Here is a 287,174-nt window from a genome sequence, read left to right on the forward strand (position 1 = left end):
CGTCTGATACTGTTTGGTGGATCCCGCAGAACTGTGCAACTCAAAAGAATGAATCCTAATGTAAACTGTGGGGACTTTAGTAAATAGTAATGTATCAGTATTGGTTCGTTACTTGCAACAAACATAGCAAATAAATGCAAGATGGTAATATTACAGAAACTGTATGCTGTGGTGGGGAGAGGGTGTATTGGAACTTTGTACTTTGGGCACAATTTTTCCATAAACCTAAAACTGCTCTAAAAAAATAAAGCCTGGGGACACCTGGGTGGCTCCTTCAGTTAAGTGTCTGCCTTCAGCTCAGGTCATGATCCCAGCGTGCTAGGATTGAGCCCCATGTCAGGCTTCCTGCTCAGTGGGGAGTCTGCTTCTCCTCCTGCCCTCTGCCCCTCTCCCCTGCTTATGCTCTCTCTGTCTCTAATAAATTAATAAAATCTTTTTTTTTTAGATTTTATTTATTTATTTGACAGACAGAGATCACAATTAGGCAGAGAGGCAGGCAGAGAGAGAGGAAGGGAAGCGGGCTCCCTGCTGGGCAGAGAGGCCCCAGTGCTGGGCTTGATCTCAGGACCCTGGGATCATGACCTAAGCCAAAGGCAGAGACTTTAACCCACTAAGCCACCCAGGCGCCCCTAAATTAGTAAAATCTTTAAAAAAAAAAAAAAAAAGTAAAGACTCTTATAAAGGAATAAATGTGCTTCTGTATCCTTTTGAGATTTTTCTTGCCTAATTTAAGATGCAGCCATATTTTATGTATCTGACTTACTCATTTTCACTATTGTGTGATTTCCAGTGTGTGAATAAACCACACTTTGTCTGATTTCTCATTGATGGATATTTGGGTCACTTCTGGGTTTTTTCTGTTATGAATGGTGCTGCTATGAACATACTTTCATTTATCTCCTACTACATAGGTAGCTTTCTTTGGTCTGTTTGGGTTTGTACCTAAAGTAGAATTGTTGGGTCACAGGATACATGAATATTCAATTTAAAAGATAATGTCAAATATTTTTCCAAATATTTCCTTGAGCAGAAGGCAGATTCTTAATTGATTGAGCCACCCAGATGCCCAGATAACCATTTTATGTATGTATGTATGTATGTATGTTATTCACCATACAGTACATCATTCGTTTTTGGTGCAGTGTTCCATGATTCATTGTTTGTGTAGAACACCCAGTGCTCCGTGCAGTCGGTGCCCTCCTTAATACCCGTCACTGAGCTCACCCATCCCCCCCACCCCAACCATTATTTTTTAACTGCAGTTACTAAATAGCTCTCCCCGGCCCCCAGTTGATGGGATAAGCTCCCTCTGTCATTGTGCAGTTTGGGTCCTCTAAGCAGACACCAAAATGGGATTTGATGTGCCAGAGATGCCCCAAGGGAACCCTGTGAAGGATGGAAGGGGAGAGAACTGGAGTAGGTCAGGACTCCCACAGCAGAGGTTGGAGACTTGTCAAAGGGGAGAAGGAAGGAAGGAAGGACTGGCTAGCAATAGCCTCGGACATTGTGTGACTCAAAGTCTTGGCTAGGCCATCGAGGTGCCCCAGGGCAAAGAGTGCCCCTTAGAAAAACTCCCGTGTGGAGCAGAAATGGCCCAGCCCCAGTCATTCCGCCATCTCAGACAGGCCGAAAGCCCTGGGAGATGGCAGGACGGCGCCTGCGGGAATGCTGCGCAGGGATGAAGCCGCGGTCTTCTGTCCCCGAGGAGACCTGGAGGCCGTCCCCCAACTACACTCCTTGCCGCAGCTTCTCTTGCAGGGCCGACTCAGCTGGGCACCTTCTTGGTCACCAGAGCTTCCTGTCCGCCCCGGTTTGTTTCTGGGCTCTCTTATTCCATTGGCCAACTTGTCTATGCCTGTGCCATGACAAAAATAGATCCTCCTAATAAGTTCTACACGTGATCTTAGCCAAAAGGATAAGTTCTAATCCTGGTGGCGTTAGTCACGTCTTCAGACGTGTCCTTGTTCTTGGTCCTTACTCCTTCATGTGTATGCAGAGCTTTTCAGCAGAGGAGTCAGATCAGATCCGTACGATAGCCGAAGAACTCAAGCAGACGTGTGGGTCATTATAGGGATGGGCGAGTTCAGGCTGAGAGAGCTCCTGGGTCGTAATTTCCATAGTCCACGCAAGAGATCAGGGGGCGTAGATTGAGTGAATTTCGACAGTAACAATAAGAAAAGACAGAAGGTTATGGATATAAGATACCCAGGAGGCAGAAGGGTGGGAGAGAGGGAAAAAGGAGAGAATTGCCACGGTAGTGGCTTGGCGGGGTCTGCGCACGTGGCCGAGCCCTTCACTGAGTCAGGAAGTGCAAGAGGAAGAACAGGTTGCAGGGAAAGTTAAGTTTGGTTTTGCATCTGCTGTTAGGGCACGTATTTTTTTTTTTTAAGATTTTATTTATTTATTTGAGAGAGAGAGAGCATGAGAGTAGGAGAGGTCAGCAGGAGAAGCAGACTCCCCGCCGAGCAGGAAGCCCAATGTGGGACTTGATCCCAGGACTCCAGGATCATGACCTGAACCGAAGGCAGTTGCTCAACCAACTGAGCCACCCAGACGCCCTGGGGCACGTATTTAAAGCTGCTTGATGTACACCTGGATATAGACATCAGGAGCTCATGCAGAGGCCCAGACTAGCTTTGGGAGGAATCAGTCTTCAGGAGTCATTGTCGTCCAGACGTCTCAGTATGAGAGAGAGCATCACCTGGGGAGGGTGAAGAAGGTAGGAGGGCTGAGAGCTTGGGAAGACACTAACCTATCCAGAGAAGTCAGAGCAGGAGGAACTATCTAAAAAACAAACAAAAAAATTGATATAGAATAATCAAAAGGAAAAGCTATCTGAAAAAGCTTGGGATGGCTACTGTCAGAAAACAAAAAGAGAAAATAAAAAGAATTGACAGCCCTGGGGATACAAATACATTATATGTTTATAAAAAATAATAATAAATAAAAAATTTTAAAAATTGACAGCAATGCAGAGAACCCTTGTGCTCTGTTGATGGGAATGTTGAGCAGTGCAGGTGGTGTTGTGTAAAAAAGTATGGGCTGGATGGTTGGATAAACTAAATGTATCTGCATGCAATGGAATATTATTTGGCCTTAATACGGTATTTTTTTTTAAATATTTTTTCTTTTATTTATTTGAGAGTGAGAGAGAGGCAGGGAAGAGTAGAAAAAGAGGGAGAAGCAGACTCCCTGCTGAGCGGGGAGCCTGATGGGGGACTTGATCCCCCCTGCCCGCCCGGGACTCCCGGATCATGACCTGAGCTAAAGGCAGATGCTTAACCGACTGAACCACCCAGGCACCCCGGGAAAGAAGGAATTTTGACACATGCTACAACATGGAGGAACCTCAAAGATGTCATCCTAAGTAGAATAAGCCAGTCACAAAGGACAAATATTGTATGATTCCATTTACATTCAGAAGGATAGAGAGTAACATGGTGGTTGCCAGGGTGGGGGAAAGGGAAATGGAAGCTTCTGTTTACTGTTTAATGGATAGAGTTTCAGTGTAGGACGATGAAAAAGTTCTGGAGACAGATGGGATGATGGTTGCACCGTGATATGAATGCATTTAATGCCGCTAAACTGTACATTTAAAAATGGCTCAAATGGTGAGTTTTATTTTACCACAATCGCTTGAAAGGCTCAGAGATTTCTTCAAGAATATGAAATGTGATGAACACCTGATTTATTTGACCTTATTGGAAGGAGAACAAACAAGTGAGGGAGTATTTGGGGATACGTTCATAATAAGTACACAGAAAACCCAATGAACAGAAAATAAGACATTTACCAGCTCCTTAAAAGGAGAGTTGTGTGGGGGCGCGTGGGTGGCTCAGTTGGTTGAGCATCTGATGCCTTTGGCCCAGGTCATGATCCTAGGGTACTGAGATCAAGCCAAGCAGGGAGCCTGCTTCTCCCTTTCCCTCTGTCTACCACTTCCCCTGCTTGTGTGCTCTCTCTCGCTCTTGCTCTGTCAAATAAATAAGTACAGCCATCTCAGCCCCTACTGTTATCAGAGGCTGCAGTGTGTAAATCATCTAGAATCAATTTAGAAAAATCACAAGCCTATGACCTACATGAAAAGGAAGAAGTCCTCAAATCTGTGGTCTGTGACTTTGAGGGCCAGGAATCTTAGTCCTCCAGAGGTCTCGATGTGCCCCACCGTGTCATCCTTGGACTCTCTGGTCTCAGAGTGGGCAAGCCCAGGGTCCTGCTCAACAGGGTCATCAGTCAGGAGACTGCCCTCACTCCTCACCCCCTTGTCCTTCACCCCAAACCCCTGACCTTAGCTTCTTCTATTTGCTCCTTTTCACTGGCTGTCAAGGATTGCCAGAGAAAAACTGGATAACCTTGTCAATGGTCACCATTACAGATTTACAGTTTCTGATCTCTACAGGGCCCTTAACTCCACTCAATGTTCCTTTGGTGCCTCTGTTTCTCCTCTGTCAAATATGTATAAAATAGCGCACAGGATTGCTGTAAAAAGTCAATGAAATAACACAGGTAACACATTTGGCTTTTATATACAAATTATTCCCAAGACTCTCTCTCCATTTCCTGAGCTCCCTGCTTGAATTCTGAATAATTTCATGGGCTCTTCACCCTCCTCAAAATTCCATTCTGGCATCTTTGTCTTGGTGAACGACATCATTCCTGCAAGCCAGAAACACTGACCATGTGCGTTCCTCGCTCTCTTACTCCCTATATTCCTTTGATCCCACGGTCCCTGTCCATTCCATTTCCCCTCTGATTTGTCATTTACACTCCCCCCACCAAGCCTTTGGTCTCTAATTTCCACGGGTTATAGGAATAGCTTTCCTTCCCGGTTCTAATCTCTCCCGCTTCTAATCTCTCCCGCTTCTAATCCACTACCCATTTTGCCCCTAATCTTTCTCTTTTTTTTAAATGGGACTTCAAGTAAACAGAACTGGATTTATCACAATTCTTGGTTTTCAGTGCATTGTCATCATTTGTCCACGTGTGGCCCTTTTAAAATGTATTCATGTTTTAACGAAGTAATGAACAGCGGGAGCGCCTAGGTGACTTAGTCAGTGAAGTGTCTGACTCGATTTCAGCTCAGGTCGTGGTCTCAGGGTTATGAGAACGAGCCCTGCATCGGGCTCCACGTGACACGGAGCTGCTGAAGATTCTCTCTCTCCCTCTCCCTCTCCCTCTGCCCCTCCCTCCACCCTGCTCAGGTGCTGACGTGCTCTCTCTCCCTGTCTGAAAAAAGAAAAAAAAAAAGAAAGAATGAACAATCATGATCTTGTCAGCTAACCTGGGAACCATTACATTAATACTAACATGGACTTATAGGATTCTTTTATTTCTTACTCCTCTACCTTCTCCCCACAGATGGAAGTCCTATCCTTAAGTTGGAGTTTACCATTATTTTCTAAATTAGAATTATAATGCATGTGTATGTGTGTGTACATACACACACACACACACACACAGATATATATATAAAATTTAGTTTTTCTTAGAACTGTGGAAAAGTATATAAGGCCATATGTACTCTTGCTTTTTTCACTCCTTCATACTTCATACCTTGGCTAAAATTTAAAAAAAGATCTGACAATTCCAAGCAGGCAGCTTGAACTCTCACATGTTGCTGATAGAAATGCAAAAATGCTAGATATCCTACTCTGAGTTAGTTACCCAGTTGAAATGAAAACTTGTATCCACACAAAACCCATATGGAAATGTTTAGAGCAGCTTGATTCACATTCACCAAAATGAGAAATATACTGTGATAGTTAATTTTATGTGTCATCTTGACTAGACTATGGTACCCAGCTGTCTGGTCCAACATTAGCCCAGATGTTGCTGTGGGGGTATTTGCAGTTGTGACTGACATTTACAGTCCGTTGGCTCTACGTAATGGTTACTCTCAATAATGTGGATGGGCCTCCTCAAATCAGTTGAAGGCCTTAAGAGCAAAAACAGGTTTCCTAAAGAAGCACTTCTACCTTGAAGCTGTAACATAGAACTCCTGCCTGAGTCCCTAGCTTGCTGGTCAACCCTACAGATTTTTGGACTTAACCAGCATTCCTCTCCTCCAATCACATTCCTTAAAGTGAATTCTTTCTTGTGCTAGATAGAGACAGGTACTGATCCAGGTGATAGAGATACAGATAGATATAGACGTATGTATGCTTGTATATGTATATTTGTGTATATGCATCCTATGGAATTTATTTCTCTGGAGAGCGCTGACCGATACATATCCCAAGTGTCCTTAAACTTCGGAATGGATACACAAACTGGTACATCATGCAGTGGAAAAACGCTTAGGAAGAGGAATTAGCTAGGCAGGCAACAATAGGAATGAACCTCCGGCATCATGCTAAATGAAATAGACCCGGTTCAAAAGGCTACATGCTGTGTGACTCCATTTGTATGAAATTCTGAAAAGGGCAAAGCTGTAGGAATGGGAAGCAGATCAGTGATTTCCACAGGCTGAGAAGGGCTAGTGGAGGAGTTGACCCCAAAAGGGTATAGGGAGATTTTGAGATGTGATTGAATTGTTCTATAACTGGATTTTGTGATAGTTATAGGACTAAATTATACCTTCATAAAAATGTGCTAAAAAATGAACAGGAGGCAGTCAGGTAAAAAAAAAAAAAAAAATTAAAAAATTATTCTAGGGCGCCTTGGTGGCTCAGTTAGTTAAGCAACTGCTTTCGGCTCAGGTCATGATCCTGGAGTCCTGCATCGGGCTCACAGCTCCGGGGGAGTCTGCGTCTCCCTCTGACCTTCTCCCCTCTCGTGTTCTCTTTCACTCTCTCTCAAATAAATAAAGTCTTTAAAAAAAGAAAAAGAAAATTGTTCTACTGAAAAGAAACTATATGATAACACAAAATTGCCAACTTAAATATATTAATGATACATAGGGATTGACAATAATTCTGCAATGTAGTAGTTATCTTTTACTTACTATGTTTAAAATTTTAATTCCAGCATAGCCAACCAGTGTTATATTAGTTTCAGGTGTACAATATAGTAGTCATCTTAAACATGCTGTCATTAAACTTAATTAAGATAGGCACCCTACGTAAAGTTAATATGTTTTGACTTTTAATTTAAATATTGCTATTTAAGAAATCTATACAAAAAAAATCAATAAATTGAAACTGATGAAAAGAACAAAAACCCCATGTTGTATGTGGCTATAGTTGATTTTTCACTGCTGTACAATATTTCCTTGTGTGCCCACTGCAATTTATTCATTCTCCCTGTAATAATGCATTTTATGCTATCATGTATGGTATCACTACAAATATTAAATAATGATTTAATAAAATATTTGTCCTTTTCCTGAAAATCTTTAGTTACTTCCATTCCCTATAGGATAAAACCCAAGGGGACCTTTGGGGCTGCATCAGTAGGATGTCCTGGACTCTGGCTTCTCTCTGGGTTTAGCCAAAGGGGATACCAGCTAGACTTGCCAGATAAAATACAGGAACCCCCCCATTAAATTTGAATTTCAGATAAGCAATTTAATTTTTTTTTTTTTTTTAAGCAGAAGTATTTCTTATGTAATCTGGCAACCCCTTGTACTGGCAGGAAAGGGGAAAGAGAATCTCATTTATTCCCCAAACTTCCCACCTGCTGGACCACTGCAATGGGCTGGCTGTAGGCCCCACATCAGAATTTGCCTGGCTGCTATCAACACACAGCTCACAGGTTCTAGAAACTGGTCCTTCCTCTTTCTCTGTCAGGCCTAAAAGTGGTAGTTAATAGCTCCCAGCTATTATTAGTAGCAGGATCCTGTACCGACTTCTTATTGCCGTTACTAAGTCCTGCCCACACTTTTGGAAATAGATCCTGATTCAGTTCTTTTCAATTCTCTACTTTTGGTGCGTTGTCCATGCCCTGCTGGATATCGACAAGCCTGGACGTGGCTCTTTGAGACAGAATGCACAGCTCCTTGCCCTCTTTTTTGGTACTCCCCCGGCAATTTATGTCTACCCATGGAAGTCCTGCCAGGATCAGAGGGTGGGACCCTCTCTCTGGCCCAACACACCAGATCCAGTCAAGCCCCTCTGATTCTTTCCGCTAGTTGGTCACTGTTCTCTCCTCCCGGGTGGGATCTCCTACCTTGCTTTCCTCTCTGCACCTTTGGTATGAGCACAGTGCTCTGAGCTCTCTAGGCCCCAGGTCTCTGAGACCTCAAGAAACCTTTACTCTCTGAATAAACCCAGATCTTGTGATGGAAGGGTGGTGGCTTTCAAGGCCACTGTTTTAGTTAAATGTTTGAAAAAATCCACTCAGAAGCCCTGTGAACTTCTAGGACCTTCTAGGCCTTCTGTGCCAGACCCGGACATTCTCCCCGGTGAGATGAGAAATGTTACTATCTTTATGGATGAGGGTGACAGGGCAGTGAGACCTTGTCAGCACAGAATAAAGCCTCAGTTACCTCCGTATGTTATGCCACGGTGAGGTATCTAGTAAGTGAGAGTTCAGTGCCGTCGTGCTTAGGAAAGATTTAAAAAGAGTTAATAATAATAGGTGCCTGGCTGGCTCAGCCCATGGAGCGCACTACTCTTGATCTCAGGGTTGTGGGTTTGAGCCCCATGTTGGGTGTAGAGATCACTAAAAATAAAATCGTAGGGCTGCCTGGGTGGCTCAGTCGGTTAAGCGGCTCCTCGGGTCATGATCCCAGGGTGCTGGAATTGAGTCCGGTGTCGGGCTCCGAGCTCGGCGGCTGTCTCTATATCTTTATGTCAAATAAATAAATTAATTAATTAAAAAAAATTTTTAAAAGTTAATAATACTGGTCGTTATCCCTTATCAAATGTTCCACCTGGGCTGAGCTCTGTGCACACACCATCAGTCGTCAACACGCCTGCAAGACTGTGAAGCACTGGGCGCCTGGGTGGCTCCGTGGGTTAAAAAGCCTCTGCCTTTGGCTCAGGTCATGATCCCAGGGTCCTGGGATCGAGCCCCGCATCTAGCTCTCTGCTCGGCAGGGAGCCTGCTTCCCCCTCTCTCTCTGCCTGCCTCTCTGCCTACTTGTGATCTCTGTCTGTCAAATAAATAAAATCTTAAAAAAAAAAAAAAGACCGTGAAGCCTTCCATCCGAGTCTCAGCTCCCACCACCCCACCCTGCGCTCCAAGACGCCGGGCTGGGAGTCCGCAAGCCACCAGTCTCCTTTGTCAGAGGAAGTTTGGAAGGTGAAGGAAGAGACTTGCCCCTTCTTAAATCTGTTTACTGCTTCCCTGGAGCTGCAGATGGTTCCAGTTTCCAACTTCTTTCCTCATTCCCAGCACAGCCAGAGGGCATGGGCGGGGTGGGGAAAGTAGGGGGAGAGGCGGGAGGTGGGGTGGGGCATAAGGAGGGCGGAGGCCTGCACGCCCCACGTCTGTGCCCAGCTCCAGGACACCCCTCCTCCAAGATCCCGAGGTAGTACGTGGCTGGAAGCCCCTTCCTCTAAATTTGTAGGTTCGGTTCCTGTGATGGATTATTACACCGGTGACACACACACCCCCCTCCATGGATCCTGCCTTCTGATATCCAGGCCCTGGAGTGGTCCCCTTGGGCGGGACACAGCTAGATCAGGCGATCTGCTTTGGCCAATGGGACAGACAGGAATCCGAGGCTGGAGGACCATCTGTGCTCTGAGATGTCTCCTCTCCGGACTGACGGGCTGGGAGGAGCGGGCTACCTCTCACACGACCCAGCCTACCTTCCAGTGCAGGACTGAAGCATTAATGAGTCTTGGTGAGACCAGGAGAAGAACTGCCTAGCCAACCAGCCAACCCCAAGAGCGGTAAGTCTCTAAGCTTTGGGGAGGTTTCTTGAGCAGTAATAGGGACCTAAAGCAGTTCTGGTCATCCCAGGCTCTTCCCTCCACCGCGGGGATGGTGGCTGCTTCCCCACAGCTGTTCTCTGGGACCTCAAAACACCTGATCTGTTCTCTCAGGCCTCTGACACACGCTTCACAATTACCCTGTGTTCTCTTTGTGAACGCAACCAGAGTAATTTCTGTTTTCCCGACTGGACCCCACTGACACAAGTGCTACTATATCCATTCTACAGATGAGAAAACTGAGGTTCGGAGAAATTAAGAAATATGCCAAAGGTCACTGCTCACAAGGGCCCCAGGCTGACTTCGCAGCCCTTGCTATACTTCACAGTAACACTATTAATCTACAAAAATAGATAACTGTACTGTACCATAAATAGGTTTTTCTAGATGATTATGAGGACAATTATTTGAAGTTGATGTCACCGCAAGAAGGGCTTTTGTTCAAGATCCAGAAGGCTCCAGCTCCCGACCAGCAGAGGGAGCTCTGTCCCTAAGGACTCAGCCAGAGGCTGGCTGACCCAGAGGGGAAAAAAGATGACAATTCCCGTCCCGGTCACAAGATTTGGAGGAGCACCTCATCATTGGAGACTGTAGGCTCTTTGAGGGAAAGGGAAAACAAGCAATGTAACAGTTGTTAGACCCGCAAAAACAGTTGTTAGACGCGTAAGAACAATTTAAATGTGTCCATTTAAATTGTCAAAATATGGGATTGGAGCTGCCCTGTGTGAAAAGGAGGGTCCTCCGAGAGAAGGAGTTCACGTTCCCTTCCTGGCCTCCTCCCAGCTTGGGCTGGATTCCACTCCAAGGTTAAGTTTCTCTGGGGTCGACCACATTTCCCGGTGACAGAGTAGCTGAGTAAAAAGGACCTTGTCTCCATCCGCATGTGGTTCTTTCCTGAGTCCCTTCCTATACAGTAGTAATAGGAGGAATGAAGGAATGGACTGCTTCCTCCCGGGAGAGCTTGTGACTGTCTCGCTTCTCCTTCCCACTCCCTCGGCTCCGGGGCTGCACCAGCCCTGCCCTTGCTCTAGAGGTCTTCTCACTCCCGCGCTCTGGAAGCACTCGCCCTGATGACAACGGGTCTCTGTGAAACCAGCTCTTCCTCGCAGCACAGCAGCAAAACCTGAGACTCCAGTCTGAGCTCTGGGGTGGTAAATAAATACTAGACCTCGAAGCTTGTAAGCAGCTTTCACAGCCCAACCGAGGTAGGGTAAAGGGGGCAGCAGGGGGCCAGCCCCGGTACCTCCTCTCCCTGCACCAGGGCTTACGGCGAGCAATCACAGATCCTGTGGCTTCCCAGCTGCCTGCCGTGGCCTCCAGTTTGGGAGCTAGGGCTAGGTAGAAGTAATAAGCCAAAGATCAAATTTGGGCATTCTTGACTTCCCCTAGCCAAAATGCCATTTTAAAACATGATGTAGTAGGTAACACAAACTAAGGAAATTTATCTTCTCATAATTCTGGAGGCTCTTAAGTCTGAGACCAAGGTATTGGCAGGATTGGTTTCTTCTGAACCTCTCTCCTTGGCTTGCAGATAGCTTTTCCCCGTGTTTCCACATGGTCTTTCCATGTGTGTACCTCTGTACTAATCTCCTCTCTCCTAAGGATATCACGGCCCACCCTAATGACCTCATATAACTTAATCACCTCTTTTTAAAAATTCTCTCTTCAAAGCCAGTCACCAGGGGCTGAGGACTTCTACTATGTTTTTTGTGGAAGGGACACAATTCAGCCCTTTAACAATCAGAATGACAGTATATTCCATGTATGACAAATAAAAGGAAATCCATATCCCGACACAATGTAGTGAAACTGCTGAATGTCAAAGACAAGGAGAAGATCTTAAAAGCAACTAGAGAGAAAAGCCACACCTCGCAAAAACTGTAGGATGGCTCCCCATCGGCATTCCAAGATCCAGCTTCCAAACGGGGGCTTAGCCCCTGGCCTGTCTCTCAAGAGGTCTTGCCCTGAGGTTTGCCTTCTCTGAATCCATGCAGCATTCCAAGCCTGTAATGTGGCCTTCCTATTGACCCGCAGCCCGTGGGGGGCTGGCAAGGCCACCAGACCTTAAATCTGTCTCCCACACACACCAAACGTTAAAAAGCCATTTAGGTTACAACACCACTTTAAAAGCAGACCCGTGTAGGGGTAGCTACAGAGGGCAAAAGGGGTCTGGATGGTTGTCGGTGTGGGAGATGGGATCAGTCGGATTTCTGGGCCAGAAAAAAGAAAGGTGGCATAGACAGGATATAGTTCACATTGTTGCCAAAGGTCCTGAAAGCAGGTGTCTGTGGTGTGGGAAAAATCTTCCCTGACACCCCTGTCTCTAGTGCTCATGGTCACCAGTGCCTGAGGCCTGGCATCTTACAATTTAATTTGTCGGGCGCGGGGGGTTGGTCTACTCCGTGAGACAGCATCAGTCTTAACCCCTGTGCTGGGCACGCCCTCGAGAGATGTTTTATGAACCAGCTGATGGGAACCCTTGGAGAATCTTTGTCTGCTAGAGCCTACAGTGGGCTCTGACCTACTTGGGGTGGGGTGGGGGGGCGGATTTAGAACCGAGCTGTCCTTCCACTGCTGCAGCCACTGCCTCCACCACCTCCTGCGTGGCAAGTGGCCTCCACCTCCCCCCCAACCTCCATTTCAGTGCGTTCTCCACATTGCAATCACATGATCTTTTTGAAAAGACAGGAATCAGACTACATCCCCGTTTTGCTTAAAATCTTCTGCAGCATTGAGAATGAAATCCAAACTCTTGGCTGTGGTCTGTGAGATCCTGCAAGACAACGGAGCCCACTGGTAGAGTTTCTTCTCTTTTCCTCACCGTGATCTAGTCATCTGGACTTTTCTCAGCTCATCAAACATAGCCAGCTCTTTCCCACCCCTTGTTCTTCCTTTTTGCGGAGAATGGTCTTCCACAGCTCTTCCTGGTGCCAGGCCCTTGGCATCTATCAAATCCCCGCCCATATCTCTCCTCCCTCACCTCCGATGGGAAGTGGATTCCCCTAGTTACTATTTCACCCCTATTTGTTTCCTTCTTGGTGGCAATCATAAGCTCTCTTGGTTTTGTTAGCTTGCTTATTTATGTCTGTCTCCCTGCCTAGAATCGGATAGGACAAGGACCCACCTCGTCACTTCGTCTTTTGCCCATTGGATCTCTAGCCCCCCAGCACCGCGCTGGTGTCATCAGTAGGCTTCACATGCCGGGTGCTGTCCAGCTGGGGTCCCTGGACCCTTTAGCAGAATGCGTACACCCCAAGGGAACCCAAAGCCCAACAGAATCACAAGATCTGCACCTCTGGCCCAGTCCAGCTCAGTTCCCAACCATCCAGGCTACTCTGAAAATGTAACTTGACCCCAGGAGCCAAAAGTAGTTGAAATGCAGAGCTAGCAACAGTTTACCTCCATAAATTCGACTCCCTGTTGCTCGTGGTATTAACTCGGTTTCAGGCACTTCCACTTCAATTAAGACTTGGCACACTTCAAAATACCTCTGAACAGCAGGACACTGATTGAATTCGAGGTGCCAGGAAGCCAAAGGGAAAAATAATAGTAAAACCACTGGTCCTTTTACATTGTAGTTAAAAGCTTGAACAAACAAGTATTACACCTCCTTTCATGTTCTCTTCTGTTCCAAATTAATCTGGAAGAAGCAGAGTAACTTACACTGTTTTTAACCTGCCCCATTAGGCATGTCCGGGCTGGTCCACGGTGCTCTCAATGTGACGCTCCAGTTTGTCACTCTGCAGCACTGTTGTCACACAGTGTGGGTCACGTTTATAAGACCTGTAAGTTTTAGGGCGCCTGGGTGGCTTGGTTGGTTGGGCAGCTACCTTCGGCTCGGGTCATGATCCCAGGATCCTGGGGTGGAGCCCCACATCTGGCTCCTTGCTCAGCGGAGAGCCTGCTTCTCCTCTGCCTCTCCCTGCTACTCCGCCTGCTTGTGCTCTCTGTCAATTAAATAAATAAAAATTCTTAAAAAAAAAAAACCTGTAAATGTTGAAAAGTTTTGATTATTCGAATGGCTTTCTGCATGTATTTTCAAATAAAACTTCTCAACAAATACTATAATTGTTTAAATTGTATAAATGTTCATAATTCTATAATTGAAATGTTTCTCCTTTGGTCATAGAAATAATGGTACATCCATTCAGTGAAATGTTACCTGGTTATTTAAAAAGAATGTGGGGAAAAAAATAAAAAATAAAAAAATAAAAAGAATGTGGGAAATCTATTCACGTTAATATGGAAGCATGCCCAAGATTAGTAAGTGAAAACAGCAAGTCGCAGAACAGTAGATATCATATCTCCATGTGCATGAATATGTAAATATATTTTCTTGCAAGCATAGACTATTTCCAGAGGGAGACACTAAGCCATCGCTGGAAGTAGGACAGTGGTGGGTGATAATCATTAACGTATGTCAGGTGCTTGCTCTGAGCCAGCCATGGCACCAGGCATTTCCCATATGCCTGCATTTAGTCCCCACAATGACCCTGAGAGCGGGGACTTAACTATTATTCCTCCTTTACAGATGAGGAAACTGGGTCAGGAGAAGTAAAGTAACTTAACTTCAGCATCCTATATTATTTGAGGGTTTTTTTTTAACCTTAAATTTGCATGATTACTTTTCCATCATAAAAAACAAACTCAGGAATCATTTAAAATCTTTCCCTCTTGGATTTTGAGACCAAGAGAGGCAGTGAAAATGCTCAGGGCCAACAAGTTCTATTGTGCCAGCAGAATACATAAAATACCATAATAAATAAAAACCCAGATTGTGTTGCTTCTAGCTTGTGCCCTTTCTCTGGCAGGCTTGTAGGGAGGAGGTGGTGAGGAGCTGCTGGAATCATCTGCAGAATTCTGTAGAAGCAGGAGCCCAGGAAAGGCAGGGGGAGGCCCTTCTGATTTTGGATGAGCTGATCCCACTGGTCACCATGGTGACATTAAGGGAGGCCTCCGGACTGAAGGGCAGCACCGTCCCCCAAGTAGCCTAAACAATTCAACATTAGCCACCAGCTGCAACCTTTCATCTAGCACTACCTGGATAGAACCCATTATTATTAAACACCCCCTACGATGCCTCCCACTCACACTTCATTCCACACCCGTGATAACCCGGAGCTCCGTTATCCCCCCTTTAACAGCAAAGAATCTGGCACTTGGTGCAGTTCAATAATTTGAGTCCCACAGGAAACTGCAAGGTTGGGACTTGAAGGTGGGTCTGTCCGACTCCCTGTTGACTCCGACACTGGGGTTCCCATGGGTGAGCTGCTGGCAGCCAGGTCTCCAATGTTCAGCCCTCCCTTCCTAAGAGCCTTCCCCCAAATTGTGTAGGATACCAAAAAAAAAAAAAAAGATGCAAGGCTCCTGCTTCATGAGCCAGTCTGTCTCTCCCCGAGTCCCCATACTGGAGCAAAGTGACTAAAGTAGCATCTGCTCTCAGATCACCCTGTTGCCACCTGCCTGACGACCTCCCAAACTGCCCGGTTCTGCCGCCCACCAAACCCGAATTCCGAAACTTTGCCCCACCGCATTCTGGAGATGGTGCTCAGAAACTCCACTGCCCGGCCTCTTCGAGAATGAGATTCTCAGAAGGGCCCATCAGGCTCTGAATCTCACGCTCCAGAAATCTGACGTCTTGAAGGCAAGGCCCTGGGGCAGGTCCTAAAGGACTTTCTAATGCTAAAAACAATGGTGATAGGCAAAGGCAGGTAGACCCCGCCAGTCTCCTGGCACTTGAATAGGGTGTTGCCTGGAGTCACATGCACACCCAAGCGCATGAGCACACACACACACACACACACACACACGCGCTCTTATTTATTAATTTATTTTTATTTTTTAAAAGGTTTATTTTTTTGTCAGAGAGAGAGAGCACAAGCAGGGGGAACGGCAGGTGGAGGGAGAAGCAGGCTCCCCAGTGAGCAAGGGGCCCAATGTGGGACTCGATCCAGAGACTCCGGGATCGCAACCTGAGCGGATGCAGATGTCCAATCGGCTGAGCCACACAGACATCCCTACACCCTGTTTCCGCCCTCTGGGTCTTGGCTTGCTCTCCCACCTGCCTCCACACCACTGACTGGGCGTTGAGCTTGGAGAGCTCAGCCTCTCCCTCAAGCCAGGCTAGTGCTTTCCCGCCGCTAGGGTTTACTGCCCATCACAGGGTTCCCAGCCTCTGACGTTGAAATGTGGCTCCCGCTTTGGACTGCAAGTCTCACACTGGGGACCAGGCTGCTCAGGGTCTTGCGGGAGGCCCGGAATGCCATGGGTGCTGGGAGCAGGTAGGGCGCCCAGTCCGGCAGAGGTGCTCTCAGCCTCCAGGCGGCCTCTCTGCAGTGTCGTGGCAAGCTTCCCGCAGGGCAGATTCATTACATAATGCCAGGGCTGGTATGTCTGCCGCTTATCCAAGGTGCATCTGCAAGAAGCTGTAATTGAAATAGCTTCCAGGATGGAAAAATCACTTCTAGAATTTAATTTCCAAGCTTGTGGCCTGGATCGTTCAAGCTGATTACAGGAAATGGTTGGAGCGCTAATGTTCCCTGTGCTGAGTCCAGATGGGTGTGTTTACTAGGCTGAGAAACGTTAATCCTGTCTTTGGCCCCAGAAACGTCTGGCATTCACTTTGGAAGAGAAGAAAAAAATAGGGTCAGTACCGCCAGCCAGCCTCCATTATACTTCTCCTAAAGAATGTTTATTCAAAACAAATCACGGGGGGAGTGGTCTGCCAGTTTGAACCTGGAGCTGCTAGGGGAACGTTGTTCAGGACTCAGTGTGCAGCTGTTACTGGTTTTCAGAGTGCGGGAGGAGAATTTTGAAGAGTCGGTCCCCGGGCCAATGTCGAGAGGCTGAATGATGACAGAAGGTGCGCCCCGGGAGAGCGCAGCAGAGATCAGAATCTGCTCTCCGTCGTGGGATGTCATCAGCAAGACTGTGCATGTGGTCAAATGATGACATGACAAATACTAGCTCCACGTTGACTGAGCCCTGGGCTTTTTGCCGAACATTATGCTAGAAACTTCACATTCTCTCTGTCACGTGATCCAACAACTCTGAGACAGAGCCCAATTTTATCCCCTCTTACTGTTGAGGAAACTAAGTTTCAGAAGGTGATTTGTCCAAAGTGGTGCTTGGCAAACACTTTCACAACTTGAAACAATTTTTAAAACCCCCTACAGCCACAGCGCCGCCAGCCCCTGTGTAGTGAGAATTCAAGTTCCTCCAGAGGGCGGGTCAGCAGGGGCTCCCCAGGCAATGGAGAAGCAGGTGCCCTGTTGGCCCCTAGCGAACATTCTTGCACACAGCACTCGAGACAACATAGACGACAGGTTCATTAACTCAGTGAGTGACCAGCCACCTGCCTGCCCAGTCCAAGCCCTCTGCGAGTCTGTCTTTGGGTGTAAGGACAGCAAGCAATGAGGAAGGGAGTGGGGCTTGTTGAAGCCCCGTGGGTCACTCTGGCCTGGAGAGATTTCTGGGCCTCCCAAGCTCCCGTGAATGCTAAGGAGACAGCAAGGAAGGGAGGAGTCCCTCTTTGCCACTCAGGAATGCCTCCAGATGCTGGTGCCAGAGAGACCGTGGAACCCCCCTGTGGCCCCTGAGCTCAGCCATGTGACTCATCCCCACAGCCCTGCCTTGTGTCACTGTTCGTGGAGCACTGTAATTAGTTAATGAAGTAGCTAAATGATATTTCTCTAGTCATTCAACCACCCCATCCTCAGGGTGGTAATTGTATTTGAGGTTATTTAAAAACATTGTTGTATCCAAATAGAGTTTACATCAGCAGACAGCGTGATTAGTAATCCTGCTATCCATGGTGTGTCTAAAGGGTGCTATAAGCTGCCGGGTGAGTCGTGCAGAAATGGCTGCCCCGAGGAGTTCCTCTCCCCAACCCCAGCGGGGCTCCACTCCCTGAGAGGGAAAGCAGCAAAAGAACCCGTGGCCAGAATCCAATTACCCTTGTTTTAGAACAGACTGTTTCAGGGGATGTCTCCATTAATTTCATCCTCATCTTTAGACAGGAACCAACTCTTCCTTATCTTTGCAGGAAAATGTTCTGACACAGACCTTGGTCTGCCTTCCTTTACCACCTTTTTCGGAAATACGAGTGATACAGTTAAAAGCATGGGTGTGGCTTGCTAAGCATCTCTAAGCCTCCATGTTTGTGTCTGTAAAATGGGGATTTCAGTGTTTCTCGTGTGTCAGGCACCGTTCCAAGTGTTTTGCATGAAATTATTTCATATGGTCCTCAGGATAACTCTGAGATATTATTAGGTACTGTAACTAGGTATTATTATTATCCCCACTTTTCACGGCAGGAAACCCAGTCACGGAGAGGGTCACTAACTTCTCTGAGATCACTTCCCTACAACTAATGGAGACAGGATCCAAACACAGGAGACTTATTCTAGAACCTATGGAGTAACCACTCTGCTCTTCTGCCTTTTTTTTTTTTTTTTACAAGATTGTGAGGATTCAGTGAGATTTGTTAAATAAATATTTACTGTGTGCCAAGTACTGTTCAAGGTGTGAGAGTTAAGGATAAACCCTTGCCCTCATGGATCTCACATCCTGGTATGGAAAGATTCTCCACGTAAACGTTACTGCAACCCCCAGGACAAAGCTAGCTGTTGGGGCTTTAGAAGTTTCTGTGTATTTTAGTTACTTATGTACACATCGTGATACTGCCATCAGATTATAAATTCCCTGAAGACAAATTAATTTCTGTTTCTTTTCTATATGTCTTCCAACTCCTACTCCTTACACATAGTAGGGAGTCAGTAAACATTTATTGAGTAAGCAAACCTCTTGATCCTATACATATATGAAAGAATTGCAAAAAGGGCTTTCTCCATGTATTCCTGCGAAAGTTCTCAATGTAAAGTCAATCTGTAAGTGATAAGTATATCTGCAATGTAGAATTGCATAGCCATGTCAATTGCTAAGAGGTTCAAATGAGATGTGTACGAAAAGTTCTTTGAAAACTGTAACGCATCAAAAATAGGTAATGAGGGGTGCCTGGGTGGCTCGGTGGGTTAAGCCTCTGCCTTCAGCTCAGGTCATGATCTCAGGGTCCTGGGATCAAGCCCTGCACCGGGCTCTCTGCTCAGCAGGGAGTCTGCTTCCCCCTCTCTCTCTGCCTGCCTCTCTGCCTACTTGTGATCTCTCTCTGTGTCAAATAAATAAATAAAACCTTTAAAAAAATAGGTAATGAGTTATTGGTATATGTAATACAGAGAGGGAGAGAAAGATAGAGAGAGACTTCTGTGCTTCTAGTGGAGTGGATACTAATCCTAGGGCATAAATTGCCCCTTGTCTGAGGATGGGAACCCACCAACCGGCACAAGGCAGCTGTGAGTAAATAGTATTCGCACACAAGCCAACACAAGGAAATTTTCTTGTAAAGAAGCAAAAAGGTCTATTAGCTGTCTATTGTTGCATATTTCCCCAAAATTTAATGGCTCAAAACAAGAGCAAACATTTATGATTTCACACAGTTTCTGTGCATTAGGAATTTGGGAACAATTTAGCTGGATGGTTTTGGCTCAGTGTTTCCCACCGTCAAGATGTCAGCCAGGTTTGCAGTCATTGGAAGGCTTGGATGGGGTGAGAGGAGCCACTTCACGGGTGACTCACTCTGCAGGCGGTGCGGGTCCTGGCTGGGGGCTCAGCTGCTCCCCACATGGGCCTCTCTACAAGGCTGTCCGAGGGTCTTCAAACGTGGCAACTGGTTTCTCCCAGCGGGAGTGAATTCAAGAGACCAAAGCAGAATATACCATGTCTTTAACGTTCTGTTTTGGAAGTCACACACCCTCTCTTCTGAGTACCCCATTGGTCACATGACCCTGCCTGATGCCTTGTGGGAGGGGACTGAATATGGCAAACCAGGAGGCACTGACCAGGGGCCATCTTGGAAGCTGGCTCCAGGAAGTGGACCTGGGGCTCTGAAACCATGAACAGTGGCCACAGTGGGCCCCTTAGAGGTAAGGGCTGAAGAGCATCCTGGAGCCAAGCCATTTCTGGGTACTTGAATGGCAGACATCCCTGTCTTCTTCTTGTCCCCCCTCTTGTCACCCAGCTTCATCCTTCCTATCTTCTGCCAGTCCCTTCCATATTTCTCACTGTCCTTTCCTAAAAGGAGAACCTGATGGGTCAGTTCCTCCTTTCCCCAGGTCATCACAGGTTCCCTGACAGCCTGCGAGTTAGCTTCTGGGGATCCATCCTAGCCCAGATGTTTGGGGGAGTCAAGCAAGTTTCACGCAATCCAAAACATGGACACCTTAGCACAGTGGTCAGGGCAGTCTCACTAAGATGTCCTAGTGGGGCTTGGGGAGGGATGGGACAGAGCTCAAGAAGTATGTCTGCTCAGCATGGCCGTGGCTCACCGGGCACAGTGCCAGACAGAGGGGGCCACAGGTGGGGAGAAGGAAGAAAATTGTGGACAAAGAAGTTGATCCCTCACCTCTCTATTTAAGATGCCCATAACCACATAATTATAATTTGTTTACAGTAAGACAATACTGGAGGTTCCCTGGAGCAAGCGGGGGTAAGACCTCCTTTTTTTTTTTTTTTTTTTTAAGATTTATTTACTTATTTTAGAGAGAAAAAGAAAAAGCCCAAGTGGGGGAAGGGCAGAGGGAGAGAATCTCAAGCAGACTCCCCACTGAGCCCAGAGCCTGAGGCTGGGCTCGATCTCCTGACCCTTGAGATGATGACCTGAGCCGAAGCCAAAAGATGGGCCACTCTTAGGGAAGCATCCCCTTGGGGAAGATGTCTTAAGAAGACCCCTGCCGGGTCCTGAAGGGGGAGATGGAGAGGATCCAGATGAAAAGAAGCAAAGATGGCATTTCCAGCAGGAAGGAGCCACAGAAATGTTTTGGGGAGAGTGGGACTCTGTGGCGGGACTGGAAGGGAGGGCAGATGGGAGAAAAGCTGGCGAGGTCGGTGACACTGCGACGGAACAAGGACTGTGGGTGTCTTGCCCCCCTCACCCCCTGCCGCCAACAGCAACCTTAGAGGCGGGTCGGGTCTAAGGCTTCCTATGAAGATCTGTAGAAACATGTGAGCATCCTCCCCTGCAGGGTCTAGTTCACGAGGAGCTGTGTAGGACTTGAGGAAAGTGGTAGTCTCCATTAAAAAAGACCCCCGTGCTTTTGAAGAACTAATGGCTTCTCCCCCTAATGACTAGCTCCCTGTAATAGCTATTCCTCCAAATATAATTCTGCAGGCATCCAAATTAAGCAAGGCTTTATTCAGCACCAAGAAGGCCACATCTGCATAATGAAAAGATTTCATCAGAAGCCCGAGAAGTCTCCTGGTGGGCTCCTCATCAAATAATTCCTCATCCTCCTGCAAACAACCTCCCAACCAATTCAGAAAATAATGTCTGGAGAAGAAATCCCTTGGAGCAGTTCAGGCCCCGGTGAGAAGCAGCTTAGAGCAGATTCGAGAATCATACCAAGTGAACGCACTGCAGGTACGTGAGTTCCAGATTTTACTATTTCAATGTCCTAGGGCCAATTTTATGTCTCACAGACCACGTTCAGAAGCAAAAGCAAGCTCTTGGACTTTCACTTGGAGAAATATGTTGCGTTGGTGAAGCCCAGCCTTGGGTCCCTTGGGTCGGGGGGAGCATTCTATTACAAAAGTTCCTGGAAACTGCATGGCTTGTGGTTAAGCCCCTGCCCCCTGCAGCCAGCCTGCCTGGGTTTATATCCTAGCTTTGACAATTTCTACTGTGTGACCTTGGCTAAGTCACTCGGCCTCTCTGCACCTCTGTTTCTCATTTGTGAAATAGGGATTGTCGTAGTCTGTTCAAGCTGTTGGAACAAAATAGCACGCCGGGTAGCCTATGATCAACAGAAATTTATTGGTCATCGTTCTGGAGGCCAGAAGTCCAAGATCAAGGTGCTTAGGTGGTCTCATTCTGGTTGGAAGCCCTTTTCGCGGTTCACGGACAGTGCCTTCTCACTGGAAGAGGGCTGGGGATCTCTCTGGAGCCTTTTTTTTATAAGGCACCCTCATGAATTAATCACATCCCAAAGGCCCCATTTACTGTTACCATCACCTTTGGGGGTCAGGATATCAACATGGGAATTATGAAGGGTTCATAAGCCTTCACCCCACAGCAGGGATGAGAACACTAATACCTCCTTTTCAGTGTTCTTGTGAGGCTTAAGTGAATTATCCTCATAGAAGACCGGGAGTGCCCAGCACATGGAAAGCTTCATGTGTTTGCCACTATTATTATTCTAGTGCAAATTAATTCATCTGTAACTCTTCTCCCATTAAGCTGCAACTGTAACAAATTGTCACTTGCAGTTAGCTGTTCTGGCCATAATAAACGGCACCGATCATCTGGCTATGATCATGGAAGAGAGCCTCCAATCACCAAGCTCTGTGGCTTATTATTCCCAAGTACACTTCGAATCTATCCACTTTTCTCCAGTATAGATAGTAATTATGCAGCAGGCTCTGGACCCAGAGTGCCGAAGTCCAAATCCTGGCTGGGTGACCTAGGGCAAGTTTCTTAACCTCTCTGAGTCTTAGTGTTATCTGTAAAATAATAATAATGATACCTACTTGACAGGGGTTTGCGAGGATTGAATGATCGTGCAGGGGCGCTTGGTCACACATTCAACCAGACCTACTTTTCATGACTGTTATCCCCATTCTACAACCTCCCTTACTTCAGTGTCCTTTAGCCTCTCAACTAGTCTCCTGACCTCCAATCTTGTCTTCCTACAAGACATTCTCCACACAGCAGCCGAGTGATTTCCTAAAAACTCTAATCTGATCATGTTACTGCTTTGCTTAAAATTCCTGTTGCCCTTGGAATAAGGTCACACAGCCCTAGAGAGGCCTCCCTGGCCCTTCATGATCCGGCCCAGCCTCCTTCATCAGCCAGAGCCCTGCTCCCCAGGGCTGCCACCACACAGGCCTCGTCTCACATCATGAAGTTTCCCCAGCACAGGCCTTCCCCCCGGCCCCACACCCCCCACCCCCATGCCCTTGCCACTCAGCTAACTCACTCCTACTCACCCAGCCAAGGGCAGCTCTCCGCTGGCTTCCTCGGAGACACCTTCCCTTTCTTCTGGACAAGGAAGACTGTTCCTTCTTGGTGCTAACAGCTGTGATGAAATTATTTGTATCGTTTTAATGGTCGCGTAGGAACTTGGTCTGGAGTTTGTGTGGTTCACAAGACAATCCGCAGAGCTTGATGTAATGCCTGCCCTACAGTAGCCACTCAGTAAATGTTTAAAGAACTGTGAATTATTGAACGGATAAATTAAACAGATGTGGCCTTCCATCCTCAGGACCCAGCCCGAGTCTGGTGGCAGGTGCCACCCGGCAGAGCCCTGCTGCACTTTGCCCTCCCTTGCTCTGGGGGGGGGGGGTGGCAGGGGCAATGGGACATGCTGTTGGGAACCTGGCAGGCTGAGGACAGGCTGAGGACAGGCTGCCGTGCCAGCAGATCAGAGCAGGAAGGCCCTATTAAAGGCTGGTCATCCTCCTGCGCCACAACCCCTTCCCAGCCTTTGTTAATACTTCCAGTGATTGGGAGCTCACTACTAATTGTTAGCAAGTTCTTCCCCATTTCAACCCTAATTCTGTCTCCTAAAATGTTCCCACCCATTCGTGAGAATTTTTTTCCCTTTTTTTAAAAAAAGATATTATTTATTTATTTGACAGAGAGCACAGGCAGGGGGAGCAGCAGGCAGAGGGAGGGGGAGAAGCAGGCTTTCTACTAAGCAGGGAGCCCCACTTGGGGAGGGATCCCCTTACTCTGGGATCATGACCTGAGCTGAAGGCAGAACACTTAACCAACTGAGCCACCAAGCACCCCCCTTTTTTTGAGAGAGAGAGAGAGTGTGTGTGTGTGAGTATGAGCAGGGGCGGGAGGGGGAGAGGGAGAGGGAGAGAATCACAAACAGACTCCACACTGAGTGCAGAGCCCAAGTGGGGTTCGATCCCATTATCCTGAGATCCTGATCTGAGCTGAAATCAAGAGTTGGAAGCTTAACTGACTGAGCCTCCCAGATGCCTCCATTTGTGAGATTTTTATTTCCTTCTGTGACTTCTGTATTTTCTGATGTTTATGGAGTGTATATAAATTGCTTTTATAATTAGAGAGAAAATAATGCATTTAAAATATTTTTGGCTATAAAGCCTAGTTCTGCCCCATATATATATATATATATATATATATATATATATATATATATATATATATATTATAAGAAATCCTTTACATTTTATATTAACAACAAACTTTTATATATTTGTATTAACAAGAAACCTACTTGCCGGCCTCCTCTCCCACATGAGATTGGTGACGCACAGTCTGGCTTCCCTTGCCCTAGGACCTGCCTGCTATTTGCTCCGTGGCTGCCATTAACTAGCAAATGCTTTTTTCAACTTTCAAGCACACTTTTACCAGCCAAGAGCTGAGGCCCTGCAGTACTGTATGGACCCCCAGGGGGCCACCAGGCCTTCCCAGAGGGCCTTCCTCATCAGTTCCTGAGACCGTCTTGGCTTCTTACAGCCAATCAACTGTATGGCATAGCTTCATGGGTGACCCATAGGATATGAGTAAAATTACTCCAGGGCACAGAGGGATTCTGGCAAATCAAAACAGGTTTTTCCTCCAGTACAAGTGGGTTAACCTCTGTCCTATGCCTATAAGAACAACCCTAAAGTATGCAGAGAAAGACCAGGTTAAGGCTTGTTGGGTGCAAAGTTTCATTTACACAAGACTTAAAATTTAAAACATGTTTCTAAACAAGGATGTATAAATATATGTACTTAAAGATTACTCACATTAAAAAAAGTTCAGACAGTAAAGGGAATAGTGCTAATTACTCCTCTCAGTTTCCCAAGAATAGGCTTCTTTTTGATAGGGAAAAGTGATAAAACTAAACCAGCTTGGCCTGTCAGGGTGAATAGCTGCTGCCCAGTACAAGAATGGGATCTTTCAACACAAATAACAACAAAGAAAGAAAGAAAGAAAGAAAGAAAGAAAGAAAGAAAGAAAGATTCATTAAACTAAGGAAGCTGAGCTTCCAGAGGGATCGAAGGAAAGAAATAAAAAGGGCTCTTCCAATTTCACAACTCATTTTCCAGAAAATGGAGGCAGGTTCACAGAAATGCTCTCAGAGGTTTGTTTGCCACAGCCTTGGAAAGGGGAAGAAAAACAAGTATTCAAGCACAGGGTCAGCAAGAGAGCTTGTGTCCAGCAGCCAAGAAGTGTCATAGAAACACTGAAGTCGGGAAAAGATACAGAACTTTCTCTGATCACCCAGAGAAGGCAGGGTGACTTGGGGCTGATTATGTTCCCTTCCTATTCAGTCCCTAACACGTAATAGTAGGTGGTCAGTTAATAGGACAGTCCTGGTTCAAGACCAAGGAAAGATCTGATAAGGACGCAGTGATAATAATGTGCCACATTTTACAGGAAGCGGTGTTACCTGATGTTATGTCCTTCCCATCTTGTCTCTGGGCAACAAGACTACGGATTTCCCATTTTCTGGTTTTTGGCATTGTCTGAATTGTTTATGAGTATGTGCTTTGAAATGGAAAGAAACCAAATGATTTCCACATTGGGGAAAAAAGTGATTCTTACAACGGTCATTACCAATTTCTTGTCCGCTTTTGGAACAAGGTAGGGAATTAATCCTGCCACCGATCATAATTCAATAGGAGTACAAAGTGAATTCGTTCATTCCGCAAGTATTTCTTCGACACTGGCTTGTGTTAACGGATTTAGGTGGGCATGGGGAAACACCAGTTTATGGCCTAAGAGGGAGACAGGCATGAAACACACACTCCCCCTAACAAGTGCCCAGGTGCGGCTCTGACAGCCACCATGGGGAAGGCAGGCACCTGGTGCCGGAAGCACCTGCGTCTCCAGGATTGGCCCCCGGCTTGGCCCTAAGTCCACACATGTTCTTGCTATTCCCCCTCCCACAGGTCCTTCCTCCTTTTTCTACTATTCAGACTTGACCTTGCTTTAGAATCTTGCTCACATCTCCAGTTCCTGCTCAAGGCCTCCCTGACTGCAGGGGCCCTCACTTCCTCCCTCCCTTCGGCATCTCTCCCAACCCATGCTAAATCACATACCCTCTTTAGAACACTGTCACTAGTAGTTGTATTAGTTACAGTTCTCCTGAGAAACAGACCAACAAAGTGTTGTATAGAAGCATGTGTGTGTGTATGAATATGCATATGTGTGTATACATGCCCGTGTCCATACCTATATCTATATATATCTACTATCTGTATGGATAGACACACATGGAGGTGTGTTGAGAGATTTATTCTAAAGAATGGGTTCACAGGATTGTGGAGGTACAAGCCCAAAATCTACAGGGTACACCAGCAATCTGGGGATGCAAGGAAGAGTTGCAGGCCCAGTCCCAAAGCAGTCTGCTGGCGGAACTCCTTGCTTGGGGGCCATCCATCTTCGTTCTTTTAAGGCCTTCAACTGATTGGATGAGGCCCATCCACATTGTAGAGGGTGATCTGCTTTACTCAGAGTTCACTGATGAAACCTTAATTCCATCCAGAAAACATCTTTATAGAAACATCTAGATTAATGTTTGACCAAATATCTGGGCCCTGTGGCCAAGTTGACACATAAAATGAGCCATCACAGTAGTGTTATTTCCCTTCTATCTTGGAAGGCCCAGGTGAGCTCTTACCAGTCTGAATCCTCCCACAGGGCCTACTTCAGAGGTTATTGTCAGGAAGCATTCCATAATCTCCAAAGAGTGGAAGGATAGAACAGTGAGACTTGATAGACCCTCTAGAAGCAAGCTCGTGCATCTTCTGGGAACAAGAGAGGATGTGTGACCAACATCTTCTTAGTCCCCAGACTACAAACCACAGGGCGGCAGAGAACCCAAAGGCATACCCGATCCTTTCTCTGCTCTAAAAAGGACTCTTCAGCCATACTCAGTCACACTTCCCAGGACAATCATAGAATTAGATAGAAATGCCTGTTCACTTGGATTTGAATGCAGCACAGCCCTAGCAAGTAAAGGAAAGACAAGAGGAAACCACCAAAGCATGTTGTGGCCTAGGGAGAAATTTCCGACCCTGGTCTCTGACTAGATTTTTATGATGTACGTACTTGTTTCAAGCTTCCTCTTTTTCCCAACCCCGTTACTAACTCTATGCAACAAGCTCTACCTCTTGCTTGCCCCGCCCCACTCCAAACCAAACTCAGATCAGCCCCCTTGGGATTCAGCAGGCTCAGAAGAGAGGTTACTGCTTTCCCAGTTCAAGCTCAATTTTTTTTAAGATTTGAGAACGTGCACTAGTGGGGAAGTGGGAGAGGGAGACAAGCAGACTCCCCGCTGAGCAGGGAGTCCAACATGGGGCTCGATCTCATGACCCTGAGGTCATGACCTGAACCAAATCCAAGTAGGCTGCTCAACTGACTGAGGCACCCAGGCATCCCTCTAGCTCAAATGTTTAACTCTAAACCCAGAATCTAATTTCTGGGCTTCCCCTTGTTTTCTGAGCAGGCCACTGCTTAGACTGGAAGAGGAGGGGGACCTGGGCCAGACCTCTCAAATAACTGGGGAGGGGGTGGCTCCTCAAGCCCTGTTTAAACGCCAGCCCCATTTTCACGTACTTGCAGTTATCTGGTGCCCATCTAAAATTCCTTCTGTGTCTGTAAAAATCCTTCTCATTCCTCCTCAGTCCCACTAGAAAAATGGGCAAAAGATAGGTACAGACTGTTCAAAGAAAAGACGTTCCCAATGTCTCTGAAACACATGAGAAGATGCTCAGTTACATTCACAATAATAGGCATGCAAATTAAAAGTCCAAGGAGAATATAACAGCCCAGCCAAGATCAGAATGTTAGGTAATGAAATCTGGTAAGATTGTGGGTCTGGTGCAAGGCTGACCTTCTCTGACCTCCTTGGAGAGCAATTTGGCAAAAGATCTCAAATTTTAAAATGCAGTGGTCTGATGACCAAGCACTTCCACATCCAGGTATTAATAAATTTGTACGTTCATGCAAAATGACGTGTGCCCAAGAATATACACTGCAGCATTGTTTTTAATAGAAGACCAGGGACTGTCTAAATGCCTATTAATAGGGGACCATGTAAATAAATTGACCATTGTACAGACACTTAAAGGAATAGGAAGGTCTGTACAGATTGATATGGAAATTTTTGCAGGGTTCGTGCTAAGTGAAAAGAGTAACGAGGATGCTAGTGCATGGTGTGTGTTTGTGAGTGGGAACACACGTGCACATATATGTTGGTAAATGCGTGGAAAACCCCTGCAAGAATGTCCAATAACCTGGGCACGCTGGTTGCTTCCAGAGCAGGAACCTGGGAGGCATGGAAACATCCAAAGGAAAGAGATTTGTTTTTCATGGAGTTCCTGAGTACCTGCAATTGAATTATGACCCATAAAATGCCTACGTCAGTCCTAACCCTCAGTATCTCAGAATTTCCTTATTTGGAAAAAGGGGCTTTGCTGATGAAGTTAGTTAAATTGAGGTCATACAGGAGTAGTGTGGGTCCATAATCCAGTATGACATGTGTCTTTATATAAAGGGGAAATTTGGACACATACAGGTGCACAGGGACGACACTATGTGAAGAAGAATGCAGAGGTTGAAGTGATTCTCAGCAAAGCACCAGAAGCCAGGAGAGGAGCATGGAACAGTTTTTTCCTTGCACTCCTTAGAAGGTACAAACCCTGCAGACACCTTGATCTTGCATTTCTGATTTCCACAGCTATGAGACAACAGATTTCCATTGTTCTAAACCATCCTATTTGTGGTACTTTGTTACAAAGACTTAGCAAATGAATACAGTATCCTTTGGCGCCTCTTACGTTCTGTATCATGCACATATATTACAAACTTAAAACACATTTTTTTTTTTTCAACGCAAATGTTCTTTCCTCTCTGAAATCTCAGATTCACAGAACTGGATCAATTGCTCCATCTTTTGCTTTCTGAGAATATTTTTTCGCTGCAATGTCATTTACCACGTTGTGATATCATTTAACTGTTTATCTGTAATCATTTAACTGTAATATCATTTAACTGTCCCATCCACAAAAGGAGCCAAGCCTACCTTTTATTCATCATCATATTCCTAAAGATTGGCCCCCAGATGTTCGCTGGAGTGGACGACTAAATGGAGAACTAGACATTTTTCACTGTCTTCTTACAGTTCCATCACTATTTATCGATTTTTGGCTTGACAAGCTATCGATTCCTTTATTCTTTGTCAGGGGGACATGGCTGAAACCTGACCCTAAAATTTGGAGAGTTTTGACTGGTGGAAGGAAAACACATCATTTAAAGACATATATAAGCTTTTGCACAGCAGAAGAAACAAGCAACAAAATTAAAAGACAATCTATGGAATGGGAGAAAATATTTACAAATCACATATCTGATCAAAGGTTAGTATCCAAAATACAGAAAGAACTTATCCATCTCAACAGCAAAACAAAACAAACAAACAAACAACAACAACAACCAAAAAAAAAAAAAAAACCCAAAAACAAATGATCCATTTTAAAAATGGGCAGAAAACATGAACAGATATTTTTCCAAAGAAGACATACAGATGGCCCACCAACACCTGAAAAAATGCTCAACATCACTGATCATCAGGGAAACGCAAATCAAAACAACAATGAGATATCAACTCACACCTGTCAGAATGACTAAAATAAAAAACACAAGAAACAACAAGTGTTGGCAAGGGTGTGGAGAAAAAGGAACCCTCGTGCACTGTGGGGGGGATACAAGGTGATGTAGCCACTATGGAAAGCCGTATGGAGTTTCCTCAAAAAACTAAAAACAGGACTACCATATGATTCAGCAATTTTACTACAGGGTATTTATTCAGAGAAAGTGAAAAGACAAATTTGAAAAGATAGATGCACCCCTATGTTTACTGCAGCATTATTTACAATAGCCAAATTCTGGAAGCGGACCAAATGCCCATTGACCGACGAATCGATGAAGAAAAAGGGGTATTATACAGGATGGAATACTAGCCATTCAGCCATAAAAAAGGATGAAATCTTGCCATTTGCGATGACATGGATGGATCTAGAGGGTATAATGCTGATTGAAATAAGTCAGTCAGAGAAAAACAAATACCATATGATTCATTCACAAGTAGAATTTAAGAAACAAGCGAACAAGGCACAAAGAGAGGCAAACTAAAAACAGCCTCTGAACCATAGAGAACAAACGGGTGGTTACCATAGGGGAGGTGGGTAGGGGGTTGGGGGGAATGGATAAAGGGAGGAAGAGGACACTTACTGCGTTGGGCGCTGAGTGACGCGCACAGCTGTTGAGTCACTGTATTACACACCTGAAACTAACACGACACTGCGTGGTAACCATACTGGCATTAAAATGTAAAAATAAGTACGTAATTAAATAAAAATAAAAACAAATATAAGAGGTTTGCTTCAAATGAGCTGGGAGTTCGGTACTTTTCTGGGGAATTTATAGTCCCTCAAACAGGAAGAGGGTTGATTTTTGTCTGGTGGGGAGACGGGCAGCTGGGACAGGCCTCCTCCCTGCACGGCTGTGCTCGATGAGGGATCAGTCACACCGTGTGTTGTTCATGCTCCGAAGGGAGCTTCTCGCTATGGATCATGGGAGCCACCTCTGAGCAGGTGACAAAGGTGGATGGTATGGCCGCTGATCGTGTTTTGTAGTGTGACCTTAAGTACCTGCCCCAGAGTGGGTGGCTTAAAACAACAGAAATTCATTGTCTCACAGTCCCAGAGGCTAGAAGCTGGAAATGGAGGTTCGGCAGGACTAGGCTCCCTCTGGAAGACTCGAGGGAGGACCTTCCTCTTGCATCTCTGGCCTTTGCTGGCAGCCCTTGGCTTATAGCTATGTCACTCCAACCTCTGCTCGAGCCTCTCCAAGCCATCGCCCTGTGTGTGTCTCTGTGTCCAAATTTCCTCTTATAAGGATACTGGTCATTGGATTACCGTCTGCCTAATCTAATATGACCTCATCTTAACTTTATTTTTATTTTTTTTTAAGATTTTATTTATTTATTTGAGAGAGAGAGTATGTGTGTGAGGAAGAGAGAGCAAAGCAGGGAGGCGGGGCAAGGGGAGAAGCAGAGGAAGAAGCAAGAGTCCCCTCTGAGCAGGGAGCCCAGGACCCTAGAATCATGATCTGAGCCGAAGGCAGACGCTTAACAGACTGAGACACCCAGGAACCCCCAGCATGACCTCATTTTAACTTGATTCCACCTACAAAGTAAGACCTCATTCTGAGGTTCCTGGTGGATATGGATTTTTGGGAGGAAACAGTATCCAACCTAGTACAGCTGTTCAGCTGGCTGGGACTCACTGAGAGTGGAGAAGCAGCAGAAGATGAAGGAGTGTTTAACCTTACCGTCAAGCACAGGCCCTGGAATCAGACAGACTTGGTTTCCAACCCCGCTTCTTCCTACTCATCAGCCATGTGAATTTGGGCCAGTTACTCACTCTGAGTCTGTTTCCTCATCTGTGCGATGGGCTAATGCCTCTTAGGTTTGCTGGGCAAAATAAGATCAGCTCCTGACTCGCTTAACACAGCGCCTGATTATTTTAAAAATTTAGTTTTGGGGGCACCTGGCTGCCTCAGTCAGTGGAACATGCAGCTCCTGGTCATGGGGTTGTAAGCTCAAGACCCACGTTGAGTGTAGAAATTACTTAAAAAATAAAATTTTGGGGGGCGCCTGGGTGGCTCAGTCGTTAAGCATCTGCCTTCAGCTCAGGTCATGATCCTGGAGTCCTGGGATCGAGTCCTGCATCAGGCTCTTCCACTCCCTCTTCCACTCCCCCTGCTTGTGTTCCTGCTCTCACTGTTTCTCTCTCTATCAAATAAATAAATAAATAATCTTTAAAAAAATAAAATAAAATAAATTTTTTTAAACTTAGCTTTTAATGCTAGAGTCCTCATTTCCATGGCTCCTGCAATCCTTTCGGGGGGATATGTAGATAAAGAGCAAAACAGGATAATTTATGATTAAAGGCCCAGATGTCTGGTACAGAATGTCCCCATCACAGGGGGTCAGAGAGCAGGGAGCAGTTGGACTTCAGCGGGCAGACTTTAACTCTTAATAACAAACTGATGTGAAGTTCGTGCTACAATCTGAAATTCTACGGCTAAGCCATACAGTTGACTCTTGAGCAACATGGGGGTCAGGGGCACCAAACCTCCCATGCACAGTTGAAAATCTGTCTATGACTTTTGACCCCCCAAAACTTAACTACTAATAGCCTACTGTTGACCAGAAACCTTACAGACAACATACATAGTCCATTAATGCATATTCTGTGTTACATGTATTGTACGTGGTAGTCCTACAATAAAGTAAGGTAGAGAAAAGAAAATTGTGCAGAAGATCATAAGGCAGAGAAAATACATATACAGTACTGTACTGTGCCTATTGAAAAAAATCTATTTATACGTGGACCCATGCTGTTCAAACCCATGATGCTTAAGGGCCAACTGTCTTGGTTTTTTCCCCTCCCCCTCCACCAGAGGATATTTCTAGAGCTTATCATTGAGGTCTTGATCACACAACTAGATATCTCCCATTCCCCCTCTGCTCTAACACCTCCTGCCTGGGGCTTCTCTTCCCTGATACACTGGACCGTCAGGACACTGGGGAGAGGCCAGAGCTCCCAACCAAGTGGCCTTGGTTTCCTGGTCGAGGCTGCCCAGAGTGGAAGGGTCGTGTTGGGAGGGGTTGGCTGGTAAAGTTGTGCATGGTTGCATGTGTCGTTCTCTGATAGCATCCCCGGGACAAAAAAAAAAAAAAAAGACTTGTGATGTCCAGCGTTTTGCACGGATTGGGGAGAACTAACTGTTCTCTTATGCCGGCTCATGTGTTCCATTAGAAATGGATTAGATTTTTCAGACACCGAAATCTTCTGGGTGACATTTGGATTTGGAACTCGCCATCAGAGCTGGGCGAGAGTCCAGAGTCTGTGACCTGTGCTGTGAGTCAGCCGGGCACATCCCCACATCAGGGGGCCTCACATGATGGGCCATAACAGCCTGGGGTTGCTCCTGTTTCCTCAGCCTTCAGACAAATTATGTGCACAAAACTTTGTTCCTGAATTGTAGCCTTCTAAAATTTTTCCTTGGTGACTAGGGGGACAAAGCCATTAACCAGGCATGGGCTGGTTAACAGCATGGGCTCTGGAATCAGTCGCCTACATTCGAATCCCACCTGCACAGATCATGAGCTCTGCGACACTGAGCAGGTTAGGTAGCATCTCTAGACCTTAATTGCTTCATCTGTTAAGGGGGGGGGGGGTCGTAGTAATACCCTCCCAGAGGGCTGATGAGAGGATTGTTCTAGGTTGGGTTCCCCCGAAGGAGATTGTGAGACATAAGTTGGCAAGCTGGGTTTCTTGAGGGAGTCCTTTTTTTTTTTTTTAAGGATTTTTTTTTTTTTAATTTGTTTATTTGACAGATCACAAGCAGGCAGAGAGAGAGGAGGGAAGCAGGCTTCCTGCCAAGCAGAGAGCCCAACACGGGGCTCCATCCCAGGACCCCAGGATCATGACCCAAGCCGAAAGCAGAGGCTTTAAATCACTGAGCCACCCAGGGGCCCCGAGGGAATCCTTTTAAGAGGGATACCAGTGAAAGGGAGAGCAGGAAGCAAGAAGGGGCGGGGAGAGAAGCTGAGCCCTGAGGCAGTCCCAAGGAAAGCAGCAGCCACCCCAGAGAGCGCTCCACAAAGGGGAGAGCTCATTATCCCTACCCTGAGTTGGACCAAAAGGCAGGGCCCTTGTGCCCCTCCATAGATCAAGCCCTGGATGAAGGGTGCTCCCGCACGTGATCTTACGTGAGGCGGTCTTCCTCAGCAAAGCCAGTCCCCCAAGGACAAAAGAGACTGATCTTCCTGTAGTGTTCCCAGCATCTGCGGGAATAAGTTCTTCATTCCCGGAAGGGGATCACAGCCTCCCCAACAAAGATGAGCTAATCGGCATAAAGCCCATCACACAATAACTAGCCTGTAGTAAATTCCTAGCAGATGGCAGCCATTACCATTACTGCTGTTTTTGTTACTGTTATTTGCCAGGCACTGTGCCAGAGGCACGTAGAAGGGACATGTGACCCGGACGAGGAGGGTGAAGGAGTGTGAGTCAAAGGGGATACCTGGAGATGAAGAGGAGTTACCCAGGCAAAGGGAGTTACAGGTGCTGGGGGTGGCGAAAAAGATGGAAGGAGCAGTGTGTGCAGACGAGAGAAGTGTGCGTGTGATATGGCTCACCAGGGCGAGCGCGGAGTGCGCACCGGGGAACGGGGAGACTGGGTTTTGGGTCCACCAGGCCAAGGAGTGTGGACTTGAGCATAGAGAGGGCAATGGGAGCCATGCGATCATCCTAATAAGAGAAAGGACATGATACATTGACACTTGAAAAAGGTCACTCTGGCTGCCATATGGGCAAGGAATTGGACATGGACAAAATTAGAGGCCATCACCTGGGTCTACAGAAGAGATTAGGGTGACCTGGGCCATGCTGGTGGTACCCAAGAACAAATGCACACAGTCAAGGAATGCTGAGGCAGCAGAATCCTAGGCTTGGCAATGCTTGGTGGTAAGAGAGAAAGAGGAACCCAGGGTCATGCTTAAGCTTCTGATCTGGGCAGACACCGGGAGGCCTGGTATCTTCATCCACTCAGGCGGCTGTCATAGAATACCAGAGACGGGGTAGCCTAAAAACAACAAGAATTTATTTCTCACTGTTCTGGTGGCTGGGAAGTCCAAGGTCAAGGCACCAGCAGAGCTGGTGTCTGGTGAGAGCCTGCTTCCTGGTTCACAGATTGTCACCTTCTTGCTGGGTCCTTTTGTGCTGGTAGAATAGTCAGGGAGCTCCCTGGGGTCCTTTTTATAAGGGTAGGAACCCCATCCATGAGGGTTCTACTCTCGTGACCCACCTCCAAATAGCATCACATAGGGGAATAAGTTTCAACATACAGATTTGGGAGGACACTAACATTCAGTCCATAGCACCCGGGAACTAATGTCCCAAGAAAGAAAATGTCCCAGAGAAAGAAAAAAATTAAAAAGCCACCACAGACAGACAAGCTCCCTGTTATTTGGAATGGCTCAAAGGAGCTGCTTTCAGCCAGCTCTCCAAGACTTCGGCTCCATTTTAGGCAAACCCACTCAAAGCCCCTCATGGAGTACAAGTCTCAGAAACAGCTAAATTAATCCCAGAGAAAACTGTTTCCTCTTCTGCTTCTGCCTAGGATTAAAAAAAAAAAAAAAAAGCCAGTAAAGAATGCTCTGTGTTTAAGCTGTAGTTGTGGTGGAAAGCAAAGTGAGCAGAGGAAAAGATACATAAAAAAAAGCCAGTAAAGAATGCTCTGTGTTTAAGCTGTAGTTGTGGTGGAAAGCAAAGTGAGCAGAGGAAAAGATACATATTTGCTTTGCATTCAACCTTCAATAAATTTCAATATTTATTGAATATGAACTCTGAGCCCAGCCCTGTGCTAAGAGCTTCAAATAGGAGAGTAAACTAGACACTGACCTGTGAACTTGAATGTCCAGCTCCTTCAATAGGAATATTTCTAATGGTAAATTGATACACTGGCATTTGGATTGTATATTAGTTTAATGTGTGCTTACTCAACTGTGCTTTTTCACAAAATTGAGTTTTTGGGTTTCAGAGCTGACAAGCAGACCAATGCAAATGAGAAACATTCCACTGGAAACGAATGATCAGGAGGCCATTCCCGCATTTTTTTCCAAAAGGAGTGACTTGAGGCAGGAAGAAAGGTTCCAGGATAGTCTCTGAATTTGAGTTGAAAAATTAGGTCCAATATTAGTTCCAAGTGTTAAAAAACAAAACGCAACCGAGTAAATTGGAGATCTAACTGGCTTTATTAAAAAAGATTCATGAACCAAGCAACATCCCATCTAGCAAACAGATGCTCTGAAGAGTGGTACAAAATGGAAGGTTTATATTATAAGAAGGAGGGTGGAGCAACAAAGGAGGAGGAGGAAGAAGAAGAAGAAAAAGAAAAGGATTGTTTTGGGCAAGATCATCTTCCCTTATGAGGAAGGACAGGGGTTCCTACTTTGCAAATAACCTCATCTTCCTTTGGGGGATAGAGAAGTCTCAAGCAACAGATTACCTCTTTGTGCTTATCAGAAAACTCCTGATTGATGGGTTTATTTTTATTTTTATTTTATTTTTATTTTAATTGAGGGGTTTAGACATATTTCTGGGGGAGGTGGAAACTGAAATTAGGTTAGGTATTAAACCCTGGCCTGGTTTGGTGACTTGATCTGGTCCAAGTAACACCATTTTGACCTGTGGTTTTCTTTTTAATGAAAGCAACTTTCCAGAATATTTCAGGGGAAGCGAGTGAGTCTGCCTGCCCACGAATCTGAAATGGAACCTCCTCCAAATTCTCCCTCTGGGGGCACATGCTCTTCTTGGGAACTGCTTGGTTTAAGTTACAAGCACAACCACCACTGAATCAACCAAAGAATTTTTCATGGTTGGACTTGGCCCCACGTCCCAAATGAAGGTCAAGATTTAAGATAGCCAAGAAACCATCTCTACCATAAAAAGGATCCAGACCCAAAAGAAGGCAATTTGTCTTTAGAGTCGTTCAATGCAACGACAGTTTGAATATTTGAGATGCAGAGAAGCACGGCTGACGCAATCTTTTTTTAGGCTTCCGAAGAAGACAGGTGAATTTCTATTTGTATTTGCCTTTTCTCCCCGGCTTTGTTACGGTGTCAGATCAACATTCCGGAGCTCCTCTCGCCCTTGAAAAAAAGTGATTAATACGTACTTGAGGGACGCCAGTGTCCCCAAGTTATCAGTGTATAAGGGAGCAAAGTGGAGGGTGTGTGTGCGAGACTCTAGTTTAAAATCCACGACTTTAAAGGCTCGCGGTGGCTTTGTTGTTATAGGAAGGAGCGGCAGCAGGCACCCGCGCGCAGTCCCAGTCCAGGGAACACCCACTCGGCTCCACGCAGAGGGAGGGAGTTTGAAAACCGAAACCGGCCCAGCGCTCACCGACGACGCCCTGCCGGCCACCCGCCCCGCCAACCAGTCTCGGCCCGGGAACACCCGCCGGGGCCGCTGGGCGGCGGAGGAAGGGAAGGGGGGGAGGGGCGGCCGGCCCAGGCCCCGCCCCGGCCCCGCCCAGGCCCCGCCCCGGCCCCGCCCCGGCCCCGCCCAGGCCCCGCCCCGCCCCGATTATAGCCGATGACTCAGGGCGGAGCTCCGCATCCAGCCCGCTCGCCGCCAACTTCTCTGGATAGGACCAGAAGTTTCTAGCCGGCCAGTTGCTACCTCCCTTTATCTCCTTCCCGGTTGGCAGCGAGGAGGCCCTTTCCAGACACTTCCACCCCTCTCGGGCCACGTCACCCCCTCCTTTAATTCATAAAGGTGCCCGGCGCCGGCTCCCCGGACACGTCGGCGGCGCGCACCGCTCTCGATCCGGCCGCGGCCAGCGAGCGACTCGGCGCCTGGAGGCCCGGCACCCCACGACTCGGCTCCCCGCGACCCGGCACCCCGGCGGCCGCCCCTCCGGGCAGACCCCGACCCAGCATGAGCGCTGCCACCCACTCGCCCATGGTGCAGATGGCGTCCGGCAACGGCGCCGGTGACCCCCTGCCCCCCGGCTGGGAAATCAAGATCGATCCGCAGACCGGCTGGCCCTTCTTCGTGGACCACAACAGCCGCACCACGACGTGGAACGACCCGCGCGTGCCACCCGAGGGCCCCAAGGTGAGCCAGCCTGCGCCGCGCCCCGGCCGGCGGCCCCCCTCGACGGCGAGCGGCAGGGGCGGCTGCGCCGGGCGGGGCTGCGGGGACCCTGGGCGCACCTGCCGGCGGACGCCCGCGCCCGGCGTCCTGGTGTTGGCAGACCCCGCTGCGGTCTGCCCTTGGTCCGCGTCGGGGCGAGGGGAAGGCCTCGGGGGGGGGGGGGAGGGGAGGGGACTCCCTCCCCGGGCCACGTTTGGTTCCCGGGGGTCGGCCCGGGAAGTGCGACCCGCGCGGTGGCGCCAGGTGCCGTTCCGCCGGCCGAATCCGAGGGGCCGAGGGTCGGGTGGCTGGGGCGGCCCAGGGGCCCGGAGGGACGGCCGGCCTGGTCAGCTTCGGAGGCCCGGGCCAGGCCCCGCGGCGGCTTCTGCGGCCGCTCGCCCACCCGGGCTGAGGTCCGGGTTTCGCTGCTGTCCGCGCTCGGGCGGACGCCGCGGGGGCCCCTCGCAAGCTCGCGGGGTGCTCTCGAAGGACTTTTGCCTCCTCAGTTTCCTCACCTTGGTCGAGGGGCATCTTGACTTTGTTGTCTCGGGCACAGAGTGACTCAGGGGCTGATGTAAATACATTTGTCCCCCTTTTTGTATCTGCAGTTAAAATTGTATTATTGTTTGAAACGGTTTTCCGTAAGAATACATCCGGTATGATTTGTTGAAAATAAGTTGTTCTTCTCCCAGGCAATTTCTAAAGATATGAGACTGCCTCATGGTTGACCATTGGCTTAAGACATTGCCTCACACTGGCATGAAAGAATTTTCTTTTTTTAATGACATCCATTCCCTTCCTCGTTATGGTATTAAGATACCTAGGATTAGTTTCTAATACACAAATAACTAATACAGAAGTACTTTTGTGAACGCACCAGAAGTATGTCTCATTTACATATATGCAAAGTTATATGCTTTTTAACTCTTAAGAGCATGAAAGTTTGGAAATAGAAATTTGGAATCAGTAAAAAAAAAAAAAAAAGAAATTTGGAATCAGTCTGATTACAGCTAAGTGTGCTACACTTCCAATTTTCTATAAATTTGAACTATTTTATTTTATTTTAAAATTTTGTTTATTTATTTATTTGAAAGGCAGAGATCACAAGCAGGCAGAGAAGCAGGCAGAGAGAGAGAGTGGAGGAAGCAGGCTGTCTGCCGAGCAGAGGACCCTGGGATCATGACCTGAGCGGAGGGCAGAGGCTTTAACCCACTGAGCCACCCAGGCGCCCCTAAATTTGAACTATTTTAAAGTAAAAAGCCTGTCAAGAAAGAAATATACTTAAAGAAAGGGTCCTGTTATGCTGTCTGGGCAAAATTTTTTTTAAAAAGCCATAAAGAACTGGTCAGTTGTTTTGAAGATTTAAAAATTCACAAAATTAAAAGTACATTATAAATAATTATTTTAGGAGAAATATTTGTATCATCCACTTTCCTTTGTATGCATTTTTTAAATTAAAAATATTGTTGAGAGCCTGGTGCTCAAAATTGAGATGTTGAACATTCATCAACTTACATTTATGAGAAATTAATTGTATATTTTTATCTGAAAATTAGTACAAGAGTATGTAATTAGCCAGGATGGGCATAATTATATATACTTTTTTTGTGTCTGTTCAGCCCATAATTGGGTGAAACTGAAGCGCATTTCAAACCAGTCCTGTTCCAGTGTTCTGCATGGATGTAGATTTTTGGTGTGGTGTAAAACTATAATTTCTCAAGTCCTCCTTTATATAGAGACAGGGACTGTCAGAATCTGCCAGCACCCTTTGTTGTGAGTGAAGGTCAAGTTTGAACATAGCTACTGTAAGTGTAGCATATACCCAGATTGCCAACACTTTGTTTTTAGAATAAGACTCACCCAGCAAGCTGAGATCTTTGTGTACCCATCCAGTGGATTGGTTAGGCTGTGGTTTCATAAACCTTTTGAAAGGGGAAAAAAACAGGTTGAGTTACTATTGTTGTTGACAAATAGAGAAAACAGCTTCTAGATCAGGTATCTGATGCCAGAAAAATGGATTTGAAAATTAAGTCAGAGTTTTGAAAGGCCCACGAAGATCTTTTTAGCTCATCCTCTTCCTTTTACAGAGAAAGAAACCCAGATAGTTCAAAAATGTTTCCAAGGGTCACTCAGCAGGTGCTAACAGCAAGGAGAGCTACACCAGAAGGTGCTGATAAGAGGCAGGGTCTCTGCTCAGAAGACGGTAGAAGTGTCTAGAACTTTTGTGAAGCTGTGAACCGTGCTGGCTGGAATATTTGGTTGTCTTCGTGTCCTCCTGGCCACCAAGTGCTGCGTGGCTGACTTCTGTGCTATGATGACTTGGATGGTGATGACTGGATGTGGTAACTCAAGAGACGAGTTCTCTTTACCAGGTTAACTACCGGAGGTTTGCCAGCATGGTGCCAGAATTGAAGGAGAGAATAAACATTCAGTTCATTGGCTCTTTGGGCTTCACGGTTTTCATACCTGTGTTTTGAGATGCACAGAACGTCTGGATGACTAATTCAGTTTCACTTCCATGAATGGCATCTTCCTCCGAATGAAATACAATGGAAAATCCTTCAATATTGTTTTATATTAGAAACTGGCTTCTTAATGCATAACAAGAAGGGGCCCTGGCATGAAACAAAGGGCGATTTTGGAGGAGCTGAGCTAAAAGGACCCTCTGAACCTCCTTATCTTCAAGAGGAGATGCCATCAGTCAATAAAGCGCCATTTGTTAAGAATGAAAAAACAGAGGAAGCCCTTTTTTGGCAGAGGCTGGGAGTGTGGGGGAGGGGAAGACCGCCTCTGGGCGTTTGCAGTCTAACCTTGATGGTAAAGGAATGGCTTTCAGGGAAAGGAAGGGACTAGAACTTCGTGTTTCACTGAGTCTTACTCTCTGTGGTTTTCCAGTTGGTCTCCCACAGTGCCCTGAGGTAGTTAGAGTGACACTCTGTCCCTAGTTTTACAGAGAGGGCAAGTGAGAGCAAGTGTCTTGCCTTTTGTTGAAGAGGCAGGGCGGCTACAGGCTAAGACTTTGGGCTTGATCCAGCTCCGCTCCAAGCAACTGGACCTCCCCACCTGCAGTCTTCCTGGATGTCGATTTTCTGAGCACGTGGGTTTGCCACTAATCTCCTGGCAAGTTCGTTCCGGTCCAGGCCCCTTCCCTGGCAGAGAGGTTGGCGCTCACTGAAGATAGCAGCCGCACCTCCCTGTTATCCCCCGGACCAGCGGCTTTGGGGTGCTGTGCTGCTCTCTCACAAACCTTCCTGGCACCAGAGGGAGACCATTCTCGCTTCACGGGCAGGGCTGTTCTAGCTTTGCAGATCTTGGAGGTCACTAGCACAGATCCCCAAGGCCAGCAGTCTCCTGGAAAGCCTTTAAGAACGTGGATTGTCAGCGGGGTCATCCCCCTACCTGCCTCCCCACCCCCCATGTTGAATCATATTTCTCAGGATGGGGCCCAGACATCTGGGTGTCAGAGAAGTTTCTCTGATGATCCTGATTTTGCCAGACTGGCATTTGGGAGCCACTGGTGATCCCATTTTGTAGGGGAGGGGAATTGCAAGTTAGTGCCCACCTTCCTGCAGATAGGCCCTGGAATTCTACAAGCTGTGCCTGCTTAACATCTAAGCTGCAGATCCTTTGCCTGAGGCCCCATCGTCCTTCTTGGTCCAACTCCCCTTGTACCTGGCTTGTGCAAGTGTGAATATGGGGTGGCATTGCCCGGAGTCTGACTTAGGGCAGTCCCGAGACCCTCCTGTACCCCAGAGAGAAGTGAGCCAGAGCATTTCCTTCGTGCTTTGCCCTCCCACCAGAAGCTCTTCATAAAAATCTGACCGATTACACTTGTGTCCTAGGAGAGAGATGGAGAAATGTCCTTTCCGAGGAAATTGGAAACGTTTTGACTTATGACTGAAGTAGGGAGACCCATTTATTTTCTGCTCCTGGTTTAGCAGAGCCTCCTGAATTTTCTTAAAGATGAGATCATTCTGCTCTTTGCAGATCGATTGCAGGCTCTTGGGCCTCTTAGCAGAATCTGAGCACGATCAGGAGATAAGTGGCCATTCTCTCTCCTTTGTATTTTCTAGCAAGTTGTATGATGGGGGAACAAATTCTTTGCAACTGATGACAGGGATTTGTTGGGGGTGGTGGTGAAGAGCATGGTCAGAGGCCTCAGATGTCCAGCTCATCCAAGACCTTCATTTTACCCTCCAAAGAACAGGCTGTGTTGGGCTTATGCAAGAACTGAACATAATTCGCCCCTGTTTTGTAGGGTAGATTTGCCCTTTACTAGGCTAAAGCCAGTACCCGGGAGCTGTGACGGCATTTGACATTAGCCAGGGCCAAGGAGGGCTTAGCTGTCTGATGCTCTTGGGGCTAGTTTTGAGGTAGAAAGCTTCAGACCACCTAAGGCTTCATCAGCCCTGTCCTCCTGTCCTCATTTTTGGAATGACACACAGTCAGTCGCCTTATATAAGGCACTCTACATGTTTATTAGTTCCTCTTGACCTTTTTAAATGGTCTGGTGTTTATCATCAAAAATAGGAAACCATGAATAACCCAAACCCACTCTTTCTCCTTTGCATTTTTGCTGCTTTAATGTTGCTCTTAAATACTTAAGAGATCTTACACAGGAAAACTGGGAGCAGAAGACAAAGGCCTTGCTTATTAGGAACCTCTGAGTACCCATTAGTGCTGATGAGCACTGAGGAAACCTCTGTCGGCCTGATCGCCTGATTGTGCAATTCCCGAGCCCCTCCCAGCTCCCCACTGCTGGTTAACCGAGTCTTGACTCGGGCTCCTCTTCGGCCTCCGATCCCAAACTCGCAGCTGGACTTCTGAAGCTAAACCCCAGAGCCTGTCCTTTGCAAACGTGGACCTTGCTCCTCACTGCCCGCCTGACCCTGTGTGACTGTATGGGATGTCTGGTGTTACCAAGTCTTCACATATTTCTGAGAAGATTTCTTCAGAGGCTTTAGAAGCCAGGCAGCTTGCAAAAGCTTCATGAGAGAGAATTTCTTTAGGATAGAGTGGACCTTATTGTTTTCTTGTTTATCTCTCTATACACACACACACACACACACACACACACACACAGCATGCATGTGCATATATACCTATGCCAAATGCTGGGTGGGTACTTTACAAACCTTATTTCTTTAAATCCTCAGAACAGCTAAGATGAAAACTATTAGATGCATTGGAGGCCTGTCGGCTGCGGCACCACGGAAAGACTGTTGTAGCCAGAGGTTTTACCCTTACCTGGGGCAGCGGGGTCAGGAGGGGTGACAGATAATGTTGCCCCCCTGTGGGCCTGGCTGCTTCTAGAACTCCTTTATGCTCGGAGCATCCCAGGCACGGCCCCAGTTGGTTACAGACCACTCGTTTCCTGAGCCTGTGTCTGAACTTAGGAGATGGGCCCAAGTCTCCGTTCATTCATTCCATGTGAAAGTTCCTGAGCTCCTGCTCTCTGCAAGTCATGGTGTTCAGTGCCTCTGGAGGACAGGTCTGTCTCCTTCCATGCCATTCTCCGTGCCGCATTTCTGACATGACCCTCTCTCCAGTTGGAAGTGGGCCGTCTCTGCTCCAGACTCCATGTTACTTTGATTGGAATCTTTCTTCCAAAAGGTGCCACTTGTCTGCTTTGCCTCGGGCTCTAATCCCCATGGGCTGAGAGTTGGGCTTGGGGGGGGGGGCGAGGGGACTGTCCTCTTTCTGCCCCTCAGTGCCTGGCAGGGTCTCCAGGCTCAGTAAATGGTTCTCTGCAGAGAAGGGTAAAACCCGGGCCGGGCTCCGGAGTGGACAGGCTGGTAAAAGGAAAGCCGCCCTTATTGCAAATTGAAGTGCAGGCTGGAGCCCAGAGTTAGTGGAAGTTGCTGGAAGCCTTCTGTTGGTTTTTAAGCACTGAAGTGTTGTCCTGGGCTCCCCAAGGTCCCGCAGGGGCAGGTTCCTTTTTACTGCATTTCTAAATGTTCTCTTTTGCACAAAGGACTTTAGTATCGATTTCCTAAGTCTAGAGAAGATTTCCTCTAGTCTGAGTCTAGAGAAGCTCTTTTTTGTCCCCACCAGCGATGAGCATCTTGGAGCAGATGAGCTGGAGAGGCCCGGAGCTCCCAGCAGCCAGACGCCGCTAGCGCCCAGCTGCACAGAGAGCAGCCTCAAAGGAGTCTGTCTCTCTCTCTCTTTCCCCATGTGGCCGGCAGTAAGACCAGACGGTGCACAGTGAGCCTTCTTATTCACTGTCCGTTCAGAAAAGCCCAGAATTACAGATTGCTCACTGCCTCCGTCAAGTGCCTGTAAACGGAGTGGCTGCCCCAGAGCGGGGTCCCCAGCAGCTGAGGGGAGACTCGCCACCGGTAATTCCCGAGCATCCTGGTGGAGAACAGCCATTTCCTATTTTGAAATCACATCCTCTGTGTTCATGAAGGTCCAATTGTAGATTTCCACCCCCCTGTCATTTTAAAGATTCTTCTTGAACCCTGGATGGATGAGTGAATAGTTAAATCCAAACAGCAGGAGGCTAGGAAAGAACTTATGTGTGCAGAAGACAAGGCAGCCATATCACTTTTTGAATCTTCCAAATTCATCCCACAGACCCTGAGTGTCGAGGGGGACCAGCTCTCGGGTCAGCTGGAGCTGGGTTTTCTCCCTCCGGAGGCCCCATGCGGGGCGCTAGGGGCTGTGGTGACTCAGAATTGAGCGGAGCGCCGGCCCTCGGCCCTCTCACAGGCCCTGCCTCAGCCAGGCAATGACTCAGCACCAAGCACTGGCTCCCTGGCCCAGAGCACACTTGAACTGAATGTTCCAGGTCTTGAGCCTCAGCCCAGCTGGACCGGGCAAAACTAAATGCTTTCTCCCCTGCTGTGGTTTACCCTGGGAAGATGAAGAATTTGAAGACATCAGCCACAATTACTATGACAGATTCTATAGGTGGGGAGGGAATAGTGAAAGGGTTAACACATCCTCAGCCTCGACGTCAGACAAACCTGGGATCTGGTCATCTCAGATGAATCAGCCATCCTCTCTGAACCTCAGTCTCCCCTTCTGTCAAATGGGAACACCACCTTACCTGTCCAGCAGGACTGCGAGGATCAGGGGTCTAGTGCCTGGAAAGTGACGAGTCAGGGCCCGACCGGACATGTGTGTTCAATCCGTGGACAGAGTCACAGCCTCTGCTGTGAAGTAGGAGGGAGTCACCACGTGGCAGACACATCTGTCTGGACATGGGTCTTTTGGCTCCCAGGGAGGCTTCAAGTCTTTTTTCTCAGAAGCAAGCCTCTTACCCCCGTACTACCTAGCTGGCTATCTTTTGACTAGTGCCTGGATGCCCTCAGCACTCTTCCCCGGGGTTCTCATGCCCCACCTAATTTGGGGACAAAACAGTGGGTAGGGAGGGGTCAGATGAAGGCTACTGGGCCTTCTGGAGCCTCAACCAAACTGGCAGCGCACAGCCCCAGCCAAGTTCATCCCTCAGCGACGACAGGCCAGGAGATGCTGTTTCCTGGCCTCTTCTGCATGGGGTGGTGTGTTAACCCTTAATCTTGACTCCCGTAGGGGAGTGTCTCCCTCCACATCTCTGAACAGACCCCAGGGCTGTTGCTAGGCAGGAGTAAGGTGCCCTGTCGGTGTTGTGGGGAAACTGAGTCACGTTAACTAGGCGCATGGCTTTAAGGGGTGGAAATGTCACTGCAGCTGGAAGGAGGAGGGGGGTTTGCTACTTGCCACCACCCCCGTGGGGGAGTGTGGTTGTTGGAGCAATGCCTTGAGTAGCTGCACAGGGTGGGGAGGAGCATCCCCAGGAATTCCCCTCAAGGAAGCTTCCCTTGGTTAAAGGGACCCTTGCCCTCACTGCGGTTGGTGAATTGGAGATTTGTGTGTGTGTGGGGGGGGTGATTTTGTACAAAATGTGTATCTAGGGAAGCCCTGCATCCTGATACCAACAGACACTTGCAGAGCTGGTGTCTAGCAGATGGTAGAGCCTCGTGATTGGTCAGCATCCTGCCGTATGAGACCAGACCTTGAGGATCCCAGGGAAGAAGCATGAGGGGCCTCTTTATATAACTTCAGTTTGCTTCCTGATACGGAAATGTCAGGTGTTTTTCCATCTGTGATTCCTGATTTCAGATCCTTGGAGCAGGTGTCCCTGCTCCTTTTTTCTGAAGAGGAACTAAGGTTTTCATTTCCCTGAAGCCTTGAGTTCGGGAGCTCGGCATCGGGTGACTGGGGTTCTCTCTGGTAACTGCCCTTGTGACCTTGGGCCACACCTGCTGCATGGAATCCTTGAGGAAGGCTCTAGAGGGTGGGGGAAACAGGGAGCTGAAGACCGATGCCGAAATGCCAGCCGTGGTCTTTGGTGCCTAGTTTGGAAGGTGCCCACACACCCTGCTGGGGGGACACACTGAGATGGTTGGGGAGACACCAGGGGGAGGTTCTGCTCCCGCACAGATCCTCCTGCCCTGGCCTGGCTTTCTCACTAGGTTTTAGGGGCAGGAGTGCAAGGAGCCACGATCAGTGCAAGTTGAGGGTGGATTGGTCCTTGGGGCGGGTCTCTGCAGAGTGCTGGTCTGGGGCTTCTTGGAGCAGGATGGGAGTTTAGGGCTGGGCCCCTAGAGTGTTGGCTGTGTTCGATTCAAGATTGTAAAGTATCAGATACAGTTCCCAGCAGAGAAAATGGCACCCTTGCTAATTCGTGTCCTTAAGACTCTCAGATAAAGGGGCTTCTGACTCTAATAGGCTTATTACCGACTGGCGAGACCACTGAGGTTTTAGGCATTGTACGCCCTAGGCTCCACCAACGAGAATATCCGGGTCTATCAGTAACCATTTGTGGAATAAAGGAACGTGATTGTGTAGGGCTTGGGGTGGGCTCAGTTTACAAAGCCTTCCTTATGCCTCATTTCACTTATATTTTGCAAAAATGCCTGGGGGCTGTGGGGATTTTTACAGCTGGAGAAACTGAGTCTCCGTAGCCGGCTGTCCCGTCTGAGGGCACAGAGCTGGTGAGCAGCAGTGGGGGACACCGGAGCTGAGGGTGACAGCTTGAAACCCTGGGCTCACTCGGGCTCATTCCTGCTTGTTTGGACACAGCTGCAAAGAGAAGAGGCGTTGATCCGATAGAGAGCTTTCCCCACTAGGAGCACATCGGGACACCTGTCTCAGTGACCCCAGGATAAAGTCTGTGCTCTGGTAACGGGCAGTGAGGTCCAGCCGCCAGCCGCCCTGTCACTGGGCTGTGTCCAGACATTGTAGTGAGCACAGATTCTTGTCTTACCAGCAGCGCCGTACACGGGCTTCTGAGGAGAAGGATTTTGCCTGCTGGTCAGAGTTTGCCGGGTGTCCATTACATGCCCAGACTTGGCCGGAGGGAGAGACCCTTCATCATGGTGCGGTGGGAACTGAGTTTGGCTGAGGGACCCATCCGATGGGCAGTCATACTTAATTCATGTTGAGGACCCGAGCATACCGAACAGAAAGTCTTGGAAGGATGTTGAAACTCAACTGTGCGTGCTTTAGAAGGAAGTTTTTCTTTTGTTTTGTTTCCTGCCTGCTGGAAGGGAGCCAAGCTACCTAATTGCCATCCAGGCCATGGATACATGGGGACCTCAGGATTCCTGCTTTCCTCCATCTTGTTTTCTTTGGTTTAGAAGTTTTTGTTTTTGAAGTTATATTTGTTTTTGAAGTTATATTTGTTTTTGAAGTGACATTAGTAAAAGTCAACACCCGACAGTTGTGAAAGCTCTTCTGGCCTCAAAACCCAATTATAGGATGTGTGTCCTACTTGAGACTCCAGGGCTGTGGAGGCGGAAGTGCTCTGAGGCAGCCCTGAAAGTTAACCTCCGCTCCTCGGACCCCCTTGGCTCAGCCCACCCTGGTGGGACCTGTGACTTATAGGTGCTGAGAACACTTTGGAGAGTGCTTTGCCATAGAGTTGGAGGTTGACGGGGGCTGTTTTCAGGGTTCAGAGGCCACTCAGTGAACGGGGAGCCAATTGTGGATAGGTCAAGGCAAACCCTGCTCCCCGGCTGTCCCCAAAGCCATGAAGTGCAGCATCTGGCCCGGTGGTTGGCATAGGCCAGGGTAGCTACCCAAGGGCTGGTGTTCTTGCCCTGCTTTCAAGGCATTGGGAGTCGTCGGGTGCCAGGGTGGCACAGTTAGTTAAGCACCTGATTCTTGGTTTCTGCTCAGGTGTGATCTCAGTGTAGTGAGATCAAGCCCCAGGTTGGGCTCTGCACTCCGTGGGGAGTCTGTTTGAGATTTTCTCTGTCTTTCTCTCTCTCTCTTTCTTTCTTGTCCTCTGCCCTTCCTGCCTTTGCTTGCTCTCTCTCAATGAATAAGTCTTTAACAAAAAAAAAACAACAAAAAAACAAAAACATAAGGCACAAGGAGTCCTTCTGGGGGTCAGTGGCCACCTCTTCACTTGGGACATGAAACATTGGGACACTTTGAATCCCAGTGACTTCCATTTCGATTTAACTGAACACAGTTAAGAGTGGTCATTTTTAGATTTCTGTGACTTCAGCTTTTCCTTGTTTCTGAGCTCTATGTAGCTTTTTAGAGCTATAGGGGACCTTGGAATAAGCATCATGGAGATGCCAGAACAGGACAGAACTTCACATGGATCAGTGTTTTTCAGTGAGGTCCAGGTTGGGCTTAGGGTCTGCATGTTTATGCATTTTCTGGGCGCTCTTGGTGCCGCCTCGAGTCTGAGAACCACGGCTTCATGGAGTATCTGGGCTTTGCCTTCATTTTACAGCTAAGGAGAGTAAGGTCCAGAGAGGGGTTTATGAGCTGCTTATGTAACACACATCTTTAGGGGCAGATCCAGGATTAGGACTGAACGCCGTCTCTTTCCACATCTCTTAGCTGCCCCCTTAGTGCTCACATTGTTATTAAAAACCAGCAGCAAAGCTCTGGTGCTCTTAAGTGTGCTCGTAAGCAAGCAAGACTTGCCTATGTCCAAGGTCTCACCCAAGCTCAGAGTCTGACCCCAGGCTTCTCTAATAATAGTACCTTGCACTTAACAGGGCATATTTTGGCTCATCTGGGGTAATTTTCTCAGCTTTTTATCCTGCCATCTCATGGAGTTGTTGAGTGCCCTGAGATACATCTCAGGGTTTTACTGTAGTGCAAAGCAAGGGAGAAGAATGGACCAATTCATTTTATAAATGAATGTAGTGAGATAAGCAGTGAAAGTCTTGTTTCCTAATCAGATCTCGTAATATGGATTCCTGACGTCTTTGCCCCAAGATGATGATGAGCTGAGCTGCCCTGGGAAGTAGTTCCTGGAGTGCTGTCATTATAGCTAGAGAAACTGCGGGGCAGACGATGAGGAGGGGAGCACCTGCACTGGGGCCTGCCTGGTCACGTGATCGGGGCTCGTTCGCGACCCCCACCTCCCCACCCCCCCCACCCCCCCCACCCCTGGCCCTGACACCAGGAGCGGTCCCTGGTCCCCACTGAGGTCAGAAGGGGGCAAGTCATGGGTCCTGCCTCGGGAGTGCTGCCCTTAACCAATAGGCTTCCAGATAATGCTGGAACTTCTTAGGGGATTGAGGAGGCATGTTCTATTCTGCGAGAATCATGAACTGTAATATTTGTCTCTTTTACTTTTTTCATTTTATTTACTAATTTTTTTAAAAGTAGGCTCCATGCCCAGCTTAGAGCCCGGCAAGGGGCTTGAACTCATGACCCTGAGATCAAGACCCAAGCTGAGATTAAGAGTTGGACGCTTAACCGACTGAGTCACCCAGGCTCCCCATTTTTCTCATTTAAAAAAAAAAGTGTCTTTTTTTGTTAGATTGTGATGAAAAGCACCCTAGAAGGCAGAATGGGCCATTGAACCCTTTCCGGTGGTGCTTTCTGGTTAGTCAGCAGGGAAGCATCTGCTGCTGAGAGGAATCTGCTGGGAGCCAGGGAGGCTCGCGGGGGAGGGGCGTCAGCGTTCCTCTTACAGAGCTTCGTCTAGGTGGGAGCTTCGTTGCTGGTTTAAATTATTTATTCCTGTACAAGTGCTCAGTCTCGCACTCTGTAAAGCCGATGTGGTTTTTCTGCTTGCCGCCAGCAGGGTTTTGCTAAACAAAACCCCAGTCAGAATGGGACAGGAGCATTCTTTTAGATGTGAGGCTTGTGGAGAGACATGGGGTTCTTTACTAAACGGGTCAACTCATTCAGAAGCCAGAGTGCAGCGCGTCAGCACGGCTAGAGGCCGCCCTGAACCCTTGCAGCCGTCCGCGCCATCGCCCCGGGAACTCCAGGCTCAGGACTCGGTTTTGGTCACGGCCCTTCCCCCTCGCTGCTGCTGTCCTGCCAGCCACGGAGGCCTCTCCGTTTTCTCCTCCTGCTCCCTCCCTGGGCACCTTCCCTTTCCAGGCTGTCAGCCCCCGCAGTGCCTGCCCTTCCTTACCCTCATCCCGGCCTCCTCCCCGCCTTTCCCCATCGTCCGGGCTTCTCCTTTCGGCTCCTTCTGTCTTGCCGAGGCCTCTCTTGTCAGCAGCCCTTGGACCGTGGATGTGAGGCCTCTGCACTGTGGCCTTACTTACGTTCATCAGCTCAGCACTGACCGTTCCCTCTGCTGCTGGGGAGTCCAAGCAGTGACCAGCGCTTTTCTCCACCCACCACACCATCGAGACCGGGCACCTCTTCCCAGACCCAGGCGGCGTCCTGGCTCCAGGAGGCAGGCCCCGCTGTCCCCTCCTCTGGCCGGGAGGAAGGTCCTCCTGCTTCCTCCCTCCTTCCTGCCTGCTGGCCTTTGCCTTCCCCTTACTCTTGTAGCCGTACAGAATCGATTCAGTGAGATGCATAAAGTGTGCAGCTCTTGGCAGGCCTGGCCGGCCTTCTGGATCCAGGGGCTTCCCCCAGGAGGAGCCAAGCCTCAGCCAGGTCCATCTAAGGTTTCCAGGCCCTGGAAGGGGCTGAGCTGGAGGCACAGCTAACAGCCGGCTATGCGGGCCTGGTGGGGTTGGCAGCCTGCCCCTGTTAAAATCGGATCGTGCGGGTGGAATGCGGCAGGGGCTGGGCGGTGTGGGGTTCCTGAAGTGTGTGCTTTGATAGGTTTGTACGTATGTATCTGCCTGTTCACCACCTTGCAGAGAAAGAACACTTCCGTCCTGCCAGAAGGTTCAGCACCCTCCCAGGGACTCCCACTTCCTACGGGCGGCCCCTGCTGTGACTCTTCCGTCAGTTAGCCTTGTCCTTGGGTTTTGATTCCTTTGACGCTTTGTGGTCTGCGCAGCACAATTGTGTGCCTCTCTAGGACAGCCCCATCCTAGCTAGAAAAGCCCATGCCTGTCCCCTACTGACAAAGCCTCCCATGCTTTCTGGCCGGTTTTGCTTCCTGTGTGTTTCCTGCTGTCTCAGACTGTCTCGTAAGCCCCTATTTGGCAGGGATCGTGCGTGGCTGGTCTGGTGAGCCCACAGTACCCAGCATCTGGGTAGCTAGGTGGTCACCAGGAGGTGGTGGGTGGATGAAGCCTTCCTAACTGCCCTGCCCGAGGACTGTACGGATAGCTGAGGCCTTCTGTATGTGGCTGGGAGGGAATGGTGAGCCCCCAGGCAGCAAGCAGAGAAGATGCCCAGGACTTGTCCGGGCCCCTGCTTCAGGCTGGAAGGAAGGGCGCCCCGGCGAGGGGATCACATGCCGAGATGGCGGGTTAGGAGTCGGCACCGAGTAGCGCTGGGTGTCCTCGGTGCCTCTTGCTGCTTCCCTCCTGGGGCCCATCTCCCAGCAGGAATTGGCTTCTGAATGGGAGGCCTAAACCCACGGCCTGTTCTTGGGTGACCTGAGAGCTAAGCAGGCTAAAATAATGCCGCCACCCCGAACACGTGGGTATTCTAATCTGAGAGTGCCTATCTGCTTGTGTCCCCAAGGACACAGCGACACCTTTGCCTCTCCTGTGTGCGGGAGGCCCGGGGCAGCAGGAGGGAGGTAGTTGACAGGGTCTGAAAGAGCTAAATTCCAGGCCCCACCACCGCTGCCTGTTGCACACAAACACAGAAAGAAGGCAAAAGCACAATGGCCGATCCCTCACAATGCAAATCAGCTTTCCTCACTTGTGACTGGTTCTGCAACAGTGAGAAGCAGACCCTGCAGGCTCCCGGATTCTCAGGCTTTGGCATTTGTTTGCAGTTCGGAGAGACACGTCCTTCAGGAAGGATCGTTCTCCTTCATCGTTGACCTAGCCAGCTGTGTGTGGGCGGCACAGTTCCAGAGTCCTCCTCTGCAAAGGACCGTCTAGGAGGGTCAAGACTGGACGCCTTGGGGGTCCCTGACTTTGGCTCTTCAGCCCCTGGTGGGAAATGACATTGCCCTGTGAGGGACTGACGGGCCTTGTTGTCTGAAACAAGATCTCTCTCTGTGGTACATCTGGAACTTGGCCTTCTTAAGGGTCCCAAAATAGCCAGGCGGCTGAAGGGACAACTTCCCGAGAGGACAGGAGAGGGACCCCAGCCACTCCCCGCCAGAGCAGCCTCTCTTGGCGTCATCGGACCAGCATAATTCATCCTCCGTATTTGTTCTCCTGCTGCGCTGCCTGTGTGTGCCGTATCTCCCTTTCTTGCAGCTTGTTCCGAAAATGTCCCCGGGTAGGCGGCCTCGCCCCACTGCCGCCTCTCTGCAAGGATGTCCAAGCTGTGTCCTGTGTTTGGGTCCAGCACAACCCTGTGTTGTTAGGAAACGCTAGGACCTTTGAGGAAGCGGGGAAGCCGGCAATAATTTAGTGAGTTGGACTTGACTCAGCCTCGCGCCTTCTGATCTGCGTCTCTGATTTGGGGGCAGTCAGTGGCTGTCCTGCATGCTGCTGCCAGCTGTCACCCGTAAAAGAAACCTGTCCGACCAGTTTCGGAAATTGGGGCCTCCCTGTGCTTAATGGACACCGTGGCTCGCCTGCTTTCTCTGGATGCCCCGAACTCGTAAACTGCTGCCCGTACGCCGGCCTTGTCGTGGAGGGGATATCTGGCAGACACAGGGGTGCCTGCCAGCAGCCTCACCCTCTGGGCTCAGCTGGCACGGCTGATGCCGGAGGTGGGGGAGGGGCCCAGGATCACTGGGGAAGATGGCACTTAGCACCATGTTTTTGCCTCTGTGGGGTGTTTTCTTCCCAGGTCCTAACCAGACTGTTTCTCCTTTCTGTGTTGCAGGAAGCACCGTCCTCTGCAAATGGCCCTTCCCAGGAGGGCCCCAGGCTGCCCGCTCGGGAAGGCCACGCCGTGTACCCGCAGCTCCGACCAGGCTACATTGCCATTCCTGTCCTCCACGAAGGCACCGAGGGCCGGCAGCCACGCCCTTCCTTTGTCTGTCCCCAGCCAGGAACACAGCGATTCCGAACCGAGGCGGCCACAGAGGCTCCTCAGAGGTCCCAGTCCCCTCTGCGGGGTGTGGCGGAAGCCACCCAGCCAGATAGACAGTGTGGACAGGCGGCGGCAGCAGCTGCGGCGGCCCAGCCCCCAGGCTCCCACAGACCTGAGGTAAGGACAGCGAGCCGGTGTGTTCCAGGGCCGGTCCCAGACTCTGGGCCAGACACCTGCTAACACGCAGGCATCTGGGCCCTGCCTGCAGCAGCAGAGGTCACCCAGCAAAGACAGCGTGACCGCCCGCACAGCGTCCCCCAGCATTTCACAGGTGTGATAGGATAAACTGCTTGGTCCGAAGGCATGAAGGCGGAGGGGCGGCATTTCTGGGACTGGAAGCCTGGCCTCCGGCTTCCTGATCTGCTGCTCCGCACTCCGTGTCACAGTCGACTGCTTGGAGCTGTGCTGATAGGAAAACAAGGCTGCATACCTGCCCACACAGTGTCCCCTGGTTTAAAAGGAACCCAAAGGGGCACCTGGGTGGCTCAGTCAGTTAAGCGTCTGCCTTCAGCTCGGGTTGTGATCTCAGGGTCCCGGGATTGAGCCGCATGTCGGGCTCCCTGCTCAGCAGAGAGCCTGGTTTTCCTTTTCCTCCCCACTTGTGCTGACTCTCACTGTCTCTGTCACTATCTGTCTCTCTTTCAAATAACCAAATAAAAAATAAATAAAATCTTAAAAAAAAAAAAAAAAGGAAAAGGAAAGGAGACCCAGAGTAGAGAAGGGATGTCAGCTGTTCAGCTGTTCGCCGATAGGATTTTATTTACGCCTGAAGCCCATGCTTCAGTACACTAATCACCAAAGAGTATTTTTTTTTTTAATATTTTATTTATTTATTTATTTGCCAGACAGAGATCACAAGTAGGCAGAGAGGCAGGCAGAGAGAGGGAAGAGGAAGCAGGCTCCCTGCTGAGCAGAGAGCCCGATGCAGGGCTCGATCCCAGATCCTGTGATCATGACCTGAGCCAAAGGCAGAGGCTTAACCCACTGAGCCACCCAGGCGCCCCAACACCAAAGAGTTCTTAATCCAGTTCTTAGCTGGGATTTGAGGGCCCGTGGACCCCAGTAGGATTCCCAAGCAGTAAGCCCTTCTGGTTTTGCCATCTGCAGCCTCTCTGGTTGTGTCCCCTGTAGTGCTGGTGAGCACGGATGCTTGCTCTGTCTGTGCCCAGAGTTAGCCTTGCCTCCTTTGGCTCTGTTCTTTTCCTGTCTTGAAGGAGTACCTGTATTTGTAATATTTTTGTTGTAAAAATCAGAAGTGACACATTAATCAGAGAAATCTGAACAGGGTCCTTTGAAGCCAGCTGGGGAAACACCCACCTATTTTTCTAGGTGGTCGTGGGCTGGCCTGCTTCAGGCCACGCAGGATGTGCTGCTCCCCGCGCCCAACACGATCCCCTGGGGTTAGAGAAAGAGGCGACGTCAGTAACAACAGGAGTAGCAACAACACAAGCAGCACATTGAGCACTTCTGTGCATGGCCCTGGGCTAAAGCATGGCCACAGATGGTCTTACTGAATCTTCAGCTCAGGAACCACGGCGCATTTTTTCCCATACTTTAGATTCTCAAAAGGCTATCGAGGGGCGCCTGGGTGGCTCAGTCAGTTAAGTGTTTGCCTTTGGCTCAGGTCATGATCTCGGGGTGCTGGGATCAAGCCCCCCCATGGGGTTCCCTGCTCAGCGGGGTGTCTGCCTCTCCCTCTGCCCCCCAACTCCACTTTATGCACTCTAATTAATTAATTAATTTTAAAGAGACTATTGAGCTGGCAAGAATTGGAATGCCCCTTGGCTCTAGAGCCCTGAGTGCTAGCGGTACATTTTGGAGATGGAAAGGTTTCAGGTAAAAGGTCCGATTGTGTTATCCTGAGCAGGCACATGAGGGAGGCAAGGTCGGAGCTCCAGGGCAGAGGGTCCCTCATGCCTCTTCTCTCTGTCTTGCAGCAATCCCAGTCTCCAGCTGCTTCGGACTGCTCGTCCTCGTCCTCCTCGGCCAGCCTGCCCTCCTCCTCCGGCAGGAGCAGCCTGGGCAGTCATCAGCTCCCCCGGGGCTATATCCCCATCCCTGTGATACACGAGCAGAATGTCACCCGGCCGGCGGCTCAGCCCTCCTTCCACCAAGCCCAGAAGACCCATTACCCAGCTCAGCAGGGTGAATACCAGACCTACCAGCCGATGTACCCCCGGGTCCCAGGGGATGACTGGGAGCCTCGGCCCATGCGAGCAGCATCCCCATTCCGGTCCCCTGTCCGGGGTGCATCCAGCCGGGAGGGCTCTCCGGCCAGGAGCAGCACGCCAGTGCACTCGCCGTCGCCCCACCGTGTGCACACCGTGGTCGACAGGCCTCAGGTATGGAGTCGGCGTCCACAGCCTGGCTCCGGCAGCGGCTCTCCAGGGGCCGAGGAGCAATATGCAGGCTCTCTGGGCCCTCCGTGGGTCCTAACTGGCTCACACCTGTGTTCCTCAGGGAAGTGAGATCTGGGAATTGGCCGGTCATGCGCCGAAGTGCAGGACGGGTGCTGGGAACGCTCAGTACTTCTGCAGCTTCTGCTCATGGGTCACCGTGGCTGCCTTCGGGACAGAACCTCCGCTGCCTGAGGACAAATAGCTCGGCCCCATGTCTAGTGTCACTCACACACCGGGGACCCGGGCACCTTAGTGCCCACCACATTTTTTCAGAGCCCTTGAGACCCCTTCCACACCCCAGCCCCAGCCTCGTCTCTAGTGTCCTGGGCAGCTTGTCTCCTTTCTCCCAGATACCCCTTCTCCGCTCCGCAAGCTCTTTCTGTTCATCCCACCTCTGTGCCTTTGCTCATGCTGACGAAGCTCCCTGAAATGCCATCACAGCCCAGGTTCTCCCCGCCCTCCGAGGGACCAGCCAGTCTTGCCTCTTCTGTGAATCCTCCTCCTTCTCCTCATGGCATCCCCTCACAGGCCCTCATGGCTGGGTGTGGGTTACTCCGTGCATTCCAAAAGCGTTCATCTGTTCAGCTCTGAGCTTAACGACAGGGACCTGTCTTCTGTCTCTCTCCTTGGGGGTGAAGGGCCACGTTGTCTGACTGATGATGGGCGGGCTGGCCGGGAAAGCTTCCAGCCTGGTGAAGTCCCAGGCACAGACCTATTCATCCTTCAGGGGCAACTTGTAGGGCACATCCTGGAGGAGGAAGTCATTCATTTTCACAGCTTATAGTGTAGCAGAGCCTTGAGCAGCTCTGGGCCCCCCAACGTGAGCAGCGGAATTGGTTCTCTGCCACAGTTTTTAGAAGGAAAGCCCCTCGTAGGCAAATACGTGGGGTGTTTTACTATAAATGGTGATAACATCCTCCTGTTTCTTTTTTTAGCTTCTTTATTTGGAAATAATTTCAACCGTACGGAGGAGCTATAAGAATCATGGCAAGAAACCCAGTATATCCTTCATCCGCATTCACTGTTAACATTTTGCTCTGTTTGCTCTGCCATTTCTTATTTCAATGCATGTCGTCCATGTGCTTCGTTTGTGGGACATTTAATTGTGGATATTGTGCCCTCTTATCCATCAATAATTCAGGAAATATTTTCCTAAGAAAGACCTCATTCATAACCACCGTCCAATGATCAGAATCAGGAAACTTAACATCCTTATGACATTGCTGTCTGATACCCAGTCCACTTTCAGATCTCCTTGATAGTGGTTTCCCCATTCCAGGAGCTAATCTAGGATCATGAGCACTGTATTTAGGTATCCTTTCTCTTCAGTCTCCTTCAATCTGGAACAGTTCTTCGGACTTCTTTTGCTTTCGTGACCTTGACATTTTCAGAGTGTATAAGCCGTAGAGCAACCCCTCTTGAGAGTTTCTAAAGTCATTTTTATTACTGAGAGATCATTTTAAAACTCAAAGTGGGGTGTGTGGCTGGTCCCTGAGTGGTAAGAGCCAGAGTTGAGGACATCCACATTGGCAAAAGAGGTCTGGTGGCAAAGGGGGTTCTTGGCACTCAGATGCCTACATAGCAGCAGCCAGATCCTAACTTGGGCTCAGGAATCCCAGGAAAGCATGTCCATGTGCAGAGCCGGAAATGCTTCCCCTCGTGTCTTTCCCGCATAGATCCCAGAATCGGTGAAACAATATTTAGTCTTTTTTTTTCCTTACCCTTGTTTGTGGTGGCCTCCCTTTTAGCGTTTGTTCAAAGATCTCTTTTTGAAGGTTTGCAGAGATTTGATTTAACAACATTATAGCGGAATTTAGTACTTTAAATCGGGAGTATTTTAGAAACCATGTAGTCTATTCTCCAGTTGATGAAATGAGGATGTGTGAAATTTTTAAAGGGGCCAAACACTTGGCAAAACACTTTTGGCAAAAATACGAATTAGGAAAGCTATATGCACCCCTGTGTGTATTGCAACATTATTCCCAATAGCCAAGATACGGAAGCTGCCCGAGTGTCCATTGATAGATGAATGGATAAAGCAGACATCGAGGGCGTATACATTGGAATATTACTCAGCCACGAAAAAGAATGAACTCTTGCTGTTTGCAACAACACAGATAGACCTAGAGGGTATCTGGTGAAAGTGAATAGTTGGTAAAAGAGAAATACCGTATGATTTCACTCATACGTGGAATCTAAAAAACAAAACAAAAGAGTAAACCAGAACACCCCAAGCAGACCCTTAAATCCAGAGGATAAACTGATGGTTGCCAGTGGGGAGGCACATGGGAGATGGGCAGAATATGAAGGGAATTAGGAGGTACAGACTTCCAGTCACAAAGTCACAGGGATGAAGTGAGGTGTAGGGAATACGGTCAGTATCAAGAGAACGGACGACGGTTGTGCTTACTCAGGTGAGCACTGCGGGACGTGTAGAACTGTCAGGTCACCAGGTTGTGCTCCTGAAACAAACAGTGTCGTCTTGTCCACTCCACTTCAGTCAGGAAAGGGGGGGTGGGGTGTTCACTGAAATGCTGGGAGAGCCAAGATATTTGTTTTAATTACAGCTCATTCTAGAAACTACTGCTTGTAGTTACCTTAAAAAGCATCTCGGCCCATGTAGCCAGGAGTCAGTGCGGGGACACATGGCCGAGTGTTGGCTCAGAGGAGCCCCGCAACATCCTTCCAGAGCTAACTATTTCGAGCATCGGGCTTATTCTCAGAAAAATACATCAGTCTGGGCAGAAACCACGAGGCTGTCGTAGATTTTAAAAAAGAGATGTGGGACTGTCCTCCCCGGAACAGAGACAGTCCCCCTGGTGGCAGGGAGAGGTTGTGGCAGTTACTCCCCCACGGCTGCCTCGCCAAGATTCTGAGTCATGCAGGACTTTGCTTGGAACTAAGCTAGCTCGGCAGTCCGTGAGGTTTTGGTGAGCAAGTGGTCATTTTTGAAAACTGTATCGGTTTTGTTTTTGTTGCCCTAAGAATACCATCTACAGAAAAGTTCAGTGAGCGGTAACAGACGCATAGTCCAGGGTGACGAATGGAAATGAATGGTTCGGCCCCGTACATGATCAGGATGTTTTCATTCTGTAACTGTATGTGGCTGACTTCGAAAATCTCTGCTACTGTTAAAGCCCTTCCCCAGTTTTCTTTCTCGTCAGTAGTACTCGCTATAGACAACCGCCTGGGACTCTCAGCCGGGTATTAAAAATATCTTTGTGTCCTTGCCTCTTTTCAGCAGCCCATGACTCATCGAGAATCTTCACCTGTTCCCCAACCTGAAAACAAACCTGAAAGCAAGCCAGGCCCAGTTGGACCAGATCTCCTTCCTGGACACGTCCCGATTCAGGTGATCCGCAAGGAGGCAGACTCGGTACCTGCCACCCAGAAGCCCCCACCCGCCTCGGAGAGGGTGGAAGTCAAGGTTCCGGCGGCTCCGGTTCCTTGTCCTCCCAGCCCCACCCCGCCTGCTGTCCCCCAGCCCCCCAAGAATGTGGCTGCCCAAGATGGGGCAGCCCCCGGCCCTGCCCCCACAGAAGCCACACCTCCCAAACCAGCGGAAGCGGAGGCGCCCCCAAAACACCCGGGCGTGCTGAAGGTGGAGGCCATCTTACAGAACGTGCAGGGGCTGGAGCAGGCCGTGGACAACTTCGAAGGCAAGAAGACGGACAAGAAGTACCTGATGATAGAAGAGTATTTGACCAAAGAGCTGCTGGCGCTGGATTCGGTAGACCCCGAAGGACGAGCTGACGTCCGTCAGGCCAGGAGAGATGGTGTCAGGAAGGTTCAGACCATCCTGGAGAAACTTGAACAGAAAGCAATAGATGTCCCGGGTCAAGTCCAGGTTTATGAACTCCAGCCTAGTGCCCTTGAAACCGATCAGCCACTGCAGGAGATCATGGAGATGGGTGCCATGGCCACAGACAAGAATAAGAAAAGTGCCGGAAATGGAGAAGATCCACAGACAGAAAGCCAGCAGCCGGAAGCCAGAGAAGCAGCAGCTGCAAACCCAAGCAGCACTGACACCACAGACACAGCTGGAAACACAGCTGCCCCGTAGTCCCCGCCACACTCAGCAAACCCCAGCGCGGGAGCTGCTGGTGTGTGTTAAGGAATTTTAAGTTGCATGCATTTCAGGGACTTTAAATCAGTTTGTTTTTACTATTCGTAGGCACTTGGTACACAGTAACTTGGGTGGAGGCCAAACACACTAATTAAAGGGCTAAAAGGAAAATGATGCTTTTCTCCTGTATTCTTATTCTGTACAAATGAAGAAGTTGCTTGTTTCAGAAGTTTAACCCCACTGCTTATTGTTGGGGCCCTTTCTGTACATGGGCATCACGTGTCAGCCGTGGTTGTAAGCTGTCTTCGTGGGGCTCTGGACCGAAGGAGCTTTTTGGCTGGTGGGTGGGGTGTTGATTTCCCATTGCACAAATATGGAACCCATTTTCCAGAAACAATGCCCTTTTAATGGGATGACTCTCTTCATCTCAGAGCTAAAATAGCTAACTTCAAATAGAATAAAATGTACAAGGAGCCCTAGGAATATCTATATGTTGGATGACTTTAATGTTACATTTAAAAAAGGAAAATAAAGTAATAATATAACTCAAGATGGTTTTTGTGATTTCTGAAGTTTGGAGGAGCGGCAGCATCAAGTCTGGGTCTCACTGGCTTCAGTAACATTCCGTGGCAGCTGTGTTTGCAGGCTGGCTCTGGGATCCACGAGCTCTCTCTGAGTCCGGCTCGTGAGAGAACAAGTGACCATCACGTTTCATCCTCAGATCACAGATGTGAACCAGGAAGACTCGGGGCTGTGCACCCAGGGGATGGGAACGTCGCTGTTCGGATTAGCCCAGCTTGGGCCGCCCCAGCAGCATCCTTGCTCACCTGGCCTCAGGCCGCCCTCGGGCCTCAGCAAGGGGCTGGGAGGGTTTAGACGCACACACGAAAACCAGTCCCTTGTGATGCCCGAGGCTGACCCAAGTGGTGTGTGCGGTCCAGGTCACTGGGGTTGAGAATGTGTTCTGTGAGAGTCTTGGGGTCATCTTTATCTGACACTCCTCTGAGTCATCAGACCAGGCTGGGTGTATCTTCTCAGATTGGGTTCCTAGAAGCCACTGGGGTTAGGATCAGGTGCACTTGGAAGCCACTGGGTGCAAAAGAGACTTCTTCGTATGCCAGGTTTTTGAAAGCTTGGGGAGGACCACAAGCCTCTGACTGCTAGATTTGGGTGTTTTAATTTCTTGTAAATAAAAAATGGACAGTCTTGAGAACTTGGAACCCTCAGAGGGCATGTTGATGTAGAGCCCCCGTGCCGAATTCCTCATGACTGTACTGAGTTTAATATTGGTGTGTGACTGTGCTATACAAAAATACACGCTCCTGGAGTTGCCACTCTTAGCCTGCTGAGAAAGGCTTCAGTCATCCCGATGGGAACCTGCCAGCATCGCTCCTGGGTGAACTCATGTGGGGAGTACAAGCTGGCTGCCGATGACACACCATTGATTCCAGAAACCCGAACATATAAAAAGGGGAAAGGCCTCTACTGGACTTTTTTAAAGGAACCAAAGATAAAGAATGTGACTGCTTCTCTTTGTGACTTGGGCATCTATGCCCAATGGACCTTGATGTGAAGTTTCCTTGGGTGGTTGTGAATCGGACTGATGTTACTTTTATCACTAAACATTGATATCCCTTGACTGTGGTTAGATTTTTAGTCATCCAAATCAGATGGTGCCTGGCTGTCTGGGTAGGAATTCTATGGCCTGTGTTGGTGGTCCCTGGGTCTTGTACAGGGGCAAGAGGTTGGCTATAGGGCTGGCTGCAGGGTTCTTATTAACATAGCTGTCTTGGTCTCCGCATTGGGGCACAGATTCCACTGAGTATCTGGCGGGGGCCGGGGGAGGCTTCTTCTGTGTAATCATCCAGGAGCCCTTTAGAGAGCATCGCTGTGGAGAACACAGGCTTGAATCAGAACTCTTGGGTTCAGTTACAGCTTGGGACAGCGGACAAGTCCCATAGCCTCTTCCTTTCTTGTTTCCTCAGCTGTAAAACGGGGGAAAGTGATTAAATAAATTGAGACGTGGAGTGTGGAATGTAACAAATGTTACTTATTCTCAATGTCCTCATGAAGCAGGGGAGGCAATAGGAAGTGACTTGCCCGCAGAGCTGGGAGCAGAGACAGGATTTGAATCCAGCCCCAGGAGACATAAAGGCCACGTTAGTCTCACCACAGTGTGCCATCTTCTTCTTATTTTTTTTTTTTAAGATTTTTTTTATTTGACAGAGAAATCACAAGTAGGCAGAGGCAGGCAGAGAGAGAGGGGGAAGCAGGCTCCCCGCTGAGCAGAGAGCCCGATATGGGGCTCCATCCCAGGACCCTGAGACCATGGCCTGGGCCGAAGGCAGAGGCTCAACCCACTGAGCCATCCAGGTGCCCCTCTTACTGTTATTACTATTATTATTATTATTATTTTAAAAATTTTATTTATTTCAGACAGCATGAGTGGGTGAGTGGGAGAGAGGGAGAAGCAGACTCCACTGAGTAGGGAGCCAGATGCAGGGCTTGATGGGATCATGACCTGAGCCAAAGGCAGACTTTTAATGACTGAGCCACCAGGCGCCCCTGCACCATCTTTAGCACCAAGTGGGCCAAAAGGAATAGGACTATCTAAGGATCACGGAAATTTGAAAATAACCTCTCATCTCAGACACTGTGTGTGTGTGTGTGTGTGTGTGTGTATACACACACATACATATATATACATACTTGCATACATATACATTTTATAGATATAAATATTCATTTATTTTATATATATATATATGTGTGTGTATATATATGTATTTGGTGTCAAAATCCTGTGAAATTCCTGTCTCCTGGATGAAGCAAATGACTTGGAACTAGCAAGTACTGGCTGGCATCCACACTGAAAGCTACTTGCACCTTCAACGCTGGCAGCCCAGGTCCCTGGGCTTGGTTTCCAGAACTTTCTAGAGCACCCCCACTTCAAGGGTCTGCACTGCTCCAGCACATTCCCACCCTTGAGTGTGCCGTTGCCACTCTCGCCTTTTGTCCAGATCTTGCTCCCCCTTAGGCCCTCCATTTTGTGAAACCTGCCCTCCTTGGACAGTACCTTCCTTCTGACTTTCCCTCCCCCAAATTCCATGCCTTCTGTCTGTTTGCCAGGGTCCAATTGTCTTCCATCTGTTGGAACATCTCCAGTCGTTTCCTGGAGAAGACTGTAAATTCCCTGAGGCAGTCCATTTTGAAACCTCCTAATTCCGGCGTTGTTGTCCAGACCTGGGCACCGAGGTACCTGGATGACCAGGAGAGACTTAAAGTCCCTTTGACTTAAGATCTTACGTTTCCAAGGCTCACCTGACATTTACTTCAAAATGGGCATCAATAATAGTTGATGAGAGTTTAGGGTCCCTGGCTGTGATGAGTGTGGGCTAGTTGTTTCCTTTCTCCGGGACTTCCTCCTCCCCTCGCATGAAATGTGGGCCCTGATCAGGTGGTCTGGATGGTTCTGGTGAGTCCACGCTTCTCACGGGCTGAGTCTCTGCAGCACGGCGCCCCACCGTGGGCTGTGCGTTCCTGGAGCTCCTGGGTGAGTATGGCCCGTTTGCCCACTGTTCTGTAACATTAGACAAATGCAATCATACGCCAGGAAACAGGATCCAGAGTCCAGGTTATTTTGGGATATGCAGGAGCCTGTGGGAAAATGCTGGAACATATCTGAGTCACTTCGGCAAATACCTTTCTTTCCGTGTTCCAGCATGTTTTGTGCTTCCAGGCGGCACAAAAGGGCGCCAGTGGGCGCACACGCCCCTGTTGGACCTGCCCTTCCAGAGCAGCACTCCCTGGATCCCCCCTGGTGTGCCGCCTCCCCTGAGCTCTGAAAAGTGAGTGCAGAGGGCTGAGCGGCTAGTTTAAGCCCTTGGAAGCCTTAAGGGGTGGGTGGGGGGCGGGGCGGCATTGTGGTGACGCACCCAGAAGGGATTCAAAATAAAAAGCAGTAGTAAGCCCCAAGTAAGTGTAAGGATGATCTCAATGTGCCAGGTGACACTCTGCTGCTTTTTAAAAACTGGAAATGAAATTCCTCCCAGAGTGTGTGTGTGTGTGTGTCCACACATGCACACTTCGGTATGTTCCTGCTCTCTTGGGACTCAGGTCGTCTGTGGTCCAGCACCACCCACCAGGAACCAGTGGGGATCAGAAAGAGCCACCTCAGTCCCCGGCAGGGCGCTGAGCAGGGGGAGCAGGGACCAGGAGCAGAGCGCAGAGTGGGGAAAGCCAGCAGTGCTGCCATGCTGCTCAGGGCGGGGAGGGGAGGCAGCCGCAGGTCCTATAGGTCCTGCGGATGGGGTCCTCCCCAGACCGGAGCCCAGGCCAAAGGGGCCAGAACCGCGGGTGTACCTGGAGGCCAGCCTGAAGGTGGCGTAAGGAGATACAGAGGGGATTGGAAAAAGCATCTCAGGTAAGAAAGAAGGGGCCTTTGTCAGGAGCACTACTGTTCCTGACCCTGCCTGCTCCAGCCAGAGCTCTGCCCTGATGCCCTTGCTTGCCCTTGTGGGGGCTGGGCTTTCTCCACATCCTCGTCCCCCAGCAAAAGGTCTTCTCTGGTCCCAACAGGAGTCTTACCATCCGTCTCTTCCTGGTTTTCTTCCGCTTCCTCTCTCCTTTTCTCAGAACAGGGCTCCTTCTCCTGGTTTAGCTTACAAAAAGCACAAACCAGAAGGAAACCTTTCTTCCTTGTTCCTCAGTTTACCCCCTTTATTATGAAATATGGTGAAAGACCCAGAGTCACCACCGGGTCTCCCACATAGTGCTCTCCCAGCTGCATCTCCCACCAGCACCCAGCACCCAGCACCCAGCACCCAGCACCCTGTGGTCGCAGTGCCACACCTCCCTGTGCTTCTCCCCATCAGAACTGCCAGACTCACCTTCCTCCCCTGCCCACTCCTAAACAGCGAGTTCTCCCAGGCTCACTTCCCTGACCTCCTGCTCTTATCGCTGCAGGATAGTTAGCTGTGTGTTAACTTGGTGAGGGGACAGTACCCAGATACTTAATCAAACACTAGCCTAAGAGTTGCTGTGGAGGCATTTTGTAGATGTGGTTAATGTCTACAGTCAGTTGACTTGACGTAAAGGAAATTACCATCGATAATGGGGGTGGGCCTCACACAATCAGTTGAAGGCCTTTAGCAGAACAACTGTTCTCCTGGAAACGAAAAAATTCTGCCTTAGAACTGTACGATCAGCTCCCACCTGAGTTTCCAACCCGCCTGCCTGACCTACAGATTTCAAACTTGACTGTCCCCATCGTGTGAATAATTCTTTTTTTTTTTTTTTTAAGATTTTATTTATTTGACAGAGATCACAAGTAGGCAGAAAGGCAGGAAGAGAGAGAGGAAGGGAAGCAGGCTCCCTGCTGAGCAGAGAGCCCGATGTGGGGCTCGATCCCAGGACCCTGGGACCATGACCTGAGCTGAAGGCAGAGGCTTTAATCCACTGAGCCACCCAGGCGCCCCTGAATAATTCTTTAAAATAATTCTCTTACACACACACACACACACACACAGTGTTTCTCTAGACAACCATGACTCACATGCACTGTTTATGCTCTCTGCCCTCACCGGGTCACTGGCTGCCAGTTTCCACACTGTGGTCACTTCTGGATCTATGTCACTGACCCCCCCTTTCTCCTGAACACCAAACCTCTATGCACAGTTGCCTACGGGGTTCCCTCAGAAGCACCTCAGTTCTGTCACAACACAGGTCTTCCTCAGGGTGAAGCTCGCATACAGAGGTCACCACCAGGGGCAGCAGTGACAGAGCCAGCTGTCCCAGGGGTGGGGGAGGGCCTGGGGACAGACACAGGCCATTGCTTAGCACTGCCTACCCCCCCAGGAGTTGGCATGGAGGGACAGGGCTCCAGTGTTGTTAGAGTTTTCCAGTGTTCAAGGAAGTCCAGAAATTGGTTCATGTGAGATATCTCCATTTTAAAATATTTTTAAATGTTTTTAAAAACACAGCCGGCCCAACAACCCCCCATCTGTAGGCCAGATTTGGCCTTTGGGCTCTTAATTAGCAAACTGCAAGTCCCACTGTGCTGTATATACTTAATTCCGTCCCCAGTCCCTTCTGTGCCTCCGTTTGCTGTGAGCTGAGTGAGGACTGTGGCCTGGGTTCCCTTGACCCCACTTGGGGTGAAGCAGGTCAACAGGAGAAGGAGGGGTGGACCGAGGGAACTGGGCTGCCCGCTCCCATCTCGACATCTCCCTGAACTCCTTTCTCTCTCCTCTGCCCATCCAAGGCTTCATCCTGTCACTCACAGACTGCCAACAGCACCTTGCTGGGTCTAGTTCAGTGCTGGCCTGCCTTCAAGGTGCCCCAGCCCCTGGCCCCTCCGTTCTAGAGAAGTCTGCAAATGCCTCCAGGCCCACTGTGTAAACACAACTCAAACTCACCCCTGTCACCCCAGCTGTCTTACAGGCCTGCCCGGGTCACGGGTGGTTGTGAGTCAACACTCGTGTCAGACTGAGTTTCAATCCCAGCCTCTTCGTTCAGTAACTCTGTGGCCTTCAGCAGCCTCTTCACCTTTTTGAACCTCAGTGGCTCCCTTAGTTAAATGGTGACAGTGAGTGTGTCAGACTCTGCTTGGGTAACATTCCGTCTGGAGGACACCAGCTCACCCAGGACGGTCACCGACAGGACAGTTTCCACCGCTCTTCCCTCCCTACCACCCAATGCCAAGGGCAAAGGGACCAGGGAACAGAGCCATCGCGTTGGTCCTTCTGCTCTGCAACCTCAAGATGGTACGTGGGTCCAAGAGTGGGCGATGGCACCCCATGCCAGTTTCTTCCCTCCCTTCCCATCTCTGTTACCTCCCTGTTCGGGTCTGGATGACATCATACAGTGGACTCCAGGCAGGGAATTTATGGTTGCAAGAAATAGGGAACACAGACCCCCCCACACACACTCTTCTGCCCCAGGCTAAAAAATGACCTCAAGCAACAGGGTTTACTGCCAAGACCTCTGAGCCCTAAACTAGGGCAGGCCTCAAGGGGAGCAGGGGCTGAAGGAAAGCACAGAGCTAAGGGCCCACAATCTGCCACTGAACTCAACTGCCAGCAATCCCGGAAGTGCTCTGCTCTCCTCTGCCCACCCATGATGAGGACATTGGAATCAGGACACGACGCTGTGAGGGGAGTCCTCACGTTGGCAACCACTGGCCATTTCCAAGATGGGCCTTCTGGGAGAATGACCTCAACAAAGGGAGACCAGGAACCATCACAGCTCCTGGGAGCTGGAACTTACTGCGGGCAAACACGGGGGAGTGGAGACATAGGGACAAGTGGGGCACACAGGCTATCAATACTCGTGGCATTTGTTGCCTAACGTGGCAGTCACCCCTTGGCACCCCTCAATGGTGTATACGTGGTCAGGACTGAGGGGGACACTCCAATTCCAAAACTGAGACATATAAAGGAAGCCCTTTCATACAGCTCTCAAGAAAATGCAAGCAGATTCAACCCTAGGCGGTGGGGGGTTGAGCCGGACAGAGCCGGCGTGAGGGCCAGCTCCCGACCCAGAGCCTCGAGGTGTACAGGCTCCGCTGCCCCAGCCCCGCAGGCCTGCCTTCCTGCCACTGCTCCCCGGATGCAGGCAGGGCGGGCCAGATTCGACAAGCGTCAGAAAGGACCAGGCTGAGCATCGTCATGTGGCAGCTGCCCGTGGGTAAGCTCCAGGAACGCAGCCTTTGCGAGCGACAGACTCTTGAAACCGCGTAGCGGTGACTGACCAGTGCAGTGCGGGAGTGAAGAGGGGAGTCACCAAGGTCCCGGGCTGTTGGAGCCGATTACTTGGGACGTGGTGTGCCTCTGTCAGCTTCTAGCCGTGTGAGGTGGAGAGTTCTAGAAAGAGTCTCCAGAGACGGTGGCAACTGCACTGGCATCAGGGTCATCATCCAGCTTCAGAAGGCCTTCCTCTCCCCTACTTCCCCTTCCGCCCCTCCCCTGACACAGCTTCTATTTACGCCGGACCCTGCTGACACAGGCTCTCCGTGGCCACATGGTCGCTCCATCCGAACCATTTAGCTTCCCGTCCCACAGGTCACAGATTCATCCTCTACATTCCTTCTTTTGTGTGTGTGTGTGTGTTTAAGATTTTATTTATTTATTCAACAGACAGAGATCGCAAGTAGGCAGAGAGGCAGGCAGAGAGAGAGGGGGAAGCAGGCTCCCTGCTGAGCAGAGAGCCTGATGCGGGGCTCGATCCCAGGACCCTGAGATCATGACCTGAGCCGAAAGCAGAGGCTTAACACACTGAGCCACCCAGGCACCCCCATTCTCTCCACAACTTAGTGAAAAGGCTTAAATGCGTGGATCCGACTGACAGCTCAACGCTTCCCACCGGGTGAGGCAGTTGGCCAACCAGCTCCCAGCTTGTCTGCTGAAGGTCAGCTAGGGCCGGAGTGATGAAGCAGAGGAATGTGCTTTAGCCCACACCTGCTGGATGGCCGTCCCCTCAGCAGAGCCTTGATCTCTTGGAGACAGAGCGCCTGAGGACCCCACCAGCTCCATTGCAGGGCCACGCGCTGAAGAACACAACTAGCGGAAAAGGAAAAAGTCCGGCTTTCCTTGGGTGTTAAAACGAGGTGACTTAGTCACTCCTGGTAACCAGCTCGGTCTGCTTCATCCAACCCTCCTCGGCTCCAGGAATCAGGTCTAATTTTTCCAAATAGTTGCATGAGCACCTGCAGGAGTGTCTGGGAGCGGGAAGTCCAGGGTCCTCCTTGCAAGGCCTCTCCCTCCCTCAAACCTGCCACCCACGAACCTCGGGGTGCGCTCACTCAGGTCAGCGGGGTCAGGCCTGCGGCAGGTGCGGGGGTGGGTGGGGAGAGATCGCAGGTGTCATATGTTCACCCTCCGGGGAGTGCTCGCTCGGGTTTGCTGCTGAAAGGGGGCCCTTCCTTGCTCCTTTGGCAGAACCTGGCCTGGATCCCTAAGGCCTCCGCAGAGGGCCGCATTCCCGACTCCGAGTGCAAAGACTTCCTGAAACGCACGGATACCCCCAGCACGTGGATCCAGATACCCTGCCTCAGCCGTACCCTGGGCAGGACCCGGCATGGGATCCTCACTAAGTCTCAGCCTTGTGGCAGCCGGTTGGTAGCAGGGAAAGCCCCCGTGCCTCCGCCTTGAGGCCCGGGAGCAGAGGACAGGGACCTTTCCAATTCACTGAACTGCACTCACGTACCTGTTACTATAAACCGATAACCGGTTTGGTTAGCATGAGGAATGTGGCTGCCCAGGGGCGCCTGGGTGGCTCAGTGGGTTAAGCCTCTGTCTTCGGCTCAGGTCATGGTCTCAGGGCCCTGGAATCAAGCCCCGCATTGGGTTCCCTGCTCAGAGGGGAACCTGCTTCCCCCTCTCTCTCTGCCTGCCTCTCTGCCTACTTGTGATCTCTGTCAAATAAGTAAATAAAATCTTAAAAAAAAAAAAAAAAAAGAATATGGCTGCCCAGAGGGGTTACAGATGATGTGCAAATATGTTCTGCTAACAGAGCAGTCTGTGACTCTGTGGCATTGGTCAGTGGCAAAACCAGGAGGGGCCCCAAGAAGCCCTTCAGAGGGCTGCACATGGACCCTCCGCATCTCCTCCACGTGTGGTGCTGAGGAAGTGCTGGTCACCATAACAGGACTTCTCCAAATACCTTCACCTCAACAAGAGTCTTTGTCAACTTTAACAGAACACAGCCAAATGCTGTCAACCATTCTTTTATTTTATTTATTTATTTTTTTAACCCGTGGGTCTCTGGGCTTCTCATGAACCCTCACTAAGCTTCCTCCCACCTCCCACCCTCACACCCCCAAACCCCTGCTCTCTCCACTTCTGATCTCTCTCACAGAGTTTCCCTCAGGAGCTTCCATATCCCTTTCTGTCAGTGGCCCTGCATCTCCCCCAACAGCGTTTCCCGTCTTTGGATCTCAGAGAGAAAGCGCTGCGATCTGGAGATTTTGCCTGCAGAAGACTCCTTGACTTTTAGACACTTTCTCATTCTTCCTCCCTGGCAACGAGATTTGCTCGTCAAGAGGTATTAAAGGCGGGGGCAGGCTTCTCCACTCTTTCAAAAAGCTTTATACCACTTTCCACTCAGGGCAACGAGGGCTTACTTGCCCTACATTCTCATAATTAAAAGAATCCAGACAAGGATTCTTACCTGAATAATGAAAGTTTTAAGGTGACTCGGAGTAAAAAAAAAAAAAAAAAAAAAAAAAAAGTTCTAAGGTGACTCTGACATAGAAGCAGCTGGCATTGATTTAGAAATTTCTCCCAACAGGTGTCCACTTATATTAACATTTTTGGAGGTAATTTTGACAAATTATTGGGTCACAAAGTCCTTTCAAACAAAAAAGATTATCCCAAATACATTTTTAAATACTTCAGACTTAAAAGTATTAAAAATAGAGTGAAACCCTCCATTTTGATTTTTTTTTTTTTTTAAGATTTTTTATTTATTTATTTGACAGAGAACACAAGTAGGCAGAGAGGCAGGCAGAGAGAGAGGAGGAAGCAGGCTCCCTGCTGAGCAGAGAGCCCGATGCGGGACTCGATCCCAGGACCCTGAGATCATGACCTGAGCCGAAGGCAGCGGCTTAACCCACTGAGCCACCCAGGCGCCCCCATTTTGATTTTTTTGTTCACTACATTGAACCCTAATGATCCAGATATCAGCAAATACGTAGTTCAAAAATAAAATGACATTTTGTAATTATTTCATGAAGAGTTTCAAGGATACATTTTCTTAGAATGGCACAGAAGAGAGAGGGGGAAAGAGAGAGGAGGGGGTAGGTTGGAAGTGAAGAAGTGGGCCCCAAGAATAACTTATTGTTAATTAGTGCAAAATGTGTGGCTGAAATGGTTGATTTTGGATAAATGTGATTTTTTTTTGTGATACATTAGAATATGAAACTCAAAATCTCTCTTTAGAGCTAAGGCTTTACCAAAGCTGTTTAAAGGGGTGAAATCATCCCCGGGGTAGGGGTGGGGGATTAATTTAGAGTACAGGTTAAGGCTGTTGTAGCCTGTGGCCTCAGCAGACTGGGGTTATTAAACTGATCCCTGGGGTTCTCAGTTCCTAGCTCCTCATCCCAGCACCCCCAGTAACTCACTCTGTGTTCAGCAAGCCACTTTCCCTTGGACTCATGACATTCTGCTTCGGTTCTGTGATTCTTATACAGAATTCAACCACGCAAATTATTAATATCTGAGACGAGGTAGCCCCTCTTGACCAGTAGGGGGCAACTGATGACCGTGCCTTCCATTTTTACCCCAACCCGAAGGAATCCTTTACCGCTTTCTCTGGAAGTCGTTCTTATGATTGGGAGATCCATTTTGGAATGAATTACCCCTTTCATTGTTTTTATTGTTATTATTATTTCTTATAATACAGATGATGAGCCAACAGAAACTAAGGTCTTATTTGGAAACCAAGTCAGGGAAGCAAGTACAGGGGCATGGTGTTGGTCTGAAGATCAGAACCTAGGTGCGCACTTGTCCACTCTTCCATGCCATAGGTGAATGAAACACCCCCTTTTTCTAAAACTGGGGAGATTTGTGAATCAGAAATAATCGAATTTGCAATTTGATTAACATTCCATTCTAATGATGGAAACTGGTGATACCCACTGAGATCTGGCCCAGTCACATTTTGGTTGGTTTTGTAGCAACATACACCAGAGTGTGGCGGAAAAGGCAAATGTTCGCAAGCACGTTAAGGCCAGGTTTATTGTCTCATAAGGAGCGAGGTCAAAATAAAGTTGACCGGAAATAACTGGATTTCCTTGTATGAGACTGGACTACTTTACCCTTGTATGAGAATGGAAACATCAACAATGAGCCATGTTTGTTTCTAGATAACTTGTGAGAAAAACATCGCCACCCCCGCTCCCCACACCACCTTGTCTCTCATAGCTCTTGGTGGTGGCAGTAATTATGGGAAATCAGAGCACCCATCATCAGCCCCCCTTCTTGGAACCAGAGCTGCATCCTTCAATGCACAATGAACAAAGTATGGACAGGGAAGAGACAGAATGTGATGGTCAAGTCTAAAGCCTGCATCTGAAAGATGCAAGACAAGAGAGAGACTCAGCTTCTTCTTTCTTGGAGAAAGGTGGTGCCAGGGAGGTAGAAGGGCCGGTCACCCCAGCTATCCTTGATAGCTAGAAAAGCTGGACTAAACATATAATGAGATGTGTATGTGTAAGTGAGCCAGCAGTCGGGGGGTGAGGATTTGAGGGCTAAGATCCTGGAGAGAAGGGTTAGCAGGCAGATCAGCTTGGAGGCATTTGCCCATTCTCAAGAGGCAGAGAAGCTTCCAATGTTTTATGCTAAAGAGATAAAAATTAGAGTTCACCACCACCAAGGAGGAGGAACCTAAGTAAACTCCCTCAGGCTTTCAGCTGGGACTTCCCAAGAGAAAGCGGTGACAATAGAAAAACACTCACAAAGATTGAAGCCCAGTTTCCAGTCAGTCAAGTTTTGGTTGGACTAAGCCGAGACCCTTAACCTCATTGCGGCTGTCATCTTGTGCCAGCTCATTCTCCGTTGTGGGGAAGGTCCTGTCCCATGCGTTGTAGAAAGTTCAGTCGCCTCCCTGGCCTCCATCCACTAGATAACACTAGCACCAACACCGCCCCCCCACCCCCGCCCCCGACTAAGTTCAGACAGCCCAAAGTGTCTTCAGACATTGCAAAATGCCCCCTGGTGGGCAAAATTGCTTCTGTTTTAAAACCAGATCTGCCCAGACCCTAACTGCCTGCCAGAATCAAAAATAAATCTCACCATCACCTAGAGCCTTGAGCGACATACGTAGTTCTTCATACATAACATCCAGCACCTAATAAATCATTCTAAAGAAATGATAAAGTTGGCAGAAACAAGAAGACAAATCCACAATCATAGTGGGAGATTCTAGGACACATTTCTCAAGAATTGATGGGATACGCAGAAAAAAAAAACATCCACCAGATTGAACAACAGCTTTACTCCCCAGCTGTGAAGAGGGGACAGTTTCTGGAGAGGGCATCAGGTCTAGCTGCATGAAAGAGGGGGTTCGGAAGAAAGAGGCTATGATACTGTGATATATAATAAGAACTACATATTTGGTCTCTGACTCTGTTCCTGGCACAGTTAGTTCTTAAACACTTGGAATTTTCTAGGTGGTGAGAGCTATAAAGGTGTCTTGTTATGTGAATGAGGTGACTTTGGAAAGCCCCTCAGTCACCTAAGGGTGGGGACTGGTCACTAGAGGCACCAACCATGTAATCAGGGAGGTGGAACTTTCAGACCTACTCCCAGACCTCCAGAGAGAGGAGAGAGGCTGGAGACTGCACTCAGATCACCAATGGCCAGTGATTTAATCAACTGTGCCTGTGTAAGGAAGACTCCATAACAAACCCCAAAGGTAGGGGCCTGGGGATCTTCCCAGTTAGTAAACATGAGGGGGTCTGGCGAGAGTGTTCAGCCTGGAGAGCACACAGAAGAGTGCCCTTTCCCCATACATTGTATCTCTTCCATCTGGCTGTTTCTGAGTTATATCCTTTTATAAGCCACTAATCTAGGAAGTAAAATGTTAAGCCTCTGAGCTCTGTGAGCCACTCTAGCAAATTAATTGAACCCAAGGAGGGGTCATGGGAACCTCCACTCTGTAGCCTCTTGGCCAGAAGCACAGCTGATCGTCTGCATTTGTGATTGGTATCTGAAGTGGGGGTTTGGTGAGGGCAGTCTCCTAGGACTGAGCCCTTGACCTGCGGAATCCGATGCCCTCTCCAGGTCAGTGGCATCCCAACTGAGCTGAACTGTAGGACACCCTGCTGCTGAAGGAGAATGGCTTCGAGGTATGGAAAAGCCCCACACATCAGAGCTGAGCAAGGAGTGTCACGTGGGTCCCCTCTTTCCAGAAGCCTAGTGTTATAAGACCTCTCTTCTATGGGTGTCACAAAGTTCCTGCACACACGCAGATGTTTCTTTTAGTCCTTCCTCTGAAGACGACGCTTGGCTGCTCTGTGAGATCCTCTGTCGTAGCTCAGCCATGTTTGGGTCAGCAGAGGCTAGAAAGACAGGCAGAAAGCACTTTCAGATCAACTGGGAGGCGTCCCCAATCGAGGGGCAACTGAATTCTCTCCCATCCTGGCCCCTGAGGTACCACCGGGTATCACCAGACTTGGAGCGTCTTACTGTCTGAGGGCAGTCACTGAATTAGAGGAAATAGGACTGAATCTCTGATTTCCTCCTCTTCTCTCCTCTCCCCTCCCTCCCTCGCCCTTCCCCTCCCCTCATCTCCCCTCCCCTGTTTTTCCCTCCTCCCCTCTCCTCTGCTCTCCTGTCTTCTCAATATTTTGGCGAGAAGTACCCTAGCATACAGCCAACGGGCCTGTGCTAGTGGTACCCGCTACATGGCAGACATTACTCTAAGTGCTGCTGAGAACAGAGAGTGGAAGCCTGGGATAAGATGGATAAGGTGTCTCCTTTGCCTTCAGGGAGCTCGCCGCAGCCTCGCAGGGGCGAGGGGCTGACCGGCAACAGAACAAATGTGGCAGGAGTTTGGAGCTGGGTGCCAGGGCGATGCCTGGCAGAACACAATCTGCTGCAGGTGGAACCGGGACTCCTAGGAGTGCTGCATGGAGAGAGAGGACAGTCGACTAAGGGAATCCAGTTAAGCCTTGGAGCCTCTTTTAGGGGAGCAGAAGTAACATGAACAAAAGAGCCTGCTGGGGGAAATTATGAAGTGCGCTCAGGGAAAATTTTTATTCAACAATGATTGAGAGCCTGCTCTGTCCCAGACAGCGGGCTAAGAGCCAGATGTCCATTAGCAACCAAGACTCAGTCCATTCCCCCCATGTTCCTTTGGGCTGATCTAGTAGGAAGGTTGGAAAATGGCTGATCCCTTCTTCTGAAGGGACCCTAATGGGGAGAAGTTCCCCAGCAAGCTGTCTGAAGTAGCTGGAGCACAGAGGGCAAAGCACTAGAGGCAGACACGTCTGTCAGCTTAGGTGGGGGCCATAGTGTGCCATAAAGTTCAAGCTGAGCTCTTTTGCCCTCTTTGACTGGTGATAGGGAGCTACTGAATTCTGTTGAGCGGGGAAGTGGCAAGTTACACATAGATGCGTTAGGCAACGTCCTGTCTTATCTTCAATTCTTGTCTCCCTTGGGGCCAAATGGGAGGTCACGTCGGAGGGAACATTGGCATGCACTCGGTGGATAGGATGGATCTTGGGACCTGAGCTCCAGCCTGTGGGACATGGAGGCCCCCTGCTAGTGTTTGTCCTTGTTTTACTCCCACTGCCCGTGAAGGGCAGAGGCTTGGCCTGACCAATGGACAAGGGTCCACAGCTAACACCCTGTGTGGGTGGGCTAATTTCTTACATCTTAGGACATTTCTTTCCATATAGATCCCTTGGTCAGTAGGGCTTCATTTTCAGTTTTTTTTGGGAAAAATCTGTCTTAGGCATAATCTCTATAGAGATTAATTTTCTTTCTTCCTTTATTTTGACATTAACACGATGGCAGATCTCGGAATAAACCAGGTCACCAATGTGGGCATCCGATATTGTTTCCTGCTCACACTTTCCCCTTCTTCCACTAACAGAAGAACCTCAGTTTTACTCTGAGAAAACTCTGACCTTCCACTCTCAAACCACGTGACTCAGCTGACGTGAACTCCCTCCCCTACCATTTCTCAGGCGTGGCTAATCCGAGTCCCAGCATCAGCTCCATGGCTTTTGCTGAAGCTTTGAGAATCAGTCTTTGTCTGGAGAATCTGGAGTTTCCAGGGGCCACCGTGCAGAGAAAACAGGCCCCCCAATGAAGTCGACCAGAGGAAAACAAAGCTGAGAGGTGGAGTGAGACCCAGTTCTAACGACATCATTTGAATCCCTGGATCCATCCATGCCTGATGGCTATCTACTCCTGGACTTTTCAGTGTGTAAACCAACGCATTTTATTTTTTGGTTTGTATGTTACTTCAAATGCGCTGGAACTAAGACATTTCTGACTTGCATTTGTTTCTCTTTCTGACCCACAAATGTTGATCCTTGGGCTTGTCTGGCAGGCCACTTGAGTTGGTGACATAATTTCTTTCCTTCCCCATCTGTAACTGCCTCCTGCTATGGAGACCCTACCAGCAAGATGATGCTGGCAACAGGGTGTATGTGAAGGGGTAGGCCATGGTTCAGCAACATGGAAAGGAGGCTTGGTTTCTAAAGACTCTGGCCCACATTTAACCATAAATATGAATGGATTTCTATAGTGACATCAACATTAGTGGAAATACAAACTACCCGTTCCAATGAGAAACTAATCCGGATGTACAGATTCGTCATTTCTGCCTCTTTTTTTTAAAAAAAAAAGATTTTATTTTTTTATTTATTTGACAGACAGAGATCACGAGTAGGCAGAGAAGCAGGCAGAGAGAGAGAGAGAGAGAGAGATAGGGGGAAGCAGGCTCCCCGCTGAGCAAATAGCCTGATGTGGGGTCGATCCCAGGACCCTGGGATCATGACCTGAGCCGAAGGCAGAGGCTTTAACCACTGAGCCACCCAGGTGCCCCCATTTTTGCCTCTTGTTTTCAAATACATATGTATTTTATATGTGTATTCAAGGGTATGTATGTGTGTGCAAGTATATTATATATCTATGTGAGTAAAATATGTATATGTATAAATTATCCATACACGTATATATGTATTCATATATATATACTGATCTTAGAAGTAATGTACTTTTGTTGCAAAAAAATTTGGAATACAAAAAATATATATAAAGAAAAAATTTTCCATGCTGTTAACACTCAGGGATAATTGCTATTTGCCTATATTTCCTTTTATTATTTTTTTATGCATATATACTCTACAAAATTACTAGGCCATCTCTTTACTTCTGAGTATTGTTAAGTGAAAAAGGATGCAGAGGAGAAGGTTCATGACAGCATTTAGGTTGCATTTATGTGTCTATCTTATGTTTGTCCTCTCAGGTCTGGGAGAAACATATGTCAGATTATAAATAGACGTTTTCTCTGGAAATGAAATGCAGAAAACTTTTACATTGTAAGTTCTACATTTCCGTACTCTTTCAACTTCGGGGGAATAAATAAGGAGTGGCATTTTCTTTAGCATCAATCCCTCATTCCTTGTTTTATTTTTTTTTTATTTTTATTTTTTTAAAGATTTATTTATTTATTTGACAGAGAGAAATAACAAGTAGATGGAGAGGCAGGCAGAGAGACAGAGAGGGAAGCAGGCTCCCTGCTGAGCAGAGAGCCCGATGCGGGCCTCCATCCCAGGACCCTGAGATCATGACCTGAGCCGAAGGCAGCGGCTTAACCCACTGAGCCACCCAGGCGCCATCATTCCTTGTTTTATGTCACATACCCAGATGCACATTGCTGTTTATCCCCCAACTCATCTGTTAAAACCAGTGTTTATAAAGTTTAAGTAAGCTGGATCACAGAGCACAGATATTGAAAGATACAGCTAGAAACAACCAGAATATAGCACTCTGCCTTTGAAGCTCTGTATTAGAGCCAGGTGCTACTGACGTCGATGGTAAGCAATCAGATACAGCACCCAAACGCGTGCAGGCTGTGATTTAGCGAGTCTGTTGGGCATTTGACATGATATACACTGAACCCGAGCGGCTACAGGCCTGATAGAAAGGCACCGTGGACTAAGAGAGAGCAACAGGGTCATTGCGACTCCCCTCCTATCAATGAGGCACGAACACAAGGGCAGTGGGCAGGGGACCCACCCCGTCCTGGGGTGCGCAGGGCCCCATGCATTGGTGCCAAAGACGCTGAGCTCAAGGGCTCTGTTTGAGGGTGATCTTATCGAGTACCTCTCCTGAGACTCCGCTTTCCCATTTTCCCAGCTCTCTTATTATGTATTCAGCTCCTCTCTCTCTCTTGCTTTCCCCAGCACCATTAGAATATCCTCAGGCTACTCTCATCACGCTACCCAGTTCTTGCCCCACGCCACTCCTCCCTTGCAAAACCATATTTCTTGAAAGAGTCATCTACATTCACCACCTCTGCTTTCTTGCTATTTCGCCCAAGTGTTTTGGGAGTAGAAACCCATCCGGAAGGCTCAGAGGAGCTGCCCCCGCCATTGGAAGCCACGTGCAAGTCTAGAAGCACACGGGGTCATAGCTGACGCCCAGCTGGTCTCATAGCAACTTGGAACGGGGACTGCAAGTCCATCAGGATCAGATGCTCCTCGTCTCCCCTTCCCCCCTCCCTTTCCTCTCTCTTCCTTTGTTTCTCTCTGAACATCTCTTCCTTTCTGCCCCTCTCTCTACTTAACCACCTAGCTCCATCCCATAATGGCCACTGCAGCGCCAGTCAGCCTCAGGATTTCGGCTTCCACTATCAACAGACGGATGCCCGAGGAGATCGGACTTAATTAGCCTGATAGTTTCCTCAACTGAGACAAGTCATAGGTCACAGGCCTCATATTACAGGATACAGCTATTTGGGGGCCACTGGATCATGGACAGAGCAACCTGCCTTGGAAGGGCCTGTGGGGAGAAGAACAGGCCGTGAGAAGCATCTTTGTTTCCTCTCATGGCCCTCTCTAACCCAAGGCGATTGGTGCATGTGTTTGGCCGCCTGAAATCTGCTCTCACTGAGGTCATGAACAAGGTCTTTGTTGTTGAATCCAATGGAGAGTTTCAGTTCCTTCTGTATGTGGATGTTTAGCAGCTTTGAAGCTATTGACCTTGCTCCTGCTCCCTTTTCTATGGCCTCCATAAAATGGACAGTCCTTCATTCTTCTCCTGCTTTGCTGTCTGCTTCCTTCTAGCCTTACGGGCTCCTACCTCTCCTCTCAGCGCTGACCTTCCTCTCAGCCCTGATTTTCCTTCCTTCTCCAGACTCCTCTCTTTCTTTCTAGTCCCTCTCCGGGCAGTCTCGTTCTCCCACATGCTCATAATTACCTGCTCTGCACGAATCGGTTCCAACTTCATCTGCCTGACCTCCTCCCAGACCTCTTCACCACCTGGACAGCTGCCCTGGATGTCCCACAGGAATGTTGCAGTCCTTGTGTGTACACTTGAACTCACCACCTCCCCCTCAGACTTTCTCCTCTCCTGGTGTTTTCCACTTCTGCAGATACTGCCACCTCCTCCCCCAAGCCAGAGTTTGGACACCATAGTCAATGTCTATCTCTCCATCACTCTCCACACCAACCAAATACCCAACACAAAAGAACTGCAATAATTTCTTAATATACCAAACACTCAGTGGTCTACTTTCTATGTACTTTTCTTTCTCCCTCCTGCCTCCACCATCATTCCTGGGGTCGTTCGAAGAGCCTCCTAACATGTCTCTGTACCTTCAGTTTTTCAAACCCAAACCCAGTTACTCCCACAAAAAGTGTTCTTTTCCTTCTTCCCTTTTTTTTTTTTTAAGATTTTATTTATTTATTTGACAGACAGAGATCACAAGTAGGCAGCGAGGCAAGCAGAGAGAGAGAGAGAGAGGAGGAAGCAGGCTCCCTGCTAAGCAGAGAGCCCGATGTGGGACTTGATCCCAGGACCCTGAGATCACGACCTGAGCCAAAGGCAGAGACTTAACCCACTGAGCCCCCCAGGCACCCCTCCTTCCTCCTTTTTATTACCCATTTATTTATTTTTATGTAAGCTCTATGCCCAGTGTGGGGCTTGAATTCATGACCCCAGGTCGAGTCACATGCTCTACTTACTGAGCCGGCCAGGTGCCCCTCCTTCCTCCTTTTTAAAAGAAATATAGTTTTAGTACTTTTGTGTATGCACAGAGATGCAAACTACTACCAAGCAGTGAAGGCAGTCTTCCTTATCCTGTTGCTTAAGTTAATGAGAATGCCTCTAGTATTTCATGGATAAATATGTTGGCTGCTTTAATAGAAATATATACTTTGTTACTTTTTAACTTCTTGTTATGCCCAATTTTGAACATACACTAAAGGGGACAGATTATAATGTTCTTATGTTCCTTCCCCTCCAGCCCCAACAACCATCAACCCAGGTTAGGCTTGCCCCATCCCTATCCCAACCCACTCCCCCCTCACATAATATTGTGAAGCAAAGCCCATATATCCCTTCATTTCATTCATAAATATTTCAGTAAGGATTTCTAAAAGAGATTTTAAAATACCATTACCACACATAAAAAGAATTAATAATTCTTTACATCATCAAATATCTAGTGTTCTTATTTTCAACTGTCTCATAAATGTCACACATTTTTTAAAAAATTAGTATCTAAGTAACGTCCATACATTGTGATTAGTTGTTGGGTTTTTTTTTCTTTAAGATTTTGTTTATTTATTTGAGAGAGATAGAGCACGGGTGGGGGCATTGGGAGAGGGATAAGTAGGCTCCACAGAGCAGGGATCCCAACACGGGGTTTGATCCCAGAACCCCAAGATCATGACTTGAGCTGAAGGCAGACACTCAACTGACTGAACCACACAGGTGCCCCAACTGCTGTGCCTTTACAAGTCTTTTCATCTGTTGGTTCTCCATCTTTTTTCCTAGCAGGGTATTTAGTGAAAGAAAAAAAGAAACTTGTGGTCTGTGGTGTAGGGTTTGCTGATCTGGGTTTTCACTGATTTCAACCCCACAGTGTCATTTCATTAGATCCTGTCTTCTGTATTTTCTGTATATTGGTAACTGGATTTAGAGAATATTCTAGTTAGGTTGGGCTCCATAACAAAATACTGTGGATTAACCAATAAAATTTATTTCTCACACCTCTAAAGGCTGGAAAGTTCCTAGAACCAGGAGCCAGAATGGCTGGGTTCTATGAAGATGCTCCTTTCAGCTTGCAAACAACTATCTTCTTCTATCTTAGACGGCTATTAATCCCATCATGGGGAGGGGGGCACGTTCATGACCTCATCTAAACCTAACTGTGTCCCCAAGGTTTTACCTCCAAATAGCATCACATGGTGGGTAGGGGGTAAGGTTTCAACATGTGAATTCTGGGGGGACACAAACATTCACTTCATTACAGAGCATATCTTTTTTTATTAGTAGCATCATTGAGTCAGACTCTTAGTACACTGGGTCTAAAGGTTAATTGATTTTCCTTAGTAATTTAAACTCCTAAGTCAAGTAAATGTTTCTAAATCTGACTTTGTCCTCCCCTGTGTAAAACCCTTCAGTGATTCCTTCATTTTTCTCAGGCTAACGTTCAAAGGAGTGATCATGTGGGCCACCATGTTACCCAAGCCGGCCAATCCGAGCCCTTTACCAGCTTTTTCTGCGGGAGCGGCTGGGAATCTCTTTTGCTATGGGCTCACCCTAAGGGAGACTCAGAGAAATTCCTCTGGAAGTTCTGTCCTTTCTATGAGAGGACTTCTGCTAGCCCAGTGGTGCTTAACTCCAGCTGTACGTTAAGCAAGATTCTCCCCCCAAAAAAGTACACAAGCCCATGAAAAAAGCCAGACACAAAAGGCTGCATGTTGTATGATTCCGTTTATATGAATGTCTCCCACAGACAAATCTCTAGAGAAAGAAAGTATATTGCTGGTTGCTGGGGGTAGGGGAAAGGAGGAATGGGGAGTGACTGATGAGGGGTCTGTGGCTTCCTTCCGGAATGATGAAAATATTCTGGAACTATATATCAGTGATAGTCACAGAACTTTAGAAAGGTACATTTTGTGGTATGTGAAGTGTATCTCCATGGAAAAAAAGGTACCCAGGCCCAGACTCCCCCAAACCAGTTACCTAAAAAATTATGTGGGCGGGGTCCAGGAGTTTACAACTGTAAAGCTCTCCAGGTAACCCGAGGGAGAGAGAACCCGAAGGGAGGGTAACACACCTGCTCCCTTTCTTTCCCGCTTGCTCTTCCCAGGACAAGTAGAGAGACTGGCGGGGGGTGGGGGAGTGCTTCGCCTGCTTGCTCAAACTGGGTCTCTGTCTCTCTCCCAGACTCACCCCTCTCTTTGATCAGTTCAGGAGAGAAGATCTCCAGAAGCCCCGTAATGGCCATAGACCTTAGTCTCTGCTATGAACTGAATGGCATCTCCCCCAAATTCATACATTAAAGCCTTAATCCTCAGTGTGACTGTCTTTGGGCGTATGGGGAGATAATTAAGGTAAATGAAATCGTAACGGTGGGGCCCTTATGGGATTCTCCGTAAGAGGAGTAAGAGACACCGGGGATGAGCTCACACACAGAAAAGGCCGTGTGAGGGCACAGAAGGCAGCCAGGAGAGAGGCCTCGGGAAAACCCAAACCTGCTGACGCCTTGACTGTGGCCTTCCAGCCTCCAGAACGGAAGAAAATAGCATTTCTTTTGTCTAAGCCCCCTGGCTCTCTTATTTTGTTATGGCACTAATAGAATCTCCAATTCAGCAGTTTCTGTCCTAAAGGAAGAGATAGACAATCGCACCTGTAAGTGAAGATAAGCTTGTCTTATCTTTTCTAATTGTTATACCTCCTATTCTTTTTTTTTTTAAATCATGTTTTGCATTATCTAGAAATTCCAGAAAAATGCTGACTATCAGGAATAACAGGCGTCCTTGTCCTGTCTTAAGTTAATGAGAATGCTTCTAGTATTTCATGGATAAATATGATGTCTGTTTCTCATTTTTTATTTCTGTCTCAGTCCATCGAGGCTGCTAGATAACAAAGTACTTCAGACTGGGTAGGTTTTATTTCTCACAGTTCTGGAGGGTGGGTGTCCTAAATCAGGGCCTGGTTGGATGAGGACCCTCTTCTGGATTACAGACTTCTTGCTCTGTCCTCACAGGGTGGAAGGGGCTAGAGATCTCTCTGGAGCCCTCTTTTATAAGGCACGAATCCCACTCGTGAGGACTCCGCCTCCCGACCTCATCCGCTGTCAAAACCCCACCTGCTAATACCATCACATGGGGTGGCGGTCAGCATTTCAACACATGAATTTGAGGAGGACACAGATATTGAAACCATAGCAGACACATTTCTTTAACTTAGTAAGTCTTGACACGCTGTCTTGTTCCTGCCCACCTGTTAAGACCGTTCTGTTGCTTCCTCTGCACACTCACTATGCTTTCAACAAAATTCACTACAGACTGTTTTCTGGACTTGCCACACTCACTGATGACTCCATACCTGTGTATATCCTCTTCTTCGCCCAGGAACCTCCTCCCCAACCTTCAGTGCCCGGCAGCTTAGAGAGAACCAGGTAAAACTGTAGTTCCTCTTGAGACCCAGGAGGTAAGGGAGAAAATTCCTGCTTCTCTCCGCCTTTGGGAGAATATTGGAGGAAACAATCTCACCACTGTCCTCCTCTGCTTTGATCGCTTCCTCCTCCTGGGGAGACGGCCAGTTTGACCGCAGTGCTCTCCTCAGCGGGGAGGTGCGGGTGCGGGGGTTGGTAACTGGTCTTAAAGGCAGAGCCCCAGGCTCCTCCCTTCTTTCATTTCCTGAATTCGCATGTGATGCTCTTACATGGTTAGCTCTCCGCGACCCGGCCACCCTCCTGAGGAAGAGGAGAGTGGGGATCTGTCATTCTCTCATTCCAAACACCTCCACGGTGGCAAGGAGGGTAGGTCCAGGGACCCTTGCCCTGAGGGCCCTATCGGTTCAGCTCAGTGGCAAGAGAGGAGGACTACATCTCCCGTAGGCCTAGGGTTAAGCCATGGTCAAATCCAGTTTTGACTGGAGCTTTGCATGAAGGTTGGTTTTTGGTTTCCTCTCTGGCTAGAGATTCTTGGACCTATATTCCACTGGTGTGCGTCCTGGAGAGGGGCAGTGTGAATGACCCTCTTACAGACTCACTTGGGGCTCTCATGAAAAATTTGCCAGATAAAAAGTGAACTGATTTATGTACCCCAGCCTTTCCCTCCTCTAGTAATAGCTGCTGTTGATTGGGTACCTTTAATGAGCCAGACAATATGATCTCATTGCTTCCACCCAACATGCTACCAAATAAGTATCATTATTTCCGTTATAAAAGAAGAAATCCTGTATACCACTACCACCCCATCTTAAAGCAAACCTCTGCTTTAAAAAAGTAATAGACCCCGCTGTTCACAAAATCTGGCCCGAGTTTCTAGTTAGTCTTCATTCTGGTTAGCTCCTTAATGTGCCTCTGTATTGATCCTATGCCTTCCTGATCTTTCCGAAACCTGCAGTCTCCTACCTTAGTCCCCACAGTCATTCGATCACAAATATTTGTTGAGCACCTACTGTGTACCGGGTACTGAACTAGGTGCTGGGGACATGGTGAGTGATCAAGGTGGACACAGTCTCTGACCTTAACGAGTTTTCCTTTACCAGGTCAACACACTTGAATAAGAACAGTGAGTGCTATAAAGGAGAACTTCAGACTGATGGGTGTGAGACAGAGGGAGGTAACCTAATTTGGGGAACCAGGCCGGATTTCCTGACAAAGTGATTAATTTAAGTGAAGGTCTCTGTGTGCTCGCTCAGGCTGCCTTTTGGGCTGGAATGCTTTTCCCACTGATTTTCTCTGGCCCCGGTCCATTATTCAACATCCAGATGCAACGAAATTTCCAAAAGTCTGTCCTTGAATTTTTTGTTAAAATATAAAATAAGAGGCTAGGAAGCCAACAAACAAAATCCCAAAACCTTTAGAAATATTTCATCGTAGGGGTAGAAACTGTTCATTGCATATCAATATCTTTTCCCCTCCTCTTCCTTGGTAATAGCAACCTAAGTTTTAGCTGAGCCTTTGCCGACCCAGAGTAACGTCTGCAGCTAGGCTTGGCTATGGAATGCAAGTGGGTGCTACCACAAGATATGTCCTTAAAAGGAGGGAGTGAGCTCCTTTTGCCCTCCTTCCTAATGCTCAGTGACTACAAAGACTGGAGATCCACGCTGGACCATGCAGACAAGGGCTACCTCCTGGGGATGATGGAAAGGAAGCTGGAAGTAGCGTGGGTCCCAGATGCCCAGAGAAACACTGGATTAGTTTCCTGGGGCTGCCATAACAAATCACCACTATCCTTGTGGCTCAAAACAGCAGAAATTTATTCTTTCACAGTTCTGGCGTCTATGTTTTCTCTGAAGACCCTAGAGAAGGATCTTTCCTGCCTTTTCCAGCTTCTAGAGCCCCAGCTGTTCCTTGGCTGGTGGCAGCATCGCGTCACTCTCTGCCTCCTTGTCACATGGCCTTTTGCTCTGTGTTTCCTGTGTCCTCTCCTCTTATTACCTTTTTAAAAGATTTATTTATTTATTTTAGAGAGAGATGGGTGGGGGAAGGGGCAGAGGGAGAGAATCTTCAGGCAGACTCTCCGCTGAGTGTGGAGCCCCACGTGGGCTGGATCTCAGGACCCTGAGACTGTGACCTGAGCCAAAACCGAGAGGCGGACACTTAACTGACTGAGCCATCCAGGTGCCCCTCCTCTCCTCTTATAAAGATACCAGTCATTGAATATGGCGCTTACCCTAAATCAAGGATGATTTCATCTTTAGATCTTTAACTGATTACATCCACAAAGACCGTATTTCCAAATAAGGTCACGTTCTGAGGTTGCATATGGACATGAATTTTGGGGAGACACTATTCAACTCACTATACCCACTATACAAATCCTAAAATGCCTTTTCAAGGGAAGAGAAAAAAACCTGTTTTCTCTTCTTTATGCCATTGTTATTTTGGATCGTGGAACCCATACCCTAACCATGAGAGTCATTCTGCAGGGCTTGCCTTCTGCAGGCTGCCGGAGACTTCTCTTGGGTAACTGCTTGCCCCAGTCACAACAGGGGTGAGAGGGGAATGGAATCCTCCCCCAGTGACAGTATTATTAGACCACGAACGGACGCTTGACCCCAGCTAAGCCAGTAGCGTCCTTTCTTCAGGGGACTCAGGACAGTATCTGAACTTGTCTCTTGACTAGAGGAGATATAAATGTCTGAGTTGTGGGCTGGTTAGCTTCTGTTTTTTTTTTGTTTTTTAAAGATTATTTATTTATTTATTTGTCAGAGAGAGAGCGAGTGAGAGCGAGCACAGGCAGACAGAGTGGAAGGCAGAGTCAGAGGGAGAAGCAGGCTCCCTGCGGAGCAAGGAGCCCGATGCGGGACTCAATCCCAGGACGCTGGGATCATAACCTGAGCCGAAGGCAGCTGCTTAACCAACTGAGCCACCCAGGCGTCCCAGGTTAGCTTCTGTTTATCATGTGGTGAGAGAAACAGAGAAAACTGGTCTCTACATGAAAGAAATACAAAAACAACAGAAGTTCAAAGAGGAAGAGATATGAGTCTGACAGGAAGTCTAAATGGTTTTCAGTCCTTCTTGGTTCCAGGGCTGTAGGAGGCCTGGCTGCATCTGTGCCCCCCAGTTTAGAGACAATCTGAGCAACAGGTCCTGAGAACGTAGCATGGTCCAGACCACACTACATCAGAGGCTACATTGGTCAAAGCACTCTATCCTAGTTTCCACAGCATTTAGGTACCTTTTTTTTTTTTTTTAAAGACTTTATTTATTTATTTGACAGAGATCACAAGCAGGCAGAGAGGCAGGCAGAGAGAGAGGAGGAAGCAGGCTCCCCGCTGAGCAGTGAGCCCGGTGCAGGACTCAATCTCAGGACCCTGAGATCATGACCTGAGCCGAAGGCAAAGGCTTTAACTCACTGAGACACCCAGGCGCCCAGCATTTCAGTACCTTAACCCAAATTATTTCTTGCCTCCCTTTGAAGTCTTAAGCAGTCCGGCAGCTCCTTCTCTTATACCTACGTCATCCAGAAGAGGTGGCCTACAAGCTTACTGGAGTAGAGGAAGAGAGAGAGAGAGAGGGGATGCAGCCACCTTTTTTTTTTTTATTGTTAATTTTATTTTATAATTATGTAATATATCTGCAGAGTTTCAAAATCCAATCTACAAAGTATATTTAGATAAATCTAATTTGTTGCCCTGTTCCCGCTACCCTGTTCCCTCCTTTCCACTAAAGTTAGCAATGAAAAAGTTATGTTTATTTTCCTTTTAAAAACAGAAACAAATATATGTGTGTAATTTCTTCTCCCTCTTGATTTGGTGCCATACAACTTATCTCCCCCTTGCTTTTCTATTTGTCTGCTGTTTTTTTTTTTATTGTGTTGAGAGATACATAACATGAAACTCACCCTGGTAGCCATTATTGGGTGTACAGTCCAGTGTCATTGAGTACAATCACATTATCATGCAACCATCACCATCATCATCTCAGAATTTCCTCATTTACCAAACTGAAATTCCATACCCCTTACACAATAACTCCTCATCTCCCCCTGCTCCCCGAGCCTTGGCAACCAAGTGTTGACCATTTTATGTACTTCTTATAAGTGGAATCAGACAATATTTGTCCCTTTGTGACCGGCTTATTTCACTCCATGTGAGCATAATGTCTTCGAGTAGGTGGAGTCGCTCATAACTGCCTCGGTCCAAAAGTGATGCGTGTCACAATCCATTGGTTAGGTCCAGTCTCATGGCCCCAAATGGACTGCAAGGGAGGTTGGGGAATGTGGAGGAACACATGGAATATTTGATGAGTACCAGGTTCCATTTAACACATTCGTGTCACATGAGAAACTCTCTTTTTTGCTGAAGCTAGCTTGAGTTGGTTGCTGTCCTTACACCCAAGGGATTCAAATCGTATCCATATATACATGCATCTCAACATCTGAGAAGTGGAGGAAGTTCATAACTGCAGATTCTTTATTTCTAATTGGTAACATTTTGGGACTGCTTTTCAAAATTAGAGTTATGGAATCTTGGTGTTAAAAGAACTCCGAGCCCAGCTAAGGCAATCTTCTAACCTAGCTTTCTGTAGACCATGTATCTCCTTCAACCAGCATGTATTAGACAAGTGCACTGAGCACTTGTGATGATGCATCAGGAACTGTGAGGACCATCGGGGACACAACACTGGCTAACATTTGGTCCCATTCTAGTTCATGGAAAACAGTGCTGTTGATTCTAGTTACTTGTTTGACCTATGACCTAAATGTTTATTATTGGGTTGTGCTCACGAGGGAAATTTATGAGTATACCATGAGTATATTTTTGAGTCATATAATTTCACTTCCTCTTACTTTCTTAACACTTTTGCTGTTGGTATTACTGTATCAAGATTTCCCCCCACTTTTTTCTCCTTTGTAGTTCTCTTTTTTGTAAAAAGTAATAAGGATGTCACATTTTACAAATTTTTGTGACTACTTCTGCCATCTACCTAGGAATGACTCAAACATTTTAAGTACAGAATAACTTTTAAAATTTGGTCCTTAAGGACCCAGAGCCTATGATTTGACATTATTGCACAGCACAAGCGATCAGTGCAGATGACAGGGATATGCAGATTTCTTATATGAATGTGGAATTAGGTACGGAGAAAGAATCAGTGCTGCATTGTAATCAAGGCACCTGGGTTGTAGGGCTTGGTCCTTCCACAAATTAACTGTAGCACTTTGGAGAAAAGTCTCTCTCTCTCTCTCTCTCTCTTTAAGATTTATTTATTTATTTATTTATTTATTTATTTATTTGACACACACACACAGAGAGAGAGAGAGCATAAGCCGGGGGGAGTGGCAGACGGAAGGAGAGGGAGAAGCAGGCTCCCTGCTGAGCAGAGAGCTCGCTGTGGTGCTCAATCCCAGCACCCTGGGATCATGACCTGAGCTAAAGGCAGACACCCAACTGACTGAGCCACCCAGATGCCCCACTTTGGGGAAATGTCTTAAATTCCCTAGATCTTAGCCCTTCATCTGTAAAACAATGCCATCAAACTACCTGAAAATTCCTTTTTCCCCTTAAGTTCTCAGTTTTGATGATTCTGCAGAGAACCAGAAGGAAGAGAGAGTCAAACATCTGGCATGATTTGGAAACTGTTTGAAGAAAGAAAAAAGAAAGTGAGGATACAGGAAAACGCCACCGAGAAAGAAGGCAATATAAAATAGTTCGGAAGAGCAGAAAGTGAAGAAGTGAAGTAACACAAGTTAAAAAGGAGAAGTGGAAGGTAAAAAAAAATTATTGGGTTTTAAGCTGCATTAAGCTGTCATCAGCTTGTGAAAACTAGTACATACTAGTTATTGAGAGAATAAATGCTTTTAAGGAGAAGGAGGACAAAGAATGTTGTGGGGTAGAATGAAACCATGTGGGGTCACCCATGAATGAATCATTCAATTTTGTTGGTTCTCCTCCAGACTAAGAAAGAATGATTACATTTCATGGTTTTCTCTAGCCTCACAACAAAGCATGGCACAGTTGAGGGGAATAATACTTAGGTCACAGTCACGTGACTCACATGACAATGGGCCCCTATTGTAGGGTGTTGCGTGAGTGGCTTACTCTGGTTCTCTTCGGCAGTGGCCATACTGCACAAACAGAGACAGCAGCTCCTAAACAAACCATTGCTTGGTTCAGAGGGAAGGAAGGATGCTTCCATTCCAGGCCTTCCACACCATCCTCTCGCTTCTTCTCTCTAGTTGCAGTTGTCTTTCTCCTAGGGTCAAAGGAAGGATGCACCTGTCTTTAGCTCACTCTCTACCTTCTTAGGGCCTAGGAGACCTTGGCAAGGTCTCAAGTGCTCTGCCTCTCATCTGCCATATTCCTTAATGGGGATGATTATGTACATGGCATTAAGTAGACTGATGGAGCAATCACAGAGTCTTAAGCTGAATAGAAGCTCAAAATATCCATTTTATTATGTTTTTCCTTCCATAGACATTCTTCTCCTTTCATTCTAAAGAACAGATAAATCGTTTAGAGCAGACCATTCCATTTTGGAAGAAGTTTCCTAGGAAAAACACTGATATCAGCTTTACGGATAGGAATGTGAACTTTTTGTAATGGAAAAGTCACAAAAGACATTATAGACAGATTCTATCTATCTATAGACAATAAGTTACAAGTCACAGAATCATGAATCTTAGAAAAGGGAAGAACTCCTAGAGTTTATTCAGAGAGAGAGATGCTGGGTCATTTCACCAGTAAACACAGCGTTTTCTCCCTTTTTGCCTGTAGAGACATGGCCCTTGGTGGCTTTGGGTATATTTACCCCTGGATACCAATGTCCTGTTCTTAAAATGACTATTGTGGGTTGAATTATATCCCCTCAAAAGATATATTCAAGTCCTGACCCCTGGTACATGTGAATATGACCTTATTTGGAAGTAGGGTCTTTGACGATGTAATCAAGCTAAGGTCATACCGAAGGCCTAATCCAATGGCTTGTGGCCTGATAAGAAGAGGAAAATTTGGACACAGACACATGGGGACAATGGAGACAGAAAGTGGAGTGATGCATCTTACAAACCAAGAAACACTGAGGTTACCAGCAACCACCAGAAGCTAAAAGAGGCAAGGAGGGATTCTCCTCTAGAGACTTCAGAGGGAGTGTGGCCTTGCCAACAACTTGATTTTGAACCTCTAGCCTTCTGAAGTTGTAAGAGAATAACGTTCCATTGTTTTAAGCTACCCAGTATGTGGTACTCTGGCAGCCCTAAGAAACTAAAATGCTGACCAAATGACCATATCTTTCTGTCCCCTTTCTTATTTTAACCTACAGAATAGGACTAATTCTTGCTCTCAGTAGCTTTGAGATTTTTGATGGAAATTTTAATATAATTAATAATTTTATGGTATTTTACATAGTATTTTTTTGTTAAAATAATATATATTTGACTGGGGAGATGCTTCCAGGACAAAGAGAGACATTCTCTCTCTAGTTCCTCTCCTGTGCTGCTCCCTCCAGGACTGGAGATCCTGCCAGGAGAACCCAGGCATCACGGAAACCATCTGTACATGCTGCTGATACTTACCTCCTATTACCTCAGAATAAAAATAGGTCTTTTAAGTAATTTGAGCTCTCAGGGCTGCTGTGGAAAATCGTCAGAGGTAGCATTATTATCTCCTTTGCCTCCTTTTTTTTTTTTAAACTAAAGATTTTATTTATTTATTTGACACAAAGAAAGGGAACATAAGCAGGGGGAGTGGGAGAGAGAGAAGCAGGCTTCCCGCCAAGCAGGGAGCCCTATGTGGGGCTCGATCCTAGGACCCTGGGATCATGACCTGAGCTGAAGGCAGACGCTTAACGACTGAGCCACCCAGGTGCCACCCACCCCCCTTTTTAAAAATGGATTTTCCTCAGAACTTGTTCGTATCTTTTCTCTTAACACCTTTTCCTTTTGGTACCTGACAATAATTCTTGTTCTGATGTCATGGGTGTCACCTAAGCAAAGGCGTTATTTTCCCATTCTATCAGGAGCTCAGCTGTTTTCTTTCAATCCATGCACAGACTTAGAACAGAGGAAGATATTTAATTGACTATATTCCCTCACTGTTTGGGTTGCAAAGATGAGTATAAATGGCATGCATCCCTAGCACTGTGGGGTTCTGTGTGTGTGTGTGTTTATTTTAATTCCAGTATAGTTAACATACAGTGTTATATTAGTTGCGGGTGTACAATATAGTGATTTGACAATTCTGTAGATTATGGTTTTTATTGTTTAATCTGTGAAATTGATATAAATCTTGTCGACCTCATGGGTTTTTTGGTTTTTGGTTTTGTTTTGTTTTGTTTTGTTTTTGTTTTTTGTTTTTTTTTTTTACATCTCCTACTGCTACAGGCACATACAGCCTGGAATTGACATTGAGCTGATGACCCGAGAAAGGATCCATGGCTTAATTACATCATCATTAGTGATAAGCTTGTCTTCTACCTCCAAAACAATTTTTGTTTTACCTACTGAAATAGGAATCCCATGTCCTGCGTGCCTGGGTGGCTCAGATGGTTAAGTGGCTGTGTTCCATTCAGGTCAAAATCCCAGTGTCCTGGGATCCAGCTCCGCATTGGGCTCTCTGCTCAGTGGAGTCTGCTTCTCCCACTCCCTTTACTGTTCCCCCTGCTTGTGCTCTCCCGCTCTTTGTCAAATGAATAAATAAAATCTTAGGAAAAAAAAACCAGATGCTGTAAAATGAGAATTAAAAAAAAAATGGGGCACCTGGGTGGCTCAGGGGGTTAAAGCCTCTGCCTTCGGCTCAGGTCCTGGTCCCAGAGTCCTGGGATTGAGCCCCACATTGGGCTCTCTGCTCAGCAGGTTACCTGCTTCTCTTCCTCTCTCTCTATCTGCCTCTCTGCCTACTTGCGATCTCTGTCTGTCAAATAAATAAATAAAATCTTAAAAAAAAAAAAAAAGAACTCCTCTGTCTTGGTGCCAGGCATATTTTTTGCATGCCTACTTTGCAGCATCACTGTTCACTCCTTCTAGAGTGAATATGGTTAGCTGTTACGTCTTTTTCTTCTAGGCACACAACCGTTTGGCTCTCATTCTTTCTCTGAAATTTGAACTTTTTATTGCCCTTTGCTTACCCTTTTTGAGTACTCTAAGAAGAAGACTCTTTCTCATAAGTCTTCATTATGATTGAGGCTTTTATGATTTTTCTAAAAAACTGATTATTCTCAGTCATCTGGCTCGCTCAGACACGGGTACTATTTTTAGCACCCAGCAAACCTGTTGTTTTCAATTAGATTAATAATGAAACTAAATTTCCCAACTCTTGTTTTTTTCCATTTTCTCAGTTAATAAAATATTTGCAATATGTCTCTGAAATGATCATTTTAATAGGTATTCTCAATGATCCAAGAACTTCACAGAATACATTAGTCATGGGTAGATTATTGCAAGTATCTGGTTTATATCTATCTATCATCTATCTATCTATCTATCTATCTATCTATCTATTTATCTGCTTAGAGAAAAGATTCAATATCTTGTAGGGTGATTGGATGGCCCCCCAAGCATGGCTAGGATTGATGGGAAGAGGAGTATGTAAGCTGAAGAAATCTTTGACTGTTATTATGAGCTGAACTGTGTCCCCTACAAATTCTTACAATGAAGTCCTCAAACTATGACACTATGACTGTATTTAGAGATAGAGTCTTTAAGGAGGCAGTTAAGGTAAAATAAGGTCATATGGGTGGGCTCTGATCCCATATGACTGGTGTCCATATAAGAAGAGGGGATTAGGACAGTCTAACACATGGCAGAGAGATAATCATATGAGAACACAGTGAGAAGATGGCCAATTGCAAGCCAAGAAGGGCCTCAGAAGAAATCATCCCTGAGGACATGTTGATCTTGGACTTCTAGCCTCCACAAAGGTGAAGAAAGAAATTCCTATTGGTTAAGCCACACAGTCAGTGGCACTTTCTTGTGGAATGCTGAGTTGCTAAGACAGCTGGGTACCAGCCATAACCCTTCCTTACTCTGGGTCTCAGCTTCAAGGGCCATGGGTGGGCAAAGAGGAGAAGGGTGGGTGACAAAGCCATCAATTTGGAGATCTGCTCTAGGTACATCACCATGGGACCCTCCTTGAGGGCAAGGAAGGAGAAGCAGTTCAGGGAACAGCCCACTTCCAAGAGAGACTCCTGGAACAGAGGGAGTCAGCTGTCGATATTCACACTTTAATAATGTGGCTGCTGTCATACTCAACGCCCTTATGACTGATGTTTTACCTTTCCTTAAGAGAAAAATCTTTTTTCTCTAGAAATAGAAGAAAATGAGACAATTAATTCATATAGGTTTCTGTTACACTCTTTATGGATTTTTCTTCTCAAGACATAAGGAATTGTTTGGTGTATTAAAAGAGGCAATGAAAGAAAACCAAGCCATCCAAAGAGACCTACAAAGGTTCCTTGGGCAAGTGTACTTGGCTGAATCGTGTCCTCCCAAAATTCATGTCCATGAGGAACCCACGAAGGCAATCTTATTTGGAAATAGGGCATTAGCAGATGTAATTAGTTGTTAAGATGATGTCATACTGGATTAGAGTGAGGAGGGAAGGACATGTGACAGTGATGGCAGAGATGGCAGGAACACAGCTGCCAGCCAAGAAGTGCCAAGGATGGCCGGAAGTCACCGGAAGCTAGGAAGAAGCAGGGAAGGATCCTCTCCTACAGCCTCCAGAGAGACATGGCCCTGCCAACACCCTGATTTTGGACTTCTGATCTCCAGAACTATGAGAGAATAGATTTCTGTTGTTTGAACCCCCCCCCACCCATTTGTGGGAGCTGGTTACAGCAGCCCCAGGAAAGTTAGTGGGGCAGGGAGAAGCACAGTGCTTGACAGAGGCTCCACGGCTTCTCAGTGCTATAGAGTAGGGACAGGTCCAAATAAGAGATATCAGCCCTGTGGCGAGTATGACAAAAGCAGCAGTAGCTACACAGACCTCAGAAAATGGATCTCGCCTTCCAGGATTAGGTTCTGAGAACTTTGAGGGCTATTACTCAGCTGGCTTGGGGTAGGGGGAGGTTCAGCTGTGCTTTTAGTGAAAAGTCCAATAAGGCATCTAAAGCAGTCCAGTAGAAGGGCTGGAAGCTCTGCCTTCATCTGCCTTAGTCTTTTCCTCCTGCCACTGAGGGTGAGGTGATGTGAAGTCTAGGCCTTCAGAGAATATAGAATGGATACTACCTGTGTCCTCTCCAGTTTTTCAGTGTCTGCCTCCTGCCTTCATTCAATCTCCCCACCCAGTCTGATGTCTCCCAGTCCCTCTTTTGAAAATTCCAACCCTGGAGCACCTGGGTTGCTCAGTCGGGTAAGGTCACGATTCCAGGGTCCTAGGGTAAGGACCAATACTCAGTGGGGAGTCTGCCTCTCCCTCTCTTCTGCCCCGCACCCTGCTTGGGTTCTCTCTCTTTCCCTATCTCTCTCATAAATAAATCTTTAAAAAATAAAGTAAATAAAATAAATCCTAAAAAGAAAGGAAAAGAAAATGAAAATTTCAACCCTTCTAACAGGTTAGGACCTACCTCTACCCTCTGTCTCCTCAAGTATTTACTACTTTGGCCTTCAGCCTGTGTTCCTAAGAGTGTTCCTCTCTTGGCTCTGGAGTGTGTGTGTGAGTGCGTTTTGGAGCTTGGGGGGTGAGCTTGGGTTTCATGAATTAGGAGAGGACTGGGGTGTCTGGCATAATTCCTGAGAGTTCCTGGACCAGGAAAGGGTGTGACCAGTTCCTTCGGAATCACTCAAGGGCAAGAACACCTTGCCTCAAGGAATGTTCCATTTTTTCCAGAGACAGCCTAGTCTGATATCACATGATGAAAACACTTTCTTCCTATTAATAGCACTTTTGAATCCTCTCCTGGACAATCTATAAGCCTAGCATTATCAAATCAAAGAATTCTTCCTAGCTCCATTTTTGCCAGAAAGGCTCCCCATGAACTGGAATGTCTCCGTCTGAGTCATTTGGGATGAATGGTGCTATTCTTGAACACGCTATTTCCGATCTCCAAATTTATCTCTCGATGGAAGTGAGTGTGTGGGTGCATGTATACATGTGTTCCCCCACCACGTGATTGTTAGTGGCTTAGAGAGTTGGAGGTGGCAAAAAGAATATCTGAGTTTAGAAAGGAGAGGAGAGGCTAAAATGATGCCAGAGAAATATCTGAAGACAGAAGGACGAATCAAGAGAAGACAAAGAGGAGGCATAAAATTCTCCTGGAATGCAGAAGCACAGAATGTTCTTTTATGCTAGTGTTGGGAGGAAGGTTTGTGGTGCCTAATGCTTTTTAAAATATGGAGGATCCTCTTTAGAAAGGAAAATACAAAATGAGTACAGAATTTGGTACAGGACTTTGGATGAAATCCAAAAGTCCCAAAGCTTATGTATCATTAGGCTCAGGGTGAATTCTGTCTCTAATGTGAATTAAGGCCAACATCCACCTTCAAGTTATATGATTAATATCAATCACTCCTATTCCCCAATAATGTGATTTGAACTAAAATATCTGAATCATGTATATATTGACATATTTCTTCTTTTTAACTTTTTTTTAAATGTTTGAAGTAATCTCTACACACAATGTGGGGTTTGAACTCACAACCCTGAGATCAATTGCCCCATGCTCTACCAATTGAGCCAGCCAGGTGCCCCTATTTCTTCTTTAATATGTATTATCATTATATATACTATAACATATATTATATAATAATATATAATATATTTTAATATATATTAAATATATTATATATATTAAATATATATTAAATATAATATATAATATTATATATATATTAAATATAAAATATAATATATTTTAATATATATTAACATTATATATAAATATATATGTATATTTCATAGGTTCCTAACATGTCATATTCTGTATATATGACATGTTAGGAACCTATGAAATAAACTGAAATCTAGTGGGGACACTTTACACATAAAGTAGATTTTTGCAAAATTATAAAATGACACTTCTTTAACAGTTTATAGCTCAGAACACCCTTTCAGACTTCACTGAATCCTGCTGAGAAACTTGTAAAGAAAATTTTATATTTTCTCCACATTTTACATGAAGGAAGCCAGGCTTAGAGACAAGTGGGAGATTTGCCTGCCCACACAGCTTCGGTGAATGGAGGAGGTGGCCAGACAGGGGCTTCCCACTTACCAGAGTTGATGGGGTCATATGCAACTGGCAAACACTTCTGCATACTGGGCCTAGACCAGGTGCAGGGCTGGTAGGACGGTGGGGAGGGGAGAAGAGAAGAGAGTCCATCAGAACTGCCTGCATCACACTGTTTCTCCTACCTGTCTCTCTCCATCTCCCTTGGATTTCTCGGCTTCAAGGTCAGCAGGCAGAACAGTAAGTACTGCATTTCATAGTTAGGGCCAGCAGGAAACAAGGGTCTGGTAGTGAATTGTGAAGTGCTTTCAGATCTGGAGCTTGTCTATTTCTGCAGGTGGACGCCCATCCCTGAAGGTTGCTATCCTCCTCAGAGCCAAACTCCGGAGTTCTCATCATAAACTCACAAGGGGAGAAAAGTCCACATCTTGGTCTTTGGGCCCCGCCCCCACCTCCAAATTGTTTACAGGAGACTTCTTCTTTTCCAGTTCAAAATGAAAATAATTATGCTGAGTCCCAAGGGAGTAGCAGGCCCTGACTGCAGGACAGCATGGTTAATGTCTGTCTGAGTGTTCCCAGACCGCCCCCTTAGCCCCACAGCTGGAGAGCCTTCTGGCTTAGGCTTGTGCTATTTCTCTCCCTCTCCCATCCTCTAAGAAGGAAGGTATCTTTAAGTGGTCAGATTTCATAGCAAAGAGCTGAAAAAGAGGAAGGAGCCTGGAGAGGAAAGGGACAGGGGTATCTGTGCTGTATGAGGACAATGAGAAGAAGAAAAGTAAGACTGAAAAAAACAACTTACAGAGGGCTTTATAATAATTGAGAAATATTCACAAAGGATTGCATTTCCTTAAATTATTTTTAGCTGTATGGAATGGGTCCTTTTTTAAGTTCGGTGCTGCCCTGGACTGAGTCCCGTGGGCTGTAGCTTTAAAAGCATCACACCGACAACCTAGAATCTTGATTAATTCATAGAACAGTGATGAGAAAAAACGTGAGAAACGATGCACTGCTTATGGGCAACTTAAATGTTAGGATCTCACCATATTTGAGATCAACAACAGCCTTACTCTAATCCTAAAATTAGATGAGGACCCAATTTTGAAAGATCTTTGCCACATCTGCAGCTGATCTCGGGTTACTCATCATGAGCCTTGTTAAAAACATCATCTTAGAGACTTTGCAAATCCCGTTCACTCTTGGCTCCACCCAGCTGTGTACCCCACCCCCTTGCCCAACCAGTCAGGAGCCCTACAAACACCCATCACCCAATACACACCTTCTCTGCTAACTCAGGCTCAATGAGGAATGGCTAGAAAATTGAGGAAAAAGGATGGAGCAGTAGTAGGAAAAGTGTAATCCTGTATTTCCTTGTGACCAAGTGCTACCCTTACAAAATGGTGGCAGACTAGCAGATTTTCTTTTCCTTTCAGCAGGAAAAGAAACAGTGGATTTAAAATCTGCTAGGCGGGGGGCGCCTGGGTGGCTCAGTGGGTTAAGCCTCTGCCTTCGGCTCAGGCCATGGTCTCAGGGTCCTGGGATCGAGCCCCACATCGGGTTCTCTGCTCAGCGGGGAGCCTGCTTCCTCCTCCTCTCTTTCTCTCTGCCTGCCTCTCTGCCTACTTGTGATCTCTCTCTGTCAAGTAAATAAATAAAATCTTTAAAAAAAAATCTCTAACATGATTATCTAACAGACAGCATTTTTGACCATTGTTATTGATTTATGATGGTACCAACCCAATAGGTCACCCACCTGAGAGTTATAATTGGTAGAGGGGAAGAACAAGCCACGGTTATGGCTGTGGTTTCGAAAATGTGCTTAAGAAAAATCTCTGTTCCTTATGCTCTGTTTAAAAAAGTATACAGTACAGGAAAATGGCTTATCTACTTAATCATACCTCACTCTGACAGCATTTAAAATGTTAAGAAAGCTCAAAAGTACTAAGTAGGGTATGTAAAATAAAAAGACCTGTGCTGGGGTGCCTGGGTGGCTTAGTAGGTTAAGCCTCTGCTTTTGGCTCAGGTCACAATCTCAGGGTCCTGGGATCCAGCCCCGCATCAGGGTCTCTGCTCAGTGGGGAGCTGGCTTCTCCCTCTCTGCCTGCCTCTCTGTCTACTTGTGATCTCTCTCTCGGTCAAATAAATAAATACAATCTTTAAAAAAACAAAAACAAAAAACCCATGCCTTGGATTTCTGGTTGTCCAGACAGAGGTTCTAAACTCTTAGGCAGTAGATTACCTAAAAATGTTTTTGTGTGTGGTAGAAGGACTTTTATACACACACATTTAACTAGTGTTGTTGTTGTTTTTTATTTAAAGCATTAAAAACACATGGTTAAAAAAACCAAACTGTACAGGAATATAAACTGAAAAGAAGTTTCTGCCCTCCTTGTATTTCTCATCCACTTCCCTTTCCCATTGCTCTGAGGTAACTATACTTCTTTGTATTTTATTTCAGAAATCTTCTGGGCTTATAAAAACATCTCTCTCTCATTCTCAACTTTTAAAAACCCAAATGGCATACTTTAAAATACTATTCTGCAATTTGGACATTTTCTATTTAACAGTATATCTTGGACATTTTTTTCAAATTAGCTTTTTTAGAACTAATTTTTTAACCATTTTATTTAATTGAAAAGTAAATGCCTAACGGTGAGGAAGTGAGAGAGAACTGGCTTTAGACAAATATGAAATGATCACTGTAAAGGCTAATTATCTTCCCTCTGGAAGGAGATTAGATGCAGAGAGATTAGATTCATTTTTTTCTCTCTTAGACACACACAAAAGAATTATCATAGCTGGTTAAACAATGACTTGGGTGGACAATTCTATCAGGCCAATTAAACACTGAGTACTTTTTAACCCCCTAAAGTATAGAAATTAAGGAGATGGTCTTTTCCAGTGAACAAAGCAATCTCTTTCTTTCAGACCAATGTGACAGTCTCCTGAGAGGCCTTCCCCCTTTTGTCAAACAATTTTATGTATGTCAAAGTGCTCCAGAATGGCTGTCACACTTTCCAATTGTCCCTGGTGAAATTATGGGAGGAGGTAGCAGAAGTTTACTGGTAGGCAAATCCATGAGAAACCGGCTGAGCATTGGTCAAATGTAAACGTTTGGCTTGTAAGTGCCTGGGGCCTGTAACCACCTCCGTGGCAGAGCTAAGAATGAGCAGCCTTCTGGCAGGCAGAACATGTATTTTGTTAAAAGTCCCTCCTTTGGAAGATTTCTCATACACAAACAAGACTGAAGAAAGTTCTCATAGACAAACAGCATACAAGACTGTGGACAAGTAGATAGGAAATGATGTTAAAAGTCAAATTTCACCAGAGAACACTAGAGTCCAATCAGAACCCCCAAAATCTCAGAGACAAATAATAAACTTGATACTGAAGGCCAAATCAATAATCAGAGTTGAGTCATTTACCATCATTATTTGCGGAGGTTCAACTATGTGGACACGTTTCCTCACATTCATTGATTTCAGGGCTGGAAGAGCCCTTGGTAATCATCTCTTTTAAGATTTCTGACTTGAGGGGCGCCTGGGTGGCTCAGTGGGTTAAGCCGCTGCATTCGGCTCAGGTCATGATCTCAGAGTCCTGGGATCGAGTCCCGCATCGGGCCCTCTGCTCGGCGGAGAGCCTGCTTCCCTCTCTCTCTCTCTCTGGCTGCCTCTCCGTCTACTTGTGATTTCTCTCTGTCAAATTAATAAATAAAATCTTTAAAAAAAAAAAAAAAGATTTCTGACTTGACTGGGATCACACAGAGCTGGATACTACAACCTACCTCCCTAGTGAATATGCTTAAAGGAGTATAAGGACACCATACATGGAAAAGAAGATAGGGTCATCCCTGTTTAAAAAGCAGTACAGCATCACATGGACTTTTGGGTACAACCTGGGTGACATCATTCAAGGGCAGGAGGGCCTCGAATTTGGAAGCTGGAAGAGAGTGATGGAGGCTAGCAGACAGCCACAGGCCGCAGATGGGGAGACCAGCCATGGAATGGGGAAGCTGCAGGGTCTGAGGTTCAAGAATTATGTAGAAGGAGCAAGGCAGGGCAGGTGTGGCAGGAGATTGGGGACCTGATATCTGCTAAGGACAGAGTATATCCTCTTTTCATTCATTCTGCTCAGCCAGGCATGCATTTAGAGAGAGAGGGGAGAAAGTCAAGTTTAGGAGCAACTTTTCTTCAGGTTTTCTCTCTCCTAAAGATTCTGCTTGTTAACTCTGGATTTATAGGTAATCGACCCCATGGAATGGTATTAGTTAATGATTGACTGCTGTTTTCTGCTAAGCTGCTTCAGACAGGTTTTTTTCCAATTAATTTCATTTTAAAAAGTGTTGCTTAACTTTGGCTGCATGTTAGAATCCTCTAGGTAGCTTAGGAAAAAATGCTGATGCCAGAGCCTAACCCAGTTAGATTCCGATTTCATTGGCCTGAAGTCTTAGCATTGGTGTGGTTGGAAAAACTCCCCAGCTAATTCTAATAGGTAGCTAGGGTTGGAATCATTGATTCGAAACACCAGGAAAATTTTCAATCAACCAGCCAATTCTTTTCAAACAATTACAATAGCATTGTTTTTGTCACATCTGACAATGCAATTAATTAAAAAAAAACACAGAATAATTTGTAGAACATACAGTCATCAGAGGACTTTTTCATTACCTATTCATTTTTGCTAAGGAAAGTCAACATATGGCTGAATTCAACAGTAAAGCGGAAACTGATGCTTTTACTGAATCTTGTCTCCATTATCTTCTGTGTCCAACTCACATCACAAAGCTTTGATATGGTATCACTCCTCTTGATTTTTATGTTTAAGATACCTGGGCAGACCAGGAGACTTGTTACTTATCAGAGATTGCAGGACAGTTTGTCATCATGGGTCTTTCTGTGCTATGGAAATTCAGCAGAGAAATCAGTGTGGGCTGGAATAATTAGTAATATGGAATTCCTTGCTGCTTTGGGGGCCCTCTCACTTTTATCTAAGCAGAAGGTTAAAATTATTGCCTTCCTTTTCTTGTCTCGTACCTTATTTTTCCCCCTTCCCTTCTAAAACATTATAGAATGCAGGAGCTAGAAGTAGCAAGACTCACTGATATATAAAACTGAGAGTGTAATTTAAAGACCATTTAGTTCAACCACCATCTTGAGACCAGGAGAGCTTCCCCAGTTCACACACTAGATCACACCTGGAGCTGGACCTGGAACCAGGGACCTGACTCCCAAGCCATATTCGGTTCAACATACCAGCTGGCTCAAAGATTTTGGGGTTGGGGGAGGCTTGTCAGACTAGATTCCTTCCACTTCACTGATGACTTATTTTTTTGACGTCTTCTCAGACCCCTCTTATTTAATTCGGAACACGATAGCTTCTGAATTTTGCTCCCTTCTTCCTCGCTAGTTAGAGCCCGGTGCCAATACTTGTGTGTTTCTCACTGTTACATGCTCCTGGATGTGTATTTGTTGAATACCTGCTGTTGTCAAAAGTCACAAGGTTCTAAGAGTAAATATCGACACAGAGGACTGCCCTGCTCTGAGGAGAGCCTGGCTGGGGCTAGACCCTGGAACCAGCGTGTTGGGTTGCATTTCCCCGCTCTCCTGGCCTGGGTCTCTGAGGGCAACTCAGGCCCCGGGAGGAGGAGGTTTCAGGCTGGATGTGAGGAGTCGACGGGGCTTTCCTCAGGGCTGGTGAAAGTAGTTAATAACCCGCTGGTATGGGAGGGAAGATCCCAAGAGAGAGCTTCCGCTCGAGAAGTTACACTGCGTGAGGACGGCCGGCCCCTGACTCAGCCAAGCCGGCCCTCGCCTCGGGAGGGAAGGCGGGCCCACCAGGGGCGGGGCCTAGGAGAGCCGAAGGAGGGCTGGGGGAGGAGGAGAGCAGGGAGGAAGAGCCTGGAGGAGGAGCCAGGGGGAGAAACCCGGGAGAAGCTGGAGGGCGGCGGGAAACGGCGGAAAGGGGCACCGAAAGGAGAAAGAGGCGCGCGGAGGCGACAGGGAGGGGGAGGAGCCTGGTTGAACCCGGGGCGGAGCCACTGAAGGGGGTGGGGCCTGGAGCTGTGCCAGGGGCGGAGCCGGGCAAGGGGCGGAGCTGGGGGAGAGGCCTCTAAGGCCGCTGCCGCTGCCGCCGCCACCGCCGCCGGTGCGCGTTCTCCTCCCGCGGGCCTGGCCGCTGGGGCGCTCCCTCAGTCGCTGTTCCTCGAGGCGCGGGCTCCGGCGGCCCCGGCCGACTAGGACGCCCCGAGCGCCCCCCGCGGGCAGCCGCCGCCGCCGCCGGGGCCGGGGCCGGGGGCCGCGGAGACAGGGGCGCGCCTGGCCGCCGCCGCCTCCTCCCTCGGAGCCCGGGGCCGGCATGGAGCTCTTCCAAGCCAAGGACCACTACATCCTGCAGCAGGGCGAGCGCGCGCTGTGGTGCAGCCGCCGCGACGGCGGCCTCCAGCTCCGACCCGGTGAGGCTGGCGGCGCGGGGTGGCCCTGGGCCGGGCCCGGCGCGGCGGAGCCGGGCGGGGCGGGGGGCGAGGAGGGGGCGCGGCCGCCCCTCAGCGCCGGCAGCCGGGCGGGCGGGCGCCGCCTGCGGCCCAGGCACCCGGGGCGGGGTGGGGCGGGGCGGGCGCGAGCCGAGGCGCTCGAGCTGTCATTATTTCCTGACGGGAGGGAGAGCCTGTCTCGCCTCTGCCGCTCGGCGGGGGACAAAGGGCCGGCGACCCTCGTTCCTCCGAGCGCGCCTCCGCGTTGAGATCCGCTCTGCTGCCCGGCAGAGCGGACCGGAGCCGAGCCGGAAAGTTCGGGCGAGGGGCGCCTGGCCTTAAAGGCCTCTTCCACTCCGGAGCGGCTCTGGCACGTCCTTTGAGACAAATTCTGGGTTCGAATCCTGTCCCGATCTTGGGCCAGAAACGATCGCGCTGGTTCAGTGGAACGTCCTGCGGGAGGGTCACTCCCTGTTGACATCTGTGTGTTTCTGGTCCCTTCTTGTTAGAGGGGTGACTTCGTTCTGGTGACCTCACAGGCACCCGATTTTAAAGCTCCTTTTCTTTGACTTTAGTATTACAACTGAACTGCGTTGTAATGTTGAACTTTTAATACTTTCGTATGACTCAGTATTGTCATACAGGATGGATCGTGGGGCCGTGTCTGGGTGTCGCGTAAGCTGGTAGGAGATGCCTAGGTCTGCCCGGATTAGTCTGTGTGAGGAAAATTAGTTGACAGCGGTGAGTCAGACTGCAGCGCCTGCCCTCAGAGAGCGGACAAGGGTCCAGGAGGCGGCTTCCTTTGTGGGGGAGACTGGGTAGCACCTCCCTGTTTGAGGTTGCCTTTTCCTAATCACCTCAGAGAGCTTTCACTTTAGAAGTGCGAGAATGGAGTTCTAAAGAAATAGCCAGAACATTTAAAATTTATGTGTAATTCTTGTGTGTGATGTAGACAAGGATTACATGGTCTGAATTGAAAAAAGTAGAGAAAGTCCAAATGAGCATTGCTTATCAGCTGTTACTGTGTATAAGATGGTTTCCAGGGACCTTTTCCCTTAATGTATTATTCCCAGTCCCCACAACAGCCTTACAGAAGCAAGTGGTGGCATCCTCTTTTTCAGGTGAGAAGGCAGGTGTGAAACTTGGGTAACTTGCCTGAGCTCACAGAGAGAGAGCCTCCAGAACACTTTCCGGCAGGTTCTCCAGCTTTCCTAAGACCTACTTGATCTGTGAGAGCGGTGAAGGAAAACTTGTTATTCTTCCCAAGGCTCTGGGTGTATTTCCTAGCTATTACATTTTAATTCCTCTATTCAGAATGGAAGAGAAATGATTACACCCAGAGAACGTTCCTGATGATTTTGGGACCAGAGTCGTTGTAGATAGGATAATTGTGACCAGTCTCCAGTCATTCTCTTCTCTGTTTTTCTTGATTTGACCATTTGCCTGGCACCGCCTTCCCCGCCCCCCTCCCAGGTTGGGGTAAGGCTTCAGATGTTCCTTGAGGAAAGGTAGATTGCAAAATTCTCGAGGCTGCCAATGAGCCAACTCTTTAGACTCTTAGGGCTTGACGATTACAGCTGTACGGAACTTGAGATCATCTCCAGTTCACTGGACAGAACACTTTTCTGTGCCTCATTTCCTCAACTATAAAATGAGGGTTGGGCTTTTGAGTCCTTGTACATCACAGAAATGTTTTTTAAAACAATACCAACAACAAGAAAAAAAAACCAAAACCACCCTGGGGTGCCTAGGTGGCTCAGTGGGTTAAAGCCTCTGCCTTCAGCTCAGGTCATGATCCCAGGGTGCTGGGATCGAGCCCCGCATCGGGCTCTCTGCTCAGTGGGGAACCTACTTCCCTTCCTCTCTCTCTGCCTGCCTCTCTGCCTACTTGTGATCTGTCTGTCAAATAAATAAATAAATAAAACAAAAACCAATACCAATTTGTTCAGTGTTTGTTCAGTGTACATCTTGGAGGACCAGAATTAATGTATTTTGTAAAGGAATAGGATCTCTCTAGGTGGTCACCTGTGAATTTGGGCAGTTAAGACATATATAAATAGAGAAGTCTTGGCTTTATTTCCATTTCTAGGGCCAGTCTCCTTTCTCTTAGCCTCTAAGATGGACAGAGGTGAACCAAGCTAGTTGATTACATGCAAAGAGATAAGGTCACAGGAGTCCTCAGAATAGGAGGGGTTTTAAGTGAATTATTTGTCATTTTCTTTGGTTTGTGTTTGTTTCTTGTACCAGGAGGCTCTCCAGTCCTAATGGTTGCTTTGGGATAAATTATCCCCTCAAGTGAAGTAAGTCAACTCTTCTTGGATGCTGGCTAGCAGCTTTCAGTGGAAGGCTACTGAGACCCATACTTCTGAGCTAAAGAAACTGAAATGAGTCACAGGATTAAGCCTTTAAGGAATATTCACAGGGTAATCTGGGCCTAGATTTTTGGAGTAAGCCATGTGATTTGTATTACTGTATATATATATCTGAAGTCCATATCAAAAGGCAAATTAAAAAAAATTTTTTAGAATAAAATGTCTGTAGTCTTCGCAGTTAAGTTTATATCACTTCTGAGGATATAGAAGACCACAGAGAGAAGTAGAACAAAAATCTAGAGGAAGGAAGAGGCCATTATGTTTCTGAAGTACCAGTCTGTTTTGATCTTTAGGTATTCAAGGGTACCCAGTGAGTAAGGGATCCCATGCATTAAACTTCACCAAATAGTTCTTCCTATGCAGTGCTCAAGATCCTTTTTAAAGAATGGCTATTAATAATGGTATTTTAATTGGATAAGTGCTTTTCAGATCTCTTTCTATAGGATCATTTAATATTGTTTTCATTTTATTAGATCTTTTCCCTCTGCTTTCATGGACAGTTTTGCTGTTGTTTGTAATGACAGCATTTAAAATCTCATTGCTTCCTATTGGCTATTTAACTGAATAGATTACTGACCAAGTCCTTTTCTTTTCCAAAGGGCACTATTATATAAAACCAAAAAAGCCTGTGGGCGTAGTGGTTTTTGTTTGTGGCTATTGAACAACCTGAAACAGTACTTTAATTTTTCCTAGAGACATCAGAAGAATCACTATTGATATTTAAAGTTAAAATGATCATTTCCTGAGCCTGGAATGCTTTCAGCTCCTTTGCCTGCCTAATTTGTTAGGCACAGCTCGGATACTGTGCTCACCGTAGCCCACGTTCCTGGGGTAGAATTATTGGTCATTTTTATCGTGTTTCCAGGTGCTTTTTATGCCTAGTGCACACTTCTCTTATAGTCCATAATGCATCATCATATGAAAATAGTTTACTTGCTTCTTCCCTAGTGGACAATGCATTCCCCAAGGTAGGAACCGTACTTACTCATCTTGGAATCTGGACTTTAGAGTAATTAGGACAAGGAAGGTCTTTTTGGTTGAGCTGAGGTAAAGTGCAAGTTTTTTTCTCCGTAATATCATTGCCATAAAAATATGATGTTGTGTTATGCGTAATATTAATTTTAGGCCCTGTTTTAGAATATCTTCTAATTGGGGCAGAAAATCTCTGTGCAGCTGGGTGAGGAAGTAAATATGAGGAAAGTGAATTTCCACTTGTGTTTTTTTTCTCTGATTTAGCATCACCTTTTTTTTTTTTTTAAGTCTTTGTGGTAATATTCCTTATTTTCATCTTTAACATTATTTAAATTTTTTCAATTTTTTCTTCTAGCTAAACTCTTGAGTACTGTTATTTTTTTTCCTGGTCTTTCCAGTTTCTTAAGGGTAGTGAGGAGTCTGCATTCATATCCAGCAACTGCTTTTTGGTGGATGCTTATGTCTTTTGCAGGGTAATGACTACCAGAGATTGTTTTATTTTCTACTAGGAAAAATGATAAAGCTCTGTGTGAATATTCAGTGATCTCCTAAGAGTGGTGTTTTACTATCTGAGAATAAAGATTATAATTTAAAGACCTAAAAAGGACTATAGTACAGTCTACTATTGGGGAAGGGTGATATAGGAAGGGTGATATAGTCTTATCACTTTAGTCTTAAAATTGCTTCCACTAAGTCCTTGTGGCTTTGTCTGATATGATGGTGTTATGTAATTTCCTGCTGAGTATTGCTTCGTTCTATTCTGAGACTGACCATAAAAAGATGGCAAAGCATCTGTCATATACATAACATTCATAAGCATGTAAACCATATTTATAGATATGATACTCTAAATGATGAATACCAGAGAACATTTTTTTGGAGGGGATAGTAGCTCTCAGTTAGAATTCACAGAAACCTTAAAAAGTGTTCCTGTTCTTCTTAGAGATTTTTGTGTGTGTGTGTGTGTGTGTGTGAAAATTATTTTTAGTATGTCATATGAAGTTAACTTATTTTGAATGAGAAATTATAGTTATGGAATTAAAATCCACATAGAACTTTTATCTCTTTTGAAGAATCATATGAAACTAGATTCAGTTTATTTAGAGTTTTCAGTGTCATTTGGTATTTACTTTGGAAAAAAATGATTTTGAACTTTATCTTTTAATTTTTTTTTGAAGATTTTATTTATTTATTTGTCAGAGAGCAAAAGAGCAATTGAGCACAAGCAGGGAGAGCAGCAGGCAGAGGGAGAAGCAGGCTCCCCACTGAGCTGGGAGCCTGATGTGAGACTCGATCCCAGAACCCTGGGATCATAACCTGAGCTGAAGGCAGACACTTAACCAACTGAGCCACCCACACATCCCTGAACTTCATCTTTAAAAAAAAAAATAATGTTTTCTAAAAATTCACAAATTACCATGCCAACATAATAGGGCATTTTAATTTATTTTTAAAGATTTTATTTACTTATTTGAGAGAGAGAAAGAGTGTGTGAGAGCATGAGCCGGGTGAGGGGCAGAGGGAGAAGCAGACTCCCTGCTGAGCAAGGAGCCTGATCCCAGGACCCTGAGATGGTTACCTGAGCCCAGGTGCTGTAGGGTATTTTAATTTAAAAATTGATTATTTGGGCGCCTGGGTGGCTCTGTTGAGTGACTCATTCTTGATTTCAGCCCAGTGACTTCATTTCATGATCTTGGGATTGTGGGATCAAATCCTGCGCTCAACTGAGGAGTCTGCTTGTCCCTTTTCCTCTGCTCTTCCCCCTGCTAGTGTGCATAGGTGTGTGCTTGCACTCACTCTCTCTCTGGAATAAATAAGTAAAAACTTTTTTAAAAAAATTGATTATTAAATCTATTGTAAAAATCTTTTTAACCATTTGGTTGAATAACTAGGTTTTTCTCCTGATGTTTTTGGTCTTCTTTTAAATCGCTTAGCAGTTTTATACCCCAAACCACTTTTCTCCCATATTTTATATATTATATTTTATATTAATATTTTATATTTCTAATAGGCTAGTAGTTAGGTCGATTTTACATTTATTTTTATGAACATTGATGCATGCAAAGTAGAAAAGAACCCTCTTTCTAAAGTAACCCCCCACTTCTTTAGCTTCAAAAAAATAGTCTAAAGTGAATGATGACATTTGCAATCAAGTAGTACAGATTTGGGGAAGTTTTTATGCATATTTTGTTGTCTACTTTGTCAACCTAGTTTAATAGTAGTAATAGCAACAGCTTTTATGTATTGAGCATTTTTCTGAATCAGATACTGTTCTGAGCCCTTGATAGGTTCTATATCATTTCTTCCCCACAATAAACATCAGGAAGAAAGTTTTGTTATCCTGATTTTCTAAGTGAGGAAGCTGAGGCACAAACAGGTAACGTGCCCAGATTCACAGAGTAAGAGGATGAAACTTCTAACCCAGTATATGACTCCAAAGCCAAATTTTCCTCAATAATGACAAAAGTGTTTTACAAACCTTTCTACTTTCTTGACTACAGTTACAGGATTTATATTTTTATGGGTAATACCTGAAATATATCTTTAGCTATCATAATCATTATAGGGCAGTGTATGGAGAAAATAAAAAAGCCTCAAATGTCAAAGCATGCATATTGAGAAAGGATCTATATGGAATGAAAGGACGATAATGGGACTACGGGTTGGTTCTTGGACCCTACCCCTGCCCTGACTTCTTGTTGCTAAATTAGTTTATGTAGTTGCGGAGAATATTATTATAGAATAGATTGCCAAGTGCTTTTTCCAAGTTATGGTCAGTTTTAAGTTTTCAGATCATCTGCAGTTTGGGAAGGGAATAGATACAGGGTAGATCTTGGAGCGGAAACATTGATATGTACTGACTGGGAACTAGTTCAGCCAGTGATGAGCAACCTGAAGCCTTTCGCAGTCTGTCAAGAGTCCCAGATCCAATTTCACAGGCATCCTTGCAGAGCACATAAAGCAGAGAGGGAGTGGAAGAGAGAGGTCTCCAGGAAAACCACCTTTAAAGCGGACTAGAACCTTTGTAGAATCACTGGTTCCTAGATGCTTATGTTCTCAGGCCTGAGCCAGCAGATGCCAGGACTTGCCAAAGGCTGGAGTCAGAGAAGAGGCAGTGTCGAGGCCTTGTAGGCTAGAGCATTTAGGTGCCAGAAACCAGGGAGTCCTGACAGCTTGGTGTTTCAGAAATTTGGATGCATTCATGCAGCTCCCGGATGCCCAGAAGTATGACTCCCCTTGTCCTAACTGCCTAACTCAGCCCCAGTAAAGAAAAGGCAGGATAGATGTACCCCGATTTCCCTAGCACCTGGCCCATAGCAGGTCTTCTGTATAAATCATATTGAATGAATTGAAATGATTCTAGTCCCTGGTCGACCTTGCATATCTTCAGCAGCAAAGGTTCTATTGGGAGGATTAAACCGAGAGTATAAGAGTAGAAGACCAGAACACTGCCTCTCTTGCCAATCAAAACAAACAAACAAACAAACAAACAACCCAAAAAACCAAAACCCATTCTTGTTGTCATTTTACTCATAAAGGGGGGAAATCTAACTTTTAAGTCTGGGATTCAATAAATCTCTTCTTGTTTTGAATGAAAATAAATGGGATACAAAGACATTTTTATTTTTCTTGAACTGGCTCTTATGCAAAACAAAACAAAAAAATCACTTGTTGCTGAATTTATAACAAAATTAGGTGACATATTTGCAGATAGATACTAGACTATTGGAAGATCAGACTAGTTTTGCTGTTGGTTGGGTGGTTTGGTGTGGTTTCGTGGGGATTTAAACGTGTTAGATCTTTGTAAGCTATATTACTATTTTTGTATGAATAAGCTGTAAACTGGTCTATTTCTGTTCAAGTGTTTTAAAAATTTAGTCTTGCAAACACAAGCCCTGAGAAGTAACAGCAATGTCCTAGAGCCTTCTAACAAATAATTACTTGTTAGCTAGTCTAAGTTATAATCATTATGTATTAACTGACCATATTGAGCTGAGAAGAACATTTGGAGTATATTTAACAAAATAGAGAAATAATACATGTTAAAAATTATCAGTAGCTGTTGATAATATTAAGTAGTATTTTAGAATTGATGATAAACACCGAACATTTAGCATTATAGTACTATCACAACACATACTGGTAGGATCTTAATTAAATCCCATGCTCTGTTAGGATGACTCATTTTCCCGTTGCTGTGAGACCCTTACAGAAACTGCTCTCATTCACAAAAAAAGCATCCACTCCTGCCTGCTTTCTTTGGTAAGGCTGGTTGAATGAAATACAGGTTGATTTTAGGTCTGTGTTCCTTGTTTTTTCTTTTAAGTTGATTCATTTTATTTCAGAATCATGAATTTCTGTAACTTGATAGTGGGGTATTTAAAAGTACATTTTCTTTATGAATCTTTTTTTTTTTTTTTGAAACAACTTTTCACTTACATTGAACTTCAAATTTCACAGTTTGTGCAGTGGTCAATATATACAATTTGAAAAAGTCAGAAGATCTGAAATAATTGGGAAATTTAAAACCCTGCCTTAATGCTTTTAGTTTTAGTAGTTTGCAGTATACTATCACTAATGCTCCTGAATATCATTATGCATTGTTTTTATGCCAGGTGTATACATTCTTCTCTCTACTTCAGGCACATAGACCTCCCGCACCCTCAGGGTACAGAAGTTGTTGAGCAGAGTCATAGTTTGCTACTCTTCCTCCTGGGCTGCTGTGTTTCCTGACTCCAGGATTCATTTCTAGCAGCTCTTTCATTTTTTCCCCTTTAGCTCTTTCCACTGTACATCTCCCTTGACTTATGATGGAGTTGCATCCTGATAACCCATTGTAAGTTGAAAATATCGTAAGTCAAAAGGGCATTGAATACCCCTAACCTCCCACACATAGCTTAGCCTAGCCTGCCTTGAATGTGCTCAGAACACTTTAGTTAGCCTACAGTTGGGCAAAATCATCTAATGCAAAGCCTATTTTATAGTCAGGTGTTGACCGTCGCCTGTAATTTATTGAATACTGCACTGAAAGTGAAAACAGAATGGTTGTATGGCTATAGAATGGGTGTTCAGTGTGTGGGCTGTTTACCCTTGGGATCGCATGGCTGACTGGGAGCTACAGGTAGCTGGGGCTGCCCTGCATTGTGAGCATATGATATTGGCATAACAGTATCCCAGGAAAAAAAAAAATTTAAATTCAAAATGTAGTTTCTACTGCATGAATATTGCTTCTGCACCATTGTAAAGTCAAAAAGTCAGACCATCAAGGGGCGGGGGACCATCTGAACTCCCTTTTCACAAAGAAGCCACCTCGTTTCCCCCCTGTAATTTTGTGTTCTGTTTCTTTCTCCTTCCAAATTCTACACCGTCTCAAATTCTGTGAAGTCATTTATTTATTCTTTAAACACTTATTGAGGACCTGTCTGCTGGGCATTGTGCCAAAGAAAAAGGTGGCTAGAACACTGTACCTTGTAGCTGAGGCCGTGGTCCAGTCAGGGAGAGACCTACACAGGGTTCTAGAGTGACAGATGCTGTGACAGAGCTTAAGGCCCAGTTCTGTTGGGAGGCTTGTGTTGGGTATTAAAATTTGAGGATTAAGTGTTGTCTTTTTTTCAAGGTAGTGAAAATCTGTTTTTCTTCCTAATAAAGAAAATGGGAAGAAAGGTGCTCTTTTTTTTTTTTTTTTTTAAATTCTGTGAAGTTTCTTCCAGCTCTAAATAATAGGGTTGCTTCTGTCTGTAATAGTGGAAAGCCCTGGAAAAATAGCTGTATATATATACTAGTAGACTTTTAAGGACTTTTTTTTTCTTGGCAGACAATACTCTTTGTATGCATAATGACTTCATCCTAATTGGGTACTCAAAGAAAGAAAAAAAGGGTTTATGAGAATGAGTAGTGCCTAATGGCCAGAGTGAAATCTTACAGGCTCTCCCCCTTACCTCCCACTCACAGGGCACTGTGTTTGATCTAGAAGCATCTTCATTTGAGGCCTATTAAAAGGACAAATTCTAGACCTGATATGGATTTGAAGGCCGAGCTTTTCGTTGGGGACGTATGGTGGCAGAATAAACAATACAAGCCATCCTCGATGGAAGAGAGTAAGAGTTTTGAATAGAGTTTTGGGAAAGGCTAGGAAATCATTTGAACACCAGCTGGGAGAAAGGTTGCATCTATTTAATTATTGAAGTGTTAATTTTATGCATCTTGGTTGAAAGCTCTAAAATGAGGAAAGGAAATACCAATTGTTAGTTTTGATTTAGCTTTCAGGATCCTATTTCTGAAAGATATATCAAACAACAGTTTTGGGGAACACAGAAGGTGTGGGGTATATCCCATCCCTTGCGTAATGCATTAAGAGTTTATTATTTGAGGATTTTATCTAATCCTTATTTGAACTGACTATATTGTCAGCTTCTTAAGGTAATGAGTTTGGAAAGTCGTAATTTAAGCTGTACTTGCCTTCATTTATTCTCAAGCCATGTCTTTTAACATGTGTCTCCTATGCAATATTTGGAATGCCCTGTGAAGTCCATACCTTCCATAATTTTGTACGTTTCCATTTTCAGCAGGTCCTCCCAGAACCTGATTACATTGTCTGACCTTTCACAAAAGTCTTTTTTATTTTACTGTCCTCTGTTCTTTTTTGAGTTGCGTTGGCCTTTTCATGAGATGTGACAGTTGGGACTTTGCATGTCAGAGAATCATAACAATTTTTAGATTGATTATTGTAGAGTTTAAAAAGCCATTTCTGATATCCTTTATGATCATAGTCAAAACTTTGTGGCTCTGTTACTGTACCATAATTAGATCCCCATCATAATAGAAAAGTCTAGAAATTCTTAAGATCCCTTTCCTAAGTAGTGTCTCATCTTTTAAATATTCTTAAGGTTAATTTTTTTGAAATATTTCTTTATACTAGATTAGATCAGCTTTTAAGCCAACTAACTATGTTATGTGATCTTTATGCAGTTCCTAGTACTTTATTTCATGGGAGTGTTTCCGGGCGCAGGCATCATCTAGAATAAAACTGATAGGATAAAATTACTAATGCAGGTTCCACCCAATAATCCACAATCCCTTAGACCAGTAATTCTCAATCTGCTGGTACATTAGAATCACCTGGGGGAGATTAACAAAATACCTGTGCCAGGGTCCCACCCTAACCAGCTGGCTCAGACTCTCTGAAGGGTTGGGGCCCAGGCATTCGCATTTTCTAAAGCTCCCAGATGATGATCCTGAGAAGCCAGGATCATCAGCAACCATTGAGTTGGAGTTCACCCCACGAAATCACCAGCTGCTGGAACTTCTAAACTGGGTAGCTCTTTAGCTTGCTGAATGCTGGAAAATAATTACCGTTAGAGAGTTCAAAAAAAATATATATCAAACTTTGCAATGATAAGATAGCACTTGAGTCAAATTATTCCCTAACATGTTTTCCTTTCTTCATTAAATTTTGAGAACTGAAGCATGAGCTAAGATTGGGAACTTTCAGTTCCTCATGTTAGAACACTTGTCGTCATCTGTTTGAATTTGGTGTTGGTGATTGTCTTTTCAGAGCAATAATATCCTTTGTCTTTAGCAGGAAATGAAACTTGGTCTGATTATTTATGCATACTCTAGCACCTTTTTTTTTTTCTTAAAGATACAAGTGAAACTACCTATAAACTTCTGTAGATGTGTGACACCCAGGCTTATCTTGGGCTGAGGGAGTGCCAGTCACTCTGGGCTCTTGGAATGGATGACTCATGGGCTCTGCAGGCACACCGTATTTAATCACTTGTTTTCTGTGTACCAGGAAGAGGAGGGCATGTGAAAATAGAAGCCATGTACTGCCCGATGGGTCTGAAATAAGCGTGGAAATGTTGCCCTAATGGGTCAAACAATTGAGCTATGACTAAATACCCAAATGTCTTTGGGTATATGTTACTTTAATTATTTCACTAATTTAAATTTGACATTATTTCTAAAGTGCTGTACTTTAGTAATTTGTAAGCAACTCTACCAGATAAATTTGAAATTCCTAAATTTTAAAACCTATTTGCAAATTTCAAATGTTTCTCTTTCAAATTCGCATGACACATGGGACTGTACTTTTTGAAGGAAAGATGAGGAAGCAGTATGTTGGTTGGAGCAGATCCATTACATGGCTGCTCTCTGTGGAAGGATGGTAGAAGCCCACTGGTCACGCTGTCTGCAATGCCATTGCCTTCTGCTTCCAGAGTAGCCATTAACATTGGTGACAAGGTGTCTGTTACTGAGTGTCGTTGACACATATGCTCAGACTAATAGCTGCGTGTGTCCTGTGTACCCACAGACTCTGCTTAAGGCCACTTCTTATTTCCTTGGTGAAGAGTAATAGGTTAAAAAGGTATATACATTTTGAGGCAAACTGTGTGCGAGGTGCTGTACCAGGCAGCAGAGTCCCAGCAGTTTAGACAACACCACTTCCTAGGCCTGCCAGTTCCATTGCCTGTTGAGGACTTCCTCTGTTGTCTTGTCTTGTCTTTACATGGGCCAGGGGAGCTATGTGCCCCTGCTAACCCTTTTAAGATAATTTAAAGTGTCCTCGAATTTTCAGGTAAGTCTTCCATTGTGAGAAATTACAACTGCACTATTTATTGTATTTATTGAAAGATAAATGCTTTTAGTATTAAAAGCACCATATTGGAAAAGACTGATCTTTTGGGGCTTCCTTTAAAAACAGTAAAAATGAGATGTTAGTCTTATTAAATGTCATTGAAGATAAGCAGTTGGTAGGAGAAAATCCATTTTCCATTTCAATCTTTCATGTTTACTTTTACTTAATTATTCATTCATTTGGTTCAATAACTATTTAATGAGTATCTGCTACCAGTGGCAAGTAAAACAGGCATAGAATTAAATAAACTGAAAAGTTGAGACTTAAGTCTCTCCTTTAAGTGGTTAATTGAAACTGTACATTTATTATAATCATTAATATATTAGGAGTTATTTCTACCTTTTATTTATGTTTTCCATTTATTGTGTATATGTGGGAGGTTTCTGTTGTTTTTTCTTTTTCCTACAACTTTCTTTGTCTTCCAATGGAGAGCTTAAATTTTCATCAGTTGTCTTTCTGTTGCTGACTAAAAGTTATACATTCTATTTATATTTTTCTGTGGTTTCTCATGATTTAGGACCCAGTACTTATTTTCACTTGTATAATATTCGTGTCTTTTTTCTAAGTATATTTTTACCACCTTTTAGATTTTACCTCTTCTAGAGTCTCCCTCTCTCCTGTGTGTGGAGGATCACAGGAAGGGAGAAAGCTGGCTCTCGAGCTCAGTTTTGCCATTTGGACCCAGATGGGTTACTGGGACCGAGACCAGATGCCTAGTTGGGAGGTGCATCAGAGCTATAGGTCTGTGTTTCATGATTTAAGGGAACAGGATTCTGGGGCATATCTAGGTGTTGAGATATTTTCATAAAACATCTATTACTCTGAAAGGGCTTTCAGGATTTATGATCCTGCCGTAAGATTTAATAAGTAAAAACATATTGAAGTTTTTTTTTTTTTTCTTCTGTTCTCTTTAACAAAATCCATATGTAAGACCCTTGAAATAAAAATCTTGGAGATATTTGAGTGGTAGAAACCTGAAATTCTAAACACATACCGATTTCCCAACTTGAGCTAAAGGTTATTGAGTGTTTATGTGCCAGACGTTGTGTTGGGCACTTGCATAATTCTCTCATTTGATGCTTATTACAAACTCTGCAAGTTAGACAGTATTTCCACTTACAGCAGAGGAGCTGTTGCTGAGAGGAGTTCCGGGACTGCCATGGAGCTGACAGTCTTCACCTGGGCCACAGAGAGCAGGCGGCACCCTCATTGTGCCCACATCCCCAGACTGTCTTGTCTCTTGGTCCTCACATTCAGTCTCCTATGCAAATCTGCCTCATCTGGATGGAACAGCTCCTGCGTTTACTCTCTGTTGTCCCCCCAAGTGGTCCCTGTGTAGTTCTGCAGCCTCCTTACAGCTCGCTCTCCACACCACAGGACCAAACTGTCTGGAGTTCTCCGTGCATTCAGTAAATATTTGCATGCCTGTTATGTGTTGAGCAGCCTGCCAGATGTAGGGCTGACCAGAGCGTTTTGAACGATCTGAATGGGGGTGGTCTTGGCCTGGACAAGGGTAGTGGCAGTGGGGTTGGAGAGAAGTGAGACATTCATCAGATATTGAGAAGATCAATAGGACTTGGGGAGGAAGAAAAGCATTTTGGAAGTCTCCCAGGTTCTGGCTTGTGCAACTGAAATGATGTTGTTGAGCTGAAAGCCCTGTACAATTGTGAAATGAGGGTGTTACACTCCAGTACGTTTTGTAGGGAAACTTATGGTGATAGAGGTACATTAAAAAGAATCCTGCACTAAGTGGGAAATGGCGTTCTGATTTTGACAAGTCTTTGTCACACTGGGCACAGCCAGCCCTGATGTCTTTATCTGAAATAGACCAAGTGACCGAATCACACAGTGTTAATTACCTGACCTCAACTTCCCTCTCCATTCCCATGCCGTACCTTCATTTGTCCATTCAGCATTTTGGAACCTGCTGTGTACCATGTACTAGGGACATATAAAGCTCAATGAGACTAGGTCTTGATGAATTTTCTGTTCAGTCAGGGAGCTAGGGAAGTCAATAATTAGATGCCAGTAATTACCAGAATAAGGTGCCATGATGGAAATACGGGCAAGGTTCAAGAGGGCCACAAAAGACTGCCTGATGAATTCTACTGGGTGGGTGGAGTGGGGAATAGATCAGGGCACACCGGTGACTCTTGTTCTGAGTCTGGAATGAAAAGCAGGCAGAAGTGGGTGGGGAGCAGCATTCCAGACTCAGCGTGTTCACACTTCTGGATGGTTGTAGGAAGGCCAGGATGCTGGGGGTGGGGGAACGCAGTAGGAGAGTGGACAGGACCAGCCCATGCAGACTTTTCCAAGGAATTTGGACTTTGTGCCTAAGGCTCTGGGGAGTAGAAGTGATACATTTGGATTAGCAATGTTCTTATTTGTCCTTTTCTAATGCCTACTGTATTTGTTTCATGATATTAATGTTAGACAAACTTGAATTCAGGATACAGAGCACTATTTAAAAGCAGTTATTACATCCTAGGAAACAGCAGTTCTCCAGAAAGGTATATTAATCCTGAATGTGTATGTGCCTAACAACGCAGTCTCAAAACCTCTAGCAAAAATTAAGAAGGAGAAATGGGAAAATATATACAAGGTGTGAGAGTAAAAAAGAAAAATAAGCCCTCTCTCAAAAACTTTAAAGTTAAGTAGTCGAAAATATTAGCAAGTATACATACAAGTGTTGTTCAAAATAATCAACAAAGTTGAAATAATGAGCCCCAAATTTAAATAGCATGTTCAGATGTTTGAGATCCATAATAAGGAGTACTTTTTAAATCATGTCCTGGTGAAATATGGACCTGGAAGCAAGAAAATTTCAGGGAACGTTTCTTTTTACCTGGTGCAGTTTTCCAGTTTTCTGTTCTATTCTGTTTCATTGATGTTAATGCTGATCTTGTTATACAAAATAGATTTCATGACCTGCTAATGGATTGACCCTTTTTTTCTTGAAAACACCAAGTTTCCAAGCACACATAGACCTTTTTAAAATTGACTTTCTGGATTTCCCTCACCATACCAAGCCTCTGGTGCCCCTCTCTGCCCCTCTCAGTCCTACCTCCCGGCAAAGGAAAGAGGACTTCGACTCCTGTTTTTACTGAGTCAAGGCCATCTGATCTTTTCCTTTGCTGCTTTTCCATTGCTATATTTAGCCTTTCACCTTCCCGACCTGGAAAAAGGTAGTGTCATTCCTTTCTGATGGCAGCTTTTACACCTGTACTTTTGACTTCATCATCTTCTGTTTTCCTCCCTGAATATCTCTTCTGCTTCATATTTCTCCTTGATCATCCTATTAGGAACACAGTCTTTTTTCCTTTTTTAAAAGATTTTATTTATTTATTTGACAGAGAGAGAGAGTACAAGCAGGGAGAGGGATAACCAGGCTCCCTGCTCAGCAGAGAGCCTGACGTGGGCCGGGATCCCAGGACCCTGGGATCATGACCTGAGCTGAAGGCAGAGGCTTTAACCCACTGAGCCACCCAGGCACCCCTAGTTTTTATTTTTAAAGTTTTAAATTTTTTGAATGGCTGATGTATTCCCCTGACCCCAATTGCCAGAGATGGGAAAGAATACTGATTTAGGAGGTTCTCACCCACATTCTCTTTCAGCTGCTGTATACCCTTTCCCTTCTGTTCCTTCTCCCACTCTGGAGAGAAGAGATATTTCAGTGGCATTTTTTATTCTACTTATTCCCTTCCTGTCCTTCTCTGGCTGCCTCTTTGGTGGTTCATGTTAATCTCCTACGCATTCCTCACTTACGGCCCACCCCACTCCCCCGGGCTGTGTAGCTCCAGGTCGTTTCAGGCCTGCTGTTCCTTTCCCTCCTCTGAGGCTCTACCTCCTGTCAATACTGTCAGCCCGTCCATGGCTGCAGTCTTGTTCTATTTATGCCATTATCTGCCTGTGCTGGCCTCCAGGAAGCACATGCTCATTAGTTTTTTATTCACATCTTCGTAATTGGCCTCAGTTTACTTTTTCCGATCTTATCATTCCACATCTCCACCGCAGTCACTGGTCTTCTGTTCCAGGCAGCTTGCTCCTTTATTTTTATATCTTCTTAGCCCGGTACAGCGCCTGCTTCCTGGCAGGTACTTGCTAAGTGTTTCACCCCTGAAGGGACAAAGTTGAGAACAGACTTTGCACTTTCCTCTGCACTATTTTTCTTGCTGCTTTTCTTCTGCCTAAAGTTCCAATTATGTGTAACTGTTCTTGGATGCTTTACCTCTAACGTTGTCTTCCTCTTCCATGTTTCTGGGCTCATTTGGTACCCAAAGGGTAGAGTCCTCCAACTGTGGTCTGTTCTTCTGAGCTCAGGGTACAGGGTTATGGGTAGTTGGAGCGATTTCCTTAGAGGGGTATCTGTGTTGGTAGATGTTGAGACTTGGCCTGCCTGAGAAGGAGATTCTGGCACGTTGTTTGAAGAGAAATCAGGGTATTTTAGTCTATACACCAACATGAATTCCAGTAGAGTAGCTAAACTTTTAAAAGTTAACAAGGAAGTAAAATTAATAAATACTTAATACTGGGTAAAGAACTTTTTTTGAGAGAGAATTTTTTTTTAAAGATTTTATTTATTTATTTGACAGAGAGCGATCACAAGTCAACAGATAGGCAGGCAGAGAGAGAGGGGGAAGCAGGCTCCCTGAGCAGGGAGCCTGATGCAGGGCTTGATCCCAGGACCCTGAGATCATGACCTGAGCCGAAGGCAGAGACTTAACCCACTGAGCCAGGCAGGTGCCCCAAGAATAACTTTTTAAGTGTAAAGGTAATGGAAAAAGGAGTGGTACAGGAATTAAAAATTGAAAATAGGGGCAGACACGTCAGAGTCGACATCTTTAATAGAAAGGGGTTCAAATCAATAAAGAACATACAGGATGCGATAGAAGATATGAATGAGAAAATCCTAGAAGAAGAAACATAAGTAGCCAATTGTGTAATTGTTAAATTTTACCTGCAATGAAAAGAAAATAAACATCATTTTAGGCAGTGGATACCAACAAAGGAGAACAATTTATAAAGAAATCTAAATGGTGGCAAGAGTACTTTAAAACAAGCATTTTCCTATGTTTCTGGCAGAAGTCTAAGTTGGTATAACCCTGTGGAAAGCAATTTGGTAATGTCTGAAAGCTTTAAATTTTCTTATGTTTTCACCTACTGATTTAATTCCCAGGAATCTGTCTGAGAGCTCTTAATTACAGAGGCAATAAAATATTTGCAGGATGTCCATTATTTATCAGTATTTTTTAAAAGATTTATTTATCTTTTTTAATTAACATATAATGTATTATTTGCCCCAGGGATACAGGTCTGTGAATCATCAGTCTTAACAATTCACAGCACTCACCATAGCACATACCCTCCCCAGTATCCATAATCCAGCCACCCTATCCCTCCCCTCCCACACCACAGCAACCCTCATTTTCTTTCCTGGGATTCAGAGTCTCTTATGGTTTGTCTCCCTCCCCAGTCCCATCTTGTTTCATTTTTTCTCTCCCTACCGCCCTGCCTCTCAAATTCCTCATATCAGAGAGGTAATACGATGATTGTCTTTCCTATATGATGACTGACTTACTTCGCTCAGCATAATACCCTCTAGTTCCATCCACGTCGTTGCAAATGGCAAGATTTCATTTCTTTTGATGGCTGCATAGTATTTCATTGTATATATATATCACATCTTCTTTATCCATTCATCTGTTGATGGACATCTATGTTCTCTCCATAGTTTGGCTATTGTGGACATTGCTGCTATAAACATTCAGGTGCACGTACCCTTCGGATCACTACATTTGTATCTTTAGGGTAAATATCCAGTAGTGCAATTACTGGGTCATAGGGTAGCTCAGTTTTCAACTTTTTGAGGAAACTCAGTACTGTTTTCCAGAGTGGCTGCATCAGCTTGCATTCCCAAAAACAGTGTAGGAGGGTTCCCTGAAGATGTATGTGTGGGGAGGGGCAGAAAGAGAGTGCTTTTTAAAAAAAAAATTTTTAATTTAAGTTCAATTTAGTTGACATATAGTATATTAATAGTTTCGGGGTGGAATTTAGTGATTCATCAGTTGCATATAACACCCAGTGCTCTTTAAATCAAATGCCCTCCTTAATGCCCGTCAGCCAGTTACCCCTTCCCCCAACCTCCTCCCCTCCAGCAACCTTCAATTTGTTTCCTGTAGTTAAGAGTTTTTTATGGTTTATTTCCCTCTCTGTTTTTATCTTATTTTTGCTTCCTTTCCCCTATGTTCATCTGTTTTGTTTCTTGAATTCCACATACGGTGCCTTTTTCTGACTTATTTTGCTTAACATGATGACATCTAGTTCCATCTGCATGGTTGCAAATGGTTAAGATTTCATTCTTTTTATTGGCTAAGTAATATTCCTATATATATATTCATATATATATATATATATATATATATATATATATATATATATCCCACATCATCTTTATCCATTCATCTGTCAGTGGACATCAGGGCTCTTTCCATAGTTTGGCTGTGGTGGACATTGCTGTTATAAACATTGAGGTACAGGTGCCCCCTTTGAATCACTATTTTTCTATCTTTTGGATAAATACCTAGAAGTACAGTTGCTGGGTCATAGGGTTGTTCTATTTTTAACTTTTTGAGGAGCCTCCATACTGTTTTCCAGAGTGGCTGTACCAGTTTGCATTCCCACTAACAGCATAAAGGGACTCCCCTTTGAGAGAGAGATTCTTAAGCAGACTCCACGCTGAGGGCAGAGCTCTACACGGGGCTGGATCTCATGATCCCGAAGTCACTACCCCAGCCAAAACTGAGCGTCGGCCACTTAACCGACTATACCACCCAGACACCCCATCACAGGTTTTTTTTTTTTAAAGATTTTATTTGTTTGACAGACAGAGATCACAAGTAGGCAGAGAGAGAAATGAGAGAGGGGAGAGGCAGGTCCCCTCCTGAGCAGCAAGTCCGGTGCGGACCCGATTCCAGGACCCTGGGATCACAACCTGAGCCGTAGGCAGAGGCTTTAACCCACTGAGCCACCCAGGCGCCCTGTGTATTTTTTAATAATAGGGGGAAAACTGGAAATTGCTTAAATGCCCAAGAGTAAAGAAGTGCTTTCTTTAGTGGAAAATTATGTAGTCATGAAGTTAAAATTTTGAAGAGTATTTTAAAGACATAAGACAATACTCAAGAAATGTTACAAGAAAAAAATGAGCACACATTGCTATATTTGCGGTCTTGTGATGCAGTAGCACACAGGCATATGACCTGAACCATAGCAAAGTAAGTTTTCTGGCTGGAGGATGGGAGTGATAAAATATTTTTCCAATGTTATACAGTATGACTTTTATAATATGAATGCATATTATTTAAGATGTAAATATTGTCTTATTGGTTGGTTCCACGTATGGGTTCTGTAGCCGAATGGTTAAGAGCACAGGCCATGAGTCATATAGGCCTGGCTTTGAATTTCAGTTTTGCCTAAAGAGAAGTCAACTTTATTTGCCTCCCACTGAATGTATCATTAACAACAAAGACATTCAAGATACAGTAGTCAAAACTCAAATGAATTTGGAGACTATGGATTATTAAGTCTGTAATTACCCCATGAGTTACAGATTGATTATAAATTTCCCTAAAATAAAATTTAAATAGTAATAATTAAAATGTAATTTTAATTTTCTACTAAGGGAAATACTGTTTTCGTCCTTGCTAGTTTTTTCCAGCTATGGAGCTACTACTAGTGTTACATTTATCTCCATGTGTATAACAGCCTTTTGCAACCTGGGTTTTACAAGAGAATTAAGCCCTGATGTCCTCCTACATCCACTGAGTGTAATGAATGAGCCTCTTGCCTGGTTGATTAGAATGGTATCAGTTATGTGCCATTTTTGGGAGAATTGCGGAAAGTCACCCAGAGCATTCTGTTCTGTTCTGAGGAACCCTCATTGGGATGCCTGGCACAGAGTAGGCACTCAGGAAATGGCAGTGGCTCTTAGTGGTTTTGCCACAGAAATCACGTAAAAGAGCACTGGCTTTCTGGATTTTTTTTTTTTTTTTTTAGTGTAAGTTTCTCTGGGAAAGGGCGTTTTCCAGGGTGTGATCCAGTAAGTGGCCTTCTCTCTGGCTGTTTCTCAAATCTTGTCTTTGAATCTGGGACTGGCTCTGGGCTACGGGACTGCGGAGGACTCCCCTGATTCGCCCTCTTGCCGTGTAGCAGCCTCTTTCCTCCACTGCAGGGCGCCCGAGTACTGCCTCCTCTCCGAGAAGCGTGTCGGCTTGTCATTTCTCTCCCCGTAATTGTCCTCAGAGCAGAACCTCATTCAGGCCTTGGATTTAATACTTTTCCACAAATTGCTTTATAGTAATGTATTCAGTTCTGGATATTCATAACTGCCCTTTGGCAATGTTGATCATTTAAAATAGACTGCCGGAGATACTGTTTTAATATGTTTTCTGATGAATATTTTCTCATGATTGCTTCTTATTTTCTTTTAGCTACTGATCTACTCCTTGCCTGGAATCCCATTTGTTTGGGATTGGTAGAAGGTGTTATTGGGAAAATTCAACTTCATTCAGGTATGTTTCCATAAAGTTCTTCAATCTGTTAAATTTAATGGCGCATCCTATGACATTTTCTTCTTTGAAGATAAATATGGATTTTGTTATGGCTTTGATTCTTTTGCCTTAATTTTAGGTCTGCCCAAAGTAGTTACAAATATCAAATACCTGCTGTGTGTCGGGAATTATGCTAGTTGGTAGAACACAGCAGTGAGAAAAAACTGACCTCACCCTTCTTTAGGAAGATAGACATCAGTAAGTAATCACTGAAATAAATATATAATAATTTGGTAATTGTGGTACGTGCTCTGACAGATACACCAACTGCACCGATTTCAAAGGAGAAGGTGGTAGGAAGAAGGCTGGTGAGGTAGGCAGATGGCAGACCATGACAGTCCAACTTTGAGTCAGCTGTCCGTTCTGGATACAGTCAACTCTGGCTAGGGAAGTGTGTGGTTCTCCTGGCATGCAGTGCAGCCCTTTCCAAGTACCCTCACCAGGGCAGGCAAAATGGTGAAGGGTCTAGGTTGTTCATCAGGCCCTTGCTTAGAAGACAGACACTTGTGTCTGAGGTTCAGAGGGAATTTTGATGATGAGAAAAGAGAGATTATATAGGTAGGTTCCAAAAAGTCCTGAAAAGTACCAACTGAAATATTTTTTTTTTTAAATATTTTATTTATTTATTTGACAGGTAGAGATCACAAGTAAGCAGAGAGGCAGGCAGAGAGAGAGAGGAGGAAGCAGGCTCCGTGCTGAGCAGAGAGCCTGATGCAGGGCTCGATCCCAGGATCCTGGGCCGAAGGCAGGCGCCCCCTAACTGAAATACTTTAACACTGTATTTAAATATCTGTTTTTCCTTTGGCATCAGTTTTAATGAGTTATGAACTATAGATGACTTTACCATTATCATGTAATTGAGAGTCTAGCTACCTCTATAGTATTCCCTTTCTTACTCTTCTAAAATAAAATTGTTGTGGGGCGCCAGACTGGCTCAGTGGGTAGAGCATGTGACGCTTGATCTCAGGGTTATGGGTTCAAGCCTGAGGTTGGATGTAGAGATTACTTAAAAATAAAATCTTTTTTTTTTTTTTAAAGATTTTATTTATTTGTTAGAGAGAGAGAGGGAGCGAGAGCGAGCACAGGCAGACAGAATGGCAGGCAGAGGCAGAGACAGAGGGAGAAGCAGGCTCCCTGCCGAGCAAGGAGCCCGATGTGGGACTCGATCCCAGGACGCTGGGATCATGACCTGAGCCGAAGGCAGCTGCTTAACCAACTGAGCCACCCAGGCGTCCCAATCTTTTTTTTTTTTAATTAAGATTTTATTTATTTATTTGAGAGAGAGAAAGAGTAGGCACGAGTGGAGGGGGAGGAGCAGAGAGAGAGGAGGACCGAAAGAATCTCGAGCAAATTCCCCGCTGAGCAGGAGCCCTACACGGGGCTCGATCCCAGGACCCTGAGATCACGATCTGAGCCAAAGGCAGACACTTAACCTACTGAGTCACCCAGGTCCCTAAAAATAAAATCTTTTAAAATAAAATTGTTGTGTATTTGGGAGCTAGGTTGATTTCTGTGTGTTATAAAGCATGTATTGCCAGAGACTAATTTTTCTTTGCTAGATTCTTTGGTTATTTTTTAAAGTTTGCTTTTATTATGAAATATTTCATAGATACAAAAAGCTATTTACCACAGATGTACAGTACAGGTTGTTGTAAAACACACATATACCTGCCACCCAAACTAAGAAATGCAACGTAACTAATGTCTTTAGATCCCTCACTGTGCCTTCCTCCAAGTGTGTCCTGCTTTCTTCCCTTCAAGAGCACTTACTATTTTTGTGTTTATTCCCTTGATTTTCGTTAGTGCTTTAATTACATATGTTTTCCTAAGTAATATGATGCCGAGGTTTGTATTTGAGGGACTTTCCGTAAATGATATTAAGCTGTTGTGTTCTTCTACTTGTTTTCCCTGTCCCCCTCCATTCAACTTGATATTTTTGAGATTTATCCATGTTGATGTATGAAGCTCGAGTTCTTTATTTTCACCCTCGTATGAATATATCGTCATTTGTCCTTTCTCCTGTCAGCGGGTAATTTTTTGATGGTTTATTTTTTGCTACTGGAAATAAGACTGCTATAAACATTGTTGTATTGTCTTTGGTAGTTTTGTAATTCTTCTGGTATGAGGAGAAAAGCATTTAGACATTGTATAACCATGCTAAGTATTTTAGTAACACTCTCCTACCTGTCCACATTTACATAAATATATTTTTAATTCATTTATATGCTGACAGGATAATTTCATAGCTGAGTGTTCTGAGCTAAAACTCATTTTCTATTGTTTAAATGAAGCTCATGAAACTTTTGAGTTATTTTTCTTCAGTTTCAATCACATCCTGGAACAATGAATAAATCACTGAAATCAGTCAGGAGATGTGAATCCAAACTTTATTTATTACCTTTGAGATATAGAGGGGGTTACTTAACATGGGTTTCATTTGTCTATTGCTAAGACCCCAGGAATTCTTTAAAACAACAACACGTAATATTACACGATTCTGTGGATCGACCTAGAGGCTCTTTTGCCCTTTATCTTCTGTTGTGTGAGGTCAGCTGGGACTTTGTCTGGCACGTCTCTGTCCATGTAACTCATCTCACAAGGCCTCCCCTTGGGTCCTCTTTTTATACTGGATGCCTGGACATTTTTCCAAGGTTGGGGGCTGGGTACCAAGAAGACCAGTCCCAGTGTGCAGAGTTTTATCAAGCCTCGACTTGTGTCACTGAGCTTGCTAATACTCCACTGGCCAAAGGAAGTCATTTAGCCAACCTAAGAGTGAACATCAGAGTGGGCTTCCCAAAAGCTGATTCACTGGGCCACGATGCCTGTGAGCCTCTACTTTGAAAGCTGTAAAACTAGAGTAAAAATAACTGCTCTCTTTTTTCCCCTGCAGTATTAGGAGTCTAAATGAGATAATATACTGGAAGGTACTTAATAAATTACCACCGTTTTATCAAGGCTCTTTTGGTTGCAATTATGTGTATCTGCATACACAAAACAGTTTTATTAGGAACCCAAGGGACCAAAACCAAGAAGTGGATGCCTTATGGTGTCTGAGATTACATTTTTGGGCGGGTGGTCTCTAAGCATCACTTCTCCTATATATTTCCTTTATTTTTCTACTCTTGGCTTTCTGTTTCTGTATATTATAAGACAAAATTTCTGCTCTTGCATGGTACCCTCAACCCTCAAGCCCCTAACAGGAGCCTGCCTAGCCGTCAAGGACTGAGCAGTGAGTCTAGTTCAGACTCCTTGGGACAGAGATTCTTAGCGGCCCTGTCTGGGCCAAGGGCATTCCCTGGTCACAAAGTTCAACCACGCTCCAGAAGTCTACTTCTTCAGTCAGAGCAGGAGGCCTTGGACTTGGCAGAGAACCCAAACATTTCATACAAACAGCAAACAAATATAAGTTGTTGATCGATGAATTTATGATACGGTAAAAGTCTGGTCATTTTAGGTGGTAAATATGGGCATCTCCTGCTGTCAGTCTTGGTTTACACGTGCTTTCCCTCCTGGCATTGCTTGCCTTTGTTTGGACTCTGAGCAAGTGATAAGCAGTGGGGGTTCCTGTCTGCAGGACGTTTTGGAAAAGGGAGAGGTGAAGAAAGAAAATGTAAGAAAGGCAGGAAGAAGGAATCGCTGTACTTTTTTTTTTTTTTTCTCCTGTCACATCACTTTTAAGGCTTGGCTCTTAAGAGAGGGAGTGGGGAGGAAACAAAGGAACATCTTTTCTGGGCCCCCTGCTGCTCTTCCTTCCCTCACCCACCACCCACCAGAGACAACTGCAGCCACACCCCGGTGTGTCACTCCGCCTCCACGCAGCCCTCAGCTCCCCGCCCTTCTGCATCCATCTTCCCCCTTCTCCCTTGGCTCCTTGCATCTCTGCCCTGGGATGCCTCATCCCCATCTCTTCCCTCCCTGAGCCCCACTAAAACTCCTGCTCTGGTCACACCTTCGGCCTGGCTGGTGGGAGATACGCTCCCAGGATGGACTAGAACTAACACTGTCACTTCAAGTGCATTCTCCCCTGGGAACATCTTATCTTCTGGGGGTAAAGGTTGGGGAAATAACGTGTCTGTACTTAAACTCTTTCTCACTCCTGTTTCCCTCCTACTTATTCTCCATATTTCAATGCACGAATTTTTGTTCTTGCCTAGTGAGATGGGAACATAAGTTTATTTGAACAGCTGTCATTGACAGTCTAACAGCGGCGTGGGTGAGCCATGCCACCGTTCCTGATTGTCACTGAACTCTGAGCTCTGTGGAATGTAAGCAGGCATGACTTAGGTACTGGATTAGTTTGCGAGGGCTGCCATAGTGAAGGCCCGTAGACTAGGGGACTTAACAGAAATTTATTTTCTCACAGTTTGGAGGCTAGAAGTCCAAGATCAAGGTGTTGGCAAGAAGTTTCTTCTTTCTTTCTCCTTGGCTTGTAGATGGCTGTCTTCTCCCTGTGTCTTTACATCATCCTGACTGTGTTCACACTGCCCTTTCTCTGAGTGCATCTGTGTCCAGATTTCCTCTTCTAAGGACACCACTTGCATTGAATGAGAACCCCCCCATAACCTCATTTTAACTTAATTACCTCTTTAAAGACCCTGCCTCTAAAATAGAGTCACATTATGAGGTACTGAAGGTTAGGACTCCAGCATATGAACTTTGGCAAGACAGTTCAGCCCATAACAGAAACTTAATGTCTATTAGAATGCTTATTACAAAAGTGTACCAAAGAGAATTCTTTCCCTTTATTTCACGGTGAGATAGGCCATTCACCAGATATCACTGATGAGGCACCAACCCCAGAGTTGGACTAAACTTGAAGATCACATAGTAGCCTTGGGTCGGGTTACTTCACCTGAACGGCCAGTCACCCACTCTAAGACAAAGCTAACACCTCCTTGATATGATCATTGTGAGATTTAATTAAACTCCTTTAAGTGCTTAGCATGGTTTCTGGTACTAGGAAGCATTCAAAAGATGTTGGCTATAAATATCCCCTCCTTAGTTTTAAAGGTCACTTAGAGGTGTCAGATATTCTACCAGAGAACCACTTAAGTCCCGGCTATATAATTTTGAATAAATTTTGAACTTAGATTGTTTTTTCCAGTAATGTTAATATTGCTGAAACTAATGATATTAACATGTCATTAAAAGACTACATGGTGGGGATCATAAAAAGACATGTTTTTAGTGGTTAAATATTAGCATCAGGGTAAGTTATATTCCATAATCCATGTACCCCTTTTTAAAAAATGTGTGGCGGAAGAATTTTAAAGTATTATTTAATTGCATCCATGGCTGATAATTGCCCTTCCTTTTAGCAGGCTCTGCCAGAAAATTGTTCTGTTAACCCTGGTGTCTAGGAAATACCTTTTTAGAACCATTAGCCTTCCTTGGATGTGGAAGGCCTCTCTGGCGGGCAGGTGGACTTTAAGCTCGGGCGTAATGTAGTGTCTCTTCACAATTTGAATGTCTGACTTTGGTTTGATCAGTGGGGTTTATCAATATGAAGAACAGAAAATAGAAGGAACGTGTCGTGTGCTAAATAGATGAAAGAAAAGCTTCATGAAATATCAACATATTTTATCCATTGTCGGGTCCAGGAGGACTTAAGAATAATAGTTAGATTCTCATCACAACTGTAATTACTCATTAATTTTTCGTTTTCCTTTTTTCTCTTAGTCGCCGCCTATCCCGTCCCCTAAGGATAAGCTGCAGGGAGCCAGGGGCTGTGTCCCTCTCTGCTGGCCTACAGCAGGGCTATTCATAAATATTCAGCAAATACTTATGACTTTAACAAATAATTATGGAATGCCTACTGCATGTCAGGGTCTGCACTCAGTGATGGGGACTGTGGGGTGAATAAAACTTGAAGCTTCCAGGAGTGTAGGATTGGATTCAAGAGGTCGACCTTACTTACCCGATCACACTGTGCGATCATTAGGCTTAGGCTTCTGAAGAACAGTGTGGGATGCTGTAAGTACGGGATAGAGGGCCCTGACTGGTGCAGTGGGGGCCCTGGATGGACAGCATCCCTGAGGATGGTGATGTCTGAGTCCAGGCCTGAAAAATGAGTGAGATAATCTGGACAAGGCCAAGGTAAGGGCAGAGAGTGAGAGGAGAGACGATTCTTGGCAGAGTCAGCAGCCCTGCAAAGGCCTACATGATTGATGTTTTCTCTGGGATGTTGGGGAGATTGCTGTTATCTTCACTCAGATATCCATGAAAAGGTTGCATTAGGCTGCAGACTTTAAATGGGTCACAAAAACTTTCAAATCTATTCTGAAGGTTGAGAAGAAGATAAGCTCAATTAGGGTAAGAAGTATCAGAACATAAAAACCGAAAGTATATATTCCGTGATATTTTCAGAAGTGGTTTGAAAACTGTCAGAAATCTTGATTAATTTGGCAATAGAGGCTCTTGGTTTGGTGACTGAGTTACTACTCTAAGTGTTGTAGACTCAGAGACACTGTTCACCCAGTAGCTCTCATTTGTTAAAACAGTGCTTGCCATCTGCTGTTTTTCCACTCTTGAAGTCGTGAAGATGTCTCAGTCATTAAAATGGTAGAATGTATTATGCATATGGTTTACGAAGTGTGATTTTAGTCTGCTGGGAAGACTTTGCTGGGATAATGACATAAAATATTTTTTATACTTCAGTGATGAATGAGTGGTTACTAGCCTTGCTTCAATACTTTCCTGAAAAGCCATTAGAAAACCCCAGTTTTTGAGGATATTGGAGGGAAAGGGAGAGAAGCTGGCAGGGCTTCTTATGTTTAAATACTAGTATAATTGCTCACGGTTGCATTGTGAGAGAAGTAGATTGTTTTATTGTCTACCTACAACTCACTATTACAAACACGTAAGGATTGGAATAATGGTTGTACAACTCCATACATGTATTAAAATCGTTGAGTTGTGGGATGCCTGGGTGGCTCAGCCGGTTAAGCGTCTGCCTTCAAGTCAGGTCATGATATTAGGTCCTGGAATTGAGTCTCACATCAGGCTCCCTGCTCAGCAGGAAGTCCGCTTCTCTCTCTCCCACTGCTTGCTCTGCCTGTTGTTCCCCCTGCTTGTGTGCTCTCTCTCTCTTTGACAAATAAAAAATCTTTTAAAATCCTTGAGTTGTATACTTACAATGGGTAAATTTTATCATCTATAAATTATATCTCAATGAAGCCATTAAAAACATTTAAATCAGGAAGTAGCTTTTGATGTATTCTGTTGTCATTACTTCTGATTTTGTCTTAATTAAAAAGTTAAACACTTCTCTCTTTCGGTAATTTCTGGTGATTTTTTCAGGTACTAAAGTTGCTTTGAGGGAAGTATTTAAAGGCAGTATTACTTCTGACACTATGTTTCTGCCAAAATAGGAATGATTTAAAATGTAATTCAAATCCAGTCATTTTATATTCATTTTGTTTTTCACGAGGATCTCAGAATGATTTATTTTGGAGGTAAAAGTTTCATTGGTGACTAGGTTCCTGGCCAATGCTTAAAAGACTCTTTACTTGTAGTTTAGGGCACCTGTTTTATGAGTGGCTTTGGGTCTGGGAATTAGGCAGCTAAGTGGCATCTTTCCTCCCTCTTTTCTGCTTCCTTCCGCCTCCTTTTACTCTCTCCCCGGGTACATAGGTGCTGAGTGGCCCCTACCACCTCTCTTGGCTCCCTTCAGCCTCTTCCATTATTGTACACTTCAGAATTTTCCATTGCCTCCCTTGTCCCTAATCTGAATTCCATTCTCCTTGGTGCAGATGGTTCTACCTTCCTGGCGGGGGCAACCCTTGAACTTGCCACATGATTGTGACCCATAGCTCTGGGCTTTCCTAAGGGCTGGCACACAAGGAAGCTTCTTGTTGCTGAGCCTGTCTGTCATTGGCAGATACGCGTATTTTCAGGCAGAGAGATTCTCTAGAGATGGGCCAGCGTGCCTCTTAGGCTATTCTACTACCATTTCAGTTTCCAGTTACAGACCCATTTGTTCTTTTTTTTCTTTTAATATTTTAATTATTTATTTGTTAGAGAGAGAGAGAGCATGATCACAGGCAGAGCGGCAGGCAGAGGCAGAGGGAGAAGCAGGCTCCCCGCCTAGCAAGGAGCCCGATGTGGGATTCGATCCCAGAACACTGGGATCATGACCCGAGCCGAAGGCAGCTGCTTAACCCACTGAGCAATCCAGGCATCCCCAGACCCATCTGTTCTTAAACTCCAGTTCTCCTCAGTGATTTCTGTGGTGGTGATATTAAAAGTTTTTAGCTTTGGAAAAAGAAGAGGATTGTTACAGTAAGAGTGACTGTATGTATGGACCACCTACAAAGGTGCTTTTTATATTTCCTCTTGTATTCTTTTTGAACTTTTTATCTTTCTGAAGAGGTTGCAATCAAATTATTATCAGGTCTAATTGTTGAAGAAAAGAAATCTTGATAAACCTAGTAAGTTCTCATTTACTTAGATGTGGGCCAATGTCAGCCATCCAGAGCAGAAAATATAGTTTACTGGTTGAATTGACTTGGTTCTCAAGTTGGTTACAGCCTGTGGGCTTAGGGACCCCTCTTGTAGGTGACTTCCAACCTTGAAGCATGCTTGTGTCATCTCTCCAACAGTAATTTATCTTCATGATGGTGGATGGTAGACCAATTATGGGGCACCTGGGTGGTGCAGTCAGTTGAACATCCAACTGTTTATTCTGGCTCAGGTCGTGATCTTATGGTCATGAGGTTGAGCTCTGCATCAATCTCTGTGCACAGCACCGATCTCTCTGCTTGAGATTCTCTCTCTTCCTCTCCCACCCCCATTCTCTCTCTCTCAAATAAATAAATCTAAAAAAAAAATACCAATTATACTTTATAAACTTATCTGTAATTATACTTAGTAGGCAGGAAAACATGTAACACATTGAGGTTTTTCAAAAAATGTAAGAAAACGTAGCACTTTAAGGAGGATAAGCTGTAGTTATATAGAAAATGTTTTTATATACAAATTCATTTTGCCCAAGGATACTTTAAGTTTGACTTTTCTAGTTCTCTAAGATTATTACAGACAAAAAAGGGTATAAGAGATTATTTCATCTTATGGCCAGTCATTATTAGAGATTTAAATTCATCATAAGCATTGTAAGCTGACCTGAATATGCTTCTGATTCCACCATTTGTCTATAACAAGCCTCCTGCCCTGGATACTCTCCTTGTGAGTTATTGTCAATGTTCTGTAAACCCAGACTTTGGGAACCTTTAGTAGGCAACAGAGCAACCAGTCAAGAAATACTGAATAACTGCTATGTCTGAAGGATTAACAAATTACTGATTGGCATTTTGGTTGGTAAGAGAATTAGAAGCCCAGTATGACGTGCTTTTAGCTACCAGGTACCTGACTAAAAAAAAATGGTGCTGGGGTAGTGTTAGTATTATTTGTAACTCCACTTACTTGATGCATGAGGCTTCCTGAAAATATTCAGGGATGTATAGTGCTCTATTTCTATTAGGAGGGGCAAAAGCATTTCTGCTAATATAGCTTAAAACAGAAATGGCTTTATTTGTTTATTTACTTATTTATTTACTGAACTTTATGCCCAATGTGGGGCTTGAACTCATAAGCTTGAGATCAAGAGTTGTGTGCTCTACTGCCTGAGCCAGCCAGGTGCCCCAGAAATGACTTTAAATATAAAAACAAAACATTATATTAGATATACCATGAATTCATATCTTTAGAAATTTAAATTCAGGTATGAATTTGCATAAAACCTACCCTACAGATTCATGCTCATATTCATATAAAAGTAGTAATTAGCCAATTAATAGCTTATGCAATGTGTATCAATGAAGTAGGTTTTAAACTTTTTTTTTTTTTAATTTTTATTGTTTTGAGAGAGAGAGTATGAAAGAGCCCAAGAGAGCACATGGGGGCAGTGTCCCAGAGGGAGAGGGAGAAGCAGACTCCCTGCTGAGTGGGGAGCTGGATGTGGGGCTCAGTGCCAAGACCCTGGGATCATGACCCGACCTGAAAGCAGAGTTTTGACCATCTGAGCCACCTAGGCACCCCAATGAAGTAGCTTTTATGCACATCAAATTGAATTTAAATTCCTACCAAAGATTTGTGTTTAAAAAAAAAAAAAAAAGGCAACAAAACAGGATCTCTTGAATTGGAACATAATTTATCCTGAAATAAACCATTAAGATTTCTCAATTATTAGCTTCTTTTATAATGTATAGTGTGTTAATATATAATGGATCATTTAAAGAGACTTAATACATTCAAAAAACTGAGATCAAGAGAAATTAGTCTGTTTCTGACAGCAAAAGACAAGCAATATTTGAAGAGATAATAGCCAAGAATTTTCCAAAACCAATTATGAATACAAGTCGCAGCTTTAAGAAGTACTTTGAACCACAAGGGGGAAAGTATTAAAAAAAAAACACACACACTTTGGTGCCTCATAATGAAACTGACAAAAACTGAAGACAAAGAAAACACCCTGAAAACAGGCAAAGGAAAAGTGCACATTAAGTTCAGAAGCATCAGTGAATCTTGAGAGAAACAATGGAAGCCAAAAGATAGTGGAACAATATTGTCAAAGTGCCTGTCTGGCATTTTGTACCTTTAAAATCTAAGGAAAATAAAGACATTTTGAGACAAACTAAAACTGAGAGAACTTGTTACCAATAGTATCTGCACTAAAAAGAAGTACTAAAGAGAGTTCTTCAGGCGAAAAATAAATGACACTCCATGGGAGCATAGAGATGTGAGAAGGGATGGAGATCCATGGAAAGTGTAAATAAGTTGGCAGATTTAAAGGAATTAGTTTGCCTCTCTGCAAAGCCTGTTCGTGGGTGCCTTGGCTGCTCTGAAGGCAGAAAGCTGCTGGCTGGTGGGGGAGCCCGTAGGAAGCCCCCGTCTTGGCTGGTGCATGGTGGCTTGTGTTTGATCCCAAACATGTTTGTATCTGTTTAACTCATTATTGTAATCACATAATTTAATTAAATAGTCAGTAAGCACATCAGCTCTACATGCAAAAGGAAGCTGAGCTGAATACTCTGGAAATACTAGATAAAACTGTGTTGCATTAAAAAGAAAAAGCATAAACAGCAGCCCCGAATACCCATCAGTGGCTCATCCTCAAAGAAAAGTTTTTCGTAAATCAATGTACACCTGAATGTTTCATAGGAAAAATAAAGTGGAATTTTTTTTCTTAAGTCCTCTTTAAGCTTTCAAGTAGGATTCAAAGAACTAATGCCAAAAATGGTAACTAATTGCTCTCACAAAGTTGGGAGTTTGGATTTGATCTAAAGAATATCCATGGAATGGAGAAAAATGGTCAAATGGAACTTTAGTTTTATCCATTAGCATTCACATTTTTAAGCAAATAGAATGTATTCATATGTTCCCCATAAAATTAACATAAATAAAAATAAAAAGGATTGCTGGACACTCATTGTTGGATCAAATGCTGATCTTTTCTTCATGTCATAAGGATGACATGTAGGATCTCTACATGTTGAGAAACATGTAGATGGAATACTTCCTACACGTGAGGTCATGAGTGTCTCTCTGAAAACAGTTTTTTCTGAAATTGGATGAAAAAAATTTTTTGATGAGAATCTTTATTCCACAATGGTTTGTCCCCTTTTAAGTGAGTCAGTTCTTATCTAGAGCGAGCAGTTCAATCTTTTCCAGGACTATTGTTTTGCTCTGCTGGTCATGCTTTTCAAGATAATGCCTTCCTTTTCACTTTTCTTATCTTGCTGGGAAGTCAGAATTCCTTGTCTGTCTCTTCCTGGAGAAGCCAGGGTTACAAGACTGACTTTTTCTTCCACCGTAATGTGTTTAAAAGGGTGAAAGAATGTCTTTATGCCAAAGGACCTTGCTAGCCTAAGTTACCCTTGACTCTTGGTTCTCCCACACATCTGCATCGCAACGTGGCAGCCTTAATTGAGCCAAAAAAATTTTCTTTTCCTGGTGGGTGATATAAATTAATACAATAGCCTGCCTTGGTGCTTTTTAAAAATTTAATTACACCATTATGCCTGACACATCCTGGGACTGCTAAACACTAGTGCCTGGATACTTACACATTTTTGTTGTCTTGAAGTTCGAACTATAAAACATGTATTTGAGTCATTTAACCCTGTTACTAACATGCTTGTTCTCACCAGACTTTCCAGGCTTCTGCGGTTGTTAAGTGCTATTTCACCTAAAGCAAAATAAATATAGCATAGATGTTTTTCCATGTTTTCCATGAGGTTTTTTGGTTTTCCTTTATTTTCTAGAGTCATTGATTTTGCCTGAAGATAACTCTGTGTCCAATTAAAAAATCTTCATTTTCTTTTCATTATGAGAATTTTTAAAAACTTATTTATTCATTTATTTGACATAGAGAAACAGAGCATAAGCAGGGGGAGTGGGAGAGGGAGAAGCAGGCTTCCTGCTCAGCAGGGAGCCCAATGTGGGGGTCAAGCCTAGGGCCCTGGGATCACAAACTGAGCAGAAGGCAGATGCTCAACTGTCTGAGCCACACAGGTGCCCCTCCATTGTGATAATTTCAATTCATTTTTTGAACACTAGTGAGAAAAGGTAGCTGTTTGGAATAGTGTTGATGTATTTCAAGAATTAGTAGCCTGCCAGGGCGCCTGAATGGCTCAGTTATTAAACCTCTGCCTTTGGCTCGGGTCATGATCCTGGAGTCCTGGGATTAAGCACCACATCAGTCTCCCTGCTTAGCTGGGAACCCGCTTCTCCCTCTTCCTCTGCTGCTCCCCTGCTCCGTCTCTCTTTCTGTCAAATAAAAAAATAAAACCTTAAAAAAAAAAAAAAAGAATTAGTAGGCTGTCCTAGCTTTACCTTTGTTTTTGGCAGAAAATACACTTTTTAGTTTTTTTTCTCTGCTTCACTAGGTTAAAACTCCTAACAAGTTCTTCTTCTTTTTTTTTTTTTTTTAAGGAGCAGCTTTAAAAAGTTTGGTATGTAATCCACATGCCATAAAACTCACCCTTTTAAAAGTGTACAATATATTCTCAAAGTTGTACAACCATGAGCACTAAATCCAAAAGTTTCATCATCCCAAATTACTTTGATTATAACTAGCCTATATCTATTCCTGTATTTTACTTTTCATGGTTTTGGTTTTTTGTTTTGTTTTGTTTTGTTTTTGTTGTTGTTTGTTTGTTTGTTTGTTTGATCCATGTGTGAGACTGAAAACAGACCGGAGATTAAAAGACTTAAGAGAGCAATTAACCCAATGCCGTTCGTAGGTCTGGTTGGAAGTCGACTATAAAAAAGACATTTTTTTAAATCTATGATCCCCACATGCCCAGCTGCTAAATTATTTCAAAGCAGACTCCAGATAACCTGTTTAACCACAAATGCTTCAGTATGTGTTCCAAACTAATTCATGATATACACTCTTCCCACCCCTTTATCATGTACTAGGTGCCCATATTATGTGGGTCTGTTTCTGTCTGCTCTGTTCTACTCTGGTATTCATTTGATGGTTCCTCTACCAGTACCCCCATTGTTTTATTTACCCAGCTTTATAGGATGTTTTGCTACCAAAGGATGGTAAATATTCGTTGTTAACTAACAGTCACATCAACCACAAAAATTATTTGATCCTCATAGCTATTCTCTGCAGCAGGCAGTTTTATCGCATTCCACAGATGAGAAAACCAAGAAGTCAGTCAAGTATTGTGCTGCCAAGTACAGGGTAAAAAAGCAGTGAGTTAGGGGCACCTGGGTGGCTCAGTCAGATAAGTGTCTGACTTGGTTTTGGCTCAGGTCATGATCTCAGGATCCTGGGATCAAGCCCGTATCAGGTCTGCGTTCAGTGTGGAGTCGGCTTGGGATTCTCTTCTCCCTCTGCCTCTACCCCTGTGTTTGCTCATATGCTCTCTCTCTCTCTCGTTTTAAATAAGACCTTTAAATAAAAAGATAAGTGGTGAGCTAAAATTTAAGTCTGAATTCTGACCTCAAAGTCCAGAACATTAAAGCCTCCCTGAAAAGGGAAGGCTGCTCTTTACAGATTCTTTTTCCATTTTTGATCATGTACATATATATTTTCTCAGATTTAATCTTCATCCTAACTTCCCAGATCTATTGAACTTCAGTCTATACTATATATATTTTTTAAAAACACCTCAATTTTCCACATTTTTTTCTGTTGACGTAACTAACTAAACTCTAAAAACATGCATATTTCATTTTAAAGTATATTTGAATTTGTAAGTTGTATTTCAGTATTGGCAGTATCAGTGTTTTGGGGGGAAAAAATGATGCCTTTTGGTTTCCCAAGTGAGTTTATGAATGGAGTGAAACCTCTGTTAGAAGGTTAATATTTTTATATTTTGTCACTGTGCCATTAGATGGTTTATTGGCAAGATATTTATTGCATTTGCTTATGCACATTGTGTTATTCATTTCTGTTATTTATTAAAACTATAATTTGCAATGTTAATATGAAATGTATCCAAAGTCAACTTCAGCAAGAAGGCATAAAGTAGGAAAAGGTTTTCGTTAGGGTTGGCTTGTCTGGGTAACTGCCAACACTCTAATTTGTTCAGTGTAAAATAGAAATTATTCCTTTGAGGTTAGGAGACCTATGGTAAGGGTTTTATTTTGTTTTATTCAATAAAATGTATTGATATTTAACATATGTTGTTTGTTGCTAATTCCTACCCTTCTGAAGCACAAGTATCATGTTATATGCTTTATTTATTATGTGTTTGATTTATTATATGATAGGTGGTTGATAACTGATCTTGATCCATGCCTGAAATACTCCCTAGCCCTTGGTAGGACCTTGGCTAATGTTTAATGATAATGAATAATGAAATGGCCTGTAAAAAACTTGAAACTTCGGAGTAAATTTCCACCCTACTTTATAAAGAATTATGAAACTCTTCCAAACTCTTGCATTTATGAAATGCCTAAAGCACATCTTCAAAGCACGATCCCTAAAATGAGAGTTGATTGATATTTGGGGGAAATTGAAATACTATATATCTCTTTTAAGAGTGTTTTTCATATGGTGAATATGTATGCTGGTTTTTCATAAGAAATTAGTGAAATGCAAGTTCAATTTTTTTTTTTTTGGTGCTAATTAGGTAGTATTTCTTTTTTTTTTTTTTTAGGTAGTATTTCTTAAGGGTATAGTTTCATAAACTGAAAAATTACATTTGCATGCTGTCTTTCATAGAGCATTTCTCATTTAATTAAAAATCTTTGTGAAAAGTAAAAATGTGGATTGGAAAGACACTTGGGCCTCTGGGTGTTTTCTTTCCTTCTTTCTTGTATTTATTAAAGATTTCTTTAGTTTGTTTTACCACATTACCCCCCCCCGCCCCGCCCATTGTCCTCATACATTATTTGCTCAGTGCTAGTGTACACCTAAAGTAGTTTGGGAATTGCTAAATCATACCCTTCCAACAAATTCACTGTTATACTATACATACAATATTATATATAATTCTTTTTGTCTTTATCCTTAAAAAACATGTTTTCCAGAGTAACATTGTCCATTCGAAGCAGAGTTGAGTTGCTGTTTGCGTTTTGTTTTGAGTCCCCTTCCCAGCCCCACAAACACATTCTGGAACTGTTTCTTTATTTTTGAGGAGATATGAAACATCACCATGGTTCTAAGAGTCGGAACTATACGGAAGGATATATTCAGAGAACTACCATTTTCCCTGATCCCCCTTCTTCTATCCTTTTCTGCCTACCCTCTGTAGGTAACCAGCCTCATTAACTTCTAATTTATTGCTCTTATTTTTTGTGTAAATTTGCAGATGTGTGCATATTTTCTCATATCTTCTTTTTTTTTTTAAGATTTATTTATTTATTTGAGAGAGAGAGAGAGAGAGAGAATGAGCCTGTATGGGGGGATAGGGGCAGAGGGAATCCCAAGTAGACTCCCCAGTGAGCACAGAGGCCTTCATCCCCACCCTGGGGCTCAGTAGCAGGGCCCTGAGATCACGACCTGAGCCGGAATCAAGAGTCCGGTGCTTAACTGACTGAACCACCCAGACACCCCTCAGATCTTCTTTCTTACATAATGGGTGGCACATGCTAGATACTCTTTTGTGCTTTGATTCGATAATATAATTCTTATATGATTTTATTATCTCCTTGTTCTGTAAATGTATACAGTTTATCCATGTGCTGTATCCAGGAATCATTCCTTGTCAGTTGCTAGACCAAGCCTCTCATTCTTTTCTGTATCTGCATAGTACTCCACAGAGTGGCTGTGTCCTAGTTTACTGAGCCATTCTCCTATGTCTGGACAATCAGGTTGTTTCCAATATTTTGTAATTACAAACTGCTGCAATGAATAGACTTGAGTGTACATACTTTTAGGTTGATTGTGTATCTTCAAGGTAAACTCACAAGAGTGGGATTAGTAGGTTAAAAGTAAGTGTATATGTTTTATTACTAGGTATCACTTAATTTCCCTCCAGAAAAGTTCTACTTTTATACCTACCACCACTGTATGACATTGCCTGTGTCCCCACAGCCTTGTTAACGAATGTGCTATCATATCTCCATATTTCCCCCCAGTCTGATGGACGAAAATGGTATCACTGTATTTTAGTTCACAGCTCTCTAATTTAAGTGAGATTGAACATATCTTCACATGTGAGGGCCATTTATATATCTGTCATGTGCTTTACTTTAAAGGGTTATCTCTAATGTGTATTATGTTAGATTATTCATCTTCAGCTTGCCAGGATAGTGGTCCTTTATGGATACCAGACATTGGTGTGACGTTTCTCTTTCAGATCTTCCATGGTGGCTTATTTTAATTCGGCAGAAAGCATTGGTGGGCAAACTTCCTGGAGACCATGAGGTGTGTAAAATTACCAAAATTGCTGTGCTGTCCCTTTCTGAGATGGAACCTCAGGATCTTGAGCTAGAGGTAAGGTGGAAGTCTAAGGAAATTTTATGGAAACTTGGTATAAATATAATAACAAATATGAGTATTTGGTTTAATTAGGCCAAAATCATAATTATAGAGCTGGATGATATTTTTGAAGTAATTTAGTTCTTGTTTTTCAAACTTCACTTTAGTAGTAGAAACTTTGTTTCAAAATCTGTGAAATCCAGTATATCAGATACATAAAAGCTGAGCTGCTTTGGTTGAGGTGGCGGGCAGGAGGGGGGATCTTTGGGTCCCTGCCCACGTGGCCTCTACTGGAAAGCCCCTTCTGCTTCTGGGGAGCCCTAGGACTCTGCATAGTACAGTTTGAAAACTCCTAATTTGGGGGAGAGGAGGGGTAGTCAAGAAGGTGAAATTTAACTTACTCTATATGCCTTTTATCTCTATTTCTTGAAAATTTTCAAGCGTATATTTCTTTTGTAATTTTTAAAAGTTTTTTTGTTTGTTTGTTGCTGTTGTTTTAAAGAAAGAAACCAACCTAGTGCAGTCTTTTAATTTTTCAGGAGGAAATCAAGCCTATAATAGAGGGACTTAAGTCCAAAATAATGAGATTTCCCAGGGCTAGTATTTTTTTTTTTTTTTTTACCACACTGTACTGCCACCTTGTAGAAGTAACCCACGAAGGAATTTGTATCATGTTTGCTATTGGTGTGGATATTGGCATCTAGGAGTATCATCACTCTGCCCTAGTCCTACGATCCTTTTATTTTTATTTTTATTTTTTTAAAGAATTATTTATTTATTTTAGAGAGAGAACAAGCATGGGGGTGGTACAGAGGGAGAGAAAGAATCTCAAGCAGACTCCACACTGAGCAGGGAGCCCAGTGTGGGGCTTTATCCCATGACCCTAGGATCATGACTTGAGTCGACACCAAGGGTCGGCTGCTCAGCCAACTGAGCCGCTTGGAGCACTGTTGGATCCAGGCTGTACAGATGAAGGAAGGAGGCTTGGCAAGAGTTAAGTCCCAGCTGGCAAATGGTGGGGTCGACCTGGACTCAGGCTGTCTGGTCCTGCCTCGTTGTTACGTAAAGAGCGGGTAACAGGTAGCATAGCAGCCACCGCCCCACAGTTCAATACATGTTTTTCCAGGCCAGGCTCTTGAGGTAGAAATTTAGAGACAGACAGTTTAGAGACAGTTTTAAAAAATAAATAAAAATATAGCTGTTTTTATGCTTCAGATTTTACTGGTAGTTTGACAATCTAATTTTAAGAAACCAACGTTGAAAAGAATTTAAGAGGCACCTGCATGGCTCAGTCAGTTAGGGCTCTGCCTTCAGCTCAGGAAACAGCCCCAGGGTCTTGGTCCCGCAGCCAGCTTCCCGCTCAGTGGAGAGTCTGCTTCCCCTCTCCCTTTGCCCCTCCCCACATTGTGCTCTCACTCTCTCAAATAAATCTTTAAAAAACACTTATTTAAGAGGACCCTGATAGTCTCTTTATTACAGGAATCAAAAAAAAGATTAGAGTACTTCCTATTCCCCTTTATTGGTACTAGAGCCAGAACATTATTCATTATTGCTGACCCAGAGACAAATAACTTCGGTAGCAGTTAGGCCTATTAAAAGCAGGTCTCTGTGGTTTTGTTTGCATTTTATTATAGGGAAGAGCAGACAGACAAGCAAAATTTCCGTTAGTTTACTGAGCCAATAAATTTGTTATCGATGTCTTTGGATGGCTTTGCTGACAAAATGAAAAACGTATGCACATGAAAAGATGTTTTTAAACAAAACCAAGTCTTACATTTCATTCTACATCTTTCTAATTTGGCTGCCTGTGTATCACTTCCAGTGTTCTCACCCATGCCCAGCAGGGCCCTCAGGCTCTTTAGTGTGGTCACTGTCCTCAGATTTGCTAGGGCCTCATCTGTCTTCTGTAATTGGAGCAGAAGCAATTTTATTAGAGAGACTAGAATTAATAGATTTTTCTAGTTTTCTGCCTCGATTGCCTTTTTACCTCAAGTATAAGGCTTGTTTGCCAATTTAAAAAAGAAACAATTCAAAAAAAAAGAAAGAAACAATTCACATACTACACAGTTTACCCATTTGCAGCTTATAATTCAGTGGCTTTCAGTATATTCAGTTTTGTGACTCTCACCATAATCGGTTTAGAACATATGCGCCTTTGTTCTCCACGGAGAAACCCTGTTGGGTTCAAACCTCATCGGCGGTCATTCCCCATTTCTCTCCACACTCCAGCTCCATCAGTCCTAGGCAACCTCTGATCTGCTTTCTGCCTCTCTAAATTTGCCTCTTCGGAACATATCTCATAAATGGAGTCCTGTAATGTGTGTCCTTTTGTGACTGGCTTCGTTTTATTTAGCACAGTGTTTCAAAGTGTGTGCTGGTCGTTGGTATATAGCATATTTAATTCCTTTTCATCCCACTGTGTGGATTTTCTCTCTCCATTCATCAGTTCATGGATAGTTGATTGTTTTCACTTTTTGGCTGTGATGAATCATTCCGTGAACATTCATGCACAAGTTTTTGGTGGGCATTTGTTTTCGCCTCCTGCTAGGGCATCCACCTAGGAGAGGAATTCCTGGGTCGTATGGTAACTCTGTGTTTAACCTTTTGAGGAACTGCCAGACTGCTTTTCAAAGCAGTATAGCATTAAAAAAAAAAAAAAAAAAGATCTATACAAGGTTATGAACAATCTGTGGCGTTCAAAGAGATGAGAACATAGATGTTCTTTCTTTTGAGAAAACATCCTTTAAAGTTTTATAGGCTACTGTCCCGTCTGCATATCTTATCCTTTTAGGATTAAAGAATGTACTTGTTGGGATGAACATTGGGTGATTATAAAAAATACTTAGGAAAAAAAATGGTAGCCTACTTAAAAAAAAATGTAACCCTTTAAAAAATGATAACCTATACCTTTCTAAAGGTAACTGCATCGAAGATTCTAAAATGTTTATTGTTTAAAGTAAATTTAAATCTCTATTTAGAAAAATTGGTTTTAAGAGACAGAAATAGACTTCCAGATTAAGATGATACTGTGAGTTTGTGTTCTGCTATACAGATCACAGTCCTTATCTGAAAAATTGGGGGCCTTATTTATCTTAGAATTCAGCATTTGAGGGTTTTCAAAAGGCCATTTCAAATATTCTCTCTACTCCCAGTGAGTCTGTGCATTACCCTGTCATACGACGCATTCTTATTTCCTGAAGAAGCGTAGGAATATTCATACTAAGGGATATAAAGGAAGACTATCAGTGGTCTCATATTTGTTCAGGCCATATTTGGCCATTAAATGAATTTTATAACAAACTTAAAAAATGAACTTGCAGGTTTCAGAGATTTTTAGATTTGGGTGTTATAGATAAGGAAGTCAACGGATATTGGGATTGGGCTGTGTTCCAAGCCTAGGAATGGGCTTTCTTTCTTTCTTTCTTTTAAAGAAAGAGAAAGAAAATAAATAAATAAAAAGACCTTTCCAGGCCTAGACAGAAGCAGCATCATGGACCATACATGGGTGGTAGATTGAACTGAGACCCTAGGCCTCCTGGGTTCTGGGTCTGGAATGAGGTAGTGGGAGCAAGAGATTTGGCCACTGCACAGTAAAGGGAACTTAAAAAGGGTACTTGGGGGTCTAATGCTGGAGTGTGACTCCCTAGCTCAGGAGAGGAAGCTTGTTAGGTTGTCTGCACAGTGTGGGATAATCATGCATAAAGAATTCTCCTGTCTGTTATGTAGTAGCATCTGCCTTGAGAAATACTGCTCTGGGCAACAGATAGTGAACACTCTAGCAATCAGCATGAGGTAGTTGGGGTTGATAGAGAGCTACTAGGGGAAAATAATGGAAAATGGTCACTTGGTTTCTTGCCAAAGGGGTCCAGTAGTTAGTGCCGTTAGTGAGGTGGGGCAACCAAAGGAAAAACGATTTGGGAAACAAATGTTGATCAGTTTTGGGGATGCTGAATTTGAGGGACTAGTGTGTCAGTAGCTGGGAGATGTTACATTTTTATATCATGAACTCAGCTAAAGAGTGGCGTTAGAAATGTGTAGTTAAACATACCAGCCACTGTTAAAATGAGAAAGAAAATGTTTTCTAGACTGCATGAAGGGGAAGAGAGCTAAGGGCAGAACATTGGGAAACACCACTGTCTTCAGAGACAGAAAGAGAGGCCAACAAAGAAAACTGAGAAGGATCAGTCAGAGGAGGGGGAAGAGCCAAGGTTGTGGGGACCAGAGAAAGAGACCACAGCAGTGATTGTCAGTGTCCTGTTCTTAGAGACAAGATGTATCCTCTTTGGAGTTGAGGCGGTCCTTATTTTACTTTGCCTGAGTGGTCCCATTGGGCTTTCACTCTTTGACCTACCCCAACCAGACCACGTTCTCACAAGTGTTTGTAACCCTGCTAACTCATAGGAGATTCTAGAGTCGAGGAATGGATTAAAACTCTAACAGTGTTAGAAGACGGTAGGAACAGAGGAGAGGGGGATGAATGAAGGGAAAGTCCTGGTCCTAGAGGGGACACAGCAGGAAACTAGCTTTGCAAAGAAAAAGGGACTTCTGAGAGTGAGCATCGTCTGGGTACAGATGAGATGTGCTGCAACAAGGTTACTTTAGAATAGCTAGGTCTTGAGCATGGGCTTCGAAACATTCCTGGGGGAAATTTTGCTAGCTTGAATACTCTTTTTTTTTTTTAAGATTTTATTTATTTATTTGACAGAGAGAAAGATCACAAGTAGAGAGGCAGGCGGGGGCGGGGGAGCAGGCTCCCTGCTGAGCAGAGAGCCTGATGCGGGGCTTGATCCCAGGACCCTGAGATCATGACCTGAGCCGAAAGCAGAGGCTTAACCCACTGATCCACCCAGGTGCCCCTAGCTTGAATACTCTTAAGGAATAACTATGTCTGACAAACGTTTTAGAAATCAAAATTGCAACAGTTTATAAGTAGTTTGGGCATGTTTTCAATTTTGTTAAGAGTGTTATTAATATGACTAGATAATTAGTAACATTTTATATAAAAATTGCTAACCCACAGTTGTTCAGTGTTGCAAGCAGGGGCAGGGGACTAATAGGAGAGCCTCTTTTTAAAACTGCTTCCTGGGGCTCCTGGGTGGCTCATTTGGTTAAGTGTCTGCCTTTGACTCAGGTCATGATCCCAGGGTCCTGGGATCGAGCCCCACGCCAGGCTCCCTGCTCAGTGGGAAGCCTGCTTCTCCCTTTCCTTGCTGCTCGTGCTCTCTTGCTTTCTCTCTGCCTCTCAAATAAATAAATAAGATCTTAAAAAAAAACCAAAAACCTGCTTCTCTACTGCCCTAATAATTCTGCGCCATCGAAGATGGGGGTGTGTAGGAGATATTCATGGAAGATGGGGAGTGACCTTTTCACGGGACTACTTACATGCATGCCGTGCATATGAATCTGGAGGTTACCATTTATATTTTAGCATCAGAGATGATTCATTCATTTAACAAATATTTCTTGAGACCTCCTTGCCAGGTGCTACGAAGGCACTAGAGATACAGGAGTCCACAAGACAAACACGTCTGCCTTCCAGAGCTCCCATTATAATAGGGGGAGGACAGATCATAAACATCAGGATAGTAATTATGTAGTATGTTGGGAAATAATATATGCTCTGGGAAATAAAAGCTGGGCAGAGTAAGGGTGATGGGGGGAATGCCTGGGGTGGAGATGGTGGTAGGAGGTCTGGGAAGAGGACAGCTAGGACAAAGTCCCCAAGGTGGAAGTGTTGCCGACGTGTTGAGGAGCAGCCAGGAGGCCAGTGTAGATGCGCTGGAGTGAGCAAGGGGCAGAAAGTGGTGGGGGGGGGGCGGTAAAGGCAGTGGAAGGAAGATGAACATCTGGTTTTGGACATGTTGATTTTGAGATGCCTGGTGGAAATTCAAACAGAAATGTTGGGATTTGTGAGTCTAGAATTTTGGGAGAGGGCTGAGCTGGAAATACCCATTTAGGAAGGAGAAGCTGGCATATGGAAGATATCCGAATCCATGATATGGGATGAAATCACTGAGGGAGAGAATGTAGATAGAGAAGAGGGTCAAGAACTGAACCTCCTGGTGGCCAAGACATTAAGAAGTCAAATGGTTGGAAAGGCACCAGTACAAGAGGTAAGGGAGAGCGGTGAAAGCCAGGTGTACAGTGTATCAGAGAGGATGAGGGAGTAACGAACTGTGTCAGATGCTACCGAGAGGTTAAGATAAGGACCAAGATTCCACCCTTGTGCTTAGCAAAGGGGAGGTCATTGGTCACAGTGAAGGTAGCAGTGTACGGGGGAGCAGCAGGAGGTTGGGGGCAGTGAGGAGTACAGAGGACTACGACGCTAGCACGACGCTAGCTGGCAGAGGAGGAGGCGTCAAGTGAAGGTGTAAGAGGAGAGCTACATCAGCGTGTTTCTGTGCTGATGCGAGTGTCCCGTGCAAGGTGGGGAGAAGATGCTGGAGCAGTGTCCTTTTGCTCAGTGCTTCTCGCCTTCCCTGTCAGCTTGCTTACTTTCTGGGAAACCATGAGCTCAGTTTTGGCAGGACGGCTGTGAGTGACTGATCTTCAGTCCCCTTGTGTTCACTGGTAGAGCAGGAGCAGCATCAAGTTGTAATCCCGTTGCAGAACTCAGGGGAGGAGAGGGTTTGGTAGCCATAATCTTGAAAAGGCATAAGATCTGCAAGATTCCATTATGTCTGAATACAGCCCGGTCCTCAGTCTCCACTTCCAGTTTCCCCTCAGCTTTATTGAGAGATGATTGACAGAATTGTCCACTTCCAAATTTCATAGAACAGGCATGCCTTTACCCTTTTTATTCAATATAAGATCAAAGTTTGGACTATCTTTTGCTCTTCTCGTTAAGGTTTTTTTTTTTTATCCTGTTTATCATCTAGTAATCATTATTTAGTAAGACACCACTTATAATGGGCATTAACTGTTCTCAATGAGAGCCTACTGCTTAGTGTAGTAATACAACCAGTGTGTTGAAAAATGGAATTCGTTTGCATATGGATAATAGAATCTTTATGTACCTTTCAGAATATTTGCTTTGTATGTTGAGCTGTATGAAGTTATTTGTAAGACCCTTGACTCTAACCAGGTAGCCTTCTTTAAACCTCTGTGCCCTTCTCGTAATACGTTCCCACCCTCTTCCTCATCTTTGTCAGCTGGACCGCACATTTCCTGCAGCCTCTGCTTACAGCTTCTTCAAATTTAATCTGTGGTCCCAAAGAGTATGTTTTCATGCTGATTCTATTCGTGTGTGTGAGGATAGGTGGAGAGAGTGGTTGACATGTCCAGCTTTTAAGATTCCCAGTAGAACAGACTCTTGACATCTTCTTGACCAAAACACTCAGTTAACCAGCAAGAATGAATGTTTAGCACAGATGGCTGGAAAGTAATGCCCCTGGAGCATAGCAAATGTGTATTTTGCAATAGTTTTAGTCTTAGATGCCAATTTTCAGAGCATTAACAACCAGAGATCTTTTTCTTCAGTTGTATTTGATAAGAATTTACTGTAATTATGACCTTAACCTGAATTTCCCACCCCTAAATCCTAAGGATATCCTGTCCTTTATTCTTTGCTTATTCTTTACTGTAACTTTCTAATCCTTGAAACCAGAGCTGTGCTTTCTATGATCAGCTCGCTACTTGGTCACTTTACTAATAAGCCTTGAGGTTTTCTTTTGATCAAAGTGCATGAGCAGTAGCAGCCCCTTCTGCACTCATACCTGAACATTTAACAAGCCGATACGAATAACAATTTTCTTCTCTTCCTAATTCTTTAGCTCTGTAAGAAGCACCATTTTGGAATTAACAAACCAGAGAAGATTGTACCATCTCCCGATGACTCAAAGTTTCTACTGAAGACCTTTACACATATTAAAACCAATGTGTCTGCTCCTAATAAAAAGAAAGTAAGAGTTTAATTGATATGGGCTTGGAATTCATCTTTGATTAGTTTTAAATCGAAGGGTAATTTTCTCCCCTGTAAATTTGTTTTCACACTGCTTATCCTATGAAAGCACTGTCTGTGCATGGTCCTTGGGATCATTTTCCCTTGTCTCCTAGGAAGTTGGATATTATCCACATGCTGCTGCACATTTGAATTCCTGTGGTAATTAGTAGCTGAATTTCTTACAGGTTAAGGAAAGTAAAGAAAAGGAGAAGTTGGAGAGGAGATTACTTGAGGAGTTGCTAAAGATGTTCATGGACTCAGAGTCCTTTTACTATAGCTTGACCTATGACCTGACCAATTCGGTGCAGAGGCAAAGCACCGGGGAGAAGGATCCCCGTCCCCTCTGGCAAAAGGTACTTCTCTCTTAGCTCAGAGTGGAACAATTTATGGACCTGTTTGGCTTCTGTAGGAAAACTCAGACTACATGTTTCTGAACTATTCTCTGCCTTTTCCAGGTTGATGACCGATTTTTTTGGAATAAATATATGATACAAGATCTTACTGAGATTGGTGTGAGTAATGGTTTCAAAAATATCCTATAGTTATAGTTATGAAGCAAATATTTTTCAATTGTATTAAGATGAATTAACAATCTCACTAAAATGGACATTGAGGGATGTGTGTGCTGTGGTGAGTGCTGCGAAGTGTGTAAACCTGGCGATTCACAGCCTGTACCCCTGGGGCTAAAAATACATTTAAAAATTTTTAAAAAACTAAACAAACAAACAAACAAACAAAAACAACTCACTAAAATAGGGTGCCCTGGTGGCTCAACTCCACCAGGCTCACAAGGCCATGTGCTCTTGATCTCAGGGTTGGGAGTTTGAGTGGGTGTGCAGCCTACTTTTAAAAGCTTTGTTTTGTTTTGTTTTGTTTTAACTAAAAAATCTCACAAAATGTTTTCCCCTCTAGATTGGGAATCATTTAGCTAGGAAAGCCAAGGCATCATTTAAGGCAATTCACAACTCCACTGCCTAGCCAAAGGCCTAGCTTTTTAACAGGTTCCCGTAGGATAGTAGTAATTTAAGGCTGTGGGACTAATGTCCATAGGGTTCCTATGAAAGACAGGTTTTTTTTGTACTCATTGGAAATGTTGAAGCCCAATTTTCCTTTAATGATACCAGTCATTTAACTTTTCTGTCTCATCTGGGAATTGGAGGAGACAAATCTCAAAGGACATTCCAGTACTGCCAGTATTTGAATCTGGGAAGATAGGGAATATGGTGAGATTATTGCTTAAGGTTCCTTCCAGGTTAGTGATTACTTTGTTCCTTTACTTTGTCCCGTATTTCAGAGTTATGACCATCCAAGGACAATTCATTCACTCAGTCCACAAATATGTATGGAAGGCTTGCTGGGTGCTAGTTACTGTTCTGGACACAAAGTAGGCAAATAGCTGAATGGGTAACATATTGTCTTTTCATTAACTTTTCGAAAATTTCAACCCCTTTTTCTCCTTTCTTCCTCTCCCCCTTGGCAGTGGTTAGTATAAATGATTTTGAACTTGAGCAGTGTCTACCACTAGATATCTACCATGCCTCTCTTCAGAATGAGGCTTGAAAATGTTCTCAGCTCTTTTTATGAGGCTGACCAAACTATGACCACAGAAATTCAGTGATGGGGAGAAAAAGAAAGGTGACTGTAATGCAAATTTTTGCCGTTTGCTGACATACTGAGTTCTAATATGTTTGGCAGAGTTTTTGTCAGACACTTGGAATTACCATTAAAACCGATGACTTGCAGTCGAGATGCATTTGGCAGTGTACATTTCTCTTTTCCTGTCAAGAGTTTTGCATGATTGCTGGAACAAAAACACAAACAATGAGGATGGTGGTAAGAATAATGAATGCAAATAGACACTTCACTATTTTCAATTCTAACCACCTTCCTAAGACCCTATCTGCGTGCTCCGTAAAACAAAACATAACCGTGGGACAGGTCCTGGCTTATGTGGCTGTGAACAATGAGGTAGGTTTGAAGGTCATGCCAAGGCTAAGGCTGGATACGGTTGTGGAGATGTGAGAGAAAGAGCAAGAGCAGCTGCCTAGAGCAATTTTTACCTTTACTGTCCCTGCACACAGTCAGCTGGGAAATTCGAGTATTCTTAGCCTGAAAAGCACAGAAGCAGATGTGTCTAAGTGTAATTAATATACTCCTAATTATGTTGGGTGACTTGGTAAAATAAGATACTCGTGGAAGGATTTTTTGTTTTGTTTTGATTCATTTGCTATGTGGATTTTAGCTTGGCAAGGCAAGTTTTTTTTCTAAACTAGAAAACAGAGTCAGTCTTTGCTTATAACAAGGTGATCAGAGTTGGTTGTATTTTATTAAAGCCTTGATGCAATGGGGAGTGAAGACTCAACCTCTATGTTGGTTTTTGTTTGTTCGTCCATTTCTGTGCCAAGGGGAATAATCACAATCGCTACATTTGTTAAATACTTAATGATAAGGCAGGAGCTAAGCCAAACCCTTTTTACATTTTACTCTTCTACACAGTCTAATGAGGTAATGGTCTCTCTTCTTTCTCAAAGCAGGACATTGAGGCACGGTGAGGTTAAGTGATTTACCTGAGTGAGTGAGTAAGTGGTAGAGCTTGAGTTTGTTACCAGGCAGTGTGGTGTCTATGTTGGGGGCCCTCTCAGGCAGCTTTTTTTTTTTTTTTTTTTTTTTTTTTAAAGAAATCTCTATACCCAACAGTGGGCTCGAACTCACGACCCTGCAATCAAGAGTCATGTGCTCTATCAACCAAGTGAGCCAGGCCCCCGTCAGGCAGCTCTTTTTGAACTGGTCACCACCGAGAACAGGAAAGGCTCTCCCCTTTGTCCTCCTCCCTCCTTCCTTCCTGCCATCCTCCAATATGCAGGAAACATGGTTAAAAAATAGAAGGTTTCTCCTTCTGGTAAACTCACAAATACGTGCTAGCTTCTGTATGGGTTTAAGGGAGCAGCTGTGCTGTACAGAGGGAAGCAATATGATGCTCATATTTGTTTTCAGACACCAGAGGTGGACTTCTGGATTATCCCCATTATCCAAGGTTTCGTGCAGATTGAAGAATTGGTGGTTAATTATAATGAATCATCTGATGATGAGAAAAGCAGCCCAGAGACCCCCCCTCAGGAGTCCACCTGTGTAGATGACATTCACCCACGATTTCTAGTGGCTCTCATTTCACGCCGAAGTAGGCACAGAGCAGGTGAGTAGAGGGCAGAAATCGTGTGCAAGTGAAATTTAGATGAGAATGGTAAAGCTGCAGATGTGTTGAAATGCTAATGACAATAATGGATTTGGAAACATAATTGGCTTCAAAGTGCTCAGTGACTCTAAATAGTGTGATGTAATTGGGGACCAATTTCTGGAGGGAGGTGCATGGGGGAGAGTTAACAAAAGCAGAAAGAAAAGGAGGTATATATATGGAGAAGAGAAGAGAGTCACTTGGGATGCGCTTCTAAATACCATTGTTCCCACTGACAGCCTGGATCATGGTAATAAATCCTTCCTGAGTGCTAGCACCCTTGGGAAAACCCTTCCCTTTCAGTTCACAGAAAGTATCTTCGCTTCAACTTTTAAAAAACAATGATGCATATCGTTATGAGTTTGGGGGAAGTTGTTACTGTTCTGCCTGCTGGTTGCACATGAGATCCTTTAAGCTATCCTAAAAGACGTCCTTGGTTAAGGAGCATATCTGATCAGACTAAATCATTTCTTTACGTTGCTGTTTTCTGTTTTAATTGTCTTTTAGGAATGCGTTACAAACGGAGAGGAGTGGATAAAAATGGGAATGTGGCGAATTATGTGGAAACTGAGCAGTTAATTCATGTTCATAATCATACTTTGTCCTTTATTCAAACACGAGGCTCCGTGCCTGTCTTTTGGAGCCAGGTTGGGTATCGATATAATCCGCGACCCCGGCTGGACAAAAGTAAGCTTGTCAGTTACTTGGTTTGCAAGTGATGATTTCAGAGAGAATATTTTTTAAAATATTAGTTATTTTATGGGTTTTGATTTGCTGGGCTTGGTACTTCAGTTAAAATAATAAAACTGTGTGAAATTTAGTAGTGATATAGTATTTGCAGGAATAATAATGATTGTTGATAATCTAAGTAAGTTATTTAACAATAAAAAAATTCCCTAGCAATAGAGTAAAATTAGCTTGTTTCACAGATTTTAAACCATTGTTTCCTTGGAGAATACTTTCTTAAATGCTTACTTTTGGAAAAGGGTAAACGTAGCCAGTATTATAAAAGTAGGAAATATCTGAAGATGGCATCTACAAAAAATAGATAAGATGCCTTTACTCAGATGTCTCACTGTGAAAGGTTTGTTTTTGTTTTAAATACTGAGGATTTAACTTCTTCCAGTATTTTAACTGTAGCACAGAAATAGCTAAATCATGTGTCAGTCTAATCAGATTACTCAATGAGGTTGATTTTGAAAATTGTTCACAGAATATTTTCTCTCAAAACTCAGTATATTTTTGTGAGAATCCAGTAAACCTTCAGTTTTTAGTCTCTTACTATAAATTACATGGAGCTCTTTCTAACAATAGGCCGGATGCATGAACAATAAAGGTCCTAGTTTCACAGTGTGTACTTCCAATGTAGTTCAGTTCAGTCTGATTGGGAAAAAGGGAACGAGGATCTTTGGCTTTGCATTTTATTTTAAAATAGTGGTTTTGGACCATCTTAGTTACATTTGGTTGTCAATAAATTATTGAAACGTAAAATTAAAGATGGAATAGACACTAATTTCTGTCTCAAACATTAGAAGGAAAAATAGATTTTGTATCACTTCTTTGTAGGTGAAAAGGACACTGTTGCCTATTTCTGTGCCCATTTCGAAGAACAACTGAAAATTTACAAAAAACAGGTGGGCTTTGATCTGTAGTAATAAAATGTTCCTTCATATTCAGCCATGATTATATATCTGTTTCTTTAAATTTCATGAAAATAACAATGTACTATTCATAATTAAGAAAAATGGCATCTTGTCATGAAGTTGAAGAACACATAAGCTAAGAGTATTTTCAATATTCCTTAAGAAGAATTATCACTGAATCAGCTACTTTAGACTGTTTTTAGCTAAGAGATCAGTCTGTCAGTTAGTTACCACAGGCCAGAAATTATCTAGAGTAAGAAATGAAAGGCATCTCTCAGTACAACTATAGTCCCACCTCCAGAAGATAACTTGATATGTATCTCTCAATGTCTTTTTTCTCTGCCCATCTTTCTTACATATTCATATGTAGGAATGTGATCATATAGACTAAAATCAAGTGAAAACTGTTGAGTAAAATTCCAAGTTCAATAAGATGACTAGATTTCAGATGAGATTCCTATAGAATAATCAGTAAGTCTTACCCATCAGCAATGACCAGTCTGAATGTGTAATGCTATAGGATGCATTTTTCTAACAGTAACAGCAACAACAAAAAATAGGAAGAAATAACCTAAAACCTAATAAACAGACAAAAAAGGTAGCATGTATATGGAGGCGGGAAGTGGGAGAAAGAATGACTAGAACACAAAAGAAAACCTGAATAAACAGAGAGAAAATACCATGTGTCTGGCAGGAAGGACTAGTACTGAAGAGATGTCAGTTCTTCCAAAATTAATATATGCACTTTGTGCAATCCTTGCAAAGACAGCCTGAGCAGGAAAATAAAAAAGCAAGCCCTCAGACTGAAAAAAAGTATGAAGTTGATAATAAGAGATAAAGACAAGTAATTGGGGAAATGAGAACTCTGACACATTGCTGGTGGAAACAGAAGTCGGTACAGCTGTTACAAATGGCATTATCAATCAAAATATGCTTATTAGATCGTTAGTCCAGTAGTTTTGCTTTTTGATATCTATACTAAATATTATATATAGAAATCATTTCCAGGTGGATATGGATCTGACTTTGAAAAGTTAAACCATGAACCTTTTAAAGGAAAATAGAGAAGTTCTTTTTTTTTCCCTTTTAAAGTCCCACGGCCTTCCCCCAGCCTCTCTTTGGTGCCCCAAGAACACCTTTTTGACCTAATTAAGCCTTAATTAGGGCTTAAAAAGTGCTAACCAAGGGGCACCTGGGTGGCTCAGTGGGTTAAAGCCTCTGCCTTCGGCTCAGGTCATGATCCCAGGGTCCTGGAATCGAGCCCCGCATCAAGACCCGCATTGGGCTCTCTGCCCGGTGGGGAACCTGCTTCCTCCTCTCTCTCTGCCTGCCTCTCTGCCTACTTGTGAACTCTCTCTCTCTCTCTCTGTGTCAAATAAATTTAAAAAAAATCTTTAAAAAAAAAGAAAAAAAAAGTGCTAACCAATACCTCAGTCTCTTTTTGAGTTAGCTAACACAATCATCTATGACTTCTCAATTTCAAATTCACCTATGATTTCTAGGGTCATGCTTTAGAATATGAAGGCCTAATTAAAATAATTAGGCCCCCTTGCTTTCAGGGAGACCACTTTTCCTTGAGAAATCCTTATATGTTTGTATAATTGATCAAACTTGACTAAGTTTGATCAGCTTTGCTGCTGACACCATAGAAACTAATATATGCAATTAGATGTTAAAAATAAATAAAAATTTTAAAAAAGCACTAACCATAGTGAAAAATAATAATACATTTGACTTTACTAAATTTTTAACTCTATTGAAGTTTTATCATGTATTTATTGAAACTGCATTAAAATTAGATAGGACTTAAATCACCAACCATAATGAAAATATTAATAAATTAGAGTGAGTTCAAGCTCCATGTTGGGTATAGAGATTACTTAAATAAATAACTTAAAAAATAAATAATGGGGGCACCTAAGTGGCTCAGTCGTTTGAGCCTCCAGCTCTTGATTTTGGCTCACGTAGGGATCTCAGGGTGGTCCCGCCCTGCGTTGAGCCCCACGTTGGGTCCCCCCTCAGCGGGGAGTCCGCTCTCCTCCCTCTCCCTGCTCACTCTGCTCACACTGTTCAAGCACACACACTCTCTCTCGCTCTCAAATAAATAAATCTCTTTAAAAATAGTAAAATAAAGAACTTCTATTTATTAAGCGGCACCATTGAGAGAATGGAAAAGCAATTCACAGAGTAGGAGAAGATATTTCAGATTTTTAAAAATATACATCTAAGACAAAAGACTCATATCTAGAACTCTTATTTAAAACTTATTTTTTAAATAAGTCTTATAAACCCCCCTCCCCAAAAAGATGTCTGGCCTGAAAGAAAACTGGACAAAACACTTGAGCAGAGTTCACAGAAAGGTATATTTAACAGGCCAGTAAACATATGACAGGTGTTCCATTTCATCAGCCATCCAGGAAATGCAAAGTAAAACCACTGACAACCAGAATGACTAAAATAAAAAGATAGTATAAGCCAAGTTTTGTTAAGGACGTGGAAAAACTGGAACTCCAAGACAAAAAAATCTTAAGTCTACCTGAGAGAAACCGGCGTTCAATCCACGAGGTCTCTCCAAGAATGTTGATTGCAGCGTCACAGAACCCCGACTGTTGATCAGGAGGTCAGCGGATGAAGTGTGGCACATGTAAAGCATTGGATACAATGGCTTAGAAACGAGGCAGAGATGTAGATCTGTGTGTACTAGCGTGGAAAGATGTTGAAATCACACAGTAGAGTGAGTAAAGACTGTAACAGCATATGGTGTGTTGCCATTTAAAACCCACAAAACAAAACCATGTAATTCTTTTCCATATCTGTGTTCTCACACATATGTGGATGCGCATGTGTATCAGCACACGTTTATATGGGCTCAAAGGGCACACAGCATGCTGCGAACCCTCATCACCTCCGGGGAAGGCTGTGGGTCTGTGTTGAAGTGAAGAAGGATTTGACCTTTATCTACATTTGAACTTTTTACAGTGTGAATAAGTTCATGTATCAGCAGTATGTGGAGTTATCACTAGCATTACAGAAAGTAAGCCACGATTCCGATATAACACATAGGGGCACCTGGCGGCTCAGTTGGAGGAGCCCTGTGACTCTTGATCTCAGGGTTGTGGGTTCGAGCCCCATGCTGGGTATGGAGATTACTAAAAAATAAATAAAAACTTTAAAAAAATGTAACCCATAATCATTGTGCGAACTGTAGCAGTACTGAGATGTGTAAAGGAAGCAGAAGGAGTAACCTCCTCAGCACCTTCATCCCTGCTCTGTGTTGACTTTCAAAAACTGTTTGGACACATCAGTTTTATCTGTGTATGTTCTGAGCAGACATCTCCTCCTTTCTAACAGTACCCCAGTAATGTTCCCTTACCCACCTGCTCCGCGCAACCCCCCCTCCCCCAGTCGCTCTCTGAGAGGCGGACCCGCAGGTCGGTCTGACTCAGGGTGGCTCCACTGTTCCTGTTGCCCGTGACCGGTTTGGGCACTGACCTGTGTGTGTTCATCGGCAGCTGGGCCAGTGAAGTATGATGTGAGGGAAGTCTCCTGGACGCTTCTGGGAATGATTTCCTGCTGTGCTAAAAAGAGATACAGGAATCAACAGTCCCTCCGTGGTGGTTGTGTTTGGACTTGATATGCTGCTTCAGTGTCAAAACTGTGAACGAACTAACCTGAGCCCTGACCAATATGCCAAAGATGGCAGGAAAGATGGAAAGACTTGGTATTGGTACCACTGAATTAAGCAATTCTAGAACCATGCAACCTCCTGACTTCTTTTTCTAAGATCTGAGTCAGTGATTTGTCATTTGCAGCAAAAACCATCTTGCACCTGCATAAATACACATTTATAAAATTAAGTCAGTGGAGCGCTGTACGATATATACTATTCTGCAACTGTTTTCACTTAATGTTTCATGGCTGTTTTTTCTCTATTTCTCCATTGATGCAGGCTTAGGATATAGTTTTTGCTAGTGTAAAAATTTTCCAGAAAGCAACGTTCATATATCTGGGGATTCTATGTGCTTCATAGAGTATGTTTCTAGAAGCAGAACAGCTAGGGCAAATAGTAGGTAGATAATATTGACACCTGCCCCTCGGTTGATCCCCAGAAGATCACAACAGTTTATACTCTCAGCAAGAATGGGAGCCAGTGCTCACTTTCTCATATACTCACCAATGCTGACTCTGTTTAGGATTCAATGTTTGCCTCTGGATAGGTGAAAACTAGTTTTCTGTTATAAATTTGTATTTCTTTGGGCTTTTTAAAAAGTTTTTATTTAGGGGATACCTGGGTGGCTCAGAGGGTTAGGCCTCTGCCTTCAGCGCAGGTCATGATCTCAGGGTCCTGGGATGGAGCCCCGCATCAGGCTCTCTGCTCGGTGAGAGCCTGCTTCCTCCTCTCTCTCTCTGCCTGCCTCTCTGCCTACTTGTGATCTCTATCAAACAAATAAGTAAAATCTTAAAAAAAAAAAAGTTTTTATTTAAATTTCAGTGAGTTAACCTACGGTATAATGTTTCAGGTGTACACGATAGTGATTCAGTACTTCCACACAACACTTCATGCTCATCCCAACAAGTGTCCTCCTTAACCCCGGTCACCTGTTTCTCCCGTCCCCCCCAGCACCCCTTCCAATAACCATCAGTTTGTTCTCCATAGTTAAGAAGAGTCCGTTTCTTGGTTTGTCTCCCTTTCTGATTATTAACAGTTGTAGCCTCATGTCTGTTGGTTCTGTGTATTTTCTCTTGTGAATTTCCTCTGTATCCTTTATTCTTATTTTCTAACTAAATTTATAGCACTCTTACATCTTATTGGTTTTGTGTTACAGATATATTCCCCCAGGTAGTTTTTTGTTTCTTTTTGTTTTGTTGTTTTACCTTTGCTTACTTTTATTGTCATTAGTTACAGAGGTTTTAAATTTTCATGTTGTCACATTTGTCCATCTTTTTGTTTATGCCTCTGGTTTTTAATCTTATGCTTAGAAAGTCATGTCCCATTCTAGAGGTATGGAAACATCACCCCAAATATTCTTTTTTTATAACTTAAAAAAATATTTAGGTCCTTAATGCAGCTATAATTTATGCATAATGAGATGTAGGGGCTAAAGTAAGTTTCTCCCCTCTATTCTAGAATATTCTGGACTTCCCCCAGAATTATACTGTTACCATAGTTTAGATTCCTCAGTGTATGTGGTCTGTATCTTGGCTATTTGTCCTGTTCTATGGGTCATTCCTCTGTTTCTACACAAGTACTACCATCTTAACTGCTGTAGACTTACGAGTATGTTTTGCTCTTCAGTGGGTCTAGTCCTCTTTTATTAATAGTTTTCAGAGCTTATTCTGCATATTTATACTTCCGGATGAACTTTAGAATTAACTTGTCAAGTCCATAGGAAGAGCTGATCAAATTTTGATTGGGATTGTTAAATGTTCAAATTAATCTGGAGAGACTTGACATCCTTACAGCACTGAACCTTGCTATCTGGCATCATAGTGTCTTCCCATTTACTCAGATTTTCTTTTTGGTATTTCAGCAGTTTTATAGTGTCCATATGTAGGTCTCATATATTTCTTTTAAAAATTATTATAAATAACTTAAATACTTGCTATGATAAAGGACCTGGTTTTTATTTTGTATCCCAATTGGTTATTGCAAATACATAGTGCATAAGATAGCTATTAATGCTATTTACGTAAATGATTCTCATAAACTGAAATACAACAAGTGAAAGCCTAATTTTATGGAAAAAATGGATGCTTGAAGGGATAAATTTCTAATTGTGGCTATAAAATATTTCTAAAACATAATTCCAAATAAAGTGATTAAAAAACACATTGAGTTTTTAACGTCTGACTAAACTGAATTCGTTTTTCCTTACTCTCACAGGTTATTATTAACTTGGTAGACCAGGCAGGCAGGGAGAAAATTATTGGTGATGCGTACCTGAAGCAAGTGTTACTCTACAACAGCTCACAGCTCACTTACGTCTCATTTGACTTCCACGAGCACTGGTAAGAGGGCTTCCTGACGGGAGTTCTGACCCGGTCCTGTGTTTGCGGCACGTGCTGCCATGGCAACCTGTCGCTTCCTGTCTTCCTATCGGAAAGAAACATCTCTTCTTGTCATTGTTATTTAGTTTTGATTTTCACATGAGCTTTATTTTGGCTGAAAATTTAATTGTTCCTGCATTATTTAGTCCTTTTTTTCCAAAACAACATGAGAGTTCCATTTTTCTGTTTGTCACCTGAAGAACTTCTGGAGCTTTTCCTTTCTGCTTCGGTCCAAGCCTGGCAAAAGTAATTGAGTCCCCTTACTTAAAAGTCATTCTCTTGTCTCGCCTTTATTGCGTATTAGTAATACTCCTTTCCCTATGGATCAACCTCACCAGCATTTGCTCCGGAAAAAAAATAATCGGTGAATCATTTTGATGGTAACTTTAACCTGTGTGTACTCTGAAAGCCGGTTCTTTTGTCATAATCCTGGCTCTAATGTGGGTTCATCTACCCAGGTATTGAAAATTTGGTGGGGGAAAGAAGCTTCTGATACCTGTGATATGTTTCAGTGTATTCTTAAATATATTTTCTTTCACAATGCAGATTAATTATAAACATTTATATAGTTGCCCATATAATTTATAGTGATGTTAACCGCATGTACTTAAAGCTATAATTTTAATTTTTCCAAGCTACTTTAAATATTGTATCTTAAGCTGAAAAAAAAAAAAAAGTTACTAAAGTTGGGTTTTTTTTTCCTTTGGCATGAATTTTAGCCGAGGAATGAAGTTTGAGAATGTTCAAACACTAACAGATGCCATTTATGACATTATCCTTGACATGAAGTGGTGTTGGTAGGTATTTCATAAGTCAATTTGATATAAACTTAGTCTGTGAAATCACATGTATTTGGTACTACTTAATAGCAGCAAGCTGAAAAAGCATTTTTCTTTCATTTTGCTTCCCAATTCCCATTTTCCTTTTCAAGAGTGGCCGTCATTGGGCAGTGATAGCTTAGAACAGGGCAGAGGTGTCAGGTGGTCAGGCAAAATGGAGTGACGCACTCTCTGGCTGTTCTTTAACTCCAGTAGATGTTCCGTGGTCGACATTTCCTCTTTCTCTTCTCTCTCAACATCCCTAACTTGGCTTCGAGGTACTTGGTCTCAGTGTGCAGGCATTTCAGAATTACCAGAGAGGGGAAAATGAAAATTATCAGCAGGAGGGAGTTGTAGGAAGAAGAAACTGGATTAAAGGATTGGAGAGAACATTTGATTAGACAGAGAAATTAGACACACAAGGCGTCTGCAGGACTCCTCACTGAGTGGTAAAGTGACTTTGTCTGCTCGAGCTAGATGCACTGAGATGCATTTCTCCTTGCAGTCAAAAGGGACAGGCAAGATGGTGTTTTAAGTGCCTTCTGGGGGCGCCTGGGTGGTTCAGTGGATTAAAGCTTCTGCCTTTGGCTCAGGTCATGATCCCAGGGCCCTGGGATCAAGCCCTGAGTTGGGTTCTCTGCTCAGCAGGGAGCCTGCTTCCCTTTCTCTCTCTGCCTGCCTCTCTGCCTACTTATGATCTCTGTCTGTCAAATGAATAAATAAAATCTTAAAAAAAAAATTAAAATGCTTTCTGGCTTTAATGTATAGAAGAGCATAATCCAGGATTGTGTCAGGTCTGCTTAGTCTGCCCTTCAGTTTTATTTTCTTTTGTCTTTAAAATGGGGATAATAATGTCTTATCAACTTATTGTGTGAGTTAACAACAGTGTCCGCGAAGTGCTCAGTAATGCCTGTCACATAGTATTCCATCAAGTGGATAACCAGTGCTCCTGGTTAGTTACTGCTATATTCTAAGGAACTGTGGTTTTTGAAAACCTCATTAAGGTATTTCATATTGTAAAATAATCCCAATCTATTTTTGAAAAAGGGTCGATCAAGCCGGGGTGATATGTAAACAAGAAGGGATTTTTCGTGTCAATTGCATGGACTGCCTGGATCGCACCAACGTGGTCCAAGCCGCCATCGCCCGCGTGGTCATGGAACAGCAGGTAATTGGGGGGTGGGGAGGGTGCTGCATTGTAAGTATTCATTTCTGCTTCTTTCCCACATGTAAACAAGTACATAAAATCGTTCTGTAGAACATTTACAGCATACAGACAGTTGCATTAAAACCTGGAAAGTACAACCTTCAGTGGAAATAAGTTGATTTAAGTGGCATTTTCTTAAGTACTCATTTCAAAAATGTGAGGCCCAGCATTTCACCGTCGTCGATCGGGTGGGCCTGTGTGGCCATACACCTTTTTCCTCTTAGCTCCACATCGGGTCTTGTACGTTTGGGGCTTGGGGTCTGCGGTGCCTTCTGCTCAGCCAGCTGGCGCTGTGTGAGACTCTGCCAGTAGGAGGCGCCAGAGGAAGACCGTGAGGCTGGAGGAGGAGGAAGGGACAAGCTGCTTCGCCTGTCTTGTGGCGCCTTCTCTGCAGCTGTTGGCTCCTTTGGTGCCACAGAACTAGCTTTTATCCTCCACTCCTGTTGGTGGCGGCTGCTTCCTGCAGTTCCAGCATCTGTTACTCAGTGTCCCCCTTTAGGTCTCCAGCCCCACAACACCTGAGTGTTGCGTTCTCAAGGTAGACATTCTTAGCATGGGGTCTGGGCGTTTTTGATGGAACCTCGGTACTGTGTTTTGAGATGGTGAGTGTCTTCCTTCTCACTGTGCACAAAGCAGCCAGGTTTTGAGTCTAAGCCCTGGGTCTACCACGTATTTGGTGTTGACCCCATGGAAAAGCTCGGCCTCTCTCAGCTTCTATGTCTTCATCCTTAAAAGGGACGTAATAAGAGTATGGATTGCAGCAGGTTGTTACCAGGAGCCAATGAGATAAGTCGTATAAAAACAGCTCTCAGAACCCCATTCTCCACCCAGGGCTCGCACCTTCTGGGCACTCATGGCTCTGCTACTGCTAATGTTGTTGTTTCAAGAGGCTTTTTTGATAGTCTCACTGTATCGGCAAATTTAAAACAAAGACAGAATAGAATATAAGCCTACACGTTAAAAATGACACCAAGACAGTGAAATATTTCATTCTGTTTAATCATGTGTAGCAATTGATAAAACTCTCTCTCAATTGTGCTCTATTTTGGAAACGTCCGGAAACACCATTTCTTTTATTTGAGGGTCCAAAATTGTACATGAACATGCTTCCTTTTGCTGCAATGTATATTTTATGCTATGGTTTCCTGCCTGATATGCAGCTAATCCACCAATGTGTTAATTTTAGCTGAAAAAATTAGGTGTGATGCCCCCAGAACAGCCACTGCCAGTGAAATGTAATCGGATCTATCAGATAATGTGGGCCAACAACGGGGACTCCATTAGCAGACAGTATGCTGGCACCGCCGCTCTGAAGGTAAACACCGACGGCCAGCTTTTGTGGGTCATTCTGTGGGACACAGGAGGGGGTTTTAAAACAACCTTCTTTTTGAGAGAAAGCTACTTGGGCTACAGATGGTAGTCTATGTACTTGACTCCTTTCTGGAAAGTTTGGTTCATGCAGGGGTCACGTATTCCAGCTCTCCTAGGGCCAGGAAAAGGGAGCACCCATTAGCTTAAAGGAGGAAATGGGACAGACCTAAGGAAGAGCTCCTGTTGTCTCGGGAGGGGGCTGTTCTGCTTCCTTCTGCGGACAGAGGCCCAGGGTGGCTAGATCTTCCAGTTTCTCAAGGGAGTTTGGAAATCGGGAATTCTGTGTGAAATAATTGGTTTTTGAAATGTTACACGGATAGAACATGTCTGTTGTTAGAATACGGTCCCGAGTATATTTGCCTCTGCTGAAGTTGAATCCCAGTCCTGCCCCTTACTAGCTTCGCAATCTTGAGCAAGTCACTTAACCTCTCTGTGTCTCTTCATTTGTAAAACCGAATAATACTAGACACACTTCAAGACTGTCGTGGGATTATATGAGTTAATGCATGTGAGGGCTTAGACCATTTCCTGGCACTCAGTAAACGCTGACGAAATGTTTTATTATCTTTTTGTGGTTGTTATGAATAAGTCTTTTGAAGATCCTACAGAGCTAATCTTCACAGAATTCAATTTAAATATAAACCATGTTTACTAGGCACCAAATACCCCTTCTGTGGCCAGTAAGAAATGATGGAATTAGTTTACATTAGTTTTATGTTAATTTTCCTTCAAGGTAACAGTTTATCTCTGGATATTTCTTTTCTTTTTTTTAAAGATTATTTATTTATTTATTTTTGACAGGGAGAGAGAGAGATACAGCGAGAGAGGGAACACAAGGAGGGAAGTGGGAGAGGGAGAAGCAGGCTTCCTACTGAGCAGGGAGCCCAATGCCGGGCTGACCTGAGCCGAAGGCAGACACTTAACGACTGAGCCACTGAGGCATTCCTCAGGATATTCCTTACCAAAAATTGTATCAAGTCTTGGGGCGCCTGGGTGGCTCAGTGGATTAAGCCGCTGCCTTCGGCTCAGGTCATGATCTCAGTGTCCTGGGATCGAGCCCCACATCGGGCTCTTTGCTCAGCAGGAGCCTGCTTCTCTCTCTCTCTCTGCCTGACTCTCCGCCTACTTGTGATTTCTCTCTCTGTCAAATAAATAAATAAAAATCTTTAAAAAAAAAAAAATTGTATCAAGTCTCAACAGGCCATCAAATCCATCTTCTGGTTGAGTGATAAATATAAAAAAGCTTTTTATTAATTAAGGAAATTGGACTTTCGAAGTCCTTGTACAAGTTACTGATTAAAGAGAAATACTAGAACATCTAAATATATAAAGCAATTACTAACAAAATTAAAAGGAAGAATAAATAGCAGTACAATAATAGTAGGGGACTTTATTTTATTTTTTCAAGATTTCATTTATTTGAGAGAGACAGAGCACAATCAGAGAAGGGGAGAAGCAGACTCCCTGCTGAGCAGGGAGCCCAATGTGGGACTCGATCCCAGGACCCTGAGATCATGACCTGAGCCGAAGGCAGACGCTTAACTGACTGAGCCACCCAGGCACCCCAGTAGGGGATTTTAATACCCCATTCTCCACAGTGGATCATCCAGGGAGAAAATCAATAAGGAAATAGTAAATTTGAGCAGGACGGTAGACCAGCTGGACCCAGCAGACGTATATAGAAAATTTCATCTAGGAACAGCAGAATACATATTCTTCAGAAGCACATGTGGAACATTTTCCAGGACACATGATAGGTTAGGCCACAAAACAAGTTTTAACAAGGTTCAAAAAGATAGAAGGTGTTTCGGGTATCTTTTCTGACCACAGTGGTGGTCAGAAATGAATGAAAATGAATGTGAAATGAAAATAGAAATCGGTAATAGAAAAATTAGAAAATTCATAAATATGTGGAAATTAATACACTCCTGAACAATCACTGGGTCAAAGAAGAAATCAAAAAGGGTTAAATTAAAAAAAACAACAACAACCCAACTTGAAACAAATGAAAATGGAAACACAACTTAGGGAATGTGGCAAAAGCAGTTCTAAAGGGAAAGTTTATAGCTATAAATGCCTACATTAAGAAAAAAGAAAGATCTCAAACAACCTAACTTTACTAGAACTAACTTTACAACAAACTAGAAAAAGAAGAAAGTAAGCCCAGAGTTATCAGAAAGAAGGAAATAATAAAGTTTAGAACAGAAATATTTGAAAGGGAGACTAGGAAAAACAATAGAAAAGATCAACAAAACTAAGAGTTGGTTTTCTGGCACAACTTTTTTATTTTATTTTATTTTTTGTTTTGAAGAGTTGGTTTTCTGAAGAGATAAAATCAACAGACCTTTAGCTAGACTTATCAAGAGGAAAAAGGACTCAAAATTATAAATGAAAGTGACATTACAGCTAATATCACAGAAATACATAGAATCACAGGTGCCTGCTCTGAACAGTTATATGCCAACAAATTGGACAATTTAGAAGGAAGGGATACATTTTTAGAAACATACAACGTACCAAGACTGACTTTCGAAAAGATAGAAAATTGGAGCAGACCAACGAGTAAGGAGATTTGATGAATCAGTAAGCAAAACCTCCCAAGAAAGAAAAGCCTAAGACCAAATGGTTTCACTGGGAAATTCTACCAAATATTTAAAGAAGAATTAATGCCATTCCTTCTCAAGTTCTTCCCAGAAATGCTGCATGATCTCATTTATATGAAGGATCTAAAAAAACCAAACTCAAAAAGAAGACTTTTGTGCTTGCCAGGGGTGGGGGGAGATGGAGAGATGATTAAGCGGCACAGACTTCCAGCTAAGTCACTGCCCTCTAGGGACTTGCTCCGACACTGCTGTTGTGAAAAGCAAGAGAAACAAAACAAAACCATTTAAATCTTCGTTGGCTCATTCTACAGCGATTATAATGGGCAGCAAGGGACAGAACTCTCTGCTCTTGCTCCCCATATACACACGTCCACACACACTGGTTTCATCCCATTGTAATAAACTCTAGGGCACTGTCCACACTTTCCCACATCAGAAATTTGTGATTTTTGAGTATCATACAAGTTTGAGGCTTGAAAATCTTCTTTTTGTTATATAGGAAGTTTGACCTGTAAATTATAGAAATTCTACAGACTGCCAAGAGAGGATTTACTTTAAAGCACCATCCAACTGTGAAGACTTGATGCCACAAATAGCACTTTAATTATTTGATGTGCTTGGGTCACAGCCAAATACTAGTAGATATTTTAACTTAACTACATTATTTAGAAGTTATAATAAAAAGCCTACAGAATTTTGGCCTTGTATTAAAAGCCCACACTGACTCTGGGGACATTCTTGTGTTTTGAATCAATTGTCAAAATGACTTTTTCCTTGACAGGGTGACTTCACAAGGACAGGAGAAAGGAAGTTAGCAGGAGTTATGAAAGATGGTGTTAACTCAGCAAATAGGTATTACCTGAATCGGTTTAAGGATGCATATAGGCAAGCTGTTATAGGTAAGAAACCTAAATGCTTTTCTTTCTTTAAAATTTGTTATTCCTCTGTGACTAGGGTTTCACAGAAACCAACTTTATTAATATAGTTCATGTTTTATAATATACTTGTGTTTCTATATTCAGCATCTTACCCAAGAAATCAAGTTCAGATTTTTACATGACTAGAATTTGATGAATTTTTTAGACTGAGGCAACAAAAGCAACCACTCATTTCCATACGTATTTTTCGGGTTGCTGTTCATGTCACAGAAAGCAGAGTTGAGGTCCTGGAGTATGGAACAAGGTAGCCTAGAGCCTCATCAACTGAACATTCCACATTCAATTTGTTTTTCCATTACTCAGGGCTGTGAGATGTAATGAGAGGTCTTGCTTTCCCCCACATGACATTTATCATGTGTTCTTGCTGTGGACAGCACAGCATCCTTTCCTGTAAGAATGAATGAACATAGTATCAGCCTATCAGATTTAGGGATAATCCTAACCAATTCTTATCATTATTTGGAAGAGGAAATGGAGGGTAGCTTGCCCAGTGCAATATATACGTTGGCAAATTTTTTTAAATTTAATTTGCATGGAAGTATTACCTCATAGGATTAAAGTAAATGCAGAGCCTTCTGGACTAAAACCAAAGTAACAGCTTGTCCTGTGGTCTCTGGGAATATTTTTTAAATCCTATTTTTTAATCTGATTTTTTGTCATACATGACATAGTAGGGCCTCGGCACAGGCCAGTTAGGAATTTGAGATGTCTAGTGTAAAGAAGTTTGGTTTTTGCCACAGGAAGGATTTGTGTTGACTGGAAAGCTGGATTTTAGCAGTTTAATCAGGGAAAAATAGGATACCTTTCCTCCGTTGATTGACCTAGCGGCTGTTATGTCACTGCAGACCCAGGCTCTGTGTCTCTGTCTCTGTCCACAACATTAGCTTCACCTGAATCCTGAAGCTGGATTTCTTCAGAGGTGAGAGAGAGAGAGAGGCCAGTAGCAGTCTGAGCCTACTGTTTCCCCTCGTAAGGCCAGTGGTCGGCATCTCTGTCCCAGAAGCTGGCGGTCTCTGTCCCGCCCATCTGTGGGGAATGGATTACAGTGCTTCCTAAAGCTAGAGCTGCATGCCACAGCATGACTAAGTTAGCTTGTCTGTTCAGATTCTATGCCCGTTTTATTTTTATTTTATTTTTCATTTTTTAAAGTTTTAAAAAATTTGACAGAGAGAGAGTACAAGCAGGGGAACAGCAGGGAGAGGGAGAAGCAGGCTCCCACTGAGCAGAGAGCCCGACGTGGACTCCATCCCAGGATTCTGAGATCATGACCTGAGCCAAAGGCAGACACCCCACTGACTGAGCCACCCAGGCATCCCCCATGCCCATTTTAAAATCGGCTTGTCTTTGTTATTGAGTTGTAGGAATTCTTTATATATTCTGAATTCAGGTCCCTATAAGATGATTGTAAATACTCTCACCCATTGTGTGGGTTGTCTTTTCACATTCATGATCTTGCCCTTGAGACACAAAAGTTCTTGTGATGATATCCACTTTGTTGATTTTTCTTGTTTTTGTTGCTTGTGATTTTAGTGTCATATCTAAAACAAAAAAGCCATATCCAAGACCACCAACATTCATGCCTATGTTTTCTTATGAGTTCTGTTGTTTTAAATGTTATAGCCAAGTAAGATGATGATAGATATTAACACTTTCTACTCTAGATTTGATGCAAGGCATTCCAGTGACGGAAGATCTTTATTCCATATTTACCAAGGAGAAAGAACATGAAGCTTTGCACAAGGAGACTCAGAGAAGCCACCAGGAACTGATTAGCCAGCTGCTACAAAGTTATATGAAGTTACTGCTGCCTGATGATGAAAAGTTCCATGGGGGCTGGGCCCTCATTGACTGTGACCCTAGGTGAGTTGGACTGATGTTCTAGTAACTAAGGACACTAGTACTAGTGGTCATCCATAAAGCTAGGGACATGGATGTGTGATGCGTGACAGTTTTCAGATACAGGGCTGGTCACTAAATCAAGCTGACTGAGGCACTCACCTTGGGTGCAAAATTAAGGGGGCATTACAACAACACAGTAATGAAGAAAAATACTTTAAAGCAATATTTGATGTTTTAAAAAATCCAAATTGTAGAACTGCCATTCATAGCTGACTTGATTTCTAATCCTGTAATTCCCATGTAAAGTTGGTATCCTAGGTGAGGAGGTTAAAACTATGTGAAGTGTGTTTAGCTCTGCTATTTAAAGCTTGCTACAAGCAAGGTGTTAGCTGCTTGCTAGTTTTTGTCTTGCCTCCTGTGTTTCCCACTATTACTGTTTTACTAGAAACTGCTGCCTTTGAAGCTGTAAGACAAGGTGATGCGGACGGAGTAGATAATGAAGCTGGTGCTTTGGAATCAGTGACTTTGAAGGTCATGTTTTTGTTTGTTGTCTTCGAGAAAAGGCCGAGACCTGCCTATCAAGTGTCTTGGTATCTTTGTGGTAATGGGAGAACTTTGACACCCTGTGGCTGGTCCCGGTGTTGGCCCCTTTGGGAGGCACAGGTGATCTGGAGCCTTCCATTTGGGCCCTGGAGGAGCTGGAGCAGGAGCCAGCAGTGTTTCAGAACAGTCTTTTCTTCTGCCTTTCATTCCAGAGGAGATGCTTTTTCAGATACAGAGTAATTACCGTCTTCAGATTCACTTCATTTTCATCTCAGGTGGATGACTCTCTGATGGATATCACGCGTCCATTGGAATTTCCAAAATTAACTGTGTGTCTGCATCGTGATTACACAGTTCTTTAAGAACCCGCTTTGTTAGCTCTTCTCTACTTCATCTTGTGGTTGCCATGCTTTATAATACTGATAAAATTTCTTTAAAGTCGCCACTGGTATTTTTCTTCATTTGCAAAAGCTTGGATATTTTGTAGATGGACAGTTTTCCCCTGAAGGTATATGTGGAAACTGGCTCTTTGGTTAGCTGAGTTGCTACAGAACGCTTGTACAGTCTATCAGCTGAGCCAGAGCCGTGGACCCAGAGCAAGACGACTCTGACGGAGCAGGGAGAAGCAGCTCTGGGAAGGCCTGTGCCGGCTCACAGCCAGCCAGCCAGCCGTCAGGCTTGGGGTCTTCAGTAGTTAGTACCTGTCTGCCTTAGCCATTTACTCCTGGGTTCAGTGTATATGTTTTTAAAAACACCTTTAAGATATAATTCATTATCCATCCACTTAAAGCATACAATTTAATAGCTTTTAGTATAGTCACATTTGCACTGCTCTCAGAGAAAGCCCTGTACTCACTAGCGATCACTCCCTCCCTATTCTCCTTCCCTATGGCCAGACAACCACTAATCTACTTTTTGTCTCTATAGATGTCCCTGTTTTGGACATTTCATATAAATGGGATCACATAACATGTTCCCTTTTGTGACTGGCTTCATTCCTCCTTATAGCTGAATGGTATTCCGTCCTGTGGTTAGAGCCCATTTTGTCTGTTTTCTTCCACGATGGGCATTTAGGTTGTTTCCACCTTCTGGCTTTAGTTAATAGTAATACTGTTTTGGTTTGAACACCAGTTTTTATCTGGGGGTACATACCTAGGAGTGGAAATTGGTGGGTCATGTGTAATTCTGTTCTTAACTTCTGGGAAACCACCAAGCTGTTCTCCACAGTGACTGCACCATTTGACATTCTCACCAGCAGTGTATGAGGGTTCCAATTTTTCCACCTCCTCGCTAATACTTTTTCCTTTTCCTCCCCTCCCCCCCTTTTTAAAAAAAATTGTACTCCTTCTAAGGGGTGTGAAGTGGTATCTCACTGGTTTGGGTTTGCACTTCCCTACTAACAAAGGATGGGAAGGATTTTTTCTTGTGTTTCTTGGCCATTTGTATATTTTTCTTAGAAAACTGTTGAAATCCTTTGCCCATTTTAAAAACTGGTGTGTGGTTTTTTGTTGTGGAGTTGAGCTACGTGTTTTGGTAAATAAACTTTTACAGGGGCTAGGGCTAGGGTTTGCGTGAGCGAAGTGAGCAAGCTTGTACAGCTACAGGGTCGGATCCTGTCTTTATCTAAAACGCTGGTGTTTTGTTCGTCGTATTTTGGAATTTTGATTTTTTTTTTAAGTATTGCACTAACAATTATCTTGATGGCTGGGTGTTTTTGACGACCTCTGAAATTTTGCGCCAGAGACTTGCCGCACTGCAGTCGCAGCCGCTTAACTCTCTGGCAAAAAACCAGTTCCGGCCGCAGTTGGCAAACACACGCAGCCCTGCCGCAGCGGGAAGGGCCCGCTCCTGGCGCCTGCTCTCTGCCCTCCCCTCCCGCGCGGCCCCGCGCCGTCCCCACACTGCCCGCGGGCCTCCCCGGCTCCGCCACCGTGGCCTGTTCTGTTGCAGCCCCGAGCTCGGCTAGGACCGCCCGTGGCCGGCCCCGGGCACGGAGGCCTGCGGGTCCCGCCGCTCCTTCCCCCAGCCCTGTGCCCCGTTGCCGCCAAAACACTGGGATCTTGGTGACAGGTGCCTGCGGGCGCGCTCCGGGTCCCGAGAGGAGCCGGGAAAGTGGAAGGACGCCCGGCGTCCTGCCCAGCTGCCCATCGGGACCTGCACCGACCCACTCCTTATTTTGCCCAGCTCTACCGGACCCGCTTTTTCCACCCCGAGTGCAGGACCACTTCCCCCGGTTCAGAGGAGCAGCCGCGCTGTTGGGCGTGTGAGCGCAGGAGAGCGCAGTGCCGCAGCCACCCGCGTCCCTTGGGTGACGACCCCTTGGGTGTGGGCGCGGTCCGGTGGGGGTCCGGTGAGGGTCTGGTGAGGGTCCGGCGGGGGTCCCGGGCACTGCGGGCTCCTCGGCGCCCCGCCCCACCGAGGGGCGGGCGTTGTGCGGGGGCGGACTGGCGGGGGCGGACTGGCGGGGGCGGACTGGCGGGGGCGGGCGCGCATGCGCACTGGGCGGGTGCCGCGGCAGCGGGGGCGGCCGGAAGCGAGTGGCGGCTCCTGGGCGGGGCTTGGCTCTGCAGTTGCCGCAGTTGCCGCAGTCTCCGCAGTCGCTGCAGGCGCGAGGTCGGGTGCAGGCGGCTCTGACTGAGCTTCGACTTCTCGACGGACGGACTGACTGACTGACGGACGGACACCATGCCGCGCTCCCACAGGCCTCCGCCAACCGCCCAGCGGCCCGCCAACGCCACAGGCAATGCCACTGGCAACGCTGCCGAGCCCAAGCCCGAAGGCGGCAGCCTGGCCACGACTTTCAAGATTTTTCTCCTTTTTGCAGGACTGATGGTTAAAGTTCCTGTGGGCTTGTATTTTTCCTGCAAATTGCTCCTTTTCCAGAGTCTCCTGTTAATGTCTCCTGACGACAGTGGCTTTTACGCGACCATCGTGGCGGTGGTGGGGCTGCATGTGGTGCTGGCGGTGTTCGTGTTCATCGTGTGGAAGGAGGGCATGCCCGACTGGCAGGAGAACAAGAACGAGTAGAGCAGCCCGGGAGCTGCGACCGCGGGGGGTGGGGAGCCTGGGGGGGTCTTTCTTTTCTCATCCGTGTTGACAGTCGTGTCCGTTGTGCGCTTCGGGGGAGGGTGGGGGGAGGGACTCTTTACTGCGGCGGCGACCCCAGTAAAACCGCGGGTGGGGGGTGGGGGGCTGTTTCCTGACCGCCTGTTGCGTGCCCAGTGCTTTGTGTTCAGACATAGTGTTTGTGACTGAGGATCCGGGAGGACTGGTGTAGATACGACCGCCCGGGCGGGGGCGGGGCGGGGGGGGGCCGCGCTGGCTCGGACGCGTAGACTCGGAGCCGGGAACATGTGTGCAGACGTGACTGCGGAGGCTCGGCGGGGGCGCCCGCGGCCGGCGCGCGTGTAAGTACCGCGGCGGGCGCGGGTGGGCGCGGGGCTCCGCACGCGGGGGCCTCGGGCTGTCGGGTCCTGGCGTCTCAGTCGTCGTATTTTTCGGTAGTATTTTGGGTGAAAACTGAGGGGAATGTGTTACGTTAGCGTGAGCCCGCCGGCGGTCGGCTGCGACGAGGGGCCGCTGATGTAAATTACTGCGGGTTCCAAGTTTGGTGCGTTTGTCCCCGCAGTACGCAGGAGACGATGACCTCATTCTGACGCAGCTGAAGGATGTGACTTCCATCGACAAGTGATTTTTCCCCCTACTGTTTTCCATTTGTTTTTCAGTAGCATTTTGGTAAATCTTGGCAAATAGGGATGAAATTCAAAGGGAGTATAGTGGAATTTTGAGACTAATTAGAATGTAGATTGATTCCCACCTTGTGATTAGAGGTTGTTGATATTACATGACTTAGAGAAGTTTTGAGTTCACATTTTGCCTGCTTTATCTGTTGTTTTTTTGTAGATTTTATATGTCAACCATTTTTTTATTAGTAATCTTACAGAAATGTATTTTCCTGTACGTTTAATGAATTCATCAACACTCATCTAGTTTCCGACCCTTTGTTATTTGATTTGTGAGTGGTGGTAAAATACAGCAAAACGGACTTAGAAGAAGGAAATGTTTACTCGTTCTTTAAAAGGCAAATAAATTGATAAATCTGGAGTAAGAAATACAGAGTGGTTTGGGCTCGGTCCCAATTTTTGCATCTAAATCTATGTATTTTTATCTATACATAACTATGTAATTTTTTTTTTTTCAAAAGATGCATCCTACATGTGTAAAAATATCCTTCCCTTGCAGTGCCCTTTTGATGATTAGGTCTTGTGAGATAATCTAGACGTTTTCTTCCTCTGAGCCTGAGGGTTTCCCTTTCTTCCCAATCCCCTTTCCCTGGAAATTATCTTCTTTCCCTGAATCCTCCCACCTCCTTGACCACCACTCTCTGAGAAGGGACCTCTTCTCAGCTGCAGCCCTTTCCTGACACCCCCCCACCCCCACCCCCCCCCACAAAACTCAAACTGCCCCCCCCATGGATAGATTGTATGCATCTGACTTCAAAAGTGGGATTCACTGATTGATTTTCTACCACCCCCCCCACACACAATGATCTTAAGTGGTTCTGCTATAGGGGTAATCTTGATGAAAATGCAGATAAAGATGAAAATATTTAATTCCCTGTGTCATGTCTGTTTAGCCTCATTGATGCTACTCACAGAGATGTGGATGTGCTGTTACTGCTTTCTAACTCTGCCTACTACGTGGCCTAGTAAGTTGTTTGATTTAAAGCTTTTAATGGTTCTTGTAATATGAGTACATTTCCTTATTAGGGTCCATGACATTAACAATCTGGTTTTTATATATTTTAAGGAACTTCATGGAACCCTACATAACTGTTACATCACTGTTAATTTGAGAATGTGATTTTAGCACTTAGCTTATTTAATATTCTTTTAGCACTTAGCTTATTTCCTATATCTCATGTTTTGAGGTACTCCATATACTTTTTAGTAACTATACATTTTTTATTACTATACAATACATATTTCTCCATTGTTTAGCACTGATACTTCCATTTCATTGCTATTAGCAATGAAATAGTTGTCTTTGTGCAGATAATTGTGTTTGTGTACACACACACACACATATGCACACACCTGCCTCTTTGGTTACAAGAGTCTGATCAATTATTATACTTTGTGGTTTACTGCCAGATCTCCAGAAACACTAATTAACAATGCCACCAGCAAAAAAAAAAGGTACTTGCTTGTTTGCCTTACCAAGATCAATTTTTTTTCTCTAAGTAAATTCTTTCTTTCTGGCCTTTTACGAACAATTTTTTAAGTACAATTTTTTTAAGTCATTGGCCCAGGTGCCCATTGGCATTGATTATATGGATTTTTTATTCTTGAGTTTGGGCAGCAGGTTTATCTGCTGTGTTAATCACAAACACATACTTTATGTAGGTGTTTGCCTTTGCCTTCCTTTTAGGTTTGTTGGTTTTGTTTTGTAGAAGTTTTTATAAAACAAATTATATTTTGTTAACTGATTTTAGTTTAAGATCCATAAGATGATTCCCCTTTAGCTCTGAACTACATATATGTCAATCTCATTTCATCTAGTTTTTAAATGTTTAAACTCTTTACCCAAGAGTATATTGTGCCCTGGAAGATTTTAACTGCATAGAAGTTGCTCCTATTCTGTCTCAGCTGATGAGCCAAATATGGTTTGATTTTAATCCTATTTTTACTTCCTTTCCCTTTATCCAGTTATGATGATGAAGTTGATAAAGTAAACCAGTATCAACGACTAAGTCTAGAAGACCTGGAAAAAATAGAAATAGGTAAATTTTAACATGCTAACCAAGTCCTAGAAAGCAAATACTTTTCTTCCAAGAGTGGGCCACATTGTTTGAGCAAGCAGTATGACTTACTAAAATCAGAAAAGCATACTGATATTGCAGCTGGTCTATTTCTTAGGACTCACTTCTATTCTTTAGATTAGCGGTAAATGATATGGTCTAGTAATTATTTCTTTAATTGCTTACCTTATGACGATTCACGCAAGGATCAAGAAAGTTTAAATACTTGATACCGAAGAAGAGTCTTTATTTAGTTTCATCAAACCAAATCATCACAATAAGCTTGTATTGTGTACTCTTATTTAGAAGAAATAAGAAAAATGTGCTAAAACCTAACTGATGAATAAGTGTTAGTATTTTGAAGATACAGAAAAATGAATTTTATGTGAAAGGTTTAACCATATTCATTTGGGGTTTTAGGTCCCGAACCCACTCTCTTTGGTAAGCCGAAGTTCTCCTGCATGCGACTGCACTACAGATACAAAGAAACAAGCGGCTATTTCCACACCCTGAGAGCTGTAGTGCGCAGTCCAGAAGAGGATGGGAAAGGTAATGAGGAGATGACCGTATTCGGTGATAACTTTTGATCTGCTCTTCTAAGTCCCAAGTGGAAGTGAGGACAGTCCATACCATTATAAACGGAACATAGCTTTATGACCATGAAGTAGCCACTCTGTCCCCCAGAAAGCAGGGAAATTATTTGAACTGATGTAGTTGGGGTAAGGAAATCTCAGTGTTTGGCCACGGGGTATCAGGGCTGCTTCCTATGAGGCGTGCCTTTCACGGACAGTAGTCAGGGGACATTTCTGTCTTGTTCACCACTGTTGCCTTGGCATCTAACACGGGACAAGTGAGAAGAAACTTTTAATTCCAATTGATTTGGTTCATTTGTCCTTTATTAACTCTTCTGTTAAAATACGTTTTAGAACATTTTGAATTAGTGGGGAGAGTAGTAAACAAGCAATTTTCTGTAAATTTTAGCAAATAAACTTGTATTTAAATGTATGACCACAAATTTCATTTAGGGGTCTGAATTACAAGTGCTATTTTAGTATGTTTTTGGAGAAACTGACAAGCAGTTGTGTTTGGGTTTCAGATACTCTTCAGTGCATTGCAGAGATGCTACAGATAACCAAGCAAGCCATGGGATTAGATGTACCTATAATTGAGAAGAAACTTGAGAGGTAAGTATACTACTACAATTTTCTCAAGTATAAAAAAAGTATTATCCAAAGTCCCATTTCTTTAGAAGTATTTGCAAAATGGGGAGAAATCAAATTGTGGTGTAACATACTGGTATTTAGACTGAGATGTGTCAAATTTCTGTGGATCAAAAAGTAATACTTTTAAAATTTGCTCTTCTGAGAGTCCATCTAGAAGTACATTATTTGTGGCCATAATTTAACCAACTTTAAAACATACTCGCTGTCATTTTCTCTATGAACGCCAGTGGGTTAAGAATGCCTATAGATTATTTCACATTAAAATTTGGATTTCCCACCTGCTTATGTTTCATGGTCCACATTCGACTAAAGAGCAATTTGCTTATCTAGAGAAAAATTGTTCAGTCTTGTGTTAGTAGAGAGAATGGGTTCCACAGCTCTTTAACATCCTAATTTTTATCAAACGCTCATGACCAGTAAGTCCATACTGAGGCATGTGGCAAATACCAGTCACTTTAGCTTGTATTTGTAGCTATCATGAAGGATGCCAAATGAGAAAACCCTGTGTTAAATATGCTGTATCTTTTAAAATAATTGTAGGTAATCTACAGGAAATACAAGGAAACAAATTCTCCCCCCTCCCATCTGAATCCAGCCAAGTTGGAATGGGTGCAGACAGCTTTAGTTAAAATGCTGTACATTCCCATTGATGGTCTGTGTTGGCTTGGCTGGTTGTTTAGGTTGTCAGTGTGGTAGACCTGCCCAAATGGTAGCCACTTGCCACGAAAGTGACCATAGTAGTTCCCCTCCTCCCCCATCCATGTTCCTGTTAACCTGTGGTCAGCCCTGGTCTGGGAGCTCTTGATGCACTGTCCCAGGGCCCGTGTCATATACTTCTTCTCACCATGTAGACACTTACCATCTCACATCCTCCCCAGAAGGGTGAGTAGAGTACAATAAGATATTCAGAGAGATTAACTTTTATTTATAGTCTTATCAATTATTCCTGTTAATCTCTCACTCTGCCTAGTTATAAACTAAACTTTATCACAGGTTATATATGTATAGGGAAAAACATAGTACATATAGGGCTTGATCCTATCCGTGGCTTCAGATGTTGGGGATCTTGGAATATATTCCCCACAGGTAAGGCAGGTGGGAACTGGTGTTGTCTGAATTTGGATCGGGTTTTTTGTTTTTTATTCTCAGAATACACAGAAATGCAGGTTGAGGCAGCATCGAGAGGCTTCTCTCCCTTCCCTTCCTCTACTGCTTTCTCCTCTGAATGCCAAAGAGAACCCAGTTGAAGGAAACATGCAGTAATAATGATCAAATCTAAAGACAAAGTTTTGATCCAGAAGAACTCAACATGATTAACCCAGCTACTGCAAGGAGCTTCCATGTAGGATTAAGATCTTACAGATGTAGTGTTTCCACAGGCTGGCTCTTCACTGCATGGGCTGCTTGAGGGCAGGACATGCAGGAAACTGCTTGCTGGACTGGGGTTAAAGTCACCCAGCCAGGGCACTGTTCCCGTTCAGTGCCCGGGGACAACTTGTCCATGTCATTTATAAAGGCTTCTGATGCCTAGCTGCTGTAAACTGCTAACACAGTGGTTGCTTCAAAGACTTGGTACCAGAAAGAATAAGATCTCTCATTAATCATCTTTTAATAGGGATTATATGTTGAAATATTTTGTACATATTGGATTAAGTATCAAAATTTCATGTTTTTAATATGGCTAGAAAAATTTAAAACTACATCTAGTTTACATTTCTTTTGAACAGTACTGTTCTAGCATCAACTCCAAGGGATTATCTGCATTTATTAGCAGTGCATGGTTTCAGAAATTGGGCCCCAAGTAACAGCTTCCTCTTACAGTAATTAGAACTGGTGTATTGGATTTCAGAGGGAGTGAACTTTTTTCTCTTCTAATTTATAGGAAGAGCAGTAAACCTCACGAAGACATCATTGGCATCAGATCTCAAAACCAAGGCTCTTTGGCACAGGGAAAGAATTTTTTAATGAGCAAATTTTCATCTCTAAATCAAAAAGTGAAACAGACCAAATCTAATGTAAATATTGGCAATCTACGAAAGCTAGGAAACTTTGCCAAACCTGAAATGAAAGTTAACTTTCTAAAACCCAACTTAAAAGTGAATCTTTGGAAGTCAGATAGTAGTCTTGAAACCATGGAAACCACAGGTGTGATGGATAACAAAGTCCAGGCAGAGTCGGATGGGGAAATGTCTTCGGAGAATGACTCCTACCACTCCGATGAATTCCTTACAAATTCCAAATCTGATGAAGACAAACAGCTAGCTAATTCTTTAGAGAGCGTCGGGCCAAGAGACTATGTTCTTCCTAGTTGTGGTATTATTGCTTCCGCGCCTCGGTTAGGCAGCCGGTCCCAGTCCATCAGCAGCACTGATCTTAGCATTCACGTTCCTTCAGAGGCTGCTGCCCCTGGAAGTGGGTCTGGAAAAGGCCAAGAGTCTCCTTTGAAGAAAAGTCCTTCTGCTGACAACATATACATATTGACTGGCTTTGCCAAGCCTGTGGACGTTTACTGCCATAGATTTGTACAAGACGCACAAAACAAAATGACCCAGCTGTCAGAACCAGGGTCTGTTTCTCAGCAGGATAGTGAGGAAGGAAATCAAATGACCAATCAAATTTCTAATGAAGAAACCCAATCTGAATCAGCAGCACAGATACCTTCTCGGCCGTCTCAGTTAGATGTGTCTTTTCCTGCAGCAGGTCCCCAGTACTTGTCCGTCGAACCAGTGCATCCAGCTGTATCTCAAAAGACCCCTGGTTCTGGCTCCAGCACGGCTGAATTTGAGACAGGCCTTCACGTAACTCCTTCTCCTTCAGAGGGCAGTAGCAGCAGAGCAGTCTCTCCCTTTGCAAAGATTCGAAGTTCCATGGTCCAAGTTGCTAGTATCACCCAAGCTGGCTTCACCCAGGGGATCCACTTCGCAGTGGCAAAGGTTCAGAAGAGCCCTGCAGAACCTGAAGGGGTTAATGAAGTCCAGCAAAATGAACTTAAAAATATGTTTACACAATGCCAGACACGAATAATTCAGATTTAATTTTTAGCCACAAAGAATCCTATGGCTTTTATTTAATCCAAAAAGAGGTTTCACATATTAGGCTATTTTAACCTGTTGTTTTTGAAGCTAGGAATGACAAATTCTAATTATGTTTATCGGGAAAGTTTTTAAAAGGAGCTGAACTTGGGCAGATTTCCAGATTTGAGAGCCAGGACGAAAGAAGCGTGTCATCCTAGAACGTGTAAACGTGAGTAGCTCATACACTACAGAGCAGTTGGTGTCTGAAAGTAATTTGGGGATAATGACTTAGAGACATAATAACCTGAACTTTTGTGCAGTGGGAGGATGAGTGAAGCGTAGGAAGTAAACACGAAGGGTGAACATGGACACATTGAGGGGAGTAGCTTTTTCATAATTTGTCTTCTGTTTGTCCATCCATTTCTGTGTTAAATATTTAGTTTTTAGTGACTTTTGAGTGTTACTAGTACGAAGAAGCATTTGAATATTAAAAAACTCTAGTTTTGATGGCTTAACCATTCCCTATTAAGAGTAAACTGAGGTTTACTGGCACTGCAGTCAAGAAAGGTATGCCCATTTGATCCTCATTTTCCCCATAGTCTACTTAAATTTAAAATACTCTGCCCCTTGTACACCCCAAAGTCTAGAATTAAAGACCTGTCAGTCATAAAACCTGAGACACCAGATGTAACTACCAGCACCTATTAAATTATTCTGCTGTTTTTAGGAATGGAAGACTACATTTTATCAGATACTGGTAATTCTTGAAATGAATGTTCAGGTTGTAATTTTTTGCAGGGGAACATTTCTTAACCTCTTGTCTAGACTAAAAACCGCAGAAAATTTAGTCTGATGCACAGCTGTACTAGAACTGATTCATGACTATAATCCTGACCCCATGGAACCGTGGCCTAACAAAAGCCCATACAAGAACGTTGCACACCTTATTCCAAACAAGTATTGGTTTGTCTGGTATCTTTAGAGCCTTACTCTGTTGAAGTGATTCTCAGCTAAACATTATGTCTGTTGTAACTTTGATAAGTATTTCAACATTTGTTATTTATTAGTGGTATCTTTTTTTTGGAAGTGTCAAATCTTGTGACTATTTAAAATAAAACACCATTGTAATTTAAAGTGACAACGTGTATGAGAATTCCTTAAATAATACTTTAAAGATAATGTTGATCTCTAAATCAGGTTAAAAAATTCTTAAGGTTAAGTTTGCTATAACTGATCACTTGGGTCTCAGCCTTTCCAGTATTTTCCTCTTTTAAGTGTTTATATGTAGACTTTAAAAATGAAGTGCATCACAAACCATCGAATTTTAAACATCCAAACACAAACCGAACACTTTATTCTGTTTTTTTCTTCTGGTCTTGAAAGTATTAAAAGTGTGGCACAATGGGAGAGAAAATAAAAGCAAAGGTCAAGTGATAAATGTATCTTTTAAGCTCCACGAAATGTGTCCCAAAGAGATTTGTGGAAACTAAAAAGAAGGCAATGTTTAATTCCAGGCAGGGTGTTATGGTCAGTTTCCCATTGACTCAAATAGGAATAGCAAACGTTCCTGTCCAGTGTGTGGGCAAACCAGGAAAGAAAGGTGGTTCTGAAGCCCAGGTTCCAGGCTCCTTCCCCAGTGGGAACCCAACAAGAGACTGCACAACCTCCCACAGTAAGCTTTTAGTAAAGGTTTCCCATAAGGAGGGCGTCAGACCTTTTCTCACACATCATGGGGTCTTACAATAATGAAAAATAACCCAAAGTACTAATAATTGGGGAAGTTTTGTTTATTTGAAAGAGCATTTTCCCTTCAAGGGAACTTTTCTGCAAGATCAAGCAAATTACGTACTTCTCTTTGGTAAATTACAACTCACGTCTGCACAATAACCGCAGTAACTAATCTACTCTCTGGAATTTTGTTCCCACAAATCCAGTTGAATCTTCATTTTGTTTCTAGAAGATTAAGGAAGTTTACTCTACCAGTTATAAAAATGAAAGCCAGTTAGAATTCTAAATATAAACATTATTTACATTAGTTTGTAAAAATAGATTGGGAGTTTAGGAAAAGTTAAACAGCTAGTCATTTCTACTTCAGTTCATTAGGCATTATGAATTCCTTGCTTTTCAAGCCTGACCCTGTTTCCTTGTTTAGCAATATCAATTTGGAGGGAGTGGGGGAAGGGTGCCCAAACAATACTTACAGGATCCTTTAGCTGATCTGTGTCCCACTAGGTAAGTTACTGGCTTTAAAAAAAAAAACAAAAACAAAAACATTAATCTTCATACATACCCACTGATAACTTAAAAAAATGGTCTAAACTTTCCAAACATTCTTGATACCATAATTACACTACTATACTGTATTAAATTGCTTTCTAAGTATGGATAATGATATTTTTGTTACTTTAAAAACTTTTAGGGGCGCCTGGGTGGCTCAGTGGGTTAAAGCCTCTGCCTTCGGCTCGGGTCATGATCCCAGGTTCCTGGGATCAAGCCCCTAGTCGGGCTCTCTGCTCGGCGGGGAGCCTGCTTCCCTTCCTCTCTCTGCCTGCCTCTCTGTCTACTTGTGGTCTCCGTTAAATAAATAAATAAAACCTTAAAAAAAAAAAAAAAAAACTTTTACATTAGGGGCACCTGGGTGACTCAGTCACAGTTAAGCTTCTGACTTTGGCTCAGGTCATGATCCTGGTGTCTTGGAATCGAGCCCCGCATCAGGCTCTCTGCTCAGCAGGGAACCTGCTTCCCCCTCTCCCTCTGTTTCTGTCAAATAAATACAGTCTTTAAAAAAAAAAGAAAAAAAAAGTTAAATCTGTAATTGGTCTGGGAAAAACTTACCTATGGCTTTCTTGGGTATTCCTGGATTAGCAGATATGTTCGTTGACTAACACATCTGGAACTAATGGAAAAACTTGCACAAAAGTTTAAAATCCAACACCATCATCAAAGCAACTAAATGACAATTAGGAAAACAATTTAAAACTTTATTTTCTACAGAAGGCATATTTTAAAAAGTTAACTCTGCTTTCTTCCTATTTGGGCAAAACAACCTATCCTAGGGCAGCATTCCTTTAAGTTCCATAAAACAGTGGTTCCCAAATGCATGGGGGTGAAATGAGAAAAACAAGGACAATGTAGGGTTTTTTTTCCAAAAAAGCTGTATTTATTCCATTTAAAGGACTCTCATTCTGAGACTGTCCTTTCATGAAAAAAAAGTGATATAATACAGTGGTTTCTTTCAGATTACTTGGCAAAATACACTGGCAACCCTGTCCCCCAAATTTTTGGAAATGTTACTGGTCCATGGAATCCAAAAGTCTGGGAACCACTGCCATGTAAAAAAGACTAATTCTGTAGGTTATTAACAACTGTTAAGTGGAAAAAAAACTTCTGTGGTCAAATGTTTGGGAAATGATACTACAGAATTTCACACAGTGATGTGAACTAATGGCAGGTACACCCCATTCCCCAAACTTCGACCACTAAACACATTCAGACCCACCGTTAATTGGAAAGACATTGTAAAAATCTCAAGTGAACAACTCGTCTCACTTTGGAATTCCAACCATTTTCAAGTGAAGTTGACATTAGCATCAACAGAGTCTGACTGACCTATGACTTAGCTGAAACTAAGGAAATGGTATCAGCAACATTATCATCAATATTAAACTTTTAATATCAAATACATTTTTGTACATTGTTACTAATTTATATAATTATAAAACAATCAAAAGTTCCATAAAATCAGTAAGGTAAAAGCCCTTACTGAATATTATATAAACTTCGGATGTTACCAGGCTGATTTCAGGAAAAGTCATTGGTTTTTGATACAAATTATCTACAAAACAATGTGGTATAAATGGTATTTGAATTTTACAATAATGTGGCCACAATCTGCCCACTACTCTCCTAGGCGTCAGATCTTTAAAGTTCATTTCCATTCACACATTTCTGCTGCTGAAGCCTGGTTCTTCTTAAAGACTCCAGCTGCTTTGCTCTGAGCCATCGCTCTCTTGACAGTGTTGTCTGACCGGCACTGAGAGACAGAAACCTGGCGTGAAACACAGAAACGGATTTAAGTGTAGACCTAGGACAGGATCTAGTTCTTTTTCTTTCCTTTTTTTTTAAAGAACCTCAGATATGCTGGGTTAGGGGTCACGACCATCTGGCAGCTACAGACAAGTCAAGAGCCAAGTTAGACTTCCACGAAGGGATCTTTGAAGGGTAGAGACAAAAAAGCCAGCCAGTTCCACTGGTCACTGGCCAAACACAATCCCCCTTCACTAAACCCTTAACGGAAAAACCTTTCCACTGGTACAAATCTGAGTTACTCCTAAAAATCAGAAGGTACACACCGAGCTCACTAGAACAGCAATCACGGACACGGACTACTCACCGAGCCACAATGAGCAGCTGGTGGAGGTCATCTGCGGTGATGCTCTGAGGGTCACTCTTGCGCATTTCCACAAAGTCATCTTCAACTGCCTGTACCGAGAGAGTAAGTGGACTTGAGCACGACTGCTTATGAACAAGCACTGTGTATTACGCAGGGAAAAAGTAACAAGGTCCACTGGCCGATGTGCAAACGAGGTATCAGCCCTTCTGCTTAGGCTTCTTCAGAGAAAGGAGGGTCAAAGTCCCGCCTCACCCGCAGGCCAACGCTGCCGACAGAGCAGGCAGACGTCCAGGCAAACATCTGGGTCAGCAATGTGCAAGGCCAACAGGGCAGGGTGACGTCAGCAAAAGTGGCAGAGTGAGGGGGGGCCTCAGAAAATTCTGCCCACCACTGACGGGTACAAGAACACTAGCAAAAACTATCAGAATCTGCTTCTTCTAGAATCTGAAAATTAACCAGAACACAGGGAGCATTTGTTCAAGAAAGAACACTGGGCTCTGGGGCACTTTCATTTTCCCACCCCCCCGCCCCCACGCCCTGAAAAGGGACAGCCTGGAGACCGCAGGAGAGAGTTCAAAGCACCATTCCCGAGATCTGTCACTCTCTGCCGGCGAGAATCCACGTGCAAGGCTGTCTTCATTCAGCCAGACTCGGCTTACCCAAGGTGAACAGCCTCTTCTCCCAGGGAATTTATCAAAATCAGAAGCAATTACTAATCAACCCGGCTGCTTCACACACTGGATAGTAGTTGGGGCAAACAGACAACCCACCAAAATCCTTAAAAGAAAAAACTAGAAAATAAAAAATTTTCCCCCTAAAGCCCCCAAAGGACGATCTCTATCTCCCCAGGAGTGCAGGTCACCCACGTGCAAAAGGCCGCGCGCACACTCTGACTGGAGGAGGCCCTAAGCTGACCTGAGTGAGTGTTCTGTGCAGGCAGAAAGAGAAGAGCGGGTCCCAGCTGTACACTGTGTGCCAGAGTGCTGGAGGCCTGCCCCCTGTGCACACAGGGCCCGGGCCCTTGGCTCTGACTGGGAGACCTGTTCCCAGGCATCTAAGGAAATTAAATTTCTATCTGATCACTGACTGACCAGTGAGCTCGCAGACACTCCAGGAGCCGCATACAAAGAATGCGCTTCACAGAGTTCATTCGAAGAGTCACTAAGCAACAACAAACCCTAGGTGGGGAGGATCCACCGCAGCAGAGCAAAGCTATCCTGGCTTCCACATATCTGGTTTTCAAAACAAAAATGAGACACAGAAACAAGAGTATCTGGACCCCTTCGCTGGAAACAAAGAAGTCAACAGAACGGTACTCGAGGAAGCCCAAATATTGGACTTGCTAGACAAAGACTTTTTTTTTTTGGACAGACAGAGATCATAAGTAGGCAGAGAGGTAGGCAGAGAGAGGGGGAAACAGGCTCCCCGCTGAGCAGAGAGCCGGATGCGGGGCTCCATCCAAGGACCCTGAGATCATGACCTGAGCTGAAGGCAGAGACTTAACCCACTGAGCTGCCCAGGGGCCCTGACTATTTTTTTTTTTTTTCCAATTTTATCTACTTATTTGAGAGGGAGAGAGACTGCGCACAAGCACACACACGAGAGAGCACAAGTGGTGGAGAGGGAGAAGCAGGCTGCACGCTGAGTAGGGACCCTGGTGCGGGGCTCGATCCCAGGACCCTGGGATCATGACCTGAGCCAAAGGCAGATGCTGAACCAACTGAACCAGTCAGGTGCCCCTCGAGAAAGAGTTTAAATCAGCTGTTTAAATATATTCAAAGAACTAGAGAAAACCACATATAAAGAACTAAGACAAAGCATGAGAATGCTGTCACCATGAATAAAAAAGTATCGAGAGAGATAATTTTAAAAGCAAGCAGAGGGGCACCTGGCTGGTTCAGTGGGTTAAGCCGCTGCCTTCGGCTCAGGTCGTTATCCCAGGGTCCTAGGATCGCACCCCGTATCCGGCTCTCTGCTCAGCAGGGAGCCTGCTTCCCTTCCTCTCTCTGCCTGCTGCTCTGCCTACTTGTGATCTCTCTCGAATAAATAAATAAATAAAATCTTTGGGGGTTAAAAAGGCAAGTAGAGGGTTGGCTGGCTCAGTCAGTCAAGCGTCTCTTGGTTTCAGCTCAGATCATGACCCTGGGGTTGTGGGACGGGGCACAGCACTGGGCTCCACGCTCAGTGTGGAGTCTGCTTGGGATCGTTTCTCTCTCCTCCACTCACTCGCTCTCTCTAAATAAAGCCTTAAAAAAAAATAAAATAAAAAGCAAACAAATTCTGAAGCTGAACAAGATGACTGAGACTTAAAATTCCCTGGGAACGAGGCTGAGCCTTGCGCGGCAGGCGGAGAAATGTGCAGAAAGGTGGGCCGCGCGCCGCCGGTCGGTGCGGGAGAAAGCGAAGCGAGGAAGAAAGCAGCACGGGCCCCCGCGACTTGTGAGCCACCGGCACGCGCGCCCGCACTCACAGCAGTGCTGGAAGGAGGAAGGACAAAGAGGCAGAAAGGAATTTCAACAAGTTCATCGGCCAGAGCCTCCCCAAACTCCTCGCGCACTCCGGCCCGACGGGCGCCCACCCGCACACGCGAGCAGCCGGCCCGGCCCGCGGCCTGAGCGCCGCAGCCCCACAGGCGGCGCCCGCGGCCCGGCCGGACCCGGGGAGAGTCTGGACGGCACCAGCGCGGGGGAGCCCCTGAGCCCGAAGCAGCGGCTCCTCGGAGCCCACGGGGCCAGCGGGCGACGGGAGGACACCCGGACAGAGTGCTGAAGGAACAAGTCTTCACACCGAGAACTCCACGTCCAGGAGAACCGGTCTTCAAACGCGGAGAAACCAAGACCGCCCCAGATAAGCGACAACTGGACGGAACCGGCCGCGGCCCATCTGGCCTTCGAGAACCACGCGGGTCCCCCGGGCCGGAAGGAGAGGACCGCGCGGCGCCGCGAGTCCACGCAGCTGACCGTCCGGGGGAATGACACGGCAAATGGACAAAGCAATCCCGGGTCTCTCCCGCGCCCGCTGAGGGACAACGGCACGCGGGACGGAGCCGGACAGACAGACAGACGGACGACGCACGGAGACCGCCCCGCCCACGCGGCAGGTTGGGAGCCGCGGAGCCCGCGCTCACCGCACCGTCTAGGGCAGCACGGGCCGCGGAGCCCGCGCCGCACACGCACCTTGGTTATCTCGTCGGAGATGCTGTAGTCCAGGAACCTGAGCAGCGTCAGGTAGATGCGGAACTTGTTGAGCAGGGAGGGCAGCACGGCCGACAGGAGGCTGTCCGTGTACTCCTCCATGTTGGGCGGCACGAGCTGCGGCTGCAGGTGGATCTGGCAGTCCGCCTGCGGAGACAAGCGCCACGCGGGTTCGCCGCGCTCCTCCACCCCCCGGACGCCAGGAGGCGGCTGCGTCCGCATCAGCCGGCGAAGGAATCGGGGACGACTGTCCCTCACGGGGGGGGGGGGGGGGGGGGGCACTTTTTACCACGAACCCACAATCGCTGGGACGCCCTCAGCGCTCATGGCTAGAGTGAGCCCTTCTTTGGTTACCGACCCCTCCTGTCCCCTCCTCGACAGGACGAGCGACACAAAGGCCGCAAGCCTCTAAAAAGCAGCTACTTAAAATTCTTTCAAGGTTTCCTTAATCTTGGAATCTGTACTCTGTGTCTTACTGGATCTGCCTTTCTAGAAACCCCATAAAGCAAACCACACTTTCCCACAAAAAACCTACACATGGGCCACTTCATTCTTGTTCACAAGCAATTTCTCATAAATCACAGTGACCACGAGTTCACAGAGACTGTACACCTCTGGAAACAACTGGGCGTACTTCTCAACATGAAAAAACTCAATTAAAAGCTCTCTTCATCAGTCACTCTGATGATTTACCAGAGCATTTCACCATAAAGCACAAAAATAATTACCATGTCATCGGGAACATTTTAAAAGGAACTCTAAAGTATTTCTCACGTTAGATTGACAGAAAACAATGGGACCGAGACAGTAAGAACAAAGGTCTAGATGTGAATCAGGCAATTTATAGACAGCTACTACTTTCTATGCCTGGATGTGGGAGTTGCTGCGCCCAACAGCCTTCCTCTGCTTGTCTTGTGATTTCCCATATCTGGTTCCTCACAGACGGGTTTTCATCCTCCAGGCAGGAACAAAATAATCAATTCTCTTACTAATAATCAGCAGCCCCAATTGTAAAACAAGTTTAACCTCTCAATAACAAGTCGTGCCAAGAAACACAACAAAAATACAGGGATCCTTCCAAGGTAACCTCCCTCCATCTTACAATACCCCACCGTACCGGAAGGAGTGACCGCCCCTCCGAAGTAATAAACACATTAATATTGCAGGGGAATTCCATCTGGTGGTAACTGAAGTCATAATCCACCTTTTGCCACGTTATTAGGTTGCTCAGGGCAGTCACATTATGAACACCTAGGGGAAAAAATTTTTTTTTTTTGCTTACTTGATTTTAATCACCTAAACAAATGCGTTAAGACATGACATTTCTACTGCTTTAAAAAAAAAAAAGAAAGAAAGCAACAAAAGTATCTCACGCACTGTTCAACTTCCTAAGCTAAATGTTCACTAAGTAATAGGCTTCACAGACAATACTGGTCAACCTACATAAATGTATTTTGGGCCCAAGACCCCCCAAAATCTAATCTAGCATCTTGTATGCAACTGCGCATAAGACAGGTTCCCAGTAAGCATAATCACTTTCTGTATGGTGTGTTCACAGGTCTAGAACAATACGGTAGAACTAAAATGATTTTTATGCAAAGAAGTAAAATTACTGAATTTTACTGATTTTTTATATTCATCTGTGTCTTAAGGATACCCGTCCACACTATTTTTTTTCTTCTACCTTTACCTTTTGAACTTACCGCCAGCAAAGTGTCTTCTCAAATGTCATTTGAGCACAAATAAAGCAACCAGTTTCCTTGCCAATTTATAACAAGTTCCATAACTGAGGTTAGTTCAACCCTTCCAACCTTTTTCCAGAGTCTTTGATAAAAAAATTTTAAACTTTACACTCACAGTAAAAAATGGTTTATTAGATCTTCTCTACACTTTTCTTTTAAGCTAACAGATGACTGAAGGCAAGATCTCCTTCTCAGCCTCTCAAGAGCAACTTGCAGCGTCCTTGTCCCATCACTGTACCATGTTTACAGCAGGACAAAACCCAGCCGATGGACACGGGCTGTGAGCGGACAGTTCCCCCATTAGACAAATTCACATGGCAAGCCTTGATCTTAAATACTTGTGAAATGTGAGTGTCTCTCGATCAGTGATTCTTCTACAAGTCATCACCAGATCTGGCTTTCATGGGAGGTTAGACATGAAGGGAGACACCCGTGTCTGTACCTGGCGTATCCAGCTGCCCTTGCTCGAGGAGAGTTTCATCAATCACGAGGGAAGTGTTGCTCGGGAGCTGCAGGAGCCCGCTGACCAGGCGGTTGGCTGTATAGTCTTTATGGGGGATGAATTTCAAACGGTTCATGTTCTCTATAGTCATTTGCAGACGAAAAGACTGCAAAGAGAAATTTTTTTAATGAGCGAGAAATAAAATTTCCTTGTTTTCAGAATACATATTTGGGGTTAAATACTTTCCTTTTGTGTATAAGGAAAAATCTTAATTTCTAAGGATGTAGTTTCGTGGCTTCTTGAGCTCTTAAAGCAAAAATGTTATATATACACCTTAAATAATAAAGCTACATCTTTTTTTTTTTTTTAAAGATTTTATTTTATTTATTTGACAGAGAGAGAGATCACAAGTAGGCGGAGAGTCAGGCAGAGAGAGAGAGAGAGAGAGAAGCAGGCTCCCGCTGAGCAAAGAGCCCGATGCGGGGCTCGATCCCAGGACACTGAGATCATGACCTGAGCCGAAGGCAGCGGCTTAATCCACTGAGCCACCCAGGCACCCCATAAAGCTACATCTTAAATAAGAATTTCACTATTCTATGTGCTGTTTTATTCTCAACTGTTTTGTGCAGTATTCTTAATTTCTAATTTACCAGCAAAGCAGAAACAAACGATAGATAATTCAGATGCATCTGCCAAATATTCAGAAGCTTGAATTCTTCTATCTAACGCAACTCCAGGCTAGCAAAACAGAAAATATTTATTTATTGAAGATGGGAAGAGAAAAGCTTAATTTTCTTCAGTGCTCCTGGAGTTAAAGTCATTAAAATCACAGTCATTCCTCAGACTCCTGCTGTCGCAAAGAGAGCTGAGGAGCAGAGCGCGCTGCGCGGGGCCGGGGCGCTGCAGGTCCTAGAACGCGCTGTAGGCCGCCTCCTCATCCGACCTTAGCCCAGGGTCTGTTAGACCCCTTCGCACCCCCTCCGGCTCTCTGAGCCCACCAGTCAAGGTCCTCTGCACCCTGCTTCACACTCCACTCTCCCCTCCTATCCCTCCAGCCTAAACAGAAGTTTGTGTGGTAAGGGCGGGGACTGGAACTGGGAAGAAGAGGGCCGAGGAAGAGAGAAACTTTCAGAATTTACGGGATTACTGTACTATGGCTCAGTGATGCAAAGAAAATGGGGCAGAGAGCTGGGAACATTTTATAGATAGAAGCCAACAAGCCCTAAAGAAGCCCAGTCTGTCAAAACACAAGGGGCACACGGCAGGGTTTAGGTCCACATCAGCAGAAGCAGGTCGCGCATACGGAACCCACCGTGAAAACGAACAAGATATGAGCGAGCCAAGTGTTCAGAAAGAGTTCGGCACCAGAAAAACACACAAGAGGAATGGAAGGGAGTGGGATATGGTAACAATGAAAGAGTGAAACCCACAAACCCACTACGAAGCGATGCAAAATAAAAAGATCAAAAAGGAAATAACTGGGAGCCTGGGTGGCTCAGTGGTTTAAGCCGCTGCCTTCGGCTCAGGTCATGATCTCAGTGTCCTGGGATCGGGTCCCGCATCGGGCTCTCTGCTCCGCGGAGAGCCTGCTTCCCTCTCTCTCTCTCTGCCTGCCTCTCCATCTACTTGTGATTTCTCTCTGTCATATAAATAAAAAAAAAAAAAAAAAAAAAATCTTTAAAAAAAAAAAAGGAAATAACTTACATTTAGAAACGTAACTCGTGCCCCGTCTGTGCACTCGGCTGCTGCTCGGACTGGATTTCCTTCCCTTCTCCCCAGAACTCACTCCGCACCAGCCTGTCTGCGTGCCTCCAGCTGCCGAGCGCACAGCTGCCTCAAAGCCTCTGTGCCTGTCCTCTCCTCTCTCCCAGCACGGACATTCCCCCCAACAGAGCCGTGCGGCTGTGCTCCCACACTGCACACGTGAGCAACTCTCCCCCAGCCCCGTGCTCCCCAGTCCCCTTCTCCTGGGCCTTTATTCTTCCTGTGGCACTTCAATGGCAGATTCTGTATTTACTTATTATCTGTTGGTCTTCTACTACGATAATCTAAAATCTGACTATTTCAGCAATTCCCAAAATGTGGTCCAGGGAACTCCCAAGGAGTTGCTGACACAATTTTTATAGAATCCACGAGGTCAAAATCATGCATGGATAAAAGACCCATTCGATATGCAGGACAGACCAATGAATTTACTACAGCAGAGTATAAAAAATTCATTGAGGACATTACAAATTTCACACTTGTAACTATCCTTCAAGAAAATGTTATGTAGGGGGACGCCTGGGTGGCTCGGTCGGTTATGTGTCTGGCTTTGGCTCTGTTCATGATCCCAGTGTTCTGGGATTGAGTCCCGCATCGGGCTCGCTGCTCAGCAGAGTACCTGCTTCTCCTTCTCCCTTTGCACCCCCTGTGTTTGTACGCTCTCTCTCTGACAAATAAATAAAATCTTAAAATTAAACAAAAAAGAAAAAGAAAAAAGAAAAAGAAAAGGTCATGTGGGCAGTTTTAGTCCAGTATCCAAGAAATCCACAGCTATCCAAAAAGGCCAGCTTTCTGTCATATACTTTATTCAAAACATCCTATTACGAAAGACTGAATGCAGAAAGGGTTCTTCAATTCAGCGGTCTTCTATTAATCCAGGTATTAAAGAGATTGGTAAAAATTTTAAACCGTGTCACTTTTATCACTAATGTTCTTTGAATTGGGAAAATGCTATTGTTAAACAAAAATATTTTATGTTCATATGTAATTGACATATTGATATATTTTCATGAATCTTTTAGTCTATTTTTAGTTTTAATTTCTACTACAGCAAACTGGTAATAAAAACAACCCAGACAAACTACACCTCTTTGAGTCCTCCATACTTTTGTCAGAGTGCCAAGTGAGGCAAGGAGTGTGAGAAATGCTAGTCTGTTTGGTTCACTGCTGTTTACAGGCCTGGAACCCTCCAACGACACGGTCACATGAATGATCTATTTTAACCTCTTAAATCTCCAAAAGAAGAAGTGATCAGCATTGTCAGTCACATGACGAGTCAAAAGCAACTCTATCCTTCCCAGTGTCTCACCACCACACAAACCCTGCATTCCACACACCCTGGCAAACAAAGGCAGCTCGACTTTCTAAACAGGAATTAAAAATTGGGGCCATGGAGATAAAGATCTTTATTACCTCAGCTAAATGAATTATGCTCTTGTAATTCAGGCTAAATTTATTTAAAGACTTACGATTTAAATGCACACAAAGGACAGATACCAAATTGCACAAACTGGGATCAACCAACAGCATAATTTTAAGGGATTTACTTGCAATCGTGCCGTAAGAGTCACAGAAATTTGTGCTAAGGCAATAAAAGAAAAGCGAAGTGTTTCGGGGTGAGTATGTAAATTGTGGAACCTGGCAGGCTTTGTTTCCCCTTAATAAGATCTATTACAATTTCAAATTTAAATACTTGGGTTGAATGAAAGACAATTAGATGAGTTTTTAAAGTGTGCTCAGGTTTTCTTTTTTTGTTTTAATTTATTTGAGAGAGAGACCAGAGCAAGCAAGAGAGAACATGAGTGGAGGGGGGAGGGGCAGAGGCAGAGGGAGAAGCAGATTCCTGAGTAAGGAGCCCAACATGGGGCTCAATTCCAGGACCATCGGATCATGACCTGAGCCAAAGGCAGATGCTTAACTGACTGAACCACCCAGGCGCTCCAGTGTGTTCAGATCTCTAATAATTACTATTTATATAATAATTTTTATATTGATCTTACTGCTGGAACAAGATGTTGAATAATCCGGTACAAGTGTTCTGTGAAGGTACTATTCCGTGGGCAACCACTCAAGTTAACTGTGAATTTTCCCAGTGGAAGAACATCTCTTCTTGTATACCTAGAAAAAAAAAAGATACCTACCAGTAAGATATTCAGGTGGATTCCAATTTCCATTGAAAAGCAACCAAAGATTAGCAAAATATTGTCATTAAAAATAAAGCAAATTACTCTGACCAGTTCACTTATCAGAATAACAATAATAGCCAGCATTTGCGCGTGAGCATTGCGCATGCGCCAGGACTGTTCAGCGCTTAACTGTCTCGTGTAATTCCCAGGCTCTCTGAGGCAAGTCACCTTCGCTGTACGGGTGAGAAATCTGAGACAGAAATCTGAAGTAACATGCCCGAGTTCACACAGCAGGATGTGGGAGAGCTGGATTTGAACCTGTGGGGTTTGGCTCCAAAGCCTGTGCACTCAACCACTATGTGCTGCGGTCTGAAATCCTAGCCGAGGCAGGATGCGGAGAGCAAAGGCACTGACTGCAGGGTCATTTGGAACTGAGGGAAGTTAGGAAACCAGCATTTACGGAACTAGGACAACGGTCTACAATGAAATACCGTGCAGCCATTGAAAAGTTCATGAAAAATTACAAAGGAAGAATGTTTAAGACATAGTAAATGATAAAAACAAGATCAGCGTTTAGAGTACCACGGAGACCTGTGCAGGGATGTACGCATATGTAAACAAAAAAGATGAAACAAACACGAGCCAAATGTGTTAACGGAGATCATCTCTCAGTGGGTGAGATGACAGACAGTTTCCAGCTTCTTTATGCTCCTGGAACTTGCTGAAAACACTCATTACTTCGGAAATCAGGAACCAGAGACCTGCGGTGGGGTGGAAAGGAGGTGAGCACCTGCCCCTACAAATGACATGTGCGCACGTGGGCCTTGCAGAGCTGTGGGATGAATAAACCGAGAATTCAGAATGCAGAAAGAATAAAACAGCTCATTTTACTTATCAGCCAGGTTCTCGGTCTGACTGTGGCTCTTATATTTAAGGGAGACATAATCAAAGGTTACATGTGAAACAAAAAAGGTGGACAAAGAATGTGTGATTTGATGTAACACTTGTCACACTGGATAAAAACCACCTGATGATGCAGCTAATGAACTGTAACACCGACGGCCTGAGCAACCTTCCTGCTCTCCCGCGCCGTCGGCACCACCCCCCACCGCCAGCCGCCGGGAGCCCGGGAGCCCGGCACTTACACAGTGGAGATGAGATGCAGGATCAGGTACTCGGCGGCCAAGCTGTCTCCCAGAAGCGCATGCGTGAGGAACCCAAGCAGCTCTGCGCGGATGGGAGACAATTCGGACATGAAACCTGAAACGACTGGAGAAGGGAGGGAGACCACTCAGACACACACACCAGCCCCTCCTGAGTGTCTCAGGCTAAGAAGGAAAAAAAAAAACAAACCCAAGTGGAACAAAGCACTAAAGTCACTAGACAACTAGTGTAGACTTAAATACTGGTCATTAAGTGATGCCAATCTTTGAGATAAGACAGTGTGTAAACTCTTTTTTGCCTCATCTTAATAAAGAGAATTAATGGGAAGGAAAACGGGCCAAGGTCACGGCGACTACTAGAGAGACTGAGGCTGAGCACGAGGATCTGGCTGCCTCGGCCCCACCGTGAGCAGAGCACGCGCCGCAGGCGGCTCCCGCCCAGGGGCCCACGGTCTCTGGCTCCCAAGGCATTAGCACTTACACTTACAGGTTTTGCTCTCCTCCTTGTTAAGGCAAGCGGGCAGTAAAGGATTGATGTGCTGCAACTTCTGGGCTAAAACCACGTGAATTCTTGGCACTAATGAAGCAGGAGGACTGTGCACTCTTTGCTCCTCGGCCGTGTCCGTGCATTCCATGGGATCCAGGAGTGAAGAGGCCTCCCTGTGGAGAGAGGAGAAAGTCACAAGTCACAGCCACATCTCTGAACATGAGAATTCAAGCCACGAACAGTTCCACCTGTACGTCTCCCTAGAGAACGGAAAATGGCTCCTCATTCTCAATGGTCAGATCACACAGTTCTCAGGCTAGTTAGGTCACACAAGGATATATATGTGTTTTTCAAGAAAAAGAACACTTCCACTGAATATGCTGTAGCTGCAGTTAATGGGATAGAGCACATCACTGGTGAAGAGCGTCTGTGTTTTGAAATCACTTCTTCAGCGGAGACATGAAACGCTTCACAGCATGTCTCAAAAACCAGGGTCTTTTTCTCATAAGCCATTAGGCATCTATTACTCAGTGTGGAAGATCCATTCATCTCTTAATCTTGCTAATTGTTTTTCCTAACTTTTATTCCTCCACGATACCTCCCTTGAATAGTGAGTAGTCAAGCGGTGAAATGAAAAAGTGTGAGTTCTTCAGATTTGCTAAATAAATTAGCAGACAATGGATTTACCGTGATACAACTGAAACAAATCACTAAGATGTGTTTAGAACTTCAGACTTCACAGGCTGCTCTACAGAGTTACCCATTCACATGACCGCCTGCCTCACACACAAGGACGACGACAACCGTACGTGGTCTGGCCCATGTGCCAGGCAGTGTCCTTCTCTATGCACACACCAATTCGTTAACGCCTCACCTACCCTAGTCTCCAGTGAGGAAGGTGAGGCCCTGCAGAAGTCACGTGGCCGGTAAATGGCCACACCAGGATGGCACCCCAAGACATCCAGCTCTCTCTGGGCACTAAGTGGCTTCAACCAATGAAGTGACTGAAGCAGGAAAATCATCATCACCAGAAACAGCCAAGGCAAGCAATTTGCAATACTATTATTAAGGAATGCTATTTAAGTTTATTTAAAGTTGTTTAAAAATGTCTGTGTCCCCCCTTTTATTGTAATAGTGAAAAGTAAGTTCTTCTTATAGGGAAACCAAGCTGAATGTCCAATACCCAACAAGAAAACTGTTATGTTGGGGGGGGTGGTTCTGACTCCATTCCTCAGCAAACTCAAGATAAAACAAGAAGAATGAGGAAGATCTGGATTCTCAGGATATATTGTTAGCTGTGGAGAGAAAGTGTAAAAGAATACATATAATATGCTATCTTTTATATAATAAAGGGGAATAAAATATACACGTGTCTACTTATTTTTGCAAAAAATACAGTAAAGATAAAGGCAGAAATAGGTTGGTTCTCTATGGAGCTTGAGTGGGAACAGGGCAGGGGAGATGGCACCCCTACATTCTTTGTATATAGCTCTGATTTGGGCAACAATGTCATTGTTTTCTATACTTAAAAAATCAAAACAAAGGAGAAAATGTTAACAGATTTTAAAAGTTTAAAAATTAAACTCTTCAAAACATGTACCACCACTTTTCACACAAACTTAGTGTATGCTCTAATAAAAACTCATGAATATGTTAAAAAAAAAAAAAAAACCGGAAGGACAAAAGAAACACTCTGAAGAGAAATGCAATGGAAACCAACTGAACCTAAACACATAAAATGAATAATGAGCAAAAGGACCAAAGGGGAAGAAAACTCACCCCGGTGATTTTAGACACGGCACCCTAACTATACGCCTCATTCTAAAATAAAAAGAAATGGAAACCAATCTTGGATGCGAGTTATAAAGTTTGCTTTTTGCAGCGGTATGGACTGCTGATTCTGAGATTACCTTCTCTGCACTGTGGAAGGACGTTGAGAACAATGAGAGTCACGCTTCTTTCTGTTAGAAGAGGGGCTACAAATACGGGAAGGGAGAACATCTGAGTGCAGAACTGGAACTGGAAACACTGAATTCACAGTTCTGAGAGACTTGAAAATACATGAAGATGCATGTGTACGGGTATCTAAATGTGCATTTACTTGTACGTGCACAGTGTGCGCGTGTATGTATTTCCTAGCCCCGCCCATTAGAAGGGCAGAGAAGCAACACCATCCTGATACCAGTGAGCACACAAGCACTCAGATCTTGACTTCTAAATAAAATTCCTCACTAAAACAAACTGATGCTCCTTAGAAAAATGGCTGCTACTGCAGCCGGAGAATAGGAAGGACAGATGAGGTTGAAACAGCATATGTGCCAGGAAAGACATTTTCAAAAATGAGGTCATGTCAGCAAAGACGCAGAGCCTGCTTACAATGACTCTCACTAGCCAAATGAGGAAACCTGAATCTTGAGCACCAGACCAACAGCCACACTGATATAAACAAATTACTTAAGTAAACAAATGAGAAGGAAAATCTCTCTTCTAACAGAAGGCCAATAAACAAGTGTAGAAGGAATGACTGAAATAGAAAATCACCATCGGTTATTACCGATCAAGAATCATCAATGGACAGGGGCACCCGAGTGGTGCAGTCGGTTGAGTGTCTGACTCTTCGTTTCAACTCAGGTTGTCATCCCAGAGTCGTGGGACTGACCCCTGCACCAGGCTCCATGCTCAGCGCGGAATCTGGTTGAGATTCCTCCCCCTCTCCCTCTTCCCCTTCCACTCATGCTCTAACTAAAAATAAAATAGAATCATCAATGGATATTAAAGTAAGTGGATGAGGGACACGTGGGTGGCTCAGTCAGTTAAGCGTCTGCCTCTGGCTCAGGTCATGATCCCAGGGTCCTGGGACTGAACCCAACATGGGGCTCCTTGCTCAGCAGGAAACCTGCTCCTCCCTCTTCCTTTGCCTGCTACTTCCCATGCTTGTGCACATGCCCGTGCACACTCTCTCTGACAAATAAAATTTTACATAAATAAGTGGACAAAAGTTAAATAAGAAAATGGATATTAATGTAATCTCCAAGTACCTCCTTCCAAATCACTTATTACAAAGTGAAAAACAGTAACTTTATAGGACAGAAACCTGGCAGATGCCACCTTAACCAAACAATCAAAATTACCACCACCAATAGTGCCGCACGCGGACATCAGGTGCCTCCTCATATGACAGCCCAATTCTAAGCAGGAAGAAACAGCACATAAACCCAAACAGATATTCTACAAAATGACTGGCTGTACTCTTCAAAGGTGTCAAGGCTCCTCAGGTGAGGACAAGGAAAGACAGCCATCTGCAACCAGGAAACGGGCCCTCACTAGACACTGGATCTGTCAGCACCTTACTCTTGGACTTCCCAGCCTCCAGAACAGTGAGAAACGAATTTTGGCGAAGTTTAAAAAAAAAAAGGTGTCAAGTTCAGGAAAGACAGAAGTCGAGGACTGTTCCAGATTAGTGGAACATGTGACCCTACGGATCCTGACTCACGGAAAAGAAGAAAAAATTTAAAAAAGAAAAAGAAAAAAAAACAAAAAACAAAAAACAAAAAACCACCAGAAGAAACAAGACTGAGATAACTGGTGAAATTAAGTATGAAGTATGGATTAGTGTTTCTAATTTTCTAAAAGTTCCTAATTTTGATAGCTGTACTCTGACTGCATAGGAGAAAGTCCTTGTTCTTAGGAAATACAGACTCAAGTATTTAAGGGATAATGTACGCAACTTACTCTCAGGTGTTTCAGAAAAACATGTACATATACAAAAATGTGCACATGTAAGAGAACAAATGAATGACAGAGCGAATGGGGCACTAAGGGTTAACAACTGGTAAATCTGGGTAAAGGGAGAAAGCTCTTTGTAACATTATCTTCCAGCTCTTCTGTAAGTTTGAAATCTTATCAAAATAAAGTTACCCAAAAAAGAACAAACAGGGCGCCTGGGTGGCTCAGTGGGTTAAGCCGCTGCCTTCGGCTCGGGTCATGATCTCAGGGTCCTGGGATCGAGTCCCGCATCGGGCTCTCTGCTCAGCAGGGAGCCTGCTTCCTCCTCTCTCTCTGCCTGCCTCTCTGCCTACTTGTGTTCTCTGTCAAATAAATAAATAAAAATCTTTAAAAAAAAAAAAAAAAAAGAACAAACAGACTCACCTTTCATCATTATTCAGTATACTTAGCACAGGATCCACAGATAGGACACCATATAACTCAAGAACATCATTGACTTTGAAACAATCCCAGTCTTCATAGACCTGACAGAAGATCGTAAGAAATCACATTGTTAGGACTAAATAACACCCCAAAAAATCATAAAATATTAGTTTTAAGGCTAAAGAAATAATATTTTAGATTTTTAGGTCAGGAAATGGAATTTAAAGCCATTCTTTTGTTTCATAAATTGAAACCAAGAGAGATAAAATACTTGCCTGAAGTCATTCTCCTAGTTAGCAATTAACACTAAAACAGAGGACTCCTGACTCCCAGACCAGGGTCTGTTGTCAATACACCACACTACTTCGAAGAGGCTTTCCCAATGGATGACTAACATTACAAATGTGCATGACTGGGTGCTTGGGTGGCTCAGTCAGTTATCGGCTCAGGTCATGATCCTGGGACAGAACCCCACGATGGGTTCCCTCCTCAGCAGAGAGTCTGCTTCTCCCTTCCCCTCTGCCCCTCCCTCCGCTCGTGCTCCCTCTCACTCTCAAATAAATGAAAAATAAAATCTTAAAAAAAAAAACAACAAAATCTTAGATCCTGTGCTAAGTATCTCAAAATCTATTCAGAACACCAAGAGAAGGGGGGGAAAAAAAGAAAAACAGCTGCAGGATTACTAACTTTGGACTTACTCACCAACTACACACCATTAGGAGGGTTAACACAAAACTCAGAAAGGCCATGAGGGTTTTCAAAACTTTCAAAACTTTCAAAGTTGGGTCTTTGATGGACACTAGTAACTGTCAAAGCCTCCTCTTGGTGAGGCTGAATCGAAACATGGCAGGAAAGCAATCCTCACTCTGGTCCCTATGGTACAGAACTGAAGTGCCACTTAAGTTAAAACCACAAAATAAAAGAATGGAAATTCTCAATGATCATTTCTGAAACTTACATTGCTTGATTCACCTATCAGGATTAAAAAACCAGGGTAAGCAAAATAGAACAAACTGCCAACAGATTTTTTGCCTCTATTTTATTTTAAATACAAATGAGTAATAGATTTTGATGACAAGAATGCTGAAAAAGTTAGATATTGTTGGAAGCTGGAAATGACATAGGAATTCACATGAATTTTTAAAAAAACTGTTATACTTCTGTGTTCAAAATATTTTTCAATTGTTTTTTTAAGTGAGCTCTACACTCAACATGGGCCTCAAACTCAAAACCCCAAGACTAAGAGTTGCGGGCTCCACCGACTGAGGCAGCCAAGTGCCCCATAATCTTCAACTGAATTTAAGAATGCCATGGTAGACAGAACATGGCCTCCCAAAGAGGTCCACATCCTACTCCCTGCAATCTGTGAATAGGTTACCTTATAAGCAAAAGGGGGTAGGAATAAATTCAAGACCCTGAGATGAAAAGATTATCCTGGATGATCTGGTTGGGCCCAATCGAATCACAAAGGTCCTTTCCAGGAAGAGGTGACTATGAAAACACTCTGGCTTTGAAGATGGAAGAAGGGGCCCCAAGCCAAGAAATGTGAGCACTTCTAGAAGCTGGAAAAGGCAAGAAAACAGATTTTCCCCCAGATCATTTAGAAAGGAATGCAGCCCAAAGGACACCTTGATTTTTATCTTCAGTGACATCAATGTTGGACTTCTGACCTAAAGCCTGTAAAATGATAAATTTTTGTTGTTTTAAAAGCCACTGACGTGGTGAATATTCACTCCAGCAGCCACAGAAAAAAACCACAAATGCTAAGAGTACTCCATATTAACGTTGAGACACATTCCACATCTACATCAAGGTCAGGTCTATAAAAGGTTTAGTACCTTCACAAGGCATGCAGGGCCCTTCTCCCCTGGCAGTGGAAAATTCAGGTCAAAAGGAGAAGAGAGGTTCAAGAAGTTCAGCTGTTGGCCAGTAGAAGCTTCAGTTTCTAAACGTTTTGGCTCTCCACACCACTGAAGACCACCAACACTCCCTAAATTCAAAGAACAGCACTGCACTTAGTCATTTTTAAGGCTTCCTGGAGAGAAAGAACATTCCTAAAGAGCCTTTCAAGTCTGATATAAATGATGCTTCTGAACACAAAAAAACTTCAAGTTGTTACAGTTCTTAAGGAAGTAAGATATGCTAACAAAACCCTTTGTCTGACCTAAAAGAGAACAAAGATTATGAAGATCTAAAAAATTTAATCATTTCTCCCACACAACACAATGGCAAAAAGCTCCCCTCTTCAAATCTCAAGTATATTTTGAAAGTTAATATTTACAGTTACTTTGACAACTTTAATCTAAAGATGTCTACTAACAACAAACCCGCCTTGGTAGAACATACTTTTTTCTACTTACTACTCAGAATAAAATCATATAGCAATACATTCATTTACCAAATATTTGTAACATCCATTGTGTAGTAGGAATCAGACTAGTTGTTGGGGACACAAGGATGATTTTAAAATTGCCCTCTATCCCTGAAGTGGTCACAGTTTAGGGCTTATAACTAATTAAAATCAACATATAGCCTGCCACACCATAAAATATTGTTCAGCAATAAGAAGGAATAGACTATTGATACACAGATTAATCTGGATGGATCTCAAGTTTTGCTGACTGAAAAAAGCCAATCCACAAAGTATACATACTGTATGATTCCATTTATGTAACTTACCATTATTTTTTAAGGTTAAGCTAGACCGGGATCTTTTCTTTTCTTTTTTTTAAACTGAAGTATTCCCGACTATGCAACACTCTTGCAATAAAATAACATTGGTACAGAGATGAAGAATGGGTTAGTGTTTGCTAGAGATTAAGGACTTCTGGGGAGGGGAGAGGCAGGAGAGCAGTGGGCAGGACTCTACAAGGACAACTCTGAAAGATGTGGGCGATGAACCATTCTGGATCCTGACTGTGGTAGTGGTCCCATTAGTCTACATGTGCCGACACTGCCCAGAACAAAATACACGCACACAAATAACTGTGTGTAGGAAATATAAATCTAAGGTCACTGGGCGGTAGCAATGTCCATTTCCTGGTTACGATATTCTACTAGAATTATACAAGATGTTACCATCAGGAGAAACTTATTTCTTACAGCTACATGTGATCTACGCTTATCTCAAAAATATTTTTAAAATATATATAGCTTGAAAGATTCCTGAGAAACCAACAAACAAGTTACATTGTAAATAAATGATGCACCCAAATGTACAAAAAACCCTACAGTAGGACATCCAAATAAAAACAAAAAGGGGGGGAGATCATCAGTTGCTTAGATAACAGAATTACCATATATCCTGGATTCTAATGTTATTTATTGTTATGATACACAATTAATTTTAATAAGCATTTGGGGGGGTGGAGAAAAAGACCACCACATTTGTACAGATTTACTATAACATTCCGATGTTAAAAACATTAAAGTATGCCTTAACTCTAAGGAAATATATATAAAGTAGGAAAAACATGGCTAAATGAAATTCATTAGTAATTCTTTATTTACCACTCTCAACCCAATCTTGCAGATGCCCCCTGACTAGACTGATTTGTTTGAACCCCCCCCCCAACCCTTCAAAACTTGCCCTCTGAGGATGGTGCTACAGAGAAATGACTGGCCATAAAAGGAGGAATAATGACAAACTTCTCTACCTGCTGCAATAAAGAAACTCACTATTGTTAAACACTGTGATTGGTAAAACCAGGAATGAAATATGCCAATTCTGAAACTATCTCATGCTCCTCGGATGTTCCAAACTTTGGTCTCCGTGTTAATCAGAATTTACTGGGTTTTCAGCATGTTTCAAGATAAACCACTACAAATGTGTGTACATAGAATAGAACTGTGACTATCTTAAGGGCTCTCTGGTCTCAAGTTGAGAACGAAGTTACCTAGTGCCCCACAATTTCATGGTTTTCCTCCGATGTTTTCAATCTTACTAAATTAAAGTACCACTATCTTGGGGTGCCTGGGTGGCTCAGTCCGTTAAGCATCTCCCTTTGGCCCGGGTCATAATCCCAGGGTTAGGTACCCTGCCTTATAAGGAGTCTGCTTTTCCCTCTCTCTCTGCCCCTCCCCATGCTTGTGTGCACACATGCACACACTCTCTGTCCCTCTCATGAATAAATAAAATCTCTTAAAAAAATAAAAATAAAAAATAAAGTTCTACTATGTCCAAAGGAAAATTAAAAAGGATGTTTTCAGATATTTAAAAAAAAAAAAACATTTTCAGGATAAACTACTAGACTTCCATATTACTTAGGAGCGGAGATAAAAATATAAAGAATGAGAAAAAGACCTTTGTCCACTAACCACCTGAGACTCTTAAAAACTAACAGGAAAGCAGACACTTCTCGCTAAGTGATGCCTAACTGCTCAGTTATGAAGCACGGTTTGACCAGAGTATTGCAAAAATTCTCAAGACTGTTTATAACAGCGATGAACTTGAATGCAAAGGTTGTCAAATTGCTGTCATTTCCTAAATCTAGAGCTGTATCACACAACAATTAATTCTGGAAATGGACCTGCGGGAGAAGTGAACAGAAAGCCTGCTGGCTCACACCACCTGCTTGCCTGGCACCTGCATGTTGGTCCTTCTGTTTATTGGGCTGTAGGTCCATATCTTCGTCATCTTCGTAACTCCTCTTGTGACGACTAGGAGTGTAGGATGTTGAAGGACTGACTCGAGCTTGGTTTGCATTAACATAGGCGTTAAATGAAAAGTTAAGGAAAATCTATCAGGAACTGAGGAATATCCTAAGGTATGCTAATTCTAGGGCTAATAAAAGATTATTAGTTTGGCAATTTGGCTAAAATTAAAACATCCTTTTAAAAGACTGGACTTCCAGTTTTGATCATGAGAGTAGCAGCTTAACCTCATGCCCCCTACCTGTGCTATATATAAAGAAACTATACTACTGGACAAAAGTTATGAGCAACTGTTTTCAGTAACTGAACATCATAAGGGAACATAAGGTTATAGTTCTTCAATAAGGAAACACACCAGTAAACTCCACACCCTTCCCAGCTTTCTCTTGGGAACACTTCCCAAACCGCAACAAAGAGAAGCAAGCACCCTGCCCTTGCACGACAGAGAAACAGAGCACACTGTTCTGGGCTCCTAAGCAACTGGAAGCTGCAGAAAGTAACAGAGGCAAGAGTTGCAGATAAGACCAAGAAACCTGTGCAGGCTCCATTAGGGGCTTTGGCTGAACATAACACCATGGATGTACAAGTCAGGATTCCTTGAGGGCTAGCAGGGAACAGCTGCTAGTTGGCTGGGAGCTAAATGGAGATTCGGGACTTCTACAATACTAGTACTGGACCCTGATGGACAACCTGGGCACTGAGGTGTGACCAGAAATAGCACATTTCATGGGTAAGGACTGTGTCCTACAGACCAAGGGCTATTCCATACCCACCTTAACAAATCGCAAAAACAAGCCATGACAAGGTCAAAGTGATCCACTTACATCACCTGCCTGTCAGAATAGAACGCAACATTCTTGGATGGAAGACAAAACCGAACTCTCTACAATGTTGTACATCAGCATACAGTAACACATTACTAGTTATATATGAAGAGGCAAGAAAATATGACCTACAATCAGGATTAAAAATAACCAATAAAAACAAACCCAAAGATGACTCAGATACTGGAATTAGCCGACAAAGACACTAAAAAGGCAATCTAAAATTCACTATTTTTTCATATATATATATTGAGCTATGTTTATGTTCCCTTTAAACCTTATTATGTTGAGATATGTTCCCTCTAAACCTTAAAATTCACAATTTTAAAAGAAAATATAATCGCTTCTTGGCCTTTTGGCTATGATCAAGTGTAGTATCTGGTCTTATCAGTTTAAAAGAAAATATAGACAAGATCCATCTAAGTGGCTCAGTTGGTAATGTGTCTGCCTTTGGCTCAGGTAATGGTCTCAGGATCCTGGGATGGATCCCCACATTGGGCTCCCTGCTCAGCGGGGAGTCTGCTTTTCCCTCTCCCTCTTGCCCCCACAACACGCTCAATATCTCAAATAAATGGTTAAAATCCTAAAGAAAGACTGATGAGTCAAAGATGAGGAATGTTAGCAGAGAAATGGGAACAATGGGAAAGAACCAAATGAAAAAATCAAGAACTGAAAGGAAGATATCTGCAATGAAAACAAAACAGAACAAAAACAAACAGAATCTCAGTTACCTGGAGGTCAGTAACATCTAATGATTATGTGACTGAATTCCTAGAAAGCGAGACAATACAAGAGACTGGGACAGAAAAATATTTGAAGAAATAAAGGCTGAAATCTGAAAAATACCAGTCCACAGATCGAAAATCTCGAAAATACCCAAGCAAGATAAAGACAAAAATACCCACACCGACCCACATCACAGCCAAACTGCCAAAAACCGCAGAGAGAGAGAGAACATCAGAAGTAGCCGGGGAAAAACAAAGATGTCACACACAGGGATAGAGTAAAATGACGGCTAGCCCTTCATCCAAAAGCAATGGGGACCAGAGGCACCTGGCAGGTGCAATGGTTTGAGCATCTGACTCTTGATTTCAGGTCAGATAATATCTCAGGGTTATGGACTGAGCCTCGCATCAGGCTCCCCACCCAGCATGGGGCCTCCTTAAGATTCTCTCTCTCCCACTCCCCACACTCACGCTCTGGATCCAAAAAAAAGGCAATGGAGGCCAGAAGACAATGGAACAAGACCACCAGAATGCTGGGGAAGGAAAAGAGCTGTCAACCCAGAATTCTATAACCAGCAAAAACATCCTTCAAAAATAGAGGTGAAACAAAGACATTTTTCCTTGAACCAAAGCTGAAAAATTCATCACCAACAGATCTGTACTTAAAGTTGAGTTAAATGACTCCATTTAAAAAAAAAAGAACAGAGCTAGAAATGGTACATACCACAAACACATACAAGACACTTTTTCCTCATTTCCTAATTTATGTAGAAGACAAATTTTTTAAAGATTTTTTTTAAAGATTTTCTTTATTTGACAGAGAAGAGAGTACAAGCAGGGTGAATGGTAGGAAGAAGGAGAAGCAGGCCCCTGCTGAGCAGAGAGCCCAATGCAGGGCTCAATCCCAGGGCCCTGGGATGAAGATCTGAGCTGAAGGCAGATGCCCAACTGACTGAGCTACTCAGGCACCCTTTTTTCAAGATTTTATTTATTTGACAGAGAGAGAGAGAAAGAGAGAGAGAAGCTTGATCTCAGGGGCTTGATCCCAGGACCCTGGAATCATGACCTGAGCCAAAGGCAGACGCTTAACCAACTGAGCCACCCCGGCGTCCGAAGACAAATGTTTAAAGCAAACAGGGTAATATATTGTGGGCTCTATAGTTTAAGTACGAATGAAGTATAGGACACCAGCAACACAAAGAATGAGGGGATGAATGGAAGTAAACTGCTGTAAAGATCAGGAACAAAAAAGAAATCACAAGGGAAATCAGAAAATATTTTGAGTTGAATGATGGTAAAAACAAATCAAAGTCTGGAATACAATCAAAGCAGTGATTAGAAAGAAATATATAGCCTTCAATGCTAATATAAGAAAAGAAAGATTTGAAATTAATGATCTGTGCATCCACTTTGAGAAGCCAGAGAAAAATTAAAGCCAAACTAGCATAAAAGGAAAGAAGAGCAAAAGTCAATGAGATAGAAAACAGAAAATTAAAGTTGGTTCTCTGACAAACCACTAACAACACTGATCAAGAATATAAAAAAAAATTAATGAACATTATTATAAATGAAAAGAGATCATTGCTAGATATCCTCCAGACATGAAAAAGAAATTAAGGAAATATTATGAAAAGCTTTGTTACTGACATAAATTCAACTAAGACTAAATGATTTTGAAACAATTCCTTGAACAATACAACTTATCACAACTGATACACAGAAAAAACTGTTAAAAAAAAAACTAACTAAAAATCTTCTCACAAAATGCCAGCCCCCAAACTGGAAACAACCCAAATTCTTACCAAGTGGAAAAAATATAAACAAATAAAATCAGCAATAAAAAGGAATGAGTAACACACACACACACACACACACGGATGAATCTCAAATGTGTTATGGAGAACAAATAATCAGACACAAGACTCTGCATGAGTCCATTTTTTGGCATACAGAATAGGTAAAACCAAGCTACAGTGAAAGAAATCAGGACAGTGGTCACAAAAGGTGAGTGAGGTGCCTAGAAAGACACAAGGGAACTTTCTGGAACAAGTACTTTACTTTCATAGGTGTAATTTAAATGGGTGTGCATTTGTCCACTCAAATGCACCCTTAAAATCTACATATCTCAGGGTATGTGAAATGCACCTAAAAATAAAAGTACACCAAGATGTTTCCACATCTCTCAATGAGCCAACATGTTGTTTCCCCTTAAGATTTGAAACTATGTTTTTATTTAATTATGGTACTTTTTCAGTATCTTTAAATCCATGGTGGGCTCAATCTTTTTAACAGTATTTCACTACAGGAATGTACCACAATTTTATCATTTCTCAATGACGCATACTTTGGTTGTTTTATAAACTTTTTTGTTTAGGACAAACGAAAAACATTTCATTAAAATAAAGCCAAGTTCTGTAAATGAAGAACAATTTTTTTCCAGCTTATTTTGTTGGTGTAAAAACACTAAGTTTCAAAAACTCAAAATTTAATTGCAGTTTTTTCAATTAAGAATATAATCAGGAACCACTCAACACAGAAGAAACTTTAGATAAAGGATATTTCTTTTACCCACGTAGATTCTCCAGGCACTGGGACACAATAGAAAGTCTGTCTTTCCAAAGTGGTAGTTCGTGGGGAGTTTAAATCAACTTCTTGTTGAGGCTGTGATATACACAAAAAGCATATTTAAAGTTTTATTAAGAAAAAAACAAAACTTTAATTAGCAAACCACATATTCATGTTATTTACAAAACCACAGTAAATACTTCACATTAAGAATTAAAAACTAGGGGCGCCTGGGTGGCTCAGTTGGTTAAGCAACTGCCTTCGGCTCAGGTCACGGTCCCGGAGTCCCGGGATCGAGTCCCGCATCAGGCTCCCAACTCCATGGGGAGTCTGTTTCTCTCTCTGACGTTCTCACCTCTCATGCTCTCTCTCACTGTCTCTCTCTCAAATAAATAAATAAATTCTTTAAAAAAAAAAAAAAAAAAAAAAAGAATTAAAAACTAAATACCAAGCCCAAACCCATTTAAAAAAAAAGGACATAAAATCATTTCATATGCAACCATCAATATACTACCTTCCCTTAAGTCCATAATACATCTCACCCTGTCACAAAATTAAATCTTTTAATAAACAGGATCCTTTATTTTTTTCAAAGACAAAGCACTGTCTCTTTCATAGACCTTATCAGTATCAGCCTATAAAATAGGAACTTAATGAAATATTCATTAGCAGTAACTCTGACATGAGATTTCAGTAGATTATATTCCCCAGAAAAGGAATGTTCTCCATTTCAAATATGAGAAAATCCTAAGACATAGAAAGAACCCAAGATGCAATATTAAAATATTACTTCAAAAAGCACATATTACTTTGAGTACATATATTACCAAAAAATCTCTTAAAAGTAAAATAAAATGTATACTCCATTTTGGTGGTGGGAGGAGGGACCCAAGCCAAGGCACATCAAGTTTCATCTGAGCTAGTATGTACAAGCAGGGCTTTCTATGTGTTTCTTTCTTTCCAGGCCCAAAGTATTCCTGGTTTGGTGCTTCTACTTATTATTTCTAGCAACACAATACAAACTCTTTGCCTTCAGCAGTGTCACACGTGGACAGACTCACCTATTTTACTTTCCTATTTCCAGATGCTGAGATTACTAGCTTATGGTGATACTCCATTACTGTGTATTGATAGATGAGGCTAATAGGACTGAGGGCTCCTCAAATAAGGGACACAGCAACTATCTGTAAAGCTGACACATTAGACTTGGCACCACATTTTACTTTATGGAAACACTCTCAAAGAAAAAAGATATTGGGAGGCCTCGAGTTCATTATGTGTTAATAAGATTAGCAAATCGGGGGCACCTGGGTGGCTCAGTGGGTTAAAGCCTCTGCTTCGACTCAGGTCATGATCCCGGGGGTCCTGGGATCGAGTCCCGCATTGGGCTCTCTGCTCAGTGGGAAGCCTGCTTCCTCCTCTCTCTCTGCCTGCCTCTCTCCCTACTTGTGATCTATCTGTCAATAAATAAAAATCTTAAAAAAAGAAAAAAAAGATTAGCAAATCCAACTCATGATCATGAGTTCCCCTAAATAATTATATGAAGTTACATTTTTGTTTTACAGAATCTTTGCAGCAACCTTTCATATTAGGGCTGTTCTGCTGTCCAGACTGGCCCTGAGCTAGGACATTTTAATCAGGCACAGCCTCTACTGTGAGTAAATGTGCTAGTATTAGGGTTTACAAATCAATCTCTTGAGGTTTGGGTAAGCAGGAGTCAGACTCCCAGTATGTAAAAAGCCCCACATAATGTGACTAAACTGGGAGTCTGGATCACCAAAGCAGAGAACTAGACCCAGAATGGGGGGGCTCCACCAATGTGCCACCTTTCTACTTAAGCACCTGCTGATCAATCCCCACCTGTGATACTTTGATTTTTTTTTCCCCTCAACGACTGACAATTACCACCAGTTTCAGTAGAACCACACAAAAAAACAATTTTTAAAAAATGCAGATATACTGTAGTGCCTCTATAACTGCTTTTCTAGTAAGTTTCTACCTCAAGACTATCCCTTTCATAACCACAGTTATATCCAGTGTCTTCCACCTTCTTGCCTCTCCCATTACTGATATGTAAGTTTCCCTTACTTCTCTTTATCAAAGAAAGTTTAAATTTATTAAAAACTTTCTTCCTCCTAGGAAAAAGCTGCAGGACGTAATGAAATTTAATAAAGCAAGTGTTAAGCCCTAAGTTAATCTTCCACTTTTACTTTAAAAGAATTTACCATAACCCTCTAATTTTGAAACCAAGTGTACAGATATAAGGAAAAGAAAGAAATTAGTTATTTACAATACTCCACCTTTTAAGAGATTTTTAAAAGATCAAAAACTTTAACAGAGAAGCTTAAATAAAAGATAAATAAAACATTTCACATGACTTCTTAGAACTTATTTACACACAAAATAAATACACTTAAGATCAACCAAAAGAGGGCGCCTGGGTGGCTCAGTGGGTTAAGCCGCTGCCTTCGGCTCAGGTCATGATCTCAGGGTCCTGGGATCGAGTCCCGCATCGGGCTCCCTGCTCAGCAGAGAGCCTGCTTCCCTCTCTCTCTGTCTGCCTGCCTCTCTGCCTACTTGTGATCTCTCTCTGTCAAATAAATAAATAAAATCTTAAAAAAAAAAAAAAAAGATCAACCAAAAGAAATAAATTCGCTGCTTAGGAAGTTCTTAAGATGTTTTATATATCTTAAGAATACATACCCCACACTCTGCTACATCTCTGTATTTTCCAAAATGAAGGACCTATGATCCAAAACAAAGGATAACAGCATCATGTCAGTGTATCTGAATCAAAACTACCATAAACAACACAAGGATAAAATACCACTAATTAGAAACAGAAATTTTCATGAAGAAAAGCAATACATACCCGTGCTTTTGTGTTTCGGTTAACTGTTTCATAAACTCCCATGTAAAACTCAGGGTCAAACATATCCTGAATCATGCAACGAAACTTCACAAAACTGTTAGGTTTCAGATAATGAAGGGGAACTTCATTCAGTGATGGTACCTGCAAGGAAAACAAGTCAATAAAATGTTCTTATCCGTAGAATGTTAAGCACATATACAGAGGCTGTATATCCAGAAACACCCCACCCCCCGCACCACCTCCCACCAAGCCCCATTAGGAAGCCAGTGATCTCAACAGTCAACATAACAAAAGTGCTGGACACAAAAGTATTTTTTATGTTCCTCCAAGTTTGTATAATGACATCCGACTCTAACGTAAAACGATGCTCTTCCTTAAAAACACTTCTCAAGCAGCAGAAAGGCATTTGCTTTGTTGAGCTCTTCGCTTAAGACTCGTACATACCAATTTTCTTTAAATGAAGATAATAAGGATATTCAGGACTCAAAATTACTAATTTTTTTGGTCTTAGAAAGTAACGTGGTCAAACACTGCCACCTAGAGACTCCAACACAGAAGCACTGACTTGCTTGAATCTAAATTTCAGCTGGAAAAGTGCAAAATCTTTTAATACATACGCACTTAAAGGGGAAGACACTACACAGGAATGTATACAGTTTAAAATTTTAGCACTTACTTCAGCAGCACATATACTAAAATTCTGGGTGGATTACCACTCTACTGAGAGAAACTGAAAGCCCAACCCTCTCCTCTGAAAATAGCAATAAACTTACCCATTTAGGAGCATTATTTTCCTTCAGCTTTTCCTTAAAATATTCAATTACTTTCTTCTCCCAGTCAGGATTAACTCCATTTTGAGCTGAAAGAAAAACGGACTTTTCAGAGCCAAAGGGACAATAGCTGACAAGACTATGTTCAGGTCACAACCTCGTGGAGCGCTGCCACACTGGGCACTCGGGAAGCTGTCCTGTTGAGGGGCTGGTACAACTGGCCAGTGCTGGCCTGGCGCAGGCTCTCAGGAGCCAACAACCTCGTTGAGACTTCCCACAGAATGAGATACGAAGCTACCTGGACAAAGCACAGTGCTCTTTGGAAACATTTTTATACACATTTTCCTCTTTCTAACTACCCTAAAATGAGAAGGTGTTCTAAAAATTTTTTTTCAATTTGGGAATAATTTCAAACTTTCAAGAAAATCACATGAAGAGTACAAAGAACACCTGGTACTTCCTGCTGTGTCTTTGCTCCATTTGCTTTCTCTCATCCCTCACATGTATTTTCCTGCCCGTCTGAGATGAAGTTATACACATCATATACCTTTGCGTCTAAGTATTTCCATGTGTGTTTCCTTTGAACAAAGAGATTATCTTACGTAGCTAACAGTACTGTTACCCACCTCGGGAAATTCAAACCGATACCACACTTTCTCTCTAAACTACCACCACCCTCCAACGCCGCCCGACTGCCCTTTCTCCTCGTCAGGGCAGGAGCCAGTCCAGGAGCACGTACTGCTCACAGCGCTCATGTCTCTCTAATCTCCTTCAGTCTGAACAGTCCCTCAATCTTTCCTCATCTGTGTTTTATGGCATTTATGTTTAAGAGGAAGACAAAACCTGTAAAAGAAATAGAGAATGCTCACTTTGGGTTTGTCTGATGTCCACTTAGGATCAGACCGCCATTGTGCACGATCAGTCAAACTGTTCCATTAGTGATGCTGTGTCCTTGTAATGGAATCATCTAGAGACAAGAGGTCCGTCTTCCCCTCACTGATGATGTTCACTTTAATCACCCAGTCAGAATGACAGCCAGTCTCCTGACAGTAGGTCACTTTGTTCCCTTTGCAACCATTAAGTAACCTGCCAGAGACACCTGAAGACCATGCAAAAAGTTTTATGACTCTTGCCCCAACCCAGTTATAACAGCCACTGACAACTCTTACCATGAGTGAAAAATTATGAGAAAGGTGTTTTTAATGTCATATTAAAAATAAGAAAACCGGGGCACCTGGCTGGCTCAGCGGGCAGAGCATGTGACTCTTAATCTCAGGGCTTTATGTCCAAGCTGCACGTTGGGTATATAGATTACTTAAAAATAAAACCTTAAAAAAAAATGGTAAGAAAACCAAGGCTTTGGGGAAAAAATTATGGGAACTGGTCAAGACCAAAGAAAATCACTGCCAGAATCAGGAACACCTATTTTGAGAGAGCGAGCAAACCACGCAGCGAGCCAAGACTTCTGCCATTTATATTCATCACTAGGTGCTCTGCAGATGTGAAGTAAAGGGACTGTCTCTATTTGTTACAGAGCTGATTGTTAGAAATACTCATAAAATCCCACTAACACCATGCTTAGCGGGGCTTCCAAACACTTTTACAAAATTGAGCAAAGTCTAGTTCTGGAAAAGGGGCGGGGGATAAACCCCTCAGGTGGTTCTGATGTGGAATGAGGGTTCAATTCACTAGTAAACTGGTCCTCGACCACCAGCATTAGAATCACCGGAATAGGTATTAGAAATGCTAATTTTTCAGTCCATCACAGACACACTGAATCAAAAATTCTGAAGGTGAGGCCTAGCAGTTGATGTTCTAAAGTGCCTGCTAAGTGGTTCTGCAGTGCCGGTCCCTTTCTGCTGGCCATGCCCTCCCCGTGGAGCAGCCTGGCATCTAGCCAGAATGGCATGACCCCGAAGTCCCGCTTTCACAAGGACTGGCAATGGTGCATGGCCACATGGTTCAACGAGCCAGCACGGAAAATCCACAGACAAAAGGCCTGACGCATCACCCCGGCCCTGTGTCGGGACCCCTCCAGCCCAAAGTGAGGTGGCCCACTGTGAGGCATCACACCAAAATGCGAGCTGGCGGGGGCTTCAGCTCGGAAGAGTTACAGGTGGCAGGCATCTACTAGAAGGTGGCATGGACCACTGGGATCTCAGTGGATGCAAGAGGCAAAACAAGTCCACAGAGTCCTTGAAGGCTAGCACACAGCAGCTGTGGGGTACTACTCGAAGCCCACTCCTTCCCAGGAAGTCCTTGGTCCCTAAGCAGGGAGAGAGCTCTGCTGAAGACCTCAAACTGGCTACCCAGCTGACACGGCCAGTCATGCCGACATGCAATGTCTATGAGAAGGAGAAAGCCAGAGGCACAGTGGAGGAGAACTGCAAGGCGTTTTGGCCAGAGTTCACATGGCCCGTGTCCATGCCCGGCTCTGGCACCCAGGCAAGCAAAAAGGGCCAAGGAAGCTGCAGAACAGGATGTCGAGAAGAAAAAATAAGTGCCATTGGCAAATTGTGACAAAAAATAGTACAAATACATAAAGAAAATGCCCTCTGATTCTGATGCACACTAAAGTCTGAGAACCACTATTACTAATGCCAATAAAGGACTACTGAATTAGAAAAAAAAAGAATATGAGTTTTTGCTTCCACTGAAAATGGGTATTAAAGAAAAGGCCGATACACAGTCATGACAGCACACCAACACTGCTGTTCTGACTGCACTTGTGTAAGATACATGAACACGCTTGGGGAGGCTGGTGGGCTGGCTGGCTCGTTCAACTGGTGGAGCATGTGACTCTTGATCTCAGGGTGGTGAGTTCAAACCCTACACTGGGTGCGGATAAAATAAAGGAAACAAAAAAAGAAAGAAAATGAACAAACAAACATGACCACGCTCTGAAGCTCCATCAGAGACCGACTGGGAGGCAGGAAGGTATGTGTATTCAGACCGGATTTTCCCCAAGGCCACCTTACAAGTATCTGGTACTGCTAGACAATTAAAGGACTGCAACAGGTAATTAAAAAAATCAAATGTGCAATAACTGGCCATTATTTATTAAGCCTACGGTGTGCCTGGCACTCCACTAGGTTCAGTAAGGACATTGAGAGCTGACAAACTTAGAGAAAAGTGGTGAACAGAGAATAACAGCCAAAAGCGAGGAGGTCAAATAATCTCAGAGAGGGCTTCTCGGTGGAGGGGGTACTTGAGCTGGGCCTTGAAAGAGGGGTAGACCTGAAACATGCTGAGGTCTAAGAAATTTGTGTATTCCAGACATAAAGCCAGGACAAGGATGGCACTACCAGATATTCAAGTACACAGAGCACTCAACGTCGGAAGCTACACGTGGCACCTAGGATTAAGTTTTGTCTCAAAATTAAACCATTCCAGAGGAAAACAGCAGACACGGCTTAATTATTTGGCTTAACTGACAGCCCGACCTAACCCACTCGTGAATTTGATTACCCAAGATAATGTATTCATCATTTTGAGTTTAAGTAGTACCAAGTTGGGTCACTTGCAACTAAGAATCCTGCTAATTAGCACACGCGTATCACTTTATCGTTATTTGCTAAGAATTCTTGGCCATCTGAATTTGAGCATCGCCGCACTCAATCACTCAATCTTGATCTAGTTTAAGAGTCAAAGGAACTAGGAAAAAATATATAGGCTCTCACCAACAGTGTATGAGCTTTAGTTGGTTCTACCTTGCCAATACCTGACCTTATCAATCTTAATCCTAGTCATTCTGCCAGATACATACTGATATGTCACTGTGGTCTTAATATGCATTTTCCTAATGACATTGTACACTTTTCATGTTTACAGACCATTTCAATGAATTATTTTGTGAGATGCCTAGTCACAATTTTGCCCATTTTTTAAAAATGGTTTTGTTGTGGCATCACTGATTATACTAATTCTTTGTGTATTCTAGACATGTCTTAAGTCAGATATATATGTAGAGCGCATTCTTCTCCTAAACTGTACTTTGTTTTTTAATATTCTTTTATGTCTTTTGATAAGAAGTTTTTCATTTTGATGAAGTCCAATTTGCCAAGTTTTTCTTTCATAGTTACAGACCCCAAGGTCATGAAGATATTCTCCTAGGTTTTTTGTTTTCCACATTTAGGTCTGTAACTGACACCAAATTAATCTTTTTGTTTATATTGTGACAGAGGGGTCAAGGCTCATTTTTTTCCAAAAAAGATCCACTTGTTCCAGCATTAATTAAAAGGCTTTCTTTCTAGCACCGAATTGTTTTGGCATTTGTGTCAAAAATCAACTCACTGTACTTGTTAGCCTATTTCTACATTCTCTATTATGTTAACTGATCTATTTGTCTATCTTTATGCTGCCTTAATACTATAGTCATACTGTGTTAACCACTACGGCTTGACCTTGAGTCTTAAAATCAAGTACTTAAGTTCTTCAAGTTTGTCTTGATTATTCCCATCCTCAATATGTCTAATTTTGAGGACCACTTTATTGACTTCTGTGTAAAGTCTGCTAAAATTTTGGTAAGAGTTGTGTTGAATCTACAGATTAATTTGAGGAGAAGAGACATCTTAACAAAACTGAGTCTTCCAATCTATGAATTCTCCCTTGGAGAGAAAATAAAGGGGCCTACACTCAGATTCCTCCAGACTCCACCTGTCTCTTTCTCCCTTATGATCCAGCTGTCTATCTTCACTATTCTGCTGTAATAAACCTTAGCCTTGAATACAAATATATATGGAGTCACAGTAAGTCCTTTTAGTGAATCTCTGAAGATAGAAGTGACCCTGGGAACCCCAACACATGAGTATATTAATGGTTCATTTCTTTTAATTGCTGAATAGTATTCCATGGTATAGCTGAATGACAATGTTTCTCCATTTAGTTGTTGAAGAACATTTGAATTGTCTCCAGATCTAATAGCTATGAACAAAAACAAATACAAACACAAATGTTTGTCAACAAGTTTTGTGCGAACATAAGCTTTCATTTCTCTAGGTAAAAACCTAGGAATGGGACAGTTGGGTACATGGTAAATGTATGGTTAATTTTTAAGATTTTGCCTGTGTTCAGAAGGGCTATACCATTTCGCATTCTCACCAGCAACGTATTAGAAATCCAGCTGTTTGTAACCTCACCAGAATTTGGTACTGTCACTGTGTTTTCCAATTTTAGCTGTTCTAATAGGTGTGTAGTATCTCATCATGGTTCAAATTTGCATTTCCCTAGTGGCTAATGATACTGAGTTAGTGAAGCATCTATTTAATGTTGGCCCTTTTTACAATTGGGTTAATTACCATTGTGTGTGGGTTTTTTTATATTCTGGATACAAGTGTTCTCTGGGAATCTCAAACATATTCTCCTAGTCAATAGCCTAACAGTATTTTTTGCAGAACAAAAGGTTTTAGTTTTGATGATTATCAAAGTTTTGTTTTATGCACATCTAAAATCTCATTGCCAAACCCTGAGATCTTCTATTTCTGAAAGCTTTATATGTTTATAGTCTTAGGTTTTATACTTATATCTGTGACCCATGTTGAGTTAATTTTTGTATAAGGTATGAGATCTTTGGTTAAAATTCGTACTTTTGCAAATAAATATCTAATTGTTCCAATATCTTTGTTGAAAAGATCCTTTTCCATTGAATTACCTTTGTACTCTGTCAAACAATGAAGACAAGGATGAACCTTACAAACATTATGCTAAGTAAAATAATCTAGACACAAAAGAACAAATATTATAGGATTCCACTTACATGAAGTACCAAGAATCAGCAAATTCATCGAAATGAAAGCTAGAACAATGGTCCTTAGGAGGACAGGGGAAGGAGGGGGAACTGGTGGGGAGGGGTATCTATTTCATCTTGGGTGAGTGTGCATAACATGTGATTGTGGTAGGCAGAATAATGGACACCCCCCCCAAGACGGCTACATCCTAACCCCCAGAAACTGTGAATATGTTACCCGACAAAGGGGGAATTTAGGTAAAAGATAAAACAGGGAGATTTTCCAGGTGGGTCCAATATTATCACAAGGGTACTGTGGGAAAATGAGACAGAAGCAGCAGTCACTAGTAAGATGAGAAAAGAACTTGAAGGGGGCCTTAACCCAAGAAACACTGGAAGATTCTAGAAGCTGGAAAACAACAAGGAAATAGATTCTCCCTGAAAGCCTCCAGAAAGGAATGCAGTCCTGTTGACAAGTTGATTTAACCCAGTAAGACCCACATCATTCCGGCCTCCATAACTGTAAAACAATAACTTTATGTTGTTTTAAGCCACTAAGTTTGTGGTGATTTGCTACAGTAAAAATAGCAAAAAATAGTGTTTTTTGAGGAATTACTCCACTAATTTACTGAGTTAATGTCCATAGAGCTATCTTGCATCATCCTTTCCATGTCCATACAGTCTATAGGGTTATCTCCTCTTTCATGACTGGTACTGGTAATTTGTGTCTTCCCTGCCCCCCCCTTTGCTAGTCTGGCTATAAACTTATGAATTTTACTGAGCTTTTTATATCAAAAAAATATATAGCTTTGGCTTCCATTGATTTTTTTTTCTTTTGTTTTCAATTTCATTTATTTCTGACCTATCTTCAGTAGTTCCTTCTATTTGACTTGGGTTTACTTTGCTTTTCTAGTTCTAAGGTAGTAACTCAAATTATTGATTTGAGACATTTTCTTCTAGTAAGTGTACTTAATGCTTCTTAGCACATCTTTGGCTGTATCCCACAAATTTTGATATGCTATGTTTTCATTTTCATTTAGTTCAAATATTTTTAAATTCCCTTTGAGACTTTTTGATCCACGGATTGTTTAGAAATATTATTTCCATGAGTTCGAATTTTCTTGTTATCTGTTACTGATTTCTAATCTAACTTCATTATGGTCAGAGAACATACCTGATGACTTCAACTCTTTAAGATCTCTTAATGTTTGTTTTACAGTCCAGGATGTGGATTATATTGGGGAATGTTCCACATACACTTGAAAACAGTGTAATATCCTGCTGATGTTGGTGGAGCATTCTACAAATGGTAATTAGCTGTACTTGGTTGGTGGTGGTGTGCAGTTTTTTTTATATCCTTATTTTCTGTTCACTAGTTCTGCAGACTACTAAAAGAGAAGTGGTAAAATCTCCAAAACAGATTTCTCCTTTCAGTTCTGAGTTTTTATTTCATGCATTCTGGAGTTCTGCTGTTAGGTACATGTACACTTACATCTTCTTAGCAAACTGTTTTATCATTGTATGATGTTATCTCTTGTTCTCTTCTCACACAACCTTACACAACCTTTCTTAAAAAATATTTTTAAATTTAAGGGGCATCTGGGTAGCTCAGTCAGTTAAGCATCCATCCGACCCTTGGTTTCTGCTCTGGTTGTGATCTCCAGGTCCTGGGATTGAGCCCTGTGTCAGGCTCCACACTCACTGTGGCATCTGCTTGAGATTCTCTCTCCCTCTGACCCTCCCACTCATGCTCTCATGCTCTAAAATGGTCTTTAAAAATATATTTTTTTAAATTTAAAATGAGGAGTCCACTAAAGAGGAAGATCTGAGATCCTAGAAACAAAATTAACTCATGAACGCAATGGGGGAAAAAATCCAAGCATTGCAAACAACAAACCTAAAAAGCAACTGGCACAAATTAAGAGGAATAATCCAGAGGGCGAAGCTGAAAAACACCCACAAAGAAATCATAGTTCTCAGTAAATAATATGAATGAAATGCTGGAAGAACTTGATAAAAATGTCAAATTTCTGCTCAATAAGAATGCAATAATACAAATATAAGTAAGTTAAATTTTAACACAGTCCTGCTCAAGAAAATACACATACACCTGAAAGCATGGCTTCAAAATACACAAAGCAACAACTTCCAGAACTAAAGAGAAAAACTAAACAGAAACCACAATTAGAGACTTTTAACAGAGCCCTCTCAGAAACATATATCAAGCATAAACACATATCAAGCATAAACACAAAAATAACTATACAGCAGGTATGAAGATAATAAGCTCTCCAATAAATACAAATATTCAGGGTACTGCTTTAGCACATGTGACATTCACAGAAAGTTCTATGTGCTAGTCATAGAGAAAACCTCAATAGATGCCAGGTATACATTCTCTGTCCAAAATGTTGACAAGAACTCCTGACAAAAGGAAAGCTTAATATACAAGCACCCTTATGTCTACAATGATTTATTTTTATTTATTTGAGAGAGAGAGAGAGAGCGTGCAAGCACAGAGGACGAAGGAGCAGCAGACTCCCTACTGAGCAGGGAGCTCTCCACCAGGCTCAATTCCAGGACCCTGAGACCATGATCTGAGCCAAAGGCAGACACTTACCCAGCTAAGCCACCAGGTGCCCCTTTACAATGATTTTTTTAAAAAACAAAGAAGCCCATACTAAAAAATAATCCGGAGAGAGGAATTTGTAGGGTAATTACGAAATTCTCCCAGATGGCTAACAAAGAAAACTACAAGGGTTAATGTTTGTGGGTTACTAAGGTGGTGTTCAGAGAGAAAGTTATAGATTCAAATACATTTATCAAGTACCAAGAAAGAGTGGAAATGGATGAGCTTATCAGTATTCAGTTTAAGCTGAGTTGAAAAAGGGGGCACCTGGGTGGCTCAGTCGTTGAGTGGCTGCCTTCAGCTCAGGTCATGATCCCAGCATTCTGGGATCAAGCCCCACATTGGGCTCCATACTCTGTGGGAGGCCTGCTTCTCCCTCTCCTACTCCCCCGACCGTGTTCCCTCTCTCGCTGTGTCTCTGTCAAATAAATAAATAAAATCTTGGCGGGGGTGGGGGGGGAGGGTGGGTAGAAGAAGCTAGAAAAAGAAAATAGAGCAAATTCAAAGAATAAGAAAAATAACAGTTAAGGACAAACATCAATGAAGTGGAGAACAAAAATACTAATAAAAATCATTAATATTAAGATGGACAAATTTTTTGGCAAGACTGTTCAGAAGAAAAACAAAGAAGATCCAAAAGAAAGAACTGTACAAATAAGTAAAAGCAGAAGACAGAATACAATACTAAAAGAAACAAATAACTATACAAGAACAAAATGAAAAAAGGGGAAATGTTATATAGATAACAGAAATATTAAAAAACTGTGTGAAATATTATGAATTAAAAATATATTTGAAAATTCAGGTGAAATGGATAAATTTTTTAGAAGATTTTTATTTATTTATTTAGTTTTGTAAGAGAGAGCGGGCCCATGGGGTGTATGTGGGGGGAGCAGACTCCCTGCTGAGGAGGGAGCCCCATATGGGGATATAGGACCCGATCCCAGGACTTTGGGATCATGACCCAAGCTGAAGGCAGATGCTTAACCAACTAAGCCACCCGGGCACCCAGAAATGGATAAATTTTGAAAGAATATAAGCTGCCAAAAAAGCCCAAGACTGGCAGAGTTCATATTGTTACCACAACTTGGTCAAAGAACATCGTATGTTTAATATCAATATGAAAGGGAAAAAAACTGCTGATTCTTCCTCTCAGTTCCATGAAGTCCCAAGTCCAGATAATTTTGCATTTTGAAGCAAAGTTCACAAAAGATAAAGATGTAAAAATCCTACATAAACTGTTAACTGAACCCAATGGAGTATTCAAAAAAAAAAGAAAAATCAGACCAAGAGGTACTTATCCCAATAATACAAAAACAGTCTATTATCTTTGAGTGTAACCTAGGACATTGAAAGATTAAAGAAAAGGGGCACCTGGATGCCTCAGTGGGTTAAATGTCTGCCTTCAGCTTGGGTCATGATCTCAGGGTTCTGAGATCAAGCCAGGCACTGGGCTCCCTTCTCAGCGGGGAGCCTGCTCCTTCCTCTCCCTCCACCTGCTGCTCCCCAGCCCACGCTCACATGCGCACACTCTCTTCCTATCAAAAAAAAAAAACAAAAAAAAAACTTAAAAAAAATTAAAAGAAAAAATATAACCCTCTCGGGGACAGGAAAATAGGTATTTAATAAAGTATAAAACCTATTTTATGATGAAAAATTATAAATTATGGCTTGATAGTAAACCCTGGAGTGTAAGAGAAACCATTTGGCCTTGATTCTTGAAACACTGTTCTTAAAGCAAAATAACTGAATGACAGGATTGTACCTCCTTCCCTACCGGTCCCAACACACTAGCTGGGCCTGCAGGGAAAGCAATTACACAATCATAATAACGTAAGTGTTATTCACTGGTTTTTGACCTTTATAATATGATAAGATAAAGCACTAAAGTATTGTAAACTAGTAATGCACAATGACTGACACGAATGAGACAGAAGTAATAGAAGGTCGTAGAGATACTCATTTTCTCATCTTATGAAACAGAAACCCTGAAATAGGATCTAAAGTTGCTGGATAGAAGAAGTAATTTTAGAATATGCCTTTACATTCAAAAGGAAAGCAATCGAAGAATTAAAAATAAGTGAAAAACCAACAGCTTCCCACTAAGATAGGAAAAAGGCAAGGATGTCCCTCTCACCACTCCTTTTCGACACTACTAGAAGTCAAATTAATGCAGTAAGACAAAAAAAAGGAAATAAAAGGTATACTGAGAGAGAAGAAAAAAATAAAAGTGTTCACAGATGAGATGTTTCTACATAGAAAACCCAAAGGGAATCCACAAAAAAACCTCCCGGAACTAATAAGCAATTATAGCAAGATTGTAAAATGCAAGGTTAATACACATGAGTCAATCATATTCCTACATGCTATCAGTGAACACGTAGAGTTTGAAATTAAAACCACATACCATTCACATTAGCATCCCCCAAAATGAAATTCTTGTGTATAAATCTAACAAAATATGTACAAGATCTGTATAAGGAAAACTATAAAATTCTGAGAAAGAAATTAAGGAACCACATAAATGGGGAAATATTCCACATTCATGGATAGAAAGATTTAATATTTTCAAGACATCAGTTCTTCCCAGCAAAAACTCAGCTAAGTGCCTTTGCTTGGACAGTAAATCTTAAATGGTCCAGAACAGTCCAAAGTTGCTTAGGGGGTAATAAGCATCCCCCAACCCCTGTGTGGCAATCTACAGTCCCACATGCATACAACAGACTTTAAATAAACAACACAGTGATTACAAAGATGAAGGAACAAAACTTGAATCATTCAATTCTATCTTCTATGAGGTAACTTGGGAGTGTTCAGTAGTGTTTAATATATAAAACAGTGTGAGGGCACCTGGGTAGCTCAGTGGGTTAAAGCCTCTGCCTTCAGTTCAGATCATGATCCCAGTGTCCTGGGATCAAGCCCCACATCAGGCTCTCTGCTAAGTGGGGAGCCTGTGTTTTCCTTTCCCTCTCTCTCCCCCCTGCCTCTCTGCCGACTTGTGATCTCTTCCTGTAAATAAATAAATAAATCTTTTTTTTTTTAAGTGTGAAATAAGAGGTATAATAAGTGCAAATTTTAGCTCATACATGAACTATTTCACTAAATTTGAATCATAGATTTAATACTGAAATGTATTCTTCTCAGTTACTTGCTTTGTAACTAAAGAATGAATCAAGAAAATACACAAACATCAGGGGCATGATTTGGTAACTGCCTCACTTATGTCTTTTGCAGTTGCCTGTTCTGTTAGAATTCACTTATTAATTATCAGACAATTATTTCCTTTTTGTACTGCAAGAACTTGGGAAGTTATTTTTATTCAAAGAATTCATTATACAATTAACACAAAAATTTTCAAATCTCCTGTGTGGTACCCACCAACATGAAACAACATCCACAGTGATACCAAACAAAAAAATACTCACAAATGGGGGAGCAGGGGACAGAGGAAGGTGATAAAAGCAATGCCAGAACCATTTTGAAATGTGGAATACCCTAAGCATTGTATATGGCTTCATTTACTGATTATTACTGAAAATAATTCTGTAGTAAAAAGGGAAGTATCTTTAAAAAATGATCCAGGGAGCCAAATATGGTCCTGATTAAACAGTCTAGTTCTAGAGTCTATAATCTTAATTATCTCTATTATCAAAAGAACTAAAAGCACTACAGATTCAATGCAATTTCTACCAAAATGCTGTCACTTTTTGCAGAAATGGGCAATTTGATTCTAAATTTTTATGGAAATGGGAAGGACTCTGATGAGCTAAAACTGTATCAAAAAAGAACAAAGTTGAAAAGCTCACATTTCTTGATTTTAAAACTTACTGCAAAGCTACAGTAATTAAGACAACATGGTACTAGCATAAGGATAAACATATAGACAAATAGATGGAATTGAAAGTTCAGTAAAGCTATACATCTATGATCCAGTGGTTTTTTTGACAAACGTGGCAAAACCATTCACTGGGGAGAGAGGTCTTTTTGACAAATAGTGCAAGAGCTTCCAGGTTGGTGAACGCATCCCCTGCTGGGAGGTAGCTAACATGTTCCCTGGAGACAGAAGCGAGAGGTACCATCCAAATCTCACCCTATGTCCCTCTTCATCTGGCTGTTCATCTGTATAGTTCATCATATCCTGTATAATAAACTGGTAAATGTAAAAAATAAACCAAAACCAAATGATACTGGGACAACTAACTATCCACATGCAAAAGAATGAATCTGGATCCCTACCTCATACCTTATATAAAAACTAATCCAAAATGAATCAAAGATCTAAATCTAAGAGCTCAAGCCACAAAACTCTTAGAACACAAGTATAAATTTTTATGACCTGGCATTAGACCATGGGTTCTTAGATTTGGCCATCAAAGGGAAAAGAGATAAACTGGATATGACTTTGTCAAAATTTAAAACTTATACAAGTAAAATGTTATGAAAGCTTTTCTGTTGCTTTCTGTCCTTTACATAAATTATAGTATATTATGTACAAAAAAATTAAAACTTACATCAAAAAACACTACCAAGTGAAGACAATCCAAAAAATGGTAACAAACATTTGCAAATAATATATATCTGACAAGTCTAGTATGCAGAATATTTAAAAAAGTCATATCTCAACAATAAAGACAAAAACCTAAAGGATTTGAATACACATTTCTCGAAAGATATACAAATGACCAACATGCATATTAAAAAGGCTATTATCATTAGTCAGTAGGGAAACGTTAATCAAGGAGTTACCACTTCACACCCACTAGGATGCCTATAACAAACAAAACAGCAGAAAATAACAAGTGTTAGATATAAGAAAGTGGAAACCTCACAAATTACTGATGAAAATTTAAAATGCTACAGCCACTTGGGACAACAGTTTGGCAGTTCCTCAAAGAATTAAACATAAAATTACCTTATGACCCAGCAAGCCCATTCCTAGGTATATTACCAAGAGGACTTAAAACATACATTCACACAAAAATTTGCACACGGATGTTTACAGCAGCACTATTCACAATAACCAAGAAGTGGAAACAACCAAGGGCAATTCATCAATGAACGGATAAAGAAGATGTGGTACATCCACTCAATGGAATATTATTTTCAATCATAAAAAGGAATGAAGTGATGATATACGCTACTGCATGGTTGAACTTTGAAAATCTTATGCTAAGTGAAAAGCCAGACACAGAAGTCCATAGTATTATTCCATTTACATAAATGTCCAGACTAGGTAAATATTAAACAGAGGTAGACTGATTACCAGAGAATGGAAGAAGGAGCAATTGGGAGTGATTGGCTCACTGGCACAGGATTTCTTTTTGGGGTGACAGAAATGATAGTGAATTGTACATTTCTAAATGGTTAATTTCATGTTATGTGAGTTATATCTCAATTAAAAAAAATTTTTATTTTTATTATTTATTTTTTATTTTACTTTACACAAAGGGGGTGCCTGGGTGGCCCATTTGGTTAAGCATTCAACTCTTGGTTTTGGCTCCAGTCGTGATTATCAGGGCCTTGAGATGGAGCCCGACATAGGGCTCTGCACTCAGCTCTGAGTCTGCTTTAGATTCTCTCCCTTTGTCCTTCCCATTCATGCTCATGCTGTTTAAAATAAACAAAATCTTAAAAATAAATAAAGGCACTAAAAGCAGAAACAAAAGTGGTCACCTCTGTGGGGAAAGAGCATTCTTTTACTGATCATTTAATACCATTGTGATTTTTTTTATAACCATGTGCAAGGTATTATTTAATAACCTCGAAATGCATATATACATATTTGTACTTTTTGCCCCAGGTACTTCTCAGGGAACTTGCCCCACTGTTGAAGTGTGGGCCTCAGTAGTCAGGACTGTCCTACAAGACTCTGTGTCCTGGCCATAGCTGTTGGTGCATGGGTGGACTCCTGACTCCATGCCGGGCCAATCAGATTCTCTAGCCCTAGCATCTGGGATTAAGACAAAGATGCTACCTAGTGTGGAACTGAGAGCAAGTGAATTTGGGAGTTGTGGAGTTGAGGTAATTAAATTCATGTACAGAGATGAATGTGGCCTAAGGAGGAAAAACTGATAAGAGTTGCTTAGATTCCTGCTATCTTTCCAGTTCCTGATTCTGCTCTTGGGATGCCAAGATGCCCTCCCTATCTCTGGGTTCTACAGCCTTTTAACAAATGTCTTTTTTCAGTGGCCTACCAAGATCAGGACGATAGGAGAGATCTAAAGTAGATACAAACAAAAGGTGATGAATTATCTAGAATCATGGTGACAATAAAAAAGCAGACTTACTTTCAGTCGATTTTATTATTGCTTTAAATTCTCTAAAATGATAGCGATAAAGGGGCACCTGGGTGGTGCAGTCAGTTGAGCATCTGACTCATTGTTTCAGCTCAGGTTGTGATTTCCCATCCTGGAATCAAGCCCCTGCGCCAGGCTTTGTGCTTGGTGATGAGTCTGCTTGGGGACTCTCTCTCTGCCCCTCTCCCCCAGCTTACACTCTCTGTTTCTCTACCTCTCTCTCAAGTAAATCTTTAAAAAATAAAATAAATAAATAGAATACTAGTGATCAAATACTTCTCCCTATCCTCCTCCGCAAACCACTGCTTTTTGCATGAGCTAGTCTGTTAGATACAAAGTACCTTGAATGTAACCAGTAATAATGATCTTGACTGAACCAACAATCTAAAAAGAAAATAGTGAAAGAAATCAGAGTCCATATGCATTCCTGCTTTGTCCAAAATTAACAGAAGTCATTAATTCAAGTAAAGAAAATTTATTTTAAATATTAAAAGAAAGAAAAGTAAATAGAACCTTTTTTTTTTTTTTTTTAATTACAATTCCTGCCTTTGTTTAAAGGAAGTGATTTGATATGGATCACTAAATGAACAGTCACTGTAGGGACTAAGCCATTAGCACTATGCACATAACAGAGACCAACAAAGATAGGCTGAACCAAAGTATTTCTAAATCATAATTTAAACCTTTGGATCTCAATGTCCTGTACATAAGATCTTTTAGAAACTCTGAGGGAGGGGCGCCTGGGTGCCTCAGTGAGTTAAAGCCTCTGCCTTCAGCTCAGGTCATGATCCCAGGGTCCTGGGATTGAGCCCCACATGGGGCTCTCTGCTCTGCGGGGAGCCTTCTTCCTCCTCCTCTCTCTCTGTCTCTGACTACCTCTCTGCCTACTTGTGATCTCTGTCTGTCAAATAAATAAATAAAATCTTAAAAAAAAAAAAAGAAAAGAAACTCTGAGGGAAACATTAAAGATATTTTATGAATGCTTAAAGGAAAAAAATGTACATATGAACAACTGTAATATGGCAGATACAAAATCAAAATACAGATTGTATCACAAAAATGAATTATGATCCCTGTAGTTATGACTGGCCACTCACTGAATTTCAAAGTTTCCTATCTGAATGAAGAAGAAAGAATTAGGACTTGCATGGGAAGGTAACTCAAACCTGGTAGGATCTTGAATCCTCTGAGAATAGGAGGTCCACCAGGACTGTCCTAAGTCTGAGACTTGTGGTCACAGTACCATCCCAGTTCACATTTGATTGATTAATCAGTCTTTTCACTGCCTCTATTCAGCACATATTCATTGAGCATTTTTTAACGTACAAGGTGTATTCCAGGCAATGAGGATATATTGGTGAATAAGTCAGATACAGGCCCTCAACTCCCTGAGTAAAAAACGTAGCAAAGGAACCAGGAAACAAGTTCTTCAACAACTTACTTTACGTATGTGAAAATTAATAAAAGGAAACCTCACTAAAGTGGACCTGGGTGGTGCTTGGGTGGCTCAGGTGGCTAAGCATCTGCTTTTGGCTCAGGTCATAATCCTGGGGTCCTGGGATGGAATCCGTGGTTGGGTTCTCTGCTCAGCAGGGAGTCTGCTTCTCCCTCCACCCCTCCCACTGCTCATAAGAGCGCGCGCACGCTCTCTCTCTCTCTCTCTCAAATAAGTAAGTAAAATCTTAAAAAAAAAAAAAATTGGCGCGCCTGGGTGGCTCAGTGGGTTAAGCTGCTGCCTTCGGCTCAGGTCATGATCTCAGGGTCCTGGGATCGAGTCCCGCATCGGGCTCTCTGCTCAGCAGGGAGCCTGCTTCCTCCTCTCTCTCTGCCTGCCTCTCTGTCTACTTGTGATCTCTCTCTGTCAAATAAATAAATAAAGTCTTAAAAAAAAAAAAAAATTAAGAAGGGACACCTGAGTGGCTCAGTCATTAAGATCTGCCTTCGGGTCCGATCATGATCCCGGGGTCCTGGGATTGAGTCCTGCATCAGGCTCCTTCCTAAATGGGGAGTCTGCCTCTCCCCCTGTTTGTGCTCACACACACACCCTCTTTTTTTCTGGAAAATAAATCTTTTTAAAAAATTAATTAAGAAAAATAAGTAAAGGAGCTAGAAGAAGCTGAAAAGGGGAGCTGTACCACCCAATGTCAATTATAAGAACTGTCATTTACACACCCCTAACAAGAAGTCTCTGCAACAGGAAAGAATCAAATACAGGCACCAACAGGGAGAGCTGTACATCGCATCTCCTACAGTAAATCTACTGGCCTTACAACTCAGCCACTGAGGAACCGACATCACCCTCAACTCCTGCTTTTCTCCAATGGGCTTTCCTTCAAAATAATCCATCCCAACGTCCTCATCTGTAAAATAAAGTTCCTTTCCTTTGTTTGTGGGACTTGTCTATGGTTTGCACAGCTTGCATGTCCTGAACTGCAGTTTCTCTGATATTTCCTAATAAACCCATTTTTACTGTTAAAGTAACTCACAGTTTTATTTTTTAGATTAACACATGTTACTTTCCAGGACACATAGGATCCTGTAGTAATCGAAGCAGGGAGTACCTAACTTATGTTCCCAAAAGAAAAGAGTTAGCCAGGAATGTACAAGTGGAACGAAGTGGGGATGAGGCAAAGGAAACAGCTGATGCGGAGGGCCTAGAGGGAAGACTCACAACAAAGAACTGAAAGAAGGTTCAGTAGGAGAGGGAATGCCGTGATGAGGTCTGAGAGCTGAGTAAGGGAGGAGCCAAGAAAGGTCTCATAAACCACTAGAGACATTTCTCTATCTGGGTGAAAATCAATTTAAAACAATTTACTACAAAACGGAAGAGAGTCTACAAGTTTAACACCTTGTGACTTACTTTTCACAGAAACATACCTGTAATGCTGTTATCATAAAGGCTTTCAATATATTCACGGTGATTAAAAAAAAAATACAGTGAAGGTAAATACTTCAGAACAGCTTCTCCCCAAAAATTATGACTATAAAGTGTATTATTTTCTTCTCTATAACACACAATCTATATGGGAAAAAAGGCATCCTGTGGGGAAACTTATCAACAAGGTCCAGGTGCCCACGACAATTTACAAAATTTGCAAAATACCGTAAAGCCAGTATTTCATACCCAAACACACCCTTTCTGCACTATAATGAAACGTGCCCCTTAGGAACACACACTTAGTATGCAAAATCTGACAAACACCTTCAAAACTACATCAAATATAAAATCATCCCATGTATCCGTCAAGACTAAGGCATGGGGTATTTCTCATAAATGTTCTAAATATCTGTAACTGGAACTTTGCCCTTAAGCACCAAAACTTTTTACTTCTGATGGAATTTCCCTAAAAATTACCTATGCATCTACACCCACCAACTGTGCAGTTTAATCTTCACTCCATATTTTGGGGCCATTGTTTTGGACATTAATTATGGGCTCCAGTATTCACTGTGAAGTAGAATTTAGTGGAGGTATAGGTGCCCCTTCCTCAAAGCATCCTATGGTTATAGTGATTTTTTTTTTATCTTTTTAAAAATGTATATACACATAGTTGTAGATTTCGTCTTTACCACTTGTCAGTGTTCACGGGCTACAATCCGGACGCCTATCCAGGCCTCCTTCTAATTTGCTGCTTCTAAGTTTCGGTCTAGAAAACCAAAAAACTAAACTAGCTCAAATTATATGGAAAATGAATAAAGAGTTGCTGAGTCCCTCCTACCAGAAATACATGGATTTTACGCCACCGATTTGGCTGCTGGAGACTATTTAGCGTCTCACTAGCCCTACTCACCAATCCCCCACGGCGTTTCCCAGGAGCGGAGGCCACTCCTACAACGCCAAGTTATCTCCAACCTAAGGGATTCCAGGTTTGCCTCCACCACTCCTAAGTGCAACATAAGGAGGGAGGGGGCCGAGATGACCAGTTCACCGCACGCCAACCTAAAACTCCCCCGTGGACGCTTCACGGGAAAGTAGCATTTACAAATAAACGGCAACTAAAATGTCCTAAGCTGGTCTGCAGCATTCTCGGCTCTTTCTGCGCAGGAGCTCGTCTGAGCGGTCCCACGTTTCTCGCTAGCTCTGGCACGAGAGACGACGTCCACCTGGCAGGTGGAAAAGTCATCCCAAGAGCAAAATTAAGCCCTTACACCCAACCTCATCTCGGCAAGAGAGGATGTGTGCAATACAGTAGTTAGAGCCAACTTCTGCGGCGAGCGAGCACTCCCCCCACACACCGGAAGTTTTGAAATATCCTGCAGGGTCCCCGTAGGCAAAGTGCTTTTCCTCGCCCCGACTCAGCGGGTCCCCAGGGTTCAAGGACCCCTCGGCGAACTGCCGCACGCGGGGCGCGGGTCCCCGGTGCGCCACGGCGAGGAGCGAGGCCGGCAATCACGGCCGACCCCGGCTCCTCGTCGCGTAACCTTGGCCGCTCGCGAATCGCGAATCGGGCAGGTGGGAGGCACCTGCGGCCGAGCCGGGAAGCCGCGGCCCGGGCCCCCGCCCCGGCGCCCGCCCCGGGGTGCCTCGGCGTCGCCCGCGCAGGCCCGGCCGGCCGCGAGAGCCTTCGGGGGAGCCCCGCGTGGGGCCGCGCGGCGGGGCCGGGCCCCGAGCTCGGCAAACTCGGCGGCCCGCCCGGCCCGCCCCCGGCGCCGCCACTCACCGAAGAAGCCTTGCACGATCCCCAGCGGGTGGCTGAGCCAATCCTCCCCACAGGGCATCTCGCCGACGGGCCGGGGCCCGCGCGGCCCGGCGTCCCGCGCCGCGGCTCCTCCTCGGGGGCTCGGTCGCTCGTCGCCCGCGCCCTCCCACGCACGGCGAGCTTCGGGGCGCGAGCCGCCCGGCCTCCCGGCGCCTCAGGGAACCGCGGCTGTGGCGGCGACAGCCCAGAAGCAGCTGGCCACGGGCAGGCGGCGCGTGCGGGCCCCCAACCTCCACTTCGCACAATGGCGGGAAATAGGCGCCGCCGACCGCGCTGCCTGCGACCTGGGTGGAGCTCGCGCGGGGAGGGGCAGCGGGAACGCGCGGCGCGGCCCCGCGGGCGGGAGGAGGGGCGGGTCGGCTTGCGCGGGGGCGGGGCGGGGCGGGGCGGGGCGGGGCCGCGACGCGGCGGCAGAGCCGCCGCCATCTTGGAGATGGGCAAAAGGAAGGGCACGCGCGGCTTTGGGGAGACGGGCGTCGTGGCCGAGGTTGACGTGTTGCAGTTTATCACGCTGCGCAAGTGTGAAGGGGGAAACTGCCCATGTCCAGTTTATTAATTCATGATAGGAGGCCTTGCCCAGGTAGGAGGCCGCAGCAACCTGAGAGTACAAACGCAAGGAGAACCCGGGGTCCTCTCTGGGCAGAATTAGAGGGTGAAACAGCCCTTGGGGTGCACCCACCTCCATCTGGTGCTGATGTGGTTTTGGTTTTGCTCCTTTCTCTGTAGCCCTACCTGAAACCCATGCAGTGATTTTTCCTTCAGCTACATAACGTCTTATCCCACTGAGGGAGGTATGCATTTTGGTAAGGGGCACTTTGAAAAACCCCAAACGCCCTTTGCTTGTCATCTCCAGCGCTATGTTAAAGGGACCAGTTCCTAAATGAGAGGCAAGCTCATAACTGAAAACCTACCTGGTCTGCCTCTGCCTAGAAGCTGGAAACAGCCAGGGAGCTTGGACAGGTTCATGCAGAAGGTGTACAGGCACACCGCGGCAATAAAGCGAAAATCGTAGTAAGGCGAATCAAACGAATTTTTTGGTGTTCCAGTACACACAAAGATTATGTGTATGCCATACTATAGTCTATTAAGTGTGCAATAGCATTATGTCTAAAAGAAGGTGCATAATTTAAAATATTGCCTAAAGGGCGGCTGCTTTCAGCTCCAGTCATGATCCCGGGGTCCTGGGATCGAGCCCCACATTGGGCTCCCTGCTTGGCGGGAAGCCTGCTTCTCTCTCTCCCACTTACCCTGCTTGTGTTTCCTCTCTCGCCATGTCTGTGTCAAATAAATTTTAAAATCTTTTTTCTTTTAAATATATTGCCTTAAAGTTACTGTCCTCAGGGGGCTTCTGGGTGGCTCAATCGATTAACCAGCCCAGGTCCTGATCTCAGGGTCACTAGATGGAGTCCCACAGCCAGCGCTCAGTGGGGAGTCTGCTTGAGATTCTCTCTCCCTCTGTTCCTCCCTTTCCTAAATAAATAAATAAATCTTCAAAAAAAAAAAAGTGCTGTCATCTGAACTTTCAGCAAGTCATAATAACCCATCAGTGATCATTATAACAAACACATTAATTAGGAAAATGTTTGAAATGCCATGAGAATTACGAAACCTGTCACAGAGATACACAGTGAGCAAATGCTTTTGGAAACATAACATCAATGGACTTGCTCAGAATACTGTTGCCACAAACTTGCAATTTGAAAAAAGAAAAAGAAAACACAAAAAACAAAACAAAACCCAAAATACCAACAAACAAAAAAACCTCACAGTATCTGTGAAGTGCAATAACGCATTATAAAACAATGCATGCCTGTATGGAGATATCCTCAGAATGGAGATGGAGGCATCAGTACACACAAAAGAGCAAATCTAGCGGTAACCTTTTAGCAAGGAAATTTGGAAAATATCCAAGTTTGGCGATGAAATAGCATGTTTCTCCTAGGCCTGGAATGTACCTGAGAAAACTGCAGTATCAGCAGCCGAAAATAGAGCTTGTTAACAGAAGAATGATCGGAATAGAGTCGGGAAAGTGGGGAGCCTACGAACAAGAACTGAATTCAAATCTCAAGTCCCACTTGGGGCAAAGAGCGGGGTCATTTGTACATCTCATTATGAACTAATTAGTCGGCATACTGGATTATACATCTGGCTCTTGTGAGTCTGGGTGAGTTGAGAACACTGATGGAACATCCAAAGGCGCTACCACCACTTGGTTCATTTATTCATTTGTTTCGCAGAGAGGGTTGCCAAGTACCTCATAGCAAATGCAGAAATCCCATATTTTAGCTTTGTGACCAATAACATGCAAATTAAATGTATACAGCCATGAAAACATCTGTATTTAAGTCATAATAATCTAAGATTTGTTTCATAGGAAATTGCAGATGGATACCAAGTCAGCAGTGGCTAGGGACACCGCAGTTTTAGGTTTCTTTCTCTGTATTTAGTTACTTATAAACAAACAGTTGCTCAGATTTACTTAAAGAGACACTGTGATGTTTTTGAAATGTCGTTATTTTATAATGTGAATGACTGCAACATCTAATTTCTTGGTGGGAAGATTTGATACTACTACCAAATAGTTGTGAAAACACAAGTGCCAGGGCAGGGTCCAAAAGAGTACATCTCCAGGGCACGATTTTTCCCCCACCACCAGTAACAGCACTTCTGCCCCCACTCTCCAAGACTGTATTTTTAAGGAAGGCATTAAGTAATTCCTTTACCTTTGTGGGGTAAAGGAAAAGGATGCTCAAGGGATTTCCTGAAATGTGACATTTACACTAGGACTTGAAAGATAAATAAGAGTTAACTAGGCAAAAAGTGGAGCAGAAGAGTGGTCCAAGCCTAGGAAAACAAAACTTGCAAAGAAAAATTAAAGTAATGACAATGTATTATATGACTTGGCTACTAATAATCTTTATATAATCATAATACTGTTAAAATTTGAATGTCGATCTAACCAGCATTATAATTTAACTTTAGTGAGAGGCAAGAGGGGAAAGTGTTCATAAGTGATGAGAACAAAGATCAAAAGGGGCAAAATCCTCATTGTTTATCTGGGACGTCAGCGCATAATGCAAACGGGAAAATTTTCAGAAGTGGCAATGTAACCACATTAATTTTAAAACAGAAATACTAAAAGAATCGGCTGAAAGAGTTGAATGTAGTTTCCTTCAGGGTGGGGTAAATTTGTTTTTAAGATATTTGCTAGTTTTCTGCATACTTGTTATTAATTCAACACCAACTGCCCTAGAATTTCCACTCGATTGTAAGATCCGAGAAGCAATGATTTTGGTATTTATGTGCCGTTTTATTCCCTAGCACCTAGAAGAGTGCCTGGCATAGCATAGGCGCTCAATAAATGGTTGCCTAATGGGCAATGCACATTTTCCATCAGTTGCCTCAATTTCCTCTCTAGGTATTTAGACATATTTTCTTGGATATCTTTCCCAGAGACTTTGACTTGTTCCAATCTGGACTTCTTGCCCTCTACCTCTGGTATAAAACTGTCTTCCTAGGGTCTCCTATCACCATTATCCTAAGGATTCTTCCTTTCATGTTTTCATTGAGACTTTGAAAAAAATCTGTTCCCTTCTTCTTCCCTACCTCCAGAGAGATTGCTTAGGGAAGAACTGCAATGCTTAGTTTCAGAGGTGTAGCTGAGGCTGGTTGCCCAACTAGGGACTACATTTCCCAGCCTCCTTTGCAGCTGGGTGGGGCTGTGTGATTAGGTTCTCACCAATGTACTGGGATTGAATGAAGTGTATGAACTTTTATTTCAGTGTCTTAGCAGAAAACTCTTGGCCTGGATACGTTCTTTCCTCCTTCATGTTGGATGGAATGGTGATGACTAGAATGACCCTGTGTCAAAGACAGCCTGGATTTTCATAGGAACGTTGCATTCTGTGGCCTCTTTGTTACAGCTGCTAACATTACTCTAAAGAATTCAGAGAGCTGGTATAAGTGGGGTATTATAACGAACAGAAAGTGTGGCTCTCATTTAGTGGTTGGAGAGCAGGTCGCAATAAGGGAAAGAGGAAATGGCCCAGAACATGAAGGAGACTGATTTCATTCAGGCTGTTGTAATAGGGAGAACTTTCATCCAGAAACATCTGGAAGACGAGGGTTAAATGCCGAGTTTGTGTAAAGCAAGGGAGTTGTTGAGGAAGGGGAGATGTGAGTTTTATGTTGGAATATGCAAAAGCAAGTTGGTCTTTTGCATTTATCCTTTTCTTGGAACACAAAGGGAAAAGGGATTTCTTAACTATCCTTGTTTTCTGAAGAGTAAGTGGGGGCAACTAATAGGAAATTTGGACTCATTGACCAAGTCCTGACTTTTCTAGGCCAATTGCTGCAGATGTTGGGGGTCAAAGTTCTATATAAATATAGTTAAATATGGTTTGGCCACTGTTTGTATAGTCAGTCTCAGAAATAACATGGAAGCCACATATAAATTAAGTTTTAGTAGTTACATTAAGAGGTATTAAGAGGTACAAACTTCTGCTTATAAAATAAAGAAGTCACGGGAATGAAAAGAACACCATAGGGAATATAGTCAATAATATTGTACTGACTTCACATGGTGGTAGGTGGAAATTACACTTACAGTGGTGAGCATTTCATAATGTTTATAACTGTGAAATCATTATGTTTTACAACTGAAACTAACATAATATTATATGTCAACTATACTTCAATTAAAAATTGAAAACAAACAAAAAACCATAGTGAGATACTATTACACACCCATTAGAATGGCCAAAATTTAAAATACTGGCAACACCAAGTATAGATATTACTGGTTGGAAAATAAATGATACAGTCACTTTAGAAAATAAAGTGGGGGATGTCTGGGTGGCTCAGTTGGTTAAGTGGCTGCCTTCGGCTCAGGTATTGATCCCAGCGTCCTAGGATCGAGTCCCACATCGGGCTCCTTGCTTGGCGGGGAGCCTGCTTCTCCCTCTGCCTCTGCCTGCCACTCTGTCTGCCTGTGCTCGCTCTCACTCCTCTCTCTCTCTCTGACAAATAAATAAATTAAATCTTAAAAAAAAAAGAAAAGAAAAGAAAGTGGTGGGGCATCTGGGGGGCTCAATCAGTTAAGCGGCCGACTCCTGATTTTGGGTCAGGTCATGATTTCAGGGTCCTGGGATCCAGTGCTGTGTTGGGCTCTGCACTCATCAGGGAGTCTGCTTGAGGAGTCTCTTTCCCTCTCATTCTGCCCCTCCCCCACTACATGCATGCTCTCTAAATAAATAAACAAATCTTAAAAAAAAAAAAAAAAAAAAGAGGGCCACCTGGATGGTGCAGTCAATAAAGCATCTAACTCTTAGTCTTGGCTGAGGTCATGATCTCAAGGTCATGGGATTGAGCCCATGCAGGACTCTGTGCTCAGTATGGAGTCTGTTTGAGATTCTCTCCTTCTCCCTCTGCCTACCCCTCCAGCTTCTGCTCCTGTTTGTTCTCTTTCTTTTAAGTAAATAAAATAAAGCGTGTCTGGGCAGCTCAGTCAGTTAAGCACCTGCTTTCAGCTCAGGTCATGATCCCAGAGTCCTGGGGTCGAGCCCCACATCGGGCTCCCTCTTCCACAGGAAGCCTGCTTCTCCCTGTCCCTCTGCCTGCTGCTCCCCCTGCTTGTGCTCTCTTTCTCTGTGTCAAATAAATAAATGAAATCTTTAGAAAAATAAATAATAAAATAAAATTAATGGAGTTTTTAAAAAAGATTTTATTTATTTATTTGACAGAGAGAAATCATAAGTAGACAGAGAGGCAGGCAGAGAGAGAGAGAGAGAGGGAAGCAGGCTCCCTGCTGAGCAGAGAGCCCAATGCAGGACTCGATCCCAGGACCCTGGGATCATGACCTGAGCTGAAGGCAGCAGCTTAACCCACTGAGCCACCCAGGTGCCCCTAAATGGAATCTTGAAAAAATAAATTAAATAAATCCTTAAAAAAGAAAAGAAAGCATTTTCTTACAAAGTTAAATATTCTTGACAATTCTATGCCAGATGAAGTGAAAACATGTTCACATGAAGATTTTTACATAAATGTTCATTTTAGCCTTAATAACAATAGCCCCAAACTTGAAACAACTGAAATGTCCACCAAAAACTGAATGGGAAAATAAATTGCTGTGTAGTCATGCAATAAAACCTTATTTAATAAAGAAAAAAGAATGAACTATGATTCACATGACCTGATGAACCTCAGAAACATTATATTAATCTGCTATTAATCAAAAGATGCCAAGTACAAAAGAATACATACTGTTTGATTCCATTTGTATGAAACTTACTAAAGAAAAATGTAGGGAGGTGGGGAGGTGGGGTAACTGGGTGATGGACATTAAGGAGGATACCTCGTGTAATAAGCACTGAGCATTATATAAGACTGATGAATCACTGACCTTACCTCTGAAACCAATAATACATTATGCATTAATTAATTGAATTTATTTTTTTAGTATTTTAAATTTTAAATTGAATTGATCAACGTATAATGTATTACTGGTTTCAGAGGTACAGGCCTATGACTCATCAGTCTTACATAACACCCAGTGCTCATTACATCATGTGCCTTCCTTAATGTCCATCACCCAGTTACCCCATCCCCCCATCCCCCTCCCCTCCAGCAACCCTCAGTTTGCTTCCCATGATTAAGAGTCTCTTATGGTTTGTTTCCCTCTCTGGTTTCATCTTGTTTTATTTTTTCCTCTCATCTCCTATGATCCTCTGTTTTGTTTCTCAAATTCCACACATCAGTGAGATTGTATATTTGTCTTTCTCTAATTGACTTATTTTACTTAGCATAATACCCTCTAGTTCCATTCATGTCACTGCAAATGGCAAGATTTCAACTTTCTGATGGCTGCATAGTATTCCATTGTATATATATACACACCACATCTTCTTTATCCATTCGTCGGTCGATGGACATTTGGGCTCTTTCCATAGTTTGGCTATTGTGGACATTGCTGCTATAAACATTGGTGTGCAAGTGCCCCTTCAGATCACTAGATTTGTATCTTTAGGGTAAATACCCAGTAGTGCAATTGCAGAGTCATAGGGTAGCTCTATTTTCAACTTTTTGAGGAACCTCCACACTGTTTTCCAGAGTGGTTGCACCAGCTTGCATTCCCAACAGCGTAAGAGGCTCCCTTTTCTCCACATCCTCACCGACATGTCATTTCCTGATTTGTTAATTTTAGCCATTCTGACTGGCATCAGGTAGTACCTCATTGTGGTTTCAATTTGTATTTGTATACAAATATGATCACTTTCCCCGATGCCAAGTAATTAATTGAATTTAAATTTTTTAAAATGGTGCCACCAAAAAAAGAGACAAATGTAAAAATACAAAGTAGATCAGTGGTTGAGTAGGGCTGGGAGTAGAACTTACAAAGTTATGTAAAGGGCTGGAAAAAGGAAAACAAGGGGATAGTCTGGGGGATGGAATTATTCTACACTCATAGATATTTTTTGTCAAAACCCATAGAATTGTATACTCACAGTTCATGCATTTTATCATGTAAATTATACTTCAATAAAGTTGATTTGAAAAGTAAAAAGAAACTGGGACGCCTGGGTGGCTCAGTTGGTTAAGCTGCTGCCTTCGGCTCAGGTCATGATCCCAGAGTCCTGGGATCGAGTCCCACATCTGGTTCCTTACTCAGCTGGGAGCTTTCTTATCCCTTTCCCTCTGCCTACTGCTCCCCCTGCTTGTGCTCTCTCTCTCTCTGTGTCAAATAAATAGATAAAATCTTTTAAAAAGAATTTTTAAAAAAGTAAAAAGAAACAGATAACATGTTTTTAAGATTTTATTTATTTATTTTACAGAGAGAGAAAGGGGGGAGGGGCAGAGGGAGAGGAAGAGGAAGAGAAACTCAAGCAGACTACACTGAGCACAGACCCTGACATAAGGCTTGATCTCTTGACCCTAGATCATGATCTGAGCCAAAACCAAGAGTCAAAGGCTAACTAACTGAGCCGCCCAGAATATCTCCTCCCCAGATAACATTAATTTTAATAATACGTTTAACCCAACATATCCAAAATATTATAATTCGAATAATCAGTGTGAAGATTTTTAATGGATATTTTACATTCTTTTTTTTAATGAATTCTTTGAAATCTGGTGTGTATTTTACACTTAAAGCACACCTCGATTCGGACAGACACAATGTGCCCTCAATGGGCACAGGTGGCCACTGCAACAAGAGAAATGAAGGCCTTCAGTATTCAGATCAAAGGAGGTAAGAATCTTTCTCAAAGATATTCTCAAGGGTCCTTTAAGATCTCTCAGGTAACTAAAGGATCTAGCTTTACAGCAAAGGTCAGATCAAAATTGTAGCTTTCCCACCCATGCCCATGGGGTTGACAGAAAAAGAGCTAAGGTCAGATATGGAAGTAAGGAACATGGAGCTATCAGGAATAAAACACCAGGACCTTGGCCTGAAAACGTCTGCAAATGATCAAGCTTTATTTTTCTTCTTTTTTAAAAAATTTTATTTTTAGGGGTGCCTGGGTGGCTCAGTGGGTTGAAGCCTCTACCTTCGGCAGGGGTCATGATTCTGGGGTGTTGGGATCAAGTCCCACATCGGGCTCTCTGCTCAGTGGGGAGTCTGCTTCCTCCTCTCTCTCTGCCTACTTGTGATCTCTGTCAAATAACTAAGTTAAAATCTTAAAAAAAAAAAAGATTTTATTTCTATTATGTATTTGACAGAGAGAGAGAGCAGTGAGACAGGGAACACAAGCAGGGGGAGTGAGAGAGGGAGAAGCAGCCTCCCCACTGAGCAGGGAGCCCAATGTGGGGCTCGATCCCAGGACCCCAGGATCATGACCTGAGCCAAATGCAGACGCTTAATGACAGAGCCACCCAGGCACCCCTGGCCAAACTTTAAAGCGAGTCTCAAGCCCCATCCTGGTAGGAGCAGGAGGTGGGCTACCAAAGCTATACAGTTCCCAAAGAGGACATGCTTCCTAGTGCCACTGCAGAGATGGCCACGGAAGATCCTGGACAAGGAGAAAGCTCCTGAGGGCAAAGCTGAGGCCAGGGAAGATTATAGACTGGGGTAAGAGATCCAGAATCCTGAAAAAGAGGCAGCCAGGACTAGTGATAAATATTCTCCACGATCAGGGCAGGAAGTATTTTCAATTTCTGCCTAGCAGGATTTCATTACTTCTGGGGGACAGTGGGAGTCTCCATGGCCATTACCCTGCCCCTCTTGTCACAGCCCAGGAAGAGCCATATCTGGACCTCATGGAAAAGGCTGAGCTGCCCCCAGCGATCCTGGGGTTTTTAAGATGAATGCAGCTGGTTGCTTCCTTTGGGGAGTGAGTATGTTCTATGTTTGGGAAGATGGGTTGGTATGTGGTGGCCAGAGGGACAGACTGTCGTGGTGCTGTTCATGTGCCCATTTAAATCTTCTTCCTCCCTGCAGAACAACTGCAGAATTGTAGTTAAGACGCAGCTGCTCAGGTGGGGAACAGCTCTTCCTAGCTGCTCTTGTACCGAGGGCCTTTTGCTGAGCTCGCACTGGTGGAATGTGAACAGAAGCACCTCGGGCAAGGGCCGCCTCACTTGTTAAGAGGAGATGTTTGTGCCCGAGCTCTGACCTCTTCCTGTGGCCACAGCTGGCAGGAATGAGAGCAGCTATGGAACCTTATGTTGAAGGTGAAAAGCTGGTTACCTACATGTACTCTTGTGTGAGCGAGAAATGAACGTTTATTTTATTTGAGCCATTGTTGCACTTTTGGGTCTTTTTGTTATAACATCTCACATTCCCCTGTACGCTTGTGTTGGACACCATGTTTCTTGTATCCCACATCAGAAGACTTTCTTGGCTTATTCCTTTATTTTGGTGGAGTTCTTCCTCTGTTTCCTTTCTTAGAAGGTGTGCTTGGTGGGGGGGGGGGGATAAGTGTTCTGAGAGCTGAATTCCTTGGCATTTGACCTGTTCTTATCCTTCTGGAATCTTTAAGGATCTTCTCGTTGTCTCCAGTGTTCTAGTATGTGTCTATTTTCAACAATTGTGCTGGGTTCTGAACCCTTTCAACCTGGACACTTGTATCCTTCATTTCTGGGAATAATTTTTTTTTTCTTTGATGATATCCTCCCCTGCATTTTCTCTGTCTCTATTCTTAGCAGAATTCTTAATATATAGATATTGGCTTTCCTTGCCCGGCACTCAAATTTTCTTATGTTTCTTTTTTAGCTCCCATCTGTTTGTCTTTTTACTTCGTTTTTTTGGGAAATTTCCTTATTATTTATCTTCCTTCTACTGATTTGCTTGTTTGTTCCCTGAACATTTCTTTTTAAAATAACACCCTGGTCTTGTTTCTTGGTTACAGACCTTCTTACATCCCTGAGGATATTATTGATAGATTTTGTAAGTCTTTTTCTTCTTGGGTGGGTTGTTCCTTCTACATTGCTATTTCTTCTTCCTTTTTTGTGTGCATCTTGCTTCGATCTCTTTCACGTTAAAGGCTCTTCTCAACATGTGGTCGTATTTAAAGTGTGGGGATTTGGGGTGACTGGCTCAGTAGGTAGAGCATGCAGCTCTTGATCTTGGGGTTGTGAGTGTGGCCACCCAATGTGTGGCTGTAGGGCATACTTAGCAAAAATAAAAATGAAAAAATAAAGTGTGGGTGATGTCATCTTTTTAAATCTTGTTGGTGGGATCCAGAGCTGATGGCCAAGAAAGAATTCTTGAGGTGTCTCTGGTGCAAAATGGTGGTTTTATTAAAGCCTAGGGACAGGACCCATGGGCAGAAAGAGTTGCTGCCTGCTACCCTCTGCTTCCCTGGGATTGTGAGGAGCAACTGATTATACACCTTGGGGTTGGAAGAAGTAATGATAAAGGAAAGTTCTAAAAGGACTTTCATATTTTAAGAAGACTCAGGATCCTGGAGAAAAGTTATAATCAACCTATCTCAAGTACTTGTCAGTGGTGTGACAAGGAGATTTAATTTTTATCTGCATTTCCTCTGCTTTTGTGTCCCACATCATGGCGACTAACAAAGTGATTGGGAGCCCAGAGCATATAAATAGGCTTGTTGACTGTGAGCTTAATTATGAGGTGATCTGGCTGGACTGTCTTCCTTGGGAACACTGACTTCAGCATCTCTACATCTCTCCTTCCCATGCCCCAAAGAGGATTCTTCTAATCTTCTGCCTAGAGGTTGAAGACCTGTCAGCCAGTGTTCTTAGAGCTGAGTAGAGAAACTGGGCTGGGGTTGTGGGAAAGATTATTTGATTATTCAGTGAGCACATATTTGCTTAGTGTTCCTTCTGTTGCCCACTCCAGAAGGGAAAAGTTATAGTCTTTTTTCTAGAAGGGGGATGGTTAGTGGTCCAGTTACTCGGAATAGGAGGAAGGGGCCTAACTTCTCCAACAGTTTTAATCAATCTACCTAATTACAGGACCTCTCTCTAGCTTCTCTGCTCCTTCCTGAGGTGCCTGAGGTTATCAGGACCTGAGCTTTAAAATGATTTTATGATGCAAATAAAGTTGCCCCTGCGCTTTTCCCATTACTGGTTTGCTAAATCACCTACTACAGGTCCATTTCGTGTGTGTGTGCGCGCGTGCGCAAAATCTTGTTGCTGTCAAATCCTCTCCCATCCTCGTCATCCTTATGGGTTTAAAAAACAAACACACCTAATAGCGTTTTTTGGGGGGCGGGAGATTTTATTTATATATTTGAGAGAGCGGGAGAGCACAAGAGAGCTAGCACAAGCAGTGGGGAGGGGCAGAGGGAGAAGCAGACACCCCACTGAGCAGGGAGCCCAAAGCGGAGGAGTTTGATTCCGGGACCCCAACGTCATGACCCGAGTTGAAGGCAGAGGTTTAACAGACCGAGCCATCCAGGAGCCCCCACCTATTTGTGTTTTCAGTAGGCCTTCGGGAGGAAGAAAATGACACTTCGGTTCAATCTGACGTCTTTCCCCAGAAGTAACTCCTATTTCTGTTCTTCCTGCTGCCGCGGTCTAATCTGAGCCTCCGCCACTGCTTGCCTGGGCCAGTGGCGCAGCTTGCTTGCTGCTCTTCCTACTCGCAGTTTGCTCCTTCCTCCTCTATGTTGCTGCCCACGAGTCAGAGCGGACCCTCCGCAGAGCAAATGTTATCTCCCCGCCCTCCTTTCAACCCTTTTTCAATTCCCTTTTGCTCTTAACTTGTAAGACCCCGCATCATCTGGCCTCGCCGAATTTTTCATTCTCATCGCCCCACTTTCTCCCAGTTGGTCATTGGGCTCCAGCCAGACTCTAACACGTGTGTCTCTTCACACCCAAACATGGTGTCTCAGGGTACCCCTACCTACTGCGACTTTACTGAAATGACCTCTTACCACGTCCTCCGAAACCTCCCCACCAAATTTTCCAGTTAGCTTCTCCTCATTGTCTTCCAGATTCTGACTTTAATTTTTCTTCAAAGAAGGTTTTCTTGTCACTCAACACTATGCAGGTCCTTATTGATGGTCTGATTGGTCTAAATATTTGCTATCTTTCTCCACAGAAGGGTTAGGCCTCCCTCCCCTGATGGTATCCATATCCCACATGACACACTGGGAATTTCTATATTACAACTTTCATCACACTATAGTTTACTGTCAGTGTGTGTTTAGTTTTCTGTCTCCCAGCCAAAGTATACGGTCTAAGAAGGGAGGGTCTTGTATCTATCTTATACACCACTGTACTCTCAATGTTTAGTATACTCTTTCCTACCCCATAGGAATGACAAAGATACTCTCCTTGACCAAATTTAGCAACCTTCTAGCAGTTTAAGGTCATGTCCCTAGACTGACCCCAATCCTCCTTAAAATGCCTGCCCTGAGAAAGCCCAACACTGCTAGGGTATTTTACTGTTTGTTCCAGCCCAAACTTGGTGATAGGCATATAGGCCCCTGAGCTCCCTTTCAGCATAGTTATTTTAGAAAACTTGCAATTATCAATTCCTTATAATTTTGAGATGCAAATCAGCCACACAGAACTGTCTTCTCAAGGCCCATCTCCTCCCTGCCTGGTGGTGTATTGCCTTAACTTGTGTAACTGGCTGTCATAAAGAGATGAGAAGTTTGTTTCTCCTCCAGGTACACGCCAATTAACAAGCCCAAGTGGCCCAGTCCCATGGACCAACACCCCTTGGCACCTCTCAAGGCTTTCCCAGTAGCACCCAGACTTTAAAAAGTCTCCAGTCTTTTATTTTGGGGGAAGTTCAGTTCAATTCACGATGTACCCTCTTTCCTGTTGTAATTGCTGTTACTGAGTAAAATCTATTCTTACTGCTTTAGCCAGTGTCTGGCTTTGTTTATCTCTGACAGTAAGCACACTAAATAGTTACTGAATTAACTAAATAGGTTCTATACAGGCATGTGAACAGCTGTGGGGAGGAGTTTCATTATTTCGAAGCCTCTTTCGGGGTCTGTCTTCCTCTCCCACTCTTCAAAAAGCTACTTTTCTGTTACTTTTTGTTTCATAATCTCCAAATACATGAAAGATGACAATTACATCAAATCACCCCCAGTGCATTTTGGGATTCAGCTAATCTGATTACTGCAGACAGATATAGAAAGCTATTTTAAAAAAGTAGCACCTCTAAATTTCAATTCTCTGGATCCTCTTTTAAACACGGCTTAAAAACTTCCAAAGTTTTTGCCATTTCTATTTCTGGGCCAACAGAAAGAGTTCAGTTCAGTCCAGAAAGACATGTGGGCGGGCTGGATGTGAGTATGAGCGTGGGTGAACTGGGCTCGGCTTTGGCTACAAATGGCTCACACCCCCCTTCTTCCCTCCCAATGCGGGTAGCACTCCGCTGTCTGCTCCTGCAGCCTTCTGCCGTTCCTTCGAAATCTTTACCAGTTCCACTCGCCCGACCGTACTTTTAGGAAGCCCAGAGTGCCCCCCGCAACCCGTGACCCTCAGCATCAGCTCGCGCCTAAATTCAGAACTAGCAGCGCCGCTACTCCCACGCTCCAGCCCCAGCCTCAGCCCCGGCAGTACCGGGGAGTATTACGTGCTAGGACTCGGGTTTGAAGCTAGCGCCGCCATGTTGCTTTCTGGCGGCGCTTTCCAGAGGAAGGGAAGGAGGCTGATCAGCGTCCCGGAGTTCCGGGCCTTGTGCGCAAGTGCGGAAGTGTGTTGGCCCCGAGTGTGACCGGTTTCCGGCCGGTGGTAGTACACCGGCTTCCAGGAGACGTGTAACGGACGGTGGGCGGCAGCCATGGCCGAGAGGAAACCTAACGGAGGCGGCGGTCCCGCCAGCACCTCCTCATCGGGCACTAACTTACTTTTTTCCTCCTCGGCCACGGAATTCAGCTTCAACGTGCCCTTCATCCCAGTCACCCAAGCCGCCGCTGCCTCGGCCTCCTTGCTCCTGCCCGGAGGTAGTAGGGAGAGGGGAATCCGGTGGGACGAGTGTGTGTGGGGAGGCGGGCGGGGGGCGTGGGGCGACGAGGGCCGGGTGGGAGGTTTTGCTTCGTGTGTACCCGACTCCGGGTAGCTTTCCAGGGCCAAAAGCGACCAGGTTTGAGTGGCTCGGGGGCTTTGAGATACCCCAAGCGGGGGCTAGATCAGGAGGCTTGCTCTTCGTCCAAGGAGCCCTCTGTCCCGAAGGCTGGCCGCTCCACGCTGGCACTGACATTACCCAGATTTTTGTTGAACACCTACTGGTGTGCTAGGGAATGCAGAGAAGTTAGTGCTTCTCAACTAGGATGCAGTAGGGAATGTCCTGGATGGACAGCTTCCCTTTCCTGGGATAGACTTGTAATATTTGCAAAGTAGAGGTGCAGAATGCAGTACTCATCTTTCAAGACAGTGCTTCCCGTTGTCTGAGGAGCTTTTCCTCCTTCTTGTCCCCCATTCCTATGTTCACCCTAACTCTTTCACTTCTTTATTATTGTCTAGGGGTATTGCTGTTTAATGATTGTGTGGCATCACACAGAGTATGGTATTTGGGAGCACAGACTGTTGTCCATCCCAGGCTCTGCCGGTAACTTGCTGTGTGACCTCAGGCATGTTACTTTACCTCTCTGTGCTTCACTTTCCTTATCTGTACAGCCTCCTAAAGCTGTCAGGAGAAGTGAATTGATTTTTGTAAGGTGCCGAGTGTAGTGTCTGGCACCTAGCGTTATGTAAGTGTTTGTGAAATCAACGTATCTGCCTCCGGATACTGTGTAGATGTTTCTTGAATGAGTATCTGAATGATTAAATGAAGGAATTGAGAAATGATGGGAGGGGAGGAGTCTAGGAGATGTTTTGATTTTAGTGTCTGGTTGTTGACAAACATCTGTTGAGATGTAGAGTGGAGTAAAAGCGCAAGAAGGGAGACGGTTAAGGTGACAAATTCATTTCTAGGCTTACTAAGTTCGAGGTGTATGTGGTTGAGCTGCCAGAAGTGTCGAGGAAGCAGTTGGGTAATAGGTTCTGGAACACCTGAGAACAGTATCGGTTTGAGACAGAGTTGGGAGTGTCACAAGTGAAAAAGTGCCCATTAAAGTTGTGGGTGTCTTTACCAAATGTGTCCACGTGTAATTAGAAAGTGCCCCTGAGGTGAGCTGGCAGCACATTGAGATCAGCATTTCATTTACAATGGATGCTAATCAGAAAAAAGTTCCTTAGATCAGGTTGATCCCAATTTGTCTTAAAGGAAGAAGGATACTACAGAGGTTTTCGCCACTCCATGTTTTTAGTTGTTGAGAGATAAACTGAGAAATACAGACAAGTGAGGTCCAGAGAGTTGAAAAGAGAGAGTGGGAGCTGGAAATATATCTGAAAATGAGAATAGAACCAGCAGACAAAGGGCTTTGTGCAGGAGGTGGTATTTTATTTTTAGTTACAAAGAAACAACTGAGAGGAGTATTTTAAATAGTGGAGTATCTTAGTTAAATTGATGTGTGAGAAATATAATGGGAGCAACCTAGAAGCTCAAGCCAGAATCTCTGTGAGCCAAGTGTCCTCCTTCAGCAGAGGTCGAGAAGGATCCTGGAGCTTGAAAGGCCACTCGGGAGCAAGGATCACAGTGTGCTGTGTGCTGGGTGTGGGTCCTGTGTTGGGCTCCGTGCCTCCAGCAGCAGGAGATAAGAGGGAATGTGACTGGAGGAGGAAAGATGAGGGAGAGGAAAGTCTCTACAAGCTAAGGTAAGGGCGTATAAAAGCTTAGTAAGGAAGAGGAGGCTGGACTTTTTAGGTTGTGTAGAGGAAACATGCTTTTTTCTTTTTCTTTTTAAGGTTTTATTTATTTGTCAGAGAGAGAGAGAGGAGAGAGAGTGTGTGTGCGCACACACACAGACACATACATGCACACACACGCCCACAAGCAGGGGGAGCAGCAGGCAGAGGGAGAGGAAGAAGCAGGGAGCCCAGTGAGGGACTGGATCCCAGGACCCCTGGATCATGACCTGAGCTGAAGGCGACACTTTGCTGACTGAGCCCTCCAGGCGTCCCAGGGAACAGGCTTTTATTTTACAGCTTGGTGGCAGAAGAGAAGATAATTTGGGGTTGACAATACCTGCAGTGAAAATCATTTTTGGCAAAGGCAAGTGAAGAGAACTTCCTTTGGTTAGAAAATGACTTTTCTCACGATTTGACATTCTCTAAAGGCTAGTTATCTGGATGTGATACTGTGTGATTTTAGGGATGGCAATAAATGGTTGACCTACTTTGCCTTGGGAATACAAATACCACATGTTCATTTGTACAATGAGTGCTTTGTAGTAGGTAGGAGTCCTGAAACACACCCTTCTTGTCAACACAGTCATATCTGCACTTAAGTTTCTTATTACTGTAGAAATAAAATTATGTGTAATTTGGTAGTAGAATAATATTCGAATTATTTTTTTACCAGGAAAAAATGAGATATAAAAATTGTAGATACAAATTTCATTTCCCTTCTTGAAAACATCCTTAGACAAATAGGTGTGATCTATGTATATTTACAAAATAAATACTTAACTATATTTATTCAAGTGATCACCAGAGTTGTGAAATTCATTGGCATGATCCTTCTTTTTTTTTTTTTTTTTAAGATTTTATTTATTTATTTGACAGACAGAGATCACAAGTAGGCAGAGAGGCAGGCAGAGAGAGGAGGAGGCAGGCTCCCTGCAGAGCAGAAAGCCCGATGCGGGGCTCGATCCCAGGACCCTGGGATCATGACCTGAACTGAAGGCAGAGGCTTAACCCACTGAGCCACCCAGGTGCCCCAACTATATTTATTCAAAAAATGTAAAAGGTCATGTACCAAAGTGATTATCTCTGAGAGATTGGCTTATGAATGAAATCTAATTTTTCCCTCTTTTTCTTGTTTCTCATTCGTATTTTCCAGTTTTTCGTTTCAAAGAAATAAAAGGTTTTCATCTTTTTTTTTTTTTTCTGTAATGCAGAAATAGAACAATAAAATGAGGTACAGTTGCCAGATCTGCCGTGTTGGGTCCTCTCTGCAGAGCCATAGATGAACCTTTAAACTGTTTGCTCTCCCGTTCCCTTTCAGAGGATTCCACGGATGTCGGTGAGGAGGACAGCTTCCTCGGGCAGACTTCTGCTCACACGTCTACCCCACAGACATTTAGTTACTTCTCTCAGGTATCAAGCAGTAGTGATCCTTTTGGGAATATTGGACAGTCCCCGTTAACGACTGTGGCAACGTCAGCTGGGCACTCCGCATTCTCCAAGTCCCCCGCTGCTCTGCCTTTTACAACTGGACCCCAAGATGGGTTGAATGCGTGTTCACCGCCCATTTCGCAGGCTCAGTATGGTGCCCCATCTTCACAGATGGGAATGAATGCTTACCTGCCTTCTCAGCCGGGTAGTCTCCCTCCTTCCAGTTTTGGGAGCCCACCGCAAGGAGCACCCCAACAAGGACACAATCCGTATCGTCATACCCCTGTGAGCAGCAGGGCCAATCCTTACATCACACCACCGCAGCTGCAGCAGTGCCAGACCCCGGCCCATCCCGCCCATCCTCCAGCCCCGGGGCCCCCCATGCAGATGTACCAGATGCCTGGAGGATCTTTGCCACCGGTAGGAGACGTGTTTTTAAATCCTAGCTATTCACTCTGATTTTTTTAATCTGTGTGTCATCTTAGCCTATGTCTTTTAAAACACTGCACTTCTAATAATCAACGTGATGACAGATTATTTTCAGAGGCCCTTCTTTGTAAGCTACATGCTTTTTTTTAAAGATTTTATTTATTTATTTGATAGACAGAGATCACAAGTAGGGAGAGAGGCAGGCAGAGAGAGAGGAAGGGAAGCAGGCTCCCTGCTGAGCAGAGAGCCCGATGCGGGACTCGATCCCAGGACCCTGAGATCATGACCTGAGCCGAAGGCAGCGGCTTAACCCACTGAGCCACCCAGGCTGAACCACCCAGGCGCCCCGTAAGCTACATGCTTTGAAGGAAACATTCTTTCAAAGGTAGCTCGTCGGGCGCCTGGGTGGCTCAGTGGGTTAAGCTGCTGCCTTCGGCTCAGGTCATGATCTCAGGGTCCTGGGATCGAGCCCCGCATCGGGCTCTCTGCTCAGCAGGGAGCCTGCTTCCCTTCCTCTCTCTCTGCCTGCCTCTCTGCCTACTTGTGATCTCTCTCTGTCAAATAAATAAAAATCTTTAAAAAAAAAAAAGGTAGCTCGTCAAATGGCTCTTATATTGGTTTATATTATCAGTGTTTGGAAGTAGTTCTTGATTTTAATGAGTTAACTACATGTCAGTATTCCCAGATTTTAGTGTAAGAGATCAATAATAAGTGTCATCTGGGGACATGTGAGGGTTGAAGCAGTTATGAACAGACTGCCAGCTTCTCAGTTTTTAATTATTCTATTTAATCAAACCATTCAATTACAGGAACTAAAAATTGATTACTCCAATAATTTCTTTTATTTACATTATGAAGTTTGGGTCTAGACAGTCAGATTCTCTCTCAGGAGGGTGATGGAACAACATTTGCATTGGGTAAATTTTATGAAATTCCCTTATGCCCTTTTCCCAGCTAATTGCTCAACTGACTTCCACAGGGAAATCACCTGAATCAAAGAAATGGAAGTGATTAAAAGGAAGAATTAAGAACCCAACCCAGTGTGGCAAGGGTGGCAGTATTATCGTTAGAGTATAACCTCACATATCTCTTGGGGATAGAGAATGGGCTGTGTTTTATTATTTAATTTAAATCCTTTCAACATGTAAACTCTTGGCAATGTTAGATTTCAGCATATTGGAACATAACTGGAATCACAGTGTGCAGTATAGTTAACATACTAGTTTGCTGATTAAACTCTTGAAAAGATATATAATTTAAGAATTTTAAAAGTGGTAATTTCAGACTTAGAACGTTGCAGGGATTCCTGGGTGGCTCTGTTGATCTCAGCTAAGGTCTTGATCTCAGTGTCGTGAGTTTCAGCCCTGCACTGAGCTCTGTGCTAGGCATGGAGTCTACTTAAAAAAAAAAAGAAGGGGCACCTGGGTGGCTCAGTGGGTTAAAGCCCCTGCTTTCGGCTCAGGTCATGATCCCAGGGTCCTGGGATTGAGCCCCGTGTCAGGCTCTCTGCTCAGCAGGGAGCCTGCTTCCCTTCCTCTGCCTTTCTGCCTACTTGTGATCTCTGTCAAATAAATAAATAAAATCTTAAAAAAAAAAAAAAGAAGAAGAAGAAGAAAGAAAGTTGCAAAAATACAAATAGCACCCTGGTACCCTTCACCCATGTTTATCTGTCATTCCATCTTACCCCGTTTGTTCTGTCGTTTGTGCACACGTGTACTCCCACGCATTTGGTCGTCCTCTCTCTCCTGTTCTCACCATGTATGTGTGCAGTTGTTTTGGGAAATACTTGGTCAGTTGAATATATGATGACTCTTTACTCCTAAATACTTTCTTTTTTTTTTTTAAGATCCTATTTATTTATTTGAGAGAGAGTGCAAGAGAGAGAGCACAAGTCAGGTAGGGGGAGAGGCAGAGGGAGAAGCAGACTCCCCATTCAGCAGGGAACCCAATGCGGGACTCGATCCCAGGACCTTGGGATCATTACGTGAGCTGAAGGCAGGTGCTCAACCAACTGAGCCACCCAGGCGTCCCTTGTACGTATTTTCTAAGAGTAAGAAAGTTCTTTCATATAAGCACTGTACAGTTAACACCTCAGTAGCTTTAACATTGATACATTCCAAAATGATTTTCAATTAAAAAATTTAAAAATAGTTAGACTCTGATTTTAAAAGTATTTCCAGTACAGAAAATTTGGAAAATGTAGAAAAGTCAAATGATTCAAAATTGTCTCTCTGTAACCCATCTTTTCATTTTGTTATATGTCTTTGTTATATTTTTTCTAGACAAACATATTTCCATGCATATTTTTTAGATGTTAACTTTTTTTTCTACAACATTTGTAATGGCTCTAGAGAATTTCAGGATTTAAGTAACATAATTTATTTAATCAGGTCTCTAGAAGACTGTTTTTCTTTGAAGATTTTATTTATTTGACAGAGACACAGCGAGAGGAGAAGGAACACAAGCAGGGAACACAAGAGTGGGAGGGGGAGACGCAGGCTTCTCTCGGAGCAGGGAGCCCAATGCGGGGCTCTATCCCAGGACCCTGGGATTATGACCTGAGCCAAAGGCAGACACTTAACTGACTAAGCCACCCAGGCGCCTTTCTGTAAGACATTTAGATTATGTCCAGTGACTTTCTGTTATAAATGACCTGTTGTGTACATCTTTATAGGTAAATTTTTACTTGTTTTTTAGTTAAATCTTTAGGATGAGTTCTAAGAAATGGAGTGGAGGGATCAAGGAATGTGCACGTTATAAAGATTTACTAAATCGTAGAAGACACACTGCTAGGTTGATTTCTGTGAAGGTGCTAATTTACTTTGCCCTGAGTTTGAGAAAGCCCAGCTTACTTTTAAGATGGTGTTGGGTTTTGTTAGATTTATAAAAAAATTTTAGTTGCTTTCAGGCCTAGTTATTAAATGAAACAGTTGTCTAGAAATACATGTAGGATAATCATTACTAATGTCACTTTCGGTCCGAGGCATATATGGAATTGTTTTCTTGAACAAACATCATAGTTCTCTAACTTTTTTTGTGTCCTCCAGATTCCTCCTTCAATGCCATCAGGGTTGACCCCTCCAACGCAACAGCAGGCCCTGGCTAGACCAGCAGGTCCCTCTGTGCAAGCGCCATCTCCTTTTCTACTTCAAAACCAGTATGAACCTGTTCAGCCCCACTGGTTTTACTGCAAGGAGGTAGAATACAAACAACTGTGGATGCCTTTCAGTATGTTTGACTCTTCGAATCTTGAAGAAATCTATAACTCAGGTAAGTACTGATCGCGTACGATACATTTGTATCTGATTTTAGGAAGAACAGAAATAAAGAGTATTTATCCATGGCTTTTTTTTTGTGAATGTCAAATTCCTTAGTCCCTGTAGACTCCACCAGACTCGTTACCTTAAGACAGTGATATGAACGCAAGTCCTGAGTTATTTGAGCAAGGTTTTTAAAGAAATGTTTTAATAATTTTCTTCTTTGTTTAAAGGTGTTTTAAGTTAGAGAAATAGACTAGTTCACATAATGTGGGTGTCAGTTTTTCTATTTCCCTTATTCATTTGTAGCTATTGGGCATTTATAAAACATCTTTGGAACTCTTGTTCCTGAAGATGCTCTGAAAAGTATTCTGTGGTCAGGTGAGTTTTGGAAATGATTTAACCCCATTCACTTTTTGAGATAGTGCACTGTAGTCTTAAGGCTCTCTGAGAATTGGGAGTATAGAAATATGTGTATTTATCCTGATGATATTTCCTTTTTTTTTTTTTTTTTAAAGATTTTATTTATTTATTTGCCAGAAATAGAGCATGGGCACAAGTAGGGGGAGTGGTAGGCAGAGGGAGAAGCAGGTTCCATGCTTAAGCAAGGAGCCTGATGCTGGACTCGATCCCAGAAGCCTCGGATTATGACCCGAGCTGAAGTCAGATGTTAACCGACTTCACCACCCAGGCATCTCTATCCTGATAATTCATCATGGAACTTAAAAATCACTTGTTAGGGGTGCCTGGGTGGCTCAGTGGATTAAAGCCTCTGCCTTCGGCTCGGGTCATGATCCTAGGGTCCTGGGATCAAGCCCTGCATCAGGCTCTCTGCTCGGCAGGGAGCCTGCTTCCCCCCCTCCCCGCCCTGCCTGCCTCTCTGCCTACTTGTGATCTCTGTCAAACAAATAAATAAAATCTTTAAAAAAAAGTCACTTGTTAATACCCCCTAGAAATATACTTTATGGAGCATTGCTGCTTTGATTAAAAAAAGGAAACCTGGCAGTTATTTGAATTATTTTATGATTTTTTAAAAAATGGTCATTTTTAAAAAAAAGATTTTACTTATTTGAGAGAGCACGTGTGCATGTGCACGCCCACAAGCTGGGTGGGAACTAGAGGGAGAGGGAGAAGCGACTCCCTACTGAGCAAGGAGCCCAGTGCAGGACTGAATCCTGGGACCCTGGGATTATGACCTGAGCTGAAGGCATGTGCTTTATCAGTTGAGCCATCCAGGAGCCCCTTAAATGATTATGTTTTAAAACTTCGCTCTGGCTCTTTTTTTCTTCAGTTAAGAAGAGTCCTAATTTTGGACAGGACAAATTCATCTTAAAATTCTGTTTTTAAACAAAAATGAACTTAGTTGTCTTTTAGGATCAGCCAATCACCATATTCATTATTTATTACTTTTTAACATGCCTTGTTACTGTTGGGTTAAAATGTGAACTTTGTGCCCCAGTCCAGCCAGACCCCGAGAGCGTGGTTCTAGGCACAGATGGAGGGCGCTATGACGTGTATCTCTATGACCGAGTGAGGAAGGCTGTGTACTGGGAGGAGGAGCCCGCTGAAGTGAGACGCTGTACTTGGTTCTACAAAGGGGACACGGACAGCAGATTTATTCCCTATACAGAGGAGTTCAGTGAAAAACTAGAGGTATGTGGGCTTATTTCCTTTACCCATTTCTTTAAAAAAACATAGGCCTTTGTATATATTGGAGCCTCCTACAACACCACTCACAATGGAATCGACTTTTTTTTTTTTTTTTAAAGAATTATTTTAGAGCAGGGGGAGAGAGAGAATGTGCACACGTATGTGTGAGGGAAGGGCAGAGGGAGAGAATCTCAAGCAGACTCCCTGCTGAGCGTGGAGCTTGACTTGGGGTTTGATCCCAGAACCCTGAGATCATGACCTGATCCCAGAACCTGGAGATCGTGACCTGAACCGAAATCATGAATCAGTAGCTTAACCGACTGAGCCACCCAGGTGCCCTGAGAGCTGGTTTTATTGATAAGAGCTTGTTTTGATCCTGTTCACAAGAGCATTGCTTTTGAAGGGATGCTGTTGTTCATGAGATGCTAATCGTGGCTTCCCTGTCTGAAGATAGACTGTTTTTCAGGGACGTATCACAAATCTAAAAAGGTACTCGTAGCAAACCTTAAAATCAACTTAGTCTGCCGGGATCTGTTGTTAACAGCAATTGCCAAGCATTTGGATGCTTTTCAAATTACTGTTCAGTAGAAGACTTGAGTTTAACTTCTGATTTTTGAAAATAAGTAGAAAACAGAATAGGAACACATGTCTCAAGATTTATTAGCCATTCTGAAACTACTGGGTAATGTTTTACATAATTGTATTAATTTCTTATGATTAGTCTACTTCGTGGTTGAATTAAATGTTTGAAATAAGTTAGGTAAATTCAATTTGCATACATGGAAGTGAGATACAGAACACTGTAGTTACTATTGTTTAATGTTGTAGTTATTAAAACTTAGGTAACCTCTTCTAACAGAAAACATTAAAATAATACTTTGTTATCGGTAAAAGGGGCCTCTAAAATGTTAACCTTCCCTAGTTCATATTTTGAATAGCTTCAAGTAGGGACTAGATTTTATATTTTGTTAGGAGCTGACAGTCAAGTTTAGTGGCTAACTATTAATTATTAAATTTTTGTTGTGCTTGATGTAATATTTAATAGAGATAAGAAAAAATTTAATGTCATCCTTTCATATTGAACCCTTATATTTAAAAAATATTTTCTTTGACAGTTAATCTATCCATATATATATATATATATATTTTCTAACATAATAGCGTAGATTTCTTGGGGCATATTTTGTTTTTTAAAAATAATTATAAATGCATTTTTTAAAGAGATTTTATTTATTTTTTATAGAGAGAGCATGAGCAGGGGAAGGGGCAGAGGGAGAAGCAGACTCCCTACTGATTTGGGAGCTTGACGTGGGGCCTGATCCCAGGACTCAAGATCATGACCTGAACCAAACCCTGATGCTTTACCTACTGATCCACATAGGCACCCCTATAAATGCATTTCTTAGGTATTATCAATTGTACCTGTTCTGGAAATACTAATCTCTATAATAGTGACTCTGAAAAACAGTTTTTTTTTTTTTTTTTTTAAAGATTTTATTTATTTATTTGACGGAGAGAAGTTACAAGTACACTGAGAGGCAGGCAGAGAGAGAGAGAGAAGGAAGCAGGCTCCCTGCTGAGCAGAGAGCCCGATGCGGGACTCGATCCCAGGACCCTGAGATCATGACCTGAGCCGAAGGCAGCGGCTTAACCCACTGAGCCACCCAGGCGCCCTGAAAAACAGTTTTATAACCAAACTGACACTGAAAGATAAATGTTGGCCTAAAGTAAGACAGAGGTTAGTTGGGGAAAGTAAACTGGAAAAGAAACTTGTTGAGAGGGACGCCTGGGTGGCTCAGTTGGTTAAGTGGCTGCTTTCAGCTCGGGTCGTGATCCCAGCGTCCTGGGATCAAGTCCCACATCGGGCTCCTTGCTCAGCAGGGAGCCTGCTTCTCCCTCTGCCTCTGCCTGCCATTCTGTCTACCTGTGCTCACTCTCTCTCCCTCTCTCTCTGATAAATAAATAAATAAATCTTTAAAAAAAAAAAAGAAACTTGTTGAGAGCACAGGGTTCACATTTTTTTTTGTTTCAAGCTATAGTAAAAAATACATTTGACATTAAAATTTAGTATACGTATTTTATACACACACATACACACACGTATATTTAATTATCAGAAATAGTCACATGTGGTAACAGACTCTGGGGAATTTATAGAATTTATAGAATTCTATAAATTTATAGAATTTGCTGGTTTCCATGATATACATACTCCCTCCATGGCCAACCTTGAGCTACCAACAGGACGCTAGTAGCCACAGTGGGGAAGAGTTGTGTCGCGTGCTTGTGAGCTGCTGTCAGCCTGCTCTCACACACCACTAAAAACAAAGGCCTGTAGAGCAGTACTTAGACTTATCGGGTGCTGCTCTGATATTTTCTGTTTCATCTGAAACACTGATTTTATAATCTGTTACTCATCATCATGCGCAGTTTGAAAAACACTGATACGGAACAGAGTCAGAACCCAGTTAAGAAGAGCAAAGACTGCAAAGAAGGCATTAAATTAATATTGTTCTTGGAAATATCATGTACCAGGAGGCACCATTCTCCTAAAACATAATCTTAGTTATTTGAATGAGGAAAAAAAATGTGTAAAAGAATGCTGATATCTGTTGCATAATTTCAGACCGAAATTATTAAGCAAATGTATGCTGTAATTCTGTAATTTTTGGTCTCTCTGGTAGGACCCTACTGAAGGTATAACATCCCAAGTTTAGTCCTGTTACTTTGAAGCCAAGGCACATAGTCTAAGTATAAAGTCTAAGCAGTTTTATCTCAGTGGATTCACTTCATCTCAGCCGTGTTGCACATGGATAACACAGGCCTTGAGGGTGGGGCGGCTGTCCACGGACTGACCATCGCCGCAGCACCCGGCTCTTCATAATTTAGGGAGATCTTCGCTTCTCTTCAGCATCTTTCATGGTGCTTAAACCGGATCAGGGAAGATGCGGAGGAGGTTAGGAGATGAGAAAGCTGATGAGAAGAAGAGAAGCGGACATTTCTCAAGATCGCGTAGGTGATCCTGCACTATCAGAGCACTGAGACAAAACAGGAGTTTGAACAGAAAACACCTTCTCTCTGGTGATGACATGATTAGGTACATGGAAAGTTGGGAGAATTTTTAGAAATACCGTTTTCCCTGCAAGTCTGTAGGTATAAAATCAACATATATGAATTAATGGCATTCCTATGTAATAGAAATAACTCACTAGACGGAGGCGCCTGGCTGGCCCAGTTGGTAAAGTGTGTGACTCTTGATCTCAGTGCCATGAGTTCGAGCATGGAGCTTACATTTAAAAAAAGAAAGGAAGAAAGGAAAGAAAGAAAGAAAAAAACTAGCACCCATAATAAAAAGAAGAAGATGCTATTTATAACACTAACAAAACTATAGGCTATGTAGGAAAACGTCTGACAAATACCTGTGGGAACTTGTGGAAGCAAACTATAAAACAGAATTGAAATAAGAAGTGGAGCTAAGTATGTTCACAGATGCACAGTTAAGATGTCAGTTCTTCCCAAATTATTTTATAAATTGTATGTAATCCCAATCAAAATTACATCAGAGTTTTTAAGGTAAAGTTTGTAAACTGCTCCTGAATTTTATATGGAGGGTCAAAGTGTCAAGAATAACCAAGACCCTTTAAAAAGAATGCCATGTGGGGTGCCTGGGTGGCTCAGTGAGTTAAGGCCTCTGCCTTCGGCTCGCGTCATGATTCCAGGGTCCTGGGATCGAGCCCCACATCGGGCTCTCTGCTCAGTGCGGAGCCTGCTTCCCTCTCTCTCTCTTCCTGCCTCTCGCCTACTTGTTCTCTCTCTCTCTGTCAAATAAATAAATAAAATCTTAAAAAAAAAAAAAAAAAGAATGCCATGTGGAAACTTGGCTCTACCAGACAGCATTTATTCTAAAGCTGTGGACTGAAAGAGGATATGTAAAAGTGCAAAGAATTCTTAAGATAGTGGAACTTCTTTCTTTAAACATTTTTATTTGTAATCTTGCTTTTAAAAATTACAAGTAAATATGGTAAAAATTACAAAAAGCCAAGTGAGGAAGAGTCAAAGGGGTAGAGGCTGATGGAGGGGAGTCATTAATCAGTGACTGTCCAGGAGACAAAAAGAAACTCATCTATTTTGGCATGATTGTCAAATAATCATTGTTAATTAAAAAAAAAAATTCAGACAGTGGGTGTGGCAGCGGTTCTGCATTACCTCATCTTGAGTCTCTCTCCAAGAGGCCCTCAGGCTTTTTTTTTTCCTTGTTGGAAGCAGAATACTATATCTAGAGGAAGAGTAAGAAAATAGTTAACAGCCTTTTTTTTTTTTTAATTATAAGTATTTATTTATTTGACAGGGAGAGAGAGCCCAAGCAGGGGGAGCAGCAGGCAGAGGGAGAAGCAGGCTCCCCACTGAGCGAGGAGTCCGATGTGGGGCTCAATCCCAGGACCTTCATGACCTGAGCCAAAGACAGATGCTTAACTCACTGAGCCACCCCGGCGCCCCTCAACAGTCATGTCTTTGCAGTCAGAAAATTGAGGGTGGGAGTGAGCTGCAGTTCTGCCGCACTCTTCACCGTGTGCAATCTTACGTAGCTGTGAACTTGTGGACTAGGCGTTGAATTGTGTCGTCCTTTGCAGCCTCCAGAAGATGTGTTAAAGTCCTAGCCCTAGTGCCTCTGAATGTGATCTTACCTGGAAATAGGGTGCTTGCAGATGTAATTAGCTAAGATGAGATCATTCTGGAGAAGGGTGGGCCCCTCATCCAATAGGACTTGATGTCATACCCTGTCAAAGTAGAGAATGGGAGGGTTGCCTCTGTAAGCCAGAGGACACTAAAGATTGCTGGTAAACCACAAGAAGCTAGGAAGAGGCAAGGAAGAGTTCCCTGTAGGATTCTGAGGGACATGGCCCGTTGATACTTGACATCAGACTTCTAGCCTCCACAACTGTGAGACAATACTTTTCTGTTTGCAAAGCCATTCAGTTTGTGATACTTTGTTACCATGGCTCTAGGATACTAACAGGCTGTGTAGACCTTTGTTTTCTCCTCTATATAATGGGGATAATCTTATTTAGGAGTGATTGAGAGTAATTAATTAAATAAGGTAACCTATATAAAGTGTTAAGTGTGGCAGTTAGTACATGAGAGCCTCTGTTACGTGATTTTTATTATCATCATAGTTATACTTTTGTTCCTCACTTTTTTTCAATATGGTATAAATTTGTTTTACTGGATTATGTTTCCATTATTTTAGGCTGAATATAAAAAAGCAGTAACCACAAATCAGTGGCATCGTAGATTAGAGTTCCCAAGTGGAGAGACAATCGTTATGCACAATCCAAAGGTAATGTTATTGTTTAAGATATTAAAACGTTAGGTTCATTTTAATAATGATTTTGCTGAATGTGGTTGATACATGTTCATCTTAATTAACTTTTGTAGGGATGTATTTATAAGAAGTGCATTGTTTTTAAAAGCTTGCCATTGTTTATATTGATCATAGAAACAAAAACAAAATTTAAATTTTTCTCATGAAGTTTCTGCTTATGGCAGCGTGTTGGCTGAAGCTCATTATGCACCACTGAAGTTGTTTGATAAATGTTTGCACTTGAGGAGAGGTCAGCAGGCTTTTTCTGTCAAGGGCGGGAGAGTAAATATTTATTTCTTCATAGGCTGTGCGATCTCTGTTGCAGCTGTCAGCGTGCCGCTGTAGCCTGAAAGCAGCTGCAGATAATATATGAAGCAGGGGGTGTGTCTAGTGTAGTAAAACCTTATTGATATAGGCGGTAGCTCATGTTCGTTTGGAGGCCATGGTTTGTCCATCCTACCCTTGACGGTGGTTTGTTTCGACTTTTAAAAATAATGTCCTTCCTTTACTTACTTGTGTTGTCCCCATGAACTAGTTTTTTTTAAAGATACTAATTCGGGGTGTTCTTTCATTTATCATACTAATCACTCTGAGTCCCAGGTTCCTCACATGTAGTAAGTATCTTCCAGGGTCATATTTTAGATAAAATGAAGTAATTTATACAAAAACGTCTAGCATAGTGCTTGGCATATAGTAATTTTTCAGAACATAGGCTATTTATGTCAGAGAAGTATACAAGAAAACAAAAGTAATTTTAATGTCATCATTTCTGTAGTTCTTACTGATACTGAAATAAAAACATTTATATGCCAAAAGAATTTAAACAGTATAAAAAGGGGTCAAATAAAAAATAAAAGCCTCTCACCTCTGCATTTCCCATTTCTCCCCCTGATGGTAATTACGTTTAACTTATGTTTTTATTTATTTTTGATGCAGACACAAAACTTTGCATACCATCTTGCATGCCTCCTTTTTTTTTAGTAGAAAAATTTCTGTGTGACTTGTGACTAAATTTAATTGATTTAACAGAATATATTTTTTCCTAAGAAGTGGTGGGTAAATCAGTTTTTGGCATTGAAATCGTATTAGTACATTACTTGGGAATCTTGCTACTTAAAGAATTACACCTTAAATATTTTTGTAAGATGAAGATTCCTCCATTCTAGGTAATTTTTCTTAATTTGTTATATGTAAACCTGGATTTTTATGTTATGTTTTTAAGGTGTGTACTGCTTCTGATTTAGTTGTAGTATTTTCCAGTGTAAGCATTGAAATGATGGTATTGAGTTGCCTAGTTTTAATGGTTAACCCTAGCAGGATTGTTACAAAATTGTTTTGGGAGAATAATACTAGTACTAGACTTGTAACTGTTGATACTATGAAATAATTATGTATTGAAGTAATTTATTTAGCCTGTCATGGAAGTCAATTTGCTCATGAGGTCTTCATAATCTTTCTGTCCTGTCTTGAAGGTTATTGTTCAGTTCCAGCCTTCGTCAGTGCCAGATGAATGGGGAACCACACAAGACGGACAGACGAGGCCCAGGGTTGTGAAGCGTGGAATTGATGATAACCTTGATGAGATTCCGGACGGTGCGTATAGGTTGTTCAGGGCCAAGGTCATTTTTAGACTCCTCCATTTTAGCATCATTTATTAGGGACACAAAAAAATAAGCATTTCTTAGGCCTACCTGCCATAACATGCACAAATCAGCCAGGCTGGCCTATATCTTTCTTTTTTTCCTATTACTTTTATATCTGTTTATTTTAAAATTTAGAATTCTGTTGAAGATATACAAACCATGTGACATAGATTCTAAAAGATATATTGTTCTGAAGAAGCGCTTTGCTGGTTGAAACTAGGCTTTTGGCAATATTTTTGGGCTTTTGTGGTCATGTCTCGTCTAGTGTGTATTCCTCCATGGGAAAGGTAGCAGACTTTTTCTGTTAAGGGCCATGTAGTAAATATTTGAGGCCCTATGGACTGCATCTGTTCAGCTCTGCCAGTGTAGTGTGAAAGCATCTGTAGATGGACTGTAAACAAATGAGCATAGCCGTGTTCTAGTAAAGCTTTGTAAAAACCAGGGGGTGAGCCGGATTTGGCCTATTTGGGCAACCAGTGCTCCAGTGTATGGGCTTTGGTTTCTCCTGTTAAACCATTGAAGATACAGATTTTATTTTGACAATTACGAATTTCATTTTTGTTTCATTGTCTTATGAAATTACAAATATAAGTAAGTGTTCTCATATTATGAATGTGAACAAAATAACCAGAGTAAAATAGATTGAACTGTAGTTGTTTCTATATGCCAGAGTAAAATAATAGATTTATCTTGGTTTTCCCATATATAACTTGAAGATGTTGCAGTCTGTAGGACGTATATTATATAGGGAAAGGGAAGGATTTGGGTAAAATATTTTACTCATTTATTTATTTAAGTAATCTCTACACTCAGTGTGGAGCTCGAACTCATGACCCCAGGATCAGGTGTCGCATGCTCTTCTGACTGAGCCTGCCAGGCACCTCATTGGGGGAAATATTTTAAAGTTCTGTGTTGGCATATTGCTTCTCCATGTGGGGCTTAGTCTCGGGGAGTTCTGAAGAAATCACGAAGGTTATGGAGCCTCGGTAGGTACAAAACTGCTGGTTATCATGTGCTCAGAGCCTCTGGGATCAGAAGTGGCGCGCTTCCTCCATCTCTCGGTCTGGTTCACTGTTATGTGCCAAGATGGACCTTGAGTTTGTTGTTCTCATTTCATAGAGAGTAATGAAGCTTATTAGCTTGGGAGGGCCTTCAGTTTCTTTGCCCAGTTTGTGGTGACAAAAGGGATATTTAGAATATTGCTATTCAAATACGAAAACCCAAACAATTTCCCAGGTTGTTTGTATGTATGTAGGCATGTATGTATTTCTTTTGTAGGGGAAATGCCTCGGGTTGATCATTTGGTGTTCATGGTGCATGGCATTGGACCTGTGTGTGACTTGCGCTTTAGAAGCATTATTGAATGTGGTAAGTATTAGTCATTTTATTTCAAGGAATGAATTGAGAAGTAATAGAAGAACTTTTAAATGTTAATTTTTAAGATGGTTTCCAGCTGTTTACTATTGTCTGAGGAACTGTAAGAGGAGATTTAAATGGTCACTGGGAAATAATTTATACTTGATTTGCTCTTATGATGTATGTAACTCTTAAAATCTTAGACTGAAGGGTTAGAAGGGATCTTGGAAATAATTTAGCCTTTCTGACGGACAGCCTCTGCCTAGGCACTTTTGGCAGCTAGGTATACCTATGCATTGAAATCATTTAAAGTCAATTGTTTAAAAGAAGTCATTTAATGGAACAATGAATGTGCCTGGTGTACTTAAATTTTTGAAGTTTTATTTTCATATCTGTATAATAATAATTCATATTTATTACCTGATTTGTGCCAGGCATTTTGCACGGATCGTATTACTCACGTCTCACGATAAACCTTGGGGGTGCAGGTGCTTGCTGTTCTCCTCACTCTTAGGTGAGGCACTGAAGTCCACAGTCTTAAGTGAACCTCTCCCGTATCATGGTCTGTGGGTTCTAGAGCAGGGATCCTGTGGCAGACAGTTTGATTCCAGAGTCTGTACCCATAGTGCCATGCTGCTTTCCCGGAATAGTAGTTAAATGTTTTTCAGTCATTTATACATTCCGCTAAGACATTGAAAAAAAAATGTTTCCAAAAGGTTGGGTTTTTTCCTTTTTGGACTGACTTCATCGTTCTTATTTTTTTTCTTAAAAGGTTTGTTAAATAAAAAGTACTAGTGTATTTGAGAGAATTGATAAACTACCCATCAAGTCAGGAAATTTAATCATTTTAATTTGTCTTCCCTGATTTTTTTTTTTTTTTAAAGTGGATGATTTTAGGGTGGTTTCTCTGAAATTGCTGCAGACACATTTCAAGAAATCTTTAGACGATCGGACAGTAAGCAGAGTGGAATTCCTTCCTGTTCATTGGCATGGTTCCTTGGGCGGGGACGCCGCCGGTGTTGACAGGTGCGTGGACTTGGATAACTCATTGTTTAGATTAGTCAAACTTAGATTCGAAATTTAACCCAAAATATGAAGTAGTTTATTGTAACTTCAACGTATGTGCTAAAAAAATATTTAATATTAGTATATTAATATTAATATTTAAATGATACAGTTGCTCTGATGTATGATTTAAACACTGGCTGTTAATGATTATATGCCGCTTTTCTGTGTGCACATGCGTGTGTGTTTGTACACATGTGCGCATGCATATGTCTGTATAAATCTTTAGGAGAATCTGAGAAACGTAATCCAGTTTTAGAATACTATTCTAATCTGTAGCAGTTCAGACAGGGGGCTGTCCTGTACGTTGCAGAATGTTTAGGAGCATCCTGGCCTCTACCCACTAGACAGCACCCCAGATTCCCAACAGCCAAATATATCTCCAGTCCTTGTTAAAGGCCAGCGACTCCTGTCGGCATGGTGCCGACAACTAAACGTGCCCTACTCTGTTTTGCATACTCTCAATTGAGAAACACAGATTTAGATATTTACCATAGGACACAGGGGTAATAACGTATCTGGATTTTAGTGAAGATCATAATGTTTCAGGGCACGTGGTTTATAGCACTAATTCTACAAACAGCATTCGATGTTCTTCTGTATATTCTTTCATGGTAGGTCCTACTATGATGAGGGGCAATCTTTCTCTGTGGATGTTCGTGAACTTTGCTATATTCTCAAATCAAGAAAGATTTTCAGTGCATGAAACTCCTTTCTGATTCCTTGTTATATTCCGTGTCGTCCTTCCTACCACAATTTTTGTCAGGTATCCTGATTTCCAGTTAATTGGAAAAAAAATGGAAGAATAGAAGAAAAATAAAAATTTTACATATGCCTTATGTTATAACTCTTGGAGAATCCCCAAAGTCGCAGCATAGTTGTATGCACACTTACACCTTTTTGCTTTATCTTGGTTCATTTATACTAACTTTGTCTACAGAATCAACTCGTAATTAGTCTGTAAGATTCTTTTTTTTTTTAGATTTTTTTAAAATTTATTTTTTTGCAGAGATACAGCAAGAGAGAGAACACAAGCAGGGGGAGCGGGAGAGGGAGAGCAGGGTTCCTGAAGCGCAGGGAGCCCCGTGCGGGGCGATCCCAGGACCCCGGGATCATGACCTGAGCCGAAGGCAGACGCTTAACGACTGAGCCTCCCAGGCGCCCTAGTCTGTGGGATTCTTACACTCATTAGAAATCACTGTCTAAGCTTTAAAAACGTCTGTAGTTGTAAGGTGGCTAGTGACTGAATATACTTTTTTCTTTCTAAAACAGGAACATTAAGAAAATTACTTTACCAAGTATTGGTCGGTTTCGTCATTTTACCAATGAAACCTTGCTAGATATTTTATTTTACAATAGCCCCACCTACTGTCAGACAATCGTGGAAAAAGTGGGAATGGAGATAAACCGTCTGCATGCACTTTTTATGAGTCGGAATCCAGACTTCCAAGGAGGTGTCTCTGTTGCTGGTCACAGTTTAGGTAAAACTGTCAAATACTCACATTTTAAACATAATTTTTGTTGAGTTATCACTGCTTTTAGTGAGGGTGACATTATTAATACAAGATTTAGAATTAAAGATTTTAAGTTTTATAAAGGGTGGACATGAATATGTTGTTTAGGTTCTGCCTTTGATTTTCAGTTTCCTAGGAATGCTTTATATTTTAATTTATTCTGATGTTTGGGAAAACAATATTGATCAGATCTTGATTGACATTTAACTTTTGTATGACTTCTGCCTAGGGAGTTTGGGGAAAAAAGGAGAATTTACATAGTGGTATAAAAGTATTAGTCATTATAAAGCAAAATGTAATTTTTTTTTTTTAGGTTCTTTAATACTCTTTGACATCCTGTCTAATCAAAAAGATTTGAATTTGTCAAAGTCTTCTGGGCCTTTTGCTATAGCTAATGGCGTCGTGAAGCCGCCACATTTTCAGGAAAAGCAGGTATAGCCCACTTAACGTATTTAGATTAGAGATAAAGCCAAACAGTTTTCTAAAGTCTGAACTGTTTCCTGAATTTCTTTCTTTCTTTTTTTTTTTTAAGTTTATTTAAGTAGTCTCTACACCCTTTGTGGGGCTCGAACTTATAATCCTGAGATCAAGAGTCCTATGCCCTTCTGACTGAGTCTGCCAGGTGCCCCTGAAATGTTTTTATAAATCAAAGTACCCTGAGGTTATAAGCGTGATAGAATCATCTTAGCTCCTTTGAGTCGCTCACTTGTCTTCCTTATGGATTATAAATTTAAATGTGAGAGAAAGTTTATGATTAAAAAAATGCTAAGTAAATTATTGTAGAAAATGGGAATGAGTGATTTCTTCAATTGATACACTTTTCTTAGAATATTCACTTTGGATGATAAACTACCTAAAAATTATGATTTCTCTATGGAGCAAACTTGTTTAGGATTTACTGTAGATCAGGAGACATTTTATGGGAGTTTTTCTGAGGTTTGCAGTGCTCCCCTGACATTTTTTTTTTTTTCCCTTAAGATGCCTGAAGAGCCAAAGTTGACTTTGGATGAGTCTTGTGACCTTGACCTTGAAAATGAAGAAGTCCTAAGTTTGCAAGAAACTCTGGAAGCACTTAGCCTCTCTGAATATGTTAGCACTTTTGAAAAGGAAAAGATTGATATGGAATCTCTGGTACTGAGGATAGTTTGATCCATTCCTCCGGTCTTCCTTTCCTTCCTTCCTTCCTTCCTTTTCTGGTGGGCAGCAAAGCAAAGCTTATTGAAAGATAGTAAAGTGATGGTACAAAGCTCTGGAAGAGGAAGGGAACCCGAGAGGGTTGCTCTGATCCATTTTTTTTAAACTTCATTTATATAAAAAGATTTTATTCATTTATCTGACAGAGAGATCACAAGCAGCCAGAGAGGCAGGCAGAGGGAGAGGGGGAAGCAGGCTCCCCACCGAGCAGAGAGCCTGATGGGAGGCTCGATCCCAGGACCCCGAGATCCCAACCTGATCTGAAGGCAGAGGCTTAACCCAGTGAGCCACCCAGGCGCCCCTAAGATTTTATTTATTTGTGTGACAGATTGAGAGACAGTGTGAGAGAGCAAGTGCACAAGCATGGGGAATAGCAGGCAGAGGGAGAAGGAGAAGCAGGCTGCCTGCAGAACAAGGAGCCCGACACAGGGATCGCAGGACCCCAGGATCATGACCTGAGTCGAAGGCAGATGCTTAACTGACAGCCTCCTGGGCATCCCAGTTTGATTCATTTTGGTTTAAAATTGTTTCTCCTATTTATAAGATCAAAAATTATGAAACATTTGAGTACACATTTCAGATAAGGCAGAGACTTAAATGTTTAAAAATTGAAAAAAACAGTTTGGTTTGTTTTTTCGTGTAATCTGGGAGGGCTTCTAAGTATGCCACAAAACCCAGAAGCCATAAAAGAAAAATTGCATAGCAGGAGATGCCCTAAACAACATCTAAAGGCCAGTGATAGATTAAGAAGAATATTTGGAACACACGTTAGAGACAAAGGGCTTATTTCCTTATTATTCAAAGCTCCTATAAATTAGTTGCACAGAGACCATCAACACACTAGAAGAGGCCAAGACTGAACAAATGACGTACAGAAAAGGAAGTAACAAATGGCTTCTTGTCATAAGAAAACTCATGAGAAAAAGGCAGATTGAAAGTGCAATGAGTTTTTTTTAACCCTTTGGTTTGGCAAAAATAAGCTTGTTCATATACTATGGGGCCAGAATGAGGGTAACTGGGCACGGTTTACATATGGTTAGTAAGACTAAGTTGGTACAATCTCTGTGGAAAGCAGTTTAGTAATACCTTATTATTTTTTAAATTTTTATTTTCTTTTTATTGCAGGATTAACTTTCTTTTTGATGAAGATTTTAGTCTAAAATGATAGGGTTGGAAATTTTTATTTTTTTAATTTTTTATTAAAATTCAGTGTAATTAACATATACTATATTATTAGTTTCAGTGATTCATCAGTTGCATATCACACCCAGTGCACATTCCATCACGTGCCCTCCTTAATGCTCATCCCCACTTACCCCATCCCTCCCATCTACCTCTCCTCTAGCAACCCTCAGTTTGTTCCCTATGGTTAAGATGGTAATACCTTGGGCCGCTGCCTTCGGCTCGGGTCATGGTCTCAGGGTCCTGGGATCGAGTCCCGCATCGGGTTCTCTGCTCCGCGGGGAGCCTGCTTCCTCCTCTCTCTCTCTCTGCCTGCCTCTCTGCCTACTTGTGATCTCTCTGTGTCAAATGAATAAATAAAAAAATCTTAAAAAAAAAAAATAAAATACAAAAAATACCCCCCAAAATGCAAAAAATACAAAAAATCTTTTGCTCCAGCGATTTGCCAGGAATAATTCCAAATACAGGAATATTGACACAAGAGTATCTGAGGGTACTCGCAACAGTGCTGTTCCTGATAGCAAACCCTGAGAAACACCTACCAGTCCGCTGGTGGGGCGCCAGTGAAATAGTTCAAGGCGCATGCACGTAATGGAATGCAGCTGTTGAATAAATGAGGCAGTGTCGGAGGTAGTGGTAGGAAGTGATTTCTAAGATACGTTACGTGAAAAGAGCACAGTTCAGTCGCATTTGCCTCGCAGACTACACACACCAGGAAAACCACCGAGGTGCTGTGTGTACGGAAGGTGTCTCTGGAAAGAGCAGATTGCAGAGGCTGTGAGAGAGCTGGGTGATTGGAACAGGAGCAGAGGGAAGAGATTTCGTTGTCTGGTTGACTATGTAGCTTTTTAATTTTGTACAGAATGCATGTATTTTCTGCCAAACATGAGTAGAATGGTTTAGATGTGGAGGGCTTAGAGTTTATAGTCTAAGTTAATTGAGGATTTTAAAAGCAAATTAACTTTTAAAAAATTGACTGGATCTTAGATTGCTTTCGTTCGTCTGGTTTCTTTTTATCATTTCCTGATTTCAGTTTCATTTCATCAGTCATTAAACTGATGAACTAATGTGCTTGTTTGTTTATTTTCTTTTCAAGCTTATGTGTACAGTCGATGACCTGAAGGAAATGGGCATACCCCTTGGACCCAGAAAGAAGATCGCTAACTTTGTAAAACAGAAGGCAGCTAAACTGGTAAAGTTTATTTGTGCCCTAAAAACAGAAACCAAAATTCATCTTTGACTCTCTTGTTGAGATTTTGGGAGTTCTTGTTAATACAGTGTGATTAAGCCGGCTAATGTGCTCCCTGCCCAAGGGCGCAGTGTGGAGCTGATGTAAGCGCAGACCTTGGAGTCGGCCAGAACCGGGTTTCAACCCCAGCTCGGACGACTGGCCATCCCCGTTTCCCTGGGACTGAGAGAATTCCCAGGGTGAAGGACTCTCAGTTTTAAAATTGGTATTTGGGGATTTCCTGGTGCAAAAACCGAGTAAGCCCTGGACAGATGGATGAATCAGTCGTCCCGGTTCAATGGCTTATTAACTCCTTATTCATGAGCAGTTTGCTTAACTTTTTTGATTCTTGATTTCCCTAATTTCTAAAATGTGAATTTTGCTACCTTCCCCATAGGGTTGGATTAATGCATGTAAGCTTAGCCCCCAATAAATATTAGCTCATTTTCTCTGTTCTTAGTTCTCACCATCTAAAGAGATAAGAATAGCCTCGCTAAAATCTCATGAAATAATAACCAAAAAAAGCAAAAATTCTTAAAAATACGAAACAAAACAACTAAAAAGCATGTAGAAAGAAAGAGCAGTTGGGAAAAGCTTGTTTCATTTAATTTTCATTTATTTATTTATTCATAGATTCTTTTTATTTGAGAGACAGAGCGTGAGCACAAGCAGGGGGAGTGGCAGAGGCAGAGGGAGAGGGAGAAACAGGCTCCCCACTGAGCAGGGAGCCCAATGTGGGGCTCGATCCCAGGATCCTGAGATCGTGATCTGAGTTGAAGGCAGATGCTTAACCAACTGAGCCACACAGGTGTCCCTAATTTTCTTTCTTTCTTTTCTTTTCTTTTTTTTTTTAAAGATTTTATTTATTTATTTGAGAGAGAGAGAGAACACAAGAAGAGAGAGGTCAGCGGGAGAAGCAGACTCCCTGCAGAGCAGAGAGCCTGATATGGGACTCGATCCCAGGACTCTAGGATCATGACCTGAGCCGACGACAGTGGCTTAACCAACTGAGCCATCCTGGCACCCCAATGTCCCTAATGTTCATGTACTAATCAAATTAATTTTATAGAGATTCTCTAAGTACTTAGAAAAATTAGTTCTTAAGGTGGCTACTTTAGGACTATAAAGTTGGGACTGATTTGTTTTGATTAGCCTAAGCAGTTGAATTATTTAAGATTTAATTAATATCTTTTGGCTCAGGTACCATGTCAATATTTGGGATTTGGAGATGAATTGAGGGTATGTGGTCTAGTTAGGGGCAGAGATTTGACCACAGGTGACTTATTGGTCCTGTAACAGTGCTGTCCATGCTGTCAGAGCCAGGGGATGGCATTTCTGGCCTGGGGAGAGGGTTGAGGGGCTGAGGAAGGTCAAAGAAGACCCCCCCAAGTGTTGATGCTTGAAGGAGAAATAGGCCTTCCAGGAGTGGGCTTGTATTTACCTATGGCTGAAAGAGCAGCTGAGCTGGGAATAGGGCAGGACAAAGGGATGGAGGCTGGATGCCCAGAGGCCCCCAGGGCTTTCGTTTACTTCCTCATTTATGGAAGTACATGGATCCTAAGTGTTCAGCGTAGTAAGTTTTGAAACTTTTTGCATCTGTGTAATCACCACCTAGAACAAGGGTTAGAACATCTCTGTCACCAGATAGTTCTCTTCTGCTTCTTTCTCGTCCGCTCCTCCCTATTTTCCTACTACTCTGGTTTCCGTCACTGTTGAGTTTTGCCTGTTCTGCCTTTTCATATAAATGGGATCAGCGCCATGTGCTCTTTTGTATCTGGCTTCTTTCACTCAGCATTTTTGAGATAGATCCAATTATTGCGTCATTTGCAGTTCATTCCTTCCTGTTTCTGAGTAGATACTCCATTGCGTGACTCTAACCACAGCGTGCTCGTCTGTTTTTCCCAAAATGGGTTTGAGGAAAACTTGTCAGTGGCTCCACGCAGACATCTTGGGTATAAACATGTTGAATGAAGACATTTCTCCTCAAATCCACATCTTTATAGGAAATATGTATTTCACAATATGGTACTTTAATCTGTCTAAAGTTGAGTTCATAAAGGAAAATAGTTGGCATTTTGTATTACAATTTCAAGTTCTATAGAAAAGTAGAGTGAATAGTGTAGTGATAGCCAGTATTTAGATTTAACTTTAGCTGTTTTGCTGTTTTTTCTCAGTCTCTTATCATTTTTTTTTTTTTTTTAAGATTTTATTTATTCATTTGACAGAGAGAAATCACAAGTACATGGAGAGGCAGGCAGAGAGAGAGAGGGAAGCAGGCTCCCTGCCGAGCAGGGAGCCCGATGTGGGACTCGATCCCAGGACCCTGAGATCATGACCTGAGCCGAAGGCAGCAGCTTAACCCACTGAGCCACCCAGGTGCCCCTCATTTTTTTTTTTTTCTTAAGAATTTTAAATAGTGGCGTTTCTTCCCTAAATATTTGGTGTGTGACTCTAAGAAGGATGTTTCCCTGACACCACTCTGCCTAGGAAATTACTGATCATTCCTTAGCTTTGAGATAGCTTGTTCCATAGAGCTAGTTGATGAACTTTTCCTCAGGGTTGTGTTGTGAAATGTTGCTGTTTCACAGGAACAGAAAAAAGCAGCAGCAGAGAAGAAGGCAGTGATGGCTGCTTCGACAAAGGGACAAGAGGAAAATGCTCAGAGAGCTAAAGAAATGACTTCCCTCCCCTCAGACTCTAACGAGTCCAAGCGGAAACTTCCAGTTGGTGCTTATGTGTCTTCTGTGCATGTTGACTATGAGTCTTTCGAAGTTGGCACTGGACAGGTAAGTTTACAAGTTGATTAGGGCTGGAATCACATATCTTTATGTTGGAATCACATATCTTTATTATTGGGGTTGGCTTTAAATTCTTAAAATAGTCAACATTTATGGGGGGTGGAGAAAACATCGTCTCTCCGTAAGATTGTGTGCATCTCTCAGTTAAAAATACTTATATTGAAGTAAATTTATTTTTAGTTTTTCCACTGCTCGTAATTTTATAACATTAGTCCCTCATAGCTACTAGCAATGGAGTGACGGTAGTTTGAAAATCATGTGAATACAGTTGTCTCCAGTTACCTGCAGTTTGGCTTTCTGTGGTTTCAGTTACCTGGTCGTCTGTGGTCTGGAAGCAGATGATCCTCCTTCTGACGTGTGGTCAGAAGGTCAGTAGTAACTGAAAGTTACTTTCCAAAGCCTACATCACTCACCCCGCTACATCTCATCACATAGGCCTTCTGTCTTACATCATCACAAGAAGAAGGCCGAGGACAGTCCAAGAAGACATTTCGAGAGAAACAGACTACATGCACTTAACTTTTATAGTATATTGTTGTAGTTGTTCTGTTTGTGATTATTGTTGTTAATCTCTTACCCTGCTTAATTTATAAATTAAACTTTATCATAGGTAAGTATGGCAAAGACATAGTGTATAGAGTACGGTCTTATGTGAGGTTTCAGGCCTCCACAGGGGGTCTTGGAATGTATCCCCTTGGATAAGGGGGGACTACTATATTCTTAAATTTCTTTGAGAGAAACTTGCTGCATTCACTTAACTTACATTTTTTAGTATTCACAATTCTTCCCTTGCAGAAAAATCTTTTTCCTTTTTCAGAAAAATTTCTATAAAAATGGGCCAAGGAATTGACAGTGCTATATTTAATAATACACTTTAATATACTTACATCTCAATGGCTTAGAAGTATTAAAATCTTTTTAGACATTGTTACTTTCAGTATACTTAGAGTTGTGTCTGTAAGGTTCCATTCTCCTAAGTGAATTCATGACTGATTTAAAGAAGGCAGAAAATGGAACAGGGTGTTTTTAATAGCCTCTTCACGCTTTTAAACACAATTCATTGATTGCATTCTAAAAATGTCTTTCTTTTTACATACGACCGAATTTGAACATACTTTTTTTTTTTCTTTTTAAGATTTATTTGACAGAGAGAGGGAGCGAGAGAGTGAGCGTGCTTGCACAAGCAGGGCAGTGGCAGGCAGAGGGAAATGGAGAAGTGGCCTCCCGTGTAGCAGGGAGCCTGAAGTGAGGCTCGATCCCTGGACCCTGAATCATGACCTGAGCTGAAGGCAGTTACTCGACTAAGCCACGCAGGTGCCCCACCTTGAACATACTTTAGCAAATAAAGGGCAGATATTTTCTCACTTAACTCTGAAGGATTAGAGTATAGATTTGTGGAACCAGGGGTTCCATGTGACCAGGACACACTCACTGTGTGTCCCTCTGTGGGAGCTGACCTTCTCCATGAACCTGGAATCATGGGTGTCCTTATAGACTCCTCTCCTTATAGCTTTATGACCACAGAGGAAAAGGAATCTCCCCCGGTAGGTCCAGTTAGGAAAATGTGCTTGACCTGGTATGAGTTATAGGTCCATTTTAGCCAATTCGTACTGCCTGGGGAATGGGGCACAGGTTGTTTGTCCCAGCCCAAGTCACTTGCCACCTCCATGGTGGGTGGCCCAGTGTGGGCAAGTAGGGTCTATTACCCAAAAGGTTGTGGGGCAGTGTAAACAATAGCCCGTGTGCATCATTCTTTGCCAGAAAGTCAAGAAACTGCTAAGCAAGACAAAACAAAAAATACCATACTCTTCGTGGCCAGAACTAACCTCTGAACTCTTTGAACAAGGCGTTCTAGACTTTTATTTAAGCATGTATTTATATACATGTTTTAGCGAAGATGGGGAAATACTACATAAAATGTTTTACCAAAACATGATACTGCCATTTTCAAGCACTATTACAAATATATTCCTGTGTTAGGAAATATTTCTCTCATTATAATGACTGCTGTTTTACTGTTTGGATGGATAATGGTTTATTTTTTCGTTTATTCATTATTGGGTGTATTAGTTTGTTCAGGCTGCCATGACAAAGTATTACACACGGGGTGGCTTTAAGCAACAGAAATTTATTGTCTCAGTTCTTAGAAGCTCAGACTCCAAGAGCGAGATGTCAGCAGGGCCATACTCCCTTTGAAACCTGTAGCGGAAAACCCTTCTTGGCCTCTGACAGCTTCTGGCCATTTGCCAGGTGCTCCTTGGCTCCGAGCTGCCGCTCTCCAGCCCTGTTTTCACATGCTCCTGCCTGGGTCTGCGTCGTCTTCCCTCTGTGTCTGTCTCTGTGACCTCATTTTCCCTTTTTATGAGAACACCAGCGTCTTGGATTAGGGCCCACCTAAATACCTTATTTTAACTTGATTACCGCGGTAAAGACCCTAGTTCCGAATAAGGTCTGAGGTGCTGGTACGTGTGACTTTTTTGTGAGGGACACAGTTCACCCATGATGTTGGACATGCAGGCAGTATCAGGTTTTTCACTCTTTTAAGCAGTCCAGTGATGAACACTTCTAAACCAATTTTCTGTGCATATTCTTTGTTATTTCCTTCAGTTAAATAAGTGGAAGTGGGGTAGGTGGGCCTAAGAATGTACATATGAAAATTCTGGTAGTTACTTCTACTTGCCCCTGAAAAAGTTTTGTCGGTTTGTATTCTCAGAGGCAATTTATAAGACTGACCCGTCTCTCTCCTCACTAACTCTGGCGCTGTCTTTCTCCCTTACAGATAGGTAGTATTCTCACTTTTATCACTTTCTTCTGAAAAAACGACTTTTATGAAAACAGAAGATTCTTTCTTTCTAGTATTTCATTCATCTCTCTGATAACCTTGTAGGGAAATGGCATCTCACTGCCTTTCTGAGCATTAGAGAAGTTAGATGTTTTCTCATATGTCTTCTAGGCGTTTTTCTTTTGTGAAGTGTTGATTTTACCTACTTTTCTTCTGAGTTTCTTTTTCCTTTTTGGATATTTAAGAATTTCTGTGTGTTAAGGACATTAGCTCTTTTTTCATCTATGTTGAATTTCCAGTTGGTAATTTTTCTCTTAACTTTCTATTTTCTTCTTCCTTTTTTAAATCTGGAGCTGGGGGAAATGTATAATCTTGAGAGCATGTCCCGTGTGGCCCTCATCAGTAGCAGAAACTGTTGAATTTGCAAATATAAGGGCAAGCCAAGGGATGAACAGCCTAGACTTGGTTAGAAGGGGCAGCCTAGGGTAGTAGAAGGCGCGTTGGATTTGGAATTCGAAGTTCTCATTCTGCCACTCGCTAGTGAGTGCTTGTCGGTGAGTGACATCTCTCTGAGCGTCACTGTCTCCATCTGAGAAATGGACACGATAATCTTGCTGTACCTCCCTTTCAGGGGGCCTCTGTCACGCGGTCGGATTGTGCCGCTCATCATTCTTCATCGTCAGGATACCAGAGTGACAAAGACCTCTATCCTACCGCTGAGCAACGAACAAAAGAGCTTTGTAAACCGTAGAGTGCCACGAACGTAGGGGCTTTCTCTTACTCTGGGCCGTTGTCAGTGGGGTGAGGGGCTAAAAGCAAGCTGCCAAAACAGGGGCTCTCTTGGGACAAAGCATTTTTCTACTGGAAAGAAACTTGCTTGGACAAACAAAGGTGGTAGTTACAAGAGAAGTAACAGTTGTGGGATGCTTGAAATAGGCCAGGCTCTGTGCTAAGCACTATATGTGGATGAGGTTATTTTTCAACCCCATTATGAGTTTGGCATTGTTATCCCCATTTTGTAGATGAGGAAACAGGCAGAGGTTAAGAAACTTGCCCAAGGTCACACAGTAAGTTGTGGAGCCAGGATTCAAGCCCAGGCAGTTTGAATCTAGAATCTACAATTTCAGATATTTATAATTATAATAAATACAATGTTTACTATATACTGTATATGTTATGCTCTACAACAAGTAAAATATAGACAGAGGATGTAATAGTCTATGAAGATTTTACCTTTTTTTTTTTGAAGATTCTATTTATTTGACAGAGACAGACACAGTGAGAGAGGAAACACAAGGTGAGGCAGTAGGAGAGGGAGAAGCTGGCTTCCCGCCTAGCAGGGAGCCCGGTGCGGGGCTCGATCCCATGACTCTGGGATCATGACCTGAGCTGAAGTCAGATGCTTAACGACTGAGCCACCCAGGTGCCCCCAGTCTATGAAGATTTTAAAGAGAAATTTTTTGTCCCTTTAAAATAGCTGACAGTGATTATAAACATTATAAACCATACCTAGAGTGGCACCATCTGTGTTAACATGCTTTTAATTAAGTGCAGTTCCAGCTTGAACTTCTGAATTTTTTATTCTGTGACCTTGGAATGATGATCTTATATTGTTTTTTTGATTCTTTCTAGGTTTCTGTTGTTTACAACGCATTAGACTTTGAGCCAGAGATTTTCTTTGCCTTGGGATCTCCAGTTGGTATGTTTCTCACTATTCGAGGAGTGGATAGAATAGATGAGAACTACAGGCTTCCTACGTGTAAAGGATTCTTCAATATTTATCATCCAGTGAGTGACGTGAACTACTTTTTATTTTGAAAAAGATGAAACACCTCCATAGAAACACTTACTAGATCATCCTTATAGAGTCTCAGATTCTTTTTTTTTTTTTAAAGTTTTTTTTTTTTTTTTTTTAAAGATTTTATTTATTTATTTGAGAGAGAGACAGTGAGAGAGAGCATGAGCGAGGAGAAGGTCAGAGAGCGAAGCAGACTCCCCATGGAGCTGGGAGCCTGATGCGGGACTCGATCTCGGGACTCCGGGATCATGACCTGAGCCGAAGGCAGTCGTCCAACCAACTGAGCCACCCAGGCGTCCCAAAAGATTTTATTTTTTTATTTGACAGAGATCACAGTAGGCAGAGAAGCAGGCAGAGAGAGGAGGAAGCAGGCTCCCCGCCAAGCAGAGAGCCTGATGCAGGGCTTGATCCCAGGACCCTGAGATCATGACCCAAGCCGAAGGCAGAGGCTTAACCCACTGAGCCACCCAGGCGCCCCTAGAGTCTCAGATTCTTATTTCTTAGGAACTAATTCTCATTTTGATGTACAACTCAACTCTTTGTCCTAATAGAGAATAGTCTGATGCTGTCCAATAAACTTTTCTACCAGGAAGCCTTTGTTCAAGGAAATAATTCTATTGCTTTGCTTGCAAAGCCAGTTTTACTCACAGATTTAGAAGTCTTCTTATAATTACCAGTAGTAAGTCTTCTTATAATTACCACTTGTGAAAAAATCAGAATCTCTGGTTTGGTGTTACCTGTTTTGTCACCCAGTCAAGATACATAACTCAAGATAAAAGAACTTTTCCTAAATTTCACTTTTCTTTACAGCTTGATCCAGTGGCTTATAGATTAGAGCCCATGATTGTTCCAGATTTGGACCTGAAAGCGGTTCTCATCCCACATCACAAAGGCAGAAAAAGACTTCATTTAGGTAAAAAGCAAATACTATAAAAACTTGTTTCCTTTCTGTCATTTTGTAATCTGTTAGTCATAATGAATTATGTCCTTTCTGTCATTTGTAATTTAATCATGAACATTTTAACACTAGATCCTTTCTCATAAAATTAATGTTATTTAAGTGCCTGCTGTGTTTGGAACCTGTTTATTAAATGTTCAGAAGAGCTATAAAGAAAGTTCTGAATGAGTTGCTTCTCCTTGATGACTTTCTTCTTGGTATGGTGTTCTAATGGTTGAGATACTTAGGAATGAGGGACGTCAGTACTAAAGTGATGAGACGCAGAGATTGATAGAATTTAGTCATAATTTCTGGAGTTAGGAAGCAGAATAACACTTGAACTAAGGACCCCGAAGAAATAAACTTGATGCTAAGTCAAATGAGCTGTTACTTCCTTGCTAACTATATAAACTTTTCCAGGTAAAAACATCCATTAAACATAGTGGATCAGTAATAATTCCAAGCGGGGTTCATGTCTCTCTTACGCCTGTGAACGGTGTCTGTCATCCGTAGGTTTAACGGTTTGGGTGGCAGGGACGGGAGTGCAGTGGGGAAAAGGGGAAAGGCCTCGTATCCTTTTGTTGAAAACTGGATTTTCTTTCTTTTTTCTGTTCTTCCTTCGTTCCTTTTTTTTTGAGGGGGGGACTTACATTGTGCAATTAAAAAATACTTAACTCTTTTGGAGTTAAAATGGGAAGTTTGGTACTCAAATACGTTGAATTCAAATAGGATTTATTAGACCACAAAGTAGAAAAGGTGGAAGGGTAGGGGTTTCTTCATTTTTATTTATTTATTTATTTATTTATTTATTTAAAGATTTATTTATTTATTTATTTGACAGAGAGAAATCACAAGTAGGCAGAGAGGCAGGCAGAGAGAGAGAGGAGGAAGCAGGCTCCCTGCTGAGCAGAGAGCCCGATGCGGGACTCGATCCCAGGACCCTGAGATCATGACCTGAGCCGAAGGCAGCGGCTTAACCACTGAGCCACCCAGGCGCCCCGGTTTCTTCATTTTTAAATCAGAAGTTTATATTGTTGTTATATTAAAATCTCAAATTCTCGGGGCGCCTTGGTGGCTCAGTGGGTTAAGCCGCTGCCTTCGGCTCAGGTCATGATCTCAGGATCCTGGGATCGAGTCCCGCATCGGGCTCTCTGCTCAGCAGGGAGCCTGCTTCCCTCTCTCTCTCTGCCTGCCTCTCCATCTACTTGTGATTTCTCTCTGTCAAATAAATAAATAAAATCTTTAAAAAAAAATAATAAAATCTCAAATTCTCAAAACCATTTTAGGATTATAGATTAAAAAAGCAGTCATCTTTTTAATCTTGTGGGCTCATTTTTTTTTTTTTTAAAGATTTTTATTTATTTATTTTGAGAGAGAGAGAGAGAGACAGAGTGAGAGCATGAGAGGGGAGGTCAGAGGGAGAAGCAGACTCCCCGTGGAGCTGGGAGCCCGAGGCGGGACTCATAGATCCCAGGACTCCAGGATCATGACCTGAGCCGAAGGCAGTTGCCTAACCAACTGAGCCACCCAGGCGCCCTTTTTTGTTGTTGTTGTTGTTAAAGATTTTTATTTATTTATTTTGAGAGAGAGAGAGAAACAGAGTGAGAGAGAGCATGAGAGGGGAGAGGCCCATATCTTTTAACTTACGGAAAAAAGGCACATGAACGTGCTCACATTATTACGGTATTTGAACTCCACCTTCCCACCTTTTATTTTTAACTTTTGTGGAGAGAGGAAGCGTACACATTTTGGCTGAATTAGTTTTAGTTGTTAAAAAAAAAAAATGACAATAAGGCTCTATAAAGCTTTTTTTACAATTTGATTTATGTGTTCATCAGAGAGCGCTCACAAGCAGGGCAGCAGCAGGTAGAAGGAGAAGCAGCAGGCTCCCCACTGAGCAAGGAGCCCGTTGAGAGACTTGAACTTAGGACTCTGGGATCATGACCTGAGCCCAAGGCAGACGCTTAACTGACTAAGCCACCCAGGTGCCCCTCTACAAAACATTTTAATATATTGAGAGTTCTTGGCCGAGAAACTATGGCGTTTAAAAGAGGACTTACCCTGTCTGAGAAGAGTGTTAACTTTAGTTTCAGTTTTTGTGGTGCAGAATTTTATCCGGTGACTAACCGACATGGTATGTCATCTTAATCTCCTTAGAGCTGAAAGACAGTCTCTCTCGTATGGGATCTGATTTGAAACAGGGCTTCATTAGCTCCCTGAAAAGTGCTTGGCAGACGTTAAACGAGTTTGCCCGCGCTCACACCTCTTCAACTCAGCTGCAAGAAGAACTGGAGAAAGTGGCCAATCAGATCAAAGAAGAAGAAGAGAAACAAGTAGTTGAAGGTAAATTTGACATTTGAGAAGCATTTTCTAGTACAAATGTTATTTGTAAACATATTACTTCCGAATTATTTAATGATGCTTTTCCATTCTGTTCCATTCTGTTAAAATGTTAGAGATTCTTTTGTAAAGGAAAATCTGTTATGATTAACTGTACTTCACAATGCGTATCATTTCTTTTTCTGGGTTTTTGCCTGAAAGTTGCTGGACTTTTTACTCTGCATTCTTAAGTTTTTGTTGAGATTTCTAAGGCCAGAGTGGAATATCAGAGTTAACAGCTAAGCTTGTATTCAGGCATTTTAAAGACCCACTGTAAGAAATTATCGTCCTGACGCTGCTGTTTCACGGTGTCCTTATATTCTAGACTGTGTCTGCCTTGTGAGATCATTGTGCCAGGATGTTTTTGACTCTTTCAGATTCTAATTCTGTTTCCTTTCTTTCTACAATGTTCTCTCACCCCTCTTCTTCAAAACTTCTGTCAGCTCGTTGGCTCTTTCTCCTCTCTCTCGGGTAACCAGCCCCTCTTCCTTCCCCTGGCTCTTTGGAGGAATGGGAAGTGAGCCTGGTAGTTCCCCAGGTTGCTACGTGTGTCAAGCGATACTCTCTTGAGCCCAGAAAGTCAGCTAAAGTCAAAGGATAATGATTAAGTGATTGACTTTGATATTGAAATGGTTTAAATTCTAGCAGAAAAGATTGTTGAAAGTCCAGATTTTTCCAAGGATGAGGACTACTTAGGAAAGGTTGGAATGCTAAACGGAGGTCGCCGAATTGACTACGTTCTTCAAGAAAAGCCAATAGAGAGTTTTAATGAATATCTTTTCGCTCTTCAGAGTCATTTATGCTATTGGTAAGTGGTTTCTTCTTTGATAATATTCGCGTGGCCTTTAGGTGCTAGCACATATGTTTTAGGGAGATTCTCTAGCTGATTTATCATTTATGATGGAATATTAATTACAGCTGCCATATATTCAAAATCAGTATTTTCCCCCTTTATTATCCACAAGATGGCAGTGTGTCATCTCTTTTTGACCAAAGGCCTTTGGTACTCGCACATTGATTTTGTAGGGATACCTTTCACAGAATGGGAGTGGTAGGGACTTTGAAAAGCCATCCTTTCACATGTCCCCTGTCACCATGGAGGATTGCACACAGCTATTTTGTAGCTGATCGGTGTCCGTCCAGTTCATAAGGACAGCTTTAAGACTACACTGTCATTTGCCTTTCCTAGGTAGCGTTGACTAGAACAAGGGCTGCATTTTCCACCTTTATGCATAGAGGTTAATTTCTACGAATTGTCTCTTAAGTAAAAATATTCTTTTCTTTGTGATAGGGAATCTGAAGATACTGCTCTGTTGTTACTTAAAGAAATTTATCGAACAATGAACATCAGTCCAGAACAGCCCCAGCATTGATTGGACTTCAGTTGCACTGTGTGAGTCTATCTTTATTGTGTGCATACACTGTGAATGTTTCATCCTGAAAAAAAATTTTTTTTTTTTTTTTTAAAGTAATCTCTATATCCAGCGTGGGGCTGGAACTCACGGGTCGCATGCTGCACTGACTGCGCCAGCTGGGTGCCCCTCTGAAGTCTTTTTTATGGAGTTGATGTTGACTATAATTTTCTCTTTTCTGTTTCTTCCCAGTGTTTCTTTTTTCTTTTTTTAAAAAAATTCAGAATAGAGACATTAAAGAGGGGGAATTGGTTTGCAGACTGCATTTCTGACATGTTATAATTTTCCTAATACTGCATAAAATTTGACTTCTTTTATTTTCAGTTTCTTTCTGAAAGTTATTCCCAGGAATGTCAGTTAGGAATTCCTTTGGTTGTAGGTAACAGAATCCAATTCACAGTACCTCAAATGAATAGAGGTTTATTTTTCTTGTGTAATGGGAAGGGTTCATCTGTTGAATGATGTCACTGGACTTTCACATTGGTGGCATCTTTATATTGCATTTTGACTCTTAATCCGTAGTTATGAGATGACACCCGTAGTTCAGACATTGTGTGTACATTTAAGACATGAGTAAGGGGGAAAAGGCATTGGCAGTTTTAGCTAATCCTTGTATTTTTTAATTTTATTTTAAAGATTTTATTTCTTTATTTGTCAGAGAGAGGGAGAGCACACAAGCAAGGAGAGTGGCAGGCAGAGGGAAAAGCAGACTCCCCACTGAGCAGGGAGCACCGTGCAGGGCTCCATCCCAGGACCCTGAGGTCATGACCTGAACTGAAGGCAGATGCTCAACTGACTGAGCCACTCAGGCGCCCTGTTCATGACACTTTTTAATTTTCAAGTAATAAATGTTAAGTTCAGCCTCCACCTTCTTATTTTGGAGAGAGAACCGCTTTCAGTAGGGTTTCCTTGGATCGCCCCGTGCACATCCAATCAAATGCACGTGCATGTGAAAACAAAGGGATCTCATTGGACGTATTATTTTGCAACTTGATGTTTTCGATCAGCCTTATAACTTGCACAACTTTCTGTGTTAGCTTATATCTTTTTCATTCTCTTTCACGGCTACGGCTACATAGTAATTTTGTGTGTGGCTGTGTTCCATCTTAGTTAGCCAGTTTCCTGTTAGTGTACATTTAGATCATTTCCTAATGTATGTAGGAGAGTCTTAGTCAACAGAGTAGGGAAGAGGTCTGAAAAGCAATTTTATAATCAGATTCTTGATACAGTATTATCAGTTCTCACCATTTCTGGAATTATAATAGTAAAATAAACTAAAGGTAATGTCAAAAACTACCCCAGTTCAGATTTTCAATTACAAAATCGTCTCTTATTTGGTTCTCAAATATTTATTTGGTACTTACTATGTGCCAGACACCAGTTTTCATGCTGTGGATAAGTGGAAAATAAGATAGGGTTCTCGGGCGCCTGGGTGGCTCAGTGGGTTGAAGCCTCTGCCTTCGGCTCGGGTCATGATCTCAGGGTCCTGGGATCGAGTCCCGCATCGGGCTCTCTGCTCGGCAGGGAGCCTGCTTCCTCCTCTCTCTCTCTGCCTACTTGTGATTTCTCTCTGTCAAATAAATAAACAAAATCTTTAAAAAAAAAAAAAAAGATAGGGTTCTCACCTTTAAAGGATTTATCTTCTACTGGGAGGAGACCGATAGTAAACCTATGCTCTAATCCATAAGTAAATTTCAGATATTGATAGGTCTTGTGGAGATAGGTCTAGGAAGATGTTGTGGTGATGGGTTGCTTCTGGGGAAGGCCTTGCTGAGATGACAACATTGGAGTTGAAATTTGAAAGATGAGAGGGAGGTGGACATCTGAGGATATGAGGAGAGTGATCCAAGCAGGAGGAAGGGCAGCTGCAAATGTCGTGAGATGGGAAGAGACACGGCACATCTGCAGGACAGAAAGCAGGCCAGTATGGCTGGGGGTAATGAAGGGGAGCACAGGGGGAGAGGAGTCAGAGGTGGCAGGCCTGCTTATGAGGAAGCTGGTAAGGCCTTTGCATTCTTCTCTAAGTATAATGGAAACATGGAGGGTTTTAACGGGAGTTGTGATGTGACTTGGGTTAGATTTCAGAAGGAACGCTCTGTCTAGGTGTTGGGTGGAGGGCACATGCTGGCAAGGAGAGAGGAAGGGAGAATCATTAAGAGGCTGGTGTGGCGTTGACTAGGGCTCTAGCAGTAGGGGTGGTGAGAGATGGTTGAGTGCAGATCTGTTTTGCAGGGAGGAAGTCCAGGGCTTCCAGATAAGTTCATCGTGAGGGAGGAAGGAAGGAAGTTGAGGATGACTCTTAGGATTTTGGTGTGAGCAGCTGGGTGGATTATGGTACCTTTTCCTGAGAAGGCTTGTGGACAGAGCTTAGTTTTTTGGTGAGGTGTGAGAATGGGAATCTGTTCTGTTAAGTCAATGGTTGATGTTCTGGAGCTGGGGGTCTGAAGCTCAGAGCTCAAGGTAATGACCTTAAAACCAATCATCAGCATATATGTGGTCATTTGAAGCCAGAAATGGGATGAGATCACCTTGAAGTATGTAGGTAGAGAAGAGGTCTGGTGGACAAGGAGGAGCCATTGAAGTGAGAGAAGATTTGGGGGCTTGTGAGCTCAGGGAAGCTAAGAAAAGATTGCTTCAAGAGAGAGTAGTTAGCAGTGTTCAGTGCTGCTGAGAGAGAGGTCAAGGTCAAGAACCAAGACTTGGCCATTGGTTTGAGGCGAACGTAGGACATCATTGGTGACCTTGAGCAAAGGTGTTTTCATGTCATGGCTGAGGTAAAGTGAGTGGAGGAGAGGTAAGGGTCAGAGAGGAAAAAGTTTTGCTGTGAAGGATAATAGAAATGAGACGGGGACATTTTATGATATTAAGGTGTGTTTGTTTGCTACTGAGAATGATCCAGTATTGGAGGGTGAAATTGATAAGGCAGAAGTAAAAGGGGTAATTGTGGAGGGAAATACTTGAAAGGGTAATGCAGGAAGGGACCAAGGCCATGTGAAGCATTTAGCCTGAGGAGAGGAGCAGGGATACATCTTTCCTGGAACAGATGGAGGAGGGGAATGTGGGCACTGACACAGGTAAGATCTTTCCCTCTGGGGGAGGATGGGCAGTAAGTACATGATTGCAGTGTGCCAGATGGTAAAAATAGAACAGCGGGGTAAGGGAGAGAGGGAGCACACTCGGGATGGGACAAGTTGCTATCCTAACATGGTGAGGGACACTGTCACTGATAAGGTGTCATTGAAGCAAGTAAGCCGGGTGGGTATCTGGGGAGAGAAGATCAGTTCATACCAAGAGAAGTAGATCTCTCAGGATGTAAGAGCTGTCTCATTGTTTGTAATGATAGGGTAGTGTCCCACTGACTGCTACACTGTAGTTTTTTTAGCCAGTTCTTTGTTGATGGGCATTTAGGTTATTCTAATCTTTCACTAGTTATAAACAATGCTCTGGGATACATAATATTTAATAGTTGCATTGTATTCCATTTTATAGTTCTATTAAAGTACCTAAGTTATTTGCCATTGTCAGTGTTTAGATGTATTTCCAACTTTATTATAAATCTGACATACAGTTGCATGTACCTTTTGCACAAATCTGTTTGGGATAAATTCCTACATGTAGCATTGTTGGATTTAAGCGTACTGCACATTTGCAAAGGATTTTGAATCTACACCTCTTGTTAAATTGCATTTCAGAAAAGTTGCTCAATTTTCATGTCTGTGTAAGTGCTGGTTTTCCTGTATCCTTGCCAACACTGGGTATTACCATTTTAAAAATTTTGTTGATAAACAATTGCATGAATTGTTTATCATTGTTTTAGTTTGTATTTCCAACGCTAGTGAAATGTAGCATTATTGGTATATTTCAGTGGCCATTTGTCTTTGTTGTCAGTTGTCTAGTCTTGGCCTTTGAGCAAAAGGTGTGGAGGTGTGGTGTAGGGTATTTTTGTTTCTAACTGATTTATAGTTATGATATTTTAAGGATATTAGCCCTTTGTCACTGCCGAGTTGTTTTTCAGTTTGACATTTGCCTTTTATTTTTGCTTATGCTTTGGCTTTTGGGGCGTTGGGTGGGTAAAGAGCATATTTTAAAAATAGGTGGGCCGGGGGTGCCTAGGTGGCTCAGTTGTTAAGCATCTGCCTTTGGCTCAGGTCATGGGATCGAGCCCTGCATTGTGCTCCCTGCTCAGCAGGAAGCCTGCTTCTCCCTCTACCACGCCCCCTGCTTATGTTCCCTCTCCCTGTTTCTCTCTCTCTATCACCGAAAAAAAAAAGAAAAAAGAAAAAAAAATGTCGGCCAGTTTTTTGAGATTATCATTTCAATTATTATGCTTAATTTTTTCTTAAATGAGTTTGTTTTTCATTTAACTTCATAGTTTAGAAGAACATAGTTTAGAAGAATAGAGGGATTTAACTTTTTTCTTAGTTTTTTTGGCTGTGCCATATATTAAAATGTACCCTTTTGTCATTGATGTTTCTATGATATGCTCTCGTTTGACAGATTTATTATATGCCCAGTGTTTGTTTTGTTTTGTTTGATGAGAAAATTTGATTTTTTAAAAAATTTTAATTCCAGCGTAGTTAACATATGGTATTAAATTCATTTAAGTGTACAATGTAGTGATTCAACACTTCTAAACTTAACTCAGTGCTCATCATGATAAGTGTACCCAGTATTTGTTTTCTAGGCTTTTGGACATCTCTTCTACTGACTTACTTATCTGCTTATCGTATTTTACTGATTTCAAGTCATATAAATTCCACATTTTATCTTTAAATTTGGATTACATCTTCTAGTCATCTATGGCCAGGATGGCAGTTGAGTTCTTCCCCAGATGGTTTGCATTTTTTTTTTCTGCCATTTATGGGGCTGGGAGAGCAGTACCAACCCGAGTCATCTTAACCTAATTTCTCTGCTTGAGATATTTTGGACTTTGCTGCTAGTGTGAATTCAGACCACAAAATGTATGGGTTGGCAGGACTGGAGGACCACTTCAAATACCAAGGAGTATTTTTTCTCCTCTTCCCATTGTCAGAGACTTCTTTGCTGTTCCTTGTAGAGGAAGGGTTATTTTTTTCTCCCCCTCATTGAGGCTGTAGCCATCCAGTGTCCCCACTTTTTGAGGTGGTCCCTGTCTCCTTTTAGATTCCGTATCCTGAGCTACTTTCCTTTTCTTTGTGTGGGTACATAAAATAACAGTGCATCTTAACGTTTGATGGTGTCTTAAACTTCGTGAAATATGGTATTTTAGTGATTGTAACTTGATGGATTTTACTGTCTGGCAGTGCAAGGTCTTCGTATACGGTAGTAAGTCTTGGCTCTTGTTCCAAATGAATTTTGAAATGACTTAAGTTCTCCTGATGTCTCTCTCCGCAAAACAAAGCAAAACAAAACCCAAACAATGTAGTTCTAGGATCACCTAATTCTATTAGGATTCACCTAATATGAAAAACTAAGACCTTTCATTTCACACATTATTTGTTCATTGTTCATTGTTTTCTTTCTTCTTATACTTGGTTGTTAAATTTGGGCAGGAACTTAAGTTCCTGATACTGTTTTGTTTTTTTTTTTAAGAGAATTTTTTAAAGATTTTGTTTGTTTATTTGACAGAGAGAGAGATCACAAGCAGGCAGAGAGGCAGGCAGAGAGAGAGGGAGAAGCAGGCTGTCCGCCACAGAGGGAGCCTGATGCTGGACTCGATCCCAGGACCCTGGATCATGACCTGGGCCGAAGGCAGACACCCAACTGACTGAGCCACCCAGGCGCCCCCTGTTGAATAATTCTTTATGGTTATCTCCTTTCTTCCTTTTTAGAATTGTTCTTTAAAAAGTCTCACATGAACTTGACAGAAATTTTTTCTTTTACCTTCTTATACTCTTTTTGTTCCGAAGATCTACCCACTAGTTAATCTCACTGAACACTCCCTCCCGCACTCTGTCCCTTCCAGAGCCCCAAGGTCTTGTGCTCACAGGCTGTGTTCTTTGGAGGCAGCTAACGGTGCACACGTGGTAAAGCTGAGCACATGATAGAATATTCTTTCACTTCAGGAAGGAGCAACAGTGCATTAGTATATTATTACTATAAGTTTGCAAAGTTCACCAAGGATTCTGTTTTCTTTTAAAGACTTTCTTGTCTTTCCAGAAAGTTGGAGTAGAAATTACGTGGCTGAGAAAACTCTCAGAGGACATTCCCAGTTTGCGCCTGTGATGGATGACGAAAAAGTGGTTCATCAACATTTGCTCAGAAAGAATTCTCACAAGTAGGAAGCCATTTAAAAGATCAAAAAGAACAAAAAGACAATGAAGAAAATCAGTACCACGTTTGGACAGTATGGATAAGAAAATGTAATTTTAAAAATGATGCAATTAAAAATTCCTCAGATCAGGTTAGTTGTGCAGCTGTCAAAGTAATGCTTGATATCGATGAAGAACTATTTTTGGCATGCAGACGGTTATTTCTGTTTCTTAAAAACTTACTGTCAGTGGGTTATTAAACTTGCAATTTTTTAAATTAATGTAGTATGTTCTTTTATTCAAGTATGGACTTCTTGAGAAACTGTAGTTATATGATTTTCCAAAAATTTGCGTTCTACTTTTCTACTTTAAATGTGAGTTGTAGTTCTGAGCTGCTTTACTGTGGGGTCATTTGTGTCTAAGAGGAAGTAACCAAGATCGCTTATATTCCAAGTTGAATCTGAGGTTTTATGAAGCCTTTCAAGCACTGGCTGAGCACATATGGTGGACATAAGAAGCTGCCATGGCCCCGAAGTCCCGGGAAGCACTCTCCCGGCACATCCTTGTCAGCCAGCGGTGGCGTGGGGGCGGGGGAGCCGATGGGACGTTTTCCATTTTGTCATCTGAGGTAGCTGTGCAGTTGCCTCGTTGCTAAACTTTCAATTAATGTGAACCAAAGTAGAGTTTCTTGGGTTTTTCTTTTGTTGTTCTTTTTTTTTTTTTTCGCTTTGTATTAATTTCACTTATACCAAAGTGTTTCAGAGTATGACATGTATTGCTTCTAGACTCTAACATCTACTTCCTGAAAAGACTGTTGTGTAATATTTCACTTTGTTTTCTTATAACTTCAAATTATCTTAAATATTTTCCTAATACTACATGGGAATGCTGATTTTTCTTCCTTTGTTATGCAGTAGAAACATTTTACACTGTTTATTACATAGTTCTCATGGAACATAGAATTTTTTGAAAGCAACATATGATACACATTTTTTTGTGTATATATTCTAATTAGTGTGAATAAAATGGTCACTGCATTTTTAAAAAGCAGCAAATGTTTCTCGTCTTCCTTTAAATATTCCTCTGAGTTCATCGTTTGTTTACTTTTCATTGTGAGTGCCTGCCGTATGTAGTTAGTTTGTATCATTATCGCCTAATAATTGAATTAGGACAGAGCAGTTTTAGAGCGGCACGTGATCTCGGGCAACATCTGTTTATGCTGACCACCTCCTTCTCCAGCGAGGACGCGACACTGCTTGCCTTTCGCTGGCTGCAGATCTAGTGGCAGATCGGGCTGGAATACAGTTTCACTGACTCCCTTTTGGCTGTCATGTCTCTACACCTAGTATTACTGCTTTTCACCTAATTTCCACTTAACTTCCCCAAAGTGATGAAATAAAGAAAAATAGGGGCTATTTATATATACTTAATAAAATCCAGTCTAGTTTGATTTTTCAACTTACAGCTGGTTTCAGCAGCATCGTTCAGCCTGTCGTCTGAGTATTTGTGGGCAGAGGAGGAGAAACACTTGAGCCAATGTCCAAAGAAGAAATATGTACTAGCTAGGTTTCAGGTGTGACAATGGGGAAGTACTTTCCAGCTGATAGACCCGTGTGTTTTTTGAGTCTCAAGTAAGGGTGTTTTCTCAAAACCGGAGCATAATTATAATGAACAACACAGTTATATTGGTTTTTGAGGTAAGTATGTTATTCGAAAGGTGTGATCCACACAGCCTTGGCAATGAGGCAGAGGGTAGATAACCACCATCCTGGCAGGAAGGTCATGTGTAGGAGACAGTCACTCACGACATATGGTCTGACTATAAACAGGGTACTGGTGATCAGGACTGTCCCAGAAACCCAGAATGATTGGCCTTGGTATTTATCTTGTCACTGCTCTAGATTCCTATGACGTGAGGCATCCCACTACCTTAGTGTTTACCAAGCAATACTCCAGTGGTGACTTGGTTTCCCGTGTAGATTTTGCTGTCTGGGAAGAGGGTGAACTCAACTGCAGACCCTGAGTGTTTGGTTTTCTTCCAAGTTGCAGTTCTCATCACTTGGTCTGTTGGGCTTCTGGCTTCTTAGGAGTCCGTTCTGTAGGTGGGTCCTCTAAGAGGAGTTGATAGAATGTAGCTTTTTGAGGAGCTGAGAGGCCCACTGAGTGTTCCATCTCCCTGCAGACCATCTCCCCAAGATGTCTGTCTTTCCAGCAGGTTATCAACCTTGTCCTGGCATTTCACCTCTAAATTGAGCTTTGCAAAACCTCGATAGCGTCAT

The 287,174-nt window shown here is 43.4% G+C and overlaps 5 protein-coding genes, 1 long non-coding RNA gene and 2 pseudogenes across 16 annotated transcripts; 6 read left to right on the forward strand and 2 right to left on the reverse strand.

Annotated features, from left to right (window-relative positions):
- The first annotated feature begins 37,063 nt into the window (after positions 1-37,063).
- BAG3 (BAG cochaperone 3) lies at positions 37,064-59,955 on the forward strand. 3 transcript variants are annotated; one of them, XM_032312624.1, is made up of 4 exons: positions 37,064-37,592; positions 52,731-53,057; positions 54,878-55,282; positions 58,584-59,955. In XM_032312624.1, the coding sequence occupies exons 1-4, from the start codon at positions 37,413-37,415 to the stop codon at positions 59,400-59,402; spliced, it is 1,731 nt and encodes a 576-aa protein (XP_032168515.1). In that variant the 5' UTR covers positions 37,064-37,412; the 3' UTR covers positions 59,403-59,955. The 3 variants fall into 3 exon arrangements, with proteins under 3 accessions (XP_032168515.1, XP_032168514.1, XP_032168517.1); XM_032312623.1 differs by having other exon boundaries at positions 37,066-37,592; positions 58,581-59,955; XM_032312626.1 differs by lacking the exon at positions 37,064-37,592 and adding an exon at positions 52,355-52,516 and having other exon boundaries at positions 58,581-59,955.
- Positions 59,956-67,696: 7,741 nt separating this feature from the next.
- LOC116573699 lies at positions 67,697-75,058 on the forward strand. The gene is made up of 4 exons (XM_032313953.1): positions 67,697-68,517; positions 69,261-69,446; positions 73,187-73,251; positions 74,924-75,058. The coding sequence occupies exons 1-3, from the start codon at positions 68,102-68,104 to the stop codon at positions 73,209-73,211; spliced, it is 627 nt and encodes a 208-aa protein (XP_032169844.1). The 5' UTR covers positions 67,697-68,101; the 3' UTR covers positions 73,212-73,251; positions 74,924-75,058.
- A 26,773-nt stretch (positions 75,059-101,831) lies between these two features.
- INPP5F (inositol polyphosphate-5-phosphatase F) lies at positions 101,832-179,012 on the forward strand. Of its 2 annotated transcripts, XM_032313706.1 has the most exons (20): positions 101,832-102,165; positions 122,652-122,732; positions 139,532-139,668; positions 147,426-147,554; positions 147,781-147,948; positions 148,051-148,107; positions 150,590-150,788; positions 151,335-151,514; positions 152,394-152,461; positions 158,355-158,479; positions 159,238-159,315; positions 160,384-160,504; positions 161,730-161,858; positions 165,299-165,416; positions 167,117-167,315; positions 172,474-172,545; positions 173,546-173,619; positions 174,058-174,186; positions 174,734-174,821; positions 176,743-179,012. In XM_032313706.1, exons 1-20 carry the CDS (start codon positions 102,069-102,071, stop codon positions 177,893-177,895), a joined length of 3,402 nt encoding a protein of 1,133 aa, XP_032169597.1. In that variant the 5' UTR covers positions 101,832-102,068; the 3' UTR covers positions 177,896-179,012. The 2 variants fall into 2 exon arrangements, with proteins under 2 accessions (XP_032169597.1, XP_032169598.1); XM_032313707.1 differs by lacking the exons at positions 101,832-102,165; positions 122,652-122,732; positions 139,532-139,668; ... (10 more) ...; positions 165,299-165,416; positions 167,117-167,315 and adding an exon at positions 171,129-171,244.
- Positions 148,828-156,224, reverse strand: LOC116573546. Its single transcript, XR_004278868.1, has 3 exons — positions 155,963-156,224; positions 155,007-155,170; positions 148,828-149,396 (listed from the first exon to the last, which is right to left on the reverse strand). It is a non-coding gene; the product is annotated as an uncharacterized LOC116573546 (long non-coding RNA).
- Positions 179,013-180,828: 1,816 nt separating the features above from the next.
- On the reverse strand, positions 180,829-229,419 carry MCMBP (minichromosome maintenance complex binding protein). 2 transcript variants are annotated; one of them, XM_032313708.1, is made up of 16 exons: positions 229,055-229,112; positions 209,747-209,832; positions 208,974-209,114; positions 208,805-208,846; positions 206,096-206,197; positions 201,905-202,049; positions 199,173-199,324; positions 197,335-197,435; positions 193,180-193,358; positions 192,681-192,804; positions 191,410-191,527; positions 187,646-187,811; positions 186,579-186,712; positions 185,444-185,608; positions 182,268-182,356; positions 180,829-181,922 (listed from the first exon to the last, which is right to left on the reverse strand). In XM_032313708.1, the coding sequence occupies exons 1-16, from the start codon at positions 229,110-229,112 to the stop codon at positions 181,796-181,798; spliced, it is 1,929 nt and encodes a 642-aa protein (XP_032169599.1). In that variant the 3' UTR covers positions 180,829-181,795. The 2 variants fall into 2 exon arrangements, with proteins under 2 accessions (XP_032169599.1, XP_032169601.1); XM_032313710.1 differs by having other exon boundaries at positions 181,796-181,922; positions 193,186-193,358; positions 229,055-229,419.
- LOC116573826 lies at positions 203,151-203,361 on the forward strand (annotated as a pseudogene).
- On the forward strand, positions 211,609-212,243 carry LOC116573575 (annotated as a pseudogene).
- Positions 229,420-243,218: 13,799 nt separating the features above from the next.
- SEC23IP (SEC23 interacting protein) lies at positions 243,219-285,948 on the forward strand. 7 transcript variants are annotated; one of them, XM_032312557.1, is made up of 21 exons: positions 243,358-243,465; positions 245,048-245,218; positions 246,570-246,661; positions 246,824-247,099; positions 250,156-250,378; positions 251,825-252,018; positions 257,264-257,353; positions 258,850-258,970; positions 260,299-260,388; positions 261,261-261,402; positions 262,714-262,922; positions 263,269-263,387; positions 263,934-264,086; positions 266,428-266,523; positions 269,148-269,345; positions 273,772-273,927; positions 274,748-274,850; positions 277,032-277,217; positions 277,899-278,061; positions 278,545-278,646; positions 284,804-285,948. In XM_032312557.1, the coding sequence occupies exons 4-20, from the start codon at positions 246,851-246,853 to the stop codon at positions 278,624-278,626; spliced, it is 2,574 nt and encodes an 857-aa protein (XP_032168448.1). In that variant the 5' UTR covers positions 243,358-243,465; positions 245,048-245,218; positions 246,570-246,661; positions 246,824-246,850; the 3' UTR covers positions 278,627-278,646; positions 284,804-285,948. The 7 variants fall into 7 exon arrangements, with proteins under 7 accessions (XP_032168447.1, XP_032168442.1, XP_032168441.1 ...); XM_032312556.1 differs by lacking the exon at positions 245,048-245,218 and having other exon boundaries at positions 243,219-243,465; XM_032312551.1 differs by lacking the exon at positions 245,048-245,218 and having other exon boundaries at positions 243,219-243,465; positions 246,570-247,099; positions 284,786-285,948.
- The last annotated feature ends 1,226 nt before the right edge of the window (positions 285,949-287,174 follow it).

The sequence above is a fragment of the Mustela erminea genome, chromosome 14 (assembly GCF_009829155.1).
Source record: "Mustela erminea isolate mMusErm1 chromosome 14, mMusErm1.Pri, whole genome shotgun sequence".
Taxonomy (NCBI): domain Eukaryota; kingdom Metazoa; phylum Chordata; class Mammalia; order Carnivora; family Mustelidae; genus Mustela; species Mustela erminea.

What these genes read in the sequence shown, in the direction of transcription:
- BAG3 (XM_032312623.1), top strand. Translation starts at nt 37,413, where the DNA reads ATGAGCGCTGCCACCCACTCGCCCATGGTGCAGATGGCGTCCGGCAAC. An exon ending in TGCCACCCGAGGGCCCCAAG is followed by an intron (nt 37,593 to 52,730) that starts GTGAGCCAGCCT and finishes TCTGTGTTGCAG; the next exon opens with GAAGCACCGTCCTCTGCAAA. An exon ending in CCGTGGTCGACAGGCCTCAG is followed by an intron (nt 55,283 to 58,580) that starts GTATGGAGTCGG and finishes GCCTCTTTTCAG; the next exon opens with CAGCCCATGACTCATCGAGA.
- LOC116573699 (XM_032313953.1), top strand. Translation starts at nt 68,102, where the DNA reads ATGAGCACCTGCAGGAGTGTCTGGGAGCGGGAAGTCCAGGGTCCTCCT. An exon ending in TCTCAGCCTTGTGGCAGCCG is followed by an intron (nt 68,518 to 69,260) that starts GTTGGTAGCAGG and finishes TCTCTCTCACAG; the next exon opens with AGTTTCCCTCAGGAGCTTCC. An exon ending in CGAGATTTGCTCGTCAAGAG is followed by an intron (nt 69,447 to 73,186) that starts GTATTAAAGGCG and finishes TGCCCTCTCCAG; the next exon opens with GTCAGTGGCATCCCAACTGA.
- INPP5F (XM_032313706.1), top strand. Translation starts at nt 102,069, where the DNA reads ATGGAGCTCTTCCAAGCCAAGGACCACTACATCCTGCAGCAGGGCGAG. An exon ending in CTCAGGATCTTGAGCTAGAG is followed by an intron (nt 139,669 to 147,425) that starts GTAAGGTGGAAG and finishes CTAATTCTTTAG; the next exon opens with CTCTGTAAGAAGCACCATTT. An exon ending in CTCATTGACTGTGACCCTAG is followed by an intron (nt 167,316 to 172,473) that starts GTGAGTTGGACT and finishes ATGTCTGTTTAG; the next exon opens with CCTCATTGATGCTACTCACA.
- MCMBP (XM_032313708.1), bottom strand. Translation starts at nt 229,112, where the DNA reads ATGCCCTGTGGGGAGGATTGGCTCAGCCACCCGCTGGGGATCGTGCAA. An exon ending in GGAGAGCAAAACCTGTAAGT is followed by an intron (nt 192,805 to 193,179) that starts GTAAGTGCTAAT and finishes TCCCTTCTCCAG; the next exon opens with TCGTTTCAGGTTTCATGTCC. An exon ending in AGGGGCGGTCACTCCTTCCG is followed by an intron (nt 185,609 to 186,578) that starts GTACGGTGGGGT and finishes TTGTCTCCGCAG; the next exon opens with GCGGACTGCCAGATCCACCT.
- SEC23IP (XM_032312551.1), top strand. Translation starts at nt 243,303, where the DNA reads ATGGCCGAGAGGAAACCTAACGGAGGCGGCGGTCCCGCCAGCACCTCC. An exon ending in AGATTGATATGGAATCTCTG is followed by an intron (nt 264,087 to 266,427) that starts GTACTGAGGATA and finishes TTTCTTTTCAAG; the next exon opens with CTTATGTGTACAGTCGATGA. An exon ending in TCGAAGTTGGCACTGGACAG is followed by an intron (nt 269,346 to 273,771) that starts GTAAGTTTACAA and finishes GATTCTTTCTAG; the next exon opens with GTTTCTGTTGTTTACAACGC.